The sequence below is a fragment of the Gallinula chloropus genome, assembly GCF_964237585.1.
Source record: "Gallinula chloropus genome assembly, chromosome: 6".
NCBI classification, from domain to species: domain Eukaryota; kingdom Metazoa; phylum Chordata; class Aves; order Gruiformes; family Rallidae; genus Gallinula; species Gallinula chloropus.
In genome coordinates, this window is record NC_140091.1 from 30,186,183 (window position 1) to 30,474,540 (window position 288,358).

A 288,358-nucleotide genomic window follows, 5' to 3' on the forward strand; every position below is an offset into this window, starting at 1 on the left:
TCCTCCACTTGTGAGATTCAGCCTTGCGGATGAAACACTGCTGATGCTCTAACTTTTCAAGAATTTACCTCAAAATTATGTAAACTGTGATTGTGTTGAGTACATGGTGGAACAATTGAGAGAGCAGTTGTAAATATGTAGATTATGCCCAGAACATATTTTGTAATTTATGTGTACAGCGGTGTAGACTAGGGTTTGCTGTCTTTGAACATGTTTTGCCCTGCGGTTTTACCGTCTGTTGTGAGCCTAATCCTATAGTCCTTAAGTAGACAAAGATGATTCTTTTACAGTTTTGCCTGCTCAAGGGGTAGAGCAATAGGCTCTAGGGCTGTGAAGTGTTTTAGTGTTCTGCTGTCATATAGTTCTGATAAGAGACAGTTGAATTCAATATGAATTGAGAAATACATCAGTCATTTTCAACACCTTGGTTTTAGAATACATTTTAGTAGTCTCTCCATCCTGAAGTTGCTGTAAAGCTAGTAAGCAGTTCCTGAGTCCAGTATCAGCCTTTGAGAAGAATGAAAGCCATAGCTAAACTTATTTCTGTGGCATAAATCCACACGTCATTGTTTGTGTTTAATGCCCTGTATCCATTGAGTTAATGCTGCATCCTAAACTATATTTTGAGTACCAAAGACTTCCTAAATATTCTGGATTGTCTGTTTCATGTGATGCTTTTGCCTGTATAGAGGTTTTGTTGTCATTCAATAATGTAGCTACAGTACTTTCGATTGTATTTTTTAAACTTAAGTGTAATAAACTGGCTATTTTTTTGTTTAATGTGTCAGAATACATTTTTGGCTAGTGTGAAGGCTGTGCTGCTTTTGTCTAACTGTTGTTGGGACACTGTGCTTTCTGCCACATCCAGGCAGATGGTAGTGGGGTTTGTTTTGTTTTCTAGCTATAGAAAATATTGAGGAATCAATCACTATTGATTTTTGTCTGCCAATGATGATGCTTGTAGTTTTTTTGACTGGAAAAGAAAAGGTTGGGGTTTTTTTGAAGTCACCTTTTATATGTCATGTTTCATAGCAATGCCCTTTATCCTCTACCTTCTCTCTCTGTCATATGTAACAGCGTAAAAATTAAGGTCAAATTGAGCTCAAATCTGAAAATAAGGTGTGTAGCTAATTAAGGCCTACTTGATAACCTTTTCATGGTGTAACCCATTCATTCATTATTAATAATGTTTATATAAATATTTCTGGACAGGCGAATTAATTCAGCAAGGTCAGTGATGGTCCAATTGTAGTGTTGATTCACTGTGTCCCTTCAGTTTCTCAGTAGCAGAGATTTTCTTGTGGAACTGCCCTTCTAACAGATAATTATTAAACTTAATGAGGCATTCACACATCTCTACAGATGTAAGGCATAATTTTCCTGTCACCCATGAACATATCACATAACTGAGTCACACCTAATGCGAGATGCAAAAATGTTTCTCAATTAAATTCTCTTGTTAACAATATCACACTCAGTCACAGGCGTTCTTCCCCTGATACGTGAGAAGAGATGCATGTCCTCTGATGGGTGAGAAATTGAGAAAGCACTGTAATTAGGGTATAAGAACCACTTTGTGACTGTTCTGAATATTTGTTTTCAGTTGTAAGGCTTGGAAGCTTATTTGAAAATCTTGGCTTGACAAAATTGAATTTGAACAATGAAAATTATGCCAACCAGGATACCTTTCTCCTGTGCCTCACAGGCAAGCTCCAGATGCTCTATGAAGGAAAAAGTTGATTCTCAAGGGTTTAGCAGTTGCTAAAGGTGAGAAAAAGGTGCTGTCTTAAAAAAAAAAAAAAAAAAAAAGGTTGTTTTTATAATGTATACAAAACACCCAGATCTGGGGTTTGTTCAATTGAATTCAGTGTTCAGTGCAAAAAAGTTTGTGTTTCATGATGGGTGTTGCTTTGGAAAAAGGCAGATAGAATTTATGGACTAGCACTCTCATACTGTTTCACTAACTATATTGACACTAATGTACATTAACTTTTGTCTCACAAACTAGCCTGCTGAGAGACACATTACTGTTTCATCTGAAATTCAAGCTCTTCTGTTCAGAGAGCACTGATTGTTCCAGTAGAGTGGCAGAGGAAATGCTTCCTTTATTGCTGAGTGTGACATGATGTGATATGGAGTATCTCCTGGGTTAGTTTAGGTCGTCAACCTGGTTGTGCCCCCTCCCAACTTCCATTCACTGGGGAGAGGGCACAGAGTAAGAAACAGAGAAGGCCATAATGCTATGCAGCACCCTTCAGCTATAGGGTGTATTCAGCTCTGTGTTCATTGCACATCCAGAACACAGCACTGGTATGAAGAAATTAATGCCATTTCAGCCAGACCCAGCACAGCAGGCATAAAGGTAAAATGACAGCTAGAGGTGCTGTGTGTGTCTATGTAATGCATGGATCTTTAGCAAGCTACAGCAGTATCTGCTCTCATCAAATTCAGGTAGGGTCATTCCTGGCATACAACTTCAGAATGTATTCATTTAAGAGAAAAAAGTTAATAGCATTCCTAACTTTACTTGAAGTGTGCCATGGAACTTCAGCTCTTACCTGGATGCCCATTACATGGAGGAAGGGTAGTTTTGAGTAATTGGAATTTCATAAAGCTGTGAGATGAGATGTTAATGATGCCCGCTTCTTACAAAGTGCTGAAATGTATGATGCATGTATAATTAGCTAATAGAAATATAGAAAGGATTAAGCATCAGAAATTGACTGCAGAAGGGTGATTTATTGCATTATCTTAGCAACTTCCTTTTCAAGAACAAAGAGCCGTTCGTTTTTATAGCAAATGAGATTTGGGTTTCTAATTTAGCTTTATAATTCCTGATCTGCTGTAGTGTGTTCTGCCCATTCATTATAGGGATCTCTGCTGCTTACAGGACTGCAAAGTTAGATTTTATTTAATAAGCCTCCTGAAATGTTTGAGTTATTGATGACTTTTTCAGGGTTACATTTTTTTTTAACCTAGTAACATTCTTTTCAGAAAATATGTGAGTTCATTTTAAAATGTTGCAATCTGACCTAAAGTAAATTTCTAGTTCAAATGAATGGCAGTTTCAGAGGTGGCTGTTTGCCAGGGAGTATGAAGCTGGTTTCCTTCTTTCAGAACTGTTTTTTTATATTAATAGCGTTGTACGTGGCTTTAGGAAGAACAGAAATAGAGAAGATTAGAGAAGAAGAAATCAAAAGTTGGTATGATACCATAGGTGTTAGTAACAACCTGTTGTGTAATAACTTTTCAAAATGATTGCCTAAGATATTAAATTTCTCTTGGTAGCATTGGATTGGAAATGGAAATTCTCTGTGTTCTTCTATATGTGAAAACTTCACTAATGCAGTAGAGGGATCAAGGACCCTTGGACTTGGTCCCAGACCTATCGGATAACTCTATAAATATGTCTTCTATTAGTTTTATTTTTTTCCCAAAGCAATTGAAAGGTTTCCTCAAGGAGATGCAATATTGTTCCTAGGATTATACTTCTTAAGTGATGCATGAGGCTATGGGAAATAAGTGTAACTGAATGAACCTTTTTCTCTGGTAATTTTACAATCTGTGTCTCTGTAGCTTTAAACTACTCATGTGAAATGTGCCAGGAGGCCCCCAAACTACTAAGTACTGGGTGATGTACACTCTTCCAAACTCTTTTCCCAGGTATTTGGGGTTTTAAATCCTCAGTTTGTTTTCCCTTCCCCTTCCTGTCAAATGCTGTTTAAAGTTGGTATCTTAAAAAGACCAGTTAGGTAAATACAGTGCCAATGCAATCACTTAGTAACTTTTTCTCCTTTGCTACCCTCCTGCTTAAGATAAACTTAGAATGGCTGAAAGGGTTGGTATAGAAAGCTTACTGGTTTAATGTCAGAGAAGGGAATGTGTGTTTTATTCTCTCAATTTGCCATGTCTCTGAATATAGCTTCATTAAACTTGGACTGCCTTGTGTTTGTGATGGATGAAAGATTAAATTTTCTGGAACTGTGTGTTCTGTAACGTTCTGGGTGTAACTCTTTGGTGTCATCTAATTTGAGTGCTTTGGCTGAAAAAGCACTTGAATGTTGTAGTGCTGAAAGGGAGTCTTGTTTTCCTTTATCCTCTCTCACCCCTCTCCAAATCACAAAGACTTAAAACAGTCAACTGAGGTGTGGTACAAGTCAACATGCCTTATCCATTATGTAAGTCATCAGTGTTATTAATATAGAGAGAAGAAAAAATACAGATCATAAGGGCAAGCATGCCTGATTTTTGTTTTGGTATTACAAATTATTATTGTTGAGGGAAGGGCAGGACTGGACTTTTGTCACCTATAATACAGATTGCTTGTATTTTATTTCAGAAAGAGGAATTTATTGTTTTTGCAATTCTGTAGCAATGCAAACACGTCCACTTGGATCAGGTAAAGACAGAAGATGAAAAGGCAGATCGCTCTCCAAGTCAGAATGTCACTGTGACTTTTTCCATATAGCAAACTGTGGAAAGCCAAGCCCCAGCATTCTGCACAAAACTGACATACAGCTGTTCAGTTACTGCAACTTTGATTCACGCTTTGGAGGAGCATAGCTGCTTTTCTCTGCATTCTCCTGACCACGACAATGCAGGCTGTCTTCCTGTTTACAGTCACAACTCCTCAGATTCAAACAAGACCAAATGTACAAACCCCTCTTTATTTTCTGTTACCTGGGGCGTTATTGAACACTTGTATAAGTATACAAAAAATTTATAGAGAAAATCTTTCTGATCACATTATTTCTCTTGCTTAAGAACCTGTTCCGAAGAGCTGCATGGCTTTACAATAAGGAAATTTAGAAGAGAGGATGCAATTAAATAATAACATCTAGCAGGTGGAAAGTATTGTCTGCAGCAGGAAACGTCTGGCTGAGCACCAGTACTGTATTTCAAGGGCTTGGCAAAAGTGAAAGGGAATCATGGACAGAAAGTAAGTTCATAGGATTTTACTTTGAAGAAGGTAAATACTGTCTTGGTCAATAGTAATGTGAATATAGTCTATAAAATGTGAAGTAATCCGCTCATTTCTGTTAAGACTTCAGCCAAAGCACTTTGTCCAGCTTTGGGCACTGAATTTAGTCTAAGATACAATTTCATTGAAAATATTCCTGAAGAGAGTAACAAGGAAGTGTGAGGACGCTGGAGCTGTTTGAACCAAACTCTAGAGCAGGGGTGGTGGTAATAGCATCCAAGTAAGTCAAAGATTTTATGTAACTCAAGAGACTGAACTGTTCCTTGTAGTCAGTGCAAATAGTACCACAAAAAAAAAAGCTTGAACTAGAGCAAGAAGATTAGTCTTTAGGGAAGTTTTCTGAATATCAAGCTACCTAGATGCAAAATTGGGTGGAGTCTCCAACACTGGAGGTTTTTAAGATATGGTTCACTAAACATATGTCAAGGATAGTTTATGTATAGTTAAAGATGCCCAAGGTACATACCACATGTTCTTTTGGAGCTCCTGCTGTTCTGACTTTCTGTAATTGCCTTTCAGCTGTGCAGTGCTTCAATCAGCTGCTGGTGTTTGCCATGAACTATGAAATACTATACCAATGTGGAGAGGAAAACATAGATGAAAAGGTAGTAAGATCAGCATCCACAGCAGAGCTAGCAGGTTGTTGAATATGCATAGAGTGAATATTTATGAATTAATAGTTTCTTTGGGAGGTGCAATTGGCTCATATTTAGCTCACAGTTGGGTAAAAATGATGTAAGCCTGTAGTCTTAAGAGTTGGTCAGGAGTGGGAATCATGATCTCACCAGCATTTTTACAGCTTCTAAGTTTGTTTCTGATAGAACATACTGTTGCTGCAACAGATGCAGTGATGTCAACATCAAAACTATTCTTCAATGTACATTGATTGCAGGGAAGACAAACATGGAAGGCAGCTCAGGAACTGTGTCTTTTTCTACTCGGTTCCAAAAAGATGGAAAATGAAACATCTGAGAGAGATGATTCTGCTTTGAGCATCCTTCCCTCAAATCATCAGAAACCAATGCCAGTTCATTTAGTTCTCATGCTGAATTTGCAAAAGTATTCTAATACTGGAATTTCTCTATACAAGAGAGTGGCAAACAAGCTGTCAGCATGACTGAACGCTATAGCACTAAGATTAATTCTACCTGGTGTCTTAAAGCATCTTTTTCTTGTTTGGCTTTTTATAGATTAATAACTAATAGCAGTGTTAGGTCTTGGCATAGTGTCCTCTCTCTCTCTTCTAAATGTCTATACAGAGATGCAGTGGTTTGTCTCACAGCTGAATTTAGTATCAATTTTTGGATCATCATGAGCATTTTGTAGTTATTGGTGAAATAAATCAATAAGCACAGGAAAAAAAAAGGATCTAGTTAGCAAGGCTAATAAAGTTAGGTATTTTCTTTTTCTGGATCTTCATCAGAAGTGCACTGTGAAAAGTTTTATTTGCATGTCATTGCAAGAACAGTTCTAATTACTGATGGAATTCATAAAACTATTTAGTAGCATAGTGACATTAAGTAATAATACATAGACTGCTTGATGTGTGGCTGCAGGTAGTGATGATTAACCGATGACATAACAGAATGTGCTTGAAGTACAACTGGCATGTGATGTGACAGGCCTTGAGTTATCACGAGATATAGTGATGTTACCTGAGCTTTGACATGGTGGTTGAACTTCTTGTCATCATGGCTGCTTATTTTGGAACTGATATTAATGGGTCCTTGTGTAGCTCCACCCTCCTTTCAAGTGGTTGGCAAAATGTCAGGACTTGATCTACTGATGTATTAATTTTTAATAAATTCTAATCCCCATATTATCTAGACACTGAAGTTACAGCTGTATCTGTGTAAGTTGGTGTTACAGAGTAGGCATTCAGATGTGCATACAGAGTATTCTTTCTGGTCAGTGTGGTTTAACCTGTATTTAGAATCTTTCTGGTTTAAGGAAATAATATATTTAATTGGTGCAGCTAGTATGCTTACAAAGAGTATGCAAATTTTTACCATTTTCCAGACCAACAATCAGCTTTGTCTCCAGAGATCAAGCTTTCTGGTGAAGACTTTGTTCAAAAAAGCCCACCCTTTTAGTCTGATTTGTGGCTTTTTTCTATGCCTGTATATTGCTTCCCTGGTTTCTTATGCTTTTTTGTTTCCTTTCGTCCTCTTCCTGCTCCCCTAAGGACATGAACAAAAGAACACTTCAGTCAACCCCTCATGCCTGTTTTAGGAAGCAATTCCCAAAGAGGTCTTTTGCCAGCCTGTGTTAAGTTTTCACAAGGAGTACCTTGCCTGGGGCAGTGGTTTCTTATTATACTTACCAGTGCAAGAAGCATTTAACTCTTCTTTTTTTTTGTTTTGTTTTGTGTTTTCGTGTGTGTACACGTGAAAAATAGTTAGTAGAGCATTAACTTCAAGTTGAAGTATATAGATTAAAGGATCTCAGAACACTTTCCAGCCCAGTAACACAATATGGTGTGTATATATAAAATGTAAGAAACCCCATGGAATACAGGTAGTAGCCGATTCAGTGGAAAAACAGAGATAAACTTTTTTTTTTAGCCTTTTAAAGAGAGAATTTCTCACAGACATTGCATTTTTCATTTATTTCTCTGGAAAAATATTAATGTTCTGTATTGAATACTTGATAAGAACAGGACCCCAATTAGAATCACCGTATCACCTACTCAGTGGTGGCATTTTCTAATGTTGAGTTCATGATACACTCTGTGTTTGGGCTTCTTGAGAGGCTGGGAGGGAGATTGTTGTAAGAAAGAACTGAATGTTCATTTTAAACAACTTTATCATGTAATGGAACTTTCAGAGATTTTATATTATTTCAAAATGTTTTCTACAGTTTTTCCAGTTAAGTGGACTACTGTGATCATGCAAAAAAATAGTTTGTTATAAGGAGAGAAAAAACTAAACTGAATTAAGCTTGAAGTGTACCAGATTATACTTTCAAAATCAGAATTCACTGTTATGCTTTCTAGCATAACACTAGAATCATATTTAAGCTTCTAAGTGTAAAGAAATGTCTGAAACACAGACCATGGGGGATGTAGAATATAGGCAACGATCTCAGAAGTAGCTCAGGCTTGACCAGAACTGATAAGTTCAGTTGTAACTCTGGACCTTTCATTGTCAAAAGGGCACAGCCTGGTGTAAACTGAAGCCATATGGATCAGTCAAAATGTGTGCACTTGAGAGTTATACAGGTGCATGAGTTTTACTTGTGATTGTGCCTTAGGATTTGTCTGAGAGTAAGTCATAGTTCTCTGGCAATCACATAAAGTAACTGTCCAGAAAATGATATTCCAGCTGCATCTTAAGGAAACTGATCTTCAGTGCATAGGGGAGAACACGTCAGCGTCCTTGTGTTGCATGTATGAAAGCTGAGTTTGAAGGTATAAACCCAAAGTTGCAGAGGCCTCAACTTGAATAACTGCAGTGGGAGCTAAGCATTCCTAAACCTGAGCCTAAAAGCTAGCGTAATCCTGGCGTCTCAGAAATGAAGTAGGCTAAAAATCAAGATCGATTGCTATTACTAAGCTCTGTTGTCTGTTCAAGGAAATGTTTGGAGAACTGCTCTTTGGAATTTGGATGCTGGGTATTTTTGACAAAACTCTCTAGGATGAAGGATCTGCTGAAAAATGAAAGTTTGAGGAACATTAATTGTGGCTGCCTCCTCTCTGTAGAGTGTTATTTACTTGGGGTTCATGATTCAAACAGTAAATGCAGAAGAAACCCAAGCATTGCCATCCACATCTGTTGGATTCGGTTATGATTTTCCTGATGAGCAACAAAGCCCTGTTAGCTGAAATGGGCCTTCTCTGTCTCTGCATTCTTGAATTCTTGAGATTGGGAAACTAATGTCATCTTTATAAATATGTCAGTGCTATGAATTAAAAGAAAGACAACCCTCTGTCTACTTTAATCATAATAAAGGATGATCTGCAGCTGTCCTACATGTAACAAAGTCAGGAGATTCAAATGAAGGTTACATACTCAAATGAAAAACGGGCAGTTACCAGAGCTGAAGAGCTGTGTGTCTGTTCACAGAAATGTTGCACATTAGCCAGGAGAACAGAAGTATGCAACTTGACAATTGAAATCTGTAGGGGCTCAGGCAACTTGCTGACTTGAATGGAACCAGGATTTGCTTATGGTACTCTGGTTCCTGTAGGCTCAGACAAGAGGATGTTCACTTTTAAAGACATAATAAATATTGCTGGGAACTTGTGATCTACAGGTATTGCAGAAATGGGCAACAAGGACTCTCAGACTCCGTTTAAGTGCCATGGAAAAAAAGTTGTAAACTCTCCAGGGTAATGGCAAAGATCCCCCCTGCACTGGCTGTGTTTCCTTCCTCTAGTCCAGGCAGAAATGGTTAAAGGCAGACTATTCTTTCAGTGGCAAAAAGTTTCTATACAGTGTGTGCTGCTCCCTGGCATGCCTTGGAGCATTGAGACCTCACTGGTGAATAGTCAGTCACTGCTAGCTGGATAAGGGTTCTCAGAGTTTCAGAATTCTGCATGTACCTGAGAATTTCTAGTAGAAATGTGGCAGAAAAATATGGCAGAAAGCTGCATGAATGGTAAGTGACCACATTTATCAAATTTCTTTTCTTTTCCTCTTATTTCCCCTTTTCTAGTCTGCCTCTTAGGAGCTGTTGAAAAGCATTTGCTCTTTTGTGTCAGACTTGGAAAGTTTCTTACCTGACAAAGTGGCTTAGTGGTTCCTTTGTGGTGTATGAAGCGTTGATTTGTTTAGCTTGCTTCCTTTGAGGCCTGCTGATATGTTACACTGGAGTTGGGTGACTGTTTACAGACATGACTCACAGTAACTGAATCCCTTGTAAACAGCCAGTACTTCTGCTTGGTTTTACATACAAATCAATAGTCTTTTTGCAGCTGAGCAGATCATGTAATTTCTAATACAACTAAACAAGCAGCAGCATGAAGATATTGCCTAAAAGCAGGTGCTAGAACTAAACAAATGGGTTTATTGATTCTCCTAGGTTTAATTAAAATTTCAGAAAGTCCCCACCCTGTCTCTTTCTTTGGCCTTGTGAATTATCAATACAGTGTAGGCATGGTTTCCTTATTAGTTCCTGGTATTTTAAGAAAGAGGAATGTAATACTTAGACTTCAGGATATATTCTGCCATACTTACACGTTGGAAAAACTCATACATGTAGTGACAAGATTGCAGTCCTAAAAGCTTTTTTAAAGGTCTTTCTCTTCGTAATAAATAATCTTGGACTGATTTAGAGAACTTGCAAATTCTGTTACTGAAGAAAAGCCAAATATTGGGGTGGGGTGATAGCTGTGTGTGCGCAAGACAAGTCACCTGTGTGAGTAACGATGACAAAGCAAAGGGACTCAATGGCTGCGTGTTTTGCAGGCTGGGTGGAATTCAAAGGGCTGTTCTAAATTCGCTTTAGTAAAACACTTGCTTCTAACTACTGCAAAACCAGTAGCAGTTTAGCAGTGAAGTGGTGTGTCAGTGGTTTGTGAAAAGCTGCTCTACTGATATTTGCATTGTGCATTTGCCCCACAGCTGGCAGAAAGATCTTCTGACTCATTTCACTGGTGACCAGCATAAGAAGAACAATCCCTAACTCTGGGCTGCCCAGTACTACAGACATGTGGGCAAAGTCCACTCAGGATCTATATCTATTACTCTTTAGAGGGAGACAAGGGCTACAACCAATGCATTTGAATGTAGGAAATCTGACACTGCTTATGTTACAAACATACCCTGGAAGATGTTTAAGTCTGTTATTTTGTTATGCTTAGTGCAGACCTATAGAGACAGGAGTCCTGGGAAGCTTTTGATAGATATTTTTAACCATTGCTGTGGTGGGAAAAACTGCTAGCTGCAGAGGCAAAGATCTTTGCTGGGACTCGGGAGAGAAAAGATTAGCGGCACCCTACGAGGTGGTCTAAACTTGTACTGAAGTAAAGTGACGTTTTAAAGGAATGATATATAATTCCAGCACATAATGTCCCTGTAGGAAATACAAGTCAAGTGCACCAATAAATGAGAGGAGAATGCCATGGAAGGCAGTAAATCAAAAAGTAATTGATTGGAATATTTAGAGAGCTTAATTTCAATTGCTGGAAGTGAGACAATAGCATGCTGCAGAAGTCTGATGTTTGAAAGGAGAGACTGTGCAGTACTTGCTGCTCTGCCCTCTTCATTACCCCCCAGAAAGGGTGTGTTGGAGGAGCACAGCAGCTGACCCTGAAGGATATGGCCTTATTGATAATTTTGGTAGGCTGCATGGCTGCAGTATTTTCAGTAGTTTGACAGTTTAGAATCAGTTGTGAACTAAAGGATTAGGCAATTAAACTTGAGATTTGGTGGGAATGGAAGCTGCTGTTCTCTGGATAGCAGTGAAGCTCTTGGGTACTCTGGGCACTTCTATTTGCTTTTATGGCTCAGACAGCACTGAATACCTAATAGAATTAAATTAAGGTCAGTCAAGCTACTGATACTCCAACGAAGTTACACACTTCTGTTATCTCTCCTACATTTTTCACTTAATTTCATGTTTGATTCCTGTTAGGTTTTAACAGTTTAAATTGAACTGGCAATTATTCTTTGTCAGAGCCCAGCCATTAGTCTTGTCAAAAAGACGTATGATGCATTAGCTTAAGGGCAATTGCTAATAACTATGTGGGTGACACAGGGTTATGTAGGATGGGCAAGTCTCCATACATCCTTGTCAGGCGGTTAGGGTTTGCGTGGCCTGTTGCAGACACTATTTGGAAGCGCTGCTGAGCTAATCACGCAAAACCAAACCAAATTTCAGTTTGGCTTCAATACCATTTTGTTGCAATGAACATCTGCTCTCTCCTGGGTTCATTGAAGTCCTCCTATGTGTGTGTATGAAAACTGCCACTGGAGTGAGCTTGGTGAAGGGGGTGGGAGGGGGAGCATTTGGTTGCCACGTAGTCTCGCTAAGCAGTTGTGATGACAAAGCTTTCTGATTACCGGGCAGAATGGACCAAATTATATTTTCTTGCACTTTTTCAGCTTGTGCAAGTTATCCTTTGCTTTGTTAGACCCTATTGTCCTGCTCATGTAATGTTAGCTTTAAGTTGTTAGCTCTCAAGAATGATGTGGAACATGATAAAATATCCCATGTCTTGTTTCATTGCCAGTGGACCTAAGTTGCAGATTTTAGTGTATTCAGATGCATCTGGGTATCCCATGTTGTACCTGCATCTCTGGAGCTTTAAGAATCAGGCTCTACTAATAGAGTTAAGGAGGCCAAGGTGTTTCCTCTGATAAGAAGAATGAGGCCTTGCATCAGCTGTGCATGAGGGAGGGGAATAAGCTATTGTGCTGGTATGTGCAAATATATTTTATTTCCCTATAAAGAGAAACATTCTAATGGCAAAATAGATTTATTGTTTGAGTTATTTTCTTGTTTGACTTGGTATATTTTCTAGATAAAATTGTGGCTGCAGAAGTTAGTGGCAGAACTCAGCAAAGTTCAGGAATTAGGATTTCAAGCACTAGATACAGATCCTAGAATCATAGAACCATAGGGGTTGGAAGGGACCTCGAGAGATCATCGGGTCCAACCCCCCTGCCAAAGCAACTCCCCAGCTCATATTGCACAGATAGGCATCCAGAGGGGTCTTGAATATCTCCAGAGATGCCTGTGTTAATTCTACTTTCAGTGATTAGTATACAGACACCATTGGCAATGTAATTTGCCTTCAATTTTGTGCTGATTTGCCTTTCTTCACCTCATTCAACAAGGAGAAGAAAAATGATGGAATATTCTGTTTTACTTCGTGGGTCCTTTTAATTTTCTGCCTGGTTTTACACAAAGCTTGTACACTGGAGTAGCAGTCACCAAAGAGAGTGTTTAACTGTTGTGACATTTCAAGTCCAAACCACCAATCAACAGTATGATCTTTTATACGATACCCAATTATCTGAGCAAGTTATACCTATAATTTACCTTTGAGGCTTCAGGAGACCCATATGATGCTCTCTGCCCTCTTTGTTCTGAAGAGTTTCTCCACTTACCAGCTTGTCCCTTTCAGAGCAAGAGGGTTGGGTTTGCTGCATCTCTCTATGCCACATGAAGCAAGCGTATCCCAGACACCTCTGACTGCTGTATTAGTGTGTCCTATTTTTATGTACCTTCCTACTTCCCTGTAGTACGTGCCCAGGCCATGCTGTCCTTTAGCAGTCTGTTGTCAGCATTTACCCAGTCATACTGCGCTGGTATAATGCAGTAATGCATCTTGTCTCTCCAGGGACTTAAGGAGTAGCTACAGACCATTCCTTCTTGTCAAATCACTTCTTTCTGACCAGCCTCCTGCAATCCCTTGCCTTCAAAAAGCAATGTTCCTTATTTAAGCTTTGTTGTCTAGCCAACCTGGCACCTAAATATTTAGAAACCTCCCTTTTGGAGTGTAGCAGCTTTCAGCTGGCAACCAGAGCTCTTCAGTCATCTTTAATGTTATTTTCCAAATTATCATCTACATAGAAAAGACTGTTCCTCAGACACAGGAGACCTTGTGGCAAATGGTTTCTTTCCAGCTGTTGTTGCAGTGCTTCCACCTGCATGTTTCTACCTCATATCACCTTTAATTTGCATCAAGAAAGCATGTATCCTTCATGAAAGAATCCCACATGTGTCCTCTGCAACAAGACATAGAAGTTGTGAAACTAAGCCACTGCAACATTTGCACAGATAGTCCCAAGAAATGCAGACATTCATAACCTTTATAATTCCTTCTTAATGAATTATGAAGGGTTAATGAAGTATTCCTTTCTGCACCTTAAGTTTCTCGTTTGCAACCAGGACAATTAGAACAAACCCCAAAGCTCCAAGGCTATGGCAGCATTTCTCTAAATATTAAGAATCACTTTTCCAAAGCTGATTTAGGAATTTAGAATTTCTTGTAATGTGGCCATTTGAAAGCTGGATGCTGGTTTTCCAGCCAGTCCTTGTCCTGGGGGAGTTTGTCTGACTGTTGTTTTCATCTGGGAATACACTTACCCAACTTCACAGTTTATTCAGTCATACATTAATGAGATGCAACTTTGTGGCTCCCATTTCTTGAAAACAATGATCATTAAAACTTGATTAACAAACAAGGAACAGTTTTTGTCTGCTATGATTCTTTTGAAAATTGCTTGGCATTGGAATTTACTTCACAAAGAATGGAAACCTAGAGCTGGTCATTGAACAGCCCACAGTGCATTATGGTACTAGCATAAAAATGAAATGGAAATCATGGGCTGGAAGAGGTGAAGATGCAGGTGTGTAAGAGAACAGTAAAATTTTTTTCCAGCAACCTTTTCTGTCCCTCTCTGAAGACAATGAGCCTGTGCTTCAATGGCAACAGGAGCAGGCCCCCAGAGAAGAGTGGTAGGATCTGTACTGTCAAGCCCCCTGCTAATAGCTCTGTTCAATAGCTTTGGTGTCTACAGAAGTACCAGCTGTGCACAAACTTGGCTGGAGAAGGAGAGTTGGGGAAATGTGAATATATGTGGGAACATCTGGTGTGGAAACTAATCAAACCACACAAATTATTTTCTCTATGTTATTGCTTGATTGTTCTCTGTGCCAGAAAGGAGGTGTCAAGCCTCTTCAGACACTGCAGAAAATTCTCCTAAAAGGAAGACTTTTTTTTTTTCTTTGCCTGAGATTCAAAATATATTTATTGAAAATGGATCAACAGACCAACTTTTTTAGGAAAAGAAAGTGCAGACGCTCTTCATAGGATGGGTGTTTCCCATTTTCCCCTGCCACTCATATACTGGGCTAGGATTGTGTACATAGGCAAAGCCACTTTTCTTTGTGAGTCATTGATCATCCTGTCTTCTCAGACATTTATTTTTCCTCCGTGTGGTCTGTGACAATAATGTGCTGCTCTTGCAGCAGGGGTGGTTTGGTTCCTGTGATAAAAATCACAGTAACACATCAGTATCAGAGGAACAACTGCAGATATCCTGGTGCTCCTTATTTCAGATTAGATAGGTGTATAGTTCTGAGGAAGATACCTGCCGTAGCCCAGTTTGCCAGAGCTCTGTGATGCTTGGAACTGAGGTTTGCTGTTACAGTTCTGTGCCAGCTTGTCTTATAGGAACATAATGCTGACACCACGTCACATCTAATCGAGTGAAATAATTGTCTTGCATTGCTTAAGAGCTGTTTTGTATCTGTCTAAACGATACAGGCTTTAGTGTGCTCGTGTGCATCCCGATGGTATTCCGGTGTCTGCTTAAACAGTGTTATGCTCCTTGTAGCCACGAGATGTCAGGCGAATCTGAGTAAGGAAGGAGCAATACTCGGGTCAGCATAGGGTGCCTGTAGGTATGCATTTGTATTTATACATACCTCTGTGAGTGCCTCAGTAAGGATGATGGTTAAATATTGGATTTTTAAAAGTATCTCAAGAATTCAGACAGTTCTTTCTAAAGCCCAAAGCTTTGATACTCATTTTCCTTAGAATGCTTTAGAACTCTCAGCCTGTAGTGCTTTGCACTGAGACACAGTTAGGTAGAAAGCCTGCATAGCTGTGAGTTCTGTACAAAGATTTTGAGTTTGGCTAGTTGTCTTTTGAGTCAGTGGCCCTAGTGATTGCAGTTGGGAGTGGAGGCATGTGAATAATGAGTCTGAAAATGCAATCAACACATGGTTCTAAGAAGGCTTTATAGACATCCCCTCACCCCCAATACCTCTGCCTGCCGCATCAGCCTTGCCCAGTGCTGCTGTAAGGTAACTCAGAAAGTTCTAAGGTGTATTAGAAACAAGATGTGTTTTTCGAGATTGGGGAGGGGAAGCAGTTCTCTTGGGGTTTTTTGGAATTCTTTTAAAAACCTGTTCCATAGCACTACTAATGTAGCAGAGGAACATTAAGTGAGTGGGGCATATTAATCAGCAACCTGACCTGCTCTCAGTGGTGTGAAGCAAAACATTCAAATTAGGGCCTAAACTAAAAATTTTCTACATCACTGAATGATGCTTGTGATGTTTTTGAAAAGTACAGTCGTTTCCTGCCTTGATCTGCCAATAATCATTATTTCTGCTGTCCCCATTACTGACCCTTTCAACTGCCCTCTGTCTAAGACTGTGCGCTCTGCCCCTCGCCAGCGCTGGTGTCGCCTGTGGTCCCTGGCTGAGAGGTGATATGCTGGCTCCCCTGCACTATCCAGGCTCAGTCTCTGAGAAGTGCAGCTTTGGTTGCACAGGTCAGCACACTTACTTTCTGTGGCTAGAATGACACAGACTGTCACAGGCCATGGGCTTTGCACAGAGTTTTGTCTTACGCTTGCTGCCATCATGTCTTTGCACACGGCAGCTAGCATAATTTAGCAAAACTCCATTTGGGTGGAAACGATTATTTATTGACTTTTATTTAATATAACTGGGGCCCATAGCTTTTTTTCCTCTAAGCGACCATATAAAAGAAACAAATTCTATTGATGAGGGAAATTCTCTTGATTTTTCTTTACACCCCCTACAGTTGAGTCCATCTTTAAAGGTTGCCTTTGTCCTGCTGTGGAAAGTCAAGCATTCTATTTCTGCCATGTTTTGTCTTTTCATTTCTTTGCCTTGAACCTTTTAGCAGAGACTATCCTTTCTGTACCTGAAAACTTGTTCCTAGTGTGAGAAGATTCAAGACTATGTCAGTTAATAATGGATGACATATGCTGTGTCTTGAGCTGTGTCACACAGCATGAAGACATATGTGTGCTAAAGAAACTTACACTTTGAGACAAAGATCATACCAGAAGAATGGTGGGAAATCTACAGGTAGACACCCTAAATTTTTATAAGTTTATAAAGTACAGACCCTGGATGGAACAGGGAGGCTGCCAGTCCCAATCTGGTGCAGACCAGACACTTAACTGATGATCCATTATAACTTTTAAGAGTCCTTCTGGAAATGGGTGTAGATCTTTGAGTCCCTTTGTAAATGGATAGGTGTTTCTGTCACCAAGGTTCCTATGTGTGGTGCTAACTGCTGTAGTGACAGGGAAATTGAGGGTATTTGCTTCTCAGGCACTTGGGTAATTTTGATTTTTACTATTCCCTTCTTAATTCAACCTCACTCATGGAGCTGCCTGGGGGGCACCATGACCTCTGAGATGATTTGGTGTTAGTAAGTTTGATAATGCAGTATCTAGTTCCTACCTTGGCTAAGATACAGAGAACATAAATGAAAACAGGTCTGGGGTCGTTTTATATCAGATCCATTTAGTTCATTTAGTCATGGAGTCACGACAAATTGGACCTGAAAGGAGAGAGCTTCATATATCACCCTAACAACCTGAAATGTCATTATTTTCTTCTAGCTCTCCTGAACCCTTGTTGATTTTGTACTGCTGCATGTATCTGTCCCTGTTCCTTCTTCTGAGTGGCTACCAAAGACATGCTAGGAAGACTTTTACCAAATTTCAGATGTTTCTATAAGAAGAACGATGGAGGTTTAGCAGCATGTGCAGGTATTTGTAGAAAAGCAAATGTGTTTCCCTCTTGGCTGTTTAGTTGTCTGTAACAACAATTTCATAAATAAATAATGTTTCCGTGAGGGAAAAGAGGAGATGTTTATCAGATAGAATACATGCCAGTTAGGATAACTCTGAACAAAATGTTAACATGGATTAAACAGGAAAACATGCTGCTGGCAAACAAATTGTTGGTGAAAACAGCTTCAGCTAGGGAGTTCCTTTCTCTGTTGGATAGAAATGGTCCCTGCCATGCAGACCAGCTTTTAAAATTAAGACATTTATCACCAGAACTGCTGTGTCTGTGGAAACATTCAAATGAGAATAATTTAAGTGCTGCAATAGAATAATGCACAATAAATAGTACATGGAACTGTACAAATGTTGCAGATTATAGTAGGATCAGAGAGATAATGCCAAAGGGATTACTTTTTCCTTTCCTGAAATTATTTTTCAATAGAATTTAATACCTGATTCTGTTTTGTTGAAATCAAGGTGAGGCTTTCCTTCGCATTTAGTGGATTCCAGAGCAAGTAATTTGTGAATGCAAACTGGTCTGTCCTTGAAGAAGGAATCCTAACTGTCCGCAGAAGGGACGCCTCGTACGCTGAGGTTCTGTGTTCTCTAATACCGTTTTATAATCTATTTCCCCCTTCTGAGGCCTGGTTTTGAGAGATGCAAGGCTAGCTCATCTTCATCCCACTTCCCTTACTGAGATTGACAGCTAGGGAAAAAACATTGATAGCTTTTGTTAATCAGTGTTTGCAGCTCCATTAGCAGTTGTACTGAGACTGCCAAATAATTGCCACACGAATTACCACTTGGGAACCAAAGTCAGCAGAAATAATGACAACGTCGTGCCCAGTAGCTTTTCTGTGTTTGTGTGTTTTGTGTGTGGGTTTTTTTGTGTGCTTGTTTCCTATTGTTTTGGGTTTTTTAAATTGTAGAGGGCTGGGCATGCATCTCACCTCTTCTTAGCCATTGCAAGCCATTTGAGGAAAATAAAGTAGGCATTATAGATTAGGAAGGAAAAAATACACTGAAGGGGACTTCAGTGTTCTGCAAGTACATGCTTCAAACTCAATGTGTGCTTATGCTTTTTTTTTTTTTTTTAAATATGGTTACTGTCCTGAACTGACTTGGAAATTAGTCTTTGACCTGTTACAGGAATTTTACCTTTGTAGTTATCTTCTCCCCTCCTCTAGAGATGTGCTTATTCTGGAGAGTTGGCACATTTTTAATATTAGTAAATGGCTTTTATAAATAATGTGAAAATGGAAAGCATGTACAAATTCCTACTAAAGAATCAAACTGATTAATCTAGGATTATCTGGTTATTGTTTACTTATGTACTTTGTCAGCCCAGCGCACCTGAAACATAGGGAAAATCTGTTTTTTCATAGAAAGTATGCTTATTGGTTAAACTGGTGTATATATTTGAAGAATGGGGAGAGAGAAGTGGCAAAACAGTGCATTTTCTTCAGCTGAAGATAGATGAATTATGAAGAAGGCAAGTATATTCAGTCAGTTGCTCTCTACTGGCTTGAGGGTAATCTCTGCCATATTAGAATACACTGATTTATGGACTAATTAGTTGTGCAAAACAAAAATATTTATAGAAAATATTTCTCCCAAGAAGCCACAAAACCAGCCAAACAATATGGAAATAGATTTTGTGTATTAAAAAATTAAATTCAATATATATTTATGAGCCCATTCAAAATGTTGAGTCTTTTTACCACCAGATTTCCAGTAAGCAGAAATATCTATGTATCAAAATCTAATTGTGTCAGTATCTAGACATTTATGGAAGAAATTAAATGCCTCAACTATAGATATTTCAAGCTATAAAAGATATTATGTATTAATTTATAAAGCCATAATATGATTATTATATAAGCTTTAATATATCCAATAAAGAAAAAAAATAGGACAAAGCAGGGGAAAAAACCCACCATAGCCTTCTTTGTCTTTTGGAAGAGCATTGTTGTGTTTTAATGGTTTTTTCTGTATGCATATCTCTTGGTTTCTCAGACTGTTAAGATGCTTCCAATTACTTTTACTCATATGTAGCATCCCTTCAAAAAGCAGTAGTTGCAGTTTCCTTCTAGCCTTAGACTGAAGTGCAAAAGAGAAAAACCCAAACCAGCAAAATCAAATGTGTGATTTACATCTCACAACATTGAAACTCCAAGCATGGCAGGCAAAGACAATGTTTTGGGAGGTGTGATGTAAAATAGATTTGGATAAGATAATTTGAAGTAAGTGGGTGGCAAATATATGCAGATGGGAGACTATTTAACTTCACATTTGTGTAATTTGGATGGAGTATGGAACTGTAGGTCTCAGTACTTAATGCGGTGGACAAGGTGTCAGAATTAATCTCTCTTTCTTTAATTGACTTGTAAGTGTCTCATCTTCAAGATTCAGTCCCCATGAATAAAATAGAAATAGCATGCCTCCCTGCTTGGCAGTGGTGTCATGAGACAGTAAAGTCTGGGAGATGCTAGATATTGTCAGTAAACGAGAAACCTGTCAAAAAACTGTTCACCACTAAATCTACACAGTTTAGTCATCGTTCCTTACATCCTACTCAATGAGAGAATTGCAAAAGAGGTTGTGACTCTTTACCAGATCCAGGGAGGCAAAAGAGCACTGCCAAGACTAATTCATAAGTACTGATCCACCTACTTTTTGCCCTTAGGTTATCTCCAGAGCAAAGTAATAAATACGTTTTATAGGATAGAGAAAAAACTGACACGAGGGAAGAAAGCAAGCTGTAGGATGGCAAAGAAAATATAGCAGTATCATAAATGCAATTACTGGAGTGTTCTACATGCTGGTTCTCCCATCCTACCAAGCAACAGAAATTAGAGGGAAGAGACATTAACAGAGAATGCATTGAATGAGTCAGCGTAGCTGTTCAGAGCCTAGTTCAGTCTGGTGTTGAACATGGTGACAGCAGATGCCAATGGAAGGCTTGGAGGGAAAATGTTCTCTTCTGAACACATTTCATTTTATATCTCCTTATAAGAATTACATGTAATGATTTATGAGGTGTGTGGCAAAGAGCAGATGTAATTGCTGGCTTTATACGGATCTTGGCAATGGTGTTCTTTGTGCACTGAGCTTGCTCTTCTTTGGTCCAAGGAAGGCCTATGGTGTGGTTTCTCAAAAGGTATTGAAAAGCAGCTGCTTTTTGAACATCTGGACTAGATGGCCAGACTAGTGCTGCTAAATTCACAGCTGGAAGACAAAGCAGAGGTAGTGCTGATGGGCCTTGCCTCTTCCAGCAGATCTGTGAGCAGTGTTTCATATAGACAGGAGGTGAAATCCTCAGGTGGAGAATGTCCTGTCTGTATGAGGCTCAAGTCTCAGATTCCAAATAACAATGCCAAATGCTGTGTTGATAAATTTATGAGTATATATGTAGTACCTAGCTTGGCTTTTTCCCCAAGATCCTAGTATATTTTTAGTCTGGGGGACACTTAGGTTTGTTTTCACTCCCCCAGTGTTGGGTTTCCCCCAAATATTTTAATTCACAGAATCACAGTAGGGGTTGGAAGGGACCTCAAGAGATCATCGGGTCCAACCCCCCTGCCAAAGCAGCTCCCTAGCCCATATTGCACAGACAGGCGTCCAGATGGGTCTTGAATATCTCCAGTGAAGGAGACTCCACCACCTCCCTGGGCAGCCTGTCCCAGGGCTCCCTCACCCTTACTGTGTAAAAGTTCTTCCCCATGTTGGTGCAGAACTTCCTGAGCTCCAACTTGCAGCCATTGCCCCTTGTCCTATAACAACAGACCACTGAAAAGGGGCTGGCTGATTCCCCCTGCCCTGCTTCAGATAATTATAGACATAATTCCCGAGGAAAGTGAATTTCTTTTGTGTTGTTTCCCTTTGAATTTCAGTGTCTTTCCCATATTTGGAAATGTGGTAAAACAACTGTTTGACCAGTAGTGAGAACTGAATTGTTTATTGTACCTCATCTTGTTCTTGCTGGTCTACATTTTCTTTTCTGTAATCTCTGCTCATTCAGTGTGGGCTCCAGCCTTCATTTCTGTATTTAACCTTTTAAGTTTCTACACTGGAAAACTGAGGAATTTGTTTGGAAAAGTCAGTACTTGGATCTCACTTCCTGTGAATGCTTTTTGGCCTTTTTAGGTGAACAAATCTCAACTTATTAATGTGATTTGTGTTATATTTTAAACTTACTGTTTCTTGGTGTATGTGCCAGCTTAGAGCTGGGCCTATGTTTAGCAGACCTGTTTTGCAGGAAGAATTTAATAGATGACTTATGCATAAAGTGAGCAAAACTAGCAAAAAGTAAATAATAATCTAAGTTGCTCTAGTGCTTGAGGTCCAAATTTATTAATGCATTTTTATGAATACATTAAATTCTCCTGTCATTAAAATGACTGCTGTTAGGCTTTAGAAAATAATTTATGACGTGCCATGATAGTTAAAAACATGATTTCTGTCTTTATTTATCATCCATTGTATGTTATTATTTCTCATTAAAAAAACCCCAGACAACAAATCACACCACCACTGGTACAGAAAAAGTAACTTCTTTGACCTTGATGTTCACAACCCTTAATGCAGTGTCATAGTTCAGACAATTTTTCACCATTTGAATCCTGCACATCATTTGTAAGAACACATATTGGTTTGATTCTCATTATAAAATAAGGAGATTCGAAGTAATATGTTGTAAGTAGTCATATATATTATGTATAACAATATTACATGTTATATACTAATAGTGTGTGTATATATATGTAGTGGTAATTATAACTGAAGCTACCAAGAAATTTCTAATGCTCTTGTAGTGTAGCATCACATTAAATATTTCATATTTAATTTATGTGGAGCTTTACTGTGGTGAAGTGGTTCCCCGCCTTTGCCAGTTGCCTTTTGGGTTGTTTCATTTACCTCTCTGGGTCACAGTTTCTCTATTAAAAAATAAATGATACAGAGTTTTTGGTTGAAGTTATCTGAGCATTTATAGGTTGTAGAGAATAACAATCTAGCCTACTGTGTCTGCCTTGAGGGTTTTTGAAGTATCTCAATTGTGATAAATGGAAGTGCTTTGACATTTTGAGTATCGTAAGAATCTTGTAAGAATGATTTTGCTTTGTGTTTTATTTAGTTACAGTAAGAAAAGACATCTTTTCATTCAACATGTTTACAGAATCTACTCCAAAAGAGCCCAAGCCTTTGAACAACATCTCTTGGTCCTGTCAATTATAAACAACTATAGACAGCAGCCGCTAATTTTGCATCCACGATTATTTGCAGGTGCAAAGTGAGTCATCTTCCCTGTAGATGTACAAGGATTGAAATGTTTTCATTTACATGTTCAGGTAACACTGAAAACAGCCATTGAGAGGTGTGAAGGCATCAGCTAGATGAAGGCCTCTTAAAATCAAGGAACACACAGACCTTAAAACATGGCTTGCAAAAGCTGGCAGAGTAAAGGCCTGAATGAATATACATGTCATAATGTGGTTTTGCTGGTTTTGTGGAGGAGTGATGTTGGACTTGTGAATACAGAGAAACTGGACAACTTGCAAAATTATTTTTTTTTTTTAAAGGACCTTTTATATGTGACTTGTGAACCTGCAGTATTTCTTCTGGAGAATAAATTTAAGTTCATTCTCCTTTCTGAGTTCTGTCTTCAGGCTGCAGATGTGGACTCTAAAAGCCATCACTTGAATTAGGTTAATAATGAGTAAAACCTAATTTTTAATCATATTTGGAGTTTTCCAAAATAATAGGATGTTACTTTTTTTTGAAAATAAATTAGTGTCTGAAGAATATTATACTTGATATTTCTACTGTAAAACTTATGTAATTCTGCTATATACTAAAGATTGCACTGATTTAATAGATTATCATAGATGTTGCTTTGCAAATTCCAGTATGATGGAGAAAGACTTTTATTTCTACTAAAATGGAGAAGAGGCCACTTCACTACACTTTTGGTGTAGTAAGTCAGGGACAACATCAGGGACTCGTGAGAATCAAGCATTTTCTATTTAGATTGCTATGGCATCAAAGGAGACTTTGTTTTCAGTTTTGAGGTGTATGTCTATGCATGTTTTCAACTTTTAAATTTATATAGGAACTCTCGAGTCCCTTTCACCTCCACCAATGCCTCTAATCTTCCTTCTCTTTGAAGAATACTGTCTTGCACTCCTAAACTGTAAAGGCAGCTCGTGTATGGGTTGAACTGATGTCATCATTCTTGAGAGGTCTTGTTCAGATGCATAAATATCAGAATTAACTTAGTAGTAATTGGTCTCCATGTCACAAAGAACCCCACAGAGTACTTGAGGGAAACTTATACTATGTGAGGAAAAGAAAATGCTTATCCAAACCCAGTCTCTCTTTCTCAGAACAAATAAGCAATACTTGTCTCAAAACTTGCTCTCTCAGAATACCCTCACTGCTTCCATCTCCCAACAGTGCTTCACTTCTAGCACCAGAATTGTGTTTCCAGCGACAACGGTGAACTTGAGCACGTGTACGGGCTTCTCCAGTGAGCAGCACTGTGTAAGTAGCAGCTGTGCTAGGGACTGTAACACCAGCGTGCACACCAGTACCCACGTGCACACACAAGTTTTGATGGGAGAATGCTGCCTGGATATGTCCCAGGATGAGATTATGCTGACAGATGCAGGACTAACAGCCCTGTTGTGCTTTCTGTAACTGGGTTGTTGCTTTGGTTCTACTGACTGTTCAGTGCAATTCTGTGAGGTGATTTTTTTTATGTTGGTTCTTCTCAGAAATATTAGTTAGCAATACGTTCAGGATTCCACCCTGAAGCCTTTACAATCTGTTTAGTTATACAGATTGCATGGTGTTACTTGTCTCAGTGTTCTTAAGGGCTGTAAGATTTCTTGAATGGTATTTCAGCACGTGTATATTTGGTTCTGTACAGATAATGATGGACAGAAAAACAACAAACAGGAACATACACTTTTTACAGCAATTATCTATTGCATATTGTGGCAAAAATGGTGTCTTGGTGAGCATACTGTACTGCTGATGAACTTTCATTTCATTAAATGAAATGCACCATATGGTGTGAAACGCTGCTGTTGTGCTTATTTGTTTTGCATACACTCCTTAAATCCTCTCCTTTCCATACTGTATGATGGTGGGGAAAGTATTAAATTGGTGGTTCATAGAAATTTTCTGATGTATAATGCTAGACCTGCATTCTGGTGGATAAATGTTTGCATCTATTAATAATTAATGTTACAGTTTTTATTAGGAATGAATTGTCTGACTGTGTCGTAATATTTGCATCTGTTAGTTTGCATTTGCAAGGACAAACATGAAGGCTGGGCTGGAGGTTGCCTGAATATCTGGTCTTGCATATTCTATGAAGAATATTACTCAAATTCTCACAGGTGAATAAACTGCATGCATGGATGAATCTAGTTAATTCAATGGTTTAATAAACCTAGAATCCCAATGAGGCTATAACAAATCCCCCTGGCATCTTGGAGTTATGAGAAAGATGTATAAAATTATATGCAAGCAGAACTGTTTCCAAATTTGAGGAGTCTTTTGCACATAGGTTTTTGGTTTTTGTTCTGTTTCCCACATCAAATCTGTGCGCTATCTGGGGTCAATTTTGTGCCTTACTAGATTTTTTTCCATTGGATAATTTGGTTTTGAAACAGTTATGCAGCACTAAGACAGATGACTCTCTCTTAACGTCCCTTTGCTAAAGATGGTTAGTCTGCAGTGGAAATCTATGCAGCTCCTTTGCCAGGGAGCAGCACCTTGTCATAAGCTGCCCTGTTTTCAGATGTTAAACACGTGGTTGCTGAATCTGAACAAATTCTCTAGTATAGAAACACAGGAATTGCAAGCTGACTAGGACTGACTTATTTAGCAAAGGAACTGGAACTAATAGAACTGCATAAATTTAATTATGAATGCTAGATTTAAGGTTATTGTACTCTAGAATCCAGACAGCTAAGCATTGTGAAGCCTGGTCACTTCTTGGATGCTAAACCTTCCAGGAAAGAAATATCATATAGCAAATAATAATCTTGCAATAAGTTCCTTTTGCTGCATTCTGATACAGAAGCAAAATCCTAGGATAGTGACTCTGTTAATCTTGTTATTTTTTCAGTATTATGTGTTTGGTGGCTTTACCAAACCCGGTGTTCACAGGGACAGGATACTCAAGCCAAAAAATCTGGAATAGGTTGGAAGGGGTGTATGCTATCAGGTGAAAAAACAAGCAGATACTGTGACCACATGTTATCATGGAGGGTTCCTACCATACCTGCAGGAAAAGGACACTGTTGTTCTTGACAGTTTCTGAAATGGGGAAAGGTTCTGCCTTTATTTTCCACTGAATTAAATAAAAAAGCAGGTAAAGCAATGCAAAAAGATGTAAATCTCTCTCCAATACAGATGCATAATTTTACAGATAGACTTGGAATGCAGGAGCAGAAACTTATTTTTGAAATTTTCAATTAGTAAAGTTCTGTGGAGTTCAGAGGAAAAAATAATGAAGCTGAAGAAAAGGATGATTGGTAAGAAAACTTTCCACTGGGTCTACTCCTGTATAAAATTGTAATTTTATTAATAGGTGAGCGAAGATAAAATGCACCAAATGGTAGCTAAATAGGTGGAAAGCCATATACCCTGCATTGGGTTAGAACATCCTAAGTATATGAGCTTGGAACGCAGCTGATAGGATTGCGATCTGGTATTCATTATACTTCAGCACTGCTGGCAGAATCCCTTCTGACCAAATGTGCATAACATGCTTTCTTAGCACTTCCACAAAGCCTTGAGTTTATGATGACAATGAAACTGCATCTTTTCCAATAATTACAGAATATGCTCTGTTCTAATAAACTTTAAGAAAACTGAAGTGCCACATTTTAATATCAGAAAACCACGTAATTATAGGTAATCTCCAACTCTGCATGTCACCTGTGTTAGCATTTATATTCCTAATTGAGTCTGCAATTGAATTTTCTGTTTATTGTTGTGAATGTCTCTCTAACATATACAATCTGATGTAGGCCATGGCTGGCAACCAGGAAAGCTCTTCATTTATCGTTGCCTTATCCTATTTAGCTCACAGAGTGGCTGTGTGCATAGCAAACATTCTGTGTCAAGGGCCAGGGTGACAGCCTGGACAAGCACCAGCTTATTGTCTTCACCATAACCGACATCTTCATGGAACTCTTATAGAAATGAAGACCTGATTTGCCTAGTGTTTCTGGAGGCTGGGTTACTGGCCTGCAGAACTCTTCCCTCAGCTGAAAGAGCTTAGCCAAGAAGGCAGTGCCCAAAGTTCTGCTGTTCACCATTTGGAAGGGCCAACCAGGTGGAATTTATTTCTCTCAGGAATTTTTCTTTTGCTGATTGTTTTCCACACTAGCTTATTATGTTAGTAAAATATTTACAGCCATTATGATGAAAATTGCCAGGAAATGAATTCACACAGTCTTTGCTACCTCTTTATTTTATTTCCTTCCCCGGGACTCTGAAACGCTGCTGTGGTTTTGGCTTGCCTCTCTCTTCTCTTGCTATCCTTTTCTGTCACACTCAGTAATTGGCCTAATAAAAGGCAGAAACAAGAATTTATTACACCTTGGGCAATACTTGAAACAAACTTTATTTGCTGGAGCAGCACTTTTTATCTACTCGCTGCTGTATATTTTGACATTCCTTCTAAATATTAAATTTGACTTTATTAAAAGTTAAATCTTGGCTTTTTTTGTGATTGCTGCTGTTTTTGCAGTTTCTTAGGCAGACTAGTACATATATAAACATATCATTTTAATGAAGCTTTTGGAGAAACAATATAAGCTGTAGCTATATCCACTTCATTACTGCCAGAATCCACAAAACCGGAATGAATTAAAGACTAGCTTCTGTAATACCTTGTAAATTAGTGTTGGAATAATCTCTGTGATGAATTGAGGGAACAAAGAACTGTTCAACTTTTGTACTTTTTCCAAGGTTGAGATTTGATGAAATCTTCCTCAAGCAGATGATGCCCCTTATGTTTAAAATTGTTCACAAAAATAATGGCAGTAGTAAAAATAAAACCCAGTTAGATTGTTATGATGTAATTTCCACTGTTGAATCTGGTTTTCTTCCACATACTAGGTGGCAAAATGATCAAATTTGGGTTTTTTTTTTGTTTTCTAAAAAGGCCTTAAGAAATAGCACTCTGTCATCCTGGAACTGTTTATGCAGGAATTTTTATTCTTTGAAATCTTCCAGTGTTAAAGCAACAAGAAAACATTTAGAATGTCCTTTGGTGGAATCTTATTACACTTGTTATATATGTAAACTGATATTCTTTGATGCCAGCACGTTGCCCATACAGAGAAATCTCTGCACAATTAAATGAAAGGAAAAAGAAAAAGGACTAAATAAAAAGTAATTTTTTTTCTCTTATCTGATTAGAATTAAATACATTAACAAATCGTTTGGTAACACAAATAGGCAATAATACAAAAAATCTACATTGTACATTATTTCAAGAAAAATAACTTCATTTGAATACAAAAGGATAAATACACTTTTCGTCCTATAGCCACTCTTGTACAGTAGGTGAACACAGCATCTTAGCGATGCGGTGCTGCTAAGGTATACAAGGGTATGACTGGCTTGAGTTTTATCGAGGGGGCTGTTACACATGTGCATCACTAACATCAGACAAAGAAATCTTTCAACCAACAAGGGTTACAGAGCAACGTTCACTAAAGCACAGGTTGGAAAGGATTCGGGGACTGAAGCAGGCCAATATGGCAGCTTTTACAGATTTCCTTATACCCACAATGCACTGACAGCAAAGAATGCCTTTATTTGGTCGGTCCACACACCGGGCGGAGGTACAGTAGCGCACCATATAGGAGTAGCAAATGCTTTTTAATTCCTTTTCCCATTCTGGGGGCTGCCAAAGCTGTTCCAGTCCTGTGTCAGCTTTGCAGCTGGCACTGCTTTGACAGAATAGGCAGCTGCCAACTCGTCTCGAGTCAGAGGTGAGCAGTCTTGACTCGGAGCCCTGTCCGTAACTGATTATTATGGCTTAGCTCAGTTCGGCCTTCCTAGTCTGTATGTGGTTACTGGTTTCTCTCTTGTTTTCCTTTTGGAGTTTGAGTAGCAAACGCTTGGGCTTTGTTTTGTTTTGATGTGGCACGTTCCTTTGAAGCAGTCTGAATGTGATGCCATCAACCATACGGAGTCTAGCATAGGCAGAGTCCGGCTGCTCCCAGCAGAGCAGTCAGCAGTAACAGAGGCCCCTGTGACATTGCCCCCTGGCCGGAGTTGTGGCTGCAGCCTCCTGGATCCCTCTCACACTTCAGCTTCTCGCACAAAATGCCAGTGTAAGCCGGAGGGCACTGGCACCGCACATTGTTGATGCACGTTCCTCCGTTCTGGCAGTGCAGGAGTTCATTGTCACATACGTTGGCTGCAAGACAGCAGGGGAGGGAGGGAAAGAAAAGCAGAATAAATACAATCCACAGGAGAAAACCCGCACTAAACTCAGAACACTTCCTCCCCCCTCGATCTGAGACATGTCAACAGGGGATGTGGGGTTTTTAAACACTCCAGCTTTGTTTTTTTAATTTGATATTTCTCTCTTTTTTGGGTTTTTTGGTTTTTTTTTTTGTTCTTTAAGGCTGCAGTCTTGGAGAACCACATCATTCACTCCAGACCACTGACTATGAATATACTAATTAAGAAATTAACGTGGATAATAATGAAATAATATGGACATTAATACCTGCCTTGTGCCAGTCTCTGCATTTTTATACTTACTACTGAACGGGATCTGTAGGTGGGTGTGTTATTATTTGAAAGGTGCAATAGATCTAGAGCTTTTGGAAAGCATGAATAGTGGTTAGAAACGCGACATGCCTTTGCTGAAGTAAAAAGATCTGTATGAGAAGGCAGGGTGTCATAGTCAAGAACTGCATGTATTAATGATCTGAAAAAAATTATGCAAAAAACGATAAGGCAAGCACAGGCAGGAAATTCAGCATGGTATTCGATGGGGATTATAGGGTTTATACATATGGAAATAAAAGATAATGTTGTTATTTCCATTACAGATCAAATATTTCTTCTTAATTAGATTTGCTGCTTTGGTACAGGGTAACTGACATCTTACAACTTAGATACTGTGGCTTGATATAATAACTTCAGAAGTCAGATCTGACAAAAGAATCAAGAGAAAATAATAGAAGCAAAAGTTTCAGATCTGCATAATATCATATTTGAAAAACTGACAAGTTTACTTTGTACAACTTAGTATCAGTTGAAATATTTCACTGGGTAAATATGTAGATATGAGGAACATACTCGAATCTGTCAATCTATGTTTTTATTCCAGATGATAGCACTAGTAGTATGTGTGCTAGATTACAACTCTGTCTTCCATAGGAGTGGTGATTTTAGTAAAAATCTTGTACCTACCATCTAGGCAGAAGGTAACAGTAAACATTTTCCCCCAGAGAATTGGGGAAAAGATTTTTTGGCTTAGAAACAGACTCAACCTTATATACTGTTTATGCATACCTCAGCCTGGAAATACCCACAGTAATTCAGAATAGAGAAAATACTGTTAATTTTACTTCAAACATTGTTATTTATTGCTACTAAAAATGCAATTTTTATATAAGTTAATTTACTTAGTTTTAAAAGCAATCCAAATATTCTAACTAAAATTCACAGTTTAAGTTCTTAAGTGATGCAATTTGACGTAAACCTATACAAATTTGTGCACCAGCACCCTTACTGCTAATCCTGTCCTGGCTTGTTTTTAGAAAAATCATTTTCTCACTCTTTGACAGGTACTTCCTATGATCTGCATCCAAGTGGGCCAAAAAATAATGCAGCATGTTAGAAACTCGGATGCAATTGAGAGAGAACAGTTAAATATTTTTTTTTCAGTGATTCCTTTAGAAATCAAGGTCTTTCTACAAAGAATTGTGGCTGTAATATTTTTGTCTGGCTTCTGGATTATAATGTTGAAATTTGATTATTAAGTTACAACAAACACTAAGGATGACAGCTGTTTGTCTGAATTTTAATGTTATATATATATACATTAAAATTAGTGTTTAGATTATGTACATAAGGATAGTAACTTGTAACTGAAGCCAGGTATCTTTAAAGCTGACTTTATGTTGTGTATAGTTAGCCACATCAATGTGCAAAATCAATATACTTTATCTGATGATGAAGTTCCTGAATCTGCTTGGTCTGGACTACTCAGTGCTGGGATGCTTTCTACAGTTCAGGCAGTGCAAACAGTGAAACATCTGTCCCATCCCTACTGACCCCTGTTTGCCTTGAATAACTGAGTGGAAACCGGTAGTGAATTAAATACCACTTCTTAAACAGCAGAGATTTTGCTTTGTGGTTAGCCCTGAGTATATAATCTAAATTTTTCCAAGTATTCAGTAAGCCAAATCTATTTTTTGATAGCTTTCCTATTTTAACATGTATTTTGTTATTTGAAGAGGCCATCAGCCCAGCTTCTGATCTGTGGCTGCAGATTGCTGGATGTGTCTGGCTGAAGTTCAGTTCTGCTGCATGTTGGCTGCTCTGCCTGACACGCTTGTGCAGTCTCCTCTCTATGAAATTCTGGGTAGAATGTTAGAGATGCTGATTTTAAACCAGATTGTTTATTTCTTATTAAAAAGATTTTGAAATGTACCTAAAGAAGGGATGCATCAAAAGCTTCTCCTCCTTGCATGCTCTTGAAAGTTCGCCTACAGAACTGCATTCAAGTAAAACCAGATAGGTTTTAATAGTCTCAGCAAGCTACTATGTAGCTTAAAATTCTTTAATGGACGAGCTGTATTGCCACAGCTTTCTTTTCCTTAGTTTCATCCTTGTATCTCTTTCTCTTGCACACACACATGTACACACATATGTATCATGTAGATAACAGTTATGGTGATTTCACGATAAATGGAGCAATTCTAAAAAAGTTACAAAATCCCATTATTCTTTGCCAATTTTGTTTAAATTTTATTCTGCCCAACTCTAATACCATTTCTACCTTCCTGAAAGCACAGTCGGGATTACTTTTAAAACTTTAATATTAACTAATTATGTTTATTCAGTTTAGGAATTGGATTAGCTTGTAGCTAATCAGGAGCATAAAGAAAAGTACTTTTACTGGAATTCAAATAAAAATTTATGCCTTAAACAAAAGTAGTTGACCTGTTGCCAAGAGAAAAACAAAGCAAGTAGATGAATTGTTGTTATGAAAATGAATAATGTTTCTAATGTTAACTCAGTATTTTGCTAGGATACATGTTATAGCACATTGCATTTCAAAAGTGGCTCTAGGCTTTTCTCAGAGAAGGCAGTGACCTGGGAGCTGCTGAGCAGGGCAGGAGGGGCCAGGACCTTGCAGACCCCTTGTTCTGCACTGAAGCCCAAGGAGAGCTGCTGCAACTGGTGCAGCCCCAGCACATGCCTGACTCTCGGTCTTTTTGCTTCCCCCAGCAGCGAGCCTGGTGATTACCAGGCTTTCCTGCCTGTCATACTCCTCCTACCTTCTCCCTACTGTGCCCTTGCCCCTTCTTATACTCCAAGCAGTGAAACGTTGCTCCAGTGCTGAGAGGTGCAGAACAAGCTCTGCTTTATCTTTATCATTAAAAGGAACAATAATGAACAATTAGTTTGAATTAATCTGAAAGGTATTGGGTGTGAAGTTCCAATCAAAGAATGAAATGTGGAGAAGCATAGTAAGAAGTGCAAGTAAAAGTACTAATTCTCATTAATGACTATTAAGACCTGTGTTGCTAAACTGGCTGGGGTTTGCTAGCAGATCCTCAATAACTAGGAGACAGGACATGAAATTGATAATTTGAGAAATCACACAGATATTTGATTTGCTCTGAAGAGCTGTGCAGACCTTTTGAGGGATATTTCTGAGCACAGTCTCCAGATCTGTGCTACTGCAGGAAGTGAAACATTTAAAGGAAAGTTTTTCATGTTATTTTCAAACTTTGTTTGTTTGCAATCTAAGCTTTGGTCAGATTATGAGATCCTTCAAACACTATACAAAGGGAAAAAAAAAAAGATAGTTAAAGTTTTTCTGTCCTTCAGGCAGCCCCCCTCCAAACCAACAGATCCCTGAAATTAGGAAGAGGTATTATTTTTTGAATTAAAATATAAGCATCATTTCCATAGTATTAATTAATACAATATTGAAGGCTCTTTGTGAGGGCTCTTTTGTAAGACTTCTGTGAATGATGATGAAAGAAGCCTTGCCACAAGTCATAAAATGTTCTTGTTTTGTAATTCCAAAGTTCCTACATTTGGAAATGGAATAAAAAAAGGAAATAGTGTTTCACAGAATTAATATTGGGTATTTAATGCAATGCATTGAGTGGAATAGCTGTTTGGCAGATGTGTGCTTTGCTCTTAAATGTTCAAATCTGAGTAATGCATAAAAATTTCTGAGTCTGTACAAAACTCTAATACCTTTGCAATCAACTTCTTGAAAGAAAAGAGATGTGCAACTGTGGCTGATTTATTTCTGAAGCAGTAGTATAGGCACAGTAACACAAACTGAAGTTCTGTTCGATCTGGTGGGTTGCCTTAGGCACTGCATTGTGCTACTGTTGGCTTATGGTCTTACAGGTCACTTTGGGCAGTTGCAGATGATGTGTGTAGGGCTTTTGGTCTGCCTACTGCTCAGACAGAAAAATACTACTCTATTGGGCTGAAACAAAATGTCTGCTATGCTCCTACTGTCTTTCCTGAAGGCTATCCAAGAGGGGAGATTGAACCTTTGTGCTATTGTAATTTTTGTACAGCTTTCCTACAAGTAGCATCTTATTCAGGTGGGTCAGCCACATTAATATGAGAAAGGACTTTAAGTCATTTTTAATGACTTAAAAAGAAATGAATGTATTGGAAAGGACATTGGTTTTCATCTGGGATAGGTGGTGTCCACTTTCTGCATAAAACTCTGGATTTATTATGGAATTTTCATTGTTTGTGGGAACAGCATAAAGACCGTTAATGATTAAGTCACAGAAAGAAAACTTTTTATTAGAGGTTCCTTCCTTTCTTGAATTCTGAAGTCTTGTAGTTCAAGTAATGTTCTGTATTATCTCTCCCATCACTATTTTTCTTCAGTGTGCTCTTTTTGTGGTATCATTTGTTACAGCCTTCTTCCTCCTTCTCTCTCGTTGTGAAACCATCTCTTTCCTCTTTCTCTCTTTTTTTTTTTTTTTTTTGGTCTCCCAGATCATGAATATTATAGTCCCTGGACAGGTTGGAGGGTTGACAGCTCTGAATATATTACACAACATTTTTGTCTGTTCTAAAGCTCCAGTGGAAGCTTTGACCCTAGTTCTGCTGCAGTGAATTTTCCATACAGTTCGTCAGTCACTGTGTGAATGGCACTACTGAAATCAGGAGAATTTTTTGACCTTGGATTCCACCCATTGTTCCTAACTTTGAAAGCATGCAGGTCTAGTGGCTGAAGAAACTATTCTTGCCTGTTTTTTTTTCTCTAATACATCTGTTTCCTTGGTGCTTCTTTACTAGCAAAGAATGTTATTTGAATTCATGTATGAGGAAGTTCTCAGCACATATGCTGAATGTTCTCTCTTGGCATAATAACAGAGTAAAAAAGCACAGTGAAAGCCATGTTTTCAGTAATGATGTTCATAGGTGGCTTCAATATATGCAGTGGTGGTCTATATATACACAGAGCTCTGAACAGCACACTGAAACACCATGGAAAACTGAGGAAGCTTCATCTCGCTCCATAAATAAGGTGAGTAAATTGAGGCCAAGAACAAGCAATTTCTTGTCAAATACGGCATGAATTCCTATGGATACTATCATGATCCTGAAACTAGCAGGCATTATGCTCTAAACCTGTTATCATTTAATCAATAAATGGTGAAAACAAGTACAGAATATAAAAGAAATCGGAATGAATGAGGAAGCTTGTGGGTGTGCCTAATAAGAATACAGACATCTACACGTACATATAGCAAATATGCACAAGAAACCTCTGCAGTTATGAAGATATTAGTAATAGTTTTCCCACAATTTATCAAGTAGACACTAATGGAATTGGGGAATGCAAAACACTTAGTCTCATTCAAATGCAAAGGTTTAAAATTGTTTCTAGTTGCATCAGAACATATGACCACAATAAAAATATTTTCAAATTGCCAGAGTTAGGAACAGCAAATTATTTGTGTTGTTTGCAAACAATCCTAAAAATACAATATATACTTATGATGTGTTAAAGGTTTCTATCTGCAGCTCCGCTGACTCGTGAGTTTTCAACCATAGAGAGTAAATCTTACAAATAAAGATGTAAGGGCATGAGGACAATTTGTAAGTAGTCAGGCTGCTTCTGAGACATTACAACTATTGTTGTTACAATTAGTGTTGCACAGCACATGAAAAAACCCTGAATTTTTTATAATGCTTAAGTATCTTATTATAATAACTGTCAGCTGGTAACTGCCTTGGAGGTTTTGCCACTTAGATTTCTCCCTGTTTCCCAATTAGATCTGTTAGATCATTATCAGAACTTATTTATTGTTACCAGTCAGTTTTGCTACCATGAATACGTGTGTTGGTGTTGATCACGCTTCTTCAGACGTTTTAAACCACAGATGTACCTGACACAAAAAACTGCTATTGCTCTTTTAAACAAGAGATTCATAATGATTTGGTTTTATGAAGTGACACTAATTCAACGTTTGTTATAGTGGGATCAGTAAAACTATTTAATCAAGTCAAATCAAGGTAGGTGCTTGGAAAGCATGAAAAGAAAAACGGTTTGTGCTTATCTACCAAGGCACATTCTGAAGTTCAGGCAAAATAAATCAGTGTAGGCAAGTACAAGCCTAAGGCGTATCTTATATCATATCTGTCAAAGTTATGGTCATAAAATGACAAACATTAATACAAAGATCTCTGGTGCAAAGTTGAAACAATATTGTGATTCTTAATTATATTGTCAGCAACACAAGGAAATAAACATTGACCAAGTGAGAGATATTTCTAAGGCAGACATCCCCATCTTGACTTGTAGAAATGCCCATTAGAGGTACAACTGAAATGGCACTTGCTTGTTGGTTGTTGGCTTTTTTTTTTTTTAAATCAACCACTTTTATGAAGTTGTCAGGGAATAAATGAACAGGTGGGTAATAGAGGTATAATGTGTTAGCTGAAAACTTCTGGTGGAAATTTTATATTGTTTGCCTGCATGCAATTTCTGTTCTTTCTGCACAATTTTCACTTCAAAGCTAAGCCACTTCTAATCAAAGTAAAAGGAAAAGTCTTTGGAAAAGTCTTCAGAGTTTCTACAAGATACAGCTGCCATTCAGAGTTCTACCTAGTGTACAGCCATAGAATGGGTGATGATTCCTCTCTCCCATAAACAGGCATCGATTTATCCTAGCATCCACATGAAGACTCAAAGCTTATTTGATTACTTTTCACTACTGAAAGTGCAAAATTCTCTACAGAACAAATTTATTTTAACCATGGTATATGGGCAGGCAGATTACGTCTATCCTTTGTCATTTTTCATTTCTATTCTTAATATAAAATTTCTGGGCTTAATTAATAAAATATAATGAGAAATAAATACATCAAAGCTGTCAGAAGGGCAAAGGGGAGAACTGAATTTGGAGTTAATACTCTTGCATGCTAGAGAAGCCACAGTAGCTTTAGCAGAAGCAGCACAAGTGTGCTTGTTGAAATGGCTGAAAACAAATTCCGATTCAGTTATCTAAGAATTATGGTTGAGAGAATACCTTCCAATCTTCCTTGGTTTCAGGAAATGATTGATTAACCTTTCAGTTTTCTGATTTTGATGGTTCCAATTTTATACTTCTCCAAAAGAGTAGGAGTTTCTAAAGTAGGAGAAAAAAATCCCCATACTTTTTATTGCTTTGCTTATGGAGGAGCACCACTGAATTGGTATGAACCTCATCATATTTTAGGATAATCTCAGGAGAGCAATAAACCACATCATAGCTTTAGCTGCTCAAAAGGGACTACATACCCTTATCATTCATATTCCACTTACAAAGCTGTAAGCTGCAGTGCCGCTATTTCTATCTTCCTGGAGATAAATGAACATTCTTACATGATCTGTCTTCTCTTTCCTTAACTAGGAAAAGAAGCAATTGAAACCACAGGGATTGGTGGGCTTTTTTTTTTGTGTCTAGTGCCAACAGCAAGGTCAGTGCCGGGATGTAACCACTAAAGCTAAGCACAGAAGCTCCCTGGATACAAAGATGAAGCAGTCATCAAAAGGTACTATGAATGGTTGGACAGTGGGATTCGGTTCCCTGAATGCAAGCAGGTACTGCCAACATCCAACACCTGCTCTGATCCTGTGCAGACCCCTGAGTTGTGAGCAGGAGCAGTGGGGAGCCTCATCTGAGGCTCCCACTCAAGCACCCCCTGCCCACCAGCCTGGGAGTGCATGTGAACCCAGGCCTTTCCCTTGGTCCTCGCCCAAGTGACCTGGTAAGCTTGGCCCATCCTGGCCTTGCACACTTGACTTCCTGCTGTGACCTGTCTAACTGTTTTGTCTGCAGGCTGTGGCTGACCCTGGCACTGGAGCTGCAAAAGGAACACCTGCCACAGCCCCTTAGCAGTGGCACCGCACACCCGTGCTCAGGCTGTTCGGTCCCACCCGGAAGGCCAGCAGGGAGGCTTTGCCGGAGCAGCAGCACGTGTGACCTCACGCGTGACAAGAGTGTTTTCTTTAGAGTCCCCAAGAGCAACTCAACAGAGCTGCAGCACGTATGGCTTTTACAGAGCACTAAAAGGCAGAAGAAAGCCTGGAGAGCAAACCAAAGCAGGGGCACACAAAGGTCAGCAATTCAAATACATGCTGATGAATCCTATGACAGGCTGAGTGTCCCTGTCCCCTTAGCTGCCGGGGTGTTTGACTTGTGCTAGTGGTTTGGACACAAAAGTGCAAACAATTTCTCTTTGTTTACAAAGACAAAAGTTTCTCTCCCTGCCATTTTCCCCAATGAATACTGCTTTGAAGATTTTTCAAAACAAATTAAAGTCTCCCACACTTATTACTTTATTTGGCAGTAAAACCAGAGAAGACAGTCACAACTGAAAACATTTCTCAATGGTTATGGGGATTATTCCAATAATTTCCGAGGGGAGAGAGAGTAGTAGAATGTGTTGCTGGCTTCTAATGACATTAATTCTACAGTAGTACTTATCTGAGGACAAATATTGGATGTATTGTTATTCCCCAAAACATCTGCATGGCCTTGGATCCTGAAATTCTTCATAGGCAAAACTAAACTATTTCTGAGGGCTACTGAATGAGAACTGACCATTTAATTGTAATCTTATAGTTTTTTAATAACTATTAAAACAAATGTCCCCGCTAATTTTTTGCTTCCTAACTGCATGAGATATTTGTGTGTGTGTGTGTGTGTGAGCAAAAGTTCATGATGCATTTGATAAAGAGACTAATGAGTTATTTAAAGTTGTTATTGCCCGCAGCAGCATAGTTCTTACAGCTTAATAACTTATGTCCTGGTTTTGGTGTTAAGAAAGAGTTACATTTTTAATAATCAGCTTATTATCACTCAGGTGGAGTAAGGTTGGTTCCTTCTATTTTATAATTCTTGCTGCATATAGCAAACATTGTGTTAGACAATCTTAGAGCTTGAAGTAATAACATCACCTTGTAATGGCTGGGTTTTAAAGCAGACTGTTGTATTTATTTTTTACACATAAGATGTTAATATTCATGTCAAGCTAAATTTTGAACACCGCTGTTCTAAAGTTGTGATCTAAAATAATTCAAAACCTGCAAACTCTTCTTGCTACTTTGGCTTAAAGCCAATTGCATGGGGCATTTTGAAAGATTAGTAACAAAGTCTAGTTGAAATATGTTCAACTTCTAAACTACATTAGTAATTCTAATGGGCACATCAGCAATCTTTAATTATACTACGATAAATACCAAAGATATTAAAATGGAATGGGTATTAACTAAAAAAAAGTGAGTCACATTTAGGTGGGACTAATATACAACTATATTACAGTGACCACAGGTGAAGGTAAAGCCAAGTTTATATTTATATTGTCATCTTATTCCTCTTGTGTGCGTTTTTCAAAACAGATTTAAGATATCAGGACAATACTCTGCCACAGGAGACCAAAGCACCAATGTGCATAGTAAATGGCACAGAGTCTTTCAGGAGATGAGCAGAGTTTTAGCAATAGTTACAATGCAAAGGTAAAGATAAAACATTTATGTAGTTACTACAAAAATATATGAAATGTGAGGAATACAGGTTTGTTTTTTTCTGTTAAAGCAGCAATGCTGGGGATTTGATCTTGCTTGAATCTATGCTGACTTATTGTTTTGAATGTGATTGAAATGCTTCAGAATGCTTCTGTGGAGCTAGCTCTGGAGTGGGGATAAAACCACTGCCCTGTAGGTGTCTCAAAGCTCTTCAGAGTAAGAGTTGTTATTGCCAGTGAACAAAGGAAAAGTTGATGCCAAGGAAAACTGAATGATTTGCCTGTGCTAACAAAAGAAGGGAACAAGCACAGGTCCTGTGAATTCCAGTTCTATTTGGTAATTGCATTGTTTATTAGATCAATGCAACAGCAGAGTTGCTTACTGTATCCAAAGGAGTTTGAGTCAGTTATAAAGAGGCTTATAAACTATTAAATTTAAAAAAAGAATGTGCAGTCTTGTCTGCTAATGTGCCACACATAATTGCATAAAATGTTTAAGTAGTCTGACAATTAGAAAAAAATACTTTTTTATTAGAAATTTCATGTATGTACCTGTCTAATCTCACCAGTCAGAACTTCAGCAGCTTTACGTTCATGTGTTGGAAACATGGTAAAGATTTGTGTACGTTTTGTGTCCCCTCTGCTTTACCTTGACCTTTAGCAATACCGGCTGTTATTTTCTATTTTTACTTACAGTACAATTAAAAAATGACACTCAAGAGACACATTCTTCTATCATAATTCCTTTTTGACATATGCTGGATCACAGAATCAGTAGGTTGGAAAAGACCTTTGAGATCCCTGAGTCCAACCGTAACTGTCCTCTACTAAACCATATCACAGCACGGTCAGAGTTGGAAGGGACCTTAAAGATCATCAAGTTCCAGCTTCCCTGCCATGGGCAGGGACACCTCTCATTAGACCAGGCTGCCCTTTAAACCTTTCAAAACTCCACCAAAACTCCATACAAAGCAAAGAACAAAATAGATTCTCAGTCTCCTGAGACCTCCAAAATATGTTGCAAACACCACTGTCAGGCTGACCGCAGATTCCACAACCCCCCGTGATCACACTGGGAACAGGACCATGCACCCCTAAGACTTTCATCCAGTGATGGTGACTCAACTTCCTCCCTGGGCAGCCTGTTCCAATGCCTGATGACCCTGCCCTGGGGCAGCTTGAGGCCATTCCACCTCATCCTGTCACCTGTAACTTGGGTGAAGAGACCAACACCCATCTCTCTACAACCTCCCTTCAGGTAATTGTAGGTGGCGATAAGGTACCACCTCAGCCATTTCTTCTCATGGCTAAACAACCCCAATTCCCTCTGCAGCTCCTTATAAGATTTGCTCTCCAGACTCTTCACCAGCCTGGTTACCCTTCTCTGGACACGCTCCAGGGCCTCAATGGCTTTCTTGTAGTGAGGGGCCCAAAACTGAACACAGTATTTGAGGTGTGGCCTCAAGGATAACATGTTCTCCTGTAGCTGGGTTTTTAATTTAATTTTAACCTTCCTACTCTTTTCATGAGATTATCAGTAAGATGACTCACAGCTGGAATGTAGTAGTCAGCAAAATGAGAACTAATAAATTAATGTATCAAATAATTAAAGCTATTAGCTGTTTTGCCATAGTTTTCATCAACAATATTTATTGCTACGCACAGACTTGCTCTAGGTATCATTGTGCATTTATCTTCATGACAGAGCAGCCATTAAATGGGAAAACATAGATAATAGATGCTCACTTTCCAGCACAATCCTCTTCAGGCACAGTAGGTTTTCTGCAATGTGCAACGCCGGTGTAAACCCGTGTGCTAGACTCAGGCAGTGCTTTAGCTGAGTGCACTTTCTAAACTGACCACATCCCATCATTCAGCAGGAATGTCCAAAATGCTCACACTACATCACAAACTGTCTTGGTCCATCAAATTATACTGCCTCTTAACAAACTTCCAAAGGCTCTGGATACTTGTCTTTTCAAAAGTGATGCTTTGGTGAGTACACAGTTAGAACTCCTAATTCATTATTACACAGGCTAATAGGATTGCACTAATCTTTGTCATCAACTCTACAGCTTTGCTGTGATGTAGAAAACACCTGAATAACAACAGACCCAGCTTAGATTTGGAAAGAGAGCCCTTAACATGTGTGTGTTTAGGTTAATGTCTGAAAAGTTCTTTCTGTATATGTATGGACTGGCCTCTAAACAGGGATCTTGAGATCTCTTAGTATGGCAACATGGTAAGATCATTCAGGATATTACAAAGTCCAGAGTTAAAAGACTTTTGGAAGAACTGTTTACCTCTGTCCCTTATATGGTTCTTGCATTGCTTCTGACATGCTGATTAACATATTTCTATTTCTGTTTATCAGTGCACAAAGGTATTTAAACTGAAATAACCTGAGATTCTCAAGGAACAGATAACTGTGAATATGATTTCAATGTACTTAATTTTATTTAAAATTATTTTCTCCCGTTTTTAGCATGTGAAGTCATGCCAGAGCTGAAAACTGAGATACCTCTATGAATCCAGACAAATTCAGTTCCCCTATAATCAGTGCCATGTATTTCTAAAGGTACAATGTGTCAGTACCATAAAATTAATGATGGATTGAGACATCTGTGTTACTCAAATTCTTCCACTTGCACTCAAGATGGAAAACTGAACACTGTGGGCATTATACCACGCTCCTGAGAAGCGATGCCTGTATCGATTCTCTGAACTCATACTCACCTTTGGTTTGGAGAAGGATCAATCAAGAAATACTCACTTTTTATGAAAACATATTTATAGAATGTTGTGTATTATTTTAAAACCTACTGTCTGAGCATATTTCTCTGTCAAACTCTTAGAGAAGATGGAAACAGATCTCTGCTAAATGAATTTGGACGATGGAACTGTATTTCCTGGCAAGTAGATTTCTTTGGGTTTAGTTCTGTCCTCTGCCCTCAGCCACCACTCCTAGAATACCCCTATCTTAGATACACTGAACCCCTCACAACTCCTATCACATGCTTGTTCTTCTCTTTCAGCAGCCTTGACACTGGTGGAAATGGAAATCTGACTTCTTGGATCACAGCTCCTCCAGAACTGTGTGCATTCCTTTGCATCACCTCCTGTGGTGGGAGCTGGTGTTTGCTGCATGCTGGCTGATGGGGCCATGTGATACTGGAGGGTGAGAGAATGCCGCAGTTCCAGGTAGGATGGCTTTTTAAAGGACTGGTCTATACCTGCACCCTTGTGAAATGTCAAACACTGAGCCTCCCTCAGCTCCAGGAAGCCACATGGCAAGCACAGTTAGCCAGTACTTAAGGCCACCTCTGCACAGACACACCACCTTGGGCAACAGAGACGCCAGCGTGGATCCTGCTCGGGTCTGAAACACAGGTCCAGTGAAGTGAGAGCATGAGAGGAGTGTGAAATGCAAAGGTGTTATGCTGCCTGTGTGAGACAGCATTTCTTAAGTGGTAATATGGCAGATCTGAGCGAGGTGATGGTTTTCTGAGGACTGCAAGAAAACTACAGCATGAGTAGCTGTTAAGCTAAAAAGGAAAGATGAGTGCTAAAGGGAAGTGGTTGGAACTGGAACAGAGGGTTTGGGCCAAAGCCAGGATGGGTGGGAGGAGGTGAGGGAGACGCTCAACACATCTTAGCTGGCTCAATGTCTTGTATTTGCAAAACACTCAAGGTCTTCTAATGGTGCAGAGCAGCGTGGGCTGCAGCATCATTGCGAAGTTGTCATGTTGCCACTGAATAAGGGAGAAGCTATAACTGAAGCATCTTTTCAGTCCTTTCAAATCAGTAATGGTTTTGTGTGAACTAACAAAGCTCTTAGGTCACTGCAGAAAAATTACAGCAGTATATAGCTTTATTTTGATAAATGGTGGAAGTCTTGACCCACATTTTCAAACCGTTGCAGAAGTTATGCCATGTACATACAGCCTTCCATGTTCCTACCCAGTTGTGTACCAAATGGCATGTGTGCAAATGTAATCTGGGGCATTTCAAAACACCTGGCTTCTCAAAACATTGATTTTGAGACATTGTGGTGTTATACAGTATTGTAATCTGTCTGTAAAGGCACTCAGAACACGATGCTTTTAATGGGAACAGAAGCTTCCTTGCAGAGAGCTGCACTTTGCTGCATAATGTCAACATAATGGGGCTGATTTAAGGATGCTATGTTTGCTCTTGCTATGAATTTCCTTACACTAATGGCCCCAGTTTAAATCTTACTGTGGGAGTGTCCTGTTGTTGAAATCAGTAGGAAGTAAGCCAGGTTTTTGAACCTTGTGAGAGTGAAGTTGTTCTCCTTGGACGCTAGTCAGTGCTCATTGCCTCGCTATCAAAATGCAGCTTCAGCTCTTTAAAGAAAGAGCTACATGTGGTGAGACTCTCTTGTACTCTCCTTGGAAATGAAATTCTAAAGTCTTCAAAGTAAGAGTCCTATTTCAAGGATCTTCTGGCTTAAAAGGGAAGTTCATTTCCCATTTAAAGTGTGTGAAACATTCCGAGCTGAGTGATGCAGCATCTCATTACCCAAACACCCTGCTGAACCGTGTCCTGTGGACAGCTGTGTCAGGACTGAGGATACTGGAGGCATTTGTTCCTCCTGCAGCTCTTAGTGTATACAGGGACTGGTTTGTGGATGTGGGTAACGAAACTGGTAGCTCTCTTGATTGCAGCACTTGTGCCTCCCTGGCCTGTAGTTGCTTGGTGCTACTTCTTAAGGCTAACCCGAGTAATGATTCAAAGCAGAATTCCCCCTCCAAAGAGATTATGGCTGAGCTCCTTATAAGCTAGCAGTTTTGAAGTGCAAGAATGTTCTTGGGTCAACTGGAAGAGCCTTCAAACTTAAGCAGGAAATAAAGTAAGAACAGGGGCTACCACATAGGTTTTGTAGAAAGATAAAGGTGTCTTATTTTTGGCTGTTGAGAGATTCTAAATACACAGCTTGGATGCTGGGTCCCGAAGTTGGAGCAGTATTTTTTGCTTTGTCCACAGACAGATTTTGTTATGCTTTGTTCTTTGTACATCTGGAAAATCACAGGGTTTCATAAATGTCTGAAAAGTATGAAAGATTTGAAAAGCTACTCCACTCAGTCTCTAGAAAGGGAATGAAGTGAGTAAATGAATCAGCAGACAGAAGTACAAATCAAAAGTGTCCCTAGATCCATCCAGTGGCATCAGTGCTATTGTTACTACTTGGTTTTCCATTTCCATCTAAACAAAAAGACAGACAGTCGTTGGAAATTAAAAAATAACTTATAGAGAAGTGCTTGTCCAAGGTATAGTTACAAAAATACAAGATAGTTTTGGGCATAATACTTTAATCAGTGTGGACCCCAGCTGTATATTGAAATCAGTAATGTTAATGAACACAGGCCCTTTAATATAATCATTTCAAGTTGATTTCAGTTATAAGTCATCTTCTGTAGTCATTAATTACCAACAACTGAATTACAATCAAACTCTTTTCCCCCTTCTTTCTAGAAATCTTTAAACTTCCAGTACTATCACATCTTGCTCTTCTCACCTGATGATTATAGGTAAAAGTTTTATTAACTATTTAATTATTCTCTCTGGAAGTAAGAGAATTTTAACAGGCTTGATTTTGCTTCCATTAAAAGTCTCTTTTAATGGTTTTGTCATTGACTGTAGTCAAATGTGAGAAGAACAGTTTGTAGTCAACAAAATCACATCTCAGAATTGTGCAGGCATGTAAGCCATTTAAAGAACAATACTGTTAATATTATACTGAACATCACAGTACTTCTGTGTGGGCTATCAGTCCCCTCTGAAGATATATTGGGTGAATCCTGTAAAGCTGTATTCTCATTCATAGCTCTTATTCATATAAATAGCTTGACTAAAAGGGTAGTAGTCAAAGTTCTGTCAGAAAGCTGGACTGACATTTATATGATCAAGCTTTTGTTCCTGTTTTTATCATACCCACGTTCCTTGTCAAAATATTTACTCACATGCTTAAATTTAAGATGGAATTGCAGTTAGTGGAAGTGTTAGTACAAGCCTCAGGGGTATGGATCCAGGGGAAGAGGAGGTATCACGTAGGCACTTACTAGAAAGAAATGCAAGGTAAAGCTAAAGGGGGCAGAAAGCCTGCAGGTGTTTTGGTGAGCTGGTAGTATCTGAGATTGAGAGCAAGGTGACTATCAAGAAAAAGACCACTGTTTGAAACGTTTCTTATAAAAGTACATTTACAAACAGTAAAGAAAAATTAAATTATGTTGAAATGAAGGAAGAAAGAAGAGTACAGACTCTCAGAATTTAGCACTAAGAACACACTGAAGTACCAAGGAAGGGCAGAAATGATTGAGCAATGTAATAAAGTCATAAAAACAAGTAACTTTTTTTTTCTAAACACATCAGAAGCAAAACTTTCTAGGAAGTCTCTAGGGCAGGTAAATGGTGAATGGAGTTAGGGAAGGGAGAAATCTATGTAGTATTAGCTATGGAAGAGCTTTAGGAGGTTACCAGGCTATGTCTGTGTTGACAGGGGTATGCTCTGGAGGTCCATCTCAAAGTTTATACAAACCATTCTTAAAAAACCAGAACATAGTCTGTTACATCAGATCCCCAGAAGCAAAGAATATTGAAAAAATGCAGAAACAAATTATTGACTGTTATCTGTGATAGTACTAATTTAATTGCCAAGATGGGCTTGATTAACTACAAGAAGGGACTATGGCACATGGGATTTTTATACAGAGCTTCAGGGAGTTGGAGAGGAACTAAAGACTAGTAAGTAGAACTTCTGCAGCAAGCAGGTTGATGACAATTGTAATGAAGAATAAAATTAACAGATAGATGAAGAAGCACGAATAGCACCGAAGAGCAAACCTTTTGTAGAGGGAAATAATGGGGTAAAATCCAAGAGGATGATTTTTTTAAGGAATCAATAAGCATATGGATGCAAATGATCAAGTTGATAATGTATCTGAATGTCAAGAAAATATTTCACAAGTATTTCCCTCAGCAGTGTTTTGCAAAGAAACCGATAAGAGAGGGTGTTTTTTGTTTTTTATGGAATAATCATAGATTGAATAACAGGAAAAAGTAAGAATAAATGTCAGAGACTACTACTGAGTCTTGTAAGAACTGTGTCAGGACTTACACACGTAGAATTGTTCTAGAAAAGTGAATAAGGTTTGCTTATTTCATATTTTGGCTATGAAAACCTTCAGAAGAATTTCTGTGTTGCTGGGTGATAGTACAGGAAAATGGTAGATGAAATTCAGTGTTCAAGAGTGATGCACTCCTATGGATACTTGACTTTTACTATGCAGAAAAGGGACCTTAAGAGTAGTTCAGTAATCCAGTCATGGAAAATGTGGAGTTAATGCTCTTCATCAGTCAAAAAGTCAAATAGATTCTTGAAATTTTTAGGACAGGGAAAAAAAGAATGAAACAGAAAACACCGAATAAGTTCATGATGTGCCATGTCTTGAACACTGCATGAAGTTCTATGCATTGAAAAGGTATCTAGTACTACCAAAAAAGGCAGAATGAAGAGTGATCATAGATATAACCAGTTCCTGTGAAAGGAGAGATGAAATAGATTAGGTTTCTTCAGCATAAGAAAGGGATGACAGACAAATCTCTATAAAATCACAAATGTTATGGAAAAGGTGAATTGGTAATGGTTACTCATTTATTTGCATTGCCTTTTCCTCTCAAGAAAGAGGAGGCACCAAATGAAATTGTCAGCCAGCCAGTTAAAGAAAATGTATTGTTATTTTTATTACTGTTACTACTACTACATGTTGCATAATAATGAAATTATACCTGGGATGTTTGGATAATAGAAGTATGAATGTCTGGAGAAGTCACTAGGCAAAGCAGTGGAGGAAAGGCTCATTGAGACCAACTAAGTCTGAGGATACTGACAAACTCTTTGCCTAAGAAAATCAGCTGTAGCAACCTGGAGGCTGGGTGCCTATGCTGAATGAAATACCCTTCAAACCCACTACAGTCAAATAGAGGAAGCTGGGGTAAATTGATCCCTGGTCTAAGTTGGGCTTTCTAATTTTCTGCTGTGAGATGTTTTGCTGTCTGTAAGCATACAGATAAACACACAACTTGCAGGAATGAAAGGTTTTGAAGATCAGCTCTGAAATGGGCTAGGTGAGATGGTCAGGACTAACAGTAGTGTAGAGCAGGGATTGGGAAATGTAAAAAGGCACTTCTGTAAGTGTAATAGGAGCTCAGACCTTGAAAAGGTTTGATTATTTTCAGAAATTCATTGTTCATGTACTCAAACTATTGATGCTAAACAATGACTCATTGAGTTCAACTAAAGTTCTTTAAAACCTTCAGTCTGAGATTTTTTCTTTCACCTCTATACATTACTCATAACAAATATTGTCAGTGAGGAAAAACATTTCAAAGCTTTTGGAAAACACCTCAAATAGTAGTAGTAATGTGTTATTAAAAAGCCTTGAGTTCATTAGCTGTTAAATATTAAAATACTCAGCTCTGTAAAAATACAAAGTTAGGAATGCTGATTACTTCAGGATTACGGCCTTTCAGGATGCATAAATTCAGGGCAGAAACACCCCTTGACATCAGGTGTGCCCCTGTGACTAGAATAACTCTGAAGCCCATTAAAGCTGGAAGCTAGCTTTTCAAAGTTTAAATTTACAAGTGGACTGAGTCTTACTATATACCCAATTCTGCAGCATCCTCTTATTAATGCAAAATATTAAAGGGCATTTTTTTTTAACTTTAAATAGGACTGTGGTAGTTGAGCTTCTCTTGAGAGAGCAACTTGCAAGTTAAAACCTTTCAGTTCCATCCAGCCATGGTTGTGAGCAGGCAGGTCCCGTGGGAGAGCTGTGTTTGCACACGTGGAAGGGAAGCTAAAGCAGTAACTGCAGCCAGCGTGTGCTGGTGTCAGCACTGCCACCAGCTGCATCAGTGGCAAGACAGGAAGCATCAACTATCTTCAATGCCTCGGGTCAGTAATTTTTATCTGTGGTTAAGACTTTACTTTCTCCTAAATGATCCTTCTAAGGCCCCTCCACAAAAACGTCCCATCTGGGCGTGTCTGTGGTGCTATTGATCCCTTTAGTTCTGGCCTCATAAAAAGGCAGCGAGCAGGCAAATTATACAGAAGTTATGGCCACTGAGCAGGCTTAAAAGGGAAGTGTGACAGATTTTTCAGAGGAAAAGCAGTCCTGCTCATCACTGTTCAAATGAACATTTAATAATTCATAACAACTAACTGAGTTATAAGTTTCCCCTTCAATACGTTTCCAAATGTGAATAGATTAAATGGTAATTGCTATCAAGCTTTATGTTCTATTTCATGTACCTAATAAAAGTTTATCTAGTGGAGCCTACTTTGTATCTTTTTGATCTATTCCTAACTGACTGCAATATCCTATATTAAAATATTTATCATTGTGCTATCAAATATTAACCATTTCAAAATCATCTGACTAAAGAAAACAAATAATGTTACTTGTTTAACTTTTCATGAATTTTCTAATATTTAGTGGTTCAGAACTCTCCATGACACAGTGCCAGAAGTACCAAAGGAGCCTAGAAACTGTACTCACTCTTCTTAAATTGGACTGGTTTGATATGTGCTGTGCTCGTGTCCATCACAAAGGAGCATTTTGGCTCTGCATGCAGAATCCTAGCTTCACTGTTCTCTAAAAAGTTATGGTTCCACTTCAGTACAATCTTGGGGAGTTGTTTGTCTGTAGGTTAGTGGGGTTTTAAACTATTTTTGGGGCGAGTGTATAACATTGCTTTTTAGGAAAATGCTTTTTAGGAAGCTTCCCTGACTCTCCACTGCTCATCCTTCTGAAATTATGTGGCTCTGTCTGGCAAAAATACCAGCAACTTGCTAGGCTATAATGTGATTGATCCAGTGATGGCAGAGGAGAATACTGATGCCACAGATGTGCTACAGTGGCATGGCATCCTAGTCCAGCCTTAACTGCTGGCTGCCAGGGTTCTATCGCTCCCCAGCTGAGTGGGTTGTGCTCTCCCAGGGTGCTCCTGCTGCTCAACCTGTTGGTGATTCATATCACAGAACTAACACAGCAGAAAACTATTTTTATACATTAGTGTCCTGCTGAGATAGATCTGAAATGGTTCAATGAAAGGTCAAACAAGTGTCTGAGAGATTGCTAGGGGTGTGGGACTAAATAGCTGGGAATCGAGGGAAGAGGGATTGCAGGATTTGCAATTAGAGCAGTGTACACAGCCACAGAATGGCAGCTTTGAAGCTGACACCTAGGCAAGATCAAGAGAACAACCTCTTTGCTCCAATCCAATCCTTCACCTTGCTGTGGAAAAACTTGTTCTAATACAGGTCAGGTGTGTAACTGTTCCTGCTCAACTATTCATTTTCACTTTGGAGAAAGCAAGTCTGGTCACCATGGTACCACAGGCAATCTCCTGAAGAGCTGCAGTCTGTTAAGAGCCCAGTACCTCCTAGTAAGATGTTAACTATGCTAACTAACTACCCCCTCTTCTAGGCCTCATTCTCTGGTTGATTTACGAGCCATTTTCTTTGGCTTTCCCACACACAGGTGTTACCCACTTCACAACCCCTTCCTTCTAGCACAGAGGTGCCGAGGTGCTGTCCTTATGCTCTCACCAACGCCCCTCTAGCCTATTCCTTTGGTGGGTTCTTCCACTTCCACAATACCCCCCCACTTTGTGGGCAGCAGTACTACAAGGAGCAAGAGCCTTGATCCCCAGCCTAGGCATGCCACAGGAACTGTCTGTATATGAACTACACACAGCATCCTGTTTACATCTTCTCTGTGCTCTTCACAGAGGAAAGATGCTTCACTTAATTTTTTTAAATACAGTGTTCTGACATGTTTATTCTGACTAAAATATCCTCTCCCTGGAGAGATAATAAGCTTCTTTCTCTCTTTCAAACCCAATAACCCATTAAGAGTACCACTGCATTATATTCATACCTTGGTTATTCTATGGGTTGTGTATTTTTGAATTAAATACATTAATAGGCACATTCATGTTGTCTTTGCACAGGTTTACGTGACCTAGGATATCAGTAGGACATTATATATGTAAATCATCATCATGCTTCCCCTGAGGTGAGTGGAATCAGTGTTTTTCATCATCTGAGAATCAGGCCTGATGATGCTGTAATTTTATTTGTAATCTTGTCACCTTATCTTATATCTGTAAGTCATACTATGCTCTGAGTTCCAACAGTAGCATTCTGTATTGATTTAAGGAGAATTATTCTGGATTTAAATTTGGAGCCATTGAAGCAGAGTGTGTTCCTCTTACATCCAAACCCCTATATACTCACAATTTCTTTAGTTCCTATAACAATGATGTAAAATAGTTATTGTGAAATCAGTATTTCATGTATATAGACGGGGCAGACAGTTCCTTGGGGACGGCAATGCTCAGCCTCATCAGAACATCCTTTTCAATAAATTCTTTCTCTGCTTTACTTCCCTCCAGCTCCAAGCATGGCAGTGCACTTCCCAGCACCAATCCCAGCACCAAAACACACTGGAACTGAAAGCACCTTTGCAGAGGGGAAATCCCACTGTATCCAGACCAGCATTAAAACTCCTGCTGCTTAAAAGATGTAAAAAACACAGAAAGATACAGATGGATTGTCTATGCCTCCCACACAGGCAGTTGTAGAGGTGAACTGGAAGGCAGGGCAGCATCCCAGTTCCAAATGGCTATTTCTTTCTGCAGAGTCTAGCTCCCCAAGCACAAATTCAATGTGTAGGTATTGAGGGACTCACAAGATACATCCATGTACAAACACGTATGCAAGATCACTGACCTTCAGTGGGGCAGGTAACTACATTTAGGTATTTTACCTGTTAAGAAGTGCATGATGTTTTTTCAAGAAATATTTTTTCTTTTAAGAGATGGATGGTAACATATCTTCTCTTGCTGAATTGTAAACACAAATGTTAATGTAAGTTCCAGGGCTACAATTTCAGGTTTGATTTTCTTTAGCAGTTCAATCTTCATGATGATTTTGATCAAATGCCTCAGCTTTAAACATTTGTAACACATGATAAAATGCACCAAAAAAGCTTACATTTAAATAATCATATAATAAGTTGAATGCACATTGTGACAAAATATGAATTATCTAACAGGCTGCAGAGTCAGCCTGTAAGACAGATACAAGCACTGGGCACAGTTTGAGCACTGATGATAAGAGTGTAATCCTTTGCCTGCTCTAACACAAACTATTTAAAATGAACAAAAAAGGGTAAAATAAATTAAACTATTCAGAGCTTGATGTAAGACATCTGGCTGAAATCTCATTTGCTAATTGTTTAAGATTTACATCACTGAACCAAGGTGATTCACAACAGTGATTCTCAATAAATAATGCTCTGAATTTAACTTGGGTGCAACCTACCGCTGGTAACTCATACTCAGTGTAGGCCTTTGTGGGGCTGCAAGTTCAATGTCTTCATTTGCTCATTGACTGTATGAAGGGAGATAGTGAACAATACTAATCACTGGACCTATCCTCACCTTTTTCCCTTGGGGGGTGATCACACTTAGTGAAAACTCGAGTTCTGCTGGTAAACTGAGATTGGCAGAAGAGACGCTTTTTTCTTTGCCCGATTAGGTAACTATGCTGCTGGGTTTACAATCTATTCTGGTGTGTCTGGAATTAATGGGTGTTATTCTAAAATGTTCCCATATGTATGCAACAGAATTTAGCCACCTGATACATCGTGGCCAAGAAATACAAAAGATGCAAGACTATGAGCAGTGCATTTAGACAGTGAAATGAACGCTCCTGTTTAGTATTTTGCCTTCATCCAATTTTTAGAACTCAGGCAGTTCTTCTGTGTGATAAAGTTTCTACCTACAGGTAGGTTCCTCTTATGATGAAGTGCCATTTAGTTTAAGACTCGCCCAAACCAGCTGTAGTTACTGGTTAAATTTCTTGCCAGGCTTGGAGCTTTTTCTTCACTTTTAAAGGAAACAATTTCTATAAAACAGAAACATGAAATATAGCTATCTATTTTCTCATGTTTCTGTAATTCTAAGAGGGTTTCAGGACCGGGCTGTTCTGCTCTTAATTCATTCCTGGTGCTTTGGTCTGTGTACGCGTGCCGGTGAGAAACCCCAGTCAGCATCTGGGAGGGTGTCGGGGAACTAAACCCCAGCCGCCTCCCCGCACACACAATGCCTGCAGCATGAATGGTGCCGAGTGGGGGGCTCAGAAGTAGTGCCAGGCACAGTCATGTCTATTGTGCCTGTTTTTCTGAGGGCACCAAACCTTCCTGTACCAACCAGACCCTGCTGACTGCCTTGTCTATGCAGCACAAACCCTGAATTCAGGAAGATAACAGCTGCTGTCACGGTGCTTTTCATCCGACAGGCAGAGGCTACAATTGCACCTGACCCCTACGCAGAGCGACACAAGTGATGAGCGCTCTTCCCTGGATCCTCAGAGGCTCTAGATGCAATCAGTAAGAGTGCTGTATCCAAGTGAATACTTGGGAGGATAATAGCTTCTGTGTCTTTTACCCATGTGTGGTATAAGTTAGACTATGAACAGTAATTTATCAAATGACATGCTGCAAGCCTTGGAAATCACTGCAAGGCGTTAGCATTCTTTCTTCCCAAATAGGGTCACCACTCTATAAAACTAATCCACTCCATTTGCTAATACCATCATACAGGTAATTAAACCACCAATGGTATAGATTTAACTTATAGGTCAAGCTTCTGGTTGCCCTAGGTCAAGGATTTTTAGCAACAGAGCTCCTTAAGAATAGATTTTAACAATGCCAACAGGTTATGTATAGCAGAAGTAAGCGAACCCGTGTTGGTCTGTTGTGTGTGTGTGTGTGTATCCATCTCTACATAAATACATTCCTGTACTGCACCATCTCAGGGAAACAGATCAAAAACACATGCTGCATGTCCAGACAAATAATCTTTTTGAGCTTTGCTCAAATGGGCACGCTACAAAATTAAATGAAACGGAATTCTGTTCCTCCATGAAAAGACTTGAAATAGGATTTGAGTCAGTGTGTGCTTGGTAAAACATGGTGATTTGCTGTCTGACAACTGCATCTAGTTGTCTTTCTTCTGACTTTGATTAGATAATTTGGTCCAACTTGGAGAATATCCGACTGTTACATAATCAGTCCAAGATTGGTTCAGAAAATTACAACACAGTGAGGGAAACTTAATTAGTTTTGTCAGCAAATATAAAGACACTAGCTTGCAATTCCAGAAACTGTTTAAAGCTTTTATAAATACTCTGATTCAGCTAAAATCAGGCTAATTATATGTTGGACTTAAAAAAAAAATCCTCATTAAAAGAACATTATTGGGGTTATAATGTCCAAACCTGAAAAGATAGAAAATACTGGATTTAATAAGACAATGGTTTGACAAGCTGGTATATGTATTATTACATTAATTATATGACTATGAAATTTGGCCCACAGACCTTCAGACCTATTCAGTATCTCAGCTACTTAATAGCTTTTTTAGACCCACTGTGTGGACATGGTGTTCCCTGTACTTTATTCAAATTCAGCCACAGTGGATCATATTGATTTCCCTTTTAGTTTTTTCCCCTGTGGTTCCTGTCACTACAATATCTTGATATTTCACAAATTCAAATGCTTATTTTGTCAGGTAAGGTACAGGGGTGGTGACAACCTCCTCCTGTGTAAGGGGTGCAAGGCAGAGGGCTATCCTATGATTTCTGAGTGTTTTTTTAAGATACCTTGGATCTGTTTGTTCAAAATAGCAGTAATAGAGAACTCTGAGCTTTGACACACTGCTGCTTTGCCTGCACTCTGCTGCAACTGTAAGTGCTCAATAATTTTTGAATCAAAACTCAAGTGCAAGCATCCAGAAAAATGAGAATACAGTTAACAACCATGTGTGAAAAGTATGGGCTAAATAACCTGCCAGGTATAACCAGGAGTTTTTTGGCAGAAGCTGAGAAAGTCCCATTTTCTCGGGTAATGTTTAACTGAGTTGCCCATGCAAGCTTCCTTTCTCTTCATGTACTAGCTTTAATAATAAGTGGCTGACTACCACAGTTTTTCCTGAAATTCTGTATTTATAGGTTTTCTTTCCAGATACATTTGCTGAACTGTCACAAGCCCAGATTTTCTACTTCAGTGGTACTCATCACTTGGAGAGGCAGTGGTAATTATTTTTATTATTATTATTATTATTTTTTCCATTCATGTTATAAGATTTGCATTTTTTATAGAGCATTTGTGTAGCTACATGGCCAATTTAAAATATTTGGCTAAACAGTGTCGATAAATACATTCTTTCTTGTGTTGCTCAGTCTTAAAAATCCAGAGCAAGCTCTTGCAGAGTCTCTTTAATGTGTGTGTGTAAGAATGCAGAGAGGCAGGGAGAAAAGGTAAAAGAAAAACATGAGAGGACTCTCCAGAGTTTCTGGGAGTAGATGAACAAGATGGTTAGACAGAATAAATCTTAAGAATTCATTACAAAAGAAATTTGCCATTAAAGTCTAATCCTGTATTTACTGATGTGGTATTTCCATTCACTTGTTTACAAGACCTGTTAACCAGAAGAGAAGCTAAATATACAACTAAGCACTGAAACATCTGCTCTAGCAACATTTACACAAAATTTCAGTTCTTACTTTTAAGGATTTTAATCATACTTCTTTTTTTTTTTTTTCCCCTTTTGCTTTTGTCTAGTTTTCAGTAATTATAATAGGTAACGAGCCAGGGTTTTGCAGTTTTATTGTCTAGGGACAGTTTTAAGTGATGAAAGCACAGTTAAGTTACTTGGGAAACTGAAGTTTAGTACAGAAAAAAGTGAATGTGCAGAGAAACCACCTTCTGGCTTTTAGTGAGAATTTAAAATTTGGGGTTAGTATGCTCATGTTTTAGTACACACAACTTAGTTCACTGTTGGCAAGACACATGAATTTATGTATTTGAGTGGGAGCTCCTCAGGCGTTAGCAAGAGAGAGAGAGAGGACACTGAAAGCACGTTAAAATAAATGGCTGGCACAGTCAATTTACTGTCCACATCTGGGAGTCTCCAGAGGGGTTCAGGCAGTGTGGCATTCCTACAGCCCCGAGAGCAGGTCACAGAATCACAGAATCACAGGGGTTGGAAGGGACCTCGAGAGATCATCGGGTCCAACCCCCCTCCCAAAGCAGCTCCCCAGCTCATATTGCGCAGATAGGTGTCCAGACAGATCTTGAATATCTCCAGAGAAGGAGATTCCACCACCTCCCTGGGCCGCTCATACTCGGCTCTGAAGTAGCTGCACGTGATCGCGTACAGACGTAGAGGCAGCACAGCTGCAGGAGAGGGGCGACTCTCAGAGTTACTTACGTTGACAGCCCAAGCTGTGCCAGATATATCCCGGCAGACATTTATCACATTTAGGCCCTGATGTTCCCTCCTTACACTCACAAAATCCTCTGTCATTACAGCGATCATGGACTGAACCAAAAGGGTTACAATAACAGTCTGCAGAAACAAGACAACACATACACACTGGATTCAGGTCTACATACGGTCATAATTCGTTCAATACCAATAAAGGCTGCATTTCCAGTGCTAAAGGTAAAGGAAGACTGTCTATTAAGGATATCTAGAGTAGTGAATACAACTGCTATAGCTCCATTTACTTGTTTGCATATGTCATTTCAGGAAGAGACATTTTATGATGTGAAGAGGAAAAGCAAACAGAAAAGATATAAAGGCAGAAGATACCATGTTCTTTGAGGATAACAGATTCTCTTTTGGTAAGAGTGTTTTTGACAATTTAATGAACATAGAAAAAGCTTTTGTATAGTATGGATATATCAATGTGCCATCAGGGTGAAATGTTTCACATTATTAAAATAGACTTATCTATATTACTCAGTATTTCCAGAAGTGCTGAATGCATTTAGAGGGATACATAGAGGCACTTTACATATTTCCAAGATAGTCTTCCTTTATAGTTTTGAGCAGTATAATAACTTCTATGGACATTTGCCATTAAATTGATGAGATTGTATTTATCAGTGACGTTGTTAAACCTTTTACATGTTCCACAATGAAAAGCTTGAGGGGAGCAGTAATGTAATGCAAAATTTAGCAGAAGTGGCTTTACACTGCTGTTTTCATTGCTCTCACCTCCCAGTGGGCAGATGGAAAATGCCATGAAGCTCATTCCCCACTGTGTAATTTCCACGTGTGTTCACCTAATTAAAGAATGACTTGGGTAACCCATTTCCTCCCACACTTACTGTGTTGTTCATTCACAGCCCTCTTCTTTAATACGATTACAGTAGCTGTGTTCAGCTTTCAGCTAGCTGAACAAAGACAACAGCAGCTAGCAGATCTTGGTTTTGGCACTCCTGTTCTTCAGTTTGTTATTGTTGTTTTTATATGAAGGGCTGTATCTCATTTGTTTGTAGACCCATGTAGACCCAGAGTAACTCCACTGTCAACTGAGACCCCAGGCAGCTTTTGGCAGCATCTGATCCCTGCCACTGTTGAAGGCAAAAGATACTATAAATGTATTCTTCAGTCTGGGCAACCTGCTGTGGGGGTCTGGCTTTATATGGCTCTGAATCAGTGCTACTTTGATGACTACCTTTGGCAATTGTTTCCTAGCATTAGGTTAAACCTCAGCAACACTATAAATGACAAAATGGAGCTGAACTGGGAAGTAAAATATATTAAAAAAATATCCAAAGGAAAAAATGTAACAGGGAAGAAATTACCAGGAAGACATTTGTCATCTGTTGTCTCTATGTTTATTAACTATAAATTACAGATGGCACTTTGAACATTTGGCATGCTGAAGAAGAATAGTTACCTTTGGCAAACAGAGTTCCACAATAATAATGGAGTCAATTAGCTAGTAACATTCATTAATGAAGTTGAAAACTGACGTGCCAAAAATACTGTGCAAGGCTAAGCAGAATTATAGCACAGTGAGTGCCATTTGAAAAGCTGGCAATTCTGATGTTAATCAGATGTATGAAATGTTTATGTAAACAGGCATAAAACTGAGATACATATCGAATGTGGGATGCAAAATTTGCTTGAAAAATGCTCATAGAAAAACATTGAAAGGCAAAAAGTTTGGAATGACATTAGAAACAGAGGGCTCGATTCTTGTACAGTAAATATAGCTTAGTTGGACATGATGGAGTTACAGTGATTTTAACAAGTGTTTGTGAAAGAAATCTCTGGCCTATGATATTGACTGTTTATAGATACGTGATACCTTCTGGAAAACAAGACCCTGATCCTGACCCAGTGAAAGCTTTCCTACTGAGCTCTACCTTATAAATGCATGAGAAGCACCAGGCCCAAATTGTGCTGCTGAGGGGAAAGTAGATAATGGAAACAAAACTCTAAGCCTTTTACCAAAGCTGTAGATCCAATGGGCACATCACACAGACCCTGTAACCTTTCGTAACTGCGTTGAGCCTCCATCTTTCCCAGTACACACTGGGTGTCACAGATACAGAACCTACAGAGGTCCCCTGAACATCCAAGCTCATTGTCCAGTGCAGTACCACAGGCTGTGGAACACTTTCCAAGACCTGCCAAATACTTCACACATTAAAAAGCTCTGAGGCCACAACTCCAGTGTGCCACAAGGAGTTAGTCAGTATCTCCAGTGCCCTTACAACAGGGCATTAAATAACATAAAATTACCATTCTCAGATCACCCTAATAAGCAGACCACACACCAGGCTCCAGGGTGAGGAAAAAGGCCCTGCAGGTCTGAACTGGGAAGGAATTTTCCTCCTAGCCTCCATCTGGTGGCTGTCTGAAGGATGGGAAGGTGACAGTAGTGCTCATCTGTTCACTGAGATTCATTATATCAATGTGATGCTGCCAACAAAACACAATGCAAGTAAGTAAAAAAGGAAGCTTGGGGAAATGGTCTGAAGCTTGCAGGCTTGCTGCTTATCAGTCTGGGTTGACAGTGGCTACAGGACAACCCTCAGGGTTCACTTAACCATGTATCATTAGGGTTTCAGTGGTCTCATGGGTATTAACTGAAACTTAAACCTAAGTGACTGCAAGCTTGGCTGGCTGGTAGCTGTGCCAATGATTACTGTTCCCATATTTACATTGTAAGGCAAAGGAAATCTTTTATTACTCTGGGTCTACCTGGTGGTTTCCACACTACACATGCTTGCCAGCGTGTGTATTCACACTGCTGAAAAAAGAAAAGTCATTAGGACTTTATCAAGTCCTTGTAAAAATAAAATTCCCTTCAAGTTACATTGTTTTTCAAAACAAGCATGTCAAGTGAATGATTTTGAAATAACTTGACATATTTAAAAACTGCAGTTGCCCATGTGAGGTAATTTTGCAGTTAACTGACAAATCCACAATTTTTGGTATTACATGTTAGGAAATAAACTTTATTTTGCTTTGAAAGGAATTAAGGGCATGATGAATTTAGATTTAAGCCCACTGTATAACGTGTAGCACTTGGTTCACTGGTAAAAACCTTCTCAGTATTTCAATTTTTTGTAACTTGTCAGTTTTAAAAATGAAACATTTTACATTTTCTCCATTTAGTTAGCATCAGCTAAGGTTCACAGATTTGTTATCCGTGTACTTACCATATATATTTATGAAAAACTATGTAAGTAGTTTTGATAAATCAGAGCCAAAGCCCTGTTAGCTGCTGTTAAATTAGCTTATCCAAACATATTTTACTTTTCTACATATATGGCTGGAGAGGAAAGAATTAGCCTGGAAAAATGAGACTTTCAGAAGGGAGTAAGACTTGCACATGTCACTGGAAATCTGCTTATTAAAATGTTCATGCCAACATTCCACTCATACTTAACACCAAACCCACTGCTTTTAAACTCAGAGAAATGAGCGTTTCCAATAGAGCAAAACTCTTTGTGCTTGACCTAGGAGGATGGGGAATCCATCAGCTCTCTCAGAGGTGAAGATGCTCTATGCTTTGCAGGGTTAAACCATAGGAGCCCCACTTCCTATGCACTTTAAGCACAAACTTCTGTGTTTTCTGAAAAGTGCTTAGGTATCTGCTTCACTTCACTGACTTTAAACAAATAGTATGACACTTGTCTTAAGGTGGCAAACGAGCCAGGGTACATATATTTTGTAGGTGATATGATCACTATGATCCTGGAAGCTGTTTTAGTCCAAAAAGAACATTTTTTATTTAAAACAGATTATCTCATGCATAGTCATCCAGGGGTTGATCCTACAGTCATCTCACGTGGTATATTCTCGTTGGAGCCCAAGAGAATTCTGCTTGCACTGAGGAGGGAAAGTCAGCAAATGCATCACATTGCCTTTGGGGTTTTTTTTTATTTTATTTTTTTTAAACTCTTGTTAAATGAAAGGCTTTTAAATTTTATTTCTGCAGAGTCTGGGCAGTTTTGAAGTGCACAGTTGTTTTACTAAGACTCTAAACTAAAAGTTGTTTACACTCTAAATACATCACTTGGAAATGAATTTATAATTTACTACTGGTTTATTAACTTGTCTTTAGGTAGCTACAGCTGCTGTCTTAGCATTTCAGTGTACATTGGAAAACAACTTACTAAATGATCTGATGAAAAATCCCAGAGTAATTTCGTGTCATATTCATTAGGCCAATTCAGGCAGCTGAAATTATACAGCTCTGATGTCATATCGATGATGTTTGACATCTACATCAACCAAAATATGGGGAAAGGGAATTTTTTTCCCCCAGAATGTTTGATTGGGTTAATCTCCTCAGCACAGTCATATGATATCATGACTTGCCTATACAGTTCTTATTAGCTCAGACTAATTCATGTCAAAGGAGATCATGCATTTTCTGAATGTCTTGCCAAGCAAAGGTAAAAGAAGGACATGTGAAATGCAGTGTGTGGATGGATCTGGGTGTTTATCACAAAATAAAATGTGAATCTGTCAAACTGCAGACTGTAACAAATAATAGCAACCTAAACAGTTTCTGGCTTGAATCTCAGCAATGGTTTATAAATAAGATTAAATTATAATTTATACACCCATAGTATATTTCAGCATGAAAAAACCCCCATGACTCTTTCTTTTTGCTTCCTGGAGAGTGCAAAGAAAAAAAACCCTCACAACAAAAATCCAGAATCATTTCTGCTGATGTTTATGTCTATAAGAAACATATAATAACTTCACCGTCTCTGTTATTGGAGCAGCATCTTTTGTGGCTACATATTAGCTACTATTGGTTCCATGAGAACAATGCATATTCTTCTAGTGTGATAAAGGTATTGTCTTTTTTCCTAACATTTTTTTAAATTATGTTCTGCTATTTTCTTTAATTCTGCACTTCAGATATTACTAGCAGATGCTAGGTCTAACTAACTCACTGTTTTCACCTAGAAATCCCTTTTCTAAATTGGTATAGTGTCAAACATAGCAAATTCTGCTCTTAACCACATGGGCATAACTTAAGTTTCTCCTGGAAGGAGAGGGGAGGTAGCACTGCACCTACAGCCCTGTGCCTGGGAGCAGAATGATCTGAGCATGGTTTTAGGAAATTTAAGTGAATAAAAGGGGTTAATAAACACAACTTTCAATGGCCTATTGATGCAGCTGGCAACTTCTGTAGGTCTCCAGGCAAGTAATTAAGAGGCTGCACTAATAACTCCTAAAGTTAGGCTGGGAACAGGTATTTATCTCTCAACCCTTCAGTTTTCAAATGCACAACTCCAGTGCGTCTCTCTCCTCTGAAGAATAGCTGAGTCAGGTTTTGAGGGGCTTCCTGGGAAAGTCTTCCCAGGATCCTTAGCCAGAGAGGTGTGTTGCCATATAAAGATTCAAAACACCTCCTTGGGGCTACAGGGGCAATGGAAACGAGGAGACAAGTCTACACAGATGTTCTTATCCATTGAAAAAGCTCATTCTGGCTGAACTGACAAGTAAGCAGCAGCGGTCCCTAGCAGCTGCCAGTAGCTGAAAAGGCAGAGAAGAAGAAGAAAAGCCGCAGTTATCCCGGGACTGACCTATGCACACATTTTCATCGTCCAGCTCTGCAGAAGCATTTCTGAAGTAGCCCAGCCTGCATAACTCACAGTGCTGACCTCTAGTGTTGTGCTTACAGCTCACGCAAATGACCGTATTGAGCAGCTCGATGTAACTGCACCGGTTGGAGTGCCCGAAGCATTCGCAGTCTTTCAAGGAAGAACAGAAATGTATACAAAATGTATACAGCAGCAGAGTAATAGCACATTACATGCTTAGTAAAAATGAACCATGAGCAGAGGTATGAATGAATGGCACATACATGTTAATCAATGTAACACGGACAAACAGCAGATGTTTATCTGCAATGAGAGTGAAGTTTGTTTCAGGCAGGTTAGCGTGACCCGACGACCATGGCATGATGCTGGAAGTTGGCTGTTGTTGGCAGACCTGATGGAACTGAAGCATTTGCAGTTGTAAACCTTTCCGGGGTACTGGAGGCTCAGTTTCCGCTGATAGAAATGCATCTTTTTGCTTGTTTGAGATGAGTATAAACCAAGACATGGGAAAAACTTCCTCTTACTAAAAGTATAGTGGACAAAACTGGCAAACTTCACCATCCTTAAATCCACAACCAGAAGTAAAATAAAGGCTTTGTTCTGACCTAAATGGCGAGTATTCAACAGAACTAGTAAACTTGGGGTACTGTTGCTGGTAGGCACCTTGGGAACCTGTTTTATTTCAAGACTGAACAAATCTTTAGTTTGACAATTTTGGCCAGTACCTCTTAAAACAATTAACAAAGAAAAGGAAGTATGATAGATGTTATCTAAGAGCTACTTCTGTGTATTCCTGAGGTAAATATTAACCCATTTTTATATTCTGAGATGAAAAACAATCGGGCTAGAATAGATCATGAAAATTCTGAACCATGTACTGAATAGAGAGCCTGCTTGCTGCAGCCATCTGAAATGCAGCTGGGATGACAGTTGCTTTTAAAAAACCCCTTCATTAAGCAGAGCATGCTTGTGCCTTTTAGTCTTTATTCACAAGCAATACTTCATTTTATGCAGAAAGAAGTCGAAATTAGAAATGTATCAATATCATTATAGAAGGCATGGCTATGCTTTGTGTATAAAGCTTGCGTAAGTCTGATCACTCAACTCAGATTATGGGCCCAGGATGAACGCAGCAAGGGTTATTAGGATGATCAGAGAAGTAGAGAGGCTATTTAAAAAGTGAAGGCTAGGATAATATGGCTTGTTTAACCCAGGAAACTGAAGACAGGGGATACCACTGAGCTATAAATACATCATGGAGATAGCCTTCTGCCATCCTAAGTGAATATCTGAGCTAATGGACAACACTGGCACAAGAACAAATGGGTATTAACCGACCATTGAGAAATTTCAACTGGGAATTAGGAGATGGTATCTAGCCATTAGGGCACCGAGGTTCTCAGACACTCTTTCAATTTGTAGTAAAAACAGAGATGCTTTAGAGATGTAGTTTATTAACTGGTGAAAGAGGTATGGTATGTTTCCTGCAGGAATGGAGTACTGGATGCAGTGATTTGGAAGGGCTTCAAGGTCTTGATGCTCACTTAGCCTGTATTAGATATAGCTGTAGCATAGGGTGTAAAATGTTTCTGTACATGACTGGGGCCAGATTCCCTGTGTTGCTGTTCCCATGGTACTCTGCTGATTGTGCCAGGGCCCCTAATGAACCCACTGAGTGCTGGCACAGGGCATCAGCTACAGTATTCGTGACTGCCTGAATCCTTACCAACAGAAAGCGATACCGGTACGTGTTTGTTATGCTCACCTAGTACATAGGCATTTCTTTGGCTGTTGTCTGATGTAGTTGACTCTAAATAGCATCTTTTCTTACACTATACAATGTTTAGCACACCATGTATTTCAGTGATGAGAGCTGCCTTTCTGTTGCCAGGACACATCAGTTCAGCTTACATATAGGCATTTAGTTAATGTACATGCATTCTTGTTCTTTTCAGTGTTAGACTTGGTTCACACCAACCTGACCATTTTTATGTCTATAACTGCAGGAGGACAGCAAAGCATTTGGTGTATCAGTCTCAGTATGTTACCACTTGACATAATTGAGGAGGAGACAAGGAAGTGTTAATGTTTGTTGTCTTCTGCAGCTGGTCAGTATGATGCAGCGTCTCAGCCAGCGGCACTTCTCCCTAGTATATCCATCTTGCTCAAGTCAACACTGCTTGTGTGGGTCAGAGACAACAAATCCAGAAGCAGAAACTAGCACTAGCAAACAGGAGTCACAGAGAAATCTGTTACAGTTGTGAGATTTTAAGTGCCGTATGTTTAAAATAAGGAAGACTGGCTAGTGATAAGCAATTCGACCCTTCTGAATATCAAATTCAAAAGCAATGCTGTCTGAGTCTCTCTGTCTGACAAAGGACCTGTCTCCTGCCATGGCTAGATAAGTTGTTTTGGTGAGACAATACCACACTGGTATGTTTGTCAAACTGGCTGAATATCATCATCCTGTAGGTGAATTTACAGGAAATAATTTACCTTGTTTTTTGAACCTGTAGCAATTTGCAGAATATTATATTTTTATTTCAAAAATATGCAGAATACAAAGAAGTGCCAGTAAATCAGACAAGAAATTGAGAATATTCTGCACTACCATTCTGAAACTGTGACATGACCTTCCATAATATTACTTCTACACATAATTAGCCATTACAAAAGCACAGCAAATAAAGCTGCACATTAAGTAATTCACTCCGTAACAAGTCTTGTTCCAGTTACAATTTGGACTGAAGATACATCTATTAATTATGAAGGACTCAGTTTGATGTACACACATGTTCATAAACATATGCAGGAGGACCACCCAAGTTCAGATGTGGCTCATCAACATTAAAGGTACACAACAGGACCAATTCTGATACTTGGGTACGTTCCTATGCACACTGCTCTTTTGTTAACATCTGTGCTGTGGGTACGAAAGCCTTCATCTCAAAGTTAATTCATACTAAGGTACAGGAAAGCTCTAGGAATCCTGATCATCAGACTGGTAAATGCTATGTTGTATAGGGCAAAAACAGTTAGCTCAAAACCAGTATAAAATCTGATCCAAGATTAGCAATGTCACAAATGAAGAAAAAAGGTATGTCAGTATTTTTTTTCCCTAATTTTTGCCCCCCATTTGACTAGTGCAATGATACAACTTAGTCTGCTCACTGCTGTTGGAATGATTGGTTAATTATTTTCACAACCCTCTGTGTCTATAAAACCAAAAAAAGCCACATAAGTTCTTCACATGACTGAACCGAAATGAAGTCTCCACTGACTACATGAGGTGCTACCCTAAACTTACCAAACACAACATTGTAGAATTGCATTCAGCTGGAAAAGGAACACCTGCCCATGATGAATGGCCTCTCTAGCTTATGTGGTTCACCATAACCAGCACACCAAGACCAGAACGTAGCCTGCTGGTGACACTTGTCAGAAGCACAGCTTAAGGTTTTCAGGCACATAACCCTGGCTAGCAGCCCAACTACTTTCATGCAGTGGCAGAGCCATGCAATCACTGAAAGAAATGGGGAAAGTATCAAAATCAGGCTGCAAGTCGTTTACCAACAATGAAATGACATGAGTTTGCAGTGCTAGAAAATGCTGCTTTCAGGTCTGAGTAGCACATGTCAGAAAAGACCCAGATGAACGGGAGACAGTTTAAAGCTGAATAATGATAAGGAGTAAATGGTTTGGAAAATAAAACCTCAAAGGAGAGGTAAAGAACAGCTTACTGTGAAGGAAAAAGGGGGAAGAGATAGCCATGTTAGATTTGGTAATTGTCTTTGGATTACTGAGGAATTGTCAAATCCCTTGCCAACTCAGAGAACGATTGACTGTATGAGTCTTTAAAGACTATTTCCAACACAGTGACTACACTACAGCAGTCTTGATCCTGTTGTAGGAAGCATGGTAAAATTGCACAATCAAAGAGGCTCGTAAAGTGGTCGATGATTTAATTGCTCTGTTTCTATACATGGAATATTGTTTTCTCTGTTAGTAGGCTGTGCATTTACGTTTTTGAGATGACATCCTAGGTGCTGTGGGGACAAGAATCAGCTGAAGCTTCAGCTGCGGCCACTAAAACATGAAACATCATCACATGAAGCAATGGCAAGCACACATGGCAGGGAAGCACTGTATTTCAGCTAAGACAGGTAGTGCACGAGACAGCTATCGGTGTCATCTTCTAATTAAAAGCACAAAGGACTTTTCAAGAAAAGCACATTCATGAATCATTTAAATATTATTTCTTTTTTCGTTTTCCAGCAGCTCTGTGTTCCCCCTCTGCACACTAACAAAAGGCAAACAAAGGAGATTTCATTGTAACCTTAGAAATGACCTGCTTCATAGCAAACAGTATGGTTTGTTATCAAGATCTCATCAAATGGGTCAAACTAAGTAGAAACAGTTGTTAACTTCTGTATTCCTTGTTAATATGTATTTCATGAATAATGACATGTTCACAATAGCTACAGAAAGACAAAACATCTTGATACACACTCTTTACAGATAAACTGATGTGGAAAAACAATGGTAAGATCTCAGGGCTCAAGCTGAATGGCAGGCAGGCAACTGACACAGGTTGCCTGTAAGTCAGAGTGAATATTGGCATCCTTCATTGTGCCCATGTCGTTCCATTACTTTGATAACACACTGAAACATTAGTTCAAAATATAATGCCTTCCCTCTGAATTTGCACAGTTCCAATGAAGTGACGATGTAAGGTGTGCTTGCAATGTGTTAAAAGACAGAATTATGCATTATGCTCCATGGCATTTACAGATGCTTCTTGAGGATATGGACAATATTTAATGTATCTTTTGCCCTCAACTGATCTGCTTGTGTATCCTCTTTTACAATTTATGCAGATCAGTGAGGAAAACAAGACTCTAACAAAAATTTCCTTTCTAGGCAACAATCTGAGTGGTCATATTCATACATTTAACCCCTTCAAAACAAATGCCATGTCACCTCATTTGCCAGTGGCAGCTGTCTAAGGAGCAGATTTATTACTTTCTTTGTGTGGTTTATGTTTGTGCGACTTAATGCTTCTGTTGTTGTCAATGAAGATGCCTCACCAGTAAGCTGATGGGTACACTTCACAGATATTCTAGATTCATACAGTGCAATTTTTTCACAACACAGAGCACTATGGGATCACTGTATGAATCCAAGAATTCCTACCTCTCTTGTGGTTTGCAACTTGAACAGAAGAAACAGTTGACATAGCTAATTTGGGAGCAACTGGACAGGTGATAAAATGAACAGTAAATTAGAAAAGGTATCATATAGGAACAAATCAAAATAATAAAATAAACTTACTTAGTTTCTAACTTTAACTTCAACAATGGTTATTGGTTTGTAAGGAAAGGGTGAAAGTTACTGAAATTAAGTTATATACTAATAACTATTGAATTATTTGAACTGTGCTATCCAAGATAAAGGGACTAATTCACATCTACACACATTGGTTTTGTGTTAGAGGTTATTTGATGGCTTCTTTAAACCAATGACTATATGGTAACCACAGTGGCCTGCAGTGGCTTTTATTAAATTTACGTGCCTATTTATTCTGGTCTAGTAACATAAAGAAAGACAACACAATACAATAACACTAAGTATAGGCAGATTTCTGTCATTATTTTCTTCATACGCTCTCCTTGAATGAAGTATTTAATCTACAATCAGTGTTAAACACTGTAACAATATGCTGCAAACAAATAATCTGAACAGAAATGCTTTTAAGGTTTTGAGTTTTGTGCTCCCTAACAAAACCCTTTGACTAAATTTACTAAAACTCTTATTTTAGGGGAAGAAACAGTGAATAATTTTTTGCTGTTCAAGACATATTTTGCAAAGAGTCAAGTCTTAGATCACAAGTAGTATAATTAAGCTATGAAATCCATTAGAAATGCTAAGCATTTCACAGGAATGTTTATGCTTTAACATTTCTGTGAATAATGAAGGCTAATCCTTACAGAAAGCAGAGCAGCAGAGATCAACCTGGGGTTTCTTGTTTGTTTAAGGTACACACGCAAAAGCTTGGAAAACATAACATGGGCTAAATGAAGTTATTGGAGAGCCAAGTGTCACTTCACGAGGGGTATTTAATTTAAACCAAATGTGAATAATTCAAACTAAAGTACATGTCCTTACTGAGATCACAGATCATTAGTGTTTTATATTTTGCTGGGCATGTAGGAATTTGCACATATAACATGGTAAGTATTATACCTAAGCGCATGTGTTTTGGTTTGGTCATTTGATCAATGGATTTAACTACAGCCCTTCCAATGTAATTCCCAACAGATTCCCAATCCATCTTCTTGAGTTAAGTAGCAATTTTCTAATTCCCTTTTTCATTAATTTTATTCTCCCTCTATGTGCTATAGCACGGAAAGGATGCCACAGGCCAGATTTCTGCCAGGATTTTTTTTTTTGGGGTTGAGCAAAGGGCAGTAAATAAGGAGAGCAAAAGGATGTTCATTTATATAATAAATAATCTTTTTGAAATGGGAAGTAGAGCTGAATGCAACTTCAAATAACAAATAATCTTATTTTTGATTGGTCATTTTAAAAAGTTGTTCTGTCTCTCAACGCTAAGCCTTGCGCTGCAGTCTGTGAGTAATTCTCTGTGTGGCAGTCAACTGCAGACAGGTCTGAGTCTGTCCTGTGCAGATCTTGTTTGTGTTGTGGATGGCATGCAAGCTGAGAATGCCTCTCAGCAAACTTGGGAAAACAAAGTGGAAACAAGACACGAAAAATGGGTTTGATGTAGACAATGACTCAACTCAAGAACCTTGAAACTTACTGAAAATACAGACTGCTGTCTAAGCTAGTCCAGCATTATCTAGGGCTTTCTGTGTATCAGCCCTTATAACCTGTGTGTCTGCTTTTCCAGACTTGTTGCAGTGATGACGTGCACAATCTGAGGGCTGGAAGACTTTTCAGGTAAGGCTTGTTTTATAGCTATTTTCTCATGGAATAGCATTCCTTAGCACCAGAAGAAAAATGAGTTGGAGTATCATTGTTACTGCTTTTGCCACCATGTGGGACTCCTTGAAAGCAATTTCAGTAATTTCAGACCACTAGGAATTTTACAGCATCCTACCTTGGTTTGGTTTAGAAACCTCAAGGGAAGAAATATTCGGCCATATCCTATCAAACTTTGGAGGATCTGCATGCATCAGGAGAAATCAGGTTTTGTTATTTGCATCTGTGATATTGTTCTAAACAGGCAAGCATATGGACAAAGACATAGATTACAAACATCCATTACTGGACTAGTCTAGGTTGCACTTGAACATTACATGACTCCACAGTGAACAAAAAAACAAGCAATTGATGATTCCCAAAACACCAAATGGACATAAAATACTGTGCATAACAATTTATCTTCAGTGGTTTAAAATGTATTTTTTCTTGATGAGAAGATATCCTAGACCAATACATGTGATTCTAACAGCAGGAACCAAACAGGAACACATTCTGTTAAATCTGCTCTGTAGAGATAAAATGACATTATCAGACAAATATGGATTTCTCACCAAAGACACGTATCTTACCGTAACATCCTGTTTTGGGGCCTTTTGAGTGAATTCTATTTCTGTTATCAGAAGAAATATATTTACCAGTAGAGTGGGCCTTTTCTCTTTCTTTCACACTTTCGTGTGCTGTATCTATTTCCTATCATCCCTGATATATTTTACAGCTTTTTTTTTTTTTTCTCAAGAACATGAAATGTCTACATTTCCTAAAGGCTCTACAGAACATGTTTGTTACACACAGAAGCATTTTGTCTCTCAGTGAAAGAATTAGCTATGTCTCTTTAGAGCTTCACCTCCTTTGGTCCATGTGCTTTGGGGCTGGAGTATTGGGGAGTGATAATCTTTACCAGAATGGAGCTTGGTGTTGGAGCTGAGAGTAAGTAAAGGGGATGGGGTCTCAGGAGGAAGAAAGCAAGCTTTTCTTTGGACCTTAATCTGGGAGATGTTATTTATATACTCTTTATATTTCTGTTATATTCTTTTCTCTGTTTTCATCTGCCCAGCTAAACAGAATGGCCACATCAGCCCACACAGCTGTGATACTAGTGGGGAGAGAATTATTTCTTCGTTTCTACCTACAAGGAACTCAGGTAGCAAGTAGAATGCAGCTGTCACAAGCTGGCTGGCATTAAGAGTTTAGGCTTATAGGTCTTTTGGAAGAAGAGTTTCACTGTTATCTCTACCTTAGTGGAAGACCTGCAGGGATGCTATGACAAAAAGACTGAGGCTTCACACATCTGATGTGGAAGGAAGATGTAATTTTTTTTCTTTCTGTAGTATCTTCTGACCCATTTGTCAAGGGTGAAGAGAAATTGTCTGGGTGGGGATGGCTGTCCCAAAATTCCTCCCAAATAGTGAACAAATCAAGGGAAGGATGATGGCCTGAACTGTGCCATTTACTGCTGATTAGTGTTCTGCAATTGCATCAGTCAAGTTGTGATAGAATCGTATCATTACATCACATTTTTGCACTTTTGTGCTTTTTCCTTATCAAGAAAACAGAAAAACTGAGTCAGCTCTGTAGATTCTCAAGCAGGGTGTGTAGTGATCAAAATAACCTGCTGCTACTGGTCAGATCCACCAATTCACACACATAGGAAGTGCAAACACATAGTCAGAGTCTATGACAAAAGGTATCTAAAAGCCACACTTACTGAGGTGGCATGATAGCCCTAGCCTGGTGAAAGACTCTAATTCCCTGCACCTGGGGCACCACCTTCCTCCTCCTCCTCCTGAAACACTGACTGGTTATGGTAAAGAAGTTTAAGCACAAGCAGACAAATAACTTGAACAGTTAATTCACTGTTACAAGTTTGGTACTTTTAGGTACAATTAGGCTTGACCTAAAGATTTAAAAGGGATGGGACACTGGAGTGTACAAAAAAATCAAAAGCTAAAAAAGGAAAAGAAATCTTTAACAACTACATTGTCCTGCTGTCTCCTCAGCCTTTTTCTCTTCTAGCCATTATGCAATGTGAGGGCTCTTGTGCAAAACCTGTAACATTTCAGATCAGACCTTCCAATATCCTACTTCTCCACACCTACTCCAAAACTACCCATGCTTTAATGGTCTTAACTGAAATGGCCTAGGAACTACCAGAAGCAAAAATAACAGCAAAGTTTTGTAATGCCTTTGAACTGCCCCTGTAGAATACCTGTCACTTAATAAACTCTAGGTCAGGATAGGAAATCAGGTATTTTATGTAATCTGATTCACACAATCAATAATATTTCATATATAATCTTATTCTGATGATTTCCCCAAGGAATCTCATCTTGTCCAAATAAAATCATTACTCGTATGACAGCGAAATCAGTGTTACCTATTTGTTAGTAATCCTATAAATGCTATAGATCTGTGCTTGTTTTAGTAAATTTATTTAAAATGGAGGTTGTGACTTACTGCAAAATAATTAAAATCCTCTGACCCTTTAAATTAGATTACACTGAGCTGAGTTTCTTAATGGACATCCAAAACAATACAGAGCACGTTTACAGTGCCTCAAGATTACCAATTAAATGTTATTACTTGTGATTATTACTAGTTATTAGTGATAATTATAGCCATCTTAGAAGGGACTTCTGGAGGTCATTTGTTCCACAGCAAGGTCAAATTCACTGTTCAGTGAGGTGGTTCAGGGTCATAACCAGCTGCTGCCTTCAGAGTCTCTGGGCTGGTTGGTAGTGTGGTTGATGCTTCTATTAAGTGCTTTTTTAAAATCTTTGGTAAAGACAGTATTTCTTCCATAAATCCTTATTTATGGGATGTATTATCATGAAAATTGCAGGTTTCTTGAGAAAGGCCTTCTTATCTTTGAAATTTTCTGTTGTTTGTTTATTTTTAAATGGAGACAATTTAAATGCTTTATCCAAAAAAGTCTGTAAGATGTATAAATCAATGGATGTTGACTGTCGTTCCCACAAGTATATTGGAGCAGATGAATCATCCTTGGAACAGGCACTGGGAGGATTCATTTAGCAGCTAGTTATTCTTTTATAGCAACTTATGAAAATATTTCTAGTCCCCAGTCATTAACACTAAGGCTTTTATTTATAGAGGAGTTGACTAGATAAACCAAGCTCTTCCAGAACAGTTCCATGTATGGGCATTCTATTCTGTAATTAAAGAAATTCTTTGCCAGAACAATTAATGAATTTTGCTGTTGGACATTGCAGAATATATATAAAGCTACTGCAGTATAATATAATCTGTGATGGTTATTCTGGGCAAACAAGACTAGAGAAATGTGGAAAAGGGACATTGAAAATACATGTTAGTGTTGTTATTTAAAAATGAACCCAGTGTAGTCACCTTGAAGAGCAGAGGCATGTGAGTTATACGACTGGGCAGAGGATCAGACAGGGCATTTTAAATTTGCATTGGGAGTTTCTGCATTTTTATTTACTATTGCTCCAAACCCAATTATAAGCAGAAAAAAACTACTGGGGAAGAAAAAAGTAAATTTTACTTTCCTGAAGTACAGAGAAAATAATTTAATGGTATTTAGTAGGGGTGATGATAATTTCCTCTTTTTTTCCCCCTCCTAATCCTTTTTCTAGACACACAGTATCAGAATTGTCTTATGTTATTAAAGCAAATATGTCTCAAATATTCACTTCAGTCTAAACCGTGGGCTACATCACAGTTTTGGACTGGGGAAATAATGGAAACAAATGGGTAGTTTCAGTCTGATTCCAACCCCACAGCTGCACATGAAAAAACCCCAAACCTGGCGTGATGTTGGCAGAAATTAATCAGCAATTTGTTGATTTCTCACTCCAACAAAGTGCTGAGCTGGTGGTAAAATTAAAATGCATTCCTGTGGAGAGGGGCTATCTTTCCTCAGGGATGAAGAGCGCAGGTGATGGAGTATATGAAGACTGTGGTGCTGCCTGGGGATCTGCGCTCTGCAGCAGACCATGGTATTTTCATCTCCTAAACTGTTTCTGCTGACCTGGTCTACAAAGAATGCATTTGCTGAAAATTACAACTAATAAATCAGTAAGTCTTAAATAATGCTCGCTTGTAATGGCAGAAAGGGAGCACTTGTGTTGACAACTATCATTAGTTACTTAATTTATAATAACAATAAGGAACCCTAGTGAGAGACTATGATTAAGAAGTTTCTTTAACTTTCCTTCAACTTCTACTAAAACAAACAAAAAGACTTTTTTAATGTAAGCTTAATGACTGGAAACATGGACTTATAGAATCATTGAGAACTGGCCTTGCTACTTCCTGTTTTAAACCATGAGCAGAGAGTAAATACTCTAAAGTACAGAAGTCTGCTGAGCACAGTGGAGTTTTATGTGTGACAGTGGGATTAGTCGTTAATAATAGACAAAAAATTAGGAATAATAAAAATAATGCTCACTGAGATCTATAGCAGGTTTAGTAACTGCTGGAACAACTGGGTGTATTTACATCAGACCACATTCCATTGTGTATTGCAAAGATCACACTATCATTACTACAGCATTTCTATCTCATTAGGTCTGTTTGAAGTCATGATAGCCTGTCTTACATAAAATTTGCCTTCCAGAATTTTCAGAACACTGCAAAATCTAACTCATCAAAAGGGAAGAAATGCAGAAAAAGGGGTTTTTTTTGCTGGTTTTTCTTTGTTTTTTAAATCACCCCTTTATTTTAGTAACTTAAAAAAAAAAAAACAAAACCCCAAAACTTGGCCAAGTGTTAGGCAATTTTTTTTGGAGCAATGTAGGAAGTTTCATACCTGTTCCTTTGAAGTAAGGAGAATTCTGCATAAATGTGAAGATGTGGTTGTTTTATGGCAGCTCCTCAGCCATAACAGCTTTTATAACTGTTGGAAGAATTTAAATGCAATTAGTCCTTTACATGTCCACTTGTTGTCTTAGAGTAAAAGAAAGTGATCTTTTTAGAGGCTTTAAAAAAATAATCCAATGATCCAGCTCTGGAAACTTTCAGATATCAGAAAAAAATCTATTGCTTTTAATAAACGTGTTGGTTAATTCTCCAACTAATGGTCTGAGGGACTATTCCTCAATTGGAAGTATTTCCAGTAAAATATTTGCAAAAGTGTACAATGAATTCAAGTATTTTTGGAAGGAAATATGTAGGTACTTTCTCATGACAAACCCAGTAAATTACTCTGTTGATAGTTTGTGGGGGTTGTTTCTTTTTATTTTGATTGATTTCTGCTTTTTCCTACAAAGATGCTGAAATTGGCTGGTCGACTGGGATTATTGTACAGTAATTCACAACTGATGAAGAACAGTAAATCAAGATCACTTTTTTATAAAATCAGAAGGCTGATTTGGAAACCTCATTCTTCCTTTATACTCTATGAAATAAACTGATTACATGTCTAAGGTACAGAAAGAAAAAGAGAGGGTAAAATACAGGAGTGCATTTTCTAGCAATTTCTCCCGAAGCTTTATAGATAATTAGATTTTTAAATATCTTTGTGGATCGTGCCTGCTTGGTATAAATTTCCCTGAGTACCTGTAACTCAACTTGTATATTGCAAGAGCGATGTGTTTGGCCCGGGTACCACAGTAGGTCCTGAAATGCTGATACCTTATTTTCTGTAACGTCCCATCGCTTCATTGTTTAATGGTTAAACAAAAGACAACTGTGAAATAAGTAATTTCCCCTATATTACAGCAAATAAAGAAAAGCACTGAAAAGACAATTCCACTGCTTTTAACTAACCCAAGATGATGAAAGTAAACTGGGATGAAGAATGAGAAACAATACTAAACTCTAAGTGGCCATGGCTACTAGGCTGGTGAGAATGGCTCTTCTTATCTGTTAAAATTGGTGGATCTGGCAAAACAAAAACTCAAAGAAAGGCTCCCATAAATCCCACCCCAAGCCCTGGTCAGTGCTCCCTGGAGCAGCCTTGGCAGTTTTCTAACCCTGCACTAAGAGTCACCACGCAGAGATGGTTTCTGCTCAGCACTGGGTTCAGCACAGGCGCGCTGCTCGCTGAGCTTCATGGGTGAAATCCTACTTACAGAGACCTGGCTCAGTTATCAATCCCATCAGGCAAATTAACTACTCACAGTGTCTTTTATTTGAAATGTTAACTTCCCTTCAGATCCAGTGTTCAAGCGACTGTGTTATACCACATAGGCTATCAGAAGCCCAGTAATGTTCCCATATAATGGAAAATCTAAATGCTAAAGTGAAAAATTCTGAGTCCTTCCAAGTATTAAAGTAAATGAAGAAAAACAAATACTATTACTGGCTTGATGTTATGATCAGTTATTTAGATAAGGTGATTGCCTTAGATGAGGAGCCTGATTAACAGTATTATTTATTAAGAATTTAGATTTGAATAAAATTGAATTGAAATGAGAACATTTTGTTAGTATGTCCAAAATAATAGATATAGTCTGAAAACAGTGTTTTTATGCTTAGGAGATAAACATCTTAACAGTCTCTCCAACAGTACAGCGCTCTCTGTAAGACCTGACCTCAAATAATAATAAAAACACAAGGTACAACCTAGTTATGCCTGTTTATATCCTACTGGCACGTGTGGGTGTTGTGTACACACTCTGGTCCAGGGCTTGGCACTGTGATGGCTTTGATCCCGTGACTAAACTAAATGAGAGAACTTCTCAGTTACTGCAAGGGCAAAGTACTTTGTAGTGTTCTAAAAAAAAACCAAACAGGAATCTGCCAGTATTTTCTGTCACAACTGCTTCAGATACACATTTACCACATAAAAATTTCATAATGAATATGTAAAACAAATAAAGCTATGCTCACCCTGGCAATGTTTTAGTTCTGGAAATGCCTACTAGATATTTCAAGGTTAAGAAAACAATAAAATAAAAGAATGCCCATTCAGTCTTTGTTTTTTAATTTCTGTGTCTTGCATTTGTTATCATTAAAAAAAATCTCCTAATTTGAAATTGGCTATAAAGAGGAACAAAAACCTGGAGAACAAAGCAGAAAATACCATTTGATTATCGTGATTGCATCTTGCACTTGGGTGCACGTCTGTCTCTAAACTCTGACTCATCTGCCACCAGCAGGCTTTAAGGTGATAATCACCCACACAGAGCTATTTGCACATCATGTCTATCCTATCCTGTATCTAATTATACCCTTTATAACAAACTGTTTAGCATAATTAGCGGAGTTATGCTTTACAGGAATAAATATAGAAGCTATAGTTTAGAAGAGTCAACTTTTTGAAGGCATACATGTACAGATTAGTAACTTTGGTCACTGTAAAGAACATTTTGATGCATTGGTCTATATAAAATTGTACAATCATTATTTTAGCAAGTAAAATAATGTGGTTTTCAGAATATTTACATACTGTATATAAGCACTGCTTAAAATTATGAAATGGTTTTGGGACTCATTAATTGCTAATACTTTCACCAGTATTTTTCCAGACATGGCTGAAAAATGCTGAAAGGGCCAGCATTGGCATCAAGAATGCTGGAGATGACCAGAGAACCTATTATTCAACTGATAAGACAACAGCAGGTACAAATGACCTTAATGGGAAAGCTCGGATTTTTTTCTTTTTCTTCTAGATGATCAGAAAGGATGTTTACTCAATGACCACTCTTTCTTTGTGTTCAGACTTTAGTGATGAGCTGCTTTAATACGAGATCCTTTGAGGTAAAAAAGGAATAGGAAAAGATACATATATGTGCACACAGGTAAATATATTTCTGTATTTTTTTTTTTTGCTTGCTTTCACTGCAGTCTTAAGTGTTAAATGAACATCTTTTGCAGTGGCATCTTCTTTGTATGCTGGCAGTTTAGTCTCCCTAACCTCCTGCCTCAAACCCATCCTCCTTATTTACTAGGAAAAGCTTGAAGCACACACAAAAGCCAATACCCCCCTCCCCCTCCGCCCCCACTAGTGTTTGCTGCCAGGCAAAATAAAACCCAAACTGCATCTCCTGAGACTAGCTCCCTGTCCCCAGATGGGGAAAAACTCTGCTGATAGGGACACAAACATTGTATTAGCACAGACAAAAGAGGAAATCATGCAGAATCCATTAAAGCAGCCACAACTAATTAATCTTGTTTGTTTTTATGTGTTAATTTTACTTCTGTTAAATTCTCTTAGAGACCAGGATAAATTTATGTGTTCTATCCTTGTTTAACGATAATTCTGCTATTTCTATTTTATAGGAAAGATGTTTGGAACATTGTGTGAGTAGAACTATTTTCCCCCTGAGCTATTTTAGAAAAAAAAAAACAAGAAAAAAACCAAAAACCAAGCAGAGTATCAGTGTTTACTTGTGCTCATGATGAGATGTTCATGTTTTATCCCTTCCAGGTAGGCAGAGAAATTTGTTGAATTCTACCACATGTTATTCCAAGGCATTTACAGCAGATTAGAGATAAAGCACAGACTTGCAGAAATGTTTCTGTATCCTATGGAATGTTAACCGGAATTTTTTTGATTTGTAACAGATAAACTTTACTCATTACCCCTGTGTAAAGTACAAAGAGGTCAACAATGCATCCTTTCAGGTCACCGTTGTTAAAAAGGCATTTGAGTTTCCCTATTAAGTTTTCAAAGGCCAACATCTGCTGATGCTCAGAAATGGTCGATGTGGTGAAGTAGGCTGTATGGAGTGTGAAGTGAAAACACAACCATATAGTCCATGCAACACACTACTAAGAAACTATAGCACAACCAGACTTCAAAGAGCTATTTTCCCATTCATCCCGTTCTGTAATTAATGGCAGGAATATTCCTGAGAACAGTGACGTAAACTTCTCCTCCCTGTAGTTAATTTCTTGCATTATTATTTCCATACATGTGCAGAGACACGGCTGGAAAACAGCGGCTCGCTGTGCGTTTGCGGTCACGCCAAAGGAGACGCCGCAGCGGGGGAATGGCGGTGTTAAGATGGAAGGTTTTCAGTTGTGTGTTACTGTCACTGATGCTGTTTCAGCGTTTAAAGCTGCAAAACAGATGCCAGGGCATTCAGCTGTTAGCGCTGCTCCCATTTGCAAGGAGGCTACTTTTGGTGCCGTTGAACTTGTCACCTAGAGCTTAACAAATCGGCGCCATTCACGAGCTTAAGTAAACTGAGCTGGTTTATAAATTGACAGACCTGACCCCCCCTCAGAAGAAGTGAGGCAGTTTCACCCAAGTTACTAGTTTTCCAGTGGATATCAGGTGTGGCGACCTGCATTTTACTGCTGTGATGTCTGCTCACTGCGACACCCTGCATCACACAGGTCATGTCCAGAGCCTCTGCAAAGCCGAGGCTGTGGGGGATATTCTTTGTCAGCCACAGCAGGGTCCCATTCCTACCTGCCTCGCCTGCTTTACCCGCCATCAGCTGAGGTGTCATGGCTGTGTGCACTTCCCAGCTACAGAAGTCAGCCAGCCTCACGGCTCAGCTACCGTGCACTTAGTCTCCTCGAGTGTGTTATTTCTCACCTGTTTCACTGGTACTCTTGCTCTTTATGTACCGGGGGTATGGTTCTGTTACAGCTCGTGCCGTGTTTTGTGCTTTAAGTGCCTATCGGAAAGCAGGTCTTTGTTACGAACACAATTCTGATGATTTGGTGGAGTAAATCCCAGTTCAAAGGCCGCTGGGCTGAATGCAAATTCCAGCAGATATGCTGCATTTGCTGAGCTACTTCATAAAAACAAAAACTCTTCCATTTATAAACTCTTCCATTTGCTCTTTAAATTTACACACATGTATACCCGCATGAAACCTGATGGTCCTACACCTCTCTGTTACTAGGAAACTCTTGTTTTTTAAAACTCAACAACTATTTTCTGTGGAACAGGGTGTTAATGTTCTGTGTAACACTCAGCTTTCATTTGCTGGTCAGAAAATCTGCAGTTGAAGGCCAGGTGTGCTGTCAGGATTGATGTTCTCTCTGACCACGTAATATGGTTACACGTTAATGAGCAGAGGATGGCCAGTACATACACACACAGACCCTGTGCTACAGAGCGTGTTTTTAGAGAAACATTATCTACAAAAGAAAGGGATGGATGTTGGGAAGTTAGATCCAAGAAGCTGAATGACAATGTAAAACAAAGACTGGTTTAATTACTTACTACCAATACTGGAAATACTGGGTATACCTGGAGAGAAAGAAAGAACAGAAAGAGTATAGTTAGCTTTTTGCTGTAGTTGGCTGAGCTACTACATCTATGAATCCATAAACGGTTTTCTTCTGGTTTTCAGAATATTATATCAACACATAGTTAAACCCAAGCAAATGCCAATATGTACCCAGCCCTTCCAAAGTGCAGAGTCTTTAGATTTTTTAGTACGAGGCTGCAGGGACCACTAAAGCGTATTGACAGATGGGTATTTCTGGGACCTACACCAGCTCTCTGAACTTCATGAATTTGTTAAGAATAGTTTTGTATTTCAACTAACCAGCCATTAGGTTTAATGGTCTAGATAAAAAATATCAGTCATGCATGTATTATGCAGATCTAGGAGAATAATTTAACCACGGGATAAAGGCATTGCTAACTGCTTTGGCCAGCTGTTAAAACCAGTTGATACCTTCTGTTGCATTAACTGTACATAGCTATTTTTTTCCTCTTTTACCTGATGGTTATCTAAATTAAACTATGGAAAAGAATGGTAATTGAGCGAAGCAATCTAATGCATTAGGCTGGTCATATTGACTGAGCCTCTCATTGATTCCTCCCCCGCCACCCCGCTTTCGTTTCAATTCCTAAGCTGAATTAATGCAAGGAAACCACTCCGGAGGCAGGTGAGATTTACCAGAAGAGGTGGGGCTACTGAGGAGTAAAACTCCTCTGCTGGATTAGCAGTGTGGCATCTCATGTTGTATGATGCAGTCCTGACACACAGCTGCTTGCTAGGTATGCCCTGAAAGGTGTGTAGCACAAAAACACGGGCATGAAATTTTTCCTGAAGTGCAATTTTCTTTAGATGAAACAGTATTGTTAATGGCACTACTGCTAGTCTCTTGTGTTAAAGTCACAAATTGCAGATCAGTATTTAAATCCTGGATATTTGCATCATCTTAGTTAAATACAGTTTGCCTTTTGTAAGTTTTATTGACTTTTGATGGCACACGTCTCACCGCAAAAATCTGTCTGTTTCTCCATTAAACATCTGCCAGACTTCTTTCAACATCTCAAAGTTCCATCTTACTCCGAGATATGGACCTCATCTGGCAACTGAGCAATCCTGAGCAAAGGAATATCTTCAGGATAAATGACATTTGCCATAAGGAAGGTTGCAGAGTCGAGCTGGGCACACTTCTACCTTGCGGCAGGGCTACGACAGTGCTGAAGTAACCGTGTCTGCAGAACAGCCACCATGAGCAGATCTTCTGTGTTTCACCACAAGGCTCCTGGGGTACAGGTCAGAATTGTAGCACTCTGCTTTCCTGCCCTATGGAACCTGTGCTCTGGCAGGGCGCTGGGCACGGCATGGGATGCAGCACCTGCTGCTAACCGAGCCCCACATGCAGGTGTTGTTTTCAAACTCAATTATTTCTACTTCTGCTGAGATTAACATGTATGTTCCAAAAATTTAGAATCATGAGGTATTAAAAGCTAAATAAAAATGTAATTATATTAGGACAATGCTGTTATAGTTCTAAAAGTAACAAAAAGTGCTTTTTTCAGTTAGGATAATGTAAGAGAACTTGCAACCCTTTGTCTTAAATGTCAAAAAGACAATCAATTTTCAAATAATTTCAGTAACAGCTTGTTTACATTCCTGCAAGTCACTGTAGCTGTTTTAAATTAGCAGGATTCGTTTTCCTTTATGCACTGATGGAAACTGCACCACTATTAGATAAAATACAGATACTGTGTTCTTGCACTCACAACTTCCACTGCGAAATGGTATTTGTATTTCCTCTGGGTATACTCCCCCGCCTCAAGCCTCTTTCTCTCCTACACGCACATAGAAATATCCTTTCCTTTCTCTCCTGAACAGATTGTAGCAAAGGGAGAGGTTTTCCTGCAAGTCTGCTCTCCTCTTTTTTACTGTATTTCAAAATTTTCAATGAATTCACAGAGACAAATGCTTCCTGGGCAGAGAATAATGAAAACAAGATGCCTGCTAACCTGAAGGGTTCTATTAACCTTGCAAAGTTGTCTTGGCATTCTGTTTGAAAACCTGTATTTGCATACTGAGTTGCTGGATTGGTGTGGTCTTCTGTATCCAGCTTGACTTTTGTGATAGCAGGTATCATGCCTGTGTGTGGCTACTGGCCTTGACAAGGCAAGACTTTATGGCCTTTCTGCTGAAGAGGGTGCGAACTGCACATCTAGGTGTGTCTGGAAAAGAGCTGGTGGCACAGGGCCACGAAGCAGGATTGATTAATGCTCCAAAAACTGCACATATGATGGGAAAAATTATTCTTAGTAGGAGTGTTTTTCTGAGATCTGGAGCTACATATTGAGGGTAGCTCTTGAATTGAGCTGAGCTGTATTTGGTGTGAGTCCAGGAGGTGTGATTCTGCCTCTCCCTTGCTGCCAATGTGGAGGCACGTGGGGACTCGACCCCTCCTGTGGCACCACTGCTGGGGACACCAACAGGGTCTGCTGCTGCTGGCCCTTGGATGGGAACTGGCATGTTGTGTGAGGTAGATCGCTTCCAGTCAGCCTTCATATGAAATCTGTGAGTACTCTGCAGCACTGAGATTATGTCAACAGGTTCTAGAGAGAGATGAAGAATCAGGCCCACTGCTTCTCTTGCAGCACAACTCTAGGCAGCCAGACATAGAGAGTAAATAAATCCAAGTGGCTGCATTTAGGGATTTTCAGTTGTTAACCCAAAGGGATGTTCAGTCTAAATTATCTTGCAGTTTAATTGGCTGGGATGGTTATTAATGGTAATGGTTTTATAGTGAGGAAACAGCAAGTAAAGCATGCAAAGAAGGTTCAGGGGTAGCTGCTGCCCCTGAAATGGCAAACACTGCAGAAGAAAGTCTCTAGCACCATTTATTTTTTACTTGACTTGAGAGCGGTGGATTGGTATATTATGTGTTCACTGTAAGTGCATCTAAATATACAGGCATTACTTGAGAGAAAAAAAATCTGGTGCTTTCCTTTCACATGATCTTCTGCATCTGCCCTGTAATTTTCTCGTTTCCCCTTTTTCCAGAAATGGGTGGGTTTAGCTATCAGCTACCATGGAGCTGGGGGCTGCGAATAGAGAAAAAAAGCAAATCAGATGCTAGCATAGAAAGCAAGTTTTTGATTTCTTCTGGAGTTTGTGTCACTGTGAAATCTGTAACACAAAGGAACAAAGCCAAGTTTGCTGTGCAAAGGACCACACTGCTGCTTCCAGTCTCAGGGTGGGTCATACCCTGCAGTCCTTATCCCTCTGTCACCTCTGTTGCTAGGGCCTGGGTGCACATCCCGCCTGCAGTGCAATTAATGCAGCTGGACTGCACCTCTTCCTGGGCAGGGAATACATGTGGGATGAAGGAATTAGCTTGGTCTTGGCTACCACTTTTCCCCTGGGCCTCTCTACCTCTTCTCCACTGCAGGAACATGCCCCTGCTGCACAACAGGGAAGCAGGGACAGGCTCCTGCTGCGATCAAACACTGCGCCCAGCTCGCTCGCATTCCAGCAAAGGGTGTCCCCAAGAGCTCAGTGACGTATCCAGGTGAGGTGGATACTGAGAAGTCAGACTGCCTCCTGTGAAGGCACGGCAGGGTACAACAGTAAACAGTGCCAGGCAGGTTTGGAGTCATGTTAATTGCTGACCAAAACTGTATGAGTGCTTTTCTGACAAAAGAGATTGCCATACAGTTGCACTCTACTCTGCACATCTTAACTCTTAAGCAGAAGCAAAATGTAGAGCTGCATTCCACAGCCAAGAGTCAGAGCAGGGCTGTTAATGCCACATCTGATCTTTTGCTAGAATATCTGTGCTGCAGCATGACGGGACTCCCTGCAGTGAGTCTTTTTTCCCCTTTGTGACTCCTCCACCGAGGCATGATTGCAATATCAGATCCTCAGCATCAATTTCAGAAGTTCTGAATTCTCTAGTAATTGAAGCCCTGAGAAGCTGGAGGAACCTAGCATCTTGTAATCCCTCAAAGGGAGCGATTGTTATGATCACAGGAGTAAACTTGTCACGTATTGCCAAACCTGTATTCAGCGGAAGGACCACGCACAGTGGCAGACACAATTCTTAGGGAATTTCTCATGTGTTTTGCTGCAAGAATCCTGGAATTCTGCTTCTGTTAATTTTGCAGGTGCTTGCTCTGCAAAGACTGAACATTTTTCATGTCCCAGAAAAAGAACTGCTCAGGTGAAGTTTGTTATCCCCTGCCTCTCTTTCACAATAAATGGTGCAGAGAAAATATTTAATTATTGGTGTCTTGGGTAACACTTTTTAAAATTTGGGCCTTTTCTCATGCTGTTTTACTGACTCCAGGCCAGTTGTAAAAACTCTCTGCCTAGGAAACTCCCAGTGAGATCAAAGGATTTTCTTCCAAGTAATCATAATTTATTGATAGAATATTTGATATTAGAAACTTCAAAAAGCCTGAAACTCAGCCCGTTTCTGGAACTCTGAGTACCTTGTAACAGACACGGTGCCTTCCTGTATTGATGCTTAAGGACTAGAACCCTCTTTCTTTGCTCCTCTTCACTGTATATAGGAAAAACAGAATAGTTTGAAACCAGTAACAAATGGAAGCGATTCAGTTCCAGCAACAGATGCCACCATAAGCAGCACAACCAACCAACTCATCAGGGCCACGCATGACCACAGAGTGCTGAAGAATAATTTTTCAAGCCCCATTCACAGAAAATACAATGCACAGGTTGTTAGGCATGTACCTGCAATGTTCTGCTGGCCATTGCACTGTGTACCTGGCTGGAGGGAAGTTAGTTCATTGTGTTTGGCTCTTCCTGACACTTCTGTTTTCCTGAATGCTCTTGATAGGCTACAGTTCTGCCACTACCACCCAGTTTCCCAGCCTGCCACAGCTTTTGTGTGACGTCTTCCTGCAGCATTGCATCTTCTGTAAGCTTCATGAGCCAAAATTAATACCTAGTATACAATGGGAACAGTAAGAGGCTTTGCTGTTCTGTAATTTATTATTGCATTCATATCTTCTTTTTTCTCTATGAAGGATGTTCTCAAAATCACCAAGGAGCAACATTTTACCTCTCAGGCAGCGTCCCATTCCCACAAACCAAGTTCTTGTGGGTTCACCCCTCTACCTTAGTCATGAAAGCAGACACTGGGAAGTTACGATTGTTTGACAGAGCGGGGCCCTTAGGAAATGGGACACTGGCTACTTTATGAATCTGCTTTGCCAGGACAGTGGGATGTGCCATCCCTTCAGTTACAGGGGTATGAGCTGTTTAGGTTCCTGAATAGAAAACATGCCATCACACCACCTTGTGCCCAACTTCATATACCCCAATCCTTCAAGATGGCTTGGTGTCAGCAGATATTCATGGGAAAACTCCAGACACCGATGAGGGCAGTCAGTGCAGTACTTCAAGTGCTGTATTTTTTGACAGAAACTGTTTCTGTGGCAGCTGTTCTGCAGCGATGCTGTATGAGTCTTTTCCCATTCAGGGAGGATGAAGGCTGTGCTGCTGAGACTGAGGCTGTCCTATCAGAGGGGCATCTAGTGCAGGAGAAATTCAATAACCTGACTGAGACTCTCTGCCTAACTGCTGACCGAAAAGCACCACACATCGTCCCCGTGTTCGGGTCGATCCTTCATTTCACGTTGAACTGTGAATTAGGGAAGTCATGTAAGAGCTGTGTGGGGAGGTTTTTGTTGAGTGCCAAGCACTTCTGGAACAGGTTATTGGTTGTGGAGGGACTGACAGAAAGCGAGCAGGCTTTGATGGATGGGAGCCCAGCACAGTCTTAGACAGCTCTGATGGAGCAAAGAACATGAGCACCACAGATGATCTAAACTACAGGAGGAAGAAAAGGACTGGTGCTGTCAGACACATACAAGTGCTGAGGAGAAAAGCTGTCTCGTAATACCAAGTATAGAGAAATTCAATAAGTTCACTTTGAGTGTCAAAACATATTGCAGAACAAACTATCCATAGAATGTGGCAGCGCAAGGGAATAAATGTAATCACAAAGTAGTCAATAAAATAGAGTGAAAATCTAAAGTAAATGCTATGCAGGAGAGGAATAGGGAAATGCTGTTAGTGCCAGCGAGCAGCGGAGCGCTCGGTGCCCTCCACAAGCACAGCACGGAGAAAACATCTTGTGTTCTCCTGAAAATCTCCTGTTGACTTAAAATGGGAAGGAGACAGAAAACAGCTTTTTGTCAAGGTCTAGGCTATGACTGGAGTGTAATTTAGAATGGACTTGAGCTGTAGCTTGAAAAGGTACAACAAAATCCCATCGGCCGCAGAAAAATGGCAGCAGCAGAACAGTGGAAACAACAGAAGCTTCAGCTGGGAAGGATCTGGAAATGGATGCCAGGCCCCCAGCAGGTTTTGCAAAGTCAGAGAACCTCAAGAGAAAGGAGCTTTGCATTTTGTGGAGAAAAAAAAAGTTTCATTTATACCTGTGTTTTTAGCTGTACCTTATTTAAGAACACTCATGTTAAAAACTTCAAATCCATCTAAAATTTTAAATATTGTGGTCTTGGATGGAAAAGATAGGCTCTGAAAATGGGAGGGAGAGTGTGAAAGGGATGCTGTTATTACTGCATCATAGAAAGTGTCCTCAGGAACTGAAGTAGAATATTAAGGGAAGTTTAGGGTCAAACCAGAGAAGTTAATTCTGCCAACATGTTCCAGCAACTCTTTGCAGAGTTCGTGCCTGGCTAGGGAGGGTATAATCCTATGGCTGCTCCACTGACTACACCACAGAGGTGGTGACATAAACACAGCAAGGTAAGTGAATTACATTGGCTGTGCCGAGTTTACACAATAACACACAATTCAATATCCTCTGACACATACAGTGCTAAATCAGGAAGTGAGAAAATAAGCTTTTACACACCACAAATGACTGCAGCTTGTAGCAAGCAATCAGACAACACACAAGAAGAGAAGCTGGTTTAATTCTGAGCAGTACATAGGACTTCTGGACTGAAAGTCAATGTACTCTTTGAGTAGGAAAAGGATGAAACAAAACCCACTGCAGTAATATTTAACTTTCAGAGAGTGAGCAGATAAAAACGAGGAAGTTTGTTAAAATTGAAAAGAACAGCTAAAAAGGATTTAAGGCAAACAGTATGTGTATGAAACTCAGAATAGTCACATAACCCACCAATTTTTACAAAAAATATAAAAATCAAGTGTCTTGTAAACAAAAAAAGCCCCAAACCCAACACCCAACCCGAAACAGTCGAGTGAAGATGATTTTGGAAACAAACCCTTCAAAAGTGTAAATCATCTCAATGGAGAAAGACAGGTAAAAAAAAGCATAAAATCTGTCAACTTAAATCTAAAGCATGGTATTTTGAGAGATATAAAAGTTAGTAATTCTTTCTTGTTAAAATAACCACTCTAGAGGGAGGCCTCCCAGAGAGATGTTTGGGTAGACGGACAATTAAGGTATAAAAGTAGCAAATACTAAATTGTTTCCTACTGATGTTCACAGCGAAGGTGCTTAGAGACATTATCACATTCTGAGGAAGTTTCTCAGTGTCTCTCATCACTTAAAGGTGTTTTAGAAGATGTAAATAATATCTAACAGTAAGAATTGCCCTAAGGTGATGTTCACTCAAGAAGTGTTTTTAAGGAACTCAAACATGACATTTCTGAACTAACTACTGTAACATATAACCTGTCATCAGAAGAAATGTTGTAACTCTGGCACAGTCTTCAGAAGGGGCTCAAGGGCTGCTCCATGTAATAGTGTAATTTAAAGCACATGTATTTTTATGCCACCAGAAAAGATCCATGTTGTCCTCACATCTAGAACGTTACATCTAGTTTTAGCCTCACAAAATAAAAACTTGCCATCATAGAACCAGAAGAGAGCAATAAAGCAGAGATGACCAGAATGCAGCACGGTTTTAGATAGGATTAAATAGATTTACAAAGTAGGTTGGAGGATATATCACATTTATGTAATCATGAATGGTAGGATGGATGCAAATAGGATTTTCTGTTTCTTCTTAGCTCAGGAGGTACAGGCTTAACCATATAAAAACACTTAAAGCAAACAAAAGGACCTTATACTTATGGTGTCATTAAAATGTGAGATGTACTGCCGTAAGATGTCACTGAGAAAAAGCTTATGACGTCTGGGTCTCTCTCCACTCAGCAGCTAGCAACCACTGAAGATATGATGGAGGGCCCAGCTCAAAAGGCCAGTTTATTGCTGGCAACTGAGAATCCTTCATACTTCCTGCTTGCCATAAATTCCTGCTGCTGAGCACTGCCGAAGTCAGGATTTGAGGGTAAGTGGGACTTTTGTCAGCTCAAACACGGTTACGTTTTCATGATGCAATCATAGTAAGAGTAACAACAATAAAACCAGAAAACACTGCATATAATTTGCAGAACATTTTGATTTTTGATGTGTATCTGATGGAATTCAATACTGATGAAAGTCGGTTTAATGAGCTGCAGGCATCCTTTCGGTGGGCGCTGATTGCGCCGCTCCGTCTGGTGTGTGCTCAGCTGACTGGAAGTGATGTAACCGACACAGAAAGCTGCATTTAGACAGATCCCCACTTTCATGTTCAGACGTATCTTGTCAGGAGTTTAGATGAGTGCTGGGGTAGCAACTGCATTTTATATATAAAAATGTATATATGTACATACATATGTAGATATGTGTGTATATTTATATATATATAATATGTATATAAATAAACCCGAACTGGTAAATCTCACCCTTTTTTTCCGGACTCAGCTTTAAAGTATTAATTCTTTGAGCCACACTCTCACTTTTTTATAACATGTAAAAAAGTGAATACTCTTACAAAATGTTTTTCCCCTGCCTTTTGGAAGTTCATTTTTCTTCTGCTCAGTAAGAATTTTATCATAATTTCATGCCCCCACACTTCACGGTTTGTTACTTGGTCTATTACTCTCACATTTAACTTGATAAGGTCCTGCTTGCTATGATATTCATTTCTGAGTTTTGATTCTTCACAGCTGCTGCTTTGAAGTCTTAGATAACGTTCTGAGCATTGCGCATTGCTCCTGGTTTTAAACTTTTCATTGAACTGCAGTGCATAGCTCTGTTTCTCCCAAATAACTTTTCAGTAAATTGTTATACCCTAATGTTCTAAAATGAATGTTTTGCTTTTAATCAGGGCATAACTGTGGACTCTTTTCTTAAAAGAAGCTAGTAACTTCTGGCAAAAGGTTTGGTGATTTATCCTCCTCTTCTTCAATCCTTTCTTCAAAGGAATTTAAGTCTCTAACAGTTCAGGAGGATTCTGAATCATTGTGTACTTAGTACATGCATGAAAGGAAGGTCTGATGCTTGTACTTGTCTTCCTGCCCTCTCTTTCAGCACCATGTTTTTTGCAACCCAACCCTATCCAGGAGCAGAGAATGCAGCTTTCCCTAACATCCTCTGGATACTATGCAAGTGAGTTGGAATAGCGAGTATGTGTGTTGTTGAGTGTCTGGAAACCAGCAGACAGAGGCCATCAGGTTTTGCCCTTGTTTTTCCCCCTTCAACAGTCAGAGTGATCTAAAAGAGTGCATGTGAATCTGGACTGCATGTCAACATCAGTAAATCTTCCTTCACCCACCTTTAGATCTTTAGTTGCCGATTGGAAAAATTTGGTCTGAAATTTTTTTAAGCTTTCAGAAATGGACAAGAGCTGAGCAAGGGCCTCGTCTCACGCTGACCTGAGGCTGCTGGGGATCTTGAGACAGTCAGGATGTATGAATGGAGAACTCAGGATGCTAAGGCTGGAGCAGCCCTGCAGATACTCCCACTGGTTTCTCTCCTCTGTGGGTGTTTTGTATAGGAAGGAGCCCTGTTTTTTCCTTCCTTAGCCCTTTCTCTGCTGTGTCCAGCCCTTTTGGTTTGTATCCATGGATACTAACATGTAGTTCTCATGCAAGTTGTTTCCAACCCTGTGAGAGCACAGGCGATGCTTACTTACAGTGAGCGCTTGCAACCTGATACCTTGTCCAATTCTATGCACTTGGATCATCAAGACATGAGAAACTTTTGCTAGCATCAGTCTCCCTTCAGAGTCACAGTACTGGGCAGAATTCCAATAATGAACAATCCTTATTATGCAGAGCTACTTACAGATATTAGCAGTGCCCTTGGGTATAGGCAGATAAGAACCAGCGCTCCACGGCCGGCCCTGGTAATTCTTCTTGCACTTTCCACAGTCTGGGCCAGTTGTGTTATGTTCACATTCACAAAGTAGCCTTTTGTTCTCCTCTTTACAGCCAGTAGCATGAAGGTTGCACTTACACCTATTTTTGAAAGGCAAAAATAATAAAAAGAAAGAAAAAAAAAAGAGTGTATGTTATTTAGAAGTGAGTTTAAGTTCAGATTAAGCCTTAGCAAAGCATGTCCTACAGCAACCACTCTATTTCTGCACACAGTGCCTGGGTTATTGTTTTAGCATGCTTTACAAGGAATCACTCAAATGCACGTTGTAATGTCTTCAGTTCACACAGGTCTAAAAGCAGCAATTTTACCAAGACTCTGGGATGCTGAATCTTTTATTTTTTTCACCAACACAACTCCACTGAGATCAACTAAATTATTCATAGTTTTCACTACGGAGAGGTTTAGAATCTTGCAAAAACTCAAGAGTTACTACTTCCAGGAACAAAACAAGTCCTCTGCTTATGTTCCTAGAGAACATGGCCCAAATTAAGATCCAAATTAAGCCCTAGAAGTCTGAGAAAACAGCCTTCAATTAAACATCCCCTGCAATGCCACACTTCAGCAGAAGGAAGCTTGCCATAATGGTATTTTGCCATTAATGTTCAGCAAGTACTCTTGCTTAGAAAGGAAATTTTTTTGCCTACTTTAATGTGATATAGTTGTAGTAGCTGAAGGTTGGAGGAAATTTTTAGTAGGCACATTTAGTTTTAGTTAGGAAAGAACACCTAATTGAACCTTGTAACAAAATCATTAGTTAAACCAGATTCTGCATCTGGCTTAGAACAGTTGTACTTTCCTTAAATTTCCCCCCTTTCCCTGCAACTTAGAACAGGAAGCTGGATTCATAAACAGCAAGGTATTGTCACCTGTTTCCAGTAGATGTCAAAACCAGCTAAAATCTGTTTCTGGCTGGGGCTGGAGAGAAAACTAGTGTTTAACAGCCCTGTCTGTTTGTTTTCCTAATGACTGTACATCTAGTGATTTAACGGGTTCTCGTGTGGGCATTTGTCACCTGTTCCATACAGTGACCAATAATTAGAGCAAAACAACACATGGAATGGCCAAGTGCAAATTAACAGCTGTCAAGCTGACTTCCATTTGGAAGGAATATGACCTGCAGCAACTGGCCGGATACATATATATCCCCAGGGTGAAACAAGCTTGCAGTTGTCATAAGTGGCTGCTGGAGAAAACCCCCAAGAACCTGTAATGCAGTAGACAGTGGAGTGTTCTCCTCAGCACCAGAAATGAGGCAGATGAAACTGCTGTGTTTTGGGCAGTGCTCATTCTAGAGAAAAAACAGGTTCAGCACCTTTTAAATTGAAATTGCCAAAATATATTGAATATGCTAGAGAAAGGAAAGCGTGATTCATTTTTGTATCATTTTCAAAATATTGATGCTTAAAGACTCCATGAATTGTGAAGCACATTTTCAATGAGTAGCCACCGCAGAATGAGAGATGCCTGCCTGGGCGTCAGTGGATGAGATATGCCTGCTCATAGGAGAGAGGGAAGATTTTGGTAAATGGCACTGCTATTAAGGAAAGCTATGGGTGGTTTTACTGTCCACAGGAACATAAAAATGGAAGACTCCCAAGCAGGAGAGAGACACAGAAATAACAAGACCAAAAAATAGAGAGTGTCAGAGGAGAAAAAAGCAGGAGAGCTTGTGCACTCACTAGAATAAATGTGAGAGAGGAACTGATGAGGTTTCTTTCAGGGGGACATTTCCGTGTTACTGAACAGATTCATCAGTGTCAGAGCCAGGAAACAGATGCAGGCAGGAAGAAAAAGCCAGCTGATGCAAGGGAAAGCTCTACTTCCTAGGGCTCTGAAAGGGTGCTGCAGACTGGTAGGGGAACTGAGGTGAGGGGAAGTAAATGTAAGTGCGTCTGCTAATTGGTGTAAAGGTGCACAGCTCGTTCAATAAGCACCTGAAAGTAAAGAATGGTTGTGTCAGAAACCCTTGTGCCAAGTCTGTCTGCACTCCTTAGATGTCACATGTTCCTGAAAAAACACACTGACCCTTCGTCAGTGTTGCATATGTGGTTAAGAGTCCTGAGTGGACTCTGGCCTTCTCTATCTCCCTCTGCTTCTGTCTAGCCCTGTCCCATGCCTCTTTGTATGTATACAAAATATGTGCCTGTATTTATAAGCACGGTTGTACATATGCCTACAGAGACAAATCCCATAAATTCTCTTGCATATTGATTTCCTGTTATTTCCCACATTCCCTAACTCTGCTGCGATCCACCTCTTCATAGCTTCCTCCTTTCCCTTATCTCCCAGGCAAGACAGTATGGACAGCACAGAATAGCTCTGCTGCCTGTTCTGGTGCCCAGTTTTTTAACTTCTTAGGGCCAGACTGCTGCAGAGGCAGCTGTTCTGTGGTTCATGGGCAGGGCCCACACTGTCCAGCAACAGGCAGGCTTTCTGCAGGAGGCATCTTCTGCCGTGGCAGCCACAATGCTCCAGCAGGCAACGGAAAGCTGCAGGTGTCAGAGCTCTGTGTTTACACCAGGTACAGAAGGGTTTTCACAAAACCAGCAAAATGCATTTTCTTGTGGAAATAGTTGGGGACCACCTGTCAGATTTTAAAACTCTATTAGCTGAGATTTCAAACAATCCACCCTCATACAGACATTCAGAACAGACACACAAGCAGGCAATAGGGATGTCTTAGCCATGGAGGAATTTGCTCTTCCTACCCTAAACCAGCAGAACAATCACAGGTTCATTCAACCGATGTCTCTCTGCAAATTAGCTTATTTGGATGTTTTATAGGTATTTTTGAAAGCCTCCCCAGCAGAATCCCCCCAAATGCTGCATCCTGCCTTAAAACATTTTTCTAAATAATACCATGCTTAAGAAAAAGGAGAGCAAACTTTCTACTCCCTCCAATTAAAATAAAATAAAACACCCCAAAAGCAACCCTCCTCCTAAGAACCAGCAATGGGGAGAGATATGTAGCCTTCTAGGAGTATGATTTGAAGTGAGCAGGAGAAAACGATAACTTTAATCACTGAAGAAAATAAAGGACTCACCTAAAACCTCTGTGGGCAGAGAACAGATAGTCAAAATTTAATATTAACAACTGAGCAAAAAAGGAGCTGACCATACTTAATAATCCTAAACCCCTTCAGAATAATTTAAACTTAGCTGTGTACAATTTCCATGGAGGAGAAAGCATGGAGTAAATGTGGTCCCTATGGTTTTCTACATGACTAGCTAAACATCAAGGTAAAAAAATAAACATATTATAAATGACAAATGTAGAGTTAATGAGAGCTGGTTAAGGTGGAGACAAACCCCCCAACATTAAAAAAGAAATCCCAAACCACAAAAGGTCAGACCGTGTGACAAAATACATTGCCTGTGCGTTCTCAGTGTATAGGCAACATAAAAGTTTGCTTTATGATCATTAGTGTTATACAAGTATGAAAAAGCCTGTAGATTAATGAAATCTGAAGGGATTAACCTGGAGCTCTCGTTGGTGTCAGTAACTACACATAGGGAGTAAAAGAGCAGAAGCATAAGCAGAAAGAAAGATATTCAGAGGATTGAAGCACGGAGGCTCTGATTCCCCTCTCACTTGCACCGTTCTTTTCTGAGGTGGCTTCACAGATGTCAGAGTGATTAACCACCATTTCCACAGCAAGTCAGGGACGCAGCTGAATACTGAATGAGTGTAAAATGCAGACAGTGCTAGAGCTGGAAGAACAAAAAGCGTCTGCGGGAAACAAAGTGGAGGGTACCGTGTCTGGGGACACCACCAGGTTCTGTGCTGGGTGTGGAGACACGTTTTTCCTGAAACAGGGAAATAATATTTTGTATACTTCTGGTTTTTTTTTAGGAAGGCTGCACTAGGAATTGGGCAATCTGTCCCAGGGACCTCATCAGAGGGGATGTAGAGACGATCTCAGAGACTTTTGCAAAGAGGAGAAATGCCTGTTGTGCTTGAGGGACAAAAGGAAATGTGCACAGTGGAGCAGAGAGATGACTGGAGTACCATAAAAAGCTACTTATATTTGCGGTATAAGCAGCAAGGATCATTGAAATATTTAAGGTTACAGAAAAAAGACTATTTAGGTAAAAGTACCATCCAGACGGACTATGAGAGAACCACTCTTGTGATGAGACACATTGGATTGTGAGCAGTGTGAAAACAAAGCAGCAGAGTCTGGACCTCAGGCATTTCAGAGAACTGGGAATCAGGTGAGCACTGCTGATCTTGTAGCTGACTTGAGCAGACTGCCCAAGTTCAGAGCACCACATCTGTCTCGTCTCTTTTTAAGGAAGATTACCTTTCTCTTCTGTGCCAGAGGTAAAGAAATATTTTGTTACCTTATGTGAATATCCATGATGATAAATTATTATTGGAAATCCTAGCTACCATTTGTAATTTCTTTAATGCTTGCTTTGAAAGGCAGTTCCTAGCGGTTACTGCTTTAGATCTGAGACACCAACAAAAGGCTTAATTAGATTTACATACACAGCACATTAAGCACAAAATTTCGTATAGCCCTTGTAGCTGCTTCCATTGAGAAGAATGTATAAGAATGGAGAAGCTCTGAAAACCTAAAAGAACTGCTTTCTCATCCTCATACTGAGTTCCAGATGACAATATCTCATGCCTACATATTTTCTTGAAATCAAAGAAGGAGGTCAAAGTGCGTTACAAGGTATTACGTACACATGCCCAGAAATGCAGTTACTGGGAAGCAGTGGGTGGGAGCAGCTGCTTGGCACATCTACTGGGTTTCTATGTGTGCTGAGAAGGGATGATCGAGGGCGCTGTAATAAGTAAAGCAGGTTTGAGAATACAGGTTAAGGTATGGCAAATGTAGGATGCTTGCTGCAGCCTTTGTGCTGCACTGGCAAACAGCCTAAGGGCAAAAATCCCATATAAGGATAAAGCAAATGTTAAGGGCAAAGGGCAGTTCTGGGGTACAGCATACACTCATACACTCGCCATGAATGGCACTGCTGAGGTCTAATGCCCCATACAGCTTTACACAGAATGGCTCAAGTCCATGATGATAAATATCAACTACCCCACGAGCAGTTAAGCATGGGGAGATGCAGGCCTCCAAACAGCATTCTACCTGAAGGGCACAGTTCTCTGCCTGCTGTATCTGGTGAGAGTTTTTCCAGGCTTTTTTGTGTTGATGGTTGAGGGAGTGGTTCTGTCAGTGCTGAGCTTGTGAAAGCAAATGCCACGTTCCCACAACACTTGTCTGCGTTGGAAACTCCCATCCTGACACTTCCACAGCTCAGCCAATATCCATCTTTCCAGTTCAGCCTGCGAGGATGCTCCTTGCTAAGCAGCCTGGTTGCAGCACACGCAAGAACACATTTCCCTCCAACGTGCAAATCCAATTTTGACTCGCTGGAGATTGATATTGCTGTCCAACGCTATAAACTCTAATTGTGTGGGAGAACAAATTTGTTTTTCTGACCACTCATCTTTGACAGACTCATTATTTTGTCATAAAGCGATGGGAATGGTGGTTTTGGCAGTTACATAAGGCGCAGCAAGCGCTCCGGCGCGCTGGAGGAGCGGTGCTGCTGTGGTGGGAGCCGCAGCCCCGCGTGCGCGGCGGCGTTCCTCGCAGGCTCTATTTACATCCAGCCAGCTGACATTAAAACGCTGTAAATATCACTAAGGTAATTGCTGAGAGCGTGCTGATGCTCCTGCATGTGAGTGCCACCCAACAAGCAGGGTCACATGAGGGGACCATTTATGTTGAAGAGATCATTCATGAGAAAGGAAGGCAAGAGAAGCTCTTTGATCCATTTTTAACGACTAGCCATATGTTCCTCACTCAGACACATCTCTGGATCATTCTAGGTCATCACCAAAGTTTAGAAAAACAACTTAAAACCAGCTTGCAAGCCCCCTGCATGGGCTCCTCACTTCTACATGCCATGGGGGGTCAGCTCTCTGCTCCCAGGGAAGCAAAGCCTGAACTCGCAGAGGAGTCGGCATGTTTGCTCTTCACATTGCTGCCCACACAGCTCAGTGTGCACACAACATGAAATGCCACCCCACACAGTTTTAATTAGGGATTTTTAGAACACTGCCAGCAACGTCAGGAGCCTTAGTCAGCTCCCCAGTGCTAGCAACTACTTCCAGCACCTTGCTACATTTGTCCTAAAGGACTTGGCTGTGTTCAGCAGGACATCAAATGTGTTAAGGCTGTCATCTACATTATGCCTCACCAGCTTACTAATGACCTTGAGGCAGCTTCACCAGTGAGATTTAGTTTTCTATTATAATGTAGACAAAGGTGAAAATTCCACACTGCAAATACATTTTAAGGGATACCTCAGCCATGAAGGAGGAAGAGATGTAGGTTGAGAAAGTTAAAATAAAAATACCTTTATAATATACCATGAAATATTTGTGATAAAGCCTGATTTGCATCTGAATCATTAGTTTTTGAGGGCTTATATCTCTGTTGTTGGGGCTTTAATATTTTTTTTGACACTTTCAGACAAATGCATTATAATTTGAGAAACTGTCTGTACAGGTAAGTGACAAAATGCACCATTGAGTGTACATGGTAAACAGCATGAAAATGCTTGGATAAGTCTGTTTTTTCCTTTAAATCTCTCTAGCAAGTGCCACATCCTTTCAGAGACTCATACCCTCAGAAATGTCATGGCTGCTGAATATTATTATTCATCATATCATAGGATTTTTTCATGTCATGTCAAAACCCCAAAGTATGCTCATCCTTACCCGAATTTTTAAAGTTGAATAGATGCCTACACAGCTTTACTATTGAAGTAGTTTTTGTGGGGATGAAAACAAGTATAAAGGACACCATTGGGAAGACAGAAAATGATTGCTGGCCAATTTATTTCTGCAAGGATGGAACAGACAATGAGAACACACACATAAAAGAGGTAACAAGATAATTAGCTGCAATGTAGGCTACCAGTGCTCACTGCAGGGGCTACCTGTTTGAAGAAGTTTTGAGCTAAAAGGGTCAAAAAAACGAAGGACAGTTGGCAATTGAAAAGTGACATGGGTTGCTGGCTGCAAGTAGGTCTGCTGAACAAATGTTCCAGCTCACATGAAGCAGGAAAGTAAATTCTAGTGTTTATTCAGCATTTTTGGAGCCGTGTCAGGTCCACACTGCTGTACAGAATCCAAGTCTGAAAAGGTACTACATCTTTTTCTGGAAATTATGAGGACGACCCCCATGGTTTGCTGGTACAATGTAGCCACTCTATGAGAGTAATGACATGTGAGTCCATTATTTCATTTGTTTATTTCTGGAAACACATTTGGTCACTAGTGTTTTTCCCTGAGCTTTTCCCTGAATTTACCTAATACATCATGATCTCTCAGCAAAACAAAACAAAGCAAAAGATTCCTCTGTGGAATGGGCCTACATCAATAATAAAGGATAAAAAAATTCAATAAAAACAAATATAACTTTGTATAGGTAGATATATTATTCTTTCATTTGCAAAGCAAGGACTAATGTTGGATCAGGATTTTAAGCTTCTTAAATCTGTAAGTAGCTTTGTGGCTAGAAAAGAAGTTTAACCTGCTCTCAGTAATCCTGCTGCACCTTAGTACCTTAGAATCCAGAGATTTACAGAAGCCTCTTCAACTTTATTCTTTACTGTTTAGTTTTCACTGGTAAATTTGGGAGGAAATTGAATTAGATTCCCACAGGCAGTATGGAAAATTGGGGAAAATAGCTTTTTACTCTCACTCCGATGAATATAATATATCTAGTGGGGAACAGCAAAACCCAGGCACAGAGAGCATGTTTGCTTTGCCTTCTCAGTGGCCTGCTTCCAAGAAGTGTGGAGAGCTTGAAATTAAAAAAAGAAAACAAAATCCAAAGGGCAGCATAATTCCCTTTCCCAGAGGAGTGAGGACTTTCCAAGACTCGCACAATGCATGCAAGGTATGGGATCGCCCACTGTTTGCACTACGCTGGTCTCACAGTAAGACTAAAGTGCTAAATATAAATACTAACCTGTTTCTAGGATATAGCATGCTCATAAAGTAGTCAACATTTATTTATATTCTGATTATTCAAATGGGAACTACTGTCGAGTTGAATGCTGGTCACCAGGTCCAAGAACTACGGGATCACTACTGATCCCTGCCTGTCAGTGCGCCGTCTGACCGGTAGATGCTCACCGTATTCCTTCTGAACCCAAACCTTGGTGGGGCAGGTTCATTTGGCTTCACCACTTGTTTCTCCCTGCCCCTTTCAGACAGTGAAACAGGCAACCTCACCTTGCCAAATAAGCTGTAAACGTTTCTGAAATGCAGTAGTTTACTAGGTGACATCCTTCCAAACAGAGGCAATGGAAAATGTTTACGGGCTAGGTCAGCAACACTTAGAACTCCAACACAGAAAGGAGGAGGAGGAGGCAGTGACCTGTTAAACCTTTTACAAACACCCTCACTATTTAAGCATTTGAAACTGTTCCTATTTCTTGGCTAGATAAAAAATGTTACAGACAGATCTGAAAGTTTTCCGACTTACTTCAGACTCTTAGGTCCAAAGTCTAAAAATAATCCAATGATGCTTCTACCTAGTAGAAGAGAACAGCTAATTCTGAATCAAAGTTCTTTCAGTTTACCACATTAAAAATACCTGTTCTTAAAAAGAAATCCGTAGATACATCTAGTCAAGTGGAATGGCCAAATGCTTTTTCTAATTTTCATTTCACATTCTCTAAGTGTTAAAGTTGACATAAATCTGTTGGAAAATATTGCTGCTGTTAGTTGCTGTATAGAGCTGACTTCCATCCCCTTCCCAAATACTCATTTTTGCTTTTTCTTCAGAGATATTACTTTCCATGGGAACGTGTCAATAAAGTGGCTATAAAATCCGCTAGAGTTTGCCAGCAGCGTGTTCTGCAAATAATTCACCCGCGAACACAGTTTGCCAGATTCTTAGCTGATGTAAATCCATCTGGCTCCACCAGAGTCAATGAAGTTATGTTAGTTCACACTGTCTGAAACGTGGCCTAATTTGTTTCCAGATTTCATTCATATTATCCTAGGCTTGGTGGCTGTATTTTTAATGGCAGATAATCTTTTTATAATTTTAAATGGCAGGCTAGAGATCTTGAACAAGCATGGCAGAGAAAAAACTGGGCATCAGTGGAGGATAAGGAGCCCAGGTACGATGTGCTACTATGGACACTACTGCTGAGCAGGTAGGATGTGTTATTTCACATTGATCACATGCATCTGGTTTGCTCTGACCTTTAGCCTCAGAAATAGGATGCTTTTAGCAACCTGAAGGATGCTAAAACTAGGAATCATGGCAGTCATGTCTCTCCCAGAGAGGAAGCAAAAAATCTCTCACTAAGGTGAAGATGAACAACGATGGTTTCTTCTAGTGCTACCAACTGATCATTTACCATTAGTGATTGTTTTGGTAGGTTCCTAGACTACCACTGAAGAATGGAGAAAAGCAGCAAACATAAACCTGAAGTATGTCAGCGCTACAGTTAGTTCCTCTTTTCCTTTCTCTTCCACCAGGAATCTCCCTTGTCACTGGAATCACTTGGTCTCACCAACTAAGCGGCTGTACTTCACGTAACAATCCACCTCTCATACGTGGTGATGGGGTGGGAGAGTGAGTTAGAGCGGTAAGACACAGTGGAAGTGTTCTGAGCTCTCATGACGTATGACACATTTCAATTGGTTTGTTCTAACTACCAAGAAAACTATGGAAGGAGGGAACTCAAAACATCTCCTCAGCTGCTATTATACATCAGAGAGAGAGAGACTCCTGGGACAAAAATGCAGCTCTTGCTTCACCAGTCTGGCAGCACCTTTGGTGCAAGAACAGAACAGCACATGCTGCCCGGGATGTGGCTACTGCTCGTTGCCATCAGGACACATGAAAGCAAAAGGTTTGTAATTTATATTTTTTTTGCTTCTTTCCAGCATCCTGCTCAGTCCACCTTTGTTTGCCACCCATCCATTGGGCAGGGAGGCATTCCCAGCAAGGCAGTGCACACCAACAGATACCTGTTGTAATCACTGGAATGACACCAGGCAGAATTTAACCGCTCTACCACAGCAGTTGTACATCTGCACAGTAACCTCCTAGATCGTTAAGAACACGACACACAAACTTCAGATGAAAGACATAACACTGCAAAGGTCTGTAACTTACAAATTTAAAAAAAGAAGTTAAAAAGTCCTTAGGAGTCCTTGTTTTTTCTTTTTTGCCCAATACAAATCTGACCATTGGATTTCAAATCCTTGTCATTGTGTTAATGTGCATCACTACTTTTAAATTTGAGAGACCAATTTTTCTGGGTTTAATTTAATTAACACTAGTCCTACATCTGCTCAGCAGCAATCCCAAGAAAGCTGCTCTAAGATGCTAGCGATTACACCAAACTTCCTGTCCTTATTTGCAAGCAGCATTTCACAGTATCAGCTGCCAGCTGGTACCCTGAATTCTTTTTCCCAGCACAACGCTGAAAAGGAACAATTTGTTGTGTGGGAGGTCTAGAATTGTGGTCATTAAATTACCATCCAAGTGGACACGCTTACAATACCATTCAAAAATGCTACTTAACTCTGCAATAGGGAAAATTTTATTCTCACATGTGACGATAGCCCAAGGGAGCTGTTAGAAATTTGTGTCTATGATTAATGTTGGACAGACCTGTCCGAAGCAGAAATATCTTTAAGTTTAGAGGAAGCCTCAGGTTGTAGCACCTATTGTGTCTCAGTAGGGAATACAGTGTTTTTACGAGCCTTTGTGCTACGTGAGAAACAAGCAAGGTTAATTTCATACCGATTTCAGTAACTTTTTGAGGACTATAATAGAGAAAAGCGGCATAAAAATATCCATGGTGCGCGCAGAATTTGACACCAGGGAAGCCAGTTCTGTGAAGCAGTACATCTGCTGGCTCTTTTCAAAGGATTTTAAAGCATTTCTGTTTAAGAGATCTCCTATGGACTCATTTCAAGGCTCAAATGTGCCCCAGTAGTTACTGCTGCAGTGATGGTATATAAGGAAGAGTGGGGTACGGGTTGCCTCCAAGGGAAAGAAAAGATGCCTTGTGCTACTCTGAGCTGTGCTCCTGGAAGCAGCAGTCGATGCCAGCCCGAACTCGGCACAGGAACATGCTGCCGGTGTCCCCCTGCACCCAGCAAGGCTTGGCCCCCCCATGCAGCTGCAGCAGGAGAGGTGCAGAACAGCCTGCCCCACACACGTCTACCCTGGGACACCTGGTTTCACTTGACAAAGTCAGACCGCTCTGATATCTTCAATACAGTGAACAGCTCAGTCCTGTCCCCACTGCAGTCAGCAGCAGAGGCCTTTCTGTGGGTCCTGGCATCAGGATTTGGTGAGGAACCTTCTCCCCTGCTTGTTCTCTGGTAGGTATCTGCTGTGACCAGCTCTGCTTTTCAGCCCTCTTGTTAACTTTATGTCTGTAGGGTGAGAGGATTTTATGCATCAAACAAAGCCCTGAGGAGACTTCCACCTCCCTTCCAAAGAAACATAGGCCAGGGAAAGATTTGTTTCCAAGAAGAAAATGAGTCATATTTCAGAGAAAAGCAAGCGCAAAGCAGAACTGTTGCAGAGCTTGTCTAACTGCCAGAGCGGCTGGTTCAGCCCCACTCATGGCGGCTCCCATGCAGTGCCCAGCTGGGCAGGGGCCTCAGTGGCTGGAACCATGCAGGGTACACCTGGGAAGCAGAGGAGAGGACTGTAGGTAAGCTTTGGGCAGGTGATCAGGAGACCAGTCTGGTCCTTCCTCCAAAGAGACAAGGAACCCTGAACATATCCTAGGGGATTTTTTGCTATGCCTTTTGCTTCAGATGTACCAATACATACAGCCAGCAATAGAATACACATGAAGAACAAAGGCTGACTTCTCATTCCAGGTAAGTTCTGTTAATAAATACAGTTACACACTACCTAACAGTCCTTGAAAAGCCCAGGACTTAAGTGCTTTAAAAAGACACGTACTTCAAAATTAGATTTCCTTTCTTTTATATGTCTTGTTTTACAGAAGACGTGCAGGGGAAAGGTAAAGAGCTGTTGATAAGGGAACACTTTAATTTTCAGTATCACCACGAGAGTCCAGGCACTGACTGGACATTTAGAAAACCCACCAGGCTAAGTGAGGACATAGTGGAAATGTAATTCAGGCTGTTCTCTTTTGAGAATCCAGACAGGAAAACTTGTAGGATGCAGCCTGTCCTCTTGCTTGGTATTTTTAACTGATAAATATGTAAAATATTTTTGAGCTGTGAATACACAGCCTAGTCCAAAACTAAGACTTGATTCCGAGAGCTAGCTTAATATTCCTCTGTTCAGGCCTACACCTTGCTCCTTGCCTGCACAGATGCCACTGCCCAAGAACCGTCACTACAGCCACTCCGAAGGGCCCCGTTTCACACAGGCAGACTCTGTCCCGCTGCTCCCCTCGGTGTTCGGCTGTTCCGATGTTCTCTCTGATGTTACTTCCAGGGGTCACTGAGCTGAAGGACTCTGAGTCCCCTCTCTCCCTCTGCAGTGCTGCCATCATTACCAGAAAGAGGAAAGCCCTGGGCAGGCTGCTGCATGTGGAGAGCCACCGTCCCAGCCGCTGCTCTCTGCCAGGTCCCCATGGTGCCTCTGTTTGACGCTTCTTCTCATGAAGGTGAAGGAGAGGAACGCACTTACTGCCAGGTCAGCTGATCCCTTTGTCAAAAACGGTGCTGAACTTGAGCTTTAAGGATAATTATAAGCCATGAGGCATCCATGTGATTTTCTGGAGTGTGTTCTGAGGTATTCATGATTAAACTATCAAAGTCAAGGGTGCCAAATGGAGTTGACTAAATATTTCAAAAGTGGTTTTGTTCTGGTGTTTTCTTGTGTCTCATTAGGGTTGATTTTCAAACCACTTAGGCCTCATGGCTCCACCTAAAGCAATTGGGAATTTGTGGCTGCTTATTACCAAATACTCCAAATCTACTTTAAAAATATTTTTTCTCTTTTTTCCTTTTTTTCTTTCAGTTTTTCATCTCAACTGGAGGTCACAATTTGTAAGAGAAAAGTGAGAAAACTGAATAGAACATTTCTCATTGTTTATCGTACTCGCCACAATTTTTTTAACTTTTAAATTCCATCAATATAAGCTCCTTGTCACAGAATAATTCCCTCTGGAATTATTATGATAAGAATTATTTGCCAGTAGAGCCGTGTGAATAATTGATTTTTTCAGTTCACTGGCTGAACTGAAAAAAAAAAACTGGAGGAAAAAAAATCATTTGTGTCAAATTAAAGGGGTGGGCTTATTTTCAGGTTTAAAATCCCCCTTTAAAAATTATTTTTGACAATTTTTTTGAAGAAAAATATTTCCAAAGGAAAAAACATGCCTTTTCCCAGTTTTCAAAAAAATTAGTTTGAAGTATTTATCAATGTGGGTTGGATTCTTGAAGATACTTTTAGCCATCCCTGACAGAAGTTTCTTCTGTGATTAATGTATCTGCAAAATACTACTCCTTTCTCCTGCTGCAGAAAACTAGATGAAAAGTGAGCAGTTTGTGGCTGTGCATAGTGTTTAAAGTATATCAAAAGCAACTGAGCATCCTATAGCTTAGGTACTGAAAAAGAGCTATGTGGTCATCTCACCTCTAGCGCTCTTGGTCCTAACAACACAGCACAATGAAATTATTTGCTGGAACTAATTTGAAGCAGTTTAGGAGATTAATTTCTAACTGTATCTTTTCTTTTTAATTTGGGAAAACACCTACTGTATTTTATTGCTGACAACTTAGAGGAAGCTTGTTTTCTTTTTCAAAATAACTGACTACTGTGTAATTATAGACACTACTTGTTCTTATCCTGAAGCCATTAAACTAGCGAGATTCCACAAACATGTCACCATGTTTTATTAAAGTCAGTGGAATCATACAGAGATGGGAAAATTACAAACACTCCTCAGCATTAGGAAATTGAGACAGATGATACCATGTGTCAAATATGCCGGCTTTTGGTCAAAAAACATTCTGAATCTAGGACATTCATAGATGGTCTGTGGGTAGGACTCCTCATGGATGACCTGGTCTTCTCAGAGGTGGGTTGGGCAGACCCAGGTCCTAGTCACTTACCAGACACAGCTGGAAAGGAGCTCTGAGGTGGGGAAAGGGAGAGGAGACCTGCCTGCTGGCACTGGCCTGGGAGCAGTGGAGTGGGAGACACGTGTGGACATGTATGTGTACCTGCCCATCCCTGCACCACCATGCGGACTGGTGTTCCCCCAGTGGAAAAACGGGTCTGCCATGGGGTTCAACACTTAGCCCCAAACTCATGGGGTGTGGGACAATATACTTTGTGTTTTTCTCTGTGAAATGGGATTCATGCTACTGCTTTGATATTGCTTCGTAAGTTTAAGTGACAAAGGACCAGTAGTTCCCAAACAAAGTTTTAGGACTCTGACCTAATGTCGCGACTCGAATAAAGCAGCGATCGCTTCTGGCCTTCAAGTGCATTGCAACATCTATTATTCATGTGTGTTTTAACAAATGCTGGGTAAATCAAAGAATGTTCAGACAGAGGCTAGAGCTGAGCTGCACTGTCCACTTAGGGGTCAGGAACATGTCTTTGTTGTCTATGAAAACAGACACGCTGGGAGGTCGAATTTGATCCAGTGTCTATAATTTTCCATGTACCAGAAGAACTAAACAACTTCATTTATATTTCAAATGTTTCAAATCAATACTTCCCTTCATATTCTGCGTCCCCCACCAGGAGACTCTTATAACTGAAAATTTAAGGACTGGCTGGCAAGTTATGAATAATGCAAGGCTGTCATAGGGGAAAGCAAATTGTGAAATACTGCTGACAAAAACAATCAGTGTATGTTTATCCTGAAGAACAAACCTTGGCAACTCCATCTTGCCTAACATAGCTTTTAAAATCCTAGACAAACTTTTCGGTTTCCCCTGAAATGTCAAGCAGGCTTCCTCAGCCTCCATCTCCAAGTGAAAATGTACAGGCTGTTTCTGTTCTCAAAGAATGTTTGAGCTGATCTGGAAGGGAAATGAATGCGCATATATATTTGTATATAGAATAAATATCATACATAGTGCTCTAGTATTGTTCATAGAGCTAATAGATGCAGGTAAAGAAAGCAAGCACCTAGATTTGGAGGAAAGAAGTCATTAATGAAGGAGTATCTAGCAGCATCTATTTCTTGAGCAGCCCCTTAGGGCAAGGAATAGATCTAGCAAGACTGGGCAGGGCCCTGGTCAGGGCATAGACAGTCAGATGGTGAACAACCACATCCTTACATTACAGCATTTTTTGGGGCATGCTGTTCTTAATGAAGTGTTTTTCATTTGCACACTGACAGAGAGTTGCTGTCCATGGAGAAGATGACGAGGGATTTGTCCTGAAGACCCGATGAGCAGGAAAGAGATACGGTACCCTGACATCCTCACAAGAACTCTTGCATGACAGAGCTTTATTCATAATGAACTTGGGCATAATTATCAGAAACCTCCTGAACTGTGCAAATAAGAACCCAAGAAGAAAAAGATAATGGCCACTTTAATAGGAAATACATTTTGTAGGTGATAACTTGTGGGGATGAAGAACTTAAGTGTTTGTGTTTTATATATTTTAGTGCTGCGTTCTATCAGATGCAGAGAGGTGCAAAGGAGAAGGGAGGAGACAGCTCCACTTGGATTCAGGATGTGATTCCACAGCAGTCATGATCTCCTGTCCCACCACTACTGCTCGTCTTTCCTCATCTGTTCTCATACCTGCTCAGCATCTCCTGCTGTTGCCCTACACAAGCCAGGAGGGGAGCAAACAGGACTCAGAAGTGCCCCCAGATTTTATTAAATCTGTTCTCTGCTTTCATGTTGGGCAGAACACCTCAGGAGAGGGAAAGGGCAGAACTTTGTGGATTTTCTGCTATATACAGATTTATGATGATAATACAGTAAATTGACTGAGCCAAATGACTTAGTGGCCATATAATCATATCACAAAGGGAACAAGGTTCTGGCACATGTCCAAGCTCCCTGTAACAGAAGCTGAATGTAGCTTTCAGAATACAAGATTTGCATTTTTTTTTCGTTTCCTATGCAAATCGCTCCTGTGTTCTGTCTCAGTTTTACCCCTTCATGATAATCTCTGGGTTTTCAGATGCTGACCTACCTCTGAAGATAAAGAATTTGACAAAATAAAGAAAAAAAAAGTCATAGTCTGTAACAGACTTGACTTGAAATGCACACACAGCAGACTGAGCACCGATAACACCCATGACAAAACCAGTGCCCCCCTCCCAGTGTCACTGGCACCTACTCCTGCAGCTGTGAGGCAGGACAAGTGCCCTGGGCTGCTGCCTCCGAGTCGCTCAGGCTGAAGCCTCCCCTTTGCCTCATGGTGATTCTTTCCCTTTCCTGTTTGCCTAATGTATTTACTGGAGCTGAAATTTCAAACCTGGTCTCTTTTAAAATGTGCTAAGCTTATGAGGATATAAAAAAGTACACATTTTACAGGTGAGGAATTAGGGGGAAGCTCCTGTATTAAGGGCATTGAGACTGGACTTTATGTTCTATTAATTGTGTTTGCATGCAGCAGTATTTGCGTGCCACTCCAAAAGGCTTCTCTCCTGTTACAACATACACTCAGACCATTTTAAACTGCAGAATTAAATTTCTCTGGGAGCAAGCTCTAGTTTTGGGGGGTCCTAATATGTGTAAGAGATTTTTCAAAAGCCCTGGTATAATAAACAGTCAGAATTTACAAAATCCCCAGGTTTTTTTTTCCAGAGCCAGATCTAAACCACCTTTAGGTAGTTTCATTTTAAATACCAAATGCCTCTCAAAATCTAATGTGATGCTCTTTGTATGAAGCCTTTAGAGCATATGTATCTCTCTCCACAATTTACAGGCAGGCTGAATGTCAGCCACGCACTAATTGTGCATTTGTTAGCCAAAACCTGGGTATGACTGTATATAAGTAGATACTTCATCTGCTTTTGGAATCCCGACACGGAACCCCTGTGATTCTGGTGGTATCAGTCCCCTGCATCTGTCCTGTTTTACAGCTTGCATATTTTATGAAGAGTTAACAAACAAATACATAGGCCACAGAGCCTAAAGTCTGCACTAGTCTCCAAAAGTGGCCATTGGAATGAAGAGAGATTGCAGAATCTGGTCTCTCAGGTCAGTGGCTCTGTATCTGTAGAGAAACCTAAGTCCAGATGTATGTTTGAAGACATCAAGTCTAGAACACGAGATATTTGTACATGTCAGAGCGAAGGCTGTTGCCATCATCTGCCAGAAAGGATGGATTTCTGAGAGAGCCATCACGTTGAGGGGCACTTCTGCAGCGGGTAACTGGTGAGAACATAAAATGATGCAAACTGGTTTGGGTGTGTAAGGCTGACACACTGTTGAAACTTTCTTTTGAGATACGTACAGTAGAGGAGGAATTAAATGCAATTTTACTTTTCCCTATTCCTTCCATCCAACTGGTTCTGCACTGTTACAGGGGTAAAACCATGGAAAAGGAGGATGAGGATCCCTGCCCTTTTTTTTTTTCCCCCTTTGGTCAGATCTAGCTTGTGGATTGGGTTAAACATTTTCTGTAGCAGACTATTAGCAGTTAATGATACTCGGATAGTCTGATCTTTAGCTCATTAATAACTGTAACACACCACTCTGGAACCACAGCTTTCCATCTTTTAATTCTTCTCCTGTGTTGCAGAGGGGAAGGAGCTGCCCTTGCTGGCAGACTGCAATTCCTACGGGACACAAGTGATTAAAAATGTAACTGGCTCCTTGCTGTTCTGCTGTCCTGCTGGAAGAATTATTTCAGGGGCATTCAAAGGGAGGGAGGCACGGTTCCCTAAGCACGGTATCTTTAATGAAGCTTGTTAAATGATAAGCAATTTTCTGCATTGACCGAGTATAATAGGTTTACTTTTTCATTGTAAATTGAGATGTTCCTGCCGAAGGTTTCCGCTCCTGCTTGGAGCCACACGGGCAGCGACTCCCCATGCGGTACAACTGAAGGAGTGATGATCACCAGAAAGAGAAACGAAGACAGTGAGAAATGAGCAGCTGGAGGTATGCAGGGTGTGGGAGGAGGGAAGGAGGATTTCCCAAAGTGGGTCGCTGACAAAACAGACGCCTTCTCATACTGCAGCAGCTCTGTCCCCTGTCCCAATTGCCATCGCTGCACCCTGTTCCCACCAGCCCCGCTCCCTCGGCAGGCCAAAGGTTGTGAGACCTGCTGTGCTCTAACTGGGGGCAGGAATGGTCATGTTCTGAAATGTCTCTTTTTCAGGTCAATTCCTGGTAGTGCTTACGTGGCAAAATCAACACCCCTAGCTCAGGGTCAGGGAAGAAATGCCCCACGGTTCATTGAGAAGATCTAGAGCCCATTAAAATGTGATGAGGCTGTAAAAATACAGCCAAGGTAAGTAAGGTTAAAACCCCCAAGCCTCTCAAATGACCCTCCCTCTCTCCCCAAAACAAGAGAGGAGAAGCATGTGATGCCCAGGACATCTGTGTTGCAGGGAACACTAGCAGCACACGTCATGTAAAACCTCCATGAATTTCACATTCCCTTTCCTGCTCACAGGCTCCCAGAGGTTCCTGGGCTCCAGTTCACATTCATGTGGCTTGGCCTGGCTTTTCTGAACAGACCTGAACAAATGCACTGCAGAAACATTACCAAATCAAAGAAGTTAAAATTACTATGTTTATGACAACTTCAGTAATCACCATCCCAAAGTCTAAAGATTCTTAATGCACAAGAGAGTTAAATGGAAAAATGAGTAAAATCAGTTTTACCGAGTATAAAAGTCAGAAACAATAAACAGACCTGCAACCATTCTGTCTCTGATGCTTGCATTAAAATATATATAAAGTGTTCTGGGAACTGAAGCAATGCTTCAGTTCAATAAAACTAATGCAATTAAGGAGAAAGAATCCCGTTTTTTCCCCTGCTTGCAATTTCAAATGAGAGCTTCCTAAAACTTGTGACCACTGCTGGAATCCAATTCAAGACCCCAGCTTATCAAATTTCCAGCTCTGGCACCATGCCTTTGAGGTATTATAAAGTGCTGCTCATCACACCAGCTCTGTCTATAAATCCTCCAGATAACTTTAAAGTGCAGACGCCCCATTTTGAAACAGGCAAGTTTTCACCGTGGAATCAAAATGGAGTCACCAAACGTGTGCAGTCTTCTGCCAGCGCTTCTTTCCTTGCAAGGCAACAAAGGAAAGTGTGTTAGCACAAAAACCTCTCCCTGTAATATTTTTTTAAACTTGGAAAGCTTTGTAGGACAACACACCTACACCGAGCTGCAGGTTCCTGAGAACCTGTAGAGCAAGTGTCTTATTCTGCAATTCATCCCAGGGCTGAGAAACCGCCAGGCTAATGAGCTCTCCTGCAGCTTCTTCCCCTGCAGATGCTTCCCTGGAAGCACAATCTTAAATCAGACACTGCCATGCCAGATGTAACCCCCCCAAACAAACACCAACCCCTCCCTCCCAACGTGGCTGAAGAGTGCCACGGCAGCACTAGCATCTGACTTGGATCAGATCACAAACTACTCTCCCATTCAGACAGTGGGAGCCGAATTAATTCCTCAGCTTCTTTAATGCTGAGAGCCACGTCTTGGGAATTCAGTAGGGGAACGTATTAATCTCTCTGATAGGCGATAATGCAATATATTACTGGTGAGAGAGGCAGCACATCAGCACTGAGATAGTGACCCTGACCAGTGGATGACTGAATGGGTAAGCAGACAAGGAGCTGCTCTAGCTTGAAGGCACAGCCTCAACTTTGGCAGGCAGTACTTCACTCTTGTCCTACTACTAATTTTCCAATGGGTTACTCTGTCACTTGGGTATCCAGAAATGCTCATTATGAAGGTATGTGACAGCCCTGATAATACATGTCTGTGGCAAAATAATTGATCCCCCTTTGCAGCGGTGATCTTTAACACTCACAGGGCACGGTAGGTTATTAGACAGAAGGCACCCTTTGATGGTCTCTAGTGTAATATGTTACCAGACAGCAATGTGCCAGCTATCTGTCACTTACAAAATAATATCATCCCTGAAAAAGGGCCTGGCAGTAAGAGGAAGAGAGTTTAATTATATTTGTGGATGAAAAGATGTCCCAAAAGAGTGGGCAGCCTGATTATTTATTGGCTGTTCCAAAGCACTCAACACAATCTAAGAAGATCAGGCTCTGAGATACCTTGGTTCACTACTGCTGTTACAGACTCCAGCCTTGAAGTCAAGTTCATACAGAAGAACAAAATTACCTCTTACAATATGTGGTTTTCTTCTGAAAATGAAAAGGGTAAGAGACGTATTAGTAACGTTGGCATTAGTGGAGGCAGCTGGTTTTAGATATTTGGTATTTCAGGGATGTGAGTTTAGCAATGTTATTAGAAGTACAGCTTACTACATGCCTCTGCTAACTTTCCAACAGTGAGCAGATGGTTACCCTATTACCAACCATTTGCATTTAACATATTGTAATGAGTTATATACCACATGTCACCAAGCAAAGTGAAAGCAGTCGATGGCAACTAATTAGTTGAGTGTGAAGACGCGTATCTCAACGTATATATCCTAACTGTAATCCCATTTTCTCTTTTTGGTTGTTAACAGGTTTCATGTGCAGTGTAACAGAAACACTGATGGCAGTTAAACGTGAGCCACTGCGGCCCTCGGTCACTGGGACAGCACTGCTATCATTGGCATTTGTACCAGTACTCCTCTTACTAGCCTGCTTTGAGTGATGGTGCAGGGAGGACAGATTATAACAATCCATTGTGCTTCTCCTCCAGTCCTTCTTAAGTGCATTTCCAAGTGCTTTATAAATCTTAATATATCAGGTACTGGCTCATATTACAGCCCAAGACACATCTACGGAGGGTGGAAGCGGGGATTCTGCGTGGCAGTGAGGAAAGACATTCTGCATTGCTGCCATGAAGACAGAAATGGATTTAAGGGTGAAAATGAAAAGAATTGTAAGGTCTTCTGTAGAGTTTACAAGGAAGAAGCAGATAACTATTGACATTTGCACAAACATCAAAGTCAGAGGATAGACTCGGAGGTTCAAAGAAAGAGCATAACTTTAGAAACCTGCCCTCCAGCACTGGGATATGCACATGTGTATGCACCATATGTACTGCATTATCCACAGCATTTCCCAAGCCCTGATCAGTCTTAACCCACAGTATGAACCTATGGATTACCAGCCTCTCCCTGAAATGTTTTTGTTTGTTTTTAGGCTTATTTTAAAGCAGTGGTCATCACCTCAGAAACATCAAAATAATCACCAGTCAAGTACAGCTCTGTCACTCCAGAGCACGCCAGCATTTCCAGCATAAAAGTCGTACCAATCACTCCTTCTTATTAGTTGCTACTTGGTTAGAAGTCTGGATAAACTGTTGTGTAAGCAACAGAATGCTGTCCACGAAGAGTCTAAGGCTCTGAGGACTCAGTGTGCTGCAAAACCTCATACCTGAGCGGTAGCATAACAAGTTCCCCAGCTCCTGCTCCCTCCTGATGTCATTAGGATGCCTCCTGCCATTCAGCACCCTTTCATTCCTACCGTGTCCCACGAATGTAACCAGTGTACAGCCCACTCTGCAAAGGGCTGCAGCTGGCATTATGCTTTCCTGAATGCGTCAGCAGCCAGACTTTCCCTTGGGAATGCTACCTGAAGCATAACCCTTCGTCCCCTTTCCCTGACTACATTACTGCCTGCTAAATTCACAACATTGCTGTTTCTTCCTGTAGCTCTTTTCTTACTTTTCCACTAACGAGATTATATTCCGTGAAAACAGAATTACCAAGTGTTGACACCTTACTCTGTTGTTCAGCCCAGTTAACAAGATGTTTTACTTGTGTTTTGCCAGAGATCTTTGGTGCCAATTCATTTGCCCTACAGCCTGCTGTGATCGAGACCCATGATGATTCCCTTTGTGCACCAGTCCTGCTGGGGCCCTTTAATCCCAGAGATGGACTCAAGAGTGAAGGGGGGAAGAGTTCTCGTAGACCCTGTGTAATGAGACTGTGAGACTTTGACCTTCACTAATTCACTTTTCTGTTTTCTGAATAGGTGTCTGTGTGTGATACTGTATCACTGGACTTAGCAGAACTGGCCTGCTTTACATCAGCCTTATTGCATGAAGATGAGAGAGAATGAAAAGACTGAGAGGTGTGTTTTGTTCCTCATTTCTTTTAGATGGGAGCTGTGACAACCAACCTTCCTTCCTTCCTTCTATCCATCCGTCTGTGCATCCATCCCCCTGATTGTTTTCCCTCACTCCTCCTTCGTGAACTCATTTGAAACTCATTGGTTTAATATGCCTAACTTAACTGGAATTAATCCTGACTTACAGAAGAGCATCTGACACTGGTATCAGGATTGGTCTCTTGTTTCAATACTCAACTTCTCTTAACACATAGGGAGATACAGGGAGTTTAATACAGCACTGTACCAGAGGAAAATAAGAGGAAAGGCAACAAAGGTAACTCAGTTTCAAATCATAGCTGAACAATGGCTCACTTATTACAGCTAACAAAAAAGAAGATTAACAGAGGGAAAAACGTCACCTGTATCAAGAGAAAACATGTGGATATTCTGGGTTTGACTGTGCTTTCCTGAGGTACTTCAGATGTGAGAAGTATCCAGGAAAAATCAGCTCCTAAGAACATAATTAGGTACTGAGATGTACAAGCCCAATGGTGGGCAGTCTCACCCCACTGGTTCCCATGGAAGGGACAAGGATGTTAAATTAAAAAACAAAAGGAAAAAACCCAACCCTACAAGTTGGTAGTTCCTGTTATTTACGAAATAGTTAGAAATTGTTACACTTCTAAGATGATAACGTGCTGTACCGCTCCAGCTTTTACTTCACCCTAAAGGACATCTCTGTGCCAGGAACCATTTGTATACGTGATCCAGGAGATCCTTAAGCTTATTTCAGTGTTTGCATTAAATTGAACTCCTTTGAAATAAAAAGCTTAAAGGAAAGAAAGTTTCTGCAAGATATTGGAATCCCTGAATTTATTCAGAAAGGCTCTTTGGATAGCTTTTCAGCATACAAAGTAATACAGAAAGAAAAATTCTCATTTCTTTCATCAGGAGTTTCATCTCTACTCCTTTAATGTTCAATGGCAAAATGAATTATACTACAAAAACGCTTGGTGCTTCTCCTCAAACACCCTGATCCTGCACGATACTGAGCTTCCTTGAAAGACAGCTGGGGGAGATCAGTATGGAAATACTTGACATCTTGCAAAATGAGCCAAGAAAAGATGATCAAATGCTAATGAGCAAAGGTGGCGAGTGAAACCTGGCGATTTAAACCCACTAGTTTCAAAAGTGTGTGGGAGAGGTAGAGACCTAGTCAGCTGTCCAGACTTTAACGCTCTGCTCCCCTTCCAGGCACTACAAGGCTGAGACCACGCTGAGCTGACGGACAGAACTTGTGTCACCAGGATGGAGGGTGGAAACTAGCATTACCTGAACACAGGTAGGAGTAAAACCCACCCAGAACACCTGTACTGAGTTAACTTCTGGAGACTACTCATGTGTCATCTTTTTGATCCCTGACCATCCTAGGTTTGTGTACAGAAATTGAAGGACTATTTTCCTTTGAGACATATTACAGTAGATACATTAAAAAAGCTAAGTGCACTTGGGAGTTAAAAGATAAATTGACATGCTCTTAAATACACACATTTTTCTTTCCCGTTCTCTAATGAGTTCATAATTTAATTGGAGGGACTGGTAGATTCCCTCAAAATACTAGTGAAAAAATCTCAAAGGAGAACAAGCTGTTTATGCAAGTGTTCTTGTAAAGCAAAGAGTATTCAAGTATGGTAAATAGATACTAGAAACAACAATGGTATTCAGTTGTCATCTTAAAAGCTTGAAGCATACGTATCTTCATCATGATGGTCTGGTTCTGAGCTGAACATTAATGAAAACATTTTCTTTTATAAATGGAATTAGAGCACTTCTATACATTGCCACTTCCCCAGGGCAAAGTTCTGCTTTTGGGTACATTACAGAGGGATATCATTACAGCCTTGTCAAGCGTATGCCAGAGTAACACACAGATTTAATCCAATTAATCCAGCCCCAGAACGGACCTGTAGAATAAACCAGGAGGTGACACCTGGTAGAACCCAGCCTTGATGTCGCCACCGTCTGCCGACGGCTGCAGTGCAAACTCCAGGCTCGGGGGGGCAGGTCAGCTCTTTGGAAGAGGAAGGGTACCCCCCTACCCCAGGTCCACCACAGCAATACTGAGCCGTCCCTGGGTCCCAGCTGGCAGGAGGGGCAGGCTGACTAGGGACAAAAAAGCCTCAGACCCCTAAGTAGCAAATATGCCTTTCTTCAGAGTAATTTATTCAGAGCCTGAGATGGATTTATATTTGGAAGGGATGATGTGTGAGCAAGGAGCTGTTAAAACTGAGGATACTTTTCACTTGCGTGCTGCGTGTTAGAGGTTTCTATTGCTGTTGGAACTGCAGCCACAGCTGAGACAGGGTCAGAAAACCCCGGGGCTTAAAGACTGAAGCTTCAAGGCCAGGAGAGTATAAAAATAAATTCCAAGGGGCTTAATAACATTGTACAGAGACTGAATATTCTGGTGTCAGAATGAAACTGGTGGCTCTTAGATCAAAACCTAATCACCCAACAGCAATAAGATCCTTTGTTTCAGCCAGCCAGTCGTTCTGTCACCCACTGGGGCAATGGCTTTTTTAGCCAGCACCCCCAGTTACAGTGAATTCGGTGTATAAATGTACACGTTGCTGACACTGTAACAGATAGAGCAAAAATACTTTGGAATAAATGCTGTTAAACCTTTGGAAGCCTGACTCAACATCTGCTAGGAACCTTTTGCTTGACTTAAAGGAATTATCATCAACATTTTAGCGAACTTCTACCTCTCCCCTCCCGCCCCCCCCCCAAAAAAAAGTCAAAAAGGGAGCTGTGCCTCACAGCTTACTGCCAGGACTGTCCTCCACAGGGGACTGAGGACAGGCAGGGATCGCAGACACCACAGCCCACCTTTGCAGCCAGTAAAGTGAGAGAAACCTTCTCGAGGTTACCACACAGGACACCCTCTGATTCTCTGCAGCAAGGCCAGATGAGGGGAAAAATGTCTGCTCTTTCTTACTTTCCCATCCCAGAAGACTTTATTTATGCATTAGTCGACCTTTCTAGCCGTTAGGACCATCTTGCTTCAGCAGTTAATTAACACAAGTGCCATAATTTAATACAGTTAATGCTACTTGATGCCCTTTAATGTACCTTCCATTAGTGATATTATTGTAGTATTACCCTGTAAATTAAAATGAGATCAAGACTAAGAGAGGCTCTCTTTAATTAAGGTACTGGCACACTGCATCGTCCATTATTCACTAGAAAAAAATCACTCTGATTTAGTGAAGCAGACCATCAGCAAGTCAGAATTAGTTCATGTGTATTATTAGGTTTCTTGAATAATGTGAGCACAATGGGGTTGCTGAAATTGCTAACAGCCAAGTTTCTTTTTTTTTACCATCTTAATAAATACACAATGGAAGTGGTAAATTGAAGATGAATAAACAGGTGGTATTAGAGGAGGTAAGGCATTCAGCAAGAGCACACAGGCTTTCATCTCTAATGCAACATACGTCAGGCTTATTTCACGCCAAGATGCAAAGCAATGACAAAAAACCCCCTATATAATGTGAGCAAATCTCCTATCTGTAATTTTTTGGTGACGTATCAACCACTCCAGCATCTTGTATCTTCAATATGGCATCTTTGAGAGATGCATTTCTCTGTTGTTAATCCTTAAAATACAGCACGGAATGAATTATGTTGTATGCTGCCCTTGGAAACATGCTATTATGGGCTTTGGTGGTGTTAAATGCATTTCACCTGCAGGTTACTTTTCCCAGTAGACGACCTTGCTTTAAAGTATACCTGCTAGCATCACTCATCCGCCACACCTGAAGCTCCTTGGCAACATCCCTTTGTATCCTGCCCTCATGGAACAGCGAAGTCCAGCTTTGCTAACCACATAGGTAAATATTACCCCTCAAAGCCAGGAGTATGAAACACTGTAGCAAAAATAAATAAACAAGGAAGACATTGTAACTTAATTTCCAGCTAACAAGCTAAATGAACTGCAAGGGCTGGGAAGCTCTGCTGAATCACAGGCAGGGGCACAGGACCAGGGTGCTGCCGTGGAGTCTTTGGCAAGCCCTGTAAGGTTTCTGGTAGGACACCAAAATTGTCTAAGCCCGGTGACAGTGGGTCCACCTCTGCTGCCACTAGATGACAGGGTGGGGGGGTGGGGGTGGGAGGGGGGGTGTCGGGTGCTGGGTACTGCAACCCCACAGCTACTTAGCAGTAAGCAAGCCCGAAAAGTCTTCACAGGGGGGCTCACCACAGCTTAAGGAAAGGCCACCAACTCCCTGAAGAGCTGTTCTCCTCCTTAGCAGGAGAGAGATAAGAACTCACACAAGTCTAATCTAGTGAGATGCTGTTGTGCATCAGGTATTTCTTTTAAAGCATGTGTCCAATTACCACAGCATTTAGACAACAAGCATCAGCATCGGGTACCTCAGCTCTCTGTGCAGCCACGCTTCATTTTTGTAGCTAATTTTTCACAAGATTGCCTTGCCCCAGATGTGCTGGGAAGGTTTCTCTTTCTAATTTGCATGCAAGGCGCTCGTTTTTCTAATCCTTCAGATGCTTTCTTTGATAAAGTGCTGATAGTCTAATTGAAGTCAGACTAAGCTCCAAATGGGTTTTCAGATGGGGGGCAGCTTTTCCTTAAAGCGTAAGGACCTGCAAATCCCGAGCTTTGATACCATCCCTCTGTAGAGCCAACCTATGTGGGGCCCAACGCAGAAAGGATACACCGTAAGTAGAACACGTCTTATTTTTTACATACTGAAGCTATAATGTTACTAAACTATTTCAAACAGTATCTTAAGCTGTCCATGATCTGCTTAGACCTCTCAAGAGACTTCTGAAAAATGATTTACAATCTAACTAATGAGCATTACAGTGAGAATTCTGAAACAGCAGTTCGCTTTCATAGGTTCAACTAGTGATTCTGGTTGTATGTGTATGCATTTGGTGTGGCCACAGAAGATTGTATCTACATGCTAAACCTGTGGTCCTCAAAAGTATTTTGATGCCATATAAAATATATCGACACTGCAAAAGCGCTCAGGCAATTAAAGCTGTATGTGGCATCAATTCTTACTTTATATATTTAGCAGAATATTTTTCAGCAGATTGCATGGCAGCCATTTGATTCTATTTTGATTTGATATATCAGTTTTTGCAATATGGAAATGCTTCGAACATGAAAGGCTAGCATAAAAGAGGCAGAAAAATACAGGCGCTGGTTTTATATATGCTTACTGTCTCTTTCTTTTTTCACTCAGTCTTGTGTCTGCAAAAAATGCCCTGGCCTCCCAAGACACATTAGCTTTTCCATTTGTTTTAATACTTTGCCTCTCTTAAAAAAAGCAAAAATAGTTTTAAAAAAGGAAAATTTGAATTCTCAGAAGGAGAAACAGAGGGGAAGGAAAAAGTACATCAGAGAGGTGAAGGGACTGCTAATAGAGACAGTCTCATCTATTTCTTCTGAACAAATTGGCACCCAAGACACACGTAAGGGGTATCAGCCTCCTGCTTGAAGTCATCAGTGAATTGCTAGTTTGAGTTGAGAAAGATTTCCTAATAGGAATGTCATTGCACAGACATTATTTCTGGGACTTGGGCACCCGATTCCAGCCACTGCTTGCTCAGAGGAACTATTTGTCTTGAACCCAGCTACGTAATCGTCTTTGTTATATACAAATCAGTCTCTCCAAAACACCATTGTGGGTTGTTTTTTTTTTTTGTTTTACTTCAGCTTCACTGCATTTCAGAGCTAATTAAAGCACAAGGAACAGACTCTAAATCTCTGCCACTTCCCTTGTTCACAGGCAGGTCACAGCGGGACCTGGTGTGAAGGGCCCACACAAGGGCTACTGTGTCAGTCACAGCTTACATGAAAGGCCTGAAAAAGTCAAATGATAAAAAGAATCTCTCTCTAGTTAACTGCCATCAGATGATGCTCCAACCATAAAAAAAAACCCAAAAAGCAGAAAATTTCCCAATGCCAAGGTGAATTCTTTAGCCAGTGTAAGAAACTGTTAATACTACCCTGCTCATGATCTTAAGCTAGGGCTTAAGATCGCAGGCTAGTGACAGCGAACACACAGGACTCTGTTCTGCTGAGTCAGAAACTTCTATTGTGACCAGAAACAGACATCAACCGAGACAGATACCCAATGAACATGTCTTAGCAGAAGATTTCACCACGCTTGGGGGCATAGATGGTTTTGAATAACCTCTAAACCCAAACATACGTGCCTGTTTCTAAAGGTATGTATTCTCTTACCTTCCATATACCCTTATGTCTGAAATTGCATAAAAGTAGCGTGCCAGGTGTTGCTCATCTACATATATTTCTCCAGTTGCTGGCCTAAGCAGTCTTATCCTCAGATCCGTGATGGTAAAGAAATCTCTTAACTTCTTGGTTGTGTCAAGCTGGCCATAAAGAGAAGCCATGTTATGAAGCCGAGGTCCAGCAAAAAAAGCAAATCTATCTTTGATTTCAAAGTGGATTATTTTGCTATTTGTCATGTACCCAGTAGAGTATTCCTCTGTGCAAATGATTTCTAGGACCGTGTGCTGCGATAAATCCCTCACGGATTTTGGATCCATGTGGAAGGCATCTAAGCAGTCCGTGGCATAGTACTGGTAGGGCTGCCATGTTCGTCCATAGTCGAGTGATTTCTCCAGGATCATTTGGTCTGGACGGCCAGATTCGAAAGTGATAACGATGTTATCTGTAAGCTCAATGGTTTTGTTCCAGGAGAGCGTAATGTTAACGTGAAGTGGCTTGGGATAATCCTTCCAAGTCGTGGACTGCCAAAATGTGGAAGGATGTCTCCCTTCGAGATCGAACATCAGTTCCGGAGGATGAGCCAGTTCTTGGGTACTCGCGTCGCATTCGTTATTGCACATGTAGGGATTCCCCTGGAAAAGAGCAAAGCAGCGTTACAAGAGGCACGGTACAGGTGACTGTGACACAGAGAGATGTTTCTTGCCTGTCATGTAAGAACTGCTGCTCTTTCTCCAGGACTGAAACCAAGAAAGAAAACCCAAATTTTTGCAAGGAGTACCTTTGTCCTAACAAGATTTATCCTGGCCATTTTACCTGTCAAAGTAAATGTGCAAACACACACATACAGAGCTCCCTTGCTCCTGCAACAGAAGCATCTTTCTTGATATGTTTTAGAGAAAGAGTTTCTTTACCCTGAATGACATGGCCCAGGAATCAAGTCACAAAAGACTGAGAACAGTACGCAAGTCTCTAATAGCTCAGCAGCTCCAACTCTTCCTAAAGAGATGCAGCAGCTGAAGAGGATTTCTTTTTAAAACAAGTAAGTTCCTCAAGAGCTCCACTCACAAAAGAAGCAGTTTTTCAGGGCAAGTGTTTTGAGGTCAGCAGTGCAGCCCGTACATACTTGGTAGGAACCAGTACCCAGTACACATTCAAGTTTCTTTTTGCCTGCATATGAAATTTATTGTGCCTATCTGTGCCCCCTACTTGGCACCAGCTTGCCTTAGAACACATACAGTCACCACCAAAAGCCACTAGAGAAACAGTGCTCTGCCAGCTCTGGGGCTTGATTCAGACATCTGTCATGTTATTACAGGGTAGCGAAGTACTTCAGGAAAGACTTTTCACAAGGCACCGGCTCCAATTTATCAGGACAAGATAATCCAGCACTTGATTAGGTGGGAGATGTCAGCAGCTCCAGCTGGAAAGCTGCCGAGGTGGCTGCAGCTCTGAACTAGGGGTTGAGTTAAAAACAGCAACAAAAAAAGCTTGCCAATAGCACACAGCTTTTACTGCTGCTTGTCCTCTGTAGCAAGGTGAAAGTGAATTATTCTCTTCCTGGCCTTTTGATGCATTAACTTGCACACTACAATCTTCTGCTTCTTCAGAAAGGCTATTTTGGCTGCAGATTGGGGATATCTTGCAGCAGTTGCCAAGATATCAGACCCCATAGGCTGCACTGAATCACATCTATCTCATTTGAGCTTTCAGCAGTACATTAATATTTTGCTACTTGTTCATTCTGCATTTGTTCCAGAAGAGCAACCGCTGCTCGGTATCCTTCCCTCCGCCTGATGTACGGGCTGGGGAAGAAGCCATGCCTCTTTCACTGATGGTCAGCACTGCTGGGGAAAAGATGCATATGCCTACACCTAGCAGAGCTTGACAGGGACAAGCAGCCATTAGTGTCATCAGTCAGAGTTCCCCTTACCCACCCTGAAACCAGAACATGCCCTGGTATGATCATCAGCCTTTTCTTACAGTCCCAGTTACGCTTCTCTCCACCTCAAAGCCTGAGGGCGATGAAGAGATTCAACACCATCCACTGTGCCAGGTGGGTTTCAAACATCAGTGTCCACCTTGGCCCCTGCTCTGCTCCTTGACAAACTCCTAGGAAACACAAGCAAAAGGATTTCTGCACTCGCTTTGACCTTCTCGCTGGCAGCTTCCTCTTAGCTGGGCAGGGAAATACTATTTTATTTCTCTCTCTCCCATTAATACAGCTGAATGTTAAAACTGACAGCGATTCACTGCACGTCAAAGTTAGGGAAAAAACCTACAAGACAACAAAAAGGGTTATTTGAAAAGCAGCACACCGGTTGTTACACTGACAGCTTCAAAGCATGCAGCTGTAACTGGAAATACGCTGCAAAACGTGTCTATAATAAGGCCCTGTTACAGCTCTGATTTCAGGCTCACGGTTGCTATTTCTATGCCTTCCTTTTGAATAAAACAGTGAAAATAAAAAAGTAAGGTTTGAGCAGAATAGAGAAAACACCGAATTTTTTATTATTTAAGCTCCATTTAATATAGCAGAAACAAATGTCAGAATTTGCTAACTAACTTAGTCCCTTTCTTTTCCTTAGGGAAAATAGGCATATTGTGAGATCTGTATGGTTTCAGACCCTTTGATTATACATAAACATTCACTTAAAAAATGCTAGAGTTGCATAAATCACACCTTTCTGAGGTTTAGTATAAAACCCTGGTCAGTTCTGTGCCTGTCCCCACGAAGCTGCCTGCACACCAATATGCTTCTGTCACGGCTTTGGTAACAACTTCCCTGGGAGGTTGTGGGTATCAAAACCCAGCAAATAAATGCCTGGGTAGCCAGGCAGGTGCATCAAGCACTGCTGAGGGATGGCTTTGGTTTCCTGCTCCTCAAGCAGCTGCTGAGTCTATTGGGATTCTTCATGTAAAGAACTAAAGCTGCTCTCATCCACCAGTCCCTGGATGCTGGAGCAGGTGTGTTTTAAGACTTCCAGTGGGTAACCCAGTTTTGGTGGGAGATACTGTATGTTTCTGCATATAAGAGGTGATTTATTTTGCTTTCTTTTTCTTTCACCTTTTCCTTTTTAGCAAGAGCTGATGTGCAAATACAATTGAATGCTGGGAGATGGGGCTCTAATAAAACATAAGCTAGTGTGAACACAGTGAGATGGTAAGAGCAGGTAGCAATAAGAGAACTAAAAGAACAGTGCAGTGAATGTTAAAAAACAGCTCTAGCTTGCTGCTGAATGCTAGCCTACACCTCTGTGGGCACAAAGCCTTTTGGGAGAGACTAGCCTATTCCAGCTAATGGCCAAGTACAGTGAGAAATGGGTCAGAATCACAGTGCTGTCCTGACCTGAAACTCCCACCTGCGGCAACGTCAGTGGCACAACGCACCACTGAAACCCTGGGGTAAGGACATTGCAGCAGATGGGAATCCCAATAAAAAGCTTCAGGCATATCCTCCCCAAGAAACCGAATTCTTCTTTTAGTTTTACGTACACAATTCTCTTTTAAGAGGCGAATGATGTGATGACACCAAAATAACCTGTGTGGAGTTCAGTATTCTAGACAGGTAATTAGGAGAAAAATCTAAGCTGATATAAGCTGATGAAATAAATGTCCAGAATTCTAACAGGGAGGGGGAGAGAAATGATGAGTTCAGGTAAGTTCCCCTCTGCCTATTGACATGGCAGTCATTGATGTAATTTTGAAATATATAATGTGACTACTGCTTCAGAGACTTGGAGTCACATTCCCATTTTTTCTACCAGCAACTTGGCTTTCAGCTGCTTCTAATTCGTCTTAAATGTAATTTGCATGTTAAGTCATTAAGTACACTACCAAAACAGTGTAAAGGAATCTTACCCTACATGAATGTCCCTTAGGACAAAAACAATTAATTTAGCTGGGATTAGTTACATATTTTAATGTCTCGATCTCTGTGATAATCCTCCTTAAGATGTCTATTTCAGCAACGTGAATACAACAGAGAAACTTTCCCCTGTTTGTGAAAGCTAAGCCTGTTCTGTGTTGGGTATATCTAAAGGACTGGAGTGTGAGCAGCTGTAAGTAATTCTGTGACCAGCAGGTAGCCGTAAATAGATCTTAATTTAAGCCTTACAAGCAGCAGCTCTTCAGCTGGACAAAGTGGAAAATATTTATAACTTTTCAAAATGCTATTTAAGCCATTAGAAGATTTCTAAATAATTAAACACTAATAAATACTTGTAAACACTTTACTGCCAATTAGTGTAAAAGGTAACTGAGGCTTTTCCAACACCACAGCCATCTAAAAGAAACCCACTATTTTCCTGCACAGTAATTGGAGATTGATATTAAATAGCTCCTCACAGGCAGGCAAATTAAGTTGCTATTTATTTTTCTTTAAGCCACTTACAGAATTCAAAATATTACCAAAACTACTGACACAGTCCAAATGTTTTGGCTTTAGGAAGAGGTACCTGCCTTGCAGTCATGGCCAGGGCACGTGGCTGTATCACACGGTTGGATCACGCTCAGCCCTGGCTGGGAAAGGCCGGGTTACCCGAGAAGCTGCTGACTAGGGCTGACTGGTCCCAGTAGGGTTTCCCTTCAATTAGCTGGGCTTAGTTTGTTTTAGCACAGAGTGATGTCTGTTTGTGCCAGACAGATGGAACTTTTATAGTGGCGTCTGAGGTGCTCGGAAGTGTCCCTGCCTGGGACATGGCACTGGGGCTGGCGCTGTTCCTGCCCGGCAGCGCGCAGCAGCATGTCTTACCAAGTGCATCTCCAGGAACAACTTGGTGACAGGTGGGATTGTGACCCTAGGGTGAGGATTTTGGTTAAGAACAGAGGTCTAGCAGTAGTATGACCTTTGAATGTCAGCGGGGAGGTGGCAGCGGCGCTGCAGCTACTGTTCGAAGGTTAAAGCCCAAGCACTGCTATGCAGGCGAAGTGCCCATCTCTCATCAGGACAGCTCCTCAGTGGCATCCACACAGGCTTAGGGCTTGATTGAAGATGCTGCTTCTTTCAATCTGCTTCCTGTCCACACTAACACCTCATGGACTTTTTTACTCGGGAACAAAGACAGGGGGGCTTAACCTTTCTGCGGCGTGAATATTGGAAGCTGTACCACAGCTTACATGCTGTAATAGACACCTGGCTAAATCCCTACAGAGGATTAGAACTTGCATTCTCAAACTGATGAAGGCCGCTGAGGTCAAGCAGGCCAAGATTTTAAGAAGGAGCAAGATAAATTTTCCAGAAGCAACAGTCACAGCAACCAGTTTTATGCTGCTGCCTCAAGGTAGTTAGCTCAGATGTACAAGACAAGAAATAAATACAGCCTGACTCACGTTTGGAGTGAGGATGTGCAGTAAATCACTGCATTCAAGTCACGCTTTTGGAAATAATAAAGAGCATTTCTGTTTTCCTTTCCAAGAGATCATTACAAGTAGTTCGATTGGTACCTCACTGTACACTGTAGATGACTAATTAAGACAGTAATAGCTAATAGCAGCCGTTGCCCTCATGCTTACATTTTGCATGTGGTTTCCAACCATGAATTACTTGTTTACCATGACAGAACCAGATTATGAAACCATTAATTGGGAGATACTACTCGTTGTCCTGCTACGGGCAAACAGCCAGTGTGGTGGAGGATTGGCAAGGCACAGAATGTGTCACATGGTAATTGATGTTATCAAACCCACTACATCCATTAGCTGGCTTGAGAGCATCTCAGTCAATGTCTGCAGAATTATTGTTGTGATGAAGACAAGGATGGCTGTAGACAAGAACATTTTACCATCAATAGCCTTTCATCACTGCAGTGACAGCATTTTAAGTTAAAGTGATTTAAGTTAAGAAAGAAAAAGTGCTAAAATCTCAGTGGAAGATTTGATGCTCTTTCCCAGAGCTCCCAAGGGAGAGGCATCTGGATGGCCATACAAACACTTTGAACTCCGAGCATCAGTCTGAACAATACACATTTTCCAAAACCAGTGAAAAAGAAAATAAAAGCCTGTTTAAATCAATAACTTCTGGGGAGACTTAAAAAGATCAAACCAGGGAAGACCTGACTGGCCAAAAATAAATAATAATGCTTAACAACTCCGTGCACTTTTAAGCTTAAAAGTACGTTGCCAATTATGGCCCTGATCCTGCAGCAAACTCAGTGCAAGCAGGCCCTTAAAATTCAGATTCTAAAAAGATACTTAAGCCTCTAAAGATCTGGCAGTTTGCCTTGTGAAACACAGATCTAGCTAATAAATCTTCATGACACCACCTCCATGAGGTAAGGGATCCTATCCCAAGTTTACATATAGGTGCAGAATTAGGGAGAAATGTTTCTGCACGATGAACTCTGTAATCCCTGATTCTATCGTACTGGTTGTTTTCCAAAGCCTTTTGGTAGATCATGTGAAGGCATTCTTGGCACTCAGAGTAGCTCTCAGATTATTAGATCATGCCTCTCTCTAGTACTATGAACTGAAAATGTATCACAGTGAAACATTTTAATATTTGCTGCACTAAATGCATTGGTACATTTGGCAAAGGCACTTAATTCCTAGCAATACATTCTCTTTTTTTAGTTACTTTTTGGAAATGCTTTTCAATTTACTTCATGGAACAAATGGAGTTTTGTTTCCTCTGAAATATCTTTACCCACTTTGCGGGGGGCGGGGGGGAGCCTACTCATCCCTGGGCGGTAATTTTATGCTTCCAAGGCTATCTTTGAATTGGCAACCTTGCTGATGTTATTTTGACCACTTGATCCTTCTGGCATTACCTTCAGGTACCTTAAGGCAGATCTGCTGGCACTGACCTGAGTGTGGTTTTGTTATTTCCGAAGCTCAGTATTGGTGTTTTCCTCCCGTACCAGCAGGTATCTGGCAATACAATCACCCTCCTATTTATAGCTTTTGCAATGTCATGAGGTGAATAATGCTGGGACCCCACTGTGCTGAGCTCTGGCCGAACAATATGGCAAATGTTCCAAGAAAACCTGTGTTTCTTTATGCACTCGATGCACATTTGCGTTTGAGATCCTGAAATCCCAAGGGACTCAGCATCCTTTTCTCAGCACACTGGCACCTGTCCCAGAGAAGTCAGCCCATCCATGAGAGTGCCCCTTGGAGAAGGCAGCAGAGGTTATTGATTTCCAGCACTGTGAGCAGCTCATGTCGGTGCATTTTTGTGTGAGCCACTTTTCCAGCCACCCTGCCACCCTGTGGGGAACTCCAGCAAGCATGTCATGTGGGGGTCTCCTCAACTGGGAATAGCTTCTACTGTCAGTAACAACAATCTCAGATGTGTCTACCCTGCATTTCATGGTGTGATACAGATCCCATCTTGCTTACTCTATGATTATTTTGGACTATCTATGATTTCAGAATTGGAGCCATTGTAGGGGTAAAAAAACCTCACACACTGCAGATGGAAGGTGTAATTTCTGGGCAAGGGGAAGTACTAGCACAAAGGGGAGTTGATCTGTTATCACAGACAATCTCAGTTACCGTGGTGATCGTAGAGAGAAGGTGGGCATCAAAAAAATGAGAAATCAAATCACTTTAGCAGCAGAGGGGATCAGGGGGCTATACCACAAACAGTGTGACCAGCAGGACTAGGGAAGTGATCATCACCCTGTACTTGGCACTGGTAAGGCAACACCTCAAATTCTGCAGTTTTGGGCCAGTACTCTAAGAAAAGCTACTCTAAGAAACTCTGAGTTGCCGCAATGTGTCCAAAGAAGGGCAACAAAGCTGGTGAAGAGCACAAGTCTTAAGAGGAGCAGCTGAGGGAACTGGAGCTGTTTAGCCCGGAGGAAAGGAGGTTAAGGAGAGACCTTATCATTCTACAACTACCTGAAAGGAGGTTGTAGCCAGGTGGGTACCAGTCACTTCTCCCAAATACAAGCAATAGGACAAGAGGAAATGGCCTCAGATTGTGCCAAGGGAGGTTTAGATTGGCTATTAAGGAAAGTTTCTTCACAAAAAGGATTGTCAAGCATTGGAAGAGGCTGCTCCCCTAGAGGTACTTAAAAGATATGTAGATGTGGCACTTAGAGACATGGTTTAGTGGTGGACTTGGCAGTGCTAGGTTAGTGGTTGCACTTGATGGTCTTAAATGTCTTTTCCAACCTAAATGGTTCTGTGAAACATTCAAAACAAAACAAAACAAACCCAAGACACTTTTTCTTGCTTCTTTTTTTCTAGTAGTTATAAATTACTTCATTCAGAATTGTAGTCCAGAAAGAAAATCTGTGGGTAGCAAGAAGTCTGAGAAACAGGCTCTGAGAGTGGGCAGAGCCCCAGCAGGCAATAAGCAGTTATTAATGACCCTGACCAGCCCCACCTGGGCCCTGGCCTTGGCCCTAGATAAGCTCAGGCTGAGGCCTCCTCTAGTTTTTTCTCCTGTGGTGCAGCCCTGTCTTCTGCTGTGCCTGATGGGCTTCCCTGATGTCCCTGCTGATGGCCTGTTTCCTGGCCATGCTCAAACCGTGTGGGATGGTGCCTGTTGGTGAGGACACAGCTGGTGCTGGGGTGGTCCTCTGCTCCTCCCACCTGTGCCCCTGTGTTCGGTGACTCCATTCCTGCTGCTCCCTGGCACTTGCTGAGGGATGTGCAATGAGTGATGAGATGGCTGTAACAGAAATGCAAAGCTCCATGGCTTGCCTTAGGCGACAGTGGAGCAGGTTTATATTAGCTGGATATGAAATCAGATCATGGGATTTCAAATCATAAGAGCATAGAAATTTTGTGTTGGGGAAAACTTCAGAAAGATTAATGGTCTGAGGAAACAGGAACATTGTCTTGTGGGTGGGCTCCTATGCTGTGCTGCTGAGGGTGGGGCACCAAACTCCCCCCAAGCATTGGTGATCATTGTGAGCTGTGCTTGGCTGGTGCTCCCTCTCAAGGGGTGAGATATGCACAAGTGGAATGAGGTTCTCTTCTAGTAGAAAATGCAGTTGACTAAATAAGCAAATGTAACTGGTCCTGTGTTTTTATTGCCCACAGACAAATTGAAGAAATGTGAGTTACAGCAGTGGTGGAGGCAGGTGGGATGTGATGGCTGCACCTTCTGCAAAAGGTTGCTCACAGCTCTCTAACTGGTTCCCAAGTAAGCTTTGTCTTACAGCTCTGTGGGCCCTGCTCCTGTGGTAAGAGTTTACTTGTTCTCCTGGTAGACAGCTCTTGAATAGCATCTGTGGAGGCTCATGCTAGGTATTGATGTCGTGAGTCCTGTCAACTGAGTGCTTTCAGATACAGGTCCAGAATTCCAACCTGAATTCTGTGTAAATCAAATGAAGTGAGCAGAGGAGAGCACCAACGTGGTGTTTAACTGATGAGCTACAACAGTGCTCAGTGCAACCTGTCCTGTGCTAATTTCAGTAAATGCATCTTACTGGGACAGGTCTTTATGTAGATCATTCATCACAGCCCGAAGGACCAGCCAGAGTCAGGCACGTACCAGCTCTCGCATGGGGTTAGAAATGAGCAGCGAAGAAACACAACTAAAAATCCTGAGGCTATTGAAAAATGAATGTATAGTTTTGTAATGACCTAAATGAGAAGTAGATGGGTATGGATCTCTGCATTAAAGGACAGCATTATCATGGGGTTTGTGTTTCTATTTTCAAGGGGATTATGATGAAAACTGTTTGTCACCAAGCTGTTACTGGTGAGCTCTATCTTCTCAAGGTGAGGTTCTTGGATATTACAGGATGGGCTTACACTACAGTTTAAAGATGTTCTGGCCTCAATATATCTGGACTAAAACATTCTGTTGTCAACCTGCCACTTAAATAGTTTAATGATAATGCTGCATGTATTACTTACTGAGAAAGATGCATGACCCCCCCCCCCCCCACTTTTTTTTTCCCCTCATGGTACTTTTTAATTTGCAAGGTTTCCAAAACACTATGTAGCTCATTAACAGAGCTTCAGGAATTATCTGACTGTCCACCAAAGCAGACTGTCGTAGCTTTTTAACAGCACACAGCTGTTCTACAGTGTCCAACTATTTGGAGTGGAACTGAAGACTGCTGTCTTTGATTTAAATGTCAAAAGTATTTTACATAAACACACACAAAAATGTACTGAGCAAAATACTCTATTCCTAAACAACCAAAGCTTTTCTGTCTATGCCCTCTGCACTGAAGTATAGACTGATAAGAAAAACCCACACTAGTACAGGCAGTTACTATAAAGCTAATAATATGAAGAATTTTTTTCATAATGACATCCACTTAACCTTTATCTTACTGGCTTCTGTGCAGGTTCAAACCAGGTGGTGGAAGTCTGAAATGCTAATGTGCTCCTAGGAGTATGTAAAATAATATTCAGCACTTATTTATGTGGTTCAAACAATAGCTTAAGTTACCTGTTAGGCTCGGCTGACTGAACAACATGATAGGTAATATGCTTTATAATTAGTGCTTAAAAATACGGCAATTTTCAGATACAGTGATGCTCAAACTGCAGTTGCTGAGCAGTAGCACATAGTTTCAAATGGGTGGTGTGAAGGCCACATTTGTCAGGGTGGGCATCAAGGCTGCGTGCGTGCAGACACAGAGCTCCTGTCCCACCGTGGCCTTGCCTCTTCCTCAGGTCAGAGCAAAACTGGCTAAGGGCTTCTGATCACTACAGGCAATTTTATACTGAATTAGAATGAGGCTACTCTTTAAAATAGCACAGCCATAACTCTGGGGTTGGGGGGGGGATGTGGGGGTGTGGGTTTGAAAATAAACGGAAAATATGAAGAAATCCTACTTTGCTGCTTTTCTTTCCAGTCCAGCAACTTCCAGTGGATCCACTGGAAAATTCTCTTACCTTCAGAGGTGTACCTTTGCTGTGTGCTCAGCCCTGCCTGAGGCAAGCACCAGCCTGCAATGGAGCAGTGTGCTGCTTGCTCAGCCCCCTCCCTGCTCACCTCCTGCATGGGGAGATGACAACCTGTGAGCTGGCAGCTTCTAAGGACAAATTTCCTGCAAACTTGGGAGATCCCACCTTTGTGGGTGAGGTGGATGAGAGGGTTGCTGTATCTGGAAAACAGGTACTTTTTTTCCCCCAGTCTTTGTTTTCCACTGAATCAAGTCCCTGGTCTGATGTACTGCTTGGCCAGATGAGTGCTGATACTGCCAGAAGGGATGTAACAGCTGGGGATGGAAGTGAAGCGATACAGATAGATTGACTGGCTTAAGGGCAACATGAAAATGTACCCTAAATTGTGAAAAAAAAGAGCTAAATTATGCCTGTGCTGTCATACTCATGCTTCTCTGTTAAAAGGTCATTTACATATACAAATCACTACTTGCATGTGCAAGTGTTATTTATGCTGTACAAGACTATTATGGGGGCGTAAGTGCGTATTTGACTCGGGCACAATCAGTTCTGTCCCAACAAAATGACTTTTACTACATATGTCACCCCAAGGCATCGTTATGATTTTATTCTTACAAAGGGTGGCAGGATTTAGGACAACAAATTCAGTTTATTTCCTTCCCTACAGATGTAAGCAGCACCTGCAAATGGTACTGATGAGTTCTGCACTGAGGGTGCTTCTGTTGCAAACCCTACCATCTAAATTCAGGTGTGAAGAACTCTGGGTTTCCTACAGGCAGGTTTTTTTGTCTCCATATGTACTATATGTGTGACCATACTTCAGATGTTTTTGCTTCATCTGAAGATTTTATTCTTTCCTGGAAGTGGAACTGTAGGATATGCTACACCTGGGAAGTACAGCTGAGTTTGATGGAAGGTATCTCATTGTGATTGTAGGCTTTACATTTTACTCTGAATGCTGGCAAGCTGTCATGATGACAACTGAGATTCCAAACTGTACTGTATCAAGGTATTCTGATTGACACAAAGTTTATACAAAACTCTTTTCGTGCACCAAAAAGCATAACTTCTGTACTAGGAAGTTAAAAGGGGAAATAACAAAACCAAAACAAAGTGGCTTTGCAAAGCCAGAGTCCTGGTTCAAGTATTCACCCTCAGGAAACAGATCTCACCATTTATTTCCCATTTTTAATTTCTACCGACTTAAAAGACGCTGCCTGCTTGCCTAAATGTGCAGCTGCACAGACAGTCATTCTGCATAATCTTGTGGGACTTTGAGCATGAATTATGGCAAGACAATGAGCAGGATACCAAATCCTCCATGGTGCTCATTAATGGTTGCATGTGACAAACCACTGTTGGCTGTAATGGTTTTCCTGTGGTGATTCCTGCTTCCTCTGTGGGAGACTTTTAAGACTGCTAGAGAGGATTCCTAAGTAGTAGCAATACTTTATTTTTTGTCAAATGTGATGCAAAATACAGCTAGGAAAAAACCTTGTCTGAAATTTTGCTTTATTTCTTCCAAAAGAAAGTAACATTCTTGGAAGAGGTGATCTAATCAAATACCTATACATGCTGCTCCAAGTGATGTGCATATTCCTGAGAGTGCTACCAAAATAGTAGGCTGTATTTCACTGCATTGAGAGAAACGCAGAGTGCCCTTCAATAAACAGTTAATTCTTGAATAATGAACAATCTTTTACTTTATCAAGGCAGGCTGTCCTCCCCCACTATGACAGTCCCTGATTTTGCATGCCACCACCCCAGTATCATTAGGCTACCCATGTAATAAGGTGTAGTAATGTAGTGTCCTTGCTATAGGGATAGCAAAACTGTGCCACTTAAAGCTGTTAAGAAAACTTTACCAATCCATGTTTATGTAATATTGCATGTTTATGTAATGTTTTGCTCATTACTTTCTAGCTGCAAATCTCCCTGTGACTTACAAGCGGGTATGTTCAGCTGCCCACGAACTCACAGCTGGGGGAGATCAGAGAGAGAGGTGAAGTAATTAGTGCTCAGACAAGTGGGGGCAATGCTAGGAATAGACAGACCCTTTTCCTTCGCCCCATAGGCTTTTCCTTTTTTTCAGAGAGAATTTTTCTGGTCTTTGTATTAATTCAATGGCTAATGCCACACAAAAAAAGAAAATGCAGAGCCAGACAACAAATAAAAGGGACTGAAGAGACAGAAGAAATTCTTTTCTTGTTGGGAATGTCTCAGCTGTGCTTCTGGGACTGCCTGCATCTGTAGGCACAGTTCATCCCGCTCCAGAGTGTTATTGATTCTCTGTCCGTGGATTTCATGCAAAATTGTATTTCTACAGTAACCGTAATTTTACTTCTGATTCATAATGTCAGTATTGTTTTTGACAATTTCTGACCTGCTCCTGTAATACCAATGTTTCTACTGCCATTTTTAATAAGATTTGGAGCCAGTGGATTAACGCTGAATGTCAAACACCACAATTAGAATTGCTGATGTTATGCAGAAACACTGCTTTTAATATATAAAAAAGTCTATCTTACTATTGCCACAGAATCTGAGTTCATTTCTGATGTATTTGATCATTTTTTTGTTACAGAGTTCCCAGGCTCAGGGGACCCTTGTGTGTATATGAACCACTTAAAGGAAGAATGAAAAGGAACATAAACAAAAATGACAATTGTAAGTGAAATCCAATTTTACCTCATTTCTCTTAAAAGGTGGGCTACATTGTTTTCCCTTCATTTGTGTTTGTCAGGATGTTAAAGTAAATATTTTTAATGAATCACAGTGTATACCTACTTAATGCAGAAGTTACAGAAACAAATTTAAATGTTGAATTATATTATACGATGAAGAGGTGTCTTATTAGTATTCACAATGAATTGTGTGGTGTCTCTGCACGTTCAGATTCTAGCACATAGTGCTTTGAAAGAGAATGAAGACACTCATCAAATCCACATTAGGATACTGCAGCAATATAAGTAATTCAATCAAAAAACACACAGTATCTTTTGAGGAAGGGTTGCAAACTTTGTGACAGACTGGTAATTTGTTCAGTTCTGTGCTGAAGATTTTAATGTGATTTCCTTTATTTTGTAATAAAAATAACTGCACTGCTCTGAAAAATAAACAATAATTGCATAAAATAATTTGTACTAAGACTGTTATCTGCAAACTTACAGCTCAGGTATGGTGAGTGGTTTCAGTGACTCCTAAAAGCCTGTCCTTTTCAAAATTTACTTCATCACAGCATGTTGAAATTTGGGAAAATCTCAACTGGCTGGATGGCAGGGAGAAGGACAGCAGCTGCTACCCTGTCCCATGCAGAAGGAGTGGTGAAACACCTGCATGATCCCTGCTGCTGTCTCTTAAGCTTTGCTGCCTCCATTGGGAGACTCAGAGCAATGGGAACTGGGGATAAAAATAGTCCCAAAAATATTCCATGGCCCCAGTTACAGTCCCAAATGACGCGGAGTACATCCCAAGCCTGAATGAGAGTCTGCTACCTGAAATAAAACAAGGTTATCTCTAAGTGCAAGGAAGGGTGATGATAAGGTATGTAATACCTTCAGCTAACGCATCAGGTGTGTAGCATGCAAGCAGTGCCCTTGAACTGAGCCAAATTCTCTTACTGAGTCGATTGTGAAGTAATTAAAATCTGGAGACAGAGAGGCTTCTTCCACCACAGAGATGTGGTAAGACTGCTGCAAGGTGAGGCTTAGCTTGGAACCTCTGCACACCTCCACTGTAACAAGGAGTTGTCACTGGCACGTTAATTGGGCTGGTTCAGGCAACGCTGCCAGCGAGCACAGCCTGGGCTGTGCAGTGGTGCTCAGCATTTCAATGCCATTTGCCTACACAGATGTTGTCCTGCCAATTCTTTATCTCTGCTGTTGACCCTCTACCTAGATTAAGCCTGAGTGCATGTGCCAGGATGACATAATTGTAACTCATCAACTTTGTAGAATAAATATACCCTAAAAATACTTGACTCTTCCCCACCCAAAGGTTACCAAGTTTCTCACAAGGAGACAGGGAATGTCATTTTCCTACAGTGGAAAAAGCAGACTCTCTACACTTGCCTGCTGGGACGCCTGAAGGTAAAGTTTAAGGACGGGTATTTCTTTTATCCTAATACATTTCAATCTATTACAGAGTAGGTTGATAAGAGAAGCTGTAAGTATGTTCCTTTCCACTGTACCACCCTGGGAAGTAATAAATTACAGCATATTATGTTCCCTATCAGTTCTACCCATCACAGGCTTGTCTTAGAGAAGACGTGATAAAGAGAAACACCTCAGATAAAGTAATGCAATTAACTGCTGCCATTTGAAATCTGAAAAATTACATTTCCTTATCCCAGCCTGTCTAGCTGTTCAACTGCTTTTGAGCAAAAACTGCTGTTTAATGACATGCCAATTGACTGCAGGACTACTTTCCAGCAGCCTCAACTTCTTGCAGTGGTACTGGAAAGGTCAAAACTTTGCACCAGCCACCAGTATTCTGGCTGTGCAGCCCCAAGCTCTGGTATGCTTGGGAACAGGTGTGACCCAGGACAGCCCAGCTCCATCTTCAGGTGCCTTGGTGAGGGGCACAACAGTGACATCAGCTTCCTTTGTTTCTGATGCAAGATCTTCTTGTGGCTGGAGAAGGCAGCGCCCAGACCCAGAAAGGCATGAAGTTACCTTGCCCCAATGATAGATATACATCTGTGTCTTCCAACAGTCACTCCCAAATTTAAGCAATCTAGTACTGTTCAGCATTCCTCTGTAAAGGGAGTTTTAGGTCCCCGTTTGTACTACAGGAGCTGTATGAAGTGCACTCATCAGAATGGAAAATAGTTGTCTAAAAACGAGTCACTATTTGTAAGGGTGCAAAAATAAGTGGCCTCAGAGAAGGTGAGATATTCTTTCCTTTGACGTAGGATTTAGAGCTGCACTAGGCTACAAACGAAAGCTGCATGCCTTTTTTTTTAACAAAAAGGTATGAAGCATTTACTCTTTTTTATATAAAAATACTTTACATATACCATCTGGGTATTTACAGGCCCTAATAAAGGCTTTTAAGGATAAGAAGTGGCATAGCTCTGCTTATAACAATGTCTCTAGACAGCATACAAAATCACCCTGTTCAACAAGGCCATCTGTGATATGTTAATGCAAAAATAAAATGAAAAAAATGCATCTTCAAGAGATTTATGCCCTTAGATTTCTAGTTTTCATTTATCCTAAATTTTGATTGGGCATTTACTGGAAGTGCTGCAGTGAAATCAATGGAAAATAACACTAAATTTCAGCTGATAAGTCAGCTTGGGGCTGTAAATAATTTTAAATGGATTTGAGATATTTTTGTGAATGTTGTTGTATAGCATTTGAGTATATTAGTTAATACTTTATGTGAGCACTTGAAAATTCAAGAAGTTGGCCAACAATTAAAATGTACATAAGAGGAAAGGAAGCCTTTTATCTTTAATGTTAATAACTTGTAGCGACACACTAAAGTTATTTTAAATGATTTATTAGTGTAATTTAGTCTACAAGCAAGCTGAGAGGTACTTGTCTTTGTCATAGAAGCTATTTAAAAAAAATAAATCTGTTGTTTATCTCTTGCCTCCTTGCAAACATTTGTGTCTCTCACTATCTATATCTCTTTACTTATCTGTATATATTTTGGAACGCAGCGCTGACTAGTTTTAGATTATAAAATCAATTCCTCCATCTGATTATGCCCAGTAAAGTTCCTCTCTAAAGCTTCAATATTTCTTAGACTGAGTTTCTAGACTTAATTTTGCAAACATTATTTTGCAGATGTAAGAGTGGGAGACTTGGAATTACACCACCATATATATGTAAAAGTTTGCAAACTGCTGTAACTGACTTCAGCATTTTCTTGGAGGGTCCTGTACTCCCCAAAACTGGAGAGTCTGCCTGTATGCTGTGGCTGACTGGAAACTTGGCTGATGCCAAAATTTTGGATGTGATGCTGAAAAAATAGAGGAACGTCTGTTTGGTTATTTTTTAATCTGCAAGCACATAAGAAAACCATTTTAAACTCTGTTGAATATATGAAGAGATATTTAAATATTTCTTATGGTATAAAATAACCTTATGCCACAGAAAATATTTTATTAGTACTTTATGGTTTTATTTAAATTCTCTGAGAGAAATCCTATCCTGAGATTCAATTAATTTAATTCCTAGTCAAGATTTCAGAGAAACCAACAGATGTTCTTACTGAATAAAACCTGAATAGCAATTGAATAAAAGCTCTGGGAGGTATCCCAGTACTTATGAGGTCCCAGATCATCCTGTCACTTCCCAGCAGTTTTTAGCTCCACATACATCACGCTTCTCTGGAGCTGGCCTGCTTTGCTATCAGATGCTTTGCCCCGATGTCACTGGAGGAAAGTCACCTGCACTAGTTTTTGAGTGAGAAAACCTAAGTCACTGCTCTCTGCTCCTGGAGCTCGGAGATGGGGCAGGGCTGAGCATGAGGTCCCTGTGGTGCCCGGGGCTGTGTGGAGCGTGTGGGACTGGGGTGCAGTGGCCACAGCCTCTCCTGAAGGCTGTTAAAAGGGCAGTCAAAAAAACGTGTGGCTCAAGTAAATCTGAGTGACTGTGTTTCTCTGAGTGTAAGACAAGTGTGTTTCACAGCAGTGCTTGCCTTCTCAGGTATCACCTTTTGTTAATTACTGAAATACTTTATAATAGAATTGCTGTTATAAATGACATAATTGCTATCGCTTTGCTACCTTAATTAAATTACACCACAGGCTGTACGTCCTTCAGGACACCTTCATTCAAGATGCTTGATGTTTGTCAGTCACCACCATGAATGGGATTTTGCTGTTTTCAGTGCTGCCTACGCATGCACGGCCCCGTTAGCCGAGTCTAGGCTAGCAGGGCCGAGTCAGGCATGGGCTGATGTAACTAAGGAGAGGAATGGTCTGAAAGGGGAAATTTGTGGAGGTCTAGTCACAAGCTTTTTTACAACAGCAAACCTCATCACCCTGCAGAACAGCTCAGGACAAGGTAAGCAGTAATGGTGCTTAAATTCTGCTTTTATACTGGATAGCCCCCATTTGCCATTAAAAAAGCATATTGTCTGTGAAGGACTGATTCTAAACTCAGTGTTTCTCATCCTGCTATTTGTTCCTGCTCTCAGCTGAGGAGACTGCCAGCCTATTTTCAGCCTACCTTGCAGTCCAAGAGATGTAACTGTGTTCAATAACGTGGGTCTGTGCAAAATGTTTATAGTTCAGCTATGTGAACAGGATTAATATAGAGGTCTAAGCTAATAAGGAAGAAAAAACAAGGCATTCTGCTGGGCTGTTGAATGCATTAGCTACTGCTGTTTGTTTACGTGTCAGTTCTGCGGTAGCTTGTCACTGAGTGGTTTGAGCCTACAGCCTGCTGAGGGGCATTGCCCGAGCAGGGACGAAGACAACCTCTGCCATGAGGCATTCCCTGTCTTGACAGCGTTTTCATACATCTCATCAGCAGTTTTATTATTTTGTTGATGGCCAGCTGCTCTTTTGTCACAGTTATGATGACATGCTGTCATGCACTGGCCTTAGCAAGGCTCAGGTGTTTGCTTGTTGCTGTGCCTTGGAGAAGAGGATGCAGAGCAAGCTGCACCCTATGTCCTGAGTAAATCTAGAGTAGGAAGACGTCAGGAAGTGGCACAAGGAATAACAAGGAGCTTAGGCCTTACAGGTATTTGGTGCTGTTACCCTGGTGTTTGGGATGGACAGGTCCTTCGTGTGTTCCTTCACTCCCACAAAAGACTGGAGGAATTTCTGTGTGGATTTAAATCGAAGCAGCTTTTCTCCAAGACACTAAATTACACACACAGCATATATAACATGAAATTCTCCTACAAACAGTAGTGTGGGGGGAAAAAAGGTATACACCATTCAATGGGGGATACTGTGAGTAAAATCAATCTCTTAATGATAAATAATTGTGAAGGTTAAAAGAATGAAATTATTGCAATAAGTGATGTACCCTTCCAGTTACCTCGGGTGAAGACTTCCCCCACTGTGTTTCATTGTTTGGAATTATTTTATTACTGGACTTCAGTTAATGTAAAATTAATTATTCCTTATTATATCTGATTTTTTTAAAAAAAACCCAGCGATTATGAAATATGACATTTAAAATAATTCACCAAGTGAGTTTAGTTAAATTGCAAATAGGCAGAATGCTCTGTAAATGGAATTGCTGCTTTGAGAGCAGGCTGCAGCAGGCTGCTGGCATGGCATTGGCAGAACAGGCAGCAATGAGGCATGTGCATGCTGGACTTTGGGAACGAAACTTTCTGAACTGCTGAAATACTGAGAAGAATAATTAAATGTAAGAGTGATCCTGCAGAAAAGATACCATTCAGCCATAAAAGCAGCACCCCAAACTGTAGTCTTCATAGTGGTTTCATGCTTTTTATTTTTAAAGTACTTCTTTAAAGGGCAACTGCAGTGTAAGTCAACAGTGAGAAGGGAACATGAAGGATTTATTTGGGGTTTTGAATCTTTAGGAGGGTGGAGGAGTAAGAATGGCTGGGAAGGCTTATTTAATTTTTGCAATGATCCATGGCAAACCAAGTACTTGGAAGGACAATAGAATTTCCTTCTTTCAATTTTAAAGGAAACTTACGTTTGTTTTTTTTCACTCTAACAGGACATAATACAGAAGTTGTTACACACAAAGTGGATTCTGTGCCACATCCCTAAACTACTCCAGAGCTCGAGGTAACATCATCTTTAGCCTCCTGGATGGGATCAATAGCGGCTGAATAAAATCTCTAGAAAAACACACATTAATTCTTTAGTACTGTGGAAATCTAGTTAAAATCTGGAGTATACTGCTTACATTCTCATCTTCAGTAAGATGTTATGGGAAATCTGTGTAAGTCAGGATAAAGCAGGAATAACTTTTGAAGCTTTGTTAACACTGCAGTAGACCAAAAAATTAGGAAATTAAATCCTCAAACATGTTTCAAGTTTTCCTGCAGTGACTTCAATTAAAATAAATTTCCTCTGAAAAATGCACTGGACTTCAGAAACTGAAGATTTTGACACTCAAATAGGCGTAAACTAAATTATGTTTTGGTTCCTTGACCAACCACAACTGCTGCTGGTACCATTATTGGGATTTTTACTTGTCATAGTGGCACAGAACGTTTAACTGCTTCAGAGATGGAAAGTGTCAGGGACAGAAATGCAGCAATCAGGTAACGCTTGTCATGGGAAGCATTCACTGAGGCATGCTGTTGCCAACCTTCTGGCCAGAGAATAGAACGAGAATTCTTTATTCACAGCTAAGAGCTTTTGCTCCTCCAAGTAGCCTCCCTGAAGTCACTGCAACTATATCTGAGAGCTGACTGTGTGAACCACATGTGATGCTGCAAAAATGGGATCAGTGACCAGGCAGTCAGAGCAGCGGCTGCTTACGGGAATCCAGCTCAAAGGCCCAGCAGTCCTTACTCTGATATTCCTACAGGTAGGCCTTGGGGTGTGGCCTTGGTCAGGAAAGGAGCCTGTAAACAAAGTCACTTGTGGGGAGGAGGGGGGCTGGGCAGGGGCAGGGTGGGGGAAGAGAACAGCTGAATTTTGGAACAAGTTAGTGATAACTTGGGGTGGTAGATCACTGGAACAGGTTGCCCAGAGACATAGTGGAGGCCGCATCCCTGGAGATACTCAAATTCAGGCTTGATAGGGCTCTGAGCGACCTGATTTAGTGATTATGTCCCCGCTTACTGCAGGGGGGATGGACTAGATGACCTCTAAAGGTCCCTTCCAACCTTACACATTCTATGATTCTAACTGTCGGCAGCACAGGATAAAACTGCAATAGAGAGGTGGTAACGGTATGAAGCAGGAGGAGTGTGAACAACTGAGGTCATCAGAAAGGAAAAAAAAAAAGTGTAAACCAATTGATGTTTAAAAAAAGGCAACTTCTTTTTGTTACTGTTTTCCTCCTCCTTAATCCTCAGTTCTTTCAGACCATTTCTCTGAATATAAAAGCCCAAGTCAGGTCTTTCAGAGCTCTGCTGATTGGTCTTGAGAATTGGGGTGGAGAAGGTATGCTGCTCATGCAATCCTAGTTATTTGCCAGGAGTATGTAGGAGGTCCCACTTCCAAGACATGAGGAGTGAACCGCCCAGAGGCAGTTTACTTATTCACTGGGCCAAGCATCTTTCCAGGCAAAGTTCGGGCTAAAAAAGTGCCTTTTCCTCTCCTTCTCCCTTTCAGCCCTGTTCCTGGTTTTCTTGGGTATTTGGCCATGGTTCCTTTCCTTTTCCTGGAACCTGATATTGCAGCAAAAAGTACCAATCTCTCCTCGTAACTCTGTTCCTGACCAATCATACCCAGAGTTACTATTTTAATCACGGTCCCAATTTTTTAATTCCATGACCTAATGCCCACAAAAGTGCAAATGTAATCAGCAACAAACCACAGCATTTCACCTATCCTTGGTCCTGGCACAGTGGATATGATCACATGGAAAAATCAGGGAATTACTGCAACACAAAAATGCTCGTCTCTGCCAGTAAGACTCTATCTTATCTTAGTAACATTAGCACTGAAAGTGCAGAGTAATCAAGCATTACTTGGAGTTCCCACAGGTCTTGGTTCCTCATTCCTACCTTTTTTTTAATATGTGCTAACACAATCCAAATAGCATAACTACATTTATGCACATAAAATTGCACCTTCATTTTGCTGTGTATGAGGCAAAGAATTGAGTGTCCAGTCAGAAGGCTGAAGCCTATCTACAATGAGAAATTTTGTGTGCAAGAAGAAAAGCCCAAGAAAATAGAAGGTCACTGTCTTGAGATGGGTAAAGAAAATGGGATGGAAAAGTACTAGATTACAAAAAAGTGAATTACCATTATGTCATTTTCCCTACTGCCTAATTTCCTCTCATTCCTCCATCTTATGGATGTTATGATAAATGACCAAACGAGTGGTAAAGACCAGGACAAAAACTTCTCATGCAAAACAGCCAGAAGTGCAACTTTACTGGTCCTCTTTTTCCTTCCTTCGTGTCCCCCAAAGTCTGAAGATGCTCATAAAAAGAGTATATGTTTGTGAAACAAAACCATAATTTATTTTTATGGGTTAAGTATGTTAAGTATTTCACTTAACACTCCGTTTTTAACACTAAATATGTAAGAACATGGAGAAGGGGTATCTCATAGGAGATACAGCAAACGCACTGAAAACTGAACGGGTTGCCTGGTTCACCAATACTGTGTTTGTCCAGCATTAGGCAACTCTAGCAGGTAGGTTTCCTATGGAGTTTGACAAGCAAGTCTACCTGGTGCCTCTAAAATATTTTTTTTTCTGCTAAGGCAAAGATTTCATGTTTTAATATCAGTTTACTGAAAAGATGGAACAGTGTGTGGGCATGCAGCAATCACTGCATTGAGACAGGGATCATTACACAGAATTTTGTTTGCTGGATGTAAAAGTTTAGAGGCACGTCAGAACTAATTTATGTTAACTACCTGTTTGGAGCTACTGTGTCATATCTGTCATCACCACATCTAGTATCCTCTGCTTGACAGTTTATCTCAGCCTAACTGCTGAAAAGGGTCCTCATATAGTTGTATCTCCAAAGCATTTCTGACTGGAGCTGCTATTGTAAGAAAACTAGTAAGAAACAAAGCTCCTGTTGGCAATGCTACCATCTTGAATGCTTGCTAAGATCTTTTATCAGGCTTTAGTAAGGATTTGAATTTTAAAGCGAGTATTTAATCTTTCTCCTGATTTATTAACACCCCCCCAGTAGAAGTAAAGAAAAAACCTGAATTATACAGATGAACAAAGACAAACCTTTTTTTTGTTACAAAGTTATACAGTCTAATACCTTACTGCTGTTATTTAAGCATTATATTGTCAAGTGATCTTTAAAATACTTAGGTCAACTATGATTGCTATGATTTGTTTTAATTTTTTTGGTGGTCTTTTCAGTACCTCATACTTTGGGTGCTGAAAACAGCTCTAGGATCATATGTTTGTTGTTTGGATGACAAAGATGAGTAACAGGTCAGGAAATGACTGAGAGTCCATCTTGTTAATTAACATGTTTCAAGAGTGCTACAGGAGAGAGAGGAAATCCAACAGTTCACACTTACCTTTATCCTTCACCAGATCCAAGGATGTCACGTAATCTGATTTATATTTGAATTTGTTCTTTAATTCCTTTAAAGCTAATGTGCCTAAAAATACCTGTAAAATCCTCCACATACTAACAGGAGCATTGTGCCTTTTTTTTCAACAGGAAGCCTCACATTCTTACTTCTGCCCAAACCATCCAATTTCTAGGAGAAGCATCAAATAATTCATTATGTTTGTCTGAAAAGCCTGAGTCACTCTGTTGCCAAATGATGAGATTCAAGGCATGGAAACTTGGGTTTTTGCAAATTGCATGAAGGATACAGCAAGAATTCAGGTGGCCTCTCTTGTAAATCACTTGCCCCACCTACACAAATCAGCCAACTGGCATTTTTCTGTATGCTTTTTAATTTATTTTCCTTACTGTAATTACAAGAGGTACCTCAGTGCCTCAGGCTACATCGCTGTCTCTAGACTCAAGCACTTGAGAATAAATGTCTGGTTTTTTGCATCTTCTATTTTCTAGCTTGCCATTAATGCAGATGTATGTCGTGGCTTCTCAGCATGGCAGGTGTGGGTATCCTCACTTCCCAGTGGCCCTGCCTGGCCTCAGCATGTTTGCAAATGTTGAAGCCTAAAAGATGCTTTCCCCACAGAAACTGCAAGGTAAGTGTAACAAGTAATCAATCTTCTGAACAACAATCAGGAAACCTCTTAACGAACATCCTACACAAACACAATAATTAATCTAAGCTATGACCTGAATAGCAATTAATATAATCAGCTTCAAATGGTGTGCCTACTGTACTCACTTTTTGGCTGTCACAGTTAGGATGTTATATGCAGTATAAACATATTACTAATTTCAGGGGGGAAAGGTGAGATGTGTTTTATGCAGATCAGGTTGGTTGTTCCCATGTGTTCAGACTACAGCAAAACAACATCAATGTCAAAGCAGAACAACAAGGATATATACACTCAGAAACCAAAAAAAAAAAACACCTGCAAAGAAACCCAGGCCACCAAATCTGACACAAACCACCCAGCAAAGGGAGTCTCCTAACCACAAAGCGATTGCGGTCTGTGAACGTTTTAAGCGGTGGAGAAAGTTGTGTTTGGGCACAGGTTCAGTTTAGGCTATGTAAACTTAGATCTGCTTTATTAATTAAGAGGACATGTCATTTTGAAAACCACAGGCTGATCCTCAGCCAGCCTAAGTCACCCTAATGCCATTTTATTCGGTCCAGTTGAAGATGAGTAATGCAATTTTTTTTTGAGACAATACATTTACTTCTCTGAATTAGCAGATAACACTTAAAATATTTATGAAGTGAAATTTTCAGAAATCTCCCTCATTTCACCTTAATGCTGGACAATACTAAAGAACAGCAAGGTTTCATTCCCCAGCAGGCAGGCTGGAGGCAGCTCTGCACAGCAACATTTATGTGGTGGCACTGCAGGGGTGTTTTTACATGGAAACCAAAGTGTTTTCCCTATGGATAAACCTAATGCACCTATCTTCCAGACACACTTCTAACCATCTTTTCTTTTGCACAGCTTCTCTTTTTAGAAATGTTAACTACTAAAATTAATGTCAGAAATGCCAAAAGAAATGTGGCTGAAAATTAGCTCTTCCTTGGACAAATACAGGCAACTTTGACTTTCAGTAGCTGATAAATTTAAGGATGGGATTTACTGCATCCACTTTGTTTATTTGGCTTAGCTGTCACTTCAAAGTGATGGGGGGGGAAAGAAAAAAACCAAAAAGGAATTCCTTGTCTTTCCCTAGTGATATCACAAACTAGCTGAGATTGGGCAGGTACTCCCTAGGAACTGTCAAGAAACACTCATCATGACACTCTTCTCAAATGACACTGAAATTGTCTTGTGAGTCATTACAGCCATCACTTCAATTTAAATATTCACTATGCATGTTACACCAGGTATGTGTGGAAAGGTAGGGGTGGCCAAAGGATGGAGAAATCTGACAGGTAACTGTTGAACAGTTATAGGTCAAGAGGAAAACTGATTGTTAATAACAACCTTGCTTACTCAGAAAGAAAGAGGATAAGTAGCAATGGAAAAAGAAGGGAGAAAACTCACAAGAGGAGTAGGGCTAGAATAAAAGAACAGGGAAGTGCTAACAGTGGTTCAGGAAACACCCTGGGATGACTAATAACACATAGATACATTTTTTTTTTCCTCTTCAGTAATTATTTTTCTGCCCTTGTCTACAGTGTCTCCACAGACAGGTCTTTTCACTTCCTCTACCATGTTTCAAAATCACCTAAGTTTTGCTTCTCCATATAGCGTGGAAGTGAAGAAATTATTTTCCTAATTTCTGAGCCATTGAAAGAGCACCTCTTGCCATTTCCATCTGCCAAAGGAGGAATTGGGCAACTCCCAAATTCAGGTGTTTTTATTGCCCTCCATTCCACACAAGTTGCAACGCCTGGAAAGCAAACACCTCCTTTCCTGTCCTCCTCACAATGCCTGGCCAGTTCTTTTGGGTTTCTTTGTGGCATTTCTTATCTGTCAGTACCAGCAAGAGCTCCTCCTGACTCCTGTGGGCACGGCTCATACCCAGGTCCTGCTGCCCCAGGGAGCCCCAGCCGCACTGTCCTCAGACAGCCTCCGGGATCTTCTCCTCCAAGCGCAGAGGCATAAGGCAGGCAGATGGGCTCTCAGATGGTGACGGGGACAGCGCGGCACAGGATGTGCAGGAGCGTCCCTTGTAGCAAATGAATGGGAACAGACTGTAGAAGGGGGGTCAGGCAGTTCCCAATCAAGCTTCAAAGAGGATGTACATTGCAGCTTGTACAGGAGTTTGAGATTTTAAAGTCTGGACATCAAACTAAATTTTTTTAAATTTTACTGGAAACAAACTGTTTGCTACCACTGATTTCTGCATCTGGCATGCAAGTTATAAGAAGTGTTGACAAAAATCACTTTAACTTTTTTTTTTTGGGGGGGGGGGGAAGTAGGAGATTAAAAAGTGTGGGATACACAGAAGTGAGGAACAGCAGTGCTAAACAGACCATGACTCTCATTTGTGAGATCTTCACAGTGGTGGCAAAATCAACTTAACTATTTAAGAAAAAACCAACCCAACAACCCAGGCCTCCAAGCCCCCAAACAGATCTGCAAACTATCTCTGGCCAGTCCAGGTGTAAATGAATAGACTGAGGTGTGTTAAGGGTATCCCTGCTGAAAAGTAAGACGCAAGTGCTGAGAAGCTGGCCAATCTGTATTGAAAGCATACCAGCTGGGCTGGGACAGGAAAGGAGGAAGGTCAGGAACTCTGAAAAGAAAGAGGATCAATATAGAAATCTTGAGAGGAATGAATTTGAGTCCTGCAGAGGAACAGAAAACTACCTTAGGTGAACCATCAGAAGCAGCTGCCTGATCTAAAAATAATAGTGCTTCCACTTTTGCTTCAAGTTACTTTTCTTTCCCTTTTTTTTTTTTTTTTGCATCCTTTCCTCCTGTGCTTTCCCTTGATTGATAAGAGAAAAAATTGCTGGGTGCCCCTGCCCCCCTGTCCTATTGCAAAACTGCTGAAATCTGGCATGACAAAAAGGCTAGAAATACAAAAGATTTAAAATGTTCAAGTATATTCAGCAGCCAGGAAGCTGATCCAAAACTTCAGGTAACAAGTTCATGCAGATGTCAACATAAAGTTCAGATGGATCAACGTTTCAACTTAATTTTCTGCAGGGTTTTTAGAGAGAAAGGTAAGAAAGAAAACAAAACTGCAAGAAAGCTTTCAAGTTTCCTTTGGGCATGGAGTCTGCTCTGCAGTTCAGCTTGCCTGCATGAGATATGCAAATAGTCTAGATTTCTTTCTGCAACTTTCTCAATTAGAAATGATTTCTTAATTAAGGGAAATTAGTGAGAAATCCCACTAACTAGTAGTCTTCCCCTCAGCAGAATGGCTTGCTTTCCCTAGAGTTGGCATCAATCCTGGGCTCGGTGCAAGGTGTAGAAGGAAGGAGGGGAAGCACAGAGCTCACCCCGACTTATTCCCTGCTATCCCATCTCTCTGCCCTTCATGAATCTCCAATTTTGTTTAAATGCTTCGATAACCCTTGCCATGGTGGGGCCAGATCACTGGGACTATTAGCAGTTCCTGAAAAACACTAATGTTGGTAGAGAAAATGAGAGCAAATCTGTACTAATGCTGCTAAAGCCACTGATAGTCTGGATTGAACTCATGCAAATCAGAGCAGAGTGTGGACCTGAACAGCTGGAGAATAGTAATTACTGTACAAAAGGCCGTGTCGTGTAAAACTTAAGATCTATAAAGTCTCTTTATTCAAATCTTTAGCTCTAAGGAATCTTTGTATTCTCAACTTAGTTACAGCTATGATGTGCAATGAGATATGATGCATGCTAAAGACCTCAGCTATCAATTAGTAATAGGCAGGAATGAAAGATGAATATCTAATGTATGACTGATATGGTCTCCAGTGAGAATGGCTGGGTATTTTAAGTGCATGCCTGCGTTTCTGGGGAAGAGGCAGCGAGCTGCTTGATGCCCACAGCAGTTGGCACTGAACAGTTGGCAGCTCCTTCATCTTCCTCTCAGGAGAGCACCCGCTTTACACCAGGGTTTGGTTTCATGTTTAAATCTCGCACAGCACCTGCCATGGAGAATGACACTGATGGTCGGGGAAGAGACGTTCAGTGAAGGCACCCATGTCAGACGCTGTGAGAAAGAAATGTTGCCTGTGTGGTTGAAGTGACTGCTCAGAAGAAATAGGTTAAAACTCCTGCGGTACAGGCACCCGTGGATTCGGTGCAGCCTGGGGAGCTATACGCATGCTCTGCTGGCAGGGCAGGAGTACCCTGTCCCCACAGCCTGTCCCCAACCTTGGCACAGGAGTGTGAGGCAGCAGGAGCACAGCAAGCAGGGGCTGCTTTCCATACCCCTTTCTTACCAAGCACTTCTGTTCCAATGTAAAGTTATATCAAAGGGGGATTAATGCTCTGAACATGTGAATGCAGGTGTGTATCATAGAGCTGTCAATAATCTAAACCCTCAGGTGTGTAGATACCCTTTTAAACGAACAGCTAACCTAACATTTAGGCACCTGAAATGGAGACCAGTGAAGCTTTTCAATTAGAGAAGTTGTTTTTGATAAGAACCTTGTTACAAAGAGCCAAAAGCAAGCGTACCTTAGGTGTAAGAGCAGCTAAAGTAGGCAGTACAAATATATCTATTATTTACTAGCCACCTTAAAGCTCTATCAGCACCAGCAGTGAGCCAGACACAATCTTATCAGCAAAACTGCTCTGACACCCAGCTGCTTTTCTCACAGATAAAGTTTTCCCAGATTCTGCTGGGCTCTACAATGAGAACTGGAGGAACGTGCAGGAGGGCGTGCAAGCTCTCCGCAAACAAGCACAGAGCAGCAGCCGGCGCTAATCATCAGAGCTGCTGGCACACTCTTAACCTTCTCACCAACAGCTGTGAAAATAGTCCTTTTTTCAGATCTGAAAAAAAAAAAACCAAACCAAAAAACCCCACTTTTTTTTTTCTCAAAAAGTTCCAGAAACAGTAATCTGACCTTTTGGGGAATGGTATAGAAAATGGGAGAGATAATGGGTCCTTTGAAACAATGAATCAGTGGGGAAATGGAAACAGAATTTGTCAGTGGAAAATTCTCTTGCACAGTCCATCACCCTGATAAAATTTGTGCTTGGTGCATTAGGGGATAAATTGGCTCTCATTCTGGGGTAGGACAGTGGCAGTAGCACGTACTGCACTCTTCAAAGGGGATGCACAGCTTGGGGTATTTTGAGCTTGGCAATTTACATACATGACGAGCCTAATGCAGCACGTGTGCGATGCTGGAGCAGTGGATGAAGCAGGGAAACAGAAGGACGAGTCACCTAACTTCACACATCCTGGCAGCTCCTGAATGGAAGATAAACTGGCTGCTGGCATGGTGGGCTTGCCAGGGCACTGCCACCTTGCTTTTGTGCGTGCTGGCCAGGCAGGGTAGAGACCAGTGGGTGTGAAGAAGAGAAACAGCACAAGTAAAAGCATTATTTGAGTGGTGGAACAATCTGACCTTCAGCTACTGGGATGTAGCAAACACGCATCTCAGTGGAATGTCAACTCTAAACCTATTGCTCTGCCTTTCCCCCTGAGCGACACAAGCTCAGGACAAGTCACCACCAGAGACCATCTTCACCTAGCAAAGCAGTTGCAACCTCAGCACCAGGTCTGATGTCCCTGTTCTTGTTGGAGCGTAAAGGGGCTGTTCCTGTCACCCTTGTGGTGCTGAGACTATGTGAGAAAGAAGTTCAAGTAAATTGTAAGTGCATCACGTATCAAAGTCTTTGGCTAAGGCCCTCTGTCCTACCCCCTCTTACCCTACAGATGCATGCAGTTGAGAGTATCCTATTTCATGTTCCACTGTACAGGAAAAGGGATCCCCAGCCCCATGGGAACCCTGCCTTTCATTTCAGTGTAGGCAGATCACTGTTTTTTTCTCAAATGGATGCAATTTCCATACAGCCAACAATCATAGTTACTCTTACTCACAAGTTCTGGTTTTCTGCTGGAAAGTTGAGAGTGAAGCATTACATAATGTCAGACATTGCAGGGACTCATGTAGCACCACAGAGACATAAAGAGACCATGAGAAATGCACCAGAGGCACTCATAACGGGGAGATGGGGAAATACTCTGTGGGTTTGCTGAAAACAGTTTTCAATCTAGCAGGAACTGGAACAAAAAGAAATCTCCATACATCTAATGATGCTGCACCAGGAAATTGTAACTTGAACTAATGAAAAGTAAGGCATTACCTGAACCTACTGACTTGTGAATAGCTAACATCTCCCTGTAAGGATTATGTTCTTTCCACCTGGTGAGCTTTCAGTTATTTTTTTTAATATTCTTTTCCAATCTCAAGATAAAAAGATGCATCTGCTAAAAATTACTAGAGTCCACACTAATACAAAGTTTTCTGTACAGTCTTATAGCTGTCATCTTCCAGCAACGTCAGAGTCCTTTGGGAATCAGAAATACTTTGTGCTTTTAAAATCTTTATGAATCTACTATGAAAAGAAATCATAGCACAGCAGTATGCTTAGAAAATAAAAAAATCTCAGAAATAGTATTCTTTTAAAATGCTGACAAAATTTATAATTCACAACAATAAAACTCAAATTCAGTGCACCACTTTTTTTTTTGGTCCTTATGATGATATTATTAATAAGTAAAACACGTCTCAGATTTATCAGTGCTTTGTTATTTGAGTGAGGTTTAGCCAATTACTGCTGACTATCAACCCCCCCAAGTTACTACCTATGTAAAATGAAAAGCTTAGAGGATTTTTTTTTCCTGTTTTCTCCCCTCTTTGTCATCCAGCCATAGGACAGTACTTTCACACAGCTCATTTCACTGCTGCCAGTGCAGGTCTGCCTGCCAGGTAGTCCGGCTGCTTTTCTTGAGCAGGGTGACAGGAGTGAACACGAGACACATGAATGCAGAGGAGAAAAGGCTCTATGGTTAGAGTAATGGAAATTGCTGGGAGGAGTAGTCAGGCACCATAGCTGACACCATTTCTGCCTTTTCAAAAAGATAATTATGTTTCAATTTAGTACTGTCACTTCAAAACAAAATGAGCTAACACTTCCTTGAAGAAAACAGTAATTTCTTAAAAGACCAGCCTTATAGTTTATTTAGATGTTGCTTTTTCAGAATTGGAATAATTCATAGTAGAGTGAGAATGTGTTGAAAGGTGCATGGTTTGTTAGCAGTAAATAGTGGTAAATACAATCCCGCTCTCCGCGCTCTGCCGTTTATATAGTGGAGCTGGCTGGGCTGCCAGCTCTTCTGTCCAAGAATACATTAGCAATTCATCAAAAGAGCAAATGTCATCATACATGGGAAGCCCGGGGAATTGTTTTGCATTTTACTTCCAGCCCTGATTATAGCATTATTATTGATTTAGATATTCTCCAGCATAACATGCGCTAGACACAAAGGATCATTGTATTTTTTTGAACTGCCAATCACAGTAATCCTGAGTTTCCCAAATACTGATGGCTTTAATAAAATGGAATATACAACCGCCTTAGGTCAGATTTCCAGCCTGTTTGTTAACTAATGAACTTCATCCGAAGCTACTAGAGTAAAGAGTCATTTCTGAAATATCTAAGAATGCAAACCCAAATTGCTGCATCAGCTACACTGTGCCTCCTTTTGCTGCAAAAATCTGTAGGTAAATGTAGTGAAAATGAGCACGGAAACATTTTCTTGTGTGGCTCATTTCAAGTATATAACAGCCCAGTGAGGTCAGCATATGAGGTCATGCACAATCACAGCTCAGTCTCCCCAAGGGAGTGAGACTTGGCTTCCTCGGGAGCACAGACTGTTACTGCCTCCGTGAACAACATCCATCGTAGGAGGGAAACAAGGACAAGACCAACCAGGTTCAGACGAAATGTAATAATTTTCTCTTAAAGTATAATGGCTTTTTACTGTATTCCTTAAAAATGCAACTTTGCCTTTTACCTGAAGCACAGCACTACCTGGCTGCAGTGCTGGGTGTACGACTGGGAGGTACCAGGGGCTGGGGCTCCTGACCGAGGACAAGGTGTTCCTCTGAAGGTCTCCCCCAGACCCAGTGTGTCCCCAGCACGGCTTGTGTGGGAGGTGCTGCAGCACACAGCCATGCACAGCCTCACTGCTGATACCAGCGGTGCAGGGAAAGGAGTAAGTTGCAGGCACACAAAAGGGGCATGCCAAGCTCCCTTGGGAAGCGACAGTGTTGCAGAAAACCAGGGCTGCTGGGCAGCCTTTGGTCCTCCTGAGGAATAAACAGCATTAAGTCATTGCCTGAATGTGAAAGAGACTTGGCAGGAGACCAGGCCACAAAACAATTTTGACAGTGGTTAGCAAGATGTCCAAAAGAAAGATGGGGAGTTGTTTCTGCAGCTAGTGAGACACTATATTGCACCATGGGTGGGACAGGCAGGGCTATGGCTTGTGGCAATTCAAGGCTGCTGCGTATGGATTTAAATCAACACAACTGCTGAAGGAGCCGAAACAAAAAATGGTATCACAGCTCCACGTGGGCATCTCTGAGGCCCATCTGGCTGAGGAAAAGCAATGAATGAGGGAGACAGTTCACGTGAGAAAGTACAAGTTTCCTACTGCATGGACAGTCTGCACGAGCAGACAAAAACTAGTACAAAACTAGTACAGGATAGAGAGGAGAACCAATGCTGAAGGACGCTCAACCCTCTTTCTAAATGCCAAAATAACAAGCGAACAAAAAACTGAGGGAAGGAGCTTTGTTTAGATAAATTCACCCGTCCAAAACCAACAGATGCAAAATGCTGCTGGAGCCAGACACAAGGGCGCTTTCAGGTCATGAAGGGCTTTGACATTCACTCCTGTGTGCCCCTGGCTGCCCCTCCCCAGAGGTCAGTGACCCACAGCAGAGCTGGCAGTGTGGACTGGCCACTCGTTTCAGTGCAAAATTCATCAGCTTAGTCGAGCCCCTGATGGCTGCATTTTAAGCCAAACCAGGGCACCTCAGGCTGACGCAGTGGGGGAGTCCCCTCTGCAGCCCACACTGAGGGGACACGGGCACTAACCACAGTGAGGATGGGCAGGAGGAGACAGCAGCCAAGGACACGCGATCTTGAAACACGTGGTGAAAACACTGAGGTTTGAAAGACACTTGAAACATCAGGTAGTGGGGAACTAGAAAACCTCCAGAGATGGTGGCCAGTAAAAAGGTCAAAAGTAACAAATGCTCTAAGACTATCACCTCTCTTCCAGATGCTTCACCAAATCAACTTTCACTTTACTGAAATGTTTGTCTAGCTTCAGCTTCCATTCCTGTAAGCGATGGGGTCTCATCTGCCTGCATCAGCAACAGAGGAGGACTGCATCCCAAGAGAAGAGAAGATAGGACATCTATGGAAATGCAACTACTGCTTGTTCTACAGGCCCAGCTGGCACAGCACAGCTTCCTCAGGTTCAGCCACAGACAGGTTACAATTATTTTCTATTTTCTTTTATTCTCAGTTAGTGAATTACAGTGGAAAAGTTTAGTTAACCAGCACTAACTTGTTCCTGCTGCACTAGTAATTATATCCATAAATGCCTACATGCTACATGAAAATGCAGTCATCCCATACCTACAGAAACACATGTATGTGGGCTAGGGAAAGAGTGGGCTGAGGACAGGTACAAATAACGTCATTTAGCTAGTTTGTGTGAATGTTCAGCTTCGGTGTGTTATTCTAGGATACCTGTTTATTTATGAGCTTGGATTCTTACCATAAAAAAATCTGTAATTTTTAATAAACTGAAGTATCCTCTGCTGAGAAAGCATCCAAAATCCCATTCCATGTATCCAAGGATGACAGTGGATTTGCTCTGCTTGATTTATTTCTTCAAGCTTTATCCACCTACATATTTCTCAGGTCCTACCACTCTGTATCTAGTTCCCTTTAAAATTGTGTTTTAAGAGAGTAGTCTCCTTCTAAAAAGAGGCATGCTGCAAATACTTTGTAATCTCAAACTAGCAGGTTAATTCTAAAAACCTAAGTCTAAAAATTCAGTGCACAAATATATTTGTCATCACATAAAACCACAAAACTGATGGAATGCTCATTTCTGAAAAACTAAATTGTGAGGATCATAATATGCATTTCCTTTTTTCAATGCAGGTTTTTTCAATTCAGAGCCATGGCATAACCTTCTCCTTCACTATGGAACCAGCTTTCAGGAACGAGGTGATAATTAGCTGGGGATAATTCTTCTGTTTGAGCTTCTCAACAAATTTACTAATTGAGGTCAGTGATGGTGATTGCTAGCTAAGAGCTTCAGTGAGCATGTCTAAGGCTGGTCTGGGGGTTTAGAAGGTTGTGACTGCTTCTGAGCAAGGTAAATTTCAAATGACTTGAATAGGGGTTTTTTTTGCTCTCCTAGAATTTGGTGGATATTGGTTTATGAATAGTGTTTTATGGGTAGCCAGTATACTTATTTCTAATCTCATGGTTACCTGTAGAAATTGTTGTATCCTAGCTTCTGCTCTGTGTGTTGATGTGTGTTCCTGCTGGAAGTGTGCTCAGCAACTAATGATGTGGGAGGCCAGAGGAGCAAGCTAGTAGGAGAGAAATTGCTTGTATGATGTTTTCCTGTTGTTGGTCCTAATGCCACAGGTCCACTCTGGATGTTCTCAGCCAAAGTGCTTTGACTTGGTTATGTGGTAATGTTGGGTCTCAAGCTCTCCAAGGCTGGTGAGGTTGTATGTGCCCCCTCAGCTTACCAAGTTAGGCTCCAGCGTGGTGTGAGGCACCAAGTGAAAGAACAGGCTTGGTGTGCTGGGCAGCTGCAGCATGCCTGAGGTGGTAGAGTACTTACAATTTCTCCTTTTCTAATTTAAAACTTCATGTGTACTGCAGGAGAAACATGACCTATAATGATATGTGGTTTAATAATTTGATAATGAGACACTTAGGAATAAATTTCAGAAATAAAGGACTCGGTGTTAATCCAAAGTTACCCTACTTCATAAAGGAACATTAAGAGATTGGCACTTGATGTTGGATGTTTTAAAAGCACCTGGCTGCCCTACCAATTGTTTTCCATGATGTTGAACCACACATCTCTTCCAGTAAGCCATGTACAGTATCAAGTGCTAAAGCCTTCTCAGAAAAGCTAGATAAATTTGTGACAATCCATACTGTGTTATACTTAAAACTAATATCTAAATATCTTTGCTTGAGCTCTGAGGAGTTCAGTGCCTAGTATGCCATTTCTGAATTATTTTCTGTGTTAAGCCAAAGCCCTTTCAAGTTAATAAAAGAACCACAGAGACAGTGCAATGTATATGGAGCAGCAACTCTCATAGAGGGGGAAAAAACCCAGCATTAAGATGCGAAAAGGGTAGGACAAACACTGGAAATATTGAAATGCCACTCCATAAATCATTGTTGTACATTTTCTTAAAATATACTTTTGCTTACTTCACCTGCCATAGGACACAGCAGAAATAGAAAAGGCTCAAAATCAGGTGATGAAGTGATTAGATGTCAGGGCTGACTTCTACAGGGGGAAAAAACGAGTACCTTGTGCTGTTTAGGAAGGAATACAACAGCATTGTGTGACTTGCACTAAAGTAGTAAATGACGTGCTCTATTTGCTCTTTTATGTAATGAGACAAATCAGTGAAACAGAAAGGTAATGTATTTAAAATGTATTACGGATGGAACTTACTTCATGATGTTTAACTGAAACCCTGGGCATTGCAAGAAAGATGACAAATGTGAAGCAGGAATGGAAGTGAACACCATCTAGGTCAAGGCAGATCCCAGATTTACGCTCCTTGCTGCAGGAGGCAGAGTTTAGTACTGAGAGAGTATAAAACAGCTATTTAAAACTTGAAAAGAAAAAAAAAAAGAAGTAACAACTTTGTTTCAAAAACCATTTTCAACTCTCAAAAGGTCAAATTCAGCCCCAGAACAGCAGGTACAAAGTAGACACAAGCTGAATCTGGTTCTAGAAGTGGATGACTTTATCTTTCATCTCCAAGGTTTTACTCATTTTTTTTTGCTTTTTTTTTTTTTTAATGTTTGGACTGAGTTGTTATTCTCAGCACAGCCCTGTATGCTTTCATGTGACTATCATATTTTATTTGTGTGTTTTAGTCAAATGCATTACTCGTGTACCAGAGATGACCTTATAAGGGGTAACTTTGAAAGTAGGAGAATGTTACAGTATTATGAAGGGAAATTAATTAAAATTATATTAAATTGCTAAAAATGGAGCATTAAGTAAAGAAAAAATATATGCTCAGGGAAGACACTAAATGGAAGTACAGGGAACGTTGTCACTCAGACATAAATGTTCTGAATTGGTTTTGCTGCAATATTGGTCCACTGCTACCAGCATTTGTAACTGAACACAGTTAGCATGCTCAGTTTTGTCAAATACAGAGCAACCTGTCTTACAAGGACTCCTTTTGCTGCATTGTTAAAAAATACATTAAAAATTTTCCATTAGGAAGTATTTAATCAATAACAATTGCAAAATGCAAACCAACTGAAACAGGCAATACAATAGGAAATGACTAACTACTTTTCCTGGCTAAGGAAGCATGGTGAACTTGATTAGCCATTTACACCAGTGCTGCAGGACTGGAAGCAAACCAGTCAAATGCAGAGAAGGTGCAACTTGCTGTGTTGTGTGAAGCAGGCTTTAGCCCCTTTTCCTGGCTGTGGGATGGCAAACAACTTTCCCGTGACAGTGATGCTCTGGGAGGTGCAGAGCAGCCGTGGTTATTAATACTGCAGAGCTGTGGGGAGCACAGGGTTAGTGTGGCTCTTCCTGTGCGAGGGGTAATGGCATTGCAGCTCTGCCCCAGGACCATCATTGCCTCCCCATGAGCTGCCCTGGGCACCAGAGATGTGTGTTGCCACAACTGAGCCCAGAAAGCACCACGGATGCTACGACTGCCTGTTCTTCCCCAAGCCACAGGGCTGCCTAAGGATGATATGCAAGCACATATATGGAGGTTGTGCTTATGGCACTGGAAGCCCAGTGAAGAGCTGTGTTTATATCCACTGCAGAGAAGGAGACCGTGCCAAAGTCTGATTCTTGAAACTGAGAAAATGCTGTAATTAGAGCTTTATGTACAGCATTGCCTGAGGATGCAGCCACAGCAGTCTGCACATCCTCAGGAAAACTAGTGATTATTTCAACATGGCCAGAAGACAAACTCCTGACAAAAGAACGGGAAAAAACCCATCATGTAAACATCACCAGCACATATGAATCTGATTAATGATGTCCTCACTGAGAACTGAGCTTCACACATAGAGAAGCTGTGTCATGCCTCGAATAAACACCCTAGCTATTTAACCCACATACTGTTCAACTGAAAATTGTGTTATTCCCTTTTTAGCCTACATTATGGGCAGCCCTTGGCATGTGAAACCTGACTTTGGAACCGTGCCCACTGCATGTCACTGCCTCTTCGCAGCGATGATGTGATTTCGATTAGTGCGCGGCGGTGCAAGGGGGATGCTGATTGTAAAGAGCAATCCCATCACCTGACAATAGCTCTGTGATGAAATCTTACACAGATTAAAGAGGGAAAGGCAATAACTCATCAGAAAAAGCAGAACTGTCTGCTTAATTACTTGAAAAATGTCTCAGCCACTACCTTTTATGATACCTAGTGGGTATAAACATGTCCACAGTTTTAATTAATTTTACCTCTTCTTTCATTGCACCTGGGTAGCCTGGAGAAATGAAATTCTAATGAAATTACAATCAAGCATTTCTACCAGAGTTTGAAACGCACTTTGGCAATAACCAGAAAATGAGGCATTTCCACGGGTTTAATTAGGGAGAAAGAGTATACCTGGAAAAAGGCTTCTCTACAATTATAATTATTCCAAATCAAGCCACAGTGTAAACTCCCTTCTCTTAATTCATACAACATTGCTTTTTGGTGTCCATTTTAATTAAAAAAGATAATGGAGCAGGCTTTTCCCTGGGGCAAAGTGGAGTTACAGTGAAAATCCCTCTCTTGGCATTTTCAAAGCAGCACTAGCATAAGCTCATACCTTTGACCTTGCAGCCCTGCAACTCTCATTTAAAATTGATGAGTGAGACCCTTGAATTTTTTCTGCTGAAAACAACACTTTTTATAATGACGTTTATAAACATACCACTAATTGTCCAGCATTCTGAAACGCCAGCTCTGCAGAAAAATGAAGGGAGCAGAGGTGTCTCTGGCCACCTCTTTTGGTTGTTTTTGGGCTGAGGGAGGGAAACAGGTTTGTTTGTATTCTTTGAGGATGTTAGGTAGGAGTTACTGTCTTGTCAAATACAGCCTGAATTTCTGTCAAGGCTTAAGAAAAAGGCACCTTGCGTGTTCGCTCTTCCACATCACTCTAGAGAAGTGTCATGTTCACTCTGGTCTAAAGCAGATAAAATGCAGACAAAACCCTAAATACAAATTTAAGGAAGAAATCTAATGTTTTCTAATGTTTGCATTAGTCAATCACTACACATCAAACAGATCTCTGCAGCTGAAACCTATTTCGTTCCTTTCTTAGACTGTGAAGTTGTAAAGAAAGCAAGTGCTTTAGGGGTTGAAACCCATGTGGATGAAATTTTGAGAAATAAAAGTGTGATAAATATATATTGGGGGACTCAATCCAAGGTGTGTATTTATAGTGCAGCCATAGTAATGTAGTATTAACGTCTCTATCAGCTCTCGAGCTCCACAGCTGAGGAGTTTGGGTTGGTTTAGGACCAGCACCCAGGTACCAGCCAGTATTTTTGATGCTCCACAGCCCTGCTGATGAATAGCAGTGCAGACCTCTGGCTTGGCACAGGCTGACTGGAACATTTTCCATGGGCCTCAGCTGTAAAAACGTGAACCTTCTGAGCTGGTGAAGAATGGCTCCAAGCCATTCCAGACTTTTCTCTCTCGGTCATTAAATCTCTCATTCTGTGGACAGATACTGCATAGTAAATGTAGCTCTAGTCTCTCATAAACTCATTGACTGTTAACGTTTAGCAAGTTTATACAGACATTTAGATTGGTCTTATTTTATGCAATCAAGAGCATTACACTTGTTTTAATTTTTTGCTTCAAAGGCTTAACATCTGGAAGTTACAGAATTAACAACTTGCTGAAAATGTCATCCCAAGTATATAAAATATTTTTAAGATAATATTGTACCTTAGCCTTTCAGTGTAAAAAAAAAAAAAAAAAAAAAATTAAGAAAACAGTGGTAGTCAGATGCAAAGTACCACAGCAAGAATTTGCAAGGGTTCTGTTCCCGTTTTTAGAAGCAATTTGGATTCCATGTCTCCCCCTACCCAGATGCCCTGTGTTATCAATTAGCACCACTAGAAAGCTCTCAAACATTCTCGTGCCTGTAAAATTACTTATCGTGTGTCTGTTAAATGGTTTGGCCCCATGGTGGAAAGCAAGGATCCTGTCCCAGTGCAGTCTGGGACTGCCAAACAACTCCAAGATGCGTGCCTGGGAATGACTAGTATACACTCTGGAAAGAAGGTATCCTAAACCCTCATATATTTCATTGCCTTGTCATAGCTGACCAGCCATTTTTTATCATGACAAAACACTGTTTCCCAGCAAGGTGGAAAACAAAGTAGAAGCTGACCCTTGGTTTTAGACAGGAGGAAAAAGGGTTGCTGTAGGGCAGTTCATGAGCAATGGGAGAGAGTCTGTACATGACAGACACTTAAAAGCGTGAGTCAAAAGCGGGACCACAAGCAAAGATGGAGAAACAGAACTGCAGGGAACATTCTGCAAGGAGTGACTTAAAGAGAGCAGGATCTGCTGCACCTCCTGCCTGTCAGGTGGATTAATTTGGGAAGTCACACTTAGGCTAAATATGTTTACACTGCATTTAGTCGCACAGAGCAGAGATCTGAGCTAGCTATAAATCTGCTGGTGAGATGTTCCTGCTGTAGTCGCAGACCCGAGAGGCTGCTGCTGCCCAGGCTGGCTTTGGCAGTGCAGTACTCATCATGGGCTAATTGACCTTGCTGAGGGTCCACTGGCTCTGCCAGGTGATTTATGGCTTCCATGCTACATCACCATCATATCTCTATGATACAGTCTTTCCTATCCATCTTCTCTGTTAAACTCTTATTCAGGCTCTTGCCATACCATGTCTTGATTACAGCAACAACCTTTTCTCTGGCCTTGACAAACGCAATCTTGCCCTGCTGATAACCATCCGGAACACTGTTGCAATGATCATTTCTCTAGCTCATTGCTTTGGTGGCTGCATGCTCCTGTTGTGCTCCAGTGCCAGCTCTCACTTCATCTCGTCAGCCTTCGGCTGCTTGCCCTCACTCACAAAACCCTTCACAGCGTACTCCCACCCCCACTCATCTCCAGTGTGACATCTTCCCTCCTATCACCACCTGATAAGAGCTTCACTCCCTACCTGTTTGATTTTTATTTGCTTATTTATTACACAAGCACCCTTGTACTTTCTCCCATGCTGATTTTCATACTTACGAGGAGTTCTCCATAAACATCGTTAAGATGATCATCAATCTTCCTAAGTTTATCTCCTTAAAAGCCTCTCTTTTGCAGTGATGACTAGTGGAAACATGATACTAAGTATTAATCGTGTGGTGTATTGCAGCTACTGTCTGTCATGCTGACTAGAGTTGATGCCTTACTACTATGTGGTCAACAACTCGTCCATACCTGTTGTCTCCTCAAAATGAGAGTTCCTGTTTGTGGCAAGGGATCACCAGCTCTTTAGACACCAACTAGCCAACAACAGAAGGGCTCATAAATACAAATGCTCCTAAATAATATGGTTGTATAAATAATTTTATAGCAGCATTGTAGAAACAGCTCACTCAGAAATCAAACCTGTTAAATCTCCATCTTCAGTAAGTTTATACAAAATGATATAGTTAAGCGCCAAGGCAGAGGATATTATTACCCTCATCCTGACTTTCCCTGCAGACTCCTGCAACTTTCTAGATGATGTTACTGTCACTAAATCTCATGCGATTTTGATGTTCAAAGAACTCCGACTCCCTTGTGATAAAGGATGAGAAGCAGGGGAAAATTTTTAGGCATAGGCAAAGAGAATCGGAAGAGTGGACTGCTTACCTGAACAGGGAGAGGCATGAAAAATGGTAGGAAGCACAAAGAAAGATCCTCCACAAGTATGTTAAGTTATAATTGTGCCATCAAGTATTTTTTTTTTTTTTTAAACTTATTGGGATGCTCGAGTTGTAGCAGTAATCTTTTAAGTTTAGCTGGTATGTCAAACACAAGAGCTATTCCTTGAAAGCTACCCCAGGGACTGTCTTTCAAGAATTCTCTACAAAAACAGAAACTTTCATGGTCTTGAGATATCAAGTATAGTTTCTAAAGTTCTAAAAATACACGTAGTTCTTTTGAAGGTATTTAAAGTAAACGGTGAGACAGTAAAGGAAATATGAATTACAGTTTCTCTTAACTTTCTTATTTTTCCTCTGGGAGAATCCTTACTCACAGTATTCATTAGAGCTTGCATGCCAAAGTGTGTAGAAGCAATGCGGTATCGTGGGAAGTTGCCAGCTCATCCGTGGAACTGGTGTGAGATGAGGTGCAGGCATTTGCTCCCGTTCATTGCACACTCCTGAAACTACAGGGATTGTCACAGGCACTTCAGATGAACTGGAAGATCACAGTTTAAACTGCAGTGACTCAGAGGTCTTCAAGTTTAAGAGAGTACCCCTATCATGTGCTTATTGCACTTAATTTTTTGGGTAGTGGAGTGAAAGTCATCAGGGACTGCACATTTGTGTTTCTCAGAAACAGTCTTCCAACTTTGCTGTGTGCTTCAACTCACAGTAAGAAACTAGTGTGATCCTCTACTACTGTACATCTTCGTTTCTGGCCCTTGTAGCTTAAGATTAGTTCATGCATCTGTGGGATTGCTGACAGCATCCCAGATACACGTGAGTCATTGCTCTGAAGAGTCATTGCTCTGAAGAAGGGACCCGCTCCATGCACATCCAGATCTCCCCACTTACCAGGGCAACACGCCTACACACGCTTTGGTCTGCTCTGAAGGGCAAGAAGCAGCACTGATATACATGTTACAAACTGTAAAGGAACATCAGAAGGAGGTATTTTAAATGTAAGGTCATGCTATTCTTAGCTGGTAAGACTTGTGGTTTTGATACTTCAGGTACATAGCCAAGAGTGAGCTGTCTGGCTGCTCGAATCCCCCTCGCTTTTCTCCTCTCTGTTAAAGCTGCGATTCGAATGCATGCTCCGGTACTCAGGAACATCATGTGGATTTGCAAAAACTCTCTGAAAGACTTCCTGTCCATTAGCCCTTGGCTGCTTTACAAAAAGGCATAAAGATAGCATTTTCCTCTTGTAACAGATGTAATCTCTCTGTGGTGTTGCTCATACTATAAGAAGGAAAGCAACAGTCCTCTTCTCTTGGACTTGCTGAAATAGTGGCATCTCTCAACACAAACTGAAAATTTACTTTGAGCTTAATTTAATTCAGCTTTCAGAATTCCACACATGAGGGATGGACACATGAGGGATGAACACATGAGGATCAGCCTTAGTAATTAGTGATGTGTGTTAGAAGGGCTGGATCCTGCGAGGTCATCGGTACGGCAAGTGTTGAGAAACACCCAAGATCTGCCCTTGGTGTGACCTGCAGACTGACAGCTTTATTTCAGTTGTCATTCTTGAAGCTTACATGAAACAGCTTCACATTTTTAATTTATGACTGTATTGTAGAAATTGTTACCCATTGTGTGGAGTGAAGTCAGGTGTTTTGGTTTCCAGTTTATGCTTATCACAAACAAAGAGGGAGAAAAGTAGTTCTACAAAGCATTTAATCCAGATTGACTTGGAACAACTCTAGACATAATTCTAGAGCCTAATAAAGGCTGCTCCAGCTTGTGTTGGTTTGGTAAGTCCCAGCATGCTCACTGTACGGACTATCTGCAAGGGTTCTTCTCAGGTTTGCTCTACATCCTCCCTGCTGCTGGCATAGTCCGTCTCCTGAATGTGCTTCTGAATAGAGGGAGAATCAAAGAGCAGATGGCACTGAGCTGGCTTTGCCAATCCTCTGCCACTGGAGGAATTTTTCTGTGACAGTAGAAATCCTCTGCTCCATCCTCAAGCCTGTTCTTCGGCTACTCTGCGTGGCTGGGGCAGTGCAGAGTATCCAGCCAGGGTCCAGGTGCTTCCATCATGACTTCGGTGGACTTGCTCCAAATTCTCCCAGATGCAGCTGAGTGTGCAGAGAAGCCCATGGCAGACAAGATAGGAATGAGGTAGAGCTGTTCAGTAAATTTGTCAGGAATACTATGGCAAGCCCCAAAAGAGGCAGAGGTCTAATATACATTGAAGAGTGATGATAAAAATAAATGTTGAACAGCTGCTCTTCTCACTTTGCAATAGACAAGGACATTTTTAAGGGTAAATATTGTTTAGAATAATCCATTATGCAGAAGCTTTTTGGATAATGTGGCATTTCTGTAACATGTTTCAGGATAACTACCCTGAGTTGAATCAAAGGACTGTCCACAACCCTTCTCCTAAAAAAAATAATCCATTAGGAAACTCACTCCATATTTCAAAATCTGAACAAACTACTTTAACAAACTTCACAGCAGAGCAGGAGCAAGCTGCTGGGTGAGTGGTGACAAGGTGTTTCATAACTGAGGATCTGCAAACCCTTGCTGACAGCAAGATCAGCACAGCGGGACCAGCGTTCAGGGAAAGGTATTTTAAGTCTGGCAGAAATTTTATGGCTCTTCTGCAACCCGAATCATCACAGAATCCGTTAAGGCAATTTTTTATTTCTGAAGGGCAGCATCTGGCCTACTTGGCACACTTAAAAATTCCAAATGTGGGTTTTTCAAAGCAAAAAGCATAACAAAAATGTAAGTCAAACTGGCAGAATGCTATACTTTGGGTGATGCTTTGTAGTTAATAACTATTTAACACGGCATAAACTCCGTTTCTGCTGTGCTTCAGCCTCATGCAACCTAGAAAAGCATCACACGCACTTTAGAAATGTTGAGGGATGTTTTAATTGCAGTGATATTACCAGGTTCTGCTGCTCTTAAAAGAGTAAAAGCTTCTGTGATGTTACTAGTGACTGGTTTTTAGTGTTTGATATTTACTGTAAATGGATCGGATTCTGAACTTGTAAGGGTATGCAAGAAGTAATACCTTGGTCATAGCACTACAAAACTTAGGCTATCATTTTTTTTTTGTTCCCAAAATAAGAAAATAAAAAGCTTGTACAAACTTCAGAAACTTACACCAAACCCACTGCCATTATTGGGAGTGCAACTCATATCCCCATTCCCATGAAAAGCCTGTCTGGGGTTAAACCCACCCCTGCCTTGGTCGCCCTGGCTCCTGCTTCATTCATCCCTTGCTTTCTTTCCCAGCTTGCATTGGATGGCACTTGAGGCTTTCTTTTCCTTTCACAAACTACCCAAGTATAATCCAGGCATGTCTCAGAGAGCTAAACTGAGCCTGAGCAATGCAACCAAACGCCAGCTGCCTTTGTCCTCAAGTACCATGATACCCTCCACTCAGTATGTTCTGGAAAAATATGGGCAGCCCCCCCACTGTGCCCTGGAGTTGCCAGACCCCGGGATGTGTATACACACTCCATGCTGGAAGAAAGCCAGATCGGCTAATTCCTCGTTTGTGTCAATGTATTTAGGCTTCTTCCTAACAATATTTTGACCTGGGTAGAGAAGAGGAGCCATATGGCACCTTCTGCCCCTGACAACAACTGCTGTTAGTGCAATCAGCACATTACCTAGGTGATTTGCTTAGATTCAGATGTCTTACCAACTCACGGCGAACGCAATTATAATTCAGTTGCATACTAGGTAGGGTCCTAGTTTAAGCAGTTTTCATTCTTGTATATGTCATTGTACTTCCTGCCTTAAGGCTGTCTACAGATGAAGTGTCCTGACCAACTGCTGCTTGGGGCCACTTATTAATCCAAGCCCAACACGAATTTGTCTAGTGTGGCACCCCAAAAAATCAGCATAGCCATAAAGAATCTGAAGAGTGGACTGCTTAACTGAACAGCAGTAGCCACAGAGGCATGCCATAATTATAATAAAACCCAGAAATAATGCACAATCACCAGCCTTAGCACATCATCTTGCTGAACTCAGCCTTCAGACCCCCACTTCTTTATTGCTTTTTACATTCATCTTTCAATTATGCTGTAACCTATTTAAAGAGAGGACAATGCCTTCCCTTATTTAATGTACAATACCCAGCCCAGAGAAGCACCACGCTTAACTGAGGGCTTTGAGAGTCAGAATAAGCCACCACTTGTTTTAGCTCTTTGCTGTTCCCAGGAGGTAAACGATGGGTCAGAGAACATCCCTGGGTCTCAGCAGCGTTCTCTGAGGTTTTTATCATGTACATGTTCTCAAAAAGCATACATGAAATAATGACACCTGTTTACATTCTAGAATTCATAGCTTCCCCAGTTTCCCATGTTTAAGAACAGAATGAAAGAGCTCAATAGTGATATACACACATGCCCTGTGCCAAAATTAAGTATCCATCCCTCTGATGTGCTGCAGACAGAACAGTGATATCCCCTCCTTTTTAAAGTACAGCACTCTGTTCCTCAACTTTGCCGTGTTAGTGTGTTACTGAACAGAAGGCACAGGGCTCTTAAAAGCTTGCTGCTTAAGGATACTGAACGCAAAAAACGATTGTAAATACTGTCAGATCATCATTGCAGCTGCTTGAAAAGCCTTTGCTTTTCAACCATAACCTCAGAACGGGGGAAAATATCATAATCCAATTACAAGTAATTACCATGTACAGAATTATGGCATCGATTAAAAAATAATTCTAAAATTGCCATGATAAACAGATTAGCACCCTTTTACTGTGCAGTAAAACACTGCAACTGCTTAGAAAAAGAACAAAAGAATGTGACTTCTGTAGGTATTTAAGATATCTGTGGGACAAAACAGGGCAGCAGACAATGGAGACTCAATCCCAAATGAACGCTATTAATACTGCGAAAATTCAGCAATTCTGCAAATTCTCTACATCCTCTGCCTGGAAATGGAGTCGACCAAAATGAGATGCAAATCAGTGCCTTTATCTAATGAATAATGCAAATGAGCACTCCTCTTATGGTGTGGCAGTCTGCAGGAATCCTCTCTGCCTCACCTCACATTTCTTGTGGATTTAAGCACCATGTGTCAGAAGAAATTAGAGAATGGAATTGCCAAGAAATGACAAAGCCTTGGAGCCCCAAGTCAGTGCAGACAGCAAGGTACATTAAGATGCATGGTACAGAGGAGGAGAGAGCAGACATCTCATTAAAATGAAAATGTTGCTATTTTTCCTTCACCTAGTTAATGGAGTTGTACGACACTGTAATCTGCAATTATTTGTGTGGCTACTAGTTAGAAACTTCCTCTAAAATGATACCAATGTGGGATCTCAAAAACTTTATAAACCATTCAGGTTGGATTTTTTTAATACTGGTGCTACTTTATCTATTTTATCTCTCTGATACCAGCTAACTGCATCAGCATTTCTCTTGTAGCATCACAGAGCATGCTGCACCTTCTCCATTAGTCACAAGCCTTGTTGTAACTTTCCCTTAGCATCTAATGTTACCCTCCAAAAATATTCTCAAGCAATCAAACCTGAAGGCATGCAAGCCCTGAAAATTAACTTCCCCTCAATCGTTATCTTGCCTGTATGCATTTGTGATTCAGAATCCAGGGCAGATTTCATGTGCTTCCTTAAAACCTCTTAGCATGTGGACCAGCCATGCTGACACAGTCGCCATCGAGTCCCTTCTCTTTGTCACTGCATTGGGTACCCATCCCAGGGATTTGTGAGACTCGATGCTTTTCTGACAGATACTCTCTTAAAATACAGAGCAGGCAGATCAAATCGTACAAAGCCATTTACTCCTCAGATAACTTCTTACTTATCAGATGCAAAACGGTGAAGGAGCAGCTGAACCATGGAAGAGTTCTCCTGAGTATTTGGGATGCTGGGAGGGGACCCTCGTCATTGAGATGCACTGGGGATATGCAAGTCTGAGAGTGCAATTCAGCCAGGTTGGGGTGGTTCAGGTGATCGCATTTTGGGCTGGGGGGAATCTTCTCTCACTTGATAAGGGAAGGGCACTTCGAAATCCTGAATTGTAAAACTGGTAACAACACACCACTCGGGCTGCCAATCATATAGAACACAACCTTGGGGCTGTGTTCCTGTTGTCTGCTGAGCTATGTTGTGAATCAGCAGGCAACAAATCAGTGGTTTGATTCAGTAAACCATCAAACTGATAAATCTATGTACTAAGCAAGTGAAGAGACTAGAGATGTACTTTCAGGAAATGTAGGGGAAAAAAAAAAAAACAATCCCCAAACCCAACAACCACCCAACCCCTTTTTTCACACACTGCCAAAGATTACATTGCTATTTATAGGTGTGCTTCAGTTCATCAGTTGGAGACACGCTGCAGAAGATGCTGAAGTGCTAGCGACATTTTTACTAAATTAAGAGCCTACAGTTTCTTGTTAGTAGTTGAAAGCAAAGCCATTTCTCTATTGGGCAGCTTCTTGCAAACTTCCTAACGGTGGAAAAAAAAAAGCATATTATTTTGGATGGATTTTCTTTCAGCTCAATCCTAGTGAATCAAGTGGGGATTGCCTGGGATGCAGGTATATAAGGAATTTGGTGTGAACTCTATAAAAATGTGACTTGCAATCAATATAGCATTTTCACTCTCTTAGATTAGAGGGACATGGATAGGTTCTCTGCTCCTTTTCCTGTCAGCAGTTACCATGCCAGGGATATACAGAGAGTTTAGGTTTATTAGAGCAAGGGCAATGATAACTACAGAGAAAAACCCTAATGTTAAAGCAAACTAAGCAGTTGATTTGAAGCAGGGAGACAATTAAAGCACAGCATTTCTGAAAGAGTAATAAAAATGTCACTGCAAATGACTGATAGTTACAAGTCCTTGGCTTCTTCCTAGTGTTGCAATAGAGTATGGTGTTAAATCAGTTCCAAGAGATTATTAGTGGTATATGTTATTTTCACAAACTCAAGGAATTGAGTATCATTTCATAAATCAACTGCAGGTTAAAATTATTCTTTTTTTTTTTTAACAACTTTAGTTCCGTGACCTTTACACATGCAATTAACAAAAAGAAAATTAGTACAAGAAAAGTAGCTGGAACCTGACTCAAATTGAGAAAAGCTAAAAACATTTCACTAAAACCCCAAACCAAACTGGAAAATAGCTCTTTTTTTTGTGGCTGCAGATCTGTTGGATGCCTGTGAGGTCCACAGATTGCAGAATAAGACTGAGTATGTAGAAACATACTCTCATTTGTCCTTAGCTTAAGGCTTTGTAAATTGCCTGTAAAGTGTAACCATCTTCTGTGTTATGTGTTTACTTTTTGTATCTTTTTTGTTTATGCCTAAAGTATCAAGAAGCCTAGGTCAGAGAACTGTAACTTATTAAAGCCAACAAGACCTGAAGAGATCTCTAAGGCTGGAGTAGAGATATGTATTGCCAGACAGAGCAGCTTACAGTTGGGCTTACGATACTGTTGTGCTTCATGTCTGTGGGCCAGATGATGTCTTCTCACAAAGGCTGTGTGGTGATCCTGTAGGAATCTCATACTGATTTTCTTCTGCAAATTATCCAAGCGTTCTCTGAGATCTGCACAGAGGCATGAGAGGTCTCTGCTCAGTCATCTTCTGAGGCGCGACGCTGCGACTCGCTTCTCCCCACGTGCGTGGGCTGCTTAGGGGCTGCCACACCTCACAGGACGCTCTGGGCATGTGTAGGATTGCAGGGCAGGGTCCCCCACCAAGGCAACCTCACCTTGTACGCGGCTGCGACTAGCTCACGTGAGGAGGGTTGTCGCCCCTGTTCTTCCTTTGGCTGTAGCTGCCCCTCAGGTCTTCACATGTGCTTCCCAGTAAAAAGCTGTGAATCTGATCCCTGGTAAGAGGGATGTTTTTGAATTCCAAAGGTGTTTCCAACTTATTTATTTCATCACTGTAAAAGTAAACATGTTCTGCTCTCCCTGCAAGGCTTTATACAGCTCATGATTATAAACAAACCGGTTACTAATCCAGAGTACAGGCAGTGACAGCACAGGCTTGCTCAGCATCGTCCTTACGTGTACTTTCTGAAGCCTTGGACATGGGGGGGATGACAGCCAAAAAACCTCAACTGTGACTCTCTTACGTGACAAGAGTTTAGAGAAGCTTGGGTAAGGTGGTAGCATTAAAAAGAAGTTTAAAATAGGTCATCACAGGTGCCATTCCTCTCTAGCTACTTTGTAAAAAATATTATTTTTTTCTTGGTCAGCTCCTGTAAATCTTCTTTTGGGTATCAGAAGAAGCTGGCCTGGCAGGAGGAGGATGGTGAGAGCTACATTAGCATAGGTGCAATGACCTTGAGGGTGGGAACTGAAAAAAAACAACCCAAAAACCTGAGGCTAAGGCTGACTTCAGTGGGACCCTGCTGCTGTCTGATTTGTTTTGTTTGTTTCTGATCTTACACATGGTTTTATCATTCCAAACCCACTCCTTACCAGCACGAGGCCCTTGGCAAGATGCAATCACCACAATGACATTTACTCCAACTTCTTAGTCAGATTATTATTGATTGGGAGAGTCGAATGCTGCCTGAAAGAGGCTGTGTCTGCTTTCTCTGCACTCCTGCAATGTATTTACCCTCTTGGAGACTGCATCTAGGAAAAGCAGCGTGGTGAAGGGGCCCTCAAAAACCAAGCCATGTTTCAGGTATGCTTTTCCCATCCTATTGCTGAGCTCCTTAATCTTAAGATTTCAAAAACATTTCACCTGTGCACACTTAAGGTCTGCAACTGAGGTCTGTACCACTGTAAGAGACTCTTGCCCCAAAGGGGATACCAGCTATGTAAATCAGAACAAATCTATCCGTTCTGGTGGCTTCTCAAGAAGCAGAACCCTTAAGGTGTGACAAGAGAGGGACCCAGCCAGGAGGAAGGTAGGATTTTGTGTTCTTTGGAGCAACTCCCCATTTCTCTCTTTGTCTTCCTCTTCTCCACTATTTTCAAGAGCCTTCACTTCAGTGAATCTGGAGAGAGGGGCTGGCCTCAAGCAAGGGTACAGGGATGGCACAAGTGGCAGAGATACAGAAGTCATCTTCCCCACAGTGGTTGCACCATTCCATTCCATGCACCTATGCCTCTTTGCAGCAACTGAGAACTTATATAAACAACTCACAGAAGAAGGGAAAACAGTTGTGGCTTCAGAAAACAAACAATGGCCCAAAGAATTTCAGACATCAATCATTTGTCTATTTAACATTTAAAAATGGCATCTCTATTTCAGCTTAAAATTCCACAAAACTTTGTTGAAACCTCCATCTTTTCTGATTAGCAAAGAAATGGAACTGTTGAAGTCTTTGTTTGGAGACTTGCTTTTAAACCTATAAAACCTGAAGTTCATAAATGATGATGCTTAGCTAATGTCGAGTGCTGCAACCAATGATGGTGCAATTATGGAGAACTATGGGGAGATTATTCAATAATAGTCTTCTGTCCTTTTTAATTATTTATAAATAAGCCATGAGATGAAGCTAAAATAATATATTGTAATATGCAAATCCTGAGCTGTGTTCTAAATATGCATTCTAGCTAGCACTCTTCAGCTAGAAGGTCTAATATGCCCCAGTATTGCCAAAACTGTACCCGAGGAAAAAAAAAAAGTATCCCATTAACCAAATCTCATCCTGTCATTAGGGACAATTAATCCTGCACTGAAGCTCACAGGGGTAAAGTAATCCAAAACCAAGAATCAGTATAATGAGTAAAGATGATTTCATAACTGAAAAGAACTAGATTAGAAGATGAAGACACTTTTAATTTTGCTTTTACTTAAGATGGTTTTAGTTTTCAGTTGAATTTCAAACTAGTAGGGAGAGGAATACTCAGTACAAAGGAAGCTGTATTGGGGCACAATCCACTGCGATCAGTAGAAGTCCTTCTGCTGACTTACACAGGGCACAGCAATTTCAATGGAAAATCAAAATTTTAAGTCCTGTTTATAGAAAGTCAAACACAGGCTCTTCAGCATGAAATATACATCATGACTCACCTCCACCTGCTGCTTAGCTGTTGAAGGATACCTTGTTAAAATAAAATCAAACCCAGTGCTTCAGGTAACAAAGAGCTTGTATGTTCTTAATATTTATTTTCAAAAGCTTCTCTTTTGGGGAAAAGGGGAATCCAGATGCCAACTGCCAGCAAAAATTCACCCCAAAGTTTTAGTGAGCTTGAACCCACTAAGCCCATTACTTAATGCTTCTGGAAGTCTGAGCAAACCCTTGCAAAGCGAGACTACCTTGCTAGGATATTTCTGCAGGCTATCCCTACAGTATTCATGCTGCATGGCAGATCCATATGGTCAAGGAAGCCAAGAGGCATGTCAGAGTCTGGAAGGCTGCGATAAAAATAGATGGGGGAAAATAGCACATGTAGAAAGAGTTGTTCTAGCAGTCAGAAAATTATGATCTGTACTTTTTTTTCCCCATAGCTATGCACACTGTTGTTTTCAAAAGATGAGGGATTTTCTGTAGTTTATTTCTTTTTTTTTCTTTTTTTTTTTTTTTACTTCCCCCCCTCCAGTCACTTGTAAATGTCACCCACATGCAGCTCTGTTTCTAGTTTTCACTGGAGGAAAGCAGCTTATGAGCAGGTGTAGATGGTAAAAATCAAATTGATGAGTTAAAATGATGGCTCCTGACAGTACTACAGATAAAAATCTAAAATGCACCAGGATGCTGGAAAGACACAGTACGCACATGTAAGGAAATGCTCCTCTCATCGTAATGGTGTTCTCTTTTAAAGGTTTTACAACTAGTTAGCTATAAAAATTCTCCCCAGGCTGAAGCCTGATATAAAATATCTCTGCTATAGTACAATTTCTTGCTTGAAATATATCTAATTAAAATTCATTTGTACCCTTTCTTTCCTCTCCTTTTTTTATTCCAAAATTCCATCTAAACAATCTGCCTAAAGATCCAGAAGATAAATAAAACCATTGTACAGAAAACACAACACAGCAAACATCAAAGCTACATGAAACCACTTACACGTGTTGCCAAACCAGCTCAATGCCAAGGACTTTTGTGTCCCTAGCTATATTTGTACTTGTAGATCAAGATGGTGTCACTGCAAGTGACCTGTGAAAACATAAACTTCCATGCCTACAATGTGTATCAACAGCCATTGTTTCTAGAAGTAAATCGGGTACAGAACTGCTTCCTACATTTCAGCTGATGAGATGAGCATCCCAGCATACACAGGAGCATCTCACCAGTCAGTGACCTTAACAGTATCTGGGATTACTTTTGACTTTCCAAATGCAGCTAGTACAGGCCTTGACACAAGTCAAGAAATACTTGGTTTAACAGCTCTTACCTGGTTATAGTTAATCTTAAATAGGTATGTGGTTTTCTATGTGTTGGAAATGGCACCTTTGACAAAATGGTGGTGTTTTAAGAGAAAAAAATAAGAGCAGCAGTAGTACTCATACTAAAATTCAGTAGCTCCCACAAACTCAGCTCCTTCTAAGTTCTGTGGATAAAAACAAATGATGGGTTTTCATTCCTGTGCAAGGAGATGGGTAATTTCTATGCTTTGTCAACTTCTCATGCTTCTCTGGCTTTCTGTCCCTGAGCCCCACAGCACAGAGCAGGGGGGATGAGAGAGCCCATTATCAACTCAGGCTGTGTGTTTGGGTTTTTTTCTTGACTGCTCTGGCAGAATACTGTGGGCTTAAGTCTTTGCATGGGGTGACTTGGATGGTGTAAAGGACTAGCTGCTTTAAAAGTGACATAAGTGTCTAAATGCTAAAATCATTATTTGGGAGTCAACTTAGTGACTTTTGCCTTCCTGAAGGACTGCAGGGCAGCCCGACAATCAGAACAGTTATCTGGATGTACACAGGCTTTGCAGAACTCCTGGATGAGTTCATTTGGCTTTGTTTCAACTAAGATGCTTGCAAATGGAAATTTTAATTTATGGAAGTGCCTCCGGAACCTGCACTTGGTTTCCAATGATTCTCAGCTGTTACAAAGCACAAGCCCTGCAAGAACGAAACGTGAACTCTGGAGTTTACAGACATACTGGTAGAAATGAAGAAGAGAAAAAATGTGTTTGTCCAGATAATCTGGACAAACCTGAGCAGCACAAAACTACCTCTGCTCAGTTCTGCCAAGAAAATTCAAAATTCACACTCTGAGACTTGTCTACCACAGCAGGAGGGAATATAATATCACACTCCTTGTACACTGTCCTCAAAATGAGACAGAAGCCTGGAAAGCCTGATGCTGCACAGCTCATGTGGGACCACAGGGCATTGTGCTCTTGACCAAAACGTGCGAAAGCGAACTGGCTGATCCCGTGAGGGGTGTGATCCTGCACCACCTCCCTCCAGACTGACTGCCCAACACCAGCAGGTTAGAAAGCAAAGTTCACTCTGCTGAAAGGCAGATTTACACCCATTGGGGAAAAAAAAAACCAACACCCTCACTTCAGGACTTCAAGCAGAGGAGGAGCAGTGTCGCCTGCTGCTGCCTCCCCTCAGCCCAGGAGGCTGGGGAGGGATGTGCTGTCCTACCCTGGACAAAGACTGCTGGTTGCCATGCTGCTCTACTGCGTTGTCTCTCTGCACCCCAGCCAGTCTCACTAGGAGAGTCCCCTGCAGTGAGCCACAGGCTCAAGATCACCTCTGCCTCACCAGAAGAGGTTCAAGTTACGATATGTTGCTAGTAAAGCTTTTATTTATAAAGCAGTATTGTTTTATTGCAGAAGATGGCTCTAAAGGTGCTGTTGAGGGGACGTTGCTGGTCCAGCTGCACCGATAGCGAGCCTCTCACATCCCCCTGCCAATGTCAGGATATCCATTTCACAGTGGAAGCTGTTTATTTCTTTATAGAACTGCTGTTGCTGTTTCCACACCCAAATAAAACCAAAACCCTGCATTTCCTGCAGACTACTGGGGGGCAGCAGCCTCGGCAGGTGGGGGAAGGCGATCAGGGGGGCCCAGGTGTCAAGGGTAGCAGAGGAAAACCAGCTCAGGTATTAGCAAGATCCCCATGAGCACAGCCACAGTTGCCTCCAGCAGTCCCTTGCTTTCTCAGATCAATGATTATTGCAATAAATTGACCACTGCATTAGCTACAAATGTCTAACGTGTCCAGCTAACTTCAGGGACAAAAATGGATGGGAGAGCAAGTACCAATGCAACAAAGGCAGCGTTAAAGGCACCTGTTACACAGTTTCTACATCTTGTTAAAAGGATGCACTTTTACCCATAGTAGCAATGTGTGCCTTAAAACTCTACACCTGAAAATAAGTGAAACACCCTTGACTTTGTTTAGAAACCCTGTTTGTGCCCAGATAAAAATATTTTTATCAACTTCAGTACTGTGTGGGTGTGCTGCTGCTTTGTTTAAGCTCTGAAAACATTCTAGTACCTGAAGTGTAACTGAGGAGGGGAAAAAAAAAAAAGGCAGCTGGGTAGAGTTTTTTTTAATCAGTTAGCAGGGAATTTTGGTATGTGACAATGAATAAAATGCAAATCTGTTTTACTGGCAACCCTCAGTTTAGATCTGAGAAAGCATTAACTTTTAGATTGCTTCCTGTTGGAAGAAAACAGATTTTACCAAACCATATTCTTTTTCTATTCCTGCTGTCATTAAGTATAACTTCTTTTTTTTTTTTCCTTTTACAGAACCAAGAGCTCCTTTCCAAGAGGTCTGAGGAACAAGGCGCCTTTGTAGAGTCTGGGGGCAGGCTGCCACCAAAGCTACAGGTAGGCTGTCACTTCTGTGCTGACCCGTGGTGGGGGTCTGGGGAATGGCAGGAGCAAGGGGCATAGTGTGTGCTTCTTGCTTTCTCGGGTCCTGCCAGCTGCTCTGGTCTGAGGCTGCAATGTGAGGACCAAAATGGTGCTCTGGTGGGAGGTGGGGGTGTCCTGCTGGAGCCAGGGCAGGAGGGGGGCAGTAGTTCACCATACAGGTCCTGTGGTACTAGAAATGAAATACCCAGTAACTTAAGAGGACAAACTATGAAGGGTAAGGTTGTTTCCAACTATGAAAAAGCAATGCTTGCATTAATTAAATGGGCTCAAAAGAGTTCAAAACAGATGAATGAAGGCATCATAAATAAAGTCTGCAATAGCTATGAGCACTTCAAAAGTGTGCAACTACAAAAATTCCCATTAAGCAAGACAGCAGCAATAGTCCCACCTTGAACTCCCCGTTCCTGCTTTACCCTGTGCTACCTCATAATCACAGAATTACCTCATAATATTGCACAGGCGGAACTAAAATGAAGGATTGTATGTCCTCCTTCAGCCCATAAAAGAAAAAAGTCTTTTTCTTACCAGCGTCTGTTAATGGTTCAACAGTTCTAGAAGTTGTACCCCAGAATGCATGTGTGCATGCCAAAATGCTTCCAAAAATACATTTTTATTTCACATTTTGATTTATGCCTTACTCAAAGAGCACCTTTTCATTTAATTATTTCAGTAAACATAATAATGGTATCACTAACTACACTATGGAGTATTTTCCCTTTTTTAAGGAATATGATCCTATTTGTAATTAAAGGAATGCTATATTAATGATGCTGAAAGTCTCAGAGGGAAAAATTTAATGTCCACCTCATAATATTATGCCAGAATTACATGCACAGAAGACTTGTTAATAATCTTTGTTTCTTAATTTAGTTTTGATTGGCTATGAAATACAGAGTGGCACTCAAGGGCTCAAATTTCCACCGTCATCAGCATTTCTGCTCTATAAATTGTACAAATGCACAGGACTCCCATCTGTAGGCTTCTTCTCAAGCTTCTGTTTAACCTATGAGGAAAATTAGCTGTGGGCAACACTAACTGATGATAATTTCAGCATTTTTTTAGCCACTGGGATGTGGGAAGGTGTTATGATAGCTAGGTCTAAGCATAAGCCAAAAATCACATTCTTACGTTGCTGTTTCAGCTGCAAACATGGGCTGGTAACGTAAATTGGTCTCCAGTTTGCAAATTACAGCGACAGCCACCAGGAGTCTCCTGGTTAAATTCGTGATGAATTTCCTCAGTAACCCTGGGGAAGGTCTGAGTGCAAAGCCAGGCACACTGATGTGATGGCTGGATTTGGGCACAGGGACCAGCCCATGCAAGGGGCAGCTGCGAATCTGGGGCAGTGGAAGTCCCGAGCGGCATCACAGGGGTTCCCGACACTCGTACAGGGGCACGGCCAGCAAATACTGTGGAATAAGTCAGAAGCCACCCATGCACTGCTCTTGTAGGGCAAAAGATGGTGATGGTCAGGAAAAGTCAGATTTCTTTCTTTGTATACCTGGCCAGAGTCTTGTGACATGGTAACAAGCGCTTCCAAGAAGGCAGTAGAGTTCACCAACTAGTTACTCCTGGGGGTTTAATGCAGATTAGTTTGCTCAGCTGAAATGCTGCAGGCCACAACAGCTAGCACCCTCAGGTACTTTACAATTTGCTTACAGTATCTCTGCAAAGTGAATCCTGCAGATCTGAAAACACAGAGTAGCTTCTTTCTCTTCGCCTTCCCCTTCCCTCTCTCTCCTCCCGGGCCAGATAAGCATAAGCGTGTGGTGCCAGACACACCCCTACCAATGCCAAATGCTCAAAGCTCCTGAATTTACAGATCCATAGGAGTGGTCACGCTGGCTCAAACACTGTGACTGACCAGGCCAACTCCCTGACTGACGGCCAAATTTCCTCGAAGGAATGCCGCAGCAAGCAGACGCGTGTTGTATGCCAGCCTGTGTGCCTCACTGGCAGCTGGAGAGTGCTTTAAAATGTAGAGGGAAGCCAGCAGTGACCAGCCAACTCCCTCCGCTGACAGCTGGTCATTCTGCAGGCAGGAGGAGTGCTATCTGTTGGGGAAGGATGCCGTCAGGCCCTGCGTACTGACATGAGCATTTGCCATTCTAAGACATTCCTGTGTGTGGATGTTTCTTTCCCACATCTCTCCTCTCAAGCAAAAGCATTTGCCAAGTCCTAAAAATCTTGAGCAACTTCAAAAACTATGAGATTTTAAATAATAATGTGGAGGGCTATTTATTTGGCTTCTGCTTTATAAGTTTCTCAGCTTCATTTGCAAACTTATTTTCTACAACCAGGGTGACTAAGAAAATAAAGATGACGTTTTAAATGAAAGCTGAGAATCTCTCAATCATAGGACTCCAGGGGTTCGAGGTTTCAGAATAATCTCACAAGTTGTCAATACTGAATGTCACCAGAAACTATAATGTTATTCTCAGAATAGACTGCAGAAATGCAATTGTGGCATAGTTTTCCTGCTGCTTGTTCCCTGCAACGCCTATGGATCCTGTCCTGGAGGGACAGCCTAAAGGTATTTACAAGTGGTGGGCTGCTACACGCTGGGTTGAGCTACCAACTAGAGGAGTGTTGCGTTCTGTAACAAATCTGCATGTGCAAAACCTCATTACTTGGTCTGTCGCCTAAACAAGCTCATCAAGTAAAAATTCATAATGGACTCATAAGAACATTTAATTCCACAGGGAAGATGCAGAAGTAAGAGGCATATTTCACCATTCACTGCCCATCTCTTCCATACTGCGTGTTCACGTGCATTGCAGTGCACAGTCATCTCTCTCTCCTGTCTCAGACTTCACTGTAATCTCCCCGTAGGATTTGGGTGAGCCTCTTGGTCTGGTTGTGTTTCAGGGACATGATCTATACTGCCCTGATAGCTGACACATGCTCAGCAGCTAGTACCTTAGCTGGTATAGTCGGTGGTGAACAGAAGTCGCTAAGCCTGGTCGGAAACAAAACAGGAGGCTGCCTCAACCTTCTCCTCTTCCTGCAGAAGCAGGCTCGGCTGTTTGGTACCCTTGCTTATTGCTAGGCTATCCGAAAGCACCCTGATCCTCTCCAAGGCAGCCTTACCCTGATTTCAGTAACAAAACATTGGTACACAGAGTTAGCAGCCAGTATCAACGGTCACAACAATAAACCCCAGCACTTGTGCTGAACTGACTCACACTTCACCGTGTCGGAAAGAAACCTTTGGATCTCTTGTCAGCTCAAATTCAGGATTGTTATTTTTTTAGAGCAAGAACAAGCCTAATAGGAATGCACTCTTCTCCACTGCCCACCTTCCTCGAGTATGTCAGTGCTATCCTCTTTTCTAAAGCTAAAAATGAACGCAAAAATAAAAGATTTCCTCACTGGGAAATGCCAAAGACTCAGCCCTACAAATATGTAAAACCTCATTTTGGAGGAAATGTGCAATTAGTGCATATAGCTGTCATACAAATAGACATGAAGCATTTTTAGGGATGAGAGTGCTCTGCTGTTGTGCAGTACCTCAGGAACAGAAAATATTTCTGTCATCTTCCTAATGTTTCAAGTAAGTCGAGCCATTACCAATGCTGATCAGAATATAGAAAATATAACAGTTTATCATGTAGGAGTCAGTCACTCTACACTCGCACCACTAAATGCACACCCTCTCCCTCTTCCCAGTCCTTCCTCTCTTTCTACTTCTCATGCCAGGATTCAGTGGCCTTCTGCATCTCAAGGGCTTAAGCAGTCAGTGAGCCACAGCCAAAACCTCAGGTCGTTCCCACCTTTCCTCCCTCATCGAAACATCAAGGACCTCACTAGGGGTTTTTCAGCAGGGGGGGGGGAGTCTGGCACCATTTTTAATACTTAAATTTAATCAAAATGTCTTTTGGTTTGCTTTTTGTTTAAAATTATTATTCTAACTACTAATAGCCAAGGCATTCAGAAATTTAAAAAATTACTTAGGACAAGAACTGCTGCAGTGTTGATCTGCACTAAAAGGAAGAAACACGCTTTGCTGGGCAGTTTCTTTTGCATTAAAAGAGCAGTTTTTCTTATTCACTATATGAAGGGTTATTAAACATCACTGATAGAGAGCTAAAGCACAGCTCTTACTATTCTGAGGGGGAAAATACATATCAAGATGAAAAAACCCCAACGTATTACACCAGGCACATTACCGCTATTTGTTTTCAAACAGCGGCTGGTTGAAGCTGCTTGGAGGTTTAGGGTGTCAAAGCCATGTCAGCAGAGATGGATTAGTGGGCAGAGAGCAAGTGGTGCAGTCAAAGGTTCACAGTGAATGTAATTTATGCACGCAGCTCTGCAATTTATCACGTGGCTGTTACCATAATGTACGTGGGAAGCAGCTGCGTGCATGCATATAATGACCTAAATGTATGTGTGGTTGGACCTGAACTCCGCACAGAACAGGAGTGGTTGAAAATGATACCATAAGGCATTTAAAAGCAAATTTCCTTCCTGCGGGGATGCTGTCACACAGCAATGATGATTCGTACACAGGCAAATAAATATCTCGTAGGCTTGTCTCATTTATGGTAACCTCACTTACCAGAACTCATCAGTTTTTCAAATTAAATTACGTAGGTAATGTGACGTACATTTCCAGCGCTTTATTAATAGATGTGAGTATATCTATCATGAATACTCCGTGTTCGTGAGGAGAAACAAGTTACCTACAAGTTGAAGATCCCCATTAGATCGAATGACCTCTTAGTGCACAAGCTATCAAACATTTGGGAGCAGCACAGCTGTAAAAGGTTGATATGTATAGGGTCTGCCTGGTTTTCCATACCTGTACAATTATTTACCCAGACAAACGTTTCTAAAACTAGTCTCTAATTTTAGGAGCATCTAAATTAAGGAGCTTGACTTTGGTCTCTCTTAGTTGGCTTGAATGCCTGGAGTTTCAGCTAAAGAAGAAAGCCATCAGTAGCTGGTAGAGCTGGTCCCCACCTGAGGGTGTTTCTTGCTGCATTGTCCCCACACACGGGTATGGACCTGCTGGTATGTGCCTGCTGCACGCCGTGGCAAGGCTCCAGCAGCACTGCCTGCCTGCAGCTGCACAGGTTTGCTGGAAAAACTCCACCAGCCCAGCTACCACCACCACTTCTTAAGCATCTGCAGTTTGAGTTTCTAACAACAGTCTTGTGTTTGGAAATGATGCTGAATTATACCACGGCATGATGCTTTCAGGCAGTCGTATCAAAACCTATTCACTTGAATCTTTTGTGATCCAGGCAAAGGCACCCCAGTTACAGGTTAGCGCATTAGGAGTTTTACACTGCTTTCCTTTAAATCATTGAAAGTTCCTAGAGAGACACCCAATTCAGACAAAGTCAACTTATGGCCCCATAAGTAGAACATCTCACTTCCCAGCTTAATGTACTGCTCAGCATTTTGTTCAGCAGGACATTTCACATTCAGCATACGATGCGGATTTTCTTGGATAATTACATGTGAGCTCTTGGGCTTCCACTTTGAAGCCATCTATCACAAATGTATACCCACTAATTATGCAAAACAAAAAGACTTGCCTTACCATTGCACAGAAAGTCTCAGGAGGATCTCCACACGTTATGTCTGGGGGATCCAGAGTCACTTTTACATATTTGATCATGTCCCTGGCTTCTGGCTGGCAGGCCATGTAATCCCATACTTTTCCTTCTTCTGTGTAAATCTGAGTTTTGCACACGTCATAGTGTCCCCAGACGGAAGGGTAGTGCTGCATCACAGAGGATACGGTGACCCAGAGGGCGTGAAGTGACAGGAATCTTGACAAATACATTTCTAAATCCTTTTATGTCCCCTTCGTAAGGATGCTCAGTACTGGTGTATGTGCAGTCTATAGATAATACATATACATGTAAATATTATATAAAACAAGTTCCAACTCAAACGTGAAGCATTAGGATAGGACGTTTGTTTCACTAAGTTGAAGACTTTGGTAGAAGCCACCTAGACCCAGATGACAGCCTTTCTCAGCAATGCAGCGCTTGTCCTTTGTCTTACAACTTATCTGTCCGGGCTTCTTGCAAAAGATGTCCAATAGCAGATAATTTGTGAAGTTGCAGGTCTTCAGCTACACTGTCAATAACCCTGAGTGATCCTCTGTGTTCAGGGCTCGCAGGGGATGCCCAGATGCACTGATAAATCGGTATCCGAAGCAAAAGGATGAGTGTCTACAGGCTGGTGTCTGTTTCCCATCAATCATTCTTCTCTTCTGGCACCAGCACCCTTTTAGAAACAATAAGAGTTAGAGTTATTGTCCAAGAATCAATGCACTACAAAAAAATATGATATGTTGACATTTTGGAGGTTTGATGCAATATAAAGCAAATTGGTATAATATGGATAACCTTTACCATGGGTGCTGTGCTAGAATGAACAAGATACCAGAATCATTCAGACTGAAAAGTATTTTGACGTGAAGGATTTAACTCTTCTCTAACACAGACAGATTTATAACGTTCCAGGTGAGTTACAGGTTTCTGCTTCCAAAACCATATTTTCATTCTAGCAAAACCAGAGAGCAAAATACTGAACCCAACCATAGCCCAGATTGTGCGGGCAGGGGGGCAGGCAGCCCAGCGCCATGGGGCAGCAGCAGAAAGGTTCTGTCATTAAAGAGACACAGAGGTGGGTATCAGGGCTACCAGGTGCTGATAGTCTCTTGCCAAGAGGACCTCAGCAAGTTCCAAAGGCCTTATGCATTTCTTAATTTTTTTTTTAAAGAGTAACAAAGATATTGCAAGCACATTTCTGTCTCCCTGAATTTTCTCATCAGCATTAGAAGAGCCTAGCTCCTTTTCTTTTTTACTTCTTTGAACTGTGACACTGATCACACTGATAATAAACTACTGATAATGGTTCATTTGTAGCTTACTGTAAGGATGCTTCTTGTTCTCTTACCCCAGTCTTATTCTCATAGATTTGGGGGTGAGAGCTACCTGTGCATTCAGCATTTATTTCATAGCAGATACATCCCTTTTCAGAAAGCAACTAGGAATTCTTTCTGTTTGCATCACTTCAATCATACTATTACAGGTATAAAATCCTAGGATGTTGTTGTTATAAAGACTTAAAATATACATTTGCTAAAAAGCACAGGTAAACGAAGATGTTATGTAGAAGGGAAACTGCAAAGACGGAGTGAGTTCCCTAAACACGGACAAGGAAAGCCAGGACTAGAAGCTCCACCCCACCTCTCAGCCCACGCCTGGTGCCAGCAGTGCCAGCCGAGGACGGGGAGCCTGGGCGCAGGAGGGTTTCAGCCAGCCGCTGCAGCACCTCTGCGCCCTGTCTGGATGCTAGAACCTAACCAACCCCTCAGACGCGTTAAGAAACACTTCCCGCAGCCCACTTTGCTTGTTCCCAGTCCAGTGTCATGGACCCTCCTGTACCCCAAAACCCCCAGGGGTGGTACACGACCTGGCGAGCTCCTTAGCGTGCCACTCTGGCAACGCGCCTTTCCAAAACTTCTCGCCAAAGCCACTCGCAAACGGCCTCCCTATATTTAAATAACGCTTCATCTTACACTGAGCTAAACTACAGACACTATGAAATGCCAACAGATGGTTGAATTGTGTTTCCATAGCAAAGTAATTTACAATAATTGCCGTATGGACGTAAATGCAATTTTCCATTATATTCATTTTATCAAGTGTTACCATACAACTCTCACATATTTTATCAGACTATGCAGAGAATATCTGAATTTTCATGCAATAGCAATTCTCAATTAGTTCCATATATTTAAGCTTCAAATCTGAATTTGCCACAAAAGCAGAAATACCTTAAGACCGAATTAAAATTAAATGTTTTTAAGAAGCCACTGCTGCTTTTCAGCGACCTTACATTCTTTTTTGTTTACTTATTATCCTAGAATTCAGTAATTCAGAGAACACTTTCCATGTCCCTCTAAACACACTTCATACTCTTTCCATCTAGTTCTTACCGATGTAATTTACGATTTTGCAGGGGGAAAAAAATACCCCCAGCCCCCATAGCTTAGAGCAGTCATTATACAAAAGGTAAACAACATCTCTGCAAAAAAAAGGAGCCAAATTATTTTAAATTTGTGACAAATCAAAAGATACTCTGTCTTGGAGAAGGTTTGGTCATAGCTGGAATAAACAGTAGGCGATTATCATGTTTCTGTGTATAAATAAGAAGTTAGTTTAATTATCCTTAGACTACGAGCCCGTATATTCAGGCAAATATGGATTCAATTTCTTTAATATTTTCCTCGCTACGGTTACCTGTAACCTTTTGTCACTTCTGAGACTCAGATCCACTAATAAAGAGGGCTGGGTAAGACTGAAATAATGTGAGGCAAGCCACTACACCTTAACACACTGAGCTAAAATACTTCCCATATAACGAATTCTCATTAAAGTAAGCCAGAGTCATAATGATGGTCGTTACACAGAATTATAGACTATAACATTGATCGAATTTAGTGCACTGACAAGGAAAAAGTGCAGAGGAGTGCAAGACATCGGAGCATTAGGCAGCTGTAGCAGTGTACGACAGACATTCCTGACAAGAAGCAGCCAATTATAGCTTAAATTTCTGGCATATAACCAGTTCTGATTAATAGTTTTCCATTACATTACAGACATATTATTAATGTATTAAAAATGTCAAGCTTTGGCAAGAACTAATACAGCATGGCTCAGTTAGTCTGCAATATCTTCTTTTAATGAGCTTCCATTGATACAGAGGAAGATATTGACCAAAGCACATTAAGGATCCTGTGCTGAGCACTGCCGGGGTTTTTCTGATGGAGCTCTATGATTTGTCTTCCTTACGTGTATTCCTGCGGAGTCACTCACGACATGCACTCTGCATTTCAGTGCTCTCTTGCTCAGAACGCATCTATTTGAATTATTCTGTAAAAAAACCCCAATTGTTTAGAGTAACATGTCTGAAGTTTACAGCTGTACCGGTCGCACAGCGCTAGAGCCTCGGGCTGTGGGCAACACAAAGCAAAATGTCCTTTTTGTCCCCGGTAACGCCTGTGCACTTGGCCTTACAAAAAAGGTACCAAACGAATCAGGAGTAACCGATGCCTGGTGCCCCGCGCTCCCTGCACCCCACGGTGCTCCGCCAGTCGCACACCCTGGGTGCTGGAGGCCCACGGGGGTGCAGCGAGGGAGCAGCATCCTTACTGAGGGCGAGGGAAGGGGAATGTGAGCTGCTGGAAGGACACTGGCTAATGTATGCAAAGCCTCCAGAGCACACTGCTCATCGAGATCTCTTTTGTGGGGCAACAGAGGAAGGAACTGGGGGGACCTTCTGGGTCTTAAGCACTCCCGTGTGCCAATGCCTCTGCCATATGGAAAACACCGGGAGGTGACGGAGCCGAAGGCCGCTTCTGCCATCCCTGCAAAGTGCTGGGCGCTCAGGGCACCACGAGTATGTTACAGCCCTTTGAGAGGGGTGGCATGCAGCTGACCCCCAGACTAAAATCCACTGGGAAGGCAGCTCTGAGCACACACCCCCCTTTCCAGGCAGGTAAGTCACACCTCACGCAGCATTTTAATTCTGCAGCCCAAGCAGACACCCTCTCCACAAACCAGCTACAACGCATCTCGGCAGAACGGGTGCCAATGACGAACTTCAGACCTCATCAGGGGTTGTTAGCAAACACTCCTCCCCTGCCTCCTTCCATCACTGTGAAAATCCACCCCCTTCCCCAAATGACTCCCCCTGCACAAACCGTGTCAGCTGGACGCCCCGCACAAGCTCCCTGCCGGGAAGTCGCCGTGCGAACTGTACGGGTGGGCGTCTGGCCTCCCTCCGTGGCCAGCGGCAGGTACGCGAAGGGGGCGATAAAATAACGAGCGATCCCTCCTCACGCAGACCGGGCACTTGGCAGCCTGGGCTGCTGCTGCGCACGAGTGCGAACGGGAGCCAAAGCCCATTGTTACAGCGCACGGCAGCCTGAGGAGAGCCGGCCGAAACGCCGAGGCGAGGTGAGGAGTGCTGGCTGTCACCCCTCAACTCCCCATGCCAGCAGAACTGCTTTTTCCAAAGGCACCGCGCTTTAAGTTTGTATCCCTCACAGCCCCAGCAGCTGAATGGGTCTAATCACGAGCAGGTAGAGAGGTCCTTTGTGTCCACTCCAGCTATGAATTATTTAAAGACGGTTTAGAACAAATTAAATAACATGTATTACAAAACAGAACTAATCCTCATGCCTGCAACTGACATTTAATAAAAGCCAAGTGTTTTACACCTTGCTACACCTGGACACCTTGAGAGCCCGGCACATATGAAGCTCGATATTTATAAAAATAAGCAGCCATCCAATCCCTTTTATAAATGCGCAGCTATTCATCTTTGCAAACAGGAAGGGAAGCCCTATTTAATGACTTAATACAGACTTTCTGAGATGTGGTACATTCCAAACAACTGCTGAGGTGCCTCTGGACTCAAATGCTGCTCCAAACAAAGTTTAGCTTCTATTTTTATCCAGTTTATTTAACTATTTAGAAGAAAAATATTTCTTTGCCTCGGGAGGAATTTAAAATGTCAATACGTATCGGCTGAAGAAACTAATATACAGCATTCTGCTACCAAAACACTGGGATCTGGTACTATACTTAAAACACTCCTGGTTTTCCCACATCATTCTCGGCTGAGTGACACCTCACGCTACCGCTGCCACTACTTGCCGGGTACCATCAGCTGTCAGCTTTATGGAGTAAAAGTACTTCGGCTATTTCAATTTTAGAGCCTCTGTATGTAGCTGCTTTGTTTCTTCCTCTGGAATCCCTACAATTGTGGCTTATTGCCTTAAATATCTCTGTACCTTACATTGATCTGCTGTGCAAGTTTTTCTTCTCAGAATTTAAGTTAGCACTTGGGGAGGGTGCAGTCTTTTTTGTCATTATTTTTTACCCTCAGTCAGGTAATACCTGCTCCTTGGGCAGCGTATCCGGGGTGCAGCGCTAACGAGCTTTCAGGTCGTGGTGTGAGCTGGTGACTTGCTAACCGTACATTCCTAGCCTCAAACCTGACTGGAGGTGAACGCCTGCTGGACCCTGAGTTTGTTCTGTGCCACTGCCAGATTTCACATACGTAGCTAGAAAGCTGATGCCACTTCTTATCAGTGTCAGAGGGCTGAGGGATGATGGCAAAGTCCACGTCTCCATGAAAATACCACCACTGACTGCTGAAAACTCTCTGGTAAGCATCCTTTAAAGCTCCAAAAATATGCCAGAAATCAACCTTTATTCTTTCCAAAGAAAAAAGCCAAACCCAAAAACCAAACCCAAAAACCGAAGCGAAACAGCACACACCAAAAAAAAACCAAACCGGGGCAAGTTCTACGGTGGGTGTCTTCCCTTGACTGACTGCCCAGGCCACAGCTGCTCATCCTCAACCGCATTGTCCTTAGGCAAGACAGTGATTTATTCCCTCTTTCAAAGCATCTCCACCGTGTGTTTCACTCACTGCCTCTGCTAACACCTCCGCAGAAGCGAGGCCGGCTCCGGGATCCGGAATGTCCGAAAGTTGATTGCAGAACAACGCGAGTAACATTCAGCAGGGGCCAGAACCGCACACGCACCAACTTTGGGAGTCCGGCAGCATCTGGCTGATCGGGCTGGGCTGCTCTGCGCTGCTCGCTGCCGTGCCGGGTTTCTGTCCGGGGGTGCGTGCGTGAGCGGAGCGGAGCGGGCACAAAATCCGCCCGCAATTCCCGAGGCGAGAGAGGCGGCCGCTTCCCTGCTTGAGAGCCGGCGGCCCGTCCTCCGCTCCCGGGCCCGGGGCTACTCCCTCTGCTGCCGCCGCCCCCGCCCTCTCAGCTCCCTCAGCCCCGCGCGGGAAACGCGCGCAGAGGGGCGGGAGGGGGCCCCTCCCTCCCTCCCTCCGGGCTCCCCCTCGGGGCTCTCCCACCGCCTGCGCGCAGCGGCCGCGCCCCTTCAAAGCCCGGAGCGGCGCGGCCCGGCCCGGTCCGAGCTCCGCGGAGGAGGCAGCGCCGCGCAGGTACCGCCCCGCCCCGGCCCCGCTCCGCGCCGGCGGCAGGGGGCGCGCGGCCCGCGCCGATGCGCCCTCGGTCCGAGCCTGCGCCGAGGGGGAGCGGCGGGCTGGGGGGGACCCCGCACGGAACCCGGCGCGGACTCACCCCCTTTCCCCCTCTTCCTCCGGGCCGCGCAGCCCTCTCGTCCCATCCCGCCCCGGGGTGCGCGGAGTCGCGGGCGGGCGGTACTCACCGCTCGGGCTTGCCCTCGCCTCACCGCGGGGAGGCGCGGAGCCGCCGCGGCGCCGGGACGCGCCGGGGTTCCCTCGGTGGCGGCATGAGGAGCCGCGGAGCGAGCGGGGAGGGGGGCGCTTCCCCCCCCGGGAAAGTTGCCGGCGGGGATCCGGCGGGGGCCGTCCGCCGGCCCCTAGGCACTTGTCGGCGTCGAAGTTTGGCGGCGGGCGGGCGGCGGGCGGCGCGCGGCGGGGCGGGCGGGCGGCGGGGCGGGCGGGCTGCCGCTCTGCTCCGGCGCGCGGCGGGGCGGCGGGCGGCGCGCGGGCGCGCAGGTCATCGCCGCGGGCGCCGTCAGGTGCTGCCCGCCGGGGCTTCCCCCGCCCGCCGCGCCGCGCTGCTCAGGGCGGGGGCGTCCGCGCGCGGGGCGCCGGCGGCCGCGGCATGAGGCAACGGGGCGGGCGGAGCGCGGCCCGGGCCGGCACCGGGGCTGCGGCGCGGGGAAGGTCTCCGGCGGCGCGGCCAAACTTCGGGCGGCGGCTGCGCCTCCTCACTTCGGAGCGACCTCCCCGCGACTGCCGGCGAGCGGGGCGGCGGCAGCTACCCCACCTCCGGGCCCGCGCGACGCGCGGCCCTAGCGCCGCCGCGCCCGCCCCCCCCCACCCCCCCCTCCCCGTTTGCCGCCGCGCTCCCCGCCCCGCCGCCCCCACCGAGCGGACCGCCGCTGCGGGAGGGGACGCGGGAGGAGGTTGGAGCGGGGGTGTGGGGGGGGAGCACCGCCGGCGCCCCCCTGCCCCCGAGGGGACCCCGCTGCCCTCCCGCCTGCAGCCCCGGCGTGAGGCAGGAGCCGCCCAGCCCGGCAGCGGCGGGTCCGGTAGGGCTGCGGCTGCTCCCTTCCCGCTGGAGCGGCTCTGGTTTTCCTTTTGAATTCCGGCTCTAGCCGAGAGATCGCCGTAAGTGCCTCTGCTGTCCGGGCCCGGCTCCCGAGCGGGCTGACCCGGGCACCCCGCCGCAGCGGCGCTCGGTCCCTGGGCCCCTGGACAGCGTCCCGCCCGCCTCGCCGGAGGGTCCCTCCGCAGAGGGAGACGTGCCTGGAAAGCGCCGGTCCTTCCTCTGCCCGCAGCACCGAAGTGCCACCGAAGAAGAGAGAACGCGTTACTTGTGCTGTGGCGGTGGGGGTGCTGTGCCCGCCCTGCCCGTACCTAACCTGAGCTCCGGAGAGATGCGAAAACTCCGGCCCCGCATTCTGCTCTGCCTGCCCGCTTCCCTCCTGCTCACACACCCCCTCCCGCCCCTCACCACCACCACCTCCCCCGACTCCACTTCTGCCATTTAAACGGGAGATGCACGTAGGTCTTCCCTTCGGGCTTCTCCAGGTGTGAAACAGTATCTAAAACTGATAAGGGTTAGCTAGTCCCGTGTAGGAGCTGTTCTTGCTGCCGGGAGCTGCCCGGTTACTGAATCTGACCGTCCCCAGGTGCCGGCTCTGGGCAGCTGGACACTGGCTGTATTGTGAGCGCTCAGGAGCTGGTTATCGTTCGTTTGCGTGTTTTGCATGTTAAGAGGTGTTAATGTGTTTATGTAGGCAACAGTGCCATTGTTACTGGCTGACAAGATTTGGGCTTAACCGGATGGAATGAGGCTGTGGATTTCTGGTAAAGTAAGAGACTTACTCTTCATTTGGGCCATGAAAGGTTATGAAAATAACTGGCAGGAGCCATTAAGAAAGGCATTTCAGTTCTTAACCTCATGGCCAACTAAATCAGCAAAGTTAAAAAGACGCCTTCTAGTTCCTCCCAGCTTTTGTTTCCCAGGGTGGGCAGTGGCGTTTCTTCGCTCTTTCCATTCCTTCTCTGGCACCTCCACGGCTGTTTAAGTGCAGGCACCACATCCATGGAAAAGCCATTTTTGTGGGAAAGCCAGGAATAATCAAAGGTGGCTGGGGGCAGGAAAATTCAGGTTTCAGTCCACAAAGCAATTCTTGCACTGTTTTCAGCCTCCTGCTGCAGGGAAATTGTCCCTGAGCCAGTACAAAAAGATGAAAATGAGCTATTTTCTTTTCCCACTTGAACCGGATGCACATCAGGCACTGGGGCTCCATAGGGCCTTTTGTGAAGGAAAGGGGCGAAGTTTCGCTGCAGTTGGAAGAGATGGGTTGTTTCCCTAATTACAAGACAGATGGATGACTATACAGCAGTAAAGTGCAAGACACCGTGTGTGCTGAGCCAAGTCCCTGCAGTGGCACGTGCTGCCCTGCTGCCTATGAGAGCCGTTGAGGACCTCTGCCTCAGAGGTTCTCCAGGCACAGTGGCTTTGGCTGGCTGTGGGCAGGTCTGGGCTGGCTGTTTGCAGGTGCTGCAACGTTGAGTGGGAGTTCCTTGCTATTAGACTTGAATTGGGAGGGGAAGCTTTCATTTCTGTGCGGAGAGCTGTGGTCTCTGCGTTATGATAACGCTAGCGGCCGTGGTGTACTTGGGAGGGTGGTCCAAGTGTGCCATGCGCACCTGCTCTGTGCCTTGTGCTGCTCAGGTGGTGTGCCCTAAGCCTTGCCTACAGGGCTGTGTTGGAAGCATTCTGTCTGCTGTGGTTAGTCTTTGGCCTGTCTGCTGAGACCATTGCTTGGCAGGTGGGAATGGCCAGCCATGAAGATTAAAGGCAGGACCAAGTCATTTGGTACGTCAAACATCATTAGGTTCTTCTCTGATGATATTAACCTCTTCTATATCAAAGCTGGAGCAGCTGGCTCAAGTGCAGTGTCACCAAACCTGAGATGAGATGTGCTGTACTGGTAAAAAAGATGGTCAAAATCAAATCCAGTCTGAGAATGTGGCCAAACCTCACAGCCAAATTTTAAGCTCATCATAAAAAAAGACAGGGGATCTGATTTAAATTCTTTGTCAAAGGCTGTTGCAAGGATGGAAAAGCAGATGGAATTCGGCGGCTGGAGGAGACTCGCCTGTGTTGTTTTTGTTCTTGTTAGAGTCATAAGCTGGAGCAAAATGGGGAAAGGAAGATGCCTTTATAATCAAGCTGAAAATACTGTCTGTATTGAATTTCTGACAGTCCCTTTAGTAGTGTGTAATGATTGTTTGCACATAAATGGACTGGACAACTTGCCGCCAACAGCACGGTGAGACTGGACTTTAGCGGGGTTCCGTAAGCAGATTTGATACTTAGACAGAAAATAAGATTAACCGAAGTTAGGATGGAATATTTAAAACCAGACAGACTGCTGCCAGACCTACTACCTGCCTTACTGGGCTGGAAACTGACTAGAGTGAAGATTTAGCCAGTTAAGTATCAGAGGATGGAAAGTCACAACACTAGGAACGTGTTACCTTGAAAGTGCTTCCAGCAGCATGTCTTATGTCTTCTTGGTAATAGCTGGTATTGGCTCCTGACAGAATCAGGGAAGGGGATTAATTATTGATTACTGGCCTGAGCATGGGAGCACCTATGCCTGTTAGGATACTTCTTGCTACAAGGCATAATTTCTACTGGGAGCAGCATAAATGGCTAGTACAGGAGTGGTAGTGCTGATTGCAAACTTTTCTGTGAAACACCAGCTGAACCGCGAGGTTTTAACCAAGTTCTAAACCTTATCAAGCCTTGCGTGATTCCAAGCTGTGGCTTGGATATTTAGTGCATCCCCTTATGTGCCATTATGAATCTTTTATTACCTGCTCTAGTTGGAGTTGACCTCTAATGATACAGCAGAATTATTTTATTAATGCATTGCCGAGCTGCAGAGTCCCTGGCTTTGCCTGAAGTAGCAGGTGGCCCTGGGAACGCGTCCAGAGACACGGGGAGCGTCCCTGCCTGAAACCCAGCGTTTCAGCATATCTGTATCTGAGGCCTGAAGTGAAACACACAGATGTGACGTTAGGCAGTGGCTGAGGCCTGACCTCCAAACAAAGAGGCTGATCTGGCTGGCTGCTGCCCCGCAGGGAGGGCAGCGCCCTGGCAGGGGGCAGGCAGCGGGGAGCGGGTGCAGTTGGCTGGGGGCTGAGCAGCAGCAGGGAAGGTCCCGCTGCGTGGGGAGTGACTCGGTGCTGCTGTGTGTTTCTGTGCTGCGGAGCCGCTGCCGGCTCCGTGTGCTGCTCTGCTCCTCCGGCACGCTGTGTACATGTTTTGGCCTCTTTAGCCACCAGCTGTAGGAGGCTTTGCAAAGTGGCAGGCAACGAGTGCAGGAGGCCAGCGCGGGAGGAGTGCTCGCTTGCCCCCTGCCTCCTCCTACTGAGCTGGGATAGGGGTAGAGATAGCTGAAAACCAGTGAATTCTCCCAAAGGCAGAGCTCCTCTGTCCACTTTATTGCTGCTTTCCCCACAGTAGTTTAACCTCCTGTAAAGTCAATTGCTTGTAGAGGATTTGAATGTTGGTCAGGGCTTGCACCTTTAGTGCCTCCAGCAGTGTCATTTCCAGCAGAACAATTGGAAAACTGTATTGAGATAAATGACAAAATCAAAAGGTTTCTGCATTTGTGCAGCAAGGGGGACAAATCCCGACTGCTCAGTGTGAAGCAGGAAAAACACAGACATCCCCAAGATGGTTTTTGCCACTGCTTGAGCTTCAGCACAGCTCAAGGGCAGGGAACCAGGAGGCTACTGAATAAAAAAAAAAGCCACCCCTTGCTCTGAAACCTCCATGGCAGTAGAGTTTGCCAGAGGTTTCCTCTGAACAGGATGCATGGCAAAACAGAAAAATGCTGGCAGCTGCGAGTGCCTTGTCTAGCTGAGGGCTGCCATCACAGCACTCTGCCCACAGCAGACCCGGCTCGCAGCGCTGGGAAGTTCTAATGGAAAAGGCCGGTGGAAGTGCACAGCGCTCTCAAAAGCCCTCCAGCCCCTGAGTAAGGTAATCTGGGCGGCCAGCTGGGAGTATGATATTGCACTGATGCGCGCTACATAGAGATATGCGAGTATGACATCCTACTCCTGCCTCCATTTCCATACAGCTTGATAATGACTTTTTCTCCTTAGAGGGTAAGCAGATCTTTCCCAATCATGTTTCAGGACTGAGAGCTTCTCTGAGCAGGACATCTTGGTCTGAAATCTTGAAATTGGGTATGCATGAAATCTGGGAGAGAGACTACCTCATCAGCAGGGATTTTCATGTGACTGGGCTTGTTTCCTGCTGGCAGGGCGTGGGACCCTGTTACTCATTCCTCTGGTCTAGGCTGGAAAACGAACTGTTTCGAGTCTCTTGGGGAAGCATTTTTGTAATTCCCATGCAGTTCCCCAGGGAACGTAGGCAAAGGAGTTCCATGAGATGTGCACTCAGTGAGAAGACAAAGCTGGTCACTTGATACACAAAGGGTTATTCTTAAGTGTCGGACTTGTTGATTCAGAGATACACGTAAATTACAGCCTGGATTTCTGCTCACAGAATGAAAACTGTTTTGTTCTAATAATAAATACTGAATCTCTGCTGTTTCCATTTACATAACACACATGATACAATGTGTAAATCCTTGACAATATTTTTTCAGAATTTAGCAGCTTGTTTTTCTGCAAACATAAACATTTATTTTTGGTGTTAATAATTAATAATATGCCACATGCCCATAATAAATGCAAAATCTAATCTTGTATAGACATAAATGTGTCTGCCAAAGTGGTCTTTCTGTGCTGTAAATGACTTTCACAAAGTGGTAGCATGCATTCTATTTTCGATCACTGGTGATTTGTTTTGTGAACAGATATGTCATTAAGCTAAATGTTTTCCTTTGAAAATAACAAATACTTCACACTTTTTTTCCCAAAAGAAAAATAGTTGATAATTATTAAAAAAGAAAAAAAAGGAAGTGGGCAATATAAAAATCTTTGCAGCTGTATCCAAAGCAAAATATAGACATGGAAAATCCCAGCCTCGGAGGGAAAGAAACATGAGAGATGAGAACATGAGATCTCATCTCTACAGTGTAAGAAAGGAAATGGCCTCTTTGGGGTCAAAGTCACCCCTGCGGTTGGCCTCTATGGGCTAGCAGAGTGGTGCCATGAAGCAGAACTAGGTGCACCCTTCCCTCATCTATTGCTTCATCCCTGCAGAGCCCAGTATTTTCAGGTTTCATCATTTCCTAGAAACCAGCAGTAGCTGAGAAGCCTTGACAAAGCCTTTGGGTTGTATTGCTCTCAATGCCTGTCCCACCTGATGTCCAGCAGCATGGCCACTCTTAGGTGTGATGTGACTGCTCCTGTGTCCTGTGCTCCTGTGGCTGGCAGTAGCCACTGGGCCAAAAGCTGTAGCTGTGCTCATGAACCCAATTTAACAGTGTGGGTTGTATTTTAACATCAGTTTCTGGTATAGGATGGAATGGAGTTTGTCTTGCCTTCAGTGAAGCCAAATCTAACTGTGGTTTGCTAAACCACGTGGGAAATAGCTGTCTTTCCAGGGGAGGCTGAGCTGGCTTTTGGGAATGGTTGTAACAAAACCTGAGATAATGTCTTGTTAGTCTGACTAATAATATCTTATTAGTCTGTTTTGTAAGGACTTCATAGTTTCTGTGTTTGTTCTGCTTTTATTGAAAAATGTAGATAGCTCTCATCTTTGCTGAAGGTTTAACTCTTCGGTTCATCGATTGTGGTTAGCAGTGTGGATGGTGAGAGGAGTCCTCAGAAATGAGTCAAACCTTCCAGAAAAAGTAAACCTTAATATTGCACCATGAAATAAGTAAGATGGTGAAGGAGATTTATCTGGAGCATTTTCACGCTATTATGCATTCTGTAGAAGGCAAAGATCATAAGAGCCCAATTGCTATTCATGGGCCAACAGTTATTAATCAAATGTAAATAGGGTGCCCTAATACGATGGGTTCAGAGTAGCTGGGCTAGGCTGAGTCAGTTGTTTCTTACAGTGCCAAACTCCCTGGATGGTATTGTCCACAGTGCTTTGGAGGAAAATTTTTAAAATTCCCTGTTTTCTGACTTTCTCTCTGTTCAGTTCACCAGCTGCTGGGGCGTTTTTTCTGCTGGGAACCCACAGACAGTTAGAGCTTCATGGAGGCTCATGTTGCTGTACCAGAGCTGACTCCTGCAGGAGCCTACTCACCCCCATGGGTGATCATGGGGTATTGCTGACCACACAACTGATCAAAATTGTGCAGCACAAAGGGCTTGGGGTTTTTTGCATTTGTAAAAAGGCTTTTAAGAGTGAAATGTTCTGTAGAAATGGCCAGCACCGATGCAAGCTTCAGCCATTTTTCAAACATAACAGTAGGCAAACGTGAGATAAAAAGGATATAAAAAAAATATAACTTGTTTTTGAAATGGAGGTGCCATTTTTTAACTCCTTACTTTGAAAATATTTCATGTGATTTGTTTTTATTTAGTAGGCAGAGTTGTCAAAATCTTGGAGTCAGGGACTGCTCGTTACGTTTGCATAGAGAACCTAACACTCTTCTTCTCTGAGTTACACATCTAAGGTTGGACTTGCTACATAGAATGCATACAGTAATTAACAGTAATTCTTCATCTGTCGTCAGATATCTTCTAGCTGTTAGCCCAACCCTAAACAGCTTTCCCTTTCAAAAATAGCTTTTTTTAAAGAGGTGTAGCCCTCATAGTATGTATGTGACAGCTAGATGAAATAACCAGCCACTCCGATTTCAGTTCCTAAATGGAGCTTAATGTTTGGGTACAAGGACAATTACATTTGCTGTGTTGAAGACCCAGCTATACTCTCTTCCCTCAGCAGGGCGAAAAGCGCGTATTGAGAGCTGCCAGCTATTTACCTAGTCCTGGGTGCGTTCCTATACAAGTACAGACAATACTTAATATCAATTTTAATCATCCCAATATTTCAATATTGAATAGGAACACTCCAGGGATGATTTCCTTTGTTCCATTGTTGATTAATTTCTTTTTTGGAGGAAAAGCATAATTTAACATTCAGGAGTGAATGTCAGTAGTGCTCTGACATGGGATGAAAACAAGAGAACAATGGGCAGAAGATAAGTATTTGAGATTATCTTATTCCTCCTAATGTAAAGAAGAAATAAGTATGCAAAAAACATTTACTACTAGAAAACCTGGATTATCAAGAGGTGGTTTTGGACGTTCATTTGGTGTGTGGCACATCTGGGGAGAGGAGGAGGGAAAACTCAACCAGGATCGGTATGGCTGACCCATGCTGTCAGGTAGCCATTAGTTTTGATTTGTGGTATACCATTATGAACCAGTGAAGGGCAGCACTAACCAACTGTTTTAGGTAACTAGGAAGATTACTAATTATGTTTTGAACTTTAAAATTATGTAAACATTAATTGTTTGACTGGATTTGCTACAAAACGGGTTGCATTGCTGTATTACTGCAAAACAGTAACTTCACCAGCGTTCTGTAGTTGTCAGAGCGGAATTGCACAGCTACAAATGAACAGCGTGCTGGTAATGGATTTTAGGAATGGGCATTTCATTTATCGTACAGCTGAATCTCTTGCTAAGAGTCTGGTCAGTTTGATTGCTTTATTAGGTTGTAGCGTAGGATCTACACATCAAAACAGATTTCAGCAGAGTGAATTATGATTCATATCAGAAATACATAAACAGTAATATAGGTATTTTTGTAGTCCAAAACACTGGAAGTGTGCTTTTGTACAGGAACTGCTAGATGAGATTAGTTTATTTCAGAAATTTCCTTCATTTTTTTTTTATTAGTAAATAATGATTTGTGTGTCTCATAAAGTCCTGTTTATACTCAATATAACAGGATATTGGAAAGAACTTTCATTGGCAGGTGGTTTGTTTTTTTTTAGCTGTAAACTTGTGCAAACTCAACATATTGTCTTTCTTACTATGGTGCTTGGGAGGGAATAAATTAAAAGGTGCTCTACCATTTAGTCTAATTTTACATATCCTATGCCCATGTGCACATTTAAAAATTACTTTAACAACCTTTCCCCATCCCCCCCAAAAGCATCTTGACTTTCCATACGCAACTATGTTATGCTAGAAGTTCATGCAAACAATAGCTCATCTATTTACTTGTAAAAACAAAGCTATACATCATTCTGAATGTAAAGGATTTGTCATGGCTGTGAAAAACAGATGAATCAGTCCTGTTAGATGATTAACTGAATACCCTGTAAATAAAGATCTTCACAGTGATTTCAGTGAACAGAAAGGTCTCTCCATGTATATTTAGATAACTACCAACATTATTAATCTGTAGCATTGTTCCTTTTTTCTAGAGAAAATCATTATTCTACTACTAGGAGTATTCTAGTGCTAAAGAGAATATGTCTTGCCTCAGCTCACAAATGCGTGCAGCCTCACTGTCTCCTTCACATCCATGCCGCCCGCTGTAGCCTCTGGCTGCCCAGCCAGCCTGCCCTGGGGTCGTGCAAAACCGGGGTGGTCCCTGGGGCTGAAGAGAGATGGAGAAATGTGTCCGGGGTGTCCAGGAGCAGTTCTGAACGGAGTGACCCTTTGGGCGGTTCGATGCTGATAAGAGTTTTAGACACATGATAAAGATTAGCGTAAAGCCCAGTCGTTGGGCAAACCCTTACCTATTAATCTGAAAGCATCTACTTTAACCCCAGAAGTTGTGGTCTGTTATATATGTATGGGTAATCATTCTGTATGTTTCCACTGTGAGCAGAAAGCAAGTTTGTGAGAACTTTTAAATATTTGCTAGAGTTAATAGGACTTCTTACTTTATCTGGAATTACTTTTGTTGTTCTTTTATCTGCTCTGGATATTTGAAGTCCATATGTGAATTCTGATTGTGCCACTTACTTGCAATGCTTTGCATGATGTGAATGCTTGAGGCTTTTTTAGAGATGTCTTTATGGAAGGCTTTCTGGCATGCTGCTGGCATTCCTGCCCGAAAAAGGTCCAAGTGTTAGAGAACAGAGTAGGAGCGACATTCATGGCACTTCAGGCACAGGAAAGTAGGCGTTTGGTCTAAGCGGGTTACCTTGGCTCCCTAGTGTGAGGAGATGAGGTAGTGGAGAATTCATCCATCCCATGTAAGAAATCTAAATCGGGGAGGATCAATTAACTCATTTCCTTGCCCCCTCTTTCACACAGACGTGTGATTCCTTCAGCCACGCAGTAGTGGAGGGAGGTTGTCAGGGCCGAGATGACTCTAGATGTTTTCTTCCTCTAGCAGGCTTGTGTACTAAACAAACATAAATATCAGGATTTTCACATTCCTATAGTCAACAACATTATTTGTATTTTAAATTTCACCTGCATTGCGAGACATTTATTACTATATTTAATGTGCAAGAGTGTCCAATTCATTAATGAAAAATTCCCCTTCTCCTTTTAAGGGATTAAAATAATATTTTATGGCATGAGTCTGGGACACTGGTTACAAATTAAAATGGCGACATTTGCTGCAATAATGGTTTTTATGTTGGAGAACCAGACCAATAGATCAGATTATAGAAAAGACAAATGAATCAGCGAATGAATTAAATGATTAAAAGTTTAAGCTGGCACTGAAGTTTATATGTTTACTCTGATATGTAAAACATCTATTGATCTGAAGTTTTATCAGTAATGTTTACAGATTTATTCCTAAATCCATCATTAATATTGTATTCTCTTGTATAACAAGCATGCTGGGTGCTGCAGTTGCTCAGATACCTTGAGGAGCTCTACTTTTCACGTGCTGGTAGGGCTTCCATCTATAAAAAAAAAAGAGCAAGAGGGAAAATATTTCCCCAATTAAAAATACACCATGTAGATGCATCAGCTCACTCGTGGCAGTGCACGTTGTGTGTGACAGCAGGCTGAGGAGAGACTGTGGGTGTGCACAGTGCTGCCATGTCCCAGATGGCTCGAAAGGGAGGGAGAGTGGTCCAGGCTCTCAGCAGTGCCTCTTCCTTGGGACATGGTTCTCCTTCTGAGCAAGAACAGTGAAGGGGAGATGACCAAGGAGCAAAGGCTGCATGAGTTTGGTCATTGGCGTGAATAAGAACTGGAGGAGAGGGAAGGCAGAGGGAGGTCAGACCCATCTAAACCACAGACCCGTGTTAGGTTTGTGCTCAGAGTGCAGGCAGCACATCTCCAGAGATTTCTTTTGTGTGTTTTCTGTGTTTCTCCAGGGCTTTGAAGAGTAAGGTTTCTGTAGCTAAGCAGTTTTCTTCCTAATCCACTGTTCCTCATTTTCTTGTCACATCCTCTGCAAAGGCATTATATCAAGCATCACACAGAGTTGTGACCTTGATGCTGCTGGGGAAGGGTGCGTGCATGTCCTCCCCTCCTCAGAGTTTGGACATTGTGAGGGGTCCAAGGGCTGATTCCAGTGCCTGAGAGTATGGGTGCTCGCTGTACCATGCTCCAAAAAGGCATGTACAGAGAGCAAAAGATGACAACCTGGAGATTTCTCTTATAAAATAGAGCTTTAATGGGACTGCTTACAATAGACAAGTAATTCCAGAAAAGCAAAACTGGATCAACCTGAACCTGAGCAGAAAGCTCGGCAAGGATGCAGTCTGCTGGTAAAAGTGGAAGTACAAAGGATCTCCAAAGTCAAATAGTTAGCAGAACTCATCTTCCTCAGACTTATGCACAAACACAGAAAAAGAATTAGAAAAGTTCCCAATAGCAGAAGTTGAATGTCAAGGAGATGCATCTAGCATGCATCTCGAGGTGATACTAAAGCTACAACTGCTTTCAAGAGGTGCAGGGCCCAGATTTGGCTCTTCTGAAGACACGTGCGATGTGTCCTTTGGGCTGTCTACCCTCTTTGGCTTTTTGATTTCAGTACCTTTGTTTGCAGACCTGGGGCTGTGCTCGTTGGAGCTGAGAACTGGGAGAGCATGTTTTTACGTTAACACCCGCCGCTTCCAGTCCTGCCCAGCATCTCACACAGACCAGAACTGGCATTAGCTAAAGCTGTAATTTAACTACTGACTGTAGGTATCCTTCTGACTGTCTAGTTTGCAGTGTCCCTCTAGGTTTTTCTTCCTAAACAGAAAGATGGTACTTAAGATTATATGAGGAACATACACTTGGATGTTGAAGCAATACAAAGACCATAGCCAACGTGGCAGAGCATGAACTAAAATACTTGCTCTTATTTTTCATGTTCTTCACCTGAGAGCCAAAATCACAGATTATACCCACAACGAGAAACATTGTGCAGTTGACTAATATATGTTGCAACGTTTAAAAAACCCCCGATGCTAAGTACTCCAATGAGAGTCGAGGCAGCACAGCTTCTAACTGCCAGTGCTGAAGCTTGTATGTAACTCTACTTAGGGGAATAATTTTGTATTAGTTCTTAGGGGATCTTTTGTCTTTAGAATCACAGTCTCTTGTAAATAAATACGCAGGATATCTTACCAAACAGAAAGCACCAAGTCTTTTACGATGGGGAATTGTCATATTTAGAGCAGTGTCATGTCACAAGTTGTTGCCTGAACACCCATTTACTTCTGAGAAACTTGATTCTGCTTCCTTGAAATAACTGTTTACCCCATTCAGGTTCTTATAAAAAAAAAAAATCTGTTAAAATTTGGTTCTGAACTAGTTTTGAGGGTTTTTTTAGGGTGCTGGTTTTTTTGTTGGGTTTTTTTTTAAGACCCTATTTAGTTCAGCCCGGCAGTCTGAGAGTTCAGAAGACAAGCATTTCTCAACACAAACAACCTGAAATGTCTTTAAAAAAAAAAACCATTAGAAACACTATTTTCTAATGCATTTCACAGTTTATTGATGCTGAGTAGTGCAAAAAAGGATGAAGAAATACATCTAGAGTCATTTTGTCACTGGACTGTCATAGAAAGTGTGATTAGTCTCATAATGAATAATAAACAATGTGCAGCTGGAACTGCAGGGAGGAAGTGTGTGCATGACTGCAACAGCAGTCTCATGGGCTAATTGTGGCTGTTAAGGTTCTCTCCCCTCCCCCAAATGCAGAAGTGAGCATCTAGCAGCATGAGGTCTTTGGTACACAGGCTGCTAAAAGGGTATGGGACATGGATTGAGATGTGTGTCAAAAATGGCGTTAACATGGAAGTCCCTCGCAGTGGTGCTCTCTAGGATAATTTGTATGTGGTTGTCTTGCTGCAGCTGTGGTCTTATCACGACATCAGATGCATCCACTTGCTTGTTTCTGCATCCTTTTATTCACAGCAAATGAAAACCAGGATGTCCATTTCAGCTTTTCCAGTTGATCTAATAACTTCATCTGCTTTGTCCTGCAGACAGGCTTCTTCGCTTCCATCTACCCTGTAGTGCTCTCGGATGTTGTGGGAATTGCTTAAGCAATGCTGATGTATTAGATGAGAAGTATTTACTGTGGAATGGATAAAGAACTTTTCTTCCCTTTTAACAGTTGTAATCAATTAATTAATAGATGGTTATTGGTTCACGTGGCTTGATGGCTCCTTGGCAGCATCCTGAGAAGGCAGGAATCATTGGATGGTGTTGTTGCACCCAGTGATGTAATAATATATGTGACATCATTGTCTACCACAGTGGTTGTAAAAAGGAGGATGGAATTACTTCATCAGCCCGGGCATTTCTGGAGAAGCTATTCTAGTTTTCTCCTGGCAGTTACTGAAAGAGTAAGTGTGTGGTGAAGTTCTTCTTAATGCCACCTTTACTCTGCCCTGTACGGTATATTGTGCATACTTCAGCCACCCATCTACAACTGCACCTCTCAATCTTGTTACCAATTACTGGAACCAGCCACTCTCCATATGTATTTTAGAAATTAGTCTCTGATTATTAAATCATGACTGCATGTTAACACCCATTATTTTTATAAACCCGCTGCAGACTCCCATGCATTATAAATAAATTGTATTAACTCCAGTTCATATGAAATATTTATAAATATTATGGAAAGGGCTCACTTTCTGTGCATAGCTATTAGACATTTTAGATTATAGAAGATTGCAAATGGTCAATTATGTAAAATTATGAGAATACAGACTTAAAACTAGGCTTGTAATCCTACAAGAGAGACACACAAAACCGAGATACCAACTGGGTTCAAGAAGAGTGACATGCTTTATGTTTCTTAATTATCTTTATTTCCCAGTAGTATTGCTATTGCCAGAGCTCAATTTACTATGTGCCAATGAAAGAGTAATAAGTTGCAGAGACACTCCTATATCAAATGAGAGAGTTTCACTCTCCTGTGTTGTCAGAACATAAACCCATAGAGGGTAGATGATTTTAGCCATACTGTGCTTTACTCGGAGCAATTTTGGAGTTTGGGTAAAATCCAGTGGTGAAGTAAATGGCTCTTACCAAAGCCCCAGCTGGAGAGGGGCAAGGAGGCTGTTGATGTCACTGAATGTTCAGCAGCTAATAAGAATTACAGATCTAAATGTTTTGGGCTGGTTATTTTTGCAAATCTAGGTCATAACTTCGGAGTCTTTGAAAATATCCCCTGGAGTGGTAATAAAACCTGGAAGCTAGAGCAGGAGTACTGAGGCTGCTGGTTCGCAGTGCTCTCATTTATAGAGTAGGGATGGACGTGGCTGAGTGATGGGAAAATGTTTTTGGTTTTGGTTTTGGGTTTTTTTAAAGTATTCACCAGGTTCCACTGAATCCAATGGAAAGCATCTTTGCTTCTCTGGGAGAACCTGTGGAGATCAGTGACAAATACCTCTGAAACCCTCAGCCTCGTGGTCTGGGCTGGCTGATTGCACAGCTGCCCCTTAGTTTTCCCACCAGGAGTTAGCAGCTTTTGAGAAGTCTTACCTTTTGTTTTGGTAAGGCAGCTCTTCTAAGAGAACTTGACATGGTCTTTTCCATTAACGCAATAAACCTGATTGCCCATCCTCCTCTCATCCATAGCTTTTTTTCCAACTAAATCTAGGTTATGTCCCCAGTTAGAAAATTTAGTTAATAAATAAGTTAAATGTTTGTACAGCACCTTAAAGCTGTAAAGAGCTGCCTAAATACCAAGTACTAGCAAGTGTCTCAATTATGATACAGCATGTTTATACAAATGTGTTTAATGTCCTCAGAACGTTTGGAGTAAGTGGAGCATATTTCCTGTTGAGAATAGATTTTGCTGGTTGGAAACCATGCCGTATGAAATGCAGACTGCTGTCACAGCATCCATTTCAGGAAAATAACAACGTAAAGAAACATAATTTGCAGCATTAAAATGGCGTTTTCTAAATATTTGGAAGCAGGAGTAAAAAGATTTCAAATAATTCCCTCTTCCTTGTTCAAACTGAATTGTGTTGCTTTGCTGATTATAGGAGCACCTGAAAGTTTTATTATAGTGGTATTACATTTGACTGTAGTTAATGGTCTGACTATTTTCATTATGTATTTTTAGAAGTTTATCATTTGGACATTTTAAAATGGAAACATAATGAAAATCATAATACAATTATGAAGCTTTTCTCCAGAAGAACTATTTTCTCCATAGCCTGCTCCTACCAATACCATTTTCCTCCTCGTAGTTAAGCAGAGGAAGTTGCTGGCTTGAGGAACACTGGGACTTGCTGTGAACTCCAGGACTGCAGAGAGGGTTTGCTCCAAACCAGTCTTGCTGCCACAGCAGCTGTAGGAGAGATGTAAGAAAATGCACGGTAAGACTAAGAGACAATGTATTTTAAGTCAGACTCGTCTCTGTGTTCACACTTAAGACAATGACTTCTCCCAGTATATACCAGGCTGTACTTTATTGTCATCAGCTTTCTTTGACTTAAAATATCTTTAGGAGTCTGATTCTTGAGTGTTGAAGCTGTCAGGTGGAGCCTTGGCAAGCAGAATCTATTTTTTCCAGGGAAATATTTCACATCTTTACAATGCTTTTCAACCCCAACTAAGGATAGTTTATGAACTACAATGTCACTGCTAATGCCAGTAAAGAGGTCACATTTTGCTGTGATGGAGGAGAAAAAATTGTGCCTAAGGACACCGGAGAATGCATGTACGTTTTGGGTAAAGAGCTGTTAGAAGTCTAACAGCCGTGTCAGAATTCATATGCTTGTAATTGAAAACTGATATGGGATAATTAAGCCATGCCAACAGACAGCCTCAGAGATATGCTACCAAGGATACAGCGTGCTATGCAGTGCATTAAAACAGCTTTACTTATGGTAGAAAACTCTGAATTGTTCACCGTTAGGCTGGCTGTGCTGCCGCTGAAGTCAAAAGTAGAACTCCTATCAGCCTCCATAGGAACCACGCTGCACTACAGACATGTCAGATAGTTTAATCATTAATTGCATGACCAAATATCTTAATTGTAAATCTGACTCAGCCTTACTCATTGGGTACATACTAAAACTATAGGTGGGCAAAGAGCAACCATTCTTGCTATGACTATCAAGCCTTGGGCATTATGTTTTTTTTCTGCCATGTGAAGTTAAAGTTGAGAGGGCATAGAGAAAACCTCATTTGGAACAGTGCTCTGACAAGAAATAGCTGCTTATGCCGTGATTAGGAAGTCACCCCAGTGATGGTTAGGAGAATAATGCCACAAACTTGAGCAGTAGCCTGCTTATGTGACTGCTCCCCGAGAGCCACTGTGCTCTGGCAGAAGTAATGAATCATGGCAGGAAGGGCTGCAAAAGGCTGAAGGGTGCCCAGGCTGCACCCTCCCTCCTGTGGGTCCCCTGGGTGCCCGCTCCCCTCACATCTCCCCTGCCTCAGGATGGGGTGGCACCCAAGCTGTTCCCCTGCTTTCACTGGAGAAAACTACCTGGCCTGAAACTTTCCTTTTGCAGCCTCACAATCTTTTCTCATGCTGCTTTCTGAGACAGTGATTAATCCCCATTGTTTATGTCATCTGTTACCCTGAAAACCATTTCTGAATGGTGCTCTGGTCCCTGGGAGCTCCCCCCTTCCACGCTGCGGCCGTTCACTCCCTGCAGTTGCTCTTTGTAAGCCCACGACAGGCTTTTCGGCTGTTCTGGCTTTTAGCTCTGTTTTCTCTGGTGTTTTTTATCCTATGGAAATCAGATGGCAGTCAGAACTACAGATGGAGTTAAACTGAGTAATCCTCAAATACATTATTCCAGACTTCTACCTGTGTTTTGCATATCTGAAAGCTGGTAATGATTTTGCTGCAGATGATTTATCATTGCTGCAACCTTTTCTCATCTCACCTTTCCCCCTGTCTTATCAACTGAGACCAAGCCTGTAGAATAGAAACACCCTCTGTTTCTCTGCCTAACATGGTACTGTGACCTGCTGGTTCCTCTGCTCGTGATCCCATGCCTGCAGTGCTGTTCTGCATCCTTGGTCTTTCCTTGATTGTCTCATTGTTTTTGTTTTAAATACATGAGACAATCGTGGACATGTTGAGCTGTTTTCAGTGTGTGCTCTTTGCTCCATGGGAACGGGCTGCTCTACTTGATCCTTCTGCTAAGCTGGACCCAATACTCTGCCACAGCTTCACCAATGTGCAGGACTTCTGTTTAGCCAAATGTGTATTCATGTCAGACTTGCTTAATTGCCTAAATATCTGATTTGATGTTTACATTAAGTCTTGTTTTTTAGATTAATTTTTTGATGTGCCATTTGGGTGTAGAAGCTTTTATCCTGTGGGTGTCTTTCAACTGAGGTAGCCCACCAGTGCAGGCTCCCTGGTCCTGTGTGACCTCAGAGGACCTCTTCTTGTCCACAAGAGCTTCCAATCACAACTTAAGCCGATTAGTAAAGGGCATTTACTATAGATATTAAAATCCTGAACACTTAAGAGATCTTCACACCACATAAGCTGTTATGCAGAATCTTCACTGTTTGTTGGGTCTTCTGAGATGAGTCTTACAATTTCAGCTCTCACCATGAGCGAATTCCAGTATTGGTCGAATGTTTGCTGATGATCCTGAAGTTTTCTGCCTGTCATCCAGGGTAGTGACTCAAACTGTAGTTTTGGTTAATGCAATTTCCTTCTTGAGAACGATCAGGAATCCTAAGACAGAGTTGGGGGAATGCTGTGTTTTGCTCCCAAGCACCAAGCTGCTTTACCCACCAGGTTGTCCAACCAGGTGAAGTTGCAGCTAGTTTCTAAAGTGTCTGGTTTTATTGATAGGGAAGTAATGGGTGGTCACAGTGTGGATCCTTTTCTTCTTTCTTCAGTAAATACTAAGATTTTTCATGCTTCACTAGGCAAAATCCTACACTCATTTACACAAATGTAGTAGTACTGAAGTCCACTGGGTTGTATTGTTAAAACTGAGCAGAATTTAATTTATTACATTTTGTTTAGTTAAGTGCAATTGCTAATTAAAAAGAAGTAGTTCTTATGGTATGCTCAGCATTCTGTGTAGCATGCATGGATTTTAAAGAAACGTACAGTGTATATTGAGATCATGCTAACTGCCATGAGGGCTTCCAGAGCAATTGCTTGAGCTGAAACCTACAGTGACTAGAAGAATAAAAGCCAAGGTAAATATTGGTAGCTTTATAGCTCTCCATAGCATGGTAGAGAGCACCGCAGGAAAGCGGTCAGTTTCTATACAGGCTTTAGTTTTCAGTGCTGGTTTTCCAACAGATGTAGTGATCTAGAACTGAAAAGGCACAAAGATAGTTGCTTTTAGATAAGCAACTTTCTCCAGCGTTCTTGTCCAAGCACCTGATCAAGAAACAGCCAGTGAGAGCTGGAAGAGATCCCCAAGCTACAGCTCTATTAGCCTTGGCATGTTTGTCCTCAATGCGAGGTGGGCAGGATCCCGTGGGATACAGCGGGAGCCAAGAGGTGCATCTCAGCTGCTTCCAGAGTAAGGCACTACCTCTGTTCTTGCCTCTCTGAGTGGTCGCAGCCAATGAATCTTTAAAACCTTCTTTCACCTGGTTCCAGTTTTAGTTCTCCATCTCTGTGCTGTTACTGTGAAACAGTATGTAGGTACAGAATATTCCCCAACAAAGTCTATGAACAGAATTTTGCTTCCCAGTATTTATTAATGTTATCTGAAGTTACAGTACAAATGTTCATTAAAATACATGAATGATTTAGGTGTTGCAATATTCTTAATTAACAAAATTAACCATATCCCTTTTATTGATGAGTGGAAGAAAGGAATCAAGCATGGGCAAATGAATTTGCTTTGTTTTGACAAGAAGCAGGAATTGCACTTCGTTAAACCAGGACGTTTCCCTGTTTCCCATGCCACACTGAAATTCAGAGTGCAGGGCCAGAAGGACCTTGCCATCAGTTAGGCCATTTGGTTTCTTCCTGTCTGTGATCAGGCTCAATAATTTGCTGAATTAATAATTAAAAATATGTATTTAAGTTTTAGTTTTAATTAATCTGCCTTCAACTTTCAGGCCTTGCTTCTTGTTACGCTTTTTCCTGCTAGATTAAAGATCCATTTAGTGCCTGGTATTTCCTCCCCATGAGGTGCTTATCTGTTGTAATCAACTCACCACTCAATCTTCTTCCTGATAAGATAAGCAGACTGAGCTGTTTGGGTCTCACTGTAAGGTATTTCCTCCAGCCTGGAGTAAGGTATGTGAGCCTCTTCTGCATCTTTTTTATTTTTCATTTTACATCCTCTGCCTTACACGGCTTCTTGTATCTAAAAGGAGCAATCTACCAAAAAAATTGCCTTCCCCTTCCACCCCCAAAGAGCAATCATTGTACAATGACCCTATGCAAGCCTCAAAATAACAAGAACTGGGTTTCTTTTGACAGTTTCTTTATTAGGCAGTGAGGCCAGCTGAATGTATCTGAATCTTACTGCTTTGCTTTCACGTGAACCAGATTGCACCAGAGTCCTCAGATTCATCAGAGGGGGAGGTGAACGGTGGTGTGTGTCCCCAGGAGGGACCACATAGCTGTGCTACAGCTGCTGACGGGTTGGATTTAAACCTGGAGGCTTTGTGGAGGGAATGGGAATTGTGCCCAGCACTGGGACAAGCTGGGGTCATGCTGCGGCCAGCCCTGCTCTGCACACCCTGTGAGCATGCTAATACCCTAGTGATGGGCGAGTTTAAACGTATCTGATATCAAGCAGCAGCACACGTGTGTGTGGGGGATGCTCTGGGAGAACAGCAAGTCAGATGGGTACCACTGGTACTGCTGGCTTTGGGTTTATCCAGGCTGTGCTAGGGAGGGCTGTGAGCAGAGGGAAACGGCTTCCCTGCTTGCAGATCTCACGCAGGCCCCTTGTTTTACTATGCTTTTAGTACTCACTGGTACTGTTGGTAGTGATGTGGTCCAAGAACCACACGGTATTGGCCATTGTAAGTTTAAAAAAAATGGGCTTTGCCCAAATTGAGTCATTACCTCACTTTAAAATACAGAGTAAGTTGTACATGATTAAAAGGGCGGGTTCAGGTCTAGTAAGGAGTAGAAGGATAACTGACATACTAATTAAGTTGGTCTCTAATCTACATACCTGGAAGAGTCAAACTGCCTTTTAGAAGACAAAGTGAATTACATGCAAGTCCCCTGATGCTGTCGTACAGAACCTGGCTTTGCTGCTATCTGGATCTCCATGCTGCCCACAGACTTCACCGTGTGGCCAGGACCTAAAAATGCCTGTACTCTGATACATGAATGCTATATATTGTGAAACACGTGTCATTCATGCCTTTAGCTGCTGAAGGACTGAGGAGAGGATGTGTTGGGATTTCAATAGTCCTCTATGACCAAACAGTCACGGTTCAGTAGTTTTTCCCTGCTGTTTAAAAAGCTATTTAAGAAATTGCGAATACCTAATTTAAAACCCTGATCCTTTTGATGTGATGACAGGGGGTCAAGCTTGGAGGTGGTGTCACAAACAGAACGATATGAATGTTCAGCATATAGAAGTATTCATTAATGACTCATAAGCAAGTGCGCTTGGCTACTAATTGGAGATTTTTGTGCAGAAGGATTGTATTTATGGGCTCCATACAGTCTAACTTATATTCATGCTGCTGCTTGCGAGGCTATCTTTTTGGCAGGAAGAACTCATTAATCAAAACCCTCCCTTTTGTAAATGACAGGGTACTGGGAGGGGGGTGGAGGGAGGAGGGCAGGTAGAACATGTGTCTGAAATGCCAGAGAGTTGCGATGCTAATACAAGCTTGTACCACCAAATAGTAAAAGGGATGTCAGAAAAGAGGAAAGCTTCTCTTCGGGTGCTCCTTATGTCAGTGCATTGCTGATGAAGCCCAGCTCTACTTCTGCATGTGAAATCAGGAGATACGCTGTTATGATCCTTTTATATCTGTTAATTTTTTTAAAGGGATGCAGCTAAAATCCCGCCTGGTTACTATCAAAGTGCTTGAATTAGCGCTTTATGTTCTCAGCTGATGCAATTTTCTCATTGTCTCAGAGTCCTGGTGGGAGCCGGGGTTTGCTGGGGTGCAGTGGGGTTTGGGCAGGGAATACCCCCTTTCTGCCCATGTGCAGTGCTTGCTCTCCGGGTACCAGAGGCCGAACAGCGCAGGAGTGCCTGGGGTGCGTAGCAATAGAGACCCGCTGTGCGCGTGCGTGGCGAGGGGAAGGGAAGGCTGGGCTCGAACTGCTCCTTGGCTTGCTTCCCCTCAAGGCAAGGCCTCTGCTTTTCCATGTTTTGCTGTTCTTGAGCAAGAAACAGAGACAAATTCAACAGATAAATAAAGGTATCCCACCCGTTTTGAAGGACTGAATTATGCATTCTCTGAAACAGTTTTCTTGGCACAGGACACTTGGTATTTAAGCTCTTCATGCTTATGGTATATCGCAGGCAGGGATTTCGCATACTTCTGCAGGCAGAAACACCTTTTATCCTGTTCTAGCAAGGCCAGGTTGATCTATTTTTTAAGATAATAAATATGTCATTGACCCTGTCTGCTAGCATACTTTCCAAATTCATTAACACTTTCCTATCTTCTATTATTTACTGTCCTATACGGCTATGCGAAAAGAGCTCTAGCCATTGTGCTGTAAATCACTGCTGACAGACTGAAAGCAGTTGCCATTAATGAGATGACGCCTCTGACATAGGAGTGGTAGGTGAGCTATTAAAAGCAGTATGATGTGCACAATTTTGGTGGAGGCTGAATCTGTGTCTGTAACAAATGGAGGAAAAATGGACAGGATGGTTGGCCACACACCTGAGCAGACCATCTGCGATGCCAGCGCTTTGCAAAGAACATTAGAGAAATTAACTCAGATGTCCTGATTAGCCAGCTTTTCGAAGTCTGGCATAAGCTCTTTACTCTTTGGAAGGAAATGCTTCTAAGGAGGATAGAGAATTGTTTTTAATGGAGGTAATCTTCTAATAAATTACTTCTCACCAAGGGGAGACTTGAAGGGGCAAGGTAATCCCAGAGTAAAGTTGATTTAACTTCTCCATTATCCTCAGGAAGGTTCCGGGATTGGAGCTTTGAAGAGCTGTATGTGACATTTTTAAAAGGCTTCAGCAGAGGCTTAAACTCCTATAACATTGAATATGTTTTCTGAAGTGATGAGATTGTCGTACCGGGGCAACACATGAGCAATATTTTTTGTATGTGCACTAAAGCAGATGATGTTGGCTTTTTTGATGAGGTTACAAGATGTAAAAATAGGTGGTGGTGGTAGGTTTTTTCCTTCTAAGTACAGTCTTATTACTTCCCCAATTAGCAACAGGCAGGTGTTTCACATTTCTCTCTGGAAGTCAGCAGCGTACGTGTAGGGAACTTGTGCTACCAGTTCGGATCTTGGTGGGCTGAGCGACTGCCCACCAACTGCCTGATGCAACCTCTGCCTGCACGCTTGAGGTCTGGCATGAAGCACGCTGGCAGGGGACGCTGGCAAGGCTGAGTGCAGCTAGCTGTCCTCTCTGGCCTCTCTGTAAAGAGAATGTGACTCTGCAAGTCTTGAGAACCAGAACCTTTCTCATTCGGGCACGAGAAGGGAACCTGAAATTGTCATTTTTCAGCAGGACGTACTTATTTGCATTACAAGCCTGGGAAGAAAACATGCATTTCATCTGCCTTGACAGCTGGCCTTCTGAATTACACTTATCAGCCATATTAGCCCGGCGGCCTTTGGCAGAAGAGAAGCAGGGGTTGGTAGCGTTGTTCTTGCTGATCAGGGACGATGCATGGCTCTGGATTTCTGCATTCTGTTCGGCACTTTGGTGGCATTTATAAATGTGACAGCTGCAAATTAACTCAGCTATTTACAGGCTGGATTGCACATGGCTCACTGACAGGGAAGGGGCAATAGACTTTTTTATTTCCTTCCCGTCACTTAGTGTTTGATATCCACCAGGAAAGCTGCGGCATAATAGTGGTCACAAGCCTTGATATGAGTCTGCTGATCTATTTGCCTTTCTAATTTCTGTAGACAGTTATGTTTGTATCTGTGGTTGGTCTCGGCAGGAGGATCTTCCTTTTGCAACTCTATGTGGTCGTGTTATGGGATAATGAAGATGAAGGAGGCTGTGCACCTGAATTCCTGCCCTTGCAGAGGACTTTGCCTCACCCTTGTTAGTTGTTGTTCAGATGCTAATGGCACTCTGCCTTTCCCATGGCCTGTTTGATTGGTGTTCCCTGCTGGATGGGGCTCTGTAATGAACAGTAACGTGCAGTGCCAAGTTCACATAGCCCCTGCACCACTACTTTGTCTTCCTTAGTAGGAATAAGTGGGAAAAGAAATCCACAACCACTTGGCTTTAGTTTTCAGAAATTTCTCTCTGTACTTTACTTAGCTTGAAAGTTTGAGTTTTGCTGAGTTTCTCTGATGCAGAAGGCAGAAGTGAGCTGTTCCTTAGACTGTACCAGCACGTCTGTTTGTGAGGGTGTGCAGAAAGTGCCCGGTGGGGCGGGGGGAGAGGGGAGCTCAGCTGGCAAGATGAAGGCAGAGAGCAGCCACAGGCCTCAGATCTGCCTGGGATGGGGGCAGAGGAGGCTCCCAAAGCCCAGTTTTGCCTCGCAACAGGCAGTGTTCTGGGGGGTTGAGGCTGAGTGTTCATCCAAACAGGGCTGCTTAATGAGCTGCCTGCAGGCACTTGCCTGTGTCGTCTTCCCTTGGCCAGAGTTCCTGCAAGCTGCCAAGGGGCTCAGTAGGGAGACACCTTCCTTCCTCCAGATACTAAGAAGTCTCACTACTGCCTCTTAGGTCAGCCATGAACACCTCCACGCCCTTACTGATGCTGATGAGGAGCCCCCATGCATCACAAACAAGTGTCTCAGGTACTGAAAACAGGGAGAGGTTTTCCTGCAGCCCAAGGGCAAACCCAGGCTTCCCTTGTCAGACCTCACCTCAGCAGCACCACTGCAATGCCCTGTTGCGTATACACACGTGTCTATCCTGGGTTATATACCATGGGCTAGTGGTACAGGGTGGTGGACTGGCGTGGAAAGCTGTTTTCTATGTTGCAAGAGTTATTTCTGTGATAAATGCATGTTTACACACACAAGCCCTTCAGACTGTTAGAGGGTGATCTCTCTTAGTTGCTGCAATGCCTGCTATACAGTTCTGCACAGTCACCACCAAAATCAGTTATCGTGGAAAATCCTTCCTCTTCTGCTGCCCCCTCACATTGCTGAAATCCAATTTTAGCCTGGGAAAAGATGCTTTAAAGGATTCATATGGGCAGGGCAAAATTTGTGACAGACTGGTCCAGAGCTCCATCCTGGAAGCAGTCCTGCCCATCAGCTGAGCCGCCGCAGTATTTGTAATTTTTATGTATTAGTGATCTGGCACCTTTCTCTGGCATCCTGTGCTGTACAAAATTAGCCCAGCATATGGGTAGTGTAAATTGGAGGACATAGGTTTGAGTAATGAACAAACAGTGACTATGCTAATTGGCTTCATGGGCACGGAGTTCGGTGTCTGCGGAGTAGAATCACCTCAGTTGTTTTACAATAAATAATAAAAATGAGAGTCCCTGATTTGGGTATTTTATTTTGTTTTTGCAATGGCAAGTATTTCCAGCCTCCTGCCTATTGTGATTAGAGCTTGTGTGCAGCCCAGTTCTCTGCATGTTGTAATGAATGTCTCTTGCAAACAGGTGAGCCAACATCTTTTTCCTTTGAGTTGTTAATGTCGCTGTGGTTGATAATAAAGATCAATGCATCCAAAGGTGTTCATCAAGTTCTAGCATTAAACCAGTAAGGAAAGCAGGAATCGCTGTGCTCGTAAGAGCTGTAAATATCTCGTAAGACTGAGTATCAATTTCCAAAAAATAAAGCTTGCTATAAAAAGAAAACCCCAGAAAGATATATTTAATGATAAGATTTATTTTATGAATTTCTACTGAGTGCAGTGGTTTCCAAGCTTGCCAGGCTGAATTTAAAAATTTTTTTTAGCTGTGTTTTAATGACCCTCATGCTTCCTCTGCCTGATCCTAATTCTGCAGCCCACAGTGACTGCTGGCTTCTGCACCGGAGTGACCTACTGCGCCGACAAATGCTGACTCAGCAGCCGCCAACTCCCTCGCCCAGCCCTGTTCCTAAATCTTGGCTGGCAGAAGCACCCGGTTGCTGCAGGGCTGAGCATCTTTGTCCTTTGGAAAGTCCTGGACCCTGCCAGGTGGGAGAGGCGGATCAGGCACGGATTGGGAAGCTGGGAAGCATTGGGGAAGGTGCTTGCTGCCTTTTAGGTCCCTGTTCCCAGTGCAGGTCTCAGCAAACACCAGTGTTGGGATTTAGTGCTGTTAGTCCTTGGTAGTCTAAGGCAGGCTGAACTTGTGCAAGGCGAGTGCAAAAAACTTTGGTTTTCCTCTTGCTATAAAAAAAAAAAAAAAAGAGTGTGGGAGAAGGAAAAGGAGAGAGGAAGGACTTTGCCTTGCAAAAACTAATTCTCTGTGAGCAGGTATGCTTTTTCTTCAATGCCATACAAACACCTCTGTCTTCTCTTTCAATGTTACTGTCTGCGATTTGGGGAACATGGGAAGTGATCTTCTGAATGGGGAGTCTTGGGGTTTGGCTTTTTGGGGTTTCGGAGGTATTCAGAAATTGAGATGTAGCATCTAACTGCAGTCTCTAGAGAACTTCTTAAACTGCCTTCCTTCCTCGGGCTGCTTGCAGGTACCTGCATTTTAGGTGCTGTTCCTGTAATCTTAACTGCAAATAAATGAAGGAACTTGATAGTTATATCTGTCCTGGATGAGAGGTAGATGCTGTAGCTCTAACTTAAAACATTTTTCCCAGCTAGTCGTAAATCATAAGGATAGATCATTATTCATTCTTCCTTCTGTCACAATCCTCCTTGATAAGGTGGTGATCGTTACTGTGCTAAAAACTGTAGGAAATATCCGGAACAATCTGCTTATCAATACATGGAGGTACACGTGTATATATGTATGTGTAAGAGCCTTATAGTGTTACTGTTGTCCTGATGCTCTAAGGGTTTAAATGGGCAAGGTTTTTAGACAGATAATGTTTTTTTTATTAGATCAGTAGCTTTAGCTTGAAAAAATTGGCAAGTGTTGGTCTCAGTTCTCTATCAGCCTTGCTACTGTGCTGCCTCTTCAAAGCCATGCTCATGCTCTCTTTGCCTGTTGTTACTTACACTGCTGCTTGGGTTCCCCCTCTAATCACAAACAATTAAAAGCACATTTTTATCACTTAAAATTGTACCTCTGTGTAATTATCCATGGGAATACAGTCCTGATGTTGGTCCCTCTAGCCAGAGGCACGCTCACAGTATATGTTGCTTAGAGATTTCCTATTTGTGGCAGTCCACAGTTCCCGGCTATTTTTCAGGCGTACTGCTCTTTTCTTAAAATCTGATTGCAGAGTACTTCTCATCTCACAGCTCGTGTAGTCAGATGAGGACAGCAGCCAACACTAACTCCTTGCCAGTGTTTTATATCACCAACTGATCTGTTCTTTGTTAGAGGAGTCTGTTACTGTCCGATTACCTCCATTGGTGAGCAATGACTTCATCTGCTGGGAATACAAGTAACCTAATTTTCAGTAATTTTTGGAAGAGTCATGGCTACAATCTCCTGTTGGCTTTGATATCTGCAAATTTTATGAAGTAAAGGATCTAGGACTGTTCCACCTCTCGTATGGTAACTTCTGTCTTAATAACAATCCATGGTCTATGAGAAGAGTCAGATGGGTGATGTCATCTGGTAATGAACAGTTTATACAAACATGAACGCAGACTTTAGAAGCAAAAATCATGATCTGCACTTTTCATTTTCTCTCTCATGTACTTTTCATAAGTCCTTATATTCAGCATGCACAACAATAATGTATTTTTGCTACTCTGATAGCTGACTATGAGAGCAGCCGCTCATTCTGAAACCTGAGCATCAAACACTTTCACCCTTTCTAGTACATAATTTTTAATTCTTTCCAAACAAAGCAGAGCAATTCAGGCAGTGCAAAGCTTGGCAGGTAGCGTGATGATGAAGATTGAACAACTTAATTGTGTTCTAGATAGAAAGTGCCAAAAAGAATCAATGATACAGGAGCCAATAAGATGCACAACTCGGGTAGTCACACTCTCTCACTTTCCATCAGAGAATGGCCTGGTTTGCAATTTAGCATTGCTGCATCAAATATTTTTTTTTTCTTTTTCTTCTGTAGAGGTGTTCACTGGAGAACTTCACAAACCTTTACAATTTTTTTTAATTAAGTTTCAGGTTCCCTTTATTGTGATTCCATTTGTATGAGTATATCAAGCGAAGCACCATTTTTTTAGATGATCAGACTTCGGTCCAATGCATAACATATATCTGAAATGCCTCATTCAGTGGAAATGCCCGTGTACCCTGGAAGAAAATCACAAGTAAAACAAAGAAGTACTTTGCAGGTCACAAGCAGAATCTTGGCAAAAAGCATTTTCCAGTTCTTATATTTTTACATTCTTTGTTTTGCAGAGAGAAATTAAGAAGTGTATTTAATAACATAATATCAAGCAATTTCATGTGGACAGTAAGGAAGTAGCTTACCATCCTTTAACAAAAAGTGTCCCCTTTAAGTTGCCTGCTGGATGTGATCCACTGAATGCCAAGGGTTACTGTGGCAAATCTACAAGAAAAGAAACAAGAAGACACAAATTCTCCAACAAGAGAGATAACAAGTTTCCAGCTGGAGGATAAACTCTCTGCAGCTCCTTTTAGAATATAATGGATTTACTCATCCCAGAGCTGAGCTGGTGGTCACCCCAACAGAAGTACCCTTAGACATGATGGAGTATACCTTAACAGCACTTCATTCTACAAATTATTGCTTTAATTGTATACAGAATAGAGTGCACAGCTGTCACATCTCTACTTCTAGATTTCAATTTTAGCTGCTCTGTGAGTTTAAAAAAAGAAAAAAAAAAGATAATAAAAAGACACTTTTTTTCTAGAGGCAGGAACCATTTCACCTGCTTCTGGTCTGGGGCAAAGTAGCTCAGAAATACCATGGAATAAATTGGCAGGGAAAGAAAAAACAATTCTGCATCTGACTGTAAATCCAGCAGTAATTTAGCTTATCCAAATTGAAATTTCTCCCAGATAGTGTTATGTTTAACACACCCACACTTGCAGAAAATGCCGCGGGCTCTTCAGCAATCCCTGTCCCTGGGACCTTGGCTCTGTGTTTCCCCCTGAAGCAGGCTGCCCCCCTGCACAGGCACTGGGGCTGCTCACGAAAATCGTACTGGGTCTCTGACTCCTCTCGCAGACGTTTTTATTGGAGGAGGGGTGATGGGAAGGAGGGAGTAGCAGGAGCATCCGTGCCAGAGCTGAGATATCTTGACATGGCTTTTGGTGGTGGTGTCACAACTCTCAGATGCACTGACAAGGTCCCTGCCCAGGAGTGCTGAGGGAGCCCTCCCAGCACAGATGCCCTCGGAGGCTCCTGCCTGCCGCCTGCCCTCTTGGCTGCTCTGCTGTTATAAACACCGGGCTGATGGCTGGGCAGGAGATATACCTACGAATCACCCTTAGATGGGCCCTGCTCGACCAGTACCATCCCTTTTCCTATGTTTTCATGAAGCTTAACGAGAAGAAGGTTGGAGTGATGCAGGGTGCCAGCTGCCCACCCCTTCCCTCCTCCTAGGGCTTGAGCTGCGTTCCTGATGAAGCAGTATCGCTGTGGCTGGGCTCCAAGGTTACCTTATGGCTTCAGATCCTGTTCCTGGAAGAAGCTGCCTTCCTGGGTGGCTCAGAGGCACAGTTTTCGGGAGCTGTTTACACAGTGTCCCCTCTGCCTTGTGAATCAGTGAACCGCCGCGCGCCTCACGCGTGGTTTGCCAGCTCTTGTGTTGCTGGCACCGCTTGCTGTACCTCTGTCAGAAGGGCCTTGAACGTGATGGGGTTTGTAGCTAGGCTGGGGAAGTGTCTTCTCGCAGGTGTTGCAGGGCATTACTGACTCTTCTGCTTCGTTTCCCTAGGCTAATTAGGTGCAAGCTGGAAACCTGTGCCTTTAAATGCCAAGTATAAAACCTGCATTAGTGTGGAACTGGAGTACAGTGGGTACAGAATTCTCAGTAAAGAAGGCAGTCTGCTCAGGTAACACACGCAGGTGAGTACACATGGCAGTAAAAAGCAAAACATCAGAAAAGCACGAGCAGTTCCTGTGCTTGTCCATGGCAGCAATTTACTGCTCCCTTTCTGCTCCCGCCCCTTGTCTGAAACAGACTCCTCCCTTCATAGGAGAATAGTTATAATTTAGTTCTACCTCGGGTTCCTATTAAAATGGAAGTTGTTATTTCAACAGTTCCACAAAGTTTTAGCTCAGAAATGCCAGAGCAGGAGGTGCTGGCTGCTCCATCAGTCAGAAGCCATTTCACATGTTAAAATCAAATTTCCCATTTAGAATCAGCAAGCAAAAAGAAAAATGATTGTTTGAAATTTTTATTTAAAATCAAAACTATTTTGAAATGTTACTTTGAAGCAATTATTCCTCAGTTGTCCTGCCTGGAAGATAAAGACCTTTAAAGAAAATTGAGTTATTTCTGCAGAGAAGTAATGTATTGACAATGCTGTATGTTCCAAAGAAAGAATCTTTCAGCAAAAAGATGGGAAATTGGAACAAGAACTAAATTTACATTGTTAGGCCATGTTAAAATACATTGGGAAGTGATAGCACTAAACCTTAAAGCTGAGGTCTGCCCCTCTCTTTCTGAAAGTTTACCACCACATTGGCAAACCCGCACTGGCAGCATGAACTCTGGTGCAGGCAGAGATTTGGCTTGGTGCAGGGTCAAGGTGCAACGGGGTTTGTCTGGGTGACCTTGGCCCCAGCCAGTGAGTAGCCCCTGGGCCTGACCCAGACCAGGTGCTGGTGTCCCCCTGAAACTGAGAGGGCAGCCCCAGCTTGCCTAGCTCCAACCTCTCCTGCCCCTTCCTGGGGTGTTTCCCAGCCAGCATGGCTGAGTGAAATGGCAGCAGCAGCAGCAATCGGAACGGGCGGTGCTGGGGGGCTGGGTTGAAGAGCTGTGCCCTCAGATGCAAGACTGCTGCCTTGTGGGCCCTGCCAGATTTCAGCTTTGCCTGGGGAAGGATCAGTATGACCTGGGAAGCCTTGGGTTTCCTTATTGCTAAAATGTACCAGTTGATACTTTTTCAATACTTCCTGTTAATTTGCCAACAAATCGTGGTGGGGAAAACATCTCCCAAAGCTGTAGAGTGCACTGACTGACATTTTTATGCTTTGGCTTACTATTAGTAGCACTGCCTTGCTCTCTGACAGCAAAAAACCTGAGTTATGTGTTAGCAAGTGGTGGGGCTTCTTTGGGCAAAAGTCTCACTGGAGGAGGGTAAAGGGATGGGAAGATGGGTTAATCTCACAAAGTGCTAAATTTAAACCAGTGGCAATTTAGCAAAATAAGATAGATTAATTGTGACAGTTTATTGTTTGGAGTTTATAAAATAGGAAGAGGGGGCCAAGAGAACAATGAGGAGAATGACAAGAGCAGATTTTAGCATACGTGCCCATAAATTATTTCCCCCCAGCATGCACATGTGCTGTGATTGCCACTTTGTCTTTGAGTTCTGGTAACATAAACCAAGTCCTGAGCATCAGTGCCAGGGCTGCTGCTCCCACCAGAATCTGGAGCGGGAATTAGAAACTTGTGGAGGGAGAAGCACGCATGCCTTCCTGTGTCTTCTCAACTCCTTTAAAGGAACCTGGAGTTAACACAAATGTAACATTTCCATATGTTAGCAGGATGCACAGAAACGAGAATTTGCGTTGTTTGCATTGCACTGTTCCAGTGAAGGTGTTGTACCACGAATGTACAGAACTGCGATCGCTTTCCTGATGTGGTGCTTATTGGATTAGGTACAGGCTTGCACAGGCACAGGAAGTGTTTCTTCAGAATATAGTGACTGATCCTACATTTTAATGCTTCCTGCTATATATACACTTGTTTTTATTACAGAATAAAGTACTTTTCCTTGGTACAGTAAATAGAAATACAGCATATGCGTGTGTATTTATCACATTTGTGGCTGATACACTTCTGGTGAAAATTAGGAATAGAAACAGGACTATGAATACTAGGTCAATGTGACAAGTAAATTTAGAACAAGATAGCAAGCTGCTGCCTGAGACCCAACTTTGTACAAGGATTTGCTTTGTGAGGATATAAGGATAAATCTGAAACAACTCTACAGAATTTATTAAGGTAAAGAACAAAGAATATTGAATTGAGGCAATGCAAGACCTAACTCTGAGCCCTTTCTGGTTTGGGAGAATATTTTGTAGACTCCAATTTTGGCTTAATTCACATCAGAATATATGTTCACATATAACTGTTTCTAGCTGAAGTCCAAGCCCAGGAATAAAAACAGTGTTTGGCCTGATTTGATATGAATTCATTAATTATATCTGTAGCTATAAAAAAAAATGGAAATAGTCTAGATTTTGAGGAAAACAACCATTATTCAAATCCCACTTTAATGTAGTCCTTGCCAATTTGCCTTCCATAACAGATGTTACTTCTCTTGACAATTTATTGTGGCCAAGCCATTTATTTCTAGCCAGAAAACTGAGTAAATGATAAAAGCCAAAAAGGAGAACAGTGCCTGGTTTTGTCAGTGCAAAGGTTTACTTCTCCCCTAAGATGACGCTGGTTGCACTGGAGGTGGAGCGTCTACCCAGGTGCACGTGCAGACACCCACACACATTGGCCTTGTTCTTCACATGTGTTTGTTAGCTTTGGGCTCATTTGTTTACTTTTTTATTCCTCTAGCTTATTTCTTTTTTTGCCTCCTCAAAAGTCTGTTTTCTCTCCATCCTTTCTGTTCTCCTCCAGGGGATTCCTCTTGGACGGTTCAGAACATTTTGTCTGTGATTAATCTGGTGGCCCCTTCTGTCCTCCTGTGTCCACAGACACGTCTCTATCTCTGTTCTCAACCCTTCTATATGCAGTCCGACTTCTTTTCTAGACTGAAGGGTGCGCCCTTCTCTATATGGCAGGGTGCTTTCAAACCTGAAGTCCTACTTTGGGAAGATAATGATCAGACTCTTCCACTGAACAGCAAAATACCTCTGAGAATAACTTGCTGCTAAACCAGTGTTGTAGCCTGCCAAGGGTTTTTTTGTCTCTTCCGTTTGGAAGAGACAGAACGTTATAATTACATAGTGATTTACTAATTTATATTTTTCTGTCTCAGAGATTTTAAGCAGGCAATTACGCTGCTTCATTTGAGACTGACACAAGAATTTTAGCATGGTATAATACTTTGTGGAAGTAAGCAAAACTGTCTCATGCTATTGCATTTTATTAAGGTATCAAGTTAGCATGGCCAACCACAAAGATAAGCAGGTACTTCAGTGGACAATAGCTGTGTAAAACAGAAGTGATAAAGCCTAAAGGAATGTTCCTGAGGGAACATCCTATTGCCACATCAGTGTGCCCAAATTTCCTTCTATTGAAAGAGCAACTGATCCAGATGTATTTCACTCTTAAATCAGTAAAAGCATCCATGACCTTTGAGTACAAACTGTGCTCAGAAAGCTTGCCTTTTCTGAGCCCATCTGTCTACCTTGCAGTCTTTTCCAGTGCCCTTTTCACAGGTGTAACAGACGCACGCAGGCAAGAAGTGTGGAGAAGCTGGAAGCTTCTGGGCTACTGTTCCACCAGAAGACCTAAGGTCTCAGCAGAGATGGCAAGGACTGGAGATAATTTTCCAGAAGTCACCGAGAGTTGGGTACAACAAGAGGTAAAGCGTTTTGCCAGTGGTAAAGGTAAAAGCAAATTCCAGGTCTCAGGTTCACAGGGAGGCTGTGACTTTCATTGTGAAGATTTCTTCATCTGTGCTGAGCCGCTCGGAACCCTGTGCCCCGGCACAGGGCAGGCTCTGGGACTGACCCCCTGCCTACGGGGTCTCAGACCAGGATGCTGCTAGTGGCTGGCAGGAGTGGCTTGGAAGCCTGGGGTGAAGGGATCTGCGTGCAAGTAAGGCGTGACTCTTGCTAGCGGTGCTTCTCGCATTCCCTGTGTTAGAATGACTTTCTCTACGTGACTGAAGAGACATGCTGCTAAGAATAAACTTGATAGTTGCACTGCATTATGATAAAACATTTTCCCGTGGAAAGAGAGAGTAAAATTTTTTCTTTTTCCTTTACCACACAAGCTACCAGCTGCTCAGCCTGCCAGCAGCTCCGCGCTGCTGCCTTACGTGGAAGGAGGCAAAGGTTCCATGCACTTAGAAACCTTTAATTTCTCTGACTAAGCAGCCCATTTTACATTATTTGTAATTTTACGCGTTTCATGGCTTGTCACAACCTTAACTGCATTTGAATGCAGTTTCTGTGTGTGTTAAATATAGCCTTTTGAAATAAGTGACATTTCCCATATTTTATGCAGTGACAAATTGCAATTGTCAAAGTAAGGATCTTAAAAATATTAAAAGACATGCACAGTAGGCTGATGAAAACAGGTATCTTGGTGTTTCACCTATTCTAAGGGGTTCAGGCAGTACATAGTCCGTATGCAGGGTGTCAGCAAAGATATCACAGGATGTCATGTAATGGGGATTGTTGTGTTGTTCCTCTTTGTGCCAGTTTCTGGAAGTTGCAGTCATGTCTCAGGTTCAATGTGTCTTGGGTCCTGTGCGAGAAGACAGTCTTTCCCCTGAAGGGTTTGTAATCAAAGCCAATCTTAACTCTGATTTTTGATTTTGTTTTTTTCTGGAATGCTATAGGTAAGAACAACTTCTGTCAGTGGTGTAAATAGTTTCTCTTGATTTCACCGGATAACTGCTGAGCTTATGAACTATTTCTTATTGGTTTTTGGAAGCATTTAACCCTAAATTTTCTTATTCTATCCTACAACTATGTATACAGGGAACCACTGAGAGCTGCAGTATCCTTATGATATAATTTAGGAACTGCTGAGCCAAGTTTTTCCCTCAGTATGCCTAGGCAACAGATTTCATTTTCTCTGACGTGGGAAAGATCAAGAGAAATATTTGTTTGAAATTTATTAGTAAAAAAATCACTGACCATCACTAACGTCATAGATAGGAATGGGCCTGCATTAAATGCAAAACACCAGCCCAGACTTGCACACAATTAAGCTCAAAGATGATTCTTAGTAGTATAGCACATCTCTTGCATATTGCCTTGTCTTGTTAATGTCAGCCTGAATGCGTTCCAGGCAAATCTGTTCAGAAAAAGAGCACAGTATGTACGAATCCTCTAATCTAAACAAGACAGGGCGCTTCTTACAGGTACGGGTTTTACAAGGCAGGGAACATATGCTGAATGAGGAAAACAAAAGAAATCGTGATCGTGTAGCAGTCAGCCATCAGAATAAGCAGGGATGCTGGGGACAAAAGTCCTTCATCACTGAACTGGTCACAAAGACTGACATGAGCTAATCTGTACGGAGGTTTTTTCTACCCCTAATGCCACTGGTTTATATTCAACAGAAGTTCTATTTAGGGGGACACTCAGTGTAGCTTCTGCAGGCAACAAGCAAAAGTCTTGATAAACTAATAAAAAAGTCTGAATAGACTACGATCATAAAGATCTATTTTGATTGAAAAAGCCCCAAAGCCCCTAACCCTCCGAATCCAACCTGACTGGAACAGTACATTTGCCAACTGTTCGCATGGGAATGGGCCAGGATTCATCATGTAAAGCAATACCTAATTAATGCTGTTTTGCAACAGATGTCAAGCTGCTTTTTCCTAGTCTCACGTGAATGTAACTTTTGCCTTGTATGAAACATGTCCTTTGTGTCCTCTGCAACCCAGTTTTGACCTCTGTTTTGGTGCAACCCAACCAGAACTTGCCTTAAAGGAATAGCTGAGGATCATCCTGATGTTCATATGCGTGAAAGTCAGAGCAGACAGCAACATGCTGGGGACCAGAGTCAAGCCCCAGGGCTGCTGTGGGGTATGTAATACACAGCCCGTCACTCTGCTCGCTTCTGCTGTGCTAACTTAGCTCTGTGGCCTCCTGGGATCTTTGGACAGCAAGAGACCAAGGGCACAAGATGGTGTTGATTCCTTTTCCTCAGTTTTGTCCATTTGTGGGCCAGTCCTTTCTGGCCTGTGTGCTCTGGTGGCTTTCATGCCGCCTGTGTTCCTGCAAGGCTGCAGAGTCTGTGTGGGATGAACTGGTGTTGTAGCCAGGCGAAGCAAAGTGAGTCAGCTGCAGCCGGCACGGCGGTGCTGAGGTGTGTCCCAGGCCTCCCTCTGCAGGTACTTCTGCTCTGCAGTTGGGAGGATTTGCCACAATTCGCTGCCCCCCCCAGTATTTTCCCCTGGCTGCCTGTGCCATGCTGGCTGCCCGGGGCTGGCACTCTCAGCACTGCTCTAGGAGCAGCTTCAAGGGGTTTGTTTGCACTGGGCTTGCCAGGGACTGTCACGTTGCCGGTGCAGTCATGTCATCGTGTGCCTTTCTACCAAAGCCACATCTATACAGTGTGCATGGGAAATTATTCATGTGGGTGTCTCAGAAATTTTACAGAGAAGCCCCATTTTACAGGCTCAGACAAAAAAAAAAACAAACCCAAAAAAAGCCAAAACACAACCCTAAGAAAAAATGACAGAGAACATGAGGGAGATGGAAACTGGAGAGACAGCAGAGTGCAGTGATAGGGGAGGCAGCTCTGAAGTGCTGCGTGGTTTTGTTTTCTCTCTTATCTCATCTACTGTCTAACCTGCAGCACTTCAAAAATGAAATAAGGCACAGTGTAGCTTGTGGAATCAAGGAGGGCAGGGTTGGAGGTGGATGTGGCACCCTGCAACACTTACTTTGCATAGGGCCCCCAAAATCTACGTCCACTAGTATAAGCCTCAGGGATGACAGAGCAGAATGAAACCCAGAGACAGGCAGCACAGGGTGCTCAGCAGGACAGGCTTGATATGTTATAAACAAAATACAGTAACGAAAGGCATGTGGGCACGTGTCTGTATGCACATACCTGCACCTATCTGACACAAAATTCCAAACAAAATTTGCCAGTGTGACCAAAGATTTGAAAGCTCAAGGAGAGAGACTCTTGCTTTCCTTCCCCAGACCTTATTCGGCTTCTGTTTTCACCAGTGAAAGGAAGGTGAAACAAAAGGAGAGACAACCCATCTTGTGTCGGGCCCCAGATGATGCTTCTGCAGCCTGACAGCACTGGCTAAAGCCAACATTAATAAACTCTCTTTGTTTGTGGGGTTTTGGATGGGTTTTTTTTTTACTGTTGCTTTTAAATATCCTAGAGTCAGAGACTAAAGGATTTTAAGCTGTCAGATGACATGGAGAAAACAAACTTTGGGGTGTACAATCTATATGGATATTTTAAAAGCCTAATTTCTGAAATCTTAATGTCTCTCCAGTTCAAACATCAAAAAAAGTGCTTGGGCCAAGAAAGAGTATTGCTCTTTATTTTGAGCTTCCCAGCTTTTGTTGGCTGTAATAAAAACCTGTTTGGCATGTAGTAAAAAACAAGTGTAATAAAAAACTGTTTGGCATGTACTAAACCTCTTTAAAATTTGACATAAAAGTACAAAGTATTTACGGTCTTTAAAGAACTTACTTATTTTTAGGACCTGACCCTTTATTCCTCCCCAGTTTATATGAATGTATGGGGAAAATTAAAAAAATGGAAACACTGTCATTGTGGGATGGCTTGACATTTCTCAACAAAAACTGAGCTCTTGGTTTCAGGCTATTTTTTTTAGCTTGAGTGAATTTTTATGGTTACATCATAAACCCTTGAAAATCATAAGTTTATAGGGAAAAGGGTGACACAGCCTTAGTTATGATGTATCATGAGCTGCCATTCTAAAAAACATTGTTAACTCCTTCTGGCAACCTGAGAATATGTTGTGATGTTCATGCACCATCTGTTTGATTATATTCCAAAAAACGTGATGGTGAAACATGTATAGTCTGAGTGTCAGTCTAGATTAATTTGTCAGCTCTATAAACTACAAACACAGACACATACCTACACAGCTAACCCATCTATACTTCTTGTCAGTACGGCGTGTTTCATTTGGAGGGTAGGGGACAAAAGCACAGGTTTAGGGTAGTAAACTTTGCAATGAGGCAGCTATACGTTTTCCCTGGGCTCTAATTCTGCTTTGGTGACAAAATTTGAAATGGGTGAGTCGAGTCAAGCTCTCAGGAATCTGGATGTTGGCTTAGAAATAATGACTTTACAAATGTGAAGATTTGGAAAACTTCTTAATTAGTGCCCAGACGTTGAGGCTTTAGGGTTTGTGTCTCAAAATCAAAATTAAAAAACCTCAAACACCTCAAAAAGGTAGTTGTGATTTCCAAAAATCGGTAAACATCTAGAGGCCAGGACTTTGGACAAGTTCTAACAAGCAAGTGTCTTCATCAGTCAGATAATCAGGGGCTGTGTGCCCTCTGACATCGCCCGTGTGTGTGTCAGACACCAGCTGGATCTGTGGTGTTGGACCGTTAGCCGGCTTCCGCCTCACATGCGCTGCGTGCTTGTGGGTCACAAAGCTGAGAATGCAGATGCAGGAAGATTTTATTGTTTTAGTGCAGCTATCAAAAGCTATTGACCAAAGAAATCTCAGCAGCTGAGGATGGATGTGTTAGTGGAACTGCTGGCTGAAAGAAGCGCAAAGGCTCTCCCTCCCCCCAGCTCTGCAGAGGAGAAATGAGTGAAGCATAGGAATTTCAGTTAAAGTTAATGCCGTGTTGGCTGACGCAGAGGCAGCTTCAATTCTCTTTAATTAGTTCAGAGTTAAGTGACAAAGTATTTAATCAGCGAGCTAACAAGAGCGGCAGCTGATTGCTCTGTGCGTGCGTGCGCTTCTGTGGGGGCGTGACTGAAAAAAGTAAATAAAATTACTTCCCTTGCTTTAAATGAAATGGGATCCCTAATTTTATTACAGCTGCAATCGCTTTAGAGGCTCGATAGCGCAATAAAAATTGATTCTATCCCGTTTTATTCCTTTAACAAAGTATTATTCCATTTAAGAAGATAATACTGTAATTTAACTCTTTGGCTTCTCGAGGTTATGAATTTAGGCCTTATTTCCAGAGCGTCTCTGTGGAGAGAATGATCCAGCAGGCTTATCTTGACGTTGCACTGTTGTATTTAAAGCGCACCTATTTCTGCTTGCCGCTGATCAGATTGAAGATTGAGCACCCCTTTTCTTAGAAAGGTCTAGAAATCAGGATCCGCGTACATAAGCGCATTAACTTTCAGTATTGCAATTCATTACATCAAGGTCTTAAGATAAATACTGTGAAAACCCTCTAACTGCTGCAAGCCACTTACCGGCTTAGTAATGCAGATTACCATCAACACATCACCTTGCTCTACGCTCTCCTCTCCGCCTGGGTTCCTGTTGAGTAAAGTCCAGTTTGTGATTTCTGCTGCAGATCCAAAGCCCTCTGCATCCAGCCTGCAGCAGCCTGCCAGGTGGGCACTCTGACGCCCTAAGCCGAGAACATGTCAGCCTACACGGTCCTTCGCTGGCACCGAGCTCATGGATCTCACACGCACGAGCTGGAAATGGCCTGTGGACCAGTTCACTCACAGAGTTGGAGGTTCCAAGCCCGATGACCAGTGTACCTGGAGATCCAGGCACAGAGGGCAGTCAGTCCCTCTGTTTGGTTCACGTGGGGCAGAAAGGAAAGCCTTGACCTAAGAGATTTCTGAAACTAAATCAGGCAGGAGGTGATGGAGTTAGGTGGAGGAGCTCAGTGAAATACTGAGGCTGTATCGGTTAGTGTAAATCTGCTACTACAGTAGTGGCTGGCTACTGTACCTAGTCAAGACCTTCCATGACCAGTCTCTACAGGAGAGAAGGGGCTTTTTGGTTAATTGGTAACAAATACACCTCACAAAGTGACCCTTCCGTCTGAGTGGCAACCCCCCTGAAAATTCACTGAGATTTTTGTCATTGGTTTCAATTTCAGCCGTAACCGGTAATTTGTGGTAGGGGCCACCCCAGAAACATTGGTTTGAGATCAGCAACGGCAGCTGAGAACTCAGATGTCAGGGCTGACATAGCTCAGAGGTGCACAGCTGGTTTGTGGAGGGGAGCAGCATGGAGTGTTCCACCTCCACACGGCCCTGGAGGTGGTGGAGAGGGGCACATCCCTGCATCTCTCCCTGACCATCAGTCCCTGAGACAGCAGAAGTCATCAAAAATCTGTAGTGTTGTTCCCACTCTTAACATCAGCCACACTTCTGGGAACTTTGTTTTTTAATTTACATTGGAGTGCTGGGAGAGGTTGGCTTGAGAAGACAGACACGGAAAACAGACCCTTTGAATATGAAGCTGACAGGTTTTATTTGGAAAGCCAGCATATGCACGGGCTGCATTCATATCTGCAGTGCTCCCCAGCCTGACAGCCAGTCTAGGCTATGATGTATATTAAAGAGAAATAGTTTTGGATTCAGATTTTGGTTCTCTTCATGCAATTCCTGTAACACTGAACATTTTTAGACAAGCACTGATTTTGTTTTTCAATACAGACCGCAGATGCAGTTTCTCACATGTCTTTTCACTTAACAGCTCCCTGAAAGAATTGTGTTTTAGCACAAGTTAGGCAAGTTTACTTGCATTTCTTCTATGCAAGTAAAATGACATTGAAGTTGATCATAAAGCCGCGCCTGAAGAGACCATAGGAATGCATGGCAGAGATTTTTATGGTTTTAATTTAATCTCAGAAATAATATCCAGCAAGTAGAATACTCTACAAAGCTACATAAACAATTTTCTGTATTCAGAATTCCTTTCAGTTTCCTATTGACCTTAGGAGGATGGGTTGATTCTGTGAGTTTTCTCAGGCTAGTGCCACTCCTCTAAGATGACAATGTAAATGGCCTGTTCACAGGAGATAATGTTTTGTCATCTCAGTGTAAGAAATACAGGATTGAAAACCACATGTTATGGGCATCTCCTATCCTTAGGAGAGCACTTGAATGCAGTGCGTATGTTTATATGCTTTTCTGAGAGGCGACAGGCTGCAGAATGTGTGCCAAGTTCCTTCTTGAACTAAGATTGAGGAAAATATAGGTAGTGCTGTTTCTTAATCTTCATAGGACTGGAAAAAAATGGGAAACCTAATAAAAAAAAGAAAAAAAAAAAAAAACAAAAAACCCCATTGCTGTGTTGTTTTTGTTGCAGTGTAGCAGTCCAGAGTCAAGGTGTTGCTAGGGGTCTGTGTAATAAATGGCACCAGCTGAGGAGTAAGACCATGAAAGTGAAGAACTGCTTTAACTTGTCTTCAATCAGTATGCTGTGAAAGGTATAGATAAAGCACTCTGTTAACAGGCTCCTTCTCTCAAGATAAGAATAGCCATAAATGTTGCTCTTTAAAAAATTTCTCTCAGTTATTAAAGAGGTGATTCCCACACAAGTCTTCTCCATGTGTAGAAGTGTTACTGAAGACCTCTGTCAGATATTGTCTTAACCAGGGGCATAAATACACCTGAAAAATCAGGCTGTGCACAGATGCAGTGCTTCTTCATGGTCCTGGAACCAGGTGATCCGATACTTCTGCTTTTCTCTGCTTCTGCCACACGTGGAGGTAACCCACACTAGCTGCCCTTGCACAGGGAACTGGGACAGGTCCTGGGAAAGCCACTGAGTAGGGCTGTGGATTTGTTTAAATTGGTCCCAATTATTGTTGTTATTTTAGAGTTAATATGAGATTACTTTTGTAAAGTAGCAAACAGACATGCCTTCTGAAACTTTGAGCTTAAACCAAAGTCAGAGATGGCTAAAAATTAAATAAAGTAAATGGACAGTAAAATCTTATTATGCAAATCACACCAGTTTAGGTTTCCTGTTAGAATCTGTAAAATTTTCTGTCTTTGACTAATACAGACCTAACAACACATCCCGTGATTTTTCTAGCTCTCTTACATATTATCATGGTGTTGGATCTGTGAGCGCAAGCAAGGGAAGAGGGAAGAACATGGCCAGCATGAACCATGAAAGTAAGTAGTCTGACATGGAATTAATTACAGGTGGTAAAGGCTCTCTGGCCTATGAGGTGGCAAAGGAGACCCAAAGTCTGGCAGCTGATTGATATCTCTATCTTTATCAGTCTTCAGGTGGGGGTGATTTTGCTATGGCAAATCAGACCATTTCCTAACTGATATCAGGGAACACTCAAGGTTGTTGTTGTGAAGTGAGTGATGGTAGGGACAGGTTTTTGAAACATGACTTACTTAGAAGTGGTTGTGGGGGGTTGTAGTTTCTGGGAGTGTGAATGGTTTTAATTTCTGGGTACAGTTATGCAGCCTGACCAGTTGGAGGAGTTACAGAAAGCTGTTTGTTTGCTGACTGGTAAGTGAAGGAAATGTGATTTTAATCTAAACTTTACAAGTGTGTGTTCAGATAATAACTCCTGTGGCTATTGCTGCTTGTGTTATGGTAAACTTAAAGTTCCCTGGAATTGTAGTTCGGGATTGGAACTGGAATATAGAAAATAAGGGGCACTGTCAAGAAGGTTTCTGTTTTCATTTGTCCCCTGGGTGCTATTTCTGTTTGCAGCTAAAGATTGCTCATAGTCAGGCAAAAGGATTGACTTTCTGTAGAGGAGAATGCTCCTGGGTGGTCTAGAAGGTCTTATTTAAATGAGTGTGTTGGCACGTGAGGAATTTTTCCCCTGGTAGGAGATTGGAGTTTCTGGAGACCCCAGATGTGTTAACAGTGTGTACCTTGCTGCAATATTAATACTGTATATGCTTTCCATGGACTGACTGATTTTGGGCTGGCCATACACGTGCAGGTGTATGGCATCTCCCCAGCTTTGTGGCACTGCCTGCTGTGCAGTCTCTGGACCTGGTTTACATTGAAAACTGAGTGTGGCAATGCAGTAAATGTTGATGTGAAGTGATGGGACAAGTACAAATGGAAATGATAATCCTGGGGTGTTCCTTCCCTAGATTTTAAGGCTGTTACTGTACTGTGTTGGTATGTAGGAAATATTTATTGTACTGTTGGTATGTAGGGAATATTTTTAACGTGTACTTGTGTTTTGATGTGTATGTGTTAATCTGTGTGTGTGGACAGAAGGGAGTAAACAGAAGGGGGACAAGGACAGGGAAAGGGGAGAAAAGAGAATCCCCAAGGAGGCTGAGCGGCTTTCTGAAGAACAAATAGTATCATCTACTTTGTGGTTAAACTGATTAGCTCTCTTATAATCACATCTCAACTGATGAACTTTGTGATCTTCCTCTGTGAGAGCCCTCTATGGCTGTTCTGTTTCATTCCTTAAGAAGATTAAGTGGCTAATCCCACAGCTCCACAAAACCACCTGTTGTTTGGGCCCCTGTGTAACGAGGCTTTTGAGGCAATCCTTTGACAGTTCAGTAGTAGGATTGCAAGTAGGCTCACTTATTTGTGTCCCTGCAGCTTTCCAGTCTGTATGGCTGTGTGCTGGGTGTCCAGCAGCCCAAGTAACCGACTCTTAGGGAAACTGGGCCCAGACAATCTATTGCCTGTCCTGCTTCCCTCGCCCCAGGGACAGTACCTGTCAGCAGTGACACTGCTTTTGTTGCTACAATGGCATTTGCAGAGAGATAGTCTCTTCACTGTCTGGCTGTTCCAGGGTTTAAGATGTGCCAGGTGCTGGTGGATACATGTGCTTCGTCAGGAAGGGCTCCTTGCAGCATGCCTAGAACAGTAAATTAATTAACTTAATATCCTGCTAAAAATACCCCAAATGCATTGGAAAGGGAAAGAGAAAGAGGTGAAAACAGGAGAGCCAGTGAGCTGTAGGTCAAGCTTTAAACAGCAGTCATGCTGGAACTGGGTTAAAATCCTTGTTCTACATAATCTGCTGGGACACAGTAGCAGCCGTTCAGACTGGGATGTATTCTCATAAACCACATTGTTAGACCATCCTACTTAAATGTCACTCACTACAAGTGAAATTCCTAAATTTAATCCCACAACCTTCACTCCAGAGGGTTGTCAGGACTTTTTTGTCCAAACAGTTCAGAGTTGTGCAATGCTAGAACGTATCTGTGCCCTATGCGCTCATATATTTGTGTGTATGAGTAAAATGTTCTGGGTTTCCTGCTCTCTGCTCTGCCCGTGCTGAGGCCACGATCCAACAATATGTTAAGCCTGTGATTAATTCTGTGCATCTAAATGATCTAATGGTAGTAGCCAATACCGTGGTTGTTTGTCTGCTTTGATTTAAAGACTTCCTTAAATGCATTGCTGACTTTGGCCTTCTCTACCACAGGTTAATACATTATGATTAAAAATGAATAAGTTCAGTTTTATCATCACCCACAAAACTCTCTGTGTCAATCCACTAAGGTTCTTCTCATCAGTGTGTTTATCCTTCTTCATCTCCCCCTTAATGAAGCCTGGAAGGGGGGGGGGGGAATAATTGTGAAGTTATATATCTTATTATAAATGGTAGAGAGATTTCAGTCAAAGGTCGTAATGTCTTAAGAATGTCTTACACTTAGTGACTTTTTACATGAAAATATAGGCTGGAGGTTGATGGCCTTAGAGTATGGCTCTGATGTCTTGCTTATGTATCTGCCTTTCTGTCCCACTGACTCCAGCAGCCTTAAACCAGTCTGGTTCAGTCAGAAGGGTTTCCAGCACCAAGAAATGCATCCTGGGAGTAATTCTTGCACGCTGCATGTGTCATCCGTTTGAGCTGTGGTGACTGGTGGAGCTACAGATATTTGCTGCAGTTTGATTAGAAACACAAGCTTTTGTGAGCCATGGGTGCTGAGAAAATCAAGCATCAACTCATCAGGGCTTTCCTGACCATGGATGCCTGATTGCTAAAAAAAACAATAAAAAATTAAAGAAATGAAAGTTGTAAATACATGGCTGTTGTGTTTGATTAATCTGCTTCACACATTCCCCAGCAAGGAATGAAGAGGTCACCAGACTTGAGCATAGATAAGTCACTTCTGACCGCCCTTCAATTGGATGTCTAGTAATCACCATTAATATTGTGTGCAGCTTAATTGAATATTTCATATTGCAGAATGGATCAGTATGATTAGCACTTGCCGTGCTAGAAATGGCTCAGTAGAAAAAGTCATCTGAATAATGTCTTTGTTGGGGTGTCTTAAGTGGCAGAGTGAGGAACTAAACCAGGAGATTACTGTTGTGAGAATAGATTTTATCAGTGGTGCTGAGGGTAGATGGAGAAGAGATTAATCACCCCGTTCCTGCCACTGGAGTGCAGATGGGGTTAATAACAGGAGTATTCCTTTATGCTGCACTTCTGACTGAGGAAGCTCAGGGTAACCAAATGTAGGGATATGCTTTGACTGGCAGTTTGTTCATCAAGGTATTGATTGTTTCCTGCCATTCAGCTTGAAGATAGGTTGTGGAGCAAAGGACAAGTGTCTAATTAAAATTCCTTTGTGGCGCTATTCCCTAGAAAGGCGTGAAACCAGGGGTTGAGGTAGAGGGACAGCTTAAAAAGCCTGTTTTCCAGGACTTCCATTATCTGTTCTGAATGATCAGATTAGAAACCTATTTCTGAGGTTTTGTCCTCGTATGTAGTCACCCAGGTGTAGCTTCCCCGTGAAGTTTCAAGGGGGGCACTTGCTGCTGCCACCTTCTTTGCTTTTGGCTTTGTATTTTCTAGTGACTACTCGTCAGGGAAGAGCAGTTGTAAACCTGACCTTCTCTCAAGAGAAAGAGTAAACAAACCAGGGAATTGACTGGTCTTCGGTTGAAGTGAATTTGAATTGTTGATGGCTCCTTTTATTCCCCAGAAATTCACCCATAAACTTGGGAGGGGAAAGGAGTTTAGCTGTTGTACCTGGCCAGAAGGTACAGCCTGTGACAGGAGGATGGTGATTTCTCTGGTAGCAGTTGTGTGAACAGCAGCACTTGTGAAATGTTAATAAACACTGAAAGCTCTCCAGAAAGCACTCCCACAAGCAGGCATGCTATAGCTCAGCCTGGTTAGGGCTGCTCCCATGTGCACTGGGCTGCCAGTCATTTTGTGTCCAATCATAGAATCATAGAATAGTCTGGGTTGGAAGGGACCCTAAGGATCATAGAGCTCCACCCCCCCTGCCACAGGCAGGGACACCAACCTCCAGGCCTGGAGCTACACAAGGCTGCCCAGGGCCCCCGCCAACCTGGCCTTGAACACCTCCAGGGACGGGGAATCCACTACCTCTCTGGGTAGCCTGTTCCAGCACCTCACCACTCTTTCTGTAAAAAACTTCCCCCTAATATCTAATCTAAACCTTCCCTCCTTTAGCTTTAGTCCATTCCCCCTTGTCCTGCCATTATCTGCTCTTTTAAAAAGCCGAATCCCCTCCTGCCTATAAGCTCCCTTCAGGTACTGGAAGGCTGCAATGAGGTCCCCCCCCAGCCTTCTCTTCTCCAGGCTGAACAAGCCCAGTTCCCTCAGCCTCTCTTTGTAAATATCCCCTGTAAACCAAATATTCTCTGTATTGTGAATGTCAAGGGGGCCACATGCCCCCCTTGAAACTTCATGGGGAAGCTAGACCTGGGTGACTACATCCCTGTAACTCAAAGAACTACAGTAACTGTTTCCCAGCCTATCTCCCAAAGTGAGTGTTGCATTAGCTAGGCTGTCACGGGGCAGTAAACCCCCGAAGGTGTTGTACAAAACATGCCTTTTAAAGCACAAACTAATGCTGAGCAAGCACATTTTATCCTTTATTAGTCTGTGTTGCTTATCTTGTAATCTGCTGTAAACCAGCAGGTAAAACCTCTTCCTAGTAAGAACTCTGGATTGTGTCTGGAAGAATTGCACAACAGTTGAGTGGCATGTTCCAAAGCACTGACCCATGTCTCCAGCACCCTCACAGGGGAGAGAAAGAGCTGAGGAGAATGTAAAGAACACTGAAGAAAAGTTGACTTTTTTCCCTGTGAATTATTGTTCCTATTCTTTTAGCTGGCAATGGCCATATTTTTCATTGCAATGAAACGTAAGGATACAGACCCATGAGAGAAAAAGTGATTGTAGCCATATTTAATACAGGTATTTGCGTATTCTGGATGATAAAAGGATCAAATGAGAATTTTAAAAAAATTACTATAAAAGTGTTTTTCAATATTGTGGTCATTAATTTTGGATTTTACATAAAATACTTAAAGTTGAGCAGTTTTTCTTCATGTCTAGGTGTTTCTAGAGGTTGGCTGCAGCTTCATTGAAGTGTTCATTGGAAATAAGGGGGGAAATAAGGGCTGTGTGGCTTGAGAGAGTGAGAAAAGTCTATGTCACCTCTCACAGAAACAAGGCCTGGACAGAGGATGAAAATGAGCTAGTAGTTACTTGATTTGTCATTAAAGTATTTGGCTATGGATGAACTGTACCCACCTTTCAGCAGGATCCCTTCTGGATGTTAGGTCTAATGCTTTCATCAGGAGGAAGGTTGACCACAAACTGTGATCCCCCTAGCTGTACAGGGGCTCTGGTACAAGGCAGCAGATGCAGCCACCTTCACTGGCAGGTGATGCTGTGCACATATCTGCTGTTGTCTTTTACCTAAAGAAAATGTAGGAATCCTGTCCCCCCCCTGCTCCGTGGAGGGTAAGTGAGGGCAGCACAAGTAGTGGAAAGATCTGGAGTTATCGGAACGTCTTCAAGTAGTTTAATTTACTGGGTTTTTTTAAATGGAAGATGGGCTTCAGTCACAAATGTGGCTGAGTAATCTTCTCCCTGCATTTGTGAACAACGTGAATAGTTCTGTGGTGTGATTTATTATGTGCCATTGAAAGCAATTTTGGTTTAATCAGAAATCATAGTAAATATGTAATTAAAAAGTTCTCAAAATGTATGGGTTAAAAATGTCAAATAGTATTGGTTGGTAACAGCTTCATTTGTCTACTTCTGTACTTGAAGTTGTATGGCAGGGCACACTCATATGTCCAGCTCAGTGATTTATAGAGCTGAGAGCAGACACTAATGAGAAGAAGCTTTTAAAATAAAGATTTTTATTATATCATTTATGTAGCTATACCCATAAAGGTCAAAAAAGAAATGACTGAACAGATAGTTTCTGTGTCTGATCTTGGAAGAGTCCAAGCCTATACCCTTACAGACATAAGAATTATAGAACAAAAGAGGGTGCAATAAATCTGGACAAAAGTTATATCTTGCTAAGTGGCACTTCAAAACTGATATTAATTCTAAAAGCTAATGTCAAACTTTCCTTCTGCCTCCCTCTGTTTCGTGATTAACGAGGAGTTTGGTCTTCAGCTAGTACTGGGTTTATTTGGTGGTTTAGATGAACAAATACACTTACAGATGCTATGAAGAAGGTTTTCATGGAGAAGTGTGTGTACAGTGAGGCAAAGCTTTGAGTAGCCAATTTACCTGTAGTATGGGTGTGGTACTGAAGGCCAATGCTCAGCTCCGACTGGGGTAAATGGGTGTGCAAAGTCGGTATCAAAAGAATGGGACTGACTCACACCTGCTGCAGAGGTAATAGCAGTGGGGTGGGACAGTGGCACAGTAACATGGACACTGCAGCCTGGCACTGCAGCCTGGCACCCAGCCCTGCACGCCAGTGGGAAGCAGTTGTGGAGGGAGCACTGGTGCCCGCTCGTCCCGGGTCCTGTGGGCCCTCTGCCGTGGCTGGGAGTGGGCTGGGTGTGAGCCGTGCCGGGTGCCTGTGCTGCCACTGGTAGCTGTGCCTATCAAGAAATCCTGTGGATACCTTTCAACCTGAGGAGTGCTTGCTAATGGCAAAAGGAAAAGTGAAGAAGCAAAAAATTACAAATAAAACTTCTAGGAGGTGACAGCTGCAGCAAACAGAGTCCAACAGGATAGTCAGGGCATCTAATGTCCAGGTATTTTCATGTAGGAAAAAATGTAATTTTCCAACCTCAATGTGCCGGTTCCTGTAGTTCTATGTATGTTTGGCTGCTGCTTGGCATCTAGGACCTGACTCAGTAGTACTGCACTGTGGCCAGGTAACTCTTCCCAAGAGTATTGCAGGGCACCCAATGTATTTAGTATTGTTCCCATAAGTAGTGCTGCAAGCACTATATTGCTCTTCTGACTGCTAACTCAAAGCAGGACCAGCTTGGGGACCCTCTGTGAGATGGATTTTATTGATAGCTAAATGATCTCCTACCATACTTCCTTTCAAATTCCACAAAATCATACTGAAGAGGAGCATCTGTGTTCAAGGACTGGTGGACTGGAACATGGATTTCAATTGGGAAGGAATAAGAGGGGTTTTGCCTTTTCAAGTTGTGTTTAGTGGGTGTGTTGGGTAGGAAGCTATCCGAGAAACTGTAGTAAACTTCCTAAACCAGGAATAAGACAGACTTCTAAAGCTAGCCTTGATCTGTGCCTTTATGGTAGAATTCAGGCTTTCCAGAAATTCCTTGGACTGTAGGGTAGCCGGATTTCCCTTTGGTTTAATGCTTCCTTCATCTAGACACTCCTTAGTAGGAAGAAGGCTCTTGGCCAGGCTGCATGTCCTGGTGAGTATTGCCTCAGTGCCTGGGAAAGCCCTTGCCTGCCTGCCCAGGTGTGTTCCCTGGGGAGACTGCAGCTGAGGAGAGAAAGAGCCAAGTCCTTTCCCAGTCCAGGAGCCCGAGCCAGGCTGGAGGCCAGTGGTGACTGCTGTGCAGTGTGGCATGCTGGAGGGCTGCCCACCAGTAAAACCACTGCTGCCTTTAGATAGGTGAAGATGTAGCCATCCTTGCTTTAGCACTGTGTTTGAGGCAAGCAGTGAGGAAGGGTGGCCAGAAACAGCCTTTCAAAGCTGTTGTGTGCAGAACCTCTAGCTTGTCTGAACCTCAGGAGCTGCTTCAGCCATGGGGATTATTTTGTGTGGCAGGAAGCCCAGCCTGGTGCCTTTGCATAATGTACAATGGGTGGGCTTTTACAAGGAGTGTTTGTAGAAATACTGATATTAATATACCTGTTAGTATGATGAATTACAATTTATGCTAATTATAAAGCAATTTATCTTTCTTATCTAGAAATCCTCATTCCTAAGCAATAGTAAGTTGTAGAGCAAGCTACCAGGAGACTTCTTTCTTTTCAGCTAATTAATAAAAAATGCAGTATATCCAGAATGTATGTTCTTTGTTTGGCTTTTTTTAGATTAATAATTTAGCAAATATGGTTGAATGTGTTTAATGAAATTTTCTCCTCTTTCACTTTAAAATGTTGTTCTGAAATGTAAAAGAACAATCACTTTTATTCATGTTTTCATGAAATGAATCCCATTTTCTGCCACTATGGGAAGATCTAATCCTGCAGCAAAAAGGGGTGGTGGGAGGGCTGAGCAGCCAGGTTATTCAACCAGATCTGTCAGGTTTGACTGGACAATACAAATGAATTGCTTTCCATAGCTTGCATCTGTGCCAGTACTCTGTGTATCACTGTAAACTTAAACTGGAGAAAACTTGGTGACAGTGCCATGTCAAAACAGGTAGTAGGTAGGTCTGGGTGGACTTGCTCTGGAAGTAATGGTGAGACGTGAGGACAGCTGGGGAATCAGAGCCTGTCCCCATGCAGGCACAGCAGAACTAGGGTGTTTCATCCAACACGTGGTCTGCTGCTGTGGGCTGTACGCTCAGCAGCCAAAATCTGCCACTTGGGCAACAGGTATTAACTATTTTTTCCTAATGCTCCAGAAGTCCTATTGGAAACGGGACCAAATATTACACTGCCTGGTATGTAAATTATGTGTTAAGTAGTTTAAATGTTCAGTCTAAAAAATAAAAAAAAAACCCTTCACCCTTTTACAACTGGGCTACAGAGCAGAATATCCAGGTAAAAATAATTTATGACAGTAATTATGGTATAAACCAACTTGTCAGCAGCTAGTTGTTTAAATTCCTTTTTCCCCACTCCAGGCTTCTCAAACCTGTAGGGAAATCACTGTAAGAAATACCCCTTCTCCCTGTGATATTCATCAGAAAGAGGATGCTGCAGGTGAACGCTTAACTGTGTAATGAAAAAAGGATCTCATTTGCAATGATCTGGAGTTTCAAGAGGTCAACCAGTGTTCTGATAACTAAGCTTAAACTTTACTGGCAACATCTAATATTAATTACTGACATGCATACCTTTCACCATTAAAATCTGAACATTTATGCACATAATTATGAGTCATCTAATGGCTCAACAGCTTTCATTTTTTCCACTGTGTGCATTTCATTTTGTTTATCTGTGAAGGAACTGGACTTCTGTTTATTATGGACAAAGGTGATTCAGAATAAATCCTGACAGTTTGAGTTACTCCTGAGCTTTTGCATTTAATGGAAAAACAGCATGAAAGACCTTTCTGTGTGGGAAGGGAGGACCTGACAGTAGGTGAGTCGATATCATGACTAGTGGAAGCGACAGCATGGCAGGGTGGGACAGGCATGTGTTCCTCAGCTCTTTTTGCATCAGAAACGTGTCACCAGCAGGGAAATGCCAGTACCCTCATGGCACATCCTTCTATTAAAGGCAGCTCTGTCCTCGCTGCCTTACCACAGAGATTTCTGGTGTTACTGACTTGACACCGGGGGGTTCTGCCATCAAGGTGTAGTCAACAGATGATCTGGCATCCATTTTTCTACCTGTCTCTTGGTATCTTCAGGCAAACTGAAGCCTGTATGGTAGATGTAGGTGCTGCATTCAGAAAACAAGCATGGCTTGGTCGAGCTCTTCCTCATTGCCATGACCACCTCACAGAGTATCTCCTGAGGCCTGGACTTCAGATTAATTCTGTGGGACAAGCATGAATGCTCACCAGGACAATGGATTCATTGCTGTGAAATTGGAAAATGGTCACCAACTTGTTTCACAGAGACTACTGGACAGACACCAACTGGATAGAATGGCATGGGCTTGGTTTGGGATTTAAGGAAGGTGTTGGAATGGGTTGCCTGGAGAGGTGGTGGAGTCAGCATCCCTCGGGGAGTTCAAGGAAAGGTTAGATGAGGTACTTGGGAATATGGCTTAGTAATATAAGTGGTAGGGAGATGGTTGAGCTGGATGATCTTGGAAGTATTTTCCAACCTTAACGATTCGGTGGGGGGGGGATATCAACCAACAGAAAAAAAAAAAAAACGACCCCAAAAGGCCAGTTTGTAGCTGTTAAAGAAACAAAGGATAACTGAAATGCTGGCCATTGAAGGAAGCTAGTGGAGGACTGCTGTCCTGCTTTCAGCTGGGATAGAGTTCATTATCCTCTTAGTAGCTGGTTAGTGCTGTGTTTTGGATTTAGGATAAGAATCGTGTTAACAGCTGATGTATTGTTCTGAGTAGTGCTTACAGTGTCAAGGACTTTCCAGCTTCTCACATTGCCCTGCCAGAGAGAAGGTGGTGGGCACCCAAAAAGGTGAGAGGTGACATGGCCAGGACAGCTGACTGCAAACAGGCCAAAGGAGTATTCCATACCACATGATGTCATACTCAGCATATAAACTAAGGGACATGCTAGCTGGGGGACACTGCTTGGGAACTGGCTGGCCATTGTTTGATGGGTGGTGAGCAATTGCTTATGCCTGTTTTTTTTGTGTATTCTTTTATCGTTATAATTTCCCCCTTTTCTGCCCTATTAAACAGTCTTTATCTCAACCCACACACAGTTTCCCCCCCCCTCTCCTGCTTGTCTCCCCCATCCCACTGAGGGTGGGGGGTGTGAGTGAGTGGCTGTGTAGTGTTTAGCTACCTGCTGGGTTAAACCACAGCAACAGTGCAAGGCCCCAAGGGAATTCCTTACAGAAGTACAGTTATTGCAACAGATCTGAGAGATGATCAGCAGGAGGGAGAGCGTGGAAAGTGTAGATGAACAGTCCTTGATAGGGTTGTGACTATTAAATAGCAACTGCAGCCATTGCTTCCTCATCTGCCTTGTTTTTTTCACTTGGAGTCAGTATGAATAGTAGTTTAATAACCCCTTGCCTGTAGGTAGTTCCCTGAAGCTGGAAGGCTGTCAGGATGGAGAAGCTGTGAGAAATTCTGGACTGCTGAATACAGAGATGGTTCTATCCTCAGGTGATGAAGCTTGGTTGCTGCTCCCCTGTAGCTACTTGCTCTTGCTCTCAGTGCCAAGGGAAGATTCCTCACTAGTTCTATGACACTTCTCAGTCTTTAAGATAGTTTTATAAAACATGGATGTTATAAGAGAGTCATGTAAGCTGTCTGGATCTCAGGCTCTTGTGCAAGGAGACTGCTTGAAGGGGGAGAAGTGCTTTGCATTCTTTACCCCTCCAATAGCATAAGATAGTGAGCAGGAAACGCTTTAGTAGTTAAAGCAGATGGTTTCTCAGCAAAAGCCTTCTGTGGCTTGTATTCTCTAATTTTTTTTAGTGAGACAAACCAGCTTTCCTGCTATGACAGCTTCATTGCTGTGCCTTGTGGAAACATGCTGCTGCTTCTACTAATTTTACCTTGTAAGAACAGAAGTATGAGAACGCACTGGTAAAGGAAGAAAGTCAACATTGCTATGGCTTGAGAGATGCTTTTCTGGGACATAAATGGTTGCCAATAGAGGGAAGTAATTTATAAAAGCTATGCAGAGAATAATAACAACATTAAAATGAAGATAGACGTGTTCCTGCTTCTGATTTTTACATATGCACACCCTGAGCCGATGCGGTTGCTAAAAGAGTACTCCCCAAAAGGGCTGTTCTACATCTACGTGGCTTGTAAATGACAACAGTGAGGGGAGAAATAATAAAGACAAAGTTATTCCAGAAGACTGCACTGACAGGGTTTGGAGTCTGAAAACAGGGTGCATGGAACTGAATGCAGAGCACTACTGTTACTGAAGGCCAGAGACTGCTGCTAGTGGAGAGCTGTGGAGCTGGGAGCTGTAAGAGTGGGCTGGTCTTACTGGGGGTGTGGGGTGTGGAATAAGGGCAAGGAGGTGGTGACACCTCTGACTTTGTGCAGACAAAGAGGGATGCTTCTGACTTTGCTTCCTCTGAGGGCAGTATAAGGCAGGAGCATACTGATTCACAGTCTATTCTTCTCTCACTAGTGGATCACAACTGTGCAAATTGTAGATGAAAAGATAAAAATTGGGTTATTTTAGGTTATGCTGACTTCCATGCGATATATTAAAATGTTTCAGATAAGAGCATGAGTGGATATTGAGGTGTGTCTTGCCACAGGGCCACCAAGGATGCCTTTCTGGAATGCCAAACAGTGCTTGTTTTTACTGGGACTGGTTCACAATGGTACCAGATAAAGTTTATGTTTTGTCCTTGGAGTTCTCCTTTTGGAGTGACTTTAGGTCTCTGAAGGTCAAAGCACAGGAGCTAAAATTAATATTTATAGCCATTCAGAAACAGTCTCTGGAAATGGATTTGTTAATCATCTGGCTTGACCATTTCAATTTTGGGGGTAGAAGAATTCTGTAACGATTCTGCATCTGTCATTGACATTTAAATTCTACGTGACTGAACTCATTCATGCTAATTGCATGTGTTTGGGTAGGAGTTTAAGGTGAAATCTAACCTGCCCTGTTGGGGGGAGAGAGATTCCAAAGATGATGCAGTTGATGGGGTCAACTCCTTTTCACTTTTAAGTCTGCATTCTTGAAATAAATTCAAGGATTTCAGTGATGGCAAACAAATTCAATTAGAGCTGTGTAGCAAGTTAACCCCACACATGGGAAGCAGTGGGTATAAATGTATAGAACCTGAGCATTGTCCTCTTTGTACAGAGAACTGACTGAGAATTACAATCTACACAGTTTTAGACCATTTAAATTGTTGTTATTTTTAAATGCCACACCACTGGCAATAAAGAAATATAATTTGGTCCTGTGACTTGATTGGTTTCTATTGCAGATGTATAATAAGGAAGGATGGTTACATGAAATGCTAATTTCCAAGCCAAAACATGGTTTTGCAGCCATACCTACTTGTAAAAGAAGCTGTGGGATCTAATCATTAGAGACCAGGATAAGAGCTCTGGATGCTTCTGTTCTCACAAGAAAGTTTTTAGGTATATTTTATGACCCTGTAAAAAGGACAACTAATGGTGTCTAGCTGTTTGTCTATCACAGCTGTTTGTATATAACTGGAAAACATCTGGGAAGCGAAGGACAACCTGCATATAGCACTGATCAATTATTATTTTGAGTGCTACAACTGGGAAGGAAAGCAAGATGTTCTGACCTTGAAGATCAATGCATGATTTCATAGAATTGTGCTAATAGATGTAGTCTGTCAGTTAACTTTTCTGTGTTAAATATTCTCACATCTAATGTAAGCACCTCTTCTGGAGCAGTGGATCTGTTGGAATGGTTCTTCAGCCTGATTTGGTTTGTATTGTCTGTCAGCCCACTATCTATTATTGACCTTTCCATATGGTTATTACAGTTTTTTAATCAATCTTGCCAAATTATATTTGTATTCCAATAACCCCCAAGAACCTTGGGGCAAGGAGAGCTGCTTGGGAGAAGTGTGGTTCTCCTGAGGTTGAGAACCTCATGGTGAGCCCTTGCCAGCACTCATCCCTCTTTTCACCATTAAAACAAAACAAACCAAATTCTGAGAGCAATGATTTTTCCCAAGGCACACTGCTCTTGAGTTTCTCATAACCCTTTCTTCAGTTACTTGGCCCTGCGGTAGGGCTCTAAATGATAACTTGATGACATCATAGCTTTATTTGTTATGTAATAAATGGTGATGCCATTAACACAGGACTGTGACTGAACTGCAGTCCAGGGAGACTAAAAAAAAAAAGTCTTCTCATAGAAAAAAGTTCTTATTCAAAGACATTTATCTTCAGTAATGGAAGGGGAAACACAGAAAATTACTGTCAAAGTAAATTGCATTTTGTATGAATGCCATCTCTGTTCAAGTTTGCTCCAGCGTGATAATCCTTCTTTATTTAGTGGTGTTGCCCTTTTCTCTTTAGAGACCTTTAGTGAAGTCTTCTTTTATATTTCATGTATCATTAAAGTGACTTAAATGATCAGGGACGTGGTAGGCCTGACATTTATTTTTAATTATTAGCATAAATAGAGGCATCTATATTCCACACCTGCTGCAATTATAAAAATATTTTCTTCATTTATAAAACAAATTATATACTTTGGGGAGTCAACCAGAGATGAGAGGCAGTTCTTTTTGGTAATATCTATGTATTTCCAACCTTTATTGTATCTGACTACAAAGGACCAAAGTGGTGGCTTTGCTGCCACTCAATTGATAGTTTCCCTGCAGTTTCTGGGGAGGGTATCTGCATAGTATTGAAAACAGAATTCTGGAAGCAAAATGTTCCAGAAGTGTCTTGTCACCATCTCATATTTATGCTGCTGGGTAGTGCAGCCTCAAACACTGTATCCCTTCTGAAAAGAGCAGTTTGTTCAGAAATGCTATGTTGATCCCCCAAAAATTAATCTAGGACAAAGAGAAAAGAAGCCCTTTTGGCCATTTAGACACCATCTAAAGAAGCACTTCTGTTTAAATTTTGGATCACTTTAGTAAGTTTTCATATGAATCTAGAAAACTGATCTGCATTTTGCTGTGCAGTGCTTTCTGCTTTTCATTCTATCTGTATACATTTTACAAGTAATGCTGACATGGATAATTACCTTTAAAAATACAGTAGTTGCAATTAATCTAATCTGAAACACTATTTTTCAAAGTATTCTGCTTTAGTAGTTTATACTCCTTTCTCATGCCAGCTATCCTATTTCTATTCTCTTACCAAAAATCTGTCTTGAAATAGTAATGGTGTTTTTACACTCTTGGCAAGACTGGCTACAGCACAGCAGCAGAATCAACTGGTTACAACTAAATCATTCCTCTTTAAATTATAGTGCAGTAGGTTAGACAGTCTCATCTACCAAGGTTGAGAGGAGCTTTTTGTCCTTTTCTGTGTTTTGTTGGAGGCAGAAACTATCTAGTGTAATATAAAGGAGGATATTTTCTGAGATCTTCCACCTGCACAACAATTAATTGACCTCAATAAATTGTGGTACACTGTAGTGCAAGTGAAGATGATGACTTGCTTTTTGGATTATTGGTAGATTTCTGGAGATTTCTTGTAATCCCCTGAGACATAAGGGAGCTAAACATTAGGTCTGCTGAGGTGCATGTGGCTTCTCTGTCTTACAGCGTGTCACACATCTTCAGACTTGCAAAGGTTTTCATGGGGCTGGCTGGCTAATTAGGCAGATTTGCCTCTCATGATGCACCTAGATTGTCTCTTGCATTTAGCAGAGTGTAACATATTAGGTGAATATCTATTGGTAAAGGAAGATGTGGTGGTAATTTGTTAATCTAGTCTAAATTAATAAAATTGTTGTTCAAATGTAAGTAATTAGTTAAAAGCTTTTTGATTCATGGCAGCTAACAGCTTGTATGTATGAATATTATAGTGCTGAGTGGCTGAATTCCAGGTGAAGTGATTGATTTTGTTCTGGGGGTGCACATATGTTCCCGGGTGCATATAAATTATTGTTGGCTAGGCAGTTTCAGTAATAGGACTATTTCTTCCATTTTAATATCTTTCCTTTTCAGTCTGATTCTAGACATCCAAAACTGCCCTGTCTTGCATCACTCTCTTTGTAGTCATTCCCTTGTTGTCTTTCATGTAACTCTCACATCTCAGGGACAATGACAAGAAGAATGAAAAGAAAATGTATTTTGATGACTTGATGAAAAAAAAGGCAATTTAAATAAACAAAAATAAACTTTACATTTTAAACAAGTAAAAGGTCTGCTTTGGATTTGCTGTGACAAGGCAATTTGACTTTTTGGATTATATTTTAGCAAATGCCCAACAGCCACAGAGGTAAAGCTGTTCAGATGTCTGCCTTCCATTTGCAAACTGGAGACAGGAGACCAGACTATATGGTGAGAGGAGCTGGTCTCTTAACTGTTCACACAACTTGTCTGTCAGGATGCAGACCACTATATCACTTGGCACTCAGTGAAACTTATGTTCCTTCAAACAAAAACATTTCTTGGCATTTTATTTGAAGGCAACAAACATAACTACATGGGCTTAGTTGACCAAGTGTGTTGCAGCTGCTCTGGCTGTTCTGCTAGCACAGCCTGCCCGGCATTGCTGGCTTGTACCAAGAGGTCTGTGTGAACATGAAGCTTCTACGACATGGATGGAGCCAAAGGGCTTGACTAAGACTTGTTAGATATCATCTTGACCCACTGAAGGTTTTGATATATAATGTAAAATGGAACAAATGATGAGGGGAGCACTTCAATACCAAGCCAGCACACAACAGAGGGAATGCAAAGGTGGCACCAGTCCAATTTTGGCCCAAACATGTGACTTAGGCAGTAGCTTATTGGCTGCAACCCACATATAAAGAGCTATATAACATGTTGTCCTACAAAACAAACCAGTTGCTGACTGCAACTGCTGTGGAGTGCTCAGTTGTCTCAATGTTGCAACTGAAAAGGCAGCAACCAGGCACGTTTTCTGCCAGTCCCTGTGCACACAAACCTCATGTGGGATTAGCTGAAGTAATTTTTAGAGATAAGGGTATCCTCGTGTCCTTCCAGGGCATGGTCTCTATGCTTAGGCTGTCTGTGATTTTGTGGGGAGGATGCTGGTCTCACCCGGTCCGGACTGGGACCATCCACTCATTCCGCACAGGGCACAGAGCATCTGTCAGACAGCAACTGGTTTCATTCACCCGCCCCTCTTGCTCTGATATTTGCACATGACTGTCATTTCTGCTGCTCTCCTTGTGCAGCATATCAGCTTCTAGATATTCAGAGTGGTTTCTGCATGCAGATCTGGAGTAGGTTTGCTATCAGAAATCAATATTTTAAATGATGTTTTCCCCAGAAGATTATTATCATTGTAAAATCAAAATATTTTGCAATTCTTGAAAGCTCAAAGAATATTCTGTGTATGAGCTGACAGGAAACCATAATCAAATTGTCAAGCAATTGCTCCTACTGTGGCAAAGTGAGAATGTTAGATTACATGTGTCAGCATGTGAAGATAAAGACTGCATAGTGAACAGCACGCTGAAGGCTTGATAGGAGATGGGAAGTTTATCGTTGTACACTGTAACCTATTGTAGACAGTTCTGCTTCCTCAGCAGTCCTCAGTTTGCATTAAAAACCTTTATGATCAATAAAATGCCTTGGTTTTGTCATTTGGAAAAGACATTTTAAATTTTCTACCAACTTTATTTGGTCAATTAAGCTGAAGACTAATTGCTATTCCAAAGGGTTAAGTAATAAAAGATGTGGAATACTAATATACATAGACTAGTTGTTTACCGACTCTAATATTATTATCACTGCCCTAATCTCTTCAAACAGCACCCAAATGCATGCTGCTGTGATTATTTGAGTAAGAAAAATGGCTCATTTATTCAACATATGCATTGGCTGCTAGTCTGGGTTTTTAGATGTTTAAAGATTTATGTTCAAATTATTTTCTTCCAGTTTTCCTGTCCTTTTACCTATTCTTCTGTAAAGTCTTCAATCTTCCTGTTCTGTATGGCTGTTCTGCACAGTGGATGTTCACTGAAAACATCTCACCAAAGCGTTTAGCTTGGGGGCTGTAACCCAAAATCTGCTGAGAACTTGAACTCTCATTAAATTCAGCCAGGATAAACAACTCATCACCTTGTAAGATGGGGTTTGTGGGCCATGTTCTCAAGCAGCCCAGTCATTCCAGTGGCTTTTCCTCTTGTAGAGGCAGGATCAGAAAAGAGAATTGCAGGAGTGACATTTAAAAGGCTTTTAACTCTGATAACCAGATTGTCATTCAGGCTGGTTATTTAACTGCAGCACAGAACAGGCACTTAATGTCAGTTAAATACATTAAATCACTTCAGAAAAGTATAGTATTTAGTCACTTAACTAGTACAGCCTTCTTTGACCCTGAAATAGATTGCGATGCCCTAACAAATTTTAAAAAGAGAAAAAAAGTGGTATGTGATGTGAAGAAGAAAATAAGTAGTATGTAGTAATTAGGTCACCAATGGCAGATTAAACTGGTACCATGCATTGATATAGTGACTGACAAAGGGAATGCACTGGATTTCATCATTTTGATTATCAGGGAAATACTCAGAAGGGTATTCTTTAAAAGTGTGTGGAGGGAAATGTAACGGAGAATCACGAAGACATGAGGACTGGAATTGTCATGCACACTTAATTTAATGACAAGAAAAGAAAAAATGGATGAATCTTGAATGCTTAGACTGATTTAGAAATAGGTTTCTAATGTTCTTGGAGTAAGGGCCTGGAGCATCCTTCCAGCATGACTAGTAAGAGGCAAATTGAGCTGTGCAGCTGCAGGTGAGAGCAGAGAGGGGCTGAATGTGGAGACAGGGTCTTTCCTCTGAGACCTGCTAGAAAGGGCAAAGAGCCAGGTGTGGCTGTACCTCTGCTTTCCTGTTAGTGAGTGCAGCAGGTGGCCCAGCACCTTCATGACAAAAAGGAAGGTTGCTTTACTTTTAAACTGGAAATCAGTCAGCTAGTGGGACTGTCATGTAACGTGGGGCTGGTGTCCAATGAGTCCATTCCAGTTCTTAAATCTTACTCTACCCCAAGGAACGTGTTATTTCTCAGAACTGTTCTGTGTCTGGTAAGTGCGTTTAGTCACAGTTTGAAGGGTGAAGTCTGTGCTTCTGTAATCAGTTTAGCTCCTCTACTGCATTAGAGTGCATCATTCAGAGTGTGTGCTGTGGAGCAATTTGGTCTAGGCTTGTATATCTATTCAGTGCCTACCATGGGAACTGTCTAACTCTCTAGATTTTACTTTCTTTGCTACTTATGGGGGCCACAAGCATTTAGAGCCACATCCTATCTGCATTAAAGCAGTAGGAAGACTATAGAGAAACAATAGTGACCTCTTGATGTGGAGAAAACATTTTTTTTTTTCAGGATCTTGAAGACTTATCAAATGCTAGAGACTGAGGCTCAGAGGAACAGAAAGAATGAAGCTGTGATTGGTCCTAGTTCTGAGTGCAGTGCTAGGGATAAAATCACTTCCGTGCCAAGCTACTAGTTCTTCTAACTGAGCACTTCCATGTCCATTCCCAGTCCACAAAACTGCTTTTTTTTACAGTCAGCAGCAAGGTATATCTCCTTTGAGATATGTTGTTGCAAAAGGTATGATGTCAACATGTAGAAAAAGGAATACTGTGGATACATGATCTAGACTGTGGAAGTTTTAAGTACAAAATGAAAGTTCAGACAACCTTGTAGGCTGAGAGCTTGACATTAGCTGAAGTCCAGTATGCACTGCTGCAAGTGGACTGAAACTTCTGCTTGCTAGTAATCTGCAGGTCTTTTCATTAATCAAATATTCACTGTCAATGACTGTGTCCTCATCCCAAACTTCTCAACTCCATTACACTAAGCATATGCATCCCTTCAGTGAAAATTTGTCACTCATCCTGGTTGACAGCTAAGCAGCTGATTGCTTTGGAGTGTCACCAGTGCAGAAGCAACGAGCCCCCACTGGCTCCTTCCTTTGTGCTGCCACAACAGGAGCTACAAGGGAGTAGGAATTAAGCAATAATTACTGTTGCTTTAACTCTTGGGCTGAAACTGCTTACTTGTGGTTTATTTTTGCACAGCTCTTCAAACTGCTTTAGCTAAAAAAGCATTTAGAATGCCTGTTGTATTGCTGGGAAGGATAGGCTGCCAAGGGCTATTATGATGATAAAATAAATGACAGTGACTTCACTTTGCCAACAGAATATTGGACCATAACCTTTTCCTTCAGCAGTTTCCACTGTCACTATCTGAATGGAAGATGGGGATAATGTTAAGGTGAAATGCTGTAGATTCAGCATTCTCCCTGGACTGCCTCTCCCTTTTCCTTGGAGGACCTTAAGCACCCAACTTGCTAAAATTGATCTTAGACAGGACCCTCCTTCATCTTCCCGCCTCCTTCAGTTCCTTTGGTAATGAGCAGAATTTCAGAGTTAGAAGAATGTTTTTGTACTATCATTCAAGGAGGAGTCTTTGTTGTCATACATCTTAATAATTTATCATGCTCTTGATAAGATCAGTAGATAAGAGTAAACAGGCTCAGGGAGACAGCCCTTTGATGCAGATGTTCTTAATTTTACAGCAACTGAATTGGTCTTCTGTCATTTCAACTTAAGATGCATAATTGCAAGCTCATAATTTTGGGGAAGTTACCACTGCTAAATACTTTACAAAATAATGGTGTGATTTATTAATCAGTTTAAACCAGAAACTACACCTTTCCTTACTAACACAGAAGGGAGGAAACACCTGTAGTATGGAGACCTTAAAACACTTACATATGAGAAGAGAGTTGCAATCCCTTTTCTAAAATTAGGATGAGAGGGGTTTTTTTTGGAATGTAACTAAGCCATTAGATATGGCCAGACTGGTTTAGATAAAAATAGAGCTAAACTGAACCTTTAGTTAATAAGAAAAATTATTATCAGACTCTCAATCCTCCTGGCATATTTTAATATCTCAGTATCTCCTGAGGTTAGGAGGAACTAGAAATCATGGAAATGTCTTAAAATAATTTTGGAGAGGGAGATTGCTTAGTGATCTAGGCTCAAGAAGTCTCTAGGATGTTTATGGGGTTTTTTTGTGGTCTCAGGTGCTTTTTGTCTTCTGCTTTTGCTTTTGCATGGGTAGTTTGGATACTCAGCTATGTGTATGTGTTTGGGTTTTGGGGGAGTTTTGCTGGGTGTGGTTTGTGTCCCATGTGTCCTCATCCCACCATCCCCAGAAGTTTGCAGAGAGTTTTTGTGTGCAGTGTACTTTTTTTTCATGGTCTTGTCTCCTATAGTGCTTACAAACACATATGGTAGGGAAGAACAGACTCCCAGCATCACTCCCAGAGAAAGAAATATCTGCAGTTGCTTGTGAACCCACCAGCCTTTGAGAATGGTGCACTTTGTAAAGCCCTCTGTCAGTGGTAAAAAGAAGGTGATAGGTCTTAATTCCCTCTGGTACACTTCTTACCAAAAATGACAGCAGAACCGAGTGATCTGTGAAAATGGAGAGCACAAAATCTGTGACTTTTACCAAGTTTGTGCTCAAGTGTAATGAGAACAGCAAAAATGCTTGCTGGATGTTAATGGGATCTTTCTACTGTGTTGGCATACTCTTGTTGGTTACTACAGAAGTCTTGCAACTGGCTAAAAATCCATTTGGGAGAGAGCAGACAATTGTAGCCAGGAAGATAAGACTACAGCATTATAGAATATTCCTGGGCATTTGAGGAAATTAAACCAGGATCCCCATTATCAACCATTTGAGAACTTTCACAGTTTTGAAGCATAATGGAAGAGATATAGCACAAAGGAGGGTTTATTTATCCCTAATAAATAGGAAGCGAGAAATTAGGTGGTGGTCTGAGGTGTGGGGATAGAAGCCAGGGATCACTGCATAAAAATGAGTGGTGTTACAGCACTATTACACCACCTAACCTCATGGCTGTGGCAAATTGAGTTCTTGTGGAGTTGAGCTTACTCAAAAGAATATGTATTCAAGTATTTGCCTCATTACTTCTCTGAAATGGCCCTGCTTCTATCTGTAGGTAGATATCCAGGTACAGCCAGGTGTGCCTGTCGATCAGTTTTGCCTAAAACCCCCGTACTCAGACCAGTTTGTTGCCCAAAGGCAGGAGAAACCTGGCCCATAAATCTGCTTCTCTGTGCCTTGTAATTCAAGTCCCTGTTCCAAGAGCACTGAGTGCCTGCTAACGTTTCCGGTAGGAGGACAGCAGTCAAGACAGCTATTACAGAGGAAATGGAACAGCTAAGAAAAAAGGCTAATTAAAAATGAAGGGGACAAGGAGTCTGGAAGATGTAATTGTCCTGGAAAACATTTAGGTCCTAGAACAAAGGGTATCTTCTGAAAGGTTCTCTTAAAAGCATCGTCAGCTAAGTTCCTTCTGTTCTGCAAAGCTCTCTTTGTTTTGGGTATCTGTCACAAAACTGCTGGTCACTGTGTAATTGTTGCCATCTCATCTTGTCCATCTGGATGTTTTTTCTTCTCCAAAGTGATTTTATTTGTTTCAATAGCATAGCTATCCTACAGATCTTCTCTGTTATGTTCCCGAAGAACTCTTCCCCAGTGCCAACCCAGGGTTGAGGCTATCTATCCATTATGAACCAAGCACGATGCAGCTTCACAAGCAGCATTATTGAAGAGGCACTTTCTGGGATTTCAAGTACCCACTTTATAGCATGTGACTATTCTCAAGGTTAATAAGGGCTGCATTTGATTCTCTGCTCACAGTTCTAGGGCCAGGATCTAGACTCAGTTGTGCTAGGATAAATGTGGAGAATCACCACAGATGTCAGTTGTTATGGCTTTGTTTGGGGGAACCAAGATAAAAATGCTTCTCTCTGTATCACAAGTAGGGCTCTCCCAGGCCCAATACACAGATTATGTTTGTTAAGCATTTACCACCAAATAGGAGAAATGAGTATTTAACAGTCTTTCATTTTTGTAAGGGGGATTTAGTAATTTTTTTTAAAGGTATTCACATTAGTTGTTGATTTCAGTTGCTTGTTTGTTCTTTTTCTACGCTGTTGCTTGCAGTTCATATTGGGGGGAAAAAGAAGATGAAAAAGAGGAGTAATATCTTCGAGCATTTTTATAGTAAACAGTTGTGGTAATTTTAGAAAATTGTTATGCCAGTCAGTGTGCTAAGGTAATTTGAAAACATTACAAGATGAAAAAAAAATCTCTTATGCTTATCATGGCTGATTTACCAGCAGTGGAAGCCTGGGTTTCATTACTGTTAGTGTAACAGGCCTGTTGTTACTCCTGCCTTGCTACTTCACATATAAAACACGACAGGATCTTTGAAAGAATATCGAGGAAACTTAAAGTGGGATATAGCCCAGTATAACTCCTGGTTTTGGGATGCCAAAGCTTCCTTTCCATGGTACAGATGAACTGTTCTGCCATGTGAATGCCTGCCTCTGGGTTTGTGCCAGTGTCTCTGTGCCTGTAGCATCTAACCTCTGGCTGTCTCTGAGGACAAGGAGGTTGGCTTTCCCCATCCTGTTTAGCAATGCTGAACGCAGAAGCTCTTGAAGGAGGCTGGTGGCAGTGAGTGTGGGCCTGCAAGGGCCTTCACACCTACACAGGGAGCAGTAGGGAAGGAGAAACAGGAGCAGTCTGTCAAAGTTAAAGCTTAAAGCATCCTTAACAGGAGAGTGGGAGTGAATACTGTTTAATCTCTGAGTTTTACCACTCTCTCAGGAGAGATGAGTGGAGGAGTGAGGAAAAGTGCATCATGACATACCCTGTAACATGGCAGAGAAATGTGGTGGTCTTTTGTTTTGTTTTGTTTTCTCCCCACTGCAACATTGCTGAAGAGCACCTGTATTGACTTGTACTCTGTTGTAGCCAGTACAGTACACATACAAAACACCTGTAAACGCCTTGGAATGGGGGCTGTCTTTATAAGCCAAGGAGTACAGATTCCTTTTGTGCTCTGACAAACTGGCTTTACTGCAATTCAAAGAAAGTTTCCTTACAAGTCAGAAGCAGGTGCCTGTTTCAAATGTTTTCCAAGTGGTACCTGGCTTACCCTGTCCCCTGTAAATGTATATGCCCAAGGGGCTTGGCATCTTTTTCCACAGTGATATTTAGCTTATCTGAGGTTTCAGTGGATTTACAACAAATAACCAAGCAACGTATGCTCTGAGTGTCAGAGGGACATTTGTAATATGTTACAGATCCCTAGATTTATACACAGTTATTCAAAAAAAGGTGAAGGTTCTTGATGAAGACAAGATTAGTTTGTGTTGTTTATTCTTATAATACAGTGATAGTAATTTATTGCTGCCTTTCCCGTAGCTTCTGGCACAAGGAAGAGATGAACATAGGGTCCTTTTCACCTAATTTTTGCTCTGGATGACACTTTTATGTGTGTGTCTACACCCCACAGAATAACACAACATGCAATTCTCTGTGCCATTTGAAGTGTAGAGAGCCATCCACATGGGCAGGGCAATGTCCTGTAGAAATAGTTCTTTGCATCTCAAAAGGACTATGTCCCTCTTAGTATTGTGCAGCTGGTAGCATCCAGTTTGATAACAGTGTAATTGAGTTGTTACCCCTTATGTGGTTTTTATTTATCCTATGGGCCTTGCATGAATGACTTTGGGGATTTCTGAAGATCCATCAAGGGTGTTTTGAGTTGTCGTGGATAGAGCTTAGAGAGCAAAACACCCACACCTTGTTAGTGCTTACAATGCCTGCTTCCTAGTGGAGTTTTGTAATTTAACAGCTTCTTTCACAGCCCGTTTCCTATATTTGGGGATATTGGTGGATACAATTTTACAGCACTTACTAGGAACTGACCTGATAGAATATCAGCTCTCAAAATTTTCTTATACTCAGCAGCTGGAAATACCTGCTTGATGAAGTGCTCATTGTTTCATTGGCTAATCAAGAATTTATTTGTTTTCCAGTAATTTTATTTTCATCTCCAAGGAGAAAACATAACTTTGTGTAGTTGAAAACATCATGTCTTTTGCTGTCTGGAAACTTTTCAGTGTGTATACTCATCCTGGTGCTGAAGGATAAAAGTGTATGAATTGCATTACCTTGAAATGTAGGTATAGCAGTGGCTCTCAAAATCCCTTTTTAGGCCTTGAAACTTTTCAGAGAACATGTACAAAGCACAAAATCAGCATTACAGTCTGTTCTTTCTCCCACAGTGTATGTAGAATTTTCTTTAGCATCAGTACACATGTGTCCGCCCTTGCTCCTCTTGCTCCCTCAGGCTTCTGCTCATTTTACAGTGCAGGCATTGTGAGTACATCATGAGCATGTGGAAAATATTTGTGTAGAGTCAGTGCTGTGTAAGTGACACAGATTTGGAATAACCCGGGAGGCACAGGAAAAGCTCTGTCGCAGTTGGGATGCTCAGCTGAGACGATGTTGCTTTGCTTCCCCTCCCCTTGCTTGAACAGTAATGACATTTGGGGAAACAGGTTGTACTTCCCTGTTTCCTTGTAACCCTTTTAGTGCCCTTTCATAATGAGAACTTTACCTCTTTCAAGGAACTACCTGCCTCTTGGTGACCAAAGAGTGACTGTGCCTTTGGTGCCTTAGCTCTTGTCCTGCTGCAGTCCCGCACACACCGCTGCAGCCTGCCTCCTCTCTGCAGCTCAGCAACCTCTCCTGAAGCTCCTGCAGCAGTGTTTGCCCCTAGCTGTTGTGCTGCCTTTCTTCCAGCTGTCCACCTGCAAACCCCCGTATTGGGTGCTAATGGTTCTCATGCGAGGTGATCACTCCCAGCAAGAGACTTGTCTTTCACTGTCTGCCCCCTTTTTCCTGACACCTGGCTTTAGCTGCTGGTTTGCAACAGGAGCAACCTGTTGGAGGTTTGGTCAGGTCCTGATGAAAACAAGATAGTTACTATGGGAGATTTGTTGGGGTTAGGCAACTTGCTGGACTAGCAAGAATGCCCTAAGTAGGATGCTCACCTTCTCTCAGCTGGCTGCTGGAGAGAAATTCACTTTCCCTTTTGTTGTACTTTTTTCACTAGTCACTTTAACTGTTAGAGTCCAGAAGGTGCTATTAGCTATGGGCCTACAAGTATGTGAGCTTACCTCAGCATCCTTTGTGCTACAATTGGTGTGTTAGGACCCAATATCAATTGGAGCCTTTGGTGGTGGTAGCAGTAATACAATATCTCAGAGCTCATGTGTAAAGGCTGTCAGGTGTTACTGTAGCACCACATAATCTCTTCTAGAAGGATGGGAGACCTGAGGATTTTACAAATAAACTTAAGAGGAGAAGCGACAACTTGTATTCATTTATAGTTAGGATGCTTGGCCAGTACACACTTGAGAGCAATAAGCTTTCAGCTTCCATGTAGCACAGCAGGTCACCCAGTTGGTCTGGATTTAGATGAGAAAGGAGATTCTTGTCAGTAATCCAAATAATGCTCTATGAACCAGATTTTTAAAAGAAAAGTCATTATCCACAATACAAGCCAGACTCCCTCAAAAACTCATCCCCAGTTTAGGCACCAAAACAAAGTGATCACATTCAACCAAAGAGCTTAGTGGTGTGTGTGTGCATGCACAGAGTCCTGATCTCTGTGGCACTGCCAGGGTGATGGAGGGTGAGAGTGGGGGAGCAGGGAGGGGGAGGCTGCTTCTGAGGATCTAGCAATCATGAAAGTGTCTAAATATGACTTTGGCATATTGAAAATCTGTCCACAACTGAGGGTGAGGAGCCCTTGAAAGTAACCCCCTGGGCTCTTCTGAAAGCCTGGGCCTGCATCTGTTCGATCTGGAAGTGTTGGGAGTGAGCTCCTGCTATGCAGACTTGCCTTCCTTGCTAAATTAATTTAGAATTGGTGATCACATTTTGTAATTATGCTCTGTGTGTTGTTATAAATGTAGATACATTCAGGGGAGAAAGAAAATTAGTATTAATCTGTTAACGGACAAATCTCTTTGCTGTATTTTGTATCATTACTTTATTTGAAGCCTGCATCTCTTTCACAGCAAATAATGGTTTAGTTGATGAAATGTTGGGAGGAACTTCACTCCCTGTTGGTAGAGCAGTTTTTATTAAGACAGTGGATGTCCTACACATTTTACTGTGTCTAACTTCAGGGAAGTAAGCTTAAAAATAATCATTTGGAAGTAGATTGCATTTGAGAGCACTTTTCTCTGTTCCCCCTGAGTACTTGGCTTTACTTCCTGCTAATGTTGATAAAAAAGCTCTGCTCAAAACTCCTTTTCAGCTTTAAGAGGTCAGGAGGTCACCCCAGGGCCCAAGGGTTCTCTGGCAGACTCGTCTGCTTTTACCTGATCCTCTTGTATTTAACTTAGTTTGTTACTTCCTTTGTAACAACACAGAAAGTCTGGGATGTCCTGAGGAGTTCCTAAGAGCACAAGCCTGTGCTGAGGAGAATGCAGGCAAGCTAATAGCTTAGCTGATGTCATGCACAAAAGTCATTGGTACAATCAAAGAATGAGGATGAGCCTTGCAATCAATTATTTCTTCAATGTTTTCCAGAATGAAAGCCCATTTATGCAGACAATGGGCTTGTGCCATCCATACAGACAGTAAAACACTCAGTGATCCTCTGGCTGAAAGAGTTCAACCCATATATAGAACTGTGGTTATTATTAATGATACACTTTACCCATTGTTATAAATAATTTGTGGTTTTTCTAAAATGGTGCTTTGGCTCATAGAAAACCATAATGCACTTTCCATAGGTACTTTCAAGACTTCAGCTGTAATCTTTAAAAACTTTTAATTTCATTGTGTAGATTCTTACAGTTACGTTGATAAACACTTTAGATGTAAACGGTGACATACAGTTTGTGGTGTGTGCATCACTTCTCAGTTTCTATTGCATTGTTGAACAATTTGCCAGAATGTGACCAGTACAGTAATTGACCAGAACTTTCTGCTATGCATCTCCAATATGCAGTAAAATAAACACTGGGAATCAGATTCTCTTCTGTCACTGCTTTGACCTCACTGGATTTATCCTAAAGAAGAATATATTTCTCTCTACGCAGGAGTACATTTAAATTATCATATTTTTAATCTGTGGATATTCATTAACCTAAGAGAATATCTTAAACTTGTGCTGTGGTGAACCTCATAATACCTGGAGAAACAGGAGGAGTATAGTAGTTTCTCATTCCTCTTGATGCTGAGGGTTCAAAGATTAGATCACCTATCTTAACCAGTGATAACTTGCTGTCCATTAAATCCAGTGACTTTTTCTTTTTAGACTCCTTTCATTTATAGCCTGTATCTCTGTAGAATAGATGCCTCTCATCTCTATTAACTTCTGTATGTCCCATGGGTAGCCTATGTTGTCTGGAAGTTAGGCATATTCTTTCTTGCTTTGTGAATTTTTAATTTATTTTTATGTTTAGCATGTAGAAATTACATCGCTTCCCACTTCTGTACATCCTTATTGAAGAGGGAAGACTGTCAGTAGAATAACTGTACAGACCCAGCCCTCTCTTCAAATAAGAATGTGCAGTAAAAAGTAGGTGACTGTTAGTTAGCAGCATACCTGGTCCTGCCTGGTACCTCGAGAGGTTTGTCTCTCAGGATCTTTGCAAAAACACTGGTCAGTGTCTTCAGCTGTTTTACACGCAGCAACGTGACAGGTAGAGGTGAGTTATGACTTAATACAAAAATTAATTTCTGATGTTTGGATGCCTGAGTTTTGCTGTAAGTGACTGAAGAATTACTTCTGCCAGGACATCCCATGGAGTCTGATGCTCTTGCCTTCATCTTCTTATTTCTTGGACTTGGAATAATCTTTCTAAGTGGATCACTATTTAAAGCATTTCTTTTGTAGGCTATTATTGCTAGGAAGTACTTGCAAAAATCCCATTTTTGTGGCTTTTTGTAGGAAAAGGATAGGGCCAGACTACATATTAATTTTCAGGCTGTAAAATGTGAAGAAAAAAAAAATATTAGTTTGGATTTGGCCTATCAGGAAGGCAAGAGATTCACATCATACTGTGGGTTTAATGTTGACATAATCATAGAATGTGTTAGGTTGGAAGGCACCATCAAAGGCCACGTAGTCCAACTGGCCTGTAGTGAGCAGGAACTTCAAGCCTGACCTTGAATATCTCCAGGGATGGGGCCTCCACTGTGCCTCTGGGTAACCTGTTCCAGTGATCTACCACCCTCACATTGAAGAATGAGCCAGGAGCACTTGTAGAAGGCAGTGAAACTCCTGTAGTGCAGTGTGGATTCAGACTGGTACTGACCTAGTGCAGAATAAGTAATAAGTCCATATGGTGTCATTTCAAAAAGAGAAAACAAGAAATGAAGGAAACCAAAATACAGAATCACAGAATCACAGAATCTTAGGGGTTGGAAGGGACCTCAAGAGATCATCGGGTCCAACCCCCCTGCCAAAGCAGGCTCCCTATCTCATATTACACAGATAGGCATCCAGACGAGACTTGAATATCTCCAGAGAAGGAGACTCAACCACCTCCCTGGGCAGCCTATTCCACTGCTCCGTCACCCTCACTGTGAAAAAGTTCTTCCGCATGTTGGTGCGGAACTTCCTATGCTCCAGCTTGCAGCCATTGCCCCTAGTCCTGTCCCCACAGACCACTGAAAAGGGGCTGGCCAAATCCCCCTGCGTCCCAAGTCTAAGATATTTATAAACACTAATTAGGTCTCCCCTAAGCCTTCTTTTCTCCAGGCTGAACAGACCCAGCTTACTCAGCCTTTCCTCATATGGGAGATGTTCCAGGCCCTTAATCATCTTCGTGGCCCTTCTCTGGACTCTCTCCAGGAGATCCCTGTCTTTTTTATACCATGGAGCCCAGAACTGGACACAGTACTCCAGGTGGGGCCTGACCAACGCAGAGTAGAGGGGGAGGATCACTTCCTTCGACCTGCTGGACATACTCTTCCTGATGCATCCCAGGACCCCATTGGCTCTCTTCGCCACCAGTGCGCACTGCTGGCTCATAGCCAACCTGTCATCAACCAGGACCCCCAGGTCCTTCTCCACAGAGCTCCTTTCCAGCAGGTCATCCCCCAGCCTGTACTGATACAGTCGGTTGTTCCTCCCCAGGTGCAAGACTTTACACTTGCTCTTGTTGAACCTCATCTGGTTTCTCCCAGCCCAGCTCTCCAGCCTGTCAAGGTCTCGCTGGATGGCAGCGCAGTGTTCCTGCGTGTCAGCCAATCCTCCCAGCTTTGTATCATCGGCGTACTTGCTGAGGGTGGATGCTATACCCTCATCAAGATCGTCAATGAAGATATTAAACAGGACTGGACCCAACACCGAGCCCTGGGGAACACCGCTAGTCACAGGCCTCCATTCAGATTCTACTCCACTGATCACAACCCTCTGAGCCCGGTCCGACAGCCAGTTCTCGACCCACCTCACTGTCCACTCATCTAACCCTTGTTCCCTCAGCTTCTCTATCAGGATGTCGTGGGAGACAGTGTCGAAAGCTTTGCTAAAGTCAAGGTAGACGACATCCACTGCTCTCCCTCCGTCCACCCAGTTGGTGATGACATCATAGAAGGCTATGAGATTGGTCGAGCACGATTTCCCCTTGGTGAATCCATGCTGACTACTCCTCATAACCTTCTTCTCTTCCAGTTGTTTGGAGATGGCATCCAAAACAAACTGTTCCATCACCTTTCCAGGGACAGAAGTGAGGCTGACTGGCCTGTAGTTACTGGGATCCTCCTTCTTGCCTTTTTTAAAGACTGGAGTCACATTGGCTATTCTCCAATCTTCAGGCACTTCTCCTGTAGTCCAGGACCTATTGAAGATGATAGAGAGTGGCTCCGCAATCACCTCCGCCAGTTCTCTCAGCACACGTGGGTGTATCCCATCTGGACCCATGGATTTGTGTGCATCCAATCCTTTGAGTCGCTCCTGGACTACCCCTACCTCAACTAGAGGTGAGCCGTTCATTCCCCAATGAACCAATCAAAACAGAAACAAAAGTGTTTCTGACAGGCCAGAAACCCATAATTTCATTCATAATCAACCTTGGAAATTAGAGGCTCTGATCCCAAGGCCTGTCTTGCTTCTTATGGTGTTTGATTTCAAATGCACAATGGAGGTTTTCTCTGCCAGTGCCTCTGCATATGATTTTGACATCTGCTGTCAAAACGTTACTCTAATAGTTTATCATACTTTGTGCAGTGATTTCGGGTATCTCTTTGAAGGGTACTACCTTGGGATCTTATTTTTATTACTCTCACATTCCATAGCATTCACAATCTTTTTTCCTTAGTGCTTAGCTTGGAAAAACATCAGCTGTGACTCCTCAAGCATGTTTTGTTTGACTTAGAGAGTTATTACTATATTATTTTAGTTGGTTCAAATAATTTACCCATCGCTATTACCACATGAAAATCTCCCAACAAATTAAGTTTCAACTTCACAATTTCAGATAACACTGACAAATGCTTGAGGCCAGCACATCCTAATTTGCTTTCACTGTTGGCAAAAGAGGAGAGGAATGAACTGCTGCCTGCAGTTATTCCGTTCCTGGGGAGCAGGATTGAGGAGTTCTATGAACGTGTACAGCAACACTTGGTATCTCTCATATAACCAAAGTTAGCAGCTGCACAAAATGCTTTTGTATAGGAGAGACGTCCTCCAGTGAACTGGAAAAGGACCTCAGGTATCCCCCAGTAATGACAGATGGGGTGTATTTGCACAAGTGATTTCCTGTGTAACACATGTCACTTCTAGCTATGAATCCTGGTCACGCCTACATGTGTGGTTCTGTGCAGCATCCTAGTGCATACTGAGTGGCTTGTGAAATGGTCTCTCTCAAACTGGTTCCTCAAGTGCTTCATCATCATGAAGCCTCTTGAACTCCTATTTTTTCATTTTGCTATGTCCACGTTGAGGACACGTGACTGTGGGAATATAACAACTCATTTGTAGAATATATTTATAAATGTATTCACTATTTCCCTGTAGTTATTCCAGGAACTGGTGGTGACTAGCTCACCTGTAAATGACTAAGAAAGTATTAATAGTCAAGATATAGATTTAGAAGCTTTATAGCACCACTTTAAAGTAGGCAAAATAGATCCTATGGGTGTATTCATAGTGTTAAACATCATTTAACAAGGCATCTTCTATTAAAATCATAGGTTGCTGTCTGGAAAAAAGGAAGAGCAGCAAGAGTGTAATGGAAAACAAAATAAATCAAACAAATGCAAACTGAATCTTAGCTATGAATCTGGCCTTAGGCAATTTGGCACCAGTTTGCACCCTTGGAGAGCAGCTGCATTGCAGAGGAGCTGCTCTCTGACAGGAGGGTGGCTTTACAAGCCTGTTCAAGGCTCTGCTGCAGCGCTCTGCCAAATGAGTTTCTTCTGTCCAGGGACAGGTGCTGAATCATGTCTCTCTTGGTCAAACAGGAACCATCTGCTTCTGTACCAGTACTGTCCTTGCCTGGTAGAGATGTTGGTCTCTCCTCTGTTGGAGAGGCTGCAGAATATTTGTGATTCTGGACCGAAGAGGGATCTGTGGCTGGGAAATGAATCTCATCCTCTATTCCAAGTAACTTAAATTTTTCTGTTTGCACAATGAAGTTGTCTCTCCTTTGACTAACTAGCTTAAGTGAGAAGACTATTCTGGAGCCCCTGGTATGATATCTAAACCTTTTGTGAAACAAGTTATTTTTAACCAGCATCCCTGAGGTTGTATTAATGTATGTATATGAGCAGTAAGCTGTGGGTTTGGAACAACAGTTAAATAGGGCTTAAAATAAAGTCAAACTTTTATAATAAAGAAGAAAAAGTCCCACCAGGTGTAAATCTGGGTTGTCCCATAGCTCCCCAGAAAGGTCGAAGTAGCTCATAATCAATTCTCTCTGGTAATGGATTGCAGTAAGCTGGCACAATGCAGATGCTGCATGGCTTCACGTTTAGTGGCGTTGTCTGAAACTGTCCTACTTCAGATCTTCCTTCAAGAAATAAAGGTGACTTGTAGTCAGACACATTTGTGACTGAAGTTCTAAAGTGATGCTGTGATTCTGCAGAAAGGGTGTTTTTTGGGGACGGTGGTTGACTGTGGCCTAAAATAAATGTCTAGTCCCAGATTCCCCAGAGCAGCTTGCTTTCCTTGGACAGCACAGGATGGCAGCACGCTAACTTCAAATATTGACAAATGTTTTTGAAGTGCTACTAGCTATATTAAAACTGCAAATGCTTACAGTAGACCCATTTTAGCCACTCATCTGCAGTTTTCCTGTAGTCATTATTTGTTCCTGTTATTTTTCTGTAGCTCAGCAATTCTCTCCCACAAAAATGGTACACAGAAATAATATTGACAAAAAAGAGAGAATAGATGGAAAATGTATATAGATGTAAATATTTATGTATCCCACATTAGCTATTACCATAGAACATGCCAATTAAACTAGTCTGATAACAGCTATCCAGTTACTTGAAAATATTGCAAAACAGCGACTCAATCTATAAAGAGCACTGAAGAAATGCAGGAAAACATTCTGGTACAGGAAAAATGAATTTTAATTTTAAGCATGTTTAGGTATTCTCACAAAATATCTTAGGCCTCATACATCCATTTAAATGTTTTACTATATTGTGACTTAAAGGTCTCTGCTGGCCTGGAGATGAGAGTAAAATTAAGACATACTCAGTAAAATTAGTACTCTAAAAGAGTAAAACCACCAATAAAATGTTGATACTGAATATGTTCCTGGGATTAGTGAAAGGCCACTGGCCTTGGTCATCCAGGAGGAATTTCATGAACATTTTGTCACCCACTTCAAGATGATGAGTAACCCTGTGCTGCTTACTGTCATGTGGAGTTGTCAGGCTCCTCCCTTTTGCCTCTTAGAAGTACAGAGCTGTTCGTCCACTCTTGGGAAAGAATAGGTTGGATACTTTAAATAGTTCAGACCAGCCTAAATTTTTGCATTTTACCAGCCTGAACAAGGACTGATATCTGCCCTAGGCTGCTAATAGTAAATAATTCTTCTCTTAAACAGTTCACTACATTTTATATAAAAAATAAAACTTGTTTTTGGAAATCTATTAATTATTGCTGACATTAGTGAAAGAAAGAAGTCAGAAATTCTTGACTTATTTCTAGATGCTATGAAAAAGTTCTGAAAAACTTTTTTTTAAAAAATAAGCCTCATACCAGAATTTAAACCTTCCATAAATATTTTTCTCTATTGAACATTCAAAAGCAGGACTTTTGAATGTTCAATAGAGAAAAATTCTCTATTGAACCAAATTCTGGCTGAAATAAGCACCAAAAATAAAAGTTTAAAAAAAAATTGATTGTTGTCAACCAGAAGAGAGTGCCTACCAAAAATATTTAAAGCAGTTATTGATTGAGATACCATCTTACAGTCTTGGCAGCTAGATGACTTTTACACTGAACAGGGAAAGCCAAAAGGCTAAATCCTCCGAAGAGGAGGGTGTTCAAAAACCTGCCCAGGCTCATGACCCAAAAGCAGTCTCTTCAGAGTACTTCTGAGTGAAACAGTCTATTATTGATTCAACAGGATTTCTTGCTTTCCTTGTCTTTTAGTTTCCTCTGCTGTCCTTCAGTTCAGTCACTTGGGGTTTTTCAGGAAATCTCAAAGAGGAAGTATCTGATCTCTTGCTTTGCAATTTCTATTATTCCCAGCCAGAATACCTTGTTAAAGTGCTAAAAACTTTGAGAACACACGAGCAATTTAAGGATGAAGAGCACTAAAATAATGTTGTATACGTGTTGCATATGTATAGTGTGTGGGGTTTTTTTTTGTCTATTTACATAAACATGTATAGCAAAAAAACACCAACACAAAAACCTGCAATATTCTCACAAGGTTTAAAAAGCTGTCAAATGCACTATCAAGGCTGAATGTCAACGAAACCAGAGAATTCTGAATGATGGAGGTGCATAGATAAGGTCACTTTAGCTAACTTATGTTCTGTTCTTGTTAGTAGGACTACAAACAGCCTTTTGTGCAGTTTAGGGGATTAGCCTGAGAGGAGGAGCACTTGTAATGTGTAAGGAGTTCATAGCAAGTTTCCCTAATGCATGAAGCCAGATTTTCAGCTGAGGGCAGATTAGTCTTTTCCCTTTTGAAAGCAATAGAGCATGCCACTTGTGTTAATTGAGTATTCCAAGTCATTCTTATAAAGTACTACCAGATGAATGTGGCTGCTGCTGCCCCATGCCCAAGGGTGTCTTAGTTGGGGTGGATGGAAGGTTTAGAGATTGAGTTGGGTTGTGGGTTTTTTGGGAGGAGTTGGAGGGACATGGGTTATGGGTTATTGGCTCATGTTTCTTTTGGGTCTATGTTGTGGGGTTTTTGTTGTGGGTTTTTATCTTTAAGAATAGCTCACCTTTTGAGGATTTTATTCACTGAGGTCAATTCAGAACTGGAGCTTCTGCTAAGCCCTTTAGGAACGTGTCATTTGAGGTGTAGGGACACCTTTTTTAGAATTGAGAAAAATGAGGCAAATCAAATACTGAAAGACTTTTTTTTTTAAACCATGTGATCAATACTTACTTTTCTTGAAGTACTGAGTTAGAAAATAGCAAGCACAAAATGCACATGGCAAAGAGTTAAATGGAGAGGACCGTTGGAGAATTTTGGAAGAGAGAGGTGGAGAAAGAATGAAATAAGTTTCTAACAGTCTTGCTGGTTATGATGAGGTTTTTTTAAATCTAGGTACTTAAGAGTATATAGTTTATAATCTATTTTTAAAGTCTGGTTCAGGAGAGAAGATACAGCATTTTATTTAGTATTCTAGATCCATTCACTTCATTCTCAACTTCTTTCTATTTTAATAGAGGCTTTAGGAGTAGAAATATGTAACCTATAAATTTAAGTTTCAGTTCAACATCACCTTACAAAACAAAGAACTTTATCATTTGCATTAAAATTGGTTGGGTACATCTAAGCTTCCAGCACATCTTTGCCCGATGCAGGTTATTCTCCAAGTGGCTTAGGTCAAGGCACGGACAGTTTTCTGAGGGCTTGGCTTGGAGCAGCTCAGCCTAGGCTGTTCCAACTTCCCAGACTCATTGTCTCTGGATCTCAATACTTTTTATTCCCTCCAGTTTTTACATTACTGTTCTTCACAAAAGGCATGAAATAATGCAACATATTTTTAACACTTCTGGCTGTTTATTAATGGTTGATGCTAAATGAGCACGCAAAGACTGAGTAGGAGACTGAGTTTCCAGCCAACAGTTAACACCGTGTCCCTTCAGCTGTAGGTCTCTGACCCAGTGGGTGGCCAAGATAGCATCTTGTCTAAACACTATTACTCCATGGTGATAGGCCAGCTAATGAACTTCCTTTTCCTTAACATTTAAGTGCACATCTCTATACTGGGATATAATCTGTAGGACTACAAATCCATTTATTTTATAATAAATGTATCATCAGTTGCTGGCCCCATGTGCTTGACTCTGGCATGCTTAACGATATGGTCCATGGACCAAAGGTCTTGCAGTATAATTTGTTTGGGCTCAATCTTCAGACATAAAAGGCTCAATAGAATTATTACAGCTGATCTTCCTTAAATGACAAGAATTTACAAAATTCCTTAGACTGGAGAGTTTACATGTTATGTAGGAAACTTTTTAGAATGATTACCTGAATGTAATGTAGCAAGTCAATTACATAAATTCATTTCTCTTTAGGTGATTTGCTACTGCCTGCTTATTGATCTCTGATGAAAAAGTATTATGGAAAGAAATTTATGTGCCCATAAACTTGATGGCAATACTGATAAACAGGATTTGCATGCAGGTATAGCTACTGCTTACATTCCCAGCAGAAAGATTATATTGCTTCACTCCAGATGATTGGAAGTGAGAAATAGTATTCCACCTTTTAGACTCATGAATTTGGTGTGCATGTGCCTGTACATGTGTACAAGCATGGAATATAATCATTGCATGGCGTATTAGAGATGCTTAGCTCTTTGATTCACATTTAGTGGCTGTAATGCATATCTTGGGTGGATCAGGTTTGGCAGTTCAGATAGATGCTGCTGGAACGCGTTCTCTACAGAAAGCACTCAACTGTGTTTCAGAGCAATCGTATTCATTCTGCTGGGGCACTATCTCCAGTGGGCTGCAACCATTCTCAGCTCATACTATAACTGTATAGGTTATTTTGGGGTTGGAGTACTATAAATTAAGCACTGAGGCTGTTGGCTCTGAGTATTTAGGGCAGTACTGCTGACAATTAGGAGTTGGATACTAACGTAGGAGTTGATGATGCTTTGAGAGCTCCCACAAGAATGGAGGACAGGAGCTAGTCAGACCTTTCTACAGAAATATAGGGCTCAGCCAAATAAAGCATAGCATCAGCAGGGGCTACCATTTGTTGAGTATCATGGTTTAAAGTGGAAGTCATATACAAATTGGTTACTTACAAATGACCTTGTGATCCATCCTCAAGGTGTTAATCATCCTCACAGTACATTAAACAGTCAATTTTATCTGTGCATCAATCTCCCCCAAAATGATGGGAAAAACAATGTGATAGTAAGACAGCCCAACATAATAATTAATATGCAGTATTAAATATCTCATAAGCAGACAGAAAGGAAAAGAAAGCTCAATCATCACACTGGATTTAATTTGCTGAGGGAAACAGCCTTCACACCTGAGCCACAGTCACAGCTTGGTTTTCTCTCAATTAAATCCATGCTTGTCTAAAGCAATGAGGGTTTGGAGGACAGGATCAGGGCACCTGCTAATGAAATTCCCTGCAGTACAAGGGCATTATGCAGAACCTATTACAAGGCAGAGACCACATAATCGGTATTTAAAATTCTTTGTAAAGCAATAAATGTAAGAGCTTGGTGAATGTTAGATGTAGCCTGTGCTATTAATAATCAGAGTTATTTTGTCAAGGTAAAAATTCTAAGAGTATAAAAGTACATTTGTGACATGTTTAAGAACTGAATATTTGTGATTGTTTATATTTAAAAACATTTATTCATAAACTATGGGCATTTTCAAGTTATAGCATCAAAATACAGATTTTTCTATGTACTATTGCCACTTAAGGATACTTAACACAATATAAGTATCTCTATACCTACCCTTCAAAGTCTAATGTAATAAGAAGTTGCTGTTTTCTCTTACCCAGATCTGTTTTGAATGACTCCCTTCATACATTATGTTGTTGGCCAAATTAAACTGTAGCACTATGAACCGCCGCAATACTGCTCTACTAATTAGGCTTTCTTGCCAGACTTTTAGAATTTCTGGCACTATCACATAACTCCCAGGGACTCTCTAAGTTGGGGCTTACAGAAAGTTGCTGATAGTTACTATTACTGATTATCTTTTACTGAAAACTGTGCCTTGGAAGGACTATGAGCAATTGCAGTCAAAAAGACTTTGAGGTATGTTATATAACATATATATCTATATATATATATGTTATTGCAGAATGTTCTTTGCTTTTTTTCTCATCTATGGTAAAAGCATTTTTGGGAACTTTTTCATGGTTCTTCATCTGCATATGGTTATAAGCAACTATTAAATAGTTCTCCACCAATTGCATATACATTTGCACAACTCCTTCCCTGAATCTTCCTTCAGTCAACTGAAGTTTAACTGTTGCAAGTCATTCCTAAGTCATCAATTTCTCCCATGCTATAGTGCACTTGTTTTCTGTCTGTAGCTCTACCCTTAAGAACTTCATAAAAGAAATCTTGAGTAGATTAAGAAGCTTGTTAAAGCTCATGGGAATCCTTTCATTTGCCTCCAAAATATTAATTCTGAGATTATTTTTTTTTTGAGCCAGTCATGAATCTTGAAATTTGGCATGAGAGGAGAAATAAAACTTTAAGAAGTCTAGGAATTCCATCCTGCTTCTCACTGGCTTTACACCAGCTTCAGTCAAAGTAACTACCTTAAATAGAAACACAGTATAGTCAAATAACTATAATTGATTAGAAATAAGACACTTTCAAAATATATTTCTGTGTAAGATACTGAATTAAAAATACTAGAGATGAAGAGAGAGTATAAATCAATCAGTTTATCCATTCCCTGCTTTCTTATCTATAGGTCTTTCTTGAGTCTGTCTAGTTTTATGCAGGGGGCTAGATGACCTATTTCCCTCTATCCTAGGACACTTTGTCAGGTGTTCAGCTATTTTTACCATATTCTTAATTTGATCCAACTTGTGTCATATGTCACATTTATGTCATTGCAATTTTTTCTTCTAGTCTTGGTGTTTAGACATATGACAAACTTCCCAGCTGAGCCTAGTCATTGGGCTCATTTGTAAACCGAATTTCAAAATAATGAGCTGGGTTTGAAATAGGACATAAAATCCCTAAGAAAGGATTAAAAAAACCCCAAAACAAAACCCCCAACAAACAAAACCCCCCAACCCCTAAAAAACCCCACTGACAGAAACACTGCTATGCTATGTTGCTAGCCACTTAGGATTATGTGTTTTGAATATGTTGAGGTACTTCTGTCATGAACAGTGCTTAACTAGACTATTTAGAGATTTTCTATTTAATTACTTAAAAATCTCCAAGCTACTCATTTAGACATTGGTGTGATGTTGGGATTTGTTTTTTGTGGGTTGTTTTTTTGTGTACTTGTTTGGTTTGTTTTTAGTGTGGGGTTTTTTGGTGGGTTGTTTTTGTTGCTTTTTAGCACTGTCTGGCTTGGTGTCTGAGGTCTTTGTGGGTTTGGTTCTTTTATTTCTGACCTTGTCTGGTTTCTGCAGTCTGGATAGGTGTCAAGAAATGGACTATCAGCTCTGTGCTTATGGTACACTTTTTTGTATATAAAGCCCAAAGTAGTAGTAGTCTCTTCATAGTTTCAACAAATATCCTGAATTGTAAAGGACTCATTGGCATTGTTGAGCCTGATGCCGCAGAGGGCAGCATGTCAAACCATATATCGAAGAGCGTTGTCTGAATGCTTCCCGAGCACTGATAGGCTTGGGGCCATGACCATGTGCTAGATGAGCTTGCTCCAATGCTTGACTAGCCTCTTCGTGAAGAAATTTTTCCTGGTATTTAACCTGAACTTCCCCTAACATAGCTTTAATACCTTCCCTTGCATCCTATCGCTGGATGCCAGAGAGAACTGATGAGCACCTGCCTCTTTGTTCTTTCTCATGAAGAAGTCATGCACAGCAATGAGGTCACCCCTCAGTTTCCTCCTCTCTAAGCTGGAAAAACCTAATATCCACAGTGAGTCTTCATAACTAATTCCCTCTAGTCTTTTTGTCTCTTTTGTTGTTGTTGTTGTTGTTGTTGTTGCTCTCCTTTGGACAAATTCTAGTATTTTTACAACCTTTCACTGTGGAATCCAAACCTGCACACCATTTATACCATATCTTACTAAAGATGTCCTACTGATTTTTCTCCATTTTTCACCCCTATGACTCCTTAATGCTACAATTTCTAACATTTCTTTTGTATTGATTGTTTTGGATTCTTCCAAAAGTAAATGGTCCACCACGTCTTTTTCCTTGAAGGCTGTATCATAACCCTGGTATTGTAAGTCCTTGCCAACAGAAGAAAATGGAAAATTATGACATTTTTAGACTGTGAAATAGGTACAGTCAGTCTCACAATAATTTTATAGCCAACCCTAGCTTGGGGGTACCATGTTTATGCTACTTTCATGGAACTGTCTTGAATCTCCTAGCACTATTGATGGTAATTCTCTCAGACCTGAAAATAGACTTGAGTAGAATAAATAACTAAAACTCTTAGGGACCATGGGAATTTTGAGATTGGCAGGTATGGCAATAGCCAATATAGGACTCTGCAGATTTAAATGTGCAAAGATAGAATAAGAGAAGATAAAATTAGCAAAAAAAAGGAAGAGAATTTTTTATAAATTTCAAATGATGGAGCCCTGTGGTATAAGTATTTATAAGACAAGAAATTAAGTTCTTTTTATCCCAAACTATAAGATAAGACTCAGAGCTACAGTCTCTAAGTCAGAAGATGAAAAGTTTAAAGGTGATGGCTCTGTAAAGGACTTTGCTGTCATGTATAAATATTAAAAAAAAACCAAAACAAACCAGAATGAATGAAAGTTCAAAAAAAAAAGCAGAGCAACAGATCAGTGCAGAGCGTTTCCATGTTAGAATTTGACATGAAGTAGTTGGCATGTTTATGTTGTATTCTGTTTTTTTTTCTGATGCATGAATGTTGTGATAATAGAAATTATAATTCATTAATTCACTCTGATCATAATTACTCTGGAGGGTATCTAAGAGAAGGAATTAGCGCCTTATACCTGTTCAGATTTGGGTTTCATTATAACACCTACCCATGACAGACACACTAAATCGGGCTGGGAATAAAGAATTAGTAAGAAATGGTACTGTGGGTGTGTAAATGAGGGACTCGAGCTATGACTGCTGAAGCAACGGGAGCCTTACGGGATTAAAGGTCTGAAGGAGAGAGTGGTAATGATCGAACTAAATATAACTTAAGATGTAAAAACAATCTCCTGGATGTATTACAAAAGATGATGAGACTTTGGTGGAAATTAAATCATTGTAAGTGGCCAAGTTATTAAAAGAAGAAAGGTATTTTCTGTTTTGTTTGTTTTAATAATTTCATAAAATTTAAAGCATGACTGACTAATTTTGGATTTTTTTTTACAAAAGAGGTAAATAAAATACATGGCTTGCTTGAAGGCATTTTTTCATATTGTGCCAAATAAAGATCATAAGAGTAACTAAACTTTAATTTCCAAAAAGTAAGCCAAGAGGTTGCTTCCTTTTTCTCTCTCCACACCCCAACCCCCCAACTATACCCCCACGGGGCTGCAGGGACAACCGTCCTCCGGTCTTTCTCCTTCTGTGAAAGAAATCCAAGAAGAGGGCATGTAAGTTGGTAATTAAGTCTGCTTCACACTGTGTGGTTCAAAATGCAAAGCTAAAGCAAAGCAGAGAGAGAAGATCCCTCTGCTGCACCTATTGAGCTGTAGAGAATTAAATTCTTTTTGAGCATCCTGTTATCTCCAAGGAGGGACTGTTACACAGAAAAACCCAAATAAAATCCCAGTAGTTACAAATGATCAGTGGTTTCTTAAGAGGTTCTTATAGTGGGACTAAGGCATGCTCAAAACAAATTCCAGTTTAGGGATGGAAAGCAGGCCTGGTGCTCACGTTGCTGTTACCAACTAATGTTTGTGACAGGCAATTAAGAAAGACAAGCTCGAGGTGAATTCACTCAGCTGTGACTGGCCATATTTTCCTATTTTCACCATATGAAACATTTTAGTATTAAATGCAGTGTTGAAGAGTAGTAGCCTAAAAAGTTTATACCAAACACAAAACAAAAAATTCCTGAACAACCCCTTCTCCAAAACAAACCAACCAAAACAAAAATTCCCAAAACAAATACTGAAGTTTCCATATGTGAGCAGTGTTTACATATACTGTTCCAATGCTTCCCCAGTGGGAACAAATAATAGGATATAAAGCAATCTCATTTGTAAAGGAATTATCAACCTTTTTTAACAAACTATTTCTGTCAATGTCTTTTTTTTAACAGAAATACTTGCTCTGAAACCAGATGTAGAAAGTTAGAAAGATAAGAAACTCTTTGCAAGGTTTACTGTGAGAAACTGGTGATAGCATCTTAAAATTAAAGCTCGCAAAAGCAGCAGCTTATGAGGAGTGCCATAGGCAGGTTAAAAACTTCAGTAATGACTATTTTAGAGAACCAAAGACTGGAAATACCCTAAGTAGTTTCTATAGCTCATAGTTCAACTGTTCAATATGTCTGATTGTAGTGACTTTAATCTCGCACGAAAGTGTGTCATGAGGAGAAGTGTTTGATTGCCAGGTTTCAAGTAGGGAAGAATATGAAAGCCTTTGGCAACCCCTGACTCCCTACGTGCTGCAGGGCCCCTCATCAGTCCCTTCCCATGCAAAGGGATCCAGGGGCACGAAACTTGTGACCTGGGCCACCAAGTGGGATGCTTGATAAGGAAAAGTCTTCACTAAGAGGGAGAAATGGAGTTTTAAGTAATGACATCAAGGCAAATGAGCAGTAGTACTCTGAAAATATTGGCATAGTTTTCGAAGGATGCGCCACCACTGCAAGCTGGTAACCGACTGTTTCAGAAGTAAAGTTGTTCTACTCTGAAGAGTAGGACTGAGGTACAAAGATTACAGGGCTTTGTATGATGAGATGATGGGAATTTTGAGGGAAGAATAGCAGGTAGCTGAGCATATGTTAATTGGGATACACAGTCACACGCACCAAGGCTTTTGTTGGGCATGCCCAGGATCAAACATTTGTAGTCTTGCTGTATGTCTGTGTGAACAAGGTATTGCACAGTGATATGAGCATGTAAGGATGTTCAAAGGCATTACTATATACAAAAAAATCTGCCAAGGTGGGCAAGAACTGAAGTTGAATGTACTTGTGTGATAAATGGTGGATAATGTAATTGTTATCAAGATGATAAATAACAAAGAGTATACTGTATGTATTACAGTAAATACAAAGATAAGCTTTATGTCCAGATAATGGTGCTGGGCTGTTGGATGGCCAGAGTGTACTGTGAAACCTGTGCTTTCTTTGAGCTATTGACTGCCCTATTGCTGAGTATCTGTGGGCCGCTATCAAGTGGCAGTTTAAAAATTATGCATTACAAAGGGAATTAAATCCTCAAAGTTTTTCTAGAGGAAGTTTTTTTATACTAAAGATGGAGGAGCAAATTAATGTAATTGAAAAATCTCTTGGGGACTACAAAATCTAGAGATACCCTGTAGACTGCAGGAAGGTGAGATTGGCTACGGGGTGACCACCCAACCCTGATAGGCAAAAGAGCCACAGAAAATTAAACACCCAGGTTTTCTTTCTGGAACCATAGATGGGGAAATGAAGGGGAAGAACTGTGCTTTTGCAGCATTAGGTACCTGCTAGTTAGATCGTGCCGTGTTATATACGTTATCTATATGTTGTCACATTATAGTACACTCACTTAATAGAGCTCAGCCACTAAGTGAATTATATAACCTTAACAGATTTGTTGCTTGCAAATACATTTCTGAACAGAAAGATAGTTGCTACTGTGCATAGAGCAATGGATACAGTGCCAGACATGGAATTATTTTCCCAGGAGCGTTCTGGCTGAGTGCAAGTAAGATGCAAGCCCAAAGAAAAGGGTGTCAGAATAAATGAAAATGGAAAAGATGAAGCTCTGTCCAAAACTGATTAGAAAATGCAATGATTCTAGATAACTCTGAGCTAAAGGATAGTGGGTTCCACCAGAACTTTTATAAATGTTTTGGAATAATTTTTATATTGTTTTGAGATTATGCAGTAGTGGCATAACAAAACAGAGAAGCAAGAAATCTCCACCATGTATCAAGCTGCGATATACCAAAACCTCTCATAATATGGGAACTTAATTTCCGTGCCTTTTATTGTTACTCTCCCAATACTTACGGGTTTAAGCATTGTCTGTTAGTGTTGTACTTGCTCATACTTAGTGTAACTGTCATACTAAGTGTGAATTTCCCACAAGGGCTTCTTCTGACAGCTAAGAACTTGGTTAAGATATTAGGGATTAAGATTGTAGCTTGCCTTTTGTACCCCTTGTATCCATAGCTTTGGATTGTCAATATCAAGGCACTAGCTAAACCAGTACTTGTGATTGAACCAGCAGGAGTAAGGGCTAAATACACTAGGACTCTTGTGGAATGACCACAGAAATTTGGAAACAGATAGATGTGAGACTGTGAAGGAGTACATGGAGAGAAGAGAGGCAGGAGTAAGGGAAACCATGATACAGTAGCCTTTCAGATTTTCCTTTTATGGACTAGAGCTACCAGATGACTAGCTGAAGTATTAAAGAAAATGTGAGTAAAGTAGGATCTGGGATGGAGATATCTTTAAAGACTTTTGTCTTAGAAGTAGAGGTTTTAAAGAAAAATGGACAAAGCAAAAAAACCTAATGTTTTCATGTGTAGATATCTAACTTTAAAGATGTGTCTGTTTTCAATGTAAAATTTGTATATAGGTTTGATAAGATGTAAGGAAAAAAACCCAATTTTAAAGGTTTATTTCCTTTTGGATAAACCAGGAGACTGATATTAGTATCTCTCATGCTAAAAAAGGTGCTGTTTCCAGGTGTTTGGGGCAGAAATCAGGCAGACCTCAAATATTTCACATCCAAACACTTGTTCATCAATTCTAGACAGGAGTAAATATCGAGTTGATTGTTAAGTATGTTAGCTACTGAATATCAGTGCTATATCTAGTCAGTTGGCTGAAATCCAGTAAAATCTTATTTTATCCAGAGTTTTACTATACACTTGCTAAATTAATCTCTGTGAAAGCCACCAACTGGAAGGAGCAGGAGAAGCGGTGCATGGGGGAGGTATGCTACAGCATATGCTCTGGTTCTGCCCTTGAATAGGACAGTTCTGAAAACAAATTATATAATGTGTTGACAGAAAACTATAATCCCTGAGGTAAATTTGGCTTCAGAAAATATACTTCAAGAATTGTTTGACAGGTCCTTTGAGAACAAGGATATGGTAAGAACAGTATCTGATACACTGTTAGCAGAATTGCATCTATCCTGTCTTTTAAAAAAAAGACCTGAAGTATCCATGATTTATAGTTGATAGAGGGCTAGTATTTGTTTAATTCTGATGGGAAAGAAAGCAAGCTTTTCAACCTACAGGGTTATGTTTTATAACACATTTTTTCTCGATCCTACATCTAGCAAAAAAGGTCCAAATCTGCTAAAAGTCCTGCTGAGAATTTGGTCAAATTTAGCTCTCAGCTGAACTGCTACAAATCCTGAATAACTGGTCCAGTTGGTGAAGTCTATGTGGACTTGCACAAAAATTACTGATGGAAGAACCTGACTCAGTCAAATATTACCATGTAGTATGTAGTTTATAAATGACTGGTATCAAACTTAAGGTTTCCTCATTGATGTAAGCTGGAAAAAGAAGTGAAGCAAAGCGTGTGGTGCTGGGGCATGGCTTATGCTTCAGTGGATCATTTCCAGAGGTTCTTCCATGAGACTGTTTTAAAGAGAGTGCAGTGTCAACAAGGTTGGTTTAATACTGTTATTTTGGTATTAGCTGGATTCCAGTGAAAATTGTATAATGCTTCTTATATTTCAACCCCCTTCTTAGTAGTAGGAAGAATATTGCATACTACTGTATTTGCAAGAGTGCCATTTAACTGCTATTTGGTATGTGAGCCCAGGACCAGAAAGTTCATTTGCTTGAGGCCATTGCTGCCACCAAGTCAGTGGTGTGGCTGATCTCTCTGTCAGGACTGATCACATGTACACTTGCTCTATAGCTGACTATGATTGTCATTGGAAATTTCACATGGAAACTGGGAATTCATGTAACAACAGGCAGCTTTTAGCATTGCTTTTGTCCAGAGGCATTATACCTCCCAATGAGTCAATAAAATCTTAGGTGTATAGTGGAATTTGGGAATAGTTGTAAGTAGTATGTGGTGAAGGTGAAACAGCTCTAGACAAGTCCAGACGTTGGCTGGCAAGTCACAACACAGTGTAGGGAAAGGACAGTCTCATTTCTGCAGGTGTTAAGCCATGTGGAGGGAACTGGACGTTGAATCACCAAAGAGAAGTGGCAAGTGTACTCAGATACAGAGAATATTTGAAGAACTAAAAGTTCAGCACAAATTACTTGAATAAAAACTGTAGCCTGGATTTCCACATTTCTTCATTTTCCCTCTTATTTAGGCCATTTACATTATAAACTAAAAAGGGATCTTCCTCCTCATGATCATCCCTGTGATCTCAGTATGGAAATGGAATATCTAAGGAAATACTTTGTGTCCCACATAATTACAAGTAGTCTTGACTTGGTGTTGATCCACTTCTATTAGATCCAGATTTAATTGATATTAGAAGGATTGCATCAAAGCTTTATACATGTGAATTTTAGTATGTACACAGGTTCTGCTTTAGCAAAACATGCTGGCATATACTTAACTTGTAGAATGTAGTAGTTGTGCTTAAGCTTGCTTATAGAAAAATACGTGTGCTTTGCTGAAAATGAGCTTGAAATTATTAATGATTTTAATGCTTCTTTGTGCCTTGAAACACAGGCAGCATGCACATAAAGGTCAAAAGTCGTATTTCACTGGTGGAAGACATTTAGAAATGAAAAGGCTCTTCAAAAGCTTTGTGGTAAAAATGACTTTATTGCAGATGAGGTTTTGCTATTTTATTGTGTGTGTATTCCTCTTATTTTTTTTTCATATATGACTGCATGGTAGCACCATTTGGTCTTTGATCATTCCAGTGGATTAAATGACAATTGAATATCACTGAGAAGCCTATCTATTAGGTAAGAGCAAAATATTGTGTTTCACATTTAAGTTCTTGCATGCTTGAAATAAAGGAACATCTCACCAGGATTTGGGTCTGTGTTTTAGTTTATCCAGACTTACAAGCTCTGTGTTCCTGATTATTTTATTTATTCTGAGTAGCTGAAATGTGTCATTGGACACTGGAAGGAGCTGTGACACCTCGAAGGTAGGCCAGCTGTGAAAGGAGCACAAAATGACAAAGGTGCCTTCACAAACTTCACATCAGAAATATTCAAGTACCAAGGAAACGTGTTCCTCCTTGCATCGTCCATCAGGAGAGATATCACTGTTATTTCTACTTCACTTATTATTTCACTCCTATACAAATTTTCAAGAGGAGGGAGCAGAACATTAGAGTGCAGAAAAATGTTTCTCTCTGGAACGTAATTTACAGAATAAACAAGATTTTTTTTTTCTGATTCTTATATTAACTTGCTTTGTTCCATGTGAAATACTGAAAGGATTTAAATTGACCTTCCTGCCAATATTAACAGAAAACTGTTATTACTGGTGATGGTTCATATTTGCAAGCTGGCTTTTGCTTGTATATTCTCTGGTGGCATGGATAGCCATCCACTCCAGCAGCCTGGGGTCTAGTAAAGTAGCAGTAAGTTGGGTTTTTTTTGCCTCATTTTTCTGGATGTAAATGTTTATATCTTTTTTTCTTATATTTGTTTTTTATGCTCTTCTATCTTTATTCCAGTAGTAACAGCTATTGCCCTGTTGGTTTCACCTCCAGCAAAGAAAGCAGAATTTCTTGCTCTTGGTGCTGCATGCAGATTGGGCATCAGGAAGGATGTTAGGAGCTCTGAAACTGTCATGGTTCCTCCATTGTAACCAAGTATATATGACCCTACCCCAAATATGACAGCATCTTATTCTGCCAGGGCACAGGAAGCTTCAGGTGGTACTTTTGCCCTGGTATTGTGACTATGTCCAGCTGCTCTATTGAGACAGCAAGATTGTCAGAGCATAAAAATCTTTTTCACGTTGAGAAATGTATTCTGTGGTTTTGTGTGAAGTACTAGAACTCTTTTTTTTTTTTTTTTTGAAAGTTCTTTCAGTGTTCTGTTCTTACCTACAAAGTGTTTCCGCTCTGCATTTGTGAGGTCTTTTGTGACATTCATTTTGTCCTTGCAGGGGAATCTTTTACCTGCACAAGCTCAAACCAAGTCAAAGGCCACCTTGAGGAGACCATGGCAGACGAAGTTGTGGTATAACAGAATCATGCTCAGAATAATGATCCCTCTTATAGTTTCAATAGAAATCTGAGGTACTTCTCTCCAATGTAGAAATTTGATTCAGCTCACATTCTTTATTGATTTCCAGTGTTCAAATCCTGTTTTATTGAAGTATCCTTCCCACCAACTGCAAAATGTCAACACAGTTTACAAAATATTTCATCTTTTCTATCACCAAATTCTATTAAATTAAATGTATAGCGTCAGCAAACATTACCACTCCAGAGCTTTCCAGGGGAAATAATTCAGTGTAGTTTTTCTAAAATTTTTATTTTTACTGTCCAATGCCTTCATTCAAATGTGGTACAGTAAGACAACCATCACTGACAGCTTTTTCAGCAGCTGAAAATAACTGTGGAGCTACCAGGTATCATTTTTATTTTAGACCAAGTCACTCTTAGATAATTATTTAGTCAGATTGTATGACCTGACAATTTATGTGACTTCCAAGGAGCAGAATAGCTGTGAATGGGATATAATTAACCACTGTTTTTTTTGCTGGGATAGATTTTTTTTTTTTTTGGTCTTATGTTTTTTGGAAGTGTCTTGACAAATAACTAAATTTTGGAGCTTTACCAATGTTAGAGTGCTGATAACATGAGTTCAATAGTGCCTAAGAAATGTGACATTACTACATGTGAAGCAAGATGGTAGAAGCAATATGACCCAATTTCATCTGTTTATCAGGAAGATTCTGATGTCATAAAAAGAAAAAATATTTTTTTCTGTGTTGGAAACATACAGCAAGGAGCCAACTGACCCCTGGAAACACATTCAAAACCTGAAAGCAAGCAAGCTATGTGTGAAGATGAGTGGACAGTGACAAACTCACACTGTTCAGGTGTTATAATTGGAACAGCTCGTGGTGCTTGTGGCAAGGGTGGTGTTAGTGTGGCTTCTTGGCATATCATGAAACTTTGTTTCAGCTCAGTGGGTTTGAAATGAAAGATTGTTCTGCTGAACCCCACTCTTTCAGATGGGATTTTATTTTTTTTTCTGTAAGGAACACATATATTTGAGCGTTACCTATAAAACTGTTCCTCCTCTCTGCCCTAGGAGATGGCCAAGTTCAAGTCATGCAATAATAAATCTTAGAAGAGAATAAACAGGGCAGCTGAGTCAGAGCTCTTCTGCAGCAGATGCAGTACAGCTCAGCAAGAGATTTTTGGTGGCTGTGGGCAAACATCAGCAGACCCACATGTGTTCCCTCCTGAGCATGCTGAAGAAAGGATGCCCTTTTGTGGCCCAGAAGAAGCCTTCCTGGTGAAGGGGAGAATAGAAACACAACCTTTAGATTTTGGAGCCCAGGTTTCTAGCTTTCTCTATTAGCTTCACTGAAGCTGGACGTGTAATATAGACCTAAAAGGATTGCACAGGCCATGACTCAGACTTGTTGATTTAGGGTCAGGTTGGATCAGCCCACAAGAACTTGAGTGCAACAGATATACTTTATCTGACCTGCTTGAAAAGATCAGTTTTAAAAGGAAGATGACTGAAATATGGCAGATGAGAGAGGAAAAAATGAGCTAAGATTCTGACCTGTACTAAATTTTTCAGTGCTTTTTCACTTTAATTCAGTTCATTTTACACAATAGGTCAAAGGAGCTATATAATCTTTCCAAGAAAAACTTGAATTTTAACCTTTTTTCCTTAACCTAGCACAAGCCACAAGCTTTCCTTCATACTTCGTTCACTTAATTCTAATTCCAAACAGGATATCCATTTTTTACTTAATTATTCTGTATCTGAGGACAAATCCCCTTGGTCAGATTTTATGACCAATTTACACAAGCAAAACATAGTGATTTTATTACCTCTTTTATCAATTTTTTCTTTTTCTCAGGAGTTGCTAGTGATGCAGGACTTGATAGTGATAGGATGCATGAATAAATATTGAAAGGGTTTCAGTCGGTCATACAAGCAATACATTTCCAAGAGACTGCAGGACTCTATTTCTCTTCCTTGACATTGAAGAGAGAATCATCCCATTGGAATTGCAGATGGAGGTAAAAAAGAAAGAGCTCATCAATTTTTTTATATATGATCTCTTTAGAGTCTTCAGAATGATGAGAACCTGTGTGAACAGCATAGACAGCCAACTAGTAATTATGTTGGGTTGGGTGGGGGGAATCCCAGGTTGTGCATTTTGCAGGCTTTGCTTACCCTGATACAACCTGAAAGAGCGTTTGTAGTGTGACTGACTCCCCTTTGGCTGATGAACTTGCAGCAGCTCCCAGATCCTTCCCTGCAATATAGTTCCCTGGACAGGTACTTCCCTTCTCGCAGCTCATCTTGTCTACATGCAGCAACTTGTATTTGTCACTCTGGAGTTTTGTCTTCTTTTTAGGATGATTTCCTTTGTCAAGATTATTCCAAACTCTAATCTTGCTTGTCAATGTTACCTGTGGTCCCTCTTGACTCTGTGTCAGTTACCTAGTTAATTTTGCATTCATCTAATAGTAATTTCACTTGCATCATATTTCTAAAGCTTCCATATGAGAATGCTGTGCAAAACTATGTCAAAAGCTTCACTAAAAAAACAAGGTATAGGACACATACACTTTCTTTCCTGTTCATGCAGTCTGACTGACATTTGTTCTGGACAAGCACATTGGCTGCTGTTAACCTCCTTGTTCCTGTCTGTCCAAGTGCTTATTTTTTATTAAAACTTCCTCATTTTTTCTGTACATTGACATTAAGTCAATTAATTTCGAATTGTCCAGCTCCTCTGTTTTCTTCTTTCAACCCAAAACCAAAGAGGGTCACTATGTCAATGTATGATTTATAGCACCATAAGCTTGGAGCAGTGATAGCTTGGTAAAATTCTGTTAGCCAGAGTTCGGGTTTGTGGAAGCAAATTGTTCAAAGGCAGGCTTTTGCTTTAGTCAAAACTCTGATATTGCTGAAAGAAATGCCTAAATAATTTGAATCTGAGGGCATGGTGAAAAACTTTAAAATCACTACTCTCTTTTGTAAGAATCTAGTTAGGAAGAGAAGAAGTAATTTCCTCTGGGAAGAGTTATGTGATTTAGCACTAGTGGACGCAGGATATAAGACTCTTATTACAAGCAGTTTTGGCAGCCTATGAATCTGAATAGTTTATTGCCTGATGCAAGGCCAAACTACTAATGTCTGCAACAAACGATACCAAGTTTGAGTAAATAATCTGTATCTGAGGATATACTTGGGCCTTTCTGGTGTTGCCAATACAGATCCTGTGGGTTTTTTTCATTTTCTGGTGCTTGGTTTTTCATTGGAAAACACGGACTCAGAAATCCCAACTATTTTCAGGTTTTCACAGGAACTTACCTGGGTGATAAAAACTTTGAGTGTGGTGGGTTGACCCTGGCTTGAGGCCAGGTGCCCACAAAAGCTCCTCTCTCACTCCCCTCCTCAGCTGAACAGGGAGGAAAGAAAATATAACTAAAGGCTTGTGGGTTGAGATAAAGGCAGGGAGAGATCATTCCCCACTTACCATCATGGGCCAAACAGACTCGACTTGGGGAAATTAATTTATTACCAATCAAATCAGAGTTGTGTAATGAAAAGTAAAACTAAATGTTTAAACACCTTCCCACCCCTCCTTTTTTCTCCTAGACTTAACTTTACTCTTGATTTCTCTACCTCTTCCCCACTCCCAGCTGAGCAGGGGAATGGGAGTTGTAGTCAGATAATCATGTGTCTCTACTGTTCCTTCCCTCTCAAGGGGAGGACTACTTATGCTCTTCCCCTGCTCCAGTGTGGAGTCTGTCTTATGGGAGACAGTACACCATGAATTTCTCCAATGTGGGGTCTTTGCCATTGGCTACAGTTCTTCATGAACTGCTCCAGCTTGGGTCCCTGTCCTTCACGAACAGACTGCACCAGCATGGGTCTCCCATGGTGTCACAAGTCCTGCCAACAAACCTGCTCCAGCACAGACTCTTCTCTCCATGGGCTGCAGGTCCTGCCAGGATGTCCAGTGTGGGCTTTCCACAGGGTCAGAACCTCCTTCAGGCATCCACCTGCTCCAGTTTGGAGTCTTCCATGGGCTGCAGGTGGATCTCTGCTCCACCATCAACCTCCATGGGTTGCAGGAGGACAGTCTGTCTCACCATGGCCTTCTCCAAGGCCTGCAGGAGAATCTCCCCCTCCTTCATTGACCTGGGTGTCTGCAGAGCTTTTCCTCTCACATATCCTTATTCCTCTCTCTGGCTTCAATTGCCTCTTTTCTGCCCCTTCTTAACTACATCATCCCAGAGGTGCTACCACTGTTGATGATGGGCTCAGTCTTGGCCAGCAGTAGGTCTGTCTTGAATCCATCTGGCATTGACTCTGTCAGGCAACTCAGATACTTCTGGCACATTCTCTCAGAAAAACCACCTCTGTAGCCCCTCTGCTACCAAAGCCTTGCCACACAAACCCAATATACATGGAATATTATCAAACTTTTGTTTCAGCAAGTTCAGAACACTTTATTGGATGGTTATAATTTCAGGGTTAATATATTTATAAAAACTGCACCACACAATACATGCAAGATGGAGAAAATGTTAGAAAAGTAAGAGTTACTGTATTTTATTTGTTTATCCCAGAAAAGAGCAGTTGGAGGGAGATGTTTCAATACTTCGTAAGGATTAAAAGACTGAAAATGGGAGTGATTACCCTAATTTTAAGAAAAGGTGATTTAGATTAAATAAACATGTGATAATTATACAGATATTTAAGAACCAAGAAAGGCTCTATGTGGGGGCTGTGAAGTGCCCTTTACTGCAGAATTTTAATTATAGGTTAGATAAATATCTTGCTTGGACAGCGTAGTTACACTTGCCCTTGTGTCAAGTTTCGGGCACAGGTGGGGGATGACTTCTTACAGTTCCTTTCAGCTCTTTTATTATTTTTGTAATAAATATCAAAACGGTCACATCTAAATTAAATGTTTTGAAAAAAGTAAAATTACGTAGATCTGATATCTTCATGCACCAGTTAATTGCAGACCCAGACTTCAATATGTACTATAGAAGAGAAACTAATTTTTGACTAAACCTAGTTAGCATTTGGAGAGAAATTCAGCTGAGGTTTTATCTATTTGTGACAGAATTTGTTAAGATGGGTCAGTAAAATATACATATTTTCAAAAGAGCCAAAATTAGCTCACATATGACTACTGCTGTTCTGATCTTTCTTCCTGCAGCTCTCTAGCAGCACAGCTGAACTCCACTGCATCAGAGTTGCTGCTAATTTTCACCCTGTGAAATATTTTGATCTGGTTTCTTGTTATATTTTTCTCCTTTGTTTTCCTGTTACTGAAAACCCATGCATCACACTGAGATCTTATCAGATTATGAAAGAAAAATGTCTGTAAATTCCACAGTGTAGACAATCAGAGTTATACTTCAACATGTATCATCCCACTGACTGAAGGAAGAATAGCTGTTGACATACTGGGAAAGGCAATTTTGAACATGCAAAAGAACATGAATATAAGGGTATAACAAGTAAGAATGTAAAACGTTGCTCAGATTCTCAGATGGATTCATGGTTTTTTACATCAGCCTATGCAATCAATATTGCTTTGTCTCTGACTATTATTTAACAGCACAGTTCAGGCTTCTAAAAGCTGTGATTAAAAGCATTCTTCCCACAAATATACCTCAGACTAATTTGCTTTCTCTGATAGAATTTACCTAACCAAACCCGCATGATTTCATCTGTTCAGGGACACGTCATTGCATCTGGGATGAGGGGGATGAATCATGCCTTCCACCAAAGAAAATGAATATGATGCATTATTATCTCTTGTTTGTATGGCACCAGGAGTGACCCAGGTGCTACTGAGGTAGGTAATAAAGTGAAGGGGAATGAGCTCAAAACATCAACGATCCTGTTCTGCACAGAAGTGGATCCAGGCATAAGAAGGGAATGAGCTGAAAGAAAAGAGATAAGTAGTTTTTGGCCTGAAGACTCAGCAATTATTATGTACAACCCATTAGTGCTGTGATGTACCAGGCTGCAGAATGACATTATAGGGCTGACCTTCCAAACCATTACAAAGGTGACGACGTTTCTGCAGAACTGAGCATGTCTCTTCTGGAAGAAGGAGTTGTTCTGCCCAAAGGTGGACTAATACCCCTCTTTCCATCTAAGGAGAGGATTTGCAGAATCACGCAGACAGCACATGTATGAATAGACTTGTTTTGAATACAACTATCATGACTTTAATAGTGATTACAAAGAGATCAGGAAACCTGAACCCATACTTTATGACTGCCAAACCAGCATACAGCCAATATAAAATGTTAGGGATGAAAATGCAAAATGGTTGTCAACTGTAGCTTCAGAAACTTTGTGTTTGACAGTAACTGCTTTAAAAGCAGAAAAAGGAGCATCCTTGTTAATGAACTCTGCTGTGAAAATGCATCTGCATGTGATTTTGTGAATAATTAAAATTTCTCTTATAAAAGAGGATTCCAGTGGATTTAACAAGGAGTATCGTTGGTTTATCCTTGTGTCTAGAGGAAAGAAAAAAAAGAAAAAGAGTTCCATAGTTTGTCACTGGAACTTAGTTTACTGTAGCAGCCAGCCCACTGTGCTGTGTGAAGGCCATAGGATGGAAGCTGTGGGAGGCAGTCCAGCACCACTCCTGGGTGGCAGGAGTTACCCTCTACTCACCAGTGAAACGAACAGCCCTGTTCCCATCAAAGACATAACACTTACTGTAATTGCAAGGTCTTGTTTTGTTTTGTTGTGGGTTATTTTTTTTCCCTTTTGAAAGAAAATAGACATGTGACTGGGTTAATTTCTGATCCAAGTAACAATTATTTGTGACTTACAGCACGCTGTTTTCATAGTACTAGGGAGAGTGTCCAAAAGTAGTGCATGAGCTTATGTTTGAAGCAGTCAATGCTGAATAATAAAGAGGTGAGGAGAGGAAAGAAACTGCAAACAACCTGAGTTTTTACTGCTTTTAATCTACTTTTTGGAATGCAGCTGGGTGAGCTATAAATGAGGTAGAAAACTATGCAGGGAAAATGTAGCCTCTGACAAACATTCAAAACTTAATAAGGACCCCAAAATTGAGCCCATAACTTACAGGATATTTAAGAAATTTCCTGTTCTTTCTAATGGAACTTTTGAGCTTTTTAGGGGATGTATTTTCAGCCTCTCCCTGTAGTTATGAGCTTTCTTTTTTTTTCCTGTAAACTAAAAGTTGACCTTCTCACAAAATCACCAGATGCTAGCATTTAAAGCTTTGCTCCGAATTATGAAATAGTGAACGTTGTAAAACTAAGATTGGGCAACTTTAGCTGGAAATCCGCCGGAATTCAAGGCAAATAAGCCAAAGCAGAGAGGGAACTGAACTAGGGGGAAAATCAACTGACAAAATCAGATATGGCAGGTGTGATTTGCCCCATCTAATAGTTTACCTTAGACGTGTTGTCGGGCACAAGGAACAGATACCTTGTACCCTAAGAACCAGCACAGAATTTGTCCTGAATGTCCCCTTTTGTTTAAGCCCTGCTTCAAGTTGTTTTCCTAGGCTCCTCCATTGAGGGATATGCAGAGCTGACAGGGGTTTCTTTTCTGGGTCGCAGCGTGACTCTGCACGTGGGCGCTTCAGTTCTCCCTGTCTTTTGAGGAGAGCCCTCACCTCCTTCCTTTGTGCTGCCCTTTCCTTGTGAATCTTGGGGCCTGTGCCAGAGTGCATCATGTACCGAAAGGTGACTGACTCTGTGTTGGGGACAACAGAGCTCCTGTTGGAAGCATCGGGGACATGCTGTGTTTTTAAGATAGAAGAGGTGAAATAGTGGAACAGGCTGGTGACAGGAAGACAAGTCACCCTGCTGCGTTGTTGTAGGAAATCAAGGAAATAGGTTGTCTGTGAAACTTCAAAAGAATGGCAGTTTCCCAGTTTTCTTCTGTTCTTCTGGATACTGCTGTGTGCCTCTAAACTGGAGAAATCCACTTCTTGTGGTGAAATAACAAGGTTCCTTGTAAAGATCATCCTGCCTCAGTTTCAGGGTCTTTATTTGGCCCTGTGATAGGGTCAGCTAAGGCCACTGGCCCCCCATGACCCACCTGGGTAAGGGAAATGATGAGTAATTAAAAGACAAAACTACTGACATAAACACCTGACTGGGAAATCTGCAAAGTTCTGTGTAAAGCACTTCAAATGAAGACATTGTAGAGGTTTCTGTTTTGATGGGTAGTAATTGAAATTTTGAAGAGGAGACAGAGGAAGTCACAGCAGGCTGTAGCATTCATAAACTGCTGTGTTCTTCAGACTGATGGAATGCAAAATGCTTTTTGTTTTACAGAAACTTATTTCAGTAACATGATCTTACTTTGTTTTATAATGGCACTCTGGGAAGCAACTCTATCCCATGAGGGGTGTGGTTAAAATAGCACAATACCAGCTGTGATGATGGTGAAAAGTTGTCTCTGTTTGTACATATGATTCACATGGTGTCTTCCACAGGTAGAGCAAGATGAAGAGAAATCAGTAGTTTTACCAGTTAAGTGATTTTTTCTGCTCAGGAGAACTACCTGTCTTATATGGGCTTTTCAGCAGGCAGGAAAAGAGTGATTATACTTTGTCATTACTGACAGTACTAGAATAATATATATATTAAAAAGGATTTCATAAAACAGCCTGAGGTCATAGAATACAGACAATGTGGGTGATAAATATGTGGATATAAATGAGTTAACTTGTCTGATAACTTAAATCAATAAACATTGTTGAGGCTGTATCCTCAGCGGGTGAAAATTAGGTTGGCTTAATTGGCTTAAGTAAGCAGTGTTGGTTTACTCTGATTTTCATCATCAGATTTAGTGGTTGTAGCTTTTAATCAAAGCAGGACAAGAAACAGAAAACAAATGTGGGCTCTTTGCACTCTGTAGCTGCGGAGTGATCACTGTAATCAGGGTTGCTTTGTTTGTGAAATAACCCATTTGCTTGGTTTTAATATGATTACTGAAAAAGAATAACATAGGAAGATGATGGTGGTCTTGTTTTGCTTCTGGTTGCCAAGCAATTATAATTCCATAAGAAACAAAATTTTAAAACTTCTCCAGTTGATTTTGCACAGCACGGAGCCCCTGATGTGAGGATGAGGGCACTGAGCTGTGGCTGGGCTTTTTGGGTTCCCAGGGGGCATTCCTGTCAGCCAGCTCCAGTAGCTGGGGCCAGGGACGGCCTGTCCAGGGGGCTTCATGGGTAGGCTGGTGCCTTCACTCTTCAACCTCATGCATAAGTAATGTCTCTGTCAGCCCCAGGCTAGTTTTCTGTGTGAGGAAAAAAGCAATATATAAGGTAATGCTGATCCTATAAAAAAAAAAGATCTCTGACTTGAATGGAAGTAGAAGTACAGAGAAAGTTCTGTCTGCTTTTCCATTTGCCCTGCCTGTGTACAGACTTTTGGGGTTATTTGGCTGTGGAATTATTGTTCTTTTTTGCATCTCTGCCTTCATATTAAATGTTATTTGTTTTCCTATGTTTTTGCATATACTGCGTTTTCTCTCCTACACTGTTAATGGATGTAGAAATATAGTAGAAAAACTTGTATGGTAGAAGCTAAATTTAAATAAGCTGTGGCTCTTCAGATTTTTCTTTGATTCAAGTCAATGAAAGACAAGAATTTCAGTTTAAAGTTTTCTGTTGCAAGATTTAAAGGCTGACGCACAAGCTTATTTTGATGCTTTTGAGATCTGGAAATATGTGTGGGGGTGGTACTCCTGTCTTGAACTTCACAATTTCTGCAAAGAAGAGGAGTTTCTACTTGCAGTCTTTTAAAATGGGGGTTTCTGTCCATGAGTTTCTATTAAAAATCTGACTTCAGTCTTGGCTTCATCTGTGGAATCTCTGAACTAGGTGAAAGTGTTGTTTCAACCAATAACATAATTGTTCCATTATGATATTTCCTTTAAAAAGGGCAACAAAAGTAACCAGAGAAGGATTTGGGCACAGGTCTTACCACACATACCTTCACAGTATAACATAGTAGGAGGTTAAACTTGCTTGTGATTTACAGAATCAATGCTTTTATCTGAACTACTCTGCGTCAATATATCCTTTCATATGCCTTTTATACAAACACCTAATTTTTTAGTTAATAAACCAACATCTAGTAAATATCTACATGTTCATTTTGAAAAATGTTTCCTGAATTTAAAATATCTTTTTCTTCCCATTTTTAATGAGAAAGGAATTTCATGAATCTGAGCACTGTAATCATCATATCTCTACAGTCATTAACTAAATGCAGAAATGATGTAAAAAATAGCACGCCAGTGAAACTTTTAATCGTGGAATATATGTTAGCCTAGGGGGTTGTGACCACTGAGTTCCTTCTAATTTTCTGTCACTTCTATGTGTTGATGCATTTTTCTTTCATTCATATGTCAAGTGTGATAAAGCAGAGAGAAGTAGCAGATGGTGAATCACCAGGTAAAAAGATAGTGCTTCATCTTAAATCCTTATTTTTGTTTGCTCTTCTACTGAAGCATCATCCCATGGTTCAGCTTGGAAACTACACCAATGTTCATGAGCTCCCTCACCTCAGTATGGGCCTTTAAATTAAGGGCTGTGGGGAGAGAATGCTAAGAATGATTTGCAAGTAAGTGGGATTGCCCCTGGACCAGGACTATATTTTTGTTTATGACAAGGTCAGAGAAGAGAGACAGCATGATATCTGGTCAGTGTTCAGCTCACTTTTGATGTCTTTGTTAGACCTATGGAAAGCAAAGAATATTTGAGTTCATAGAGTAATTTATGTGACAGGTATACAATACATGAGGAGCTTATTCAACAAAGACAAGCCTTGAAGAAAAAATAAAAGGTCTGCAAGGAAAGAGGCATTGCTCTGTGTATCAAATATCCACATGTCTATTTTAAGATCGAGAACAAGGAGGACATAAAAATCCTGTCAGAGCGATCTTTGAGTGAGAGTTAAAGAGAAGGGCCATGTGAGCACTGCTGGGGCAATGGTCCACGATGAGCCTGCAAACCAGAACAGTTAAGGTGAAGATTTTGGTGAAAGGTGGACAGAGTAACCCAAGGCAGGTGATGGTGTGATAAGGAGAAGGTTTGACTGGCTGAGCTGGGAAAAGAAGTACAGTAGGGCACAAATCAATTAGATTTTTTTAAATGAGAATTCATAGGGGAGAAGAAAGACTTGGATACTTTTTTAGTCTTGATTGTACCTGCTAGGTAAGTTCTGGGTGATTAATATTAAAGTTGGAGGTAGTTGGAATGGGGACAACTAAGCAATGAAGGAATCTGTGATCTCTGGAAAGAGTAGAAACTATCTGGTCCTCCAAGCAACCCAAAAACTCCAAAATGTGCACTAAAGGAGTTAAGATATTCTGCGTAGAGAGATTTTAACTGCCACAGAGAACTCCAAAATGACTTTTCTGAAAGGCTGGTCCAATTGAATAAGCAGTTACAGTGATGTAGCGGATCTTTTAAGGAAAATAATTTCAGGGTAATCTAGGGAAATGCAATACAGATGAAATTTACTACAGGCAGGTGCAAAGCATTTTGGAAATCCCTATCCAGAGAGTCACTTGGTGGTCCAGATTCAAAATAGAAGGCAATACTCAATAGGCATGTTCAGTTATGTGTGTTGGATCTGATTCTTTTCTGTGTGCATTTATTTAGTTTTGAATGAATGAGGTAGAGGATAGTGTGCCAGAGATAGTTTTTTATATCTGGAGCACATCTGGGAGAGAATTTGGATTTGTTGTAGGATAGAAACAGAATTGAAAAATTATCTTGAACAATTGGATAAATACTGTGAAGAAGATGTTTGAAGGCTGGTGGCTATGCTATGTGGGAGTGAAAGCTTGGTAGCCAGCTGTTGCTGCTCCTGAAGTTCTGCAGGAACTAATTAGGGACTTCCAGTGGATCATGAGCTGAATATGGCTCTAGTTTGTCTAAAAAGGGGCAAACTTGCTACCATTGCTGTGGTTGTCATAAGCAGTCTAGCAAAATATGATCCAGATAATGCTGTGAAACTGCTACAAGCAGAAGTGCACCCTGCCAGATGTAGGTAATCTTTTGGAGTTACTAATCAAGTCTCAGCTGCAGTGAGGTGGTTTGCACACTACAATTCAAGATAGGTACAGGAAAAAAGGAAGATATCACAGAAGAGGAGAAAGAATTATTTGGTATATAGAAATACAAGCTTGACAAAGAATAATGGAATGAATAGGGGAAGAGAAGAGCGAAGAGGGATGTATCTTCAAAGATATAAAATGCTGCTGCAAAGCAGAAAGGAATGATCCATTCTCTACAGTGAATAGGTCAGGAAATAATCATCTTGCATTGTAGCAAAAAAGACTGACATTAGGTATGGAGATAATCCTGTCAAAACCAAAGAGCTTTGACGTGGGAAATGGCTGCAGTTGTAGGTTGTGGGATTTCAGTGTTGGAGACGATCAGAGCAGAAACCTTTCAGGACTCGTGGTGGGGCCCAGCAGTACAGTAGCTGACGGCTTGAGATGTCTTCCTGGCATCTTTTATTTTAAATGTTCCTTTATGTTTCTATAATTCTATAAAAGAAAGCACAGAAAAAGCCAAGTCAAGAGCTTTTGCAAGGCCCAAGCTATCCCGATTCATCGCATCTTAGTGCTTCAGTTTGTTACATGTCAGCTCTTACCGAGTTGGTGCTGTAGCTGTTAGTGATGGAAATGGAACCTCACATTTTTTTCATGCACGTTTGAACTAAGCATCAGCTTCCATGTAATAACTCGTTTTCTTTACACAAGGGACCTTGGAATCAGAAATTTTGAATTTACAATTTTTTTTTCCATAGTTCTTTTATACTGGATTCAGTAGTAGGATAAGCAGAACTTGACACATTCAACTTGGAATATTAAGCATTCTTCAGCTAAGTGTTTGGAATTACATATATATATATATAAAATTCAGTTTCTTAAGATTTGGTGTTTCTAAAAGTCACTCTCTAATCCAGTTCTAGTTCAGCTACAGGCTTTTTTTGGGGTTGGATTTCTTTGAGTGTTATGATGCAAGGCTATGAAAAAGACTGATCATTTGAGATGATTAAATGATTATATGAATGTGATATATCTGCTAATCAATCTCAGTTGAGGAATATATCATTGGACAGTAAGCTTGTTGAATTCAAAAGCTTTACAAAATCTTTTTATACAAACAAGTAATGTTAAATGTGCAGCTGTTATCTGTTACAGAGGCACTGATGAAATCTATGTCTGTGGAACAGTAAATCCACATTTTTATGGAGTGATTATTTCATAAAAGCAGCAGGTCTTGATCTTTATGACATTTTATTCCCCCATGCTTTTCAAATCAACATTTAATTTGAATTTGCTAAATATTGTTTAGTGCTTCTATGTTCTCATGAAGGCAGGAATGCATTCATCATAAATGATACAGAGTTTTGAGCATATTTTAACAGAAATATCCACAGTATACAGTCATTTAAAAACAAATTTGCAAAACATTGTTTTGCAACTGAAATGAAATGAAAATGCTGAATATAGGCACAATATTTCAAATATGACAGATTACACTTTCCATTCTCAGTTGCCAACATTGTTGTTATGAGTTGTCATGTGTGGCTGAGCTCTCAGTAATTCTGAATCCTTGTTACAGAGCATATAATTTCTGCAGTGTGTTTCTGCATTTAGACAACATGAGCAACCAAGAATTGAGAGCTGATTTCTTAATTCCTCTTATGATCTTTAAATACTGGAAATGATCAGAAGATGATTAAATTTAGGGTTCTCTCTATTCGGTTGAACTGGAGCAGGGTGAGTTATAAAATCAAGAAAGCTGGAAAAGCTTCAGTTTCTCTGGAAAACATTTAGAGAGGGAGGCAGGAGAGGGCTTTTTCCCAGACCAGTCCTGTGTCTAGTTTGCTGCTGGGTGCTTATTCACACCCTCACGTCTCAGGTATTTCTTGCCAGCAATTAGGTTGGCTTTGCTTCATTTTTTGAAAGCAAGCAAGGATGACTTGGAATAAAGCTGGGACTTGCCTTCCAGCAGACTGCCCCAGTTTTAAACTCATGGAGTGCAAACTGGTTTACTCCATGTGCCGTTTAGGATCAGGTGAGTGCAGCTCTACCAGCTTCTGACCACAGACAGCACTTCAAAAATCAAAGTACTGATTACCAAATTTAAATCAGAGCAACTATTCTGAAGAGACATCTAGGTTTGCAGAGGAATTTCAGGCAGTCTTCACACAATGCAGTAATCCTTTGCCCTTGTGCACAGTGAGGTTCATTTGTTCTTGGTTATGTTCTCTCATATTTTTTACCAGTGCTACTGATCAGATAGTAAGTTTGACTATGTCAGGCTTTCATCTCCTGTAATCTACCTGTATTTAACAAAACTACTCCAGGTTTCCATTGCTGTGAGTAGAGAGACAATCAGATCTAGTTTGTCTACGCTTACTCGTTCTTTAAAGTGAATTTATATTTTAAAGGAATTGCACGGTTGGGATTAATTTAAATGGCTAGTGGATGTTGCTGTTGCCTCTGCCAAGGACAGGAGCAGGCATACTCCTCTGGCTGTTTAAATAAAGGTAACTCTACGTCCACAAGTTCTTAATAGGGCAGTTTTGGAAGCTTGCCTCATGCCTCTATTCCCCAAAAGTTTTATTTTGATTTTAGTATCCATAAGCAGCCATTGATTTTTCTAACCTAATTTCCTCCCTGATGTATTTAATATCAAGCCAGATCTGCCATCCATCTACAAATCACCCTGGCTTACAAGCTAGCTCTGCCACCCGTCTACAAATCACAATGAATTTAGTCAGGAAATTAGAAGCAGGCTTATTTTTTTTGAAAGTAAGAGATTCTTAAATCACTTACTTCAGCCCCCTCTCATGACTCAACTTGTGATTCTGTTTGTTGCAGTTCCTGGCTCATGGACTTTATCAAGGTATCATATACAGCATATTGTAGCTGACTCAAATTCTGGCAATAAGAATGGTTGTGTGTGTTTTCTCCTTTAAAAGAGAAATAATCTTGATATTTATCTTCTTATAAATCTGGAAATATGCATTTTTAACAAAGACAAAGGGAGTCTATTGCATTAGAAGGTGGAAGCATATAGTATAATGACTAGTCTTCACCAAACAACATGAAACTATTTAAAATTAATTGCAACTAATTAATTGCTGATTATGTCCTGAATTTCCTTGATGTGATAAATTCCATCAAAACCTTTTTTCATAGAAGTCATTTGGGGGAGAATGGCTGGAGAGCTGTCAGGCAGAGAAGGACCTGGGGGTGTTGGTTGACAGCAGGCTGAATACGAGCCAGCAGTGTGTCTGGGCAGCCAAGAAGGCCAATGGCATCCTGGCTTGTACCAAAAACAGTGTGTCCAGTAGGCCTAGGGAGGTGATTGTGCCCCTGTACTCGGCATTGGTGAGGCTGCACCTCGAGTACTGTGTGCAGTTCTGGGCTCCCCAACATAAGAAGGACATTGAGGTCCTGGAGGGAGTGCAGAGAAGGGCAACCAGGCTGGGGAAGGGGCTGGAGGGCAAATCCTATGAGGAGCGGCTGAGGGAGCTGGGGGTGTTTAGCCTGGAGAAGAGGAGGCTGAGGGGAGACCTTATCACCACCTACAACTGCCTGAAGGGAGGTTGTAGAGAGGTGGGTGATGGTCTCTTCAGCCAGGTGACGGGAGATAGAACAAGGGGCAATGGCATGAAGCTGGGCCAGGGCAGGGACAGATTGGATATTAGAAAAAAATTTGTTACTGAAAGAGTTTTCAGGGCTGGAACAGGCTGCCCAGGGAGGGGGTTGAGTCCCCTTCCTGGATGTGTTCAAACAAAAAAGGGTTGATGAGGTACTGAAGGATATGGTTTAGCTTAGGATGGGAATGGTTGGACTTGATGATCTTCAAAGGTCTCTTCCAACCTGGTGATTCTGTGATTCACTTGCAGAATATATTTCGAGA

General features: G+C 41.4%; 1 protein-coding gene across 2 annotated transcripts; it reads right to left on the minus strand.

The window, feature by feature from the left end:
- Positions 1-28,718: 28,718 nt before the first annotated feature.
- On the minus strand, positions 28,719-176,802 carry NTNG1 (netrin G1; the record flags this gene model as incomplete). Of its 2 annotated transcripts, XM_084266074.1 has the most annotated exons (7): positions 28,719-28,945; positions 55,144-55,281; positions 60,786-60,953; positions 77,914-77,940; positions 88,038-88,210; positions 116,598-117,238; positions 176,557-176,802. In XM_084266074.1, 7 exons carry the CDS (start codon positions 176,800-176,802, stop codon positions 28,719-28,721), a joined length of 1,620 nt encoding a protein of 539 aa, XP_084122200.1. The 2 variants fall into 2 exon arrangements, with proteins under 2 accessions (XP_084122200.1, XP_084122201.1); XM_084266075.1 differs by lacking the exons at positions 55,144-55,281; positions 60,786-60,953.
- Positions 176,803-288,358: the final 111,556 nt, after the last annotated feature.